Below are 288358 nucleotides of genomic sequence, written 5' to 3' on the forward strand. Positions count from 1 at the left end.
AGTATGAAGATTCGTTCAACTAAATACATACTGAGTTTTGACTTTCAGGAGAATACATGAAGATATACCTGGAAAGGTAAGTTAAGGTGAACCTCTAGGAGGTTCCTTAGGTTGGTCTTAGAGTTTGGGCCTTATCCTCTGACCACAGTAAAACCATTAAATATGTTTGGACAGGAATGTGTCATAATGATCACATTGTTTTTGGATATGTAATCTGGAAGCTTTCCCAGGATTAGTTGAAAGACTGGAAGCAAGAAAAGCAAAAGACTTTGGGAAGAACCTAGACTCTAGGAAGTAAAGACGTACGTACTCTGGAGTGATGATAGTGAAAAGAATGGAAATGGCCTGAGAGACATCACAAAAGGAGAAGTGAGGGGACTGGATTACTGATAAGACCAAAGAAGAGTAAAGAGATAATGAACCCAAGTACTTACTCCATTACAGTAAGGAACAGGAATTGAGCCAGGCAGCCTCTAATAGCCTTCCTAGTTCTAAAGTTCCTTTATTTTCTATTGTTCTACTATCTGAAGATGAAAGGAAAAAATATTTCAAATGAGAGAAGCAGTTACAAGAAGAAAATAATGAATTTGATTTTAGGTCTAAAATCTAAAACCTTGATAAATTATCTAGTTCAGTCTCCTCTCTTGAAGGAGTTGTCATCATCCTCTCCATCGGAGGTCCTAGAGATTCAGCAGTTGGTCTAAGAACACCCAGCTAGTTGGTGCAAGGGATTGGGAATGTAAGTGCTCACTGTCCTGTAAACTAACTGCTCCTGAAGGTATCAACACATGTAAGTAGAGATTGCTGATAGACACCTAGAGAGAAAACAGAAGCTCAAGAGAGAAAAAGAATAGAGTAGGGGCCCCTGGGTGGCTCAGTCAGTTAAGCATCCGACTTTGGCTCAGGTCATGATCTCACGGTCCGTGGGTTCGAGCCCCGTGTTGGGCTCTGTGCTGACAGCTCGGAGCCTGGAGCCTGTTTCGGATTCTGTGTCTCCCTGTCTCTCTGACTCTCCCCCGTCCATGCTGTCTCTCCCTGTCTCAAAAATAATAAATAAACGTTAAAAAAAAAAAAAAAGAATAGAGCTAAACATGTAGTTTGGAGATACCTGTATGGAGTGGATGAGTTTTCTGAGAAGAGCAGCTTGTACAGGGAAATTCTAGGAATAGAATGTATACAGAGATGAAAGACTTCATTAAAAAATCATTCTTAGGTAATTACTGAATGCCAGGAGAAAACCATCCAATTTCACTTTCATATCTGCTAATCACTCTGTAAGATGCTGACCTACATATACTATTAACTGAAAGAAGGGCAGAAAAGCTAAAAGTTATTCAAACTAATGGAGGGAAGCTGTAAATTAATCTTAATTCTTACTTACAAATAAACAGGACCTGTTCCTTCACACGCACTGATATGGTAGGAAAAGACACAATTCAGTAGGGAGAGAGGGAAAGGATAGGACCTGAGGTCCCTGGGTGGAGAAAACATATTGGAACAATGCTGGGAGGATCTGACCACAGCAAAGCCCCTCAGGTGTAAGGTTCCTCTTAAGAATGTAACAGACATTACCTCCTCCCCCTCAGGTTTCCCTCAGCAATTTGACAAAGAGATCTGACTAAAAAAAAGTAGACCATAAAATGGATGATCCACAAGGAAAGGTGTGGCCATAGACCACCCCTCATACACTAGAAATGAGCCAATCAGGAAACAACCAGCACCTAGAGCTATCAAGCCAATAAGGGTAGAACCTTAGGAGGAACAAAAGGGAGGGTAAAGGGGGGGAGGGGGTGACCAGTACCTTATAAAACAAGGACCCTTGCCTGTAGTCACAGGCATTCACTTTCAAATGTCCCGTCTGTAAAAAGAGCTTTCATACTATCCTTACTTTCTAATCTTGTTCTTTAAGAAACTTTGCCTGCTGCTCATTTCGTGTCCACCTCTTCATTCTTCGAAGCAGCAAGACAACAAACCCTAGGTATTGAGGTAAAAAAATCCTGCAACACCCATACCCTCATTTCCCCCAACTCTGGTCGATCAAGATTGACGGGAGGAATAAACCAAGTGGTTTGTATAATGACAAGGGTCATGTAGGATAGATGTTGAGGCAGTGTCATATAATGTAGATTCCTGGCAAATTTTGCTTTTTTCCGTAATGAAGTAGCTCTAATTTTTTTTTCTGATTTTGAATGTAATAAATAATTATGAAATATTAATATAATAGAGAAAGGAAGGAAGAAACTAAAAATCACAACACGTACAGATAATTTCTGTATGCTTTCACATACATTTATTATGTAAGTACCTTTTTATGCATATGTAGATTAAGAAAATAGGATCATATGATTTTTTTATATGCATGGTTTTTAATAACCTTTTAAATTTAATAATGTATAATTAACATTTTTATCCATATATAGATCTATACAATTTTTTTACCTATCAAGTATTCCCTATTGAAATTTTGAGTATGATCTTCCTTGAAAAAGTGGCACTCTGGGCCATCCATAGAGTCTTATCAAAGATGTGCAAAGAGGAAGACATGTCTAATATGATTTTTTTTTTTTTAGTTTCTTTAAAACTCCATATCACCTTTCCATTTCTCTTTAGGGATACATATGATTCCAGAGAAGTGATCTTCACTTTGTCTTCAGAGGTGGTGTGACTAACCTAGGCTATCCAATCAGTACATTCCACCCCTTTAGACTTGGTGATTTAGTCAGGGTGGGCATTGGCTCTAAGGTAGTTTGATGAATGACTCTTAGGACTTTTGCTGAGAATGCTGTCTCTTGCTTGCTGGACAGGAGGAAGATGCTGGTGGCCATCTCGGGACAATGAGAGGAGCTAGTCTTAGAATGATGCGGACACCAAGGAAGGCACAGCAGAGAAAAGGAAACAAAAGGTCCTTGATGACATACTGAGTTATAGAATCAAGCTTCACTTGAAGCCATGACTGCCTGAAGCCTGTGGACTTCTCATTCATGTGAGCCAATCAATTTTCTTTATTGTTTAAGCAAGTTTGAATTGGGTTTTCTGTTACCTACAATCAAATGTGTAGAAAAAAATTCTAGAAGAAAATGTTAATAGTAAATATCTCTGAGTGGTGAAAATAGCCATGATTTTTTTTTTCTGTGTAGAATAGTTCCCAAAATTTCTACCAAAAAAAAAAAAAAAAAAAAAAGCATTAATTTTATTAAGAAAAAGCATGGAATAAGTCATAAAGTGTGTATTTTGGCTATGTGGAAATGGTGAACAGTACCTGATAGTAAATATTTTTCTAAAACAAACTTAAAAGCCACTACTGTATATTAAACTAGGTATACAAAATCCACACATAAAATAGAATAAGAACATTGATACCGTGCAATATATGAATTTATATAAGGCTAAGGCTTAATCTTTATAAGGTTAATCTTTGTATCCTTAGATGTTCCATAAATGGTTTTTGAATGACTAACCCAAATGGCCTACCAGCTATCAGAATGTTAAAATGTTCTTTTATTCAATGGGAACTATTTGATACAAGCAACTGTCATATAGCTTTTTTATAATAGCTGGATTTCTTATTTTTTCCAGCTTTTCCTTTGGCCTAGGTTTATAGCCTGAGTATTTAAATATTCTCCCAAATTGTGGGAGTTTTTTGGTTACTTTAAATGCTATAATTAAATAATTTAATTTCTGGACTATCAAGCTAAAACCCTTAAAAGTACCTTTTAATATGCACATATAAAAAAATATACACATACATATATTATGTATGTGTGTTTGTGTTTTCGCAATTACATAATAACTACCCTCCTTTCAATCTGCTAGTAAGATATTCATACAGAGCTACCAGGTTGGTGAACACGTGGAGGTGCTGGGAGAGTGGCTTTCCCAGAAAGGGCATGGAGCTTGGCACCCAGTCCCACATACCTTGTCTTACGCCTCTCTTCCAATTTGGATGTTCATCTGTATCCCCCTTTATCATATCCTTTTGTGATGAACTGGTAAATGTAAAAAAAAATATATATATTATATATATATATTATATATATTTATATATATATATTATATATATATATTTAAACCAGTGAGGGAAGTGGAATGTAAACCTCTCACCTTGTTACTGGTCTTATTTACCTCAGGTAAGGCTCAGATGTGGTTAAATAGGCAGAGGCTTTTTCTGGGCAAGCATTTAAAAAGTTAAGCAGGAAAAGGATAAAACCAGAGTTACTAAGTTATAAAACTGAAAGCTAAACTACTTAGGTAAGATAGGGTGCAGAAATCATACAATGAAAGCATGATGGCTTTGGAGGTCCATCCAACAAGAAGGACTTAGCTTCTTGATACTTGTGGTTTTGTTTCAACCACTGTTTTGTTGTTGTTGTTGTTAAGGGGTTAGAGATCAGAAACATAAAAATGAAAAACAAAAAAAATTACACCTGTTTTTATTACTAGTTTGCTCATTTAAAAATGTTCTCATAGACAACATTTATTTTATAAACTATTATTAAAGAAAGACTCATAAGTGTGTAGAGAGTTTTGTAATCTAATCTCTAAGATGAAAACCTGTAACTCTAAGCAACTTTGTAAAATATAAAGAGGAAGTGGAGAAAACTTCAGGTTTAACTTTGATTTTGGAGTAAGAAGATCTTTGTTGCTCGTTAATAAATGGATAGAGCCTTTACTTGACACATCCCCAAAGGCAAGGGAATTAAAAGCAAAAATGAACTACTGGGACCTTATGAAGATAAAAAGCTTCTGCACAGCAAAGGAAACAACCAACAAAACTAAAAGGCAACCAACGGAATGGGAAAAGATATTTGCAAATGACATAACAGACAAAGGACTAGTATCCAAAATCTATAAAGAGCTCACCAAACTCCACACCCGAAAAACAAATAATCCAGTGAAGAAATGGGCAGAAAACATGAATAGACACTTCCCTAAAGAAGACATCCAGATGGCCAACAGGCACATGAAAAGATGCTCATCGCTCCTCATCAGGGAAATACAAATCAAAACCATACTCAGATATCATCTCACGCCAGTCAGAGTGGCCAAAATGAACAAATCAGGAGACTATAGATGCTGGCGAGGATGTGGAGAAACGGGAACCCTCTTGCACTGTTGGTGGGAATGCAAATTGGTGCAGCCACTCTGGAAAACAGTGTGGAGGTTCCTCAAAAAATTAAAAATAGACCTACCCTATGACCCAGCAATAGCACTGCTAGGAATTTACCCAAGGGATACAGGAGTACTGATGCATAGGGGCACTTGTACCCAATGTTTATAGCAGCACTCTCAACAATAGCCAAATTGTGGAAAAAGCCTAGGTGTCCATCAACTGATGAATGGATAAAGAAATTGTGGCTTATATACGCAATGGAGTACTACGTGGCAATGAGAAAGAATGAAATATGGCCCTTTGTAGCAACATGGATGGATCTGGAGAGTGTGATGCTAAGTGAAATAAGCCATACAGAGAAAGACAGATACCATATGGTTTCACTCTTATGTGGATCCTGAGAAACTTAACAGAAACCCATGGGGGAGGGGAAGGAAAAAAAAAAAAAGAGGTTAGAGTGGAAGAGAGCCAAAGCATAAGAGACTCTTAAAAACTGAGAACAAACTGAGGGTTGATGGGGGGGTGGGAGGGAGGGGTGGGTGGGTGATGGGTATTGAGGAGGGCACCTTTTGGGATGAGCACTGGGTGTTGTATGGAAACCAATTTGACAATAAACTTCATATATTAAAAAACAAACAAACAAACAAAAATAAATGGGTAGAACTTTTGAGTAAATAACGAGCTCAAAAGAAATCTAACACCTCCTCAGCACAACAATTAAGCACAAACGTCAGAAACATTCTCCCAGTAGAGTATGTATTTTAAGGAGTTCTTGTCTTCTTCCTTCTTTTGATGGACAGGTTCTCTATCTGTGTTGATTTCCATAGTATCCTCAGTGCCTGGAACAGTGCTTGGCACATAGCAGACCCTTGATAAATATCTGTTGACCTCCTAACTATTGGAATGCCAGCTGAACAAGTTTGTAAAGTTTCTGTTTTTAGAGAATCACTTCAAAGGGAAACACCTGCTCTTATTCTGCTTCTTTCAACTGTCAACCAACATAACTGACAGAGAACAAGTATCAGAACTCAAGTCTCTGTGATCATTTTGTGACTGACAATGGCTGAAACACAATAAATCATGGGAGTATCGTCTTTTGCTCGTGACATAGACTAATTATGATAGTGTCCCAATAGTGAATTCTACACATATTTAAATATCCCCAGAATTCAAAAACTCATTTAGGAACCTAGTCAGAAAGAGGCCTGGGCACTAGATTTGGAGATGGTTGTTCTTGGAGGATAAAGTCGATAAGCCTAAGCTTCTCAGTGCAGTGTTAAGTGCGCTGCAATCTAGGCTTTTATATCTAATAGCATGATTAACTATATTCTCAAGTCTGGCTTATTAGTTTTAATGGCCTAACTCAAATGCCCTTACAGGGGTTTATTCTCAAATATTTTGGAGACAGGATGTTTATAGTAATGTTAAAATTTGATAAAATTCCCACAAGGTTCTTAGAAATTTCATTTCATATGTTGCCTCAGTAGCTGGTCAAGGACTTTTTTTTTTTTTTTTTTTAACATAATGGTCTTCATCAAACCAAGAACTAGTATTAAGAGTTTAAGCCCAATATTTGCCATAGTGAATAGAATTGTTTATTTTATTTCATTTCATTTTACCTATTTATGTATGTATGTATTTTATTTTTGTGATAAACCACTTGAATTTTTTTTCAAATTTTTATTTAAATTCTAGTTAGTTAACATATAGTGTAATATTGGTTTCAGGAGTACAATTTAGTGATTCATTACTTACATGTAACACCCAGTGCTCATCATAACAAGTGCCCTCCTTAATGCCTATCACCCATTTAACCCATCTCCCCAACCACTTCCCCTCCAGCAACCCTCAGTTCATTTCTCTATAAGTGAGGACTCTGTTATTGTTTGCTTCCCTCTCTTTATTTTCCCTTCCCCTATGTTCATCTGTTTTGTTTCCTAAATTCCACATGTGAGTGAAATCATATGGTCTTTTTCTTTCTCTGACTGACTTGTGTTGCTTGGCATAATACACTCTAGCTCCATCCACACAGTTGCAACTGGCAAGCTTTCTTTTGATTGCTGAGTAATGTTCCATTGTATATACATCACATCTTCTTTATCCATGGAATTGTTTGTTTTAGAGGCAAAAGAAGATTATCCCTGAGGGCAATTGAAACAGTTTTTAGAAATCTTCAAAGTACAAGCAGTGGTCCCAGTGAAGAAGCATGTTTGAATATCTCTTTCAACCACTGTAATTTTGCTCATCCAACCACGTGTGTCAAAAATTACAGTATGCAGGAAATGGCCAGTTTTCTTATTTGTCCTAAATTCCTGTGCTAACTTCAGAAGGTGGTGAGCATGAAGGGAAGGTGACCTTTGTTACAGGGAGTTTAGCCTGTGTTGGGAGGTTGGAGAAGAAAAAGCCTACATGGGAGTAGCTAGACATTTCAAAAAATTGCACTGCATTAGTAGAGGTAATTACAAAGTAACTCAAGTAAGAGAAATTTGTCTCCTTCCCTGGCTCCTAGAAAGGGAAATAGGGAACTTTTGTATCAGTCCCACTGAGATTAAGCAACCAACAGGGAAGCTGTTGGTAAGGAGACAACTGGTGCAGAGATGGTGCTATTGGTAATATTCTACAGAAGGATGAAGGGAGGAGGGATAGGATTTGGACACTTCTGCAATCTGACGAGAGCTTTCTATTGTTTCCTCTTTTAGGCCTCAATCTTGTGTTTTCAACACTGTGTCATTTTTCTCTTTCTCAGCATTTTCTCATGTGTTCAGTCTTCTCATTTCATTATGCTAAGCCAGAGAGTTGGTGCTAACAGGCTATCTGCTTGCTGTATACATTATTTGTTAATACGATTTGCATGTTAGTATGGGTTACTGATCAAGGACATGGGAGAGTCAAATGATCAAATAAATGGAAGAACACAAGAGTGGGGATCGGTCATAAGGATTGAGGTACAGAGTGTAAAAAAGCAGAATGTTTAATCATAGTCAGTAGTCCAAAGATCTATAGGAATAGTTCTCAACCAGGGCTTCACACCAGAACCACTTGGGGAATATGCATTTTAAAGATACAGATGCCAGGGCCCCAGCCAGACTTACTAAGTCAGCATCACTGGGATCAGGTCCAAGATGTGAATTTTTTTTTCTAGATTCTGTAGATGATTCTAATGCAAACTACTGTCCAAGAGCTACTCATTTAGGGAATAAACTAGAAGTTATATATCTGTTTCAAGGACAGGCAAGAATATTTGTCTTAGAGGAGAGCAGAAAAAAATTTCTGGAGTCTCAGTGCCCTGTGGCGAGAAATATGTTCTCATGATATAGAAAAGGAGACACTGAATCTGACAGCTTCCTTCAGAAATCCATTTCAATAGCCAAATTCCTATCAGGACGTTGTTCCTCATGTGAAAACCGTTTGTTTGTTTGTCCTTTGTAGAGAAAAGCAAAACAAAACAAAACTGATCACTGTCTTTGTGTCTTGTGCATATACACCATTTCTTCACTATAGTGCCATTATCAAATCCCAGTCAGAGAGCTGTGGGTGAAACTAGATGAAGTAATTTTATGACACACTCAATAACTAAGCCAGTACATTTACTGTATTGTGGATTAGGTAGCAATCCCAGTGCGGTCACTTCACTGTCTCTTAAAACTTCAGTTTTTGAGAAATAACCATAACTCCTCTTATCTTTCTTCAGAGATGTTATTTTCTAAAATATGGCTCTTTACTAATCTTTTCCTTCATAGTTTACACATTTGGTGTCTTATTTAAAAAATCCTCCCCTCGAGGGAGGCAAACCATAAGAGACTCTTAAATACAGAGAACAAACTGAGGATTGATGGAGGGGAGTGGGGGAGAGGGGGAAATGGGTAATGGGCATTGAGGAGAGCACTTGTTGGGATAAGCACTAGGTGTTGTATGTAAGCGATGAATCACGGGAATCTACCCCCCAAAACCAAGAGCACACGGTATACACTGTATGTTAGCAAACTTGACAATAAATTATATTAAAAAAACAAACAAACAAATAAATAAAAAATCCTCCCCTTAGGGCGCCTAGATGCCTCAGTTGGTTAAGAGGCCAACTTCGGCTCTGGTCATGATCTTGCCATCCATGAGTTTGAGCCCCACGTTGGGCTCTGTGCTGACAGCTCAGAGCCTGGAGCCTGCTTCACATTCTGTGTCTCCCTCTCTCTCTGCCCCTCCTCCACTCATGCTCTGTCTCTGTCTCAGAAATAAACATTAAAAAAAATAAAAAAAAATAAAATTGTTATTCTCTGTACTATTTTTCAGATTCGTATATATTATTAAAGCCCCTCTCTAGATTCAAAGTGTGGAAAATTCCTGTGCAATACAGAGGACTTCCATAGCTCCTGCTATAGAGCCTAGATCAGAAAACCCTCACTGGAGAGTAAAATGAAATAGGAATGTACAAAGAGATAAAAATCTATTAGATAGCAGAGCAGTATCAGCTAATGGAGATATAAATTACCTTACAGTCTGTGTATATTTCCCTTAGCAATACCAAAGAGGTGAGGCCTTAGCCTTGAGAAGAGTGAGCAAATGCAGGATGTGTGAACTAACGGCTGCTAATCATCCTGTAGATATGCTTATCACATGTTTGTTGGCTGTCTAGCAGGGATATACTTATCTGTTTGTCAAATGTCTAGCAGGGATACACTTATCATCTGTTCGTCAAATGTCTGGCGGGGGCCTTTAGGATACCCTTGAGCAAAAGTCACTTTACAGTTCCATGTCGGCTCTGTTAAAAACCCAACCACCTAGAGGAAAGTAAAATTCTGATTAAATTCCTAGGAGGTGTTCCACATCTGAACCCTGCTCTGACCTCCCATGCCCACCTACTTCCTCAGGTCCTTGGCTTCACTTTAGCACTGGTTGTTGGAATTTGGGCTCCAATTCCTGAAGTCCTTTATGAACATCTATTATCTACTGTCTTTTGCCTGCCTCCAGGATTGCATCAGACACCTGGTTCTGCCCACCTGTGATTGATTTGGCTCACTTGTACACTCTGCCCTGTCTAATCAAAATCATAGGTCCTCCATATAGGATCCTTAATATCATTTCAAGCTGATGAGAATAAGCTTCCAACCATAACCTTCCAGCTGTTACCTGTTGGAGACTATTACTTGCACTCGCAAATCCAGACCTTTTGGATACTGTCCATATACTCAGATGGTTTAATTGACTATCATCCCAGCAAACAAGGCATTTCTATTGATATAAAATACAGTTGAACCTTAACACAGATTTGAACTATGCGGGTCCACTGATAATGCATTTTTTTTTTGATAAATACAATATAGTACTGTAAATGTATTTTATGATCTTTTCTCTTTTCTCGTCTTTTGTTTTCTCTTCTCTTCTCTTCTCTTCTCTTCTCTTCTCTTCTCTTCTCTTCTCTTCTCTTCTTTTCTTTTCTATAGAGAGAGACAGAACACGCAAGCTGGGGAGAGGGGCAGAGGGGGAGAGAGAGAATCTTAAGCAGGCTCCATTCTCCGCATGGAGCCCAGTGCAGGGCTGGATCCCACAACCCTGGGATTGTGACCTGAGCCGAAATCAAGAGTCAGTCACTCAACCAACTGAACCATCCAGGTGCCCCTAAAACAAACTATTTTATTTAGAGAGATTGTTTCTGTTTGTATTACTAGTCATTTTTTGTGCCCATAGGGGCCAACCAATTACAGACCTTTCTTCTGTAGTCACATGCCCCTTCTGACCCCAGTTTGGGAAGGTTCTTCGCTCTTCAGGACTCATCTGATTAGATTTGGTCCACCTGGGTAATATCTTCGCATCTCAAGGTCCTTCACTTAATCACACATAGCTTTGTATACTTTTTTCCAAGTCCCTTTTGTCATGTAAAGTAACATGTTCACAGGTTCTGGGAAAAGAACATGGATATTTTAGGAAGGTCATTATTCAGTCTATCATACATTTTTTTTTTCATAGGAACACTGACAAACCAGACTATTCCCAAACTGAATAAATGCCATTCTGTAATAGCATAATTACCCTTAATATATGTCTTCCCAACTAGATTATAAACCCCTATTTTTGGTTCCTAGAATTTAGCTCAGTGCCCTGTATAAAGTCAATTCTCAACAGGGTTTTGTTTATAAGAAACATATGGAGGTAAGTAGGTAGATAGATAGGGGTATGGATATGTACATACACACAGAAAGCAAACATAAAACAGCCTATTTAAAAAGGATTTTTTTAATGTTTATTTTTGAGACAGAGAGAGAGCAGGGTAGGAGCAGAGAGACTGGGGCTGGGGAACACAGAAACCAAACCAGACTCCAGGCTCTGAGCTATCAGCATAGAGCATGATGTGGGGCTTGAACTCAAACTGGGAGATCATGACCTGAGCCGAAGTCAGATACTTAACCAACTGAGCCACCCAGGCGCCCCTAAAACAACCTATTTTATTTAGAGATATTGTTTCTGTTTGCATCACTGGTCAGTTTTTGTGCCCATAGGGGCCAACCAGTTACCAGGGATCACTGGGATGGGCCTATCATCTGAGTCTATGGGGGCTCATCTAGAACTGGGATGGACCAGGAACCTGATTTCATGGAGCCAGCCTGGAGACCCGGGTCAGAGAGGCCAGCTTGGCACTAGGGTGAGCCTGGAATCTGGGGCTGCAGGAGTCATCCTGTCACCTGTGGTCTTGGGGGCCAGCCGGGAAGTTAGGTCTACAGGTCCAGACTAGTGCTAGTGCAGACCATGAGCCTGGGTCTTTGGAGCAAGCCTTAAGGCTGATGCCTTGGGGACTGCCCTGGTGATGGGATGAGCTAGGAGCCTGGGTCTGTGGAAGCCTGTCTAGTCTAGATCCACAGAGGCCAGCATGGTGCTGGGGGTAGTAAGGGGCCTGAGGCCACAGGGTTTGGCCTGGTGTTGGGGTGGACTGAAAGCCTGGGCCTGTGCCGGTCACCTTTGTGCTGGGCCCAGCCAGGAGCTTAAGTTTGTGGGTACTCATTTGGAGCCTGGGTGTGTGCAAACTATTGGGGAGTCAGGAGCCACAGGAACTACCCAGGGCCATGGGCAGTGGCTGGTGCTGGGATATGCCAAGAATCTGGGTTCTTAGGATCTTACCAGGAGCCTAGGGCTATGGAAGCCTTCTGGGGCCACTGGAACTGGGCAGCACTCAGATGAGCCAGGGGTCTGGGTTTGTAGCATCCCCCTGGGAACCTGGAGCCAAGGGAGTCCCCTGGGACCATTGGGGGCCTAAAGGCACTGGAGTGATGTGGGGACTTGGGTTTGTGAGAGCCTGTAAAGAGGCACCTAAGGCTGTAGGTGTTGACTGGGTGCTGGGGCAAGGTGGCTCTGGCTGGGGTCCACAGTGAAATCATATAGTCACTTCACTCACCTCCCATGGAGAGGGTCTCTCTCTCAGCCTAGGCTGTCCTGGCTTAGAGGAGGGGTGATGGGAACAATATGAATGTATTTCTTATCATCCTCAGTGAGTCTTTTCCTATTTCTCTGCTTCACCCAGATTCTGTAATCTATCACCTGGAATCCTTGGCTCTTGTGAAGGTATTTTCATACATGCATAGTTGTTTAGATTAATGCCTCTGGGATGAAATGAGTGCTAGAAATTCCTATGCTGCCGTTTTGGTGATATCAGTCTCCTCCTGGGTCATGCTTTTTATTATATGTGCTGCCGAAGCGAGCACTGGGTCATGCTTTTTGATCCACTCTGACAATCTCTGTCTTTTAATTAGTGCATTCAGACTGTTGACATTCAAAGTGATTATTGATATGGTTGGATAAGTAGCTATCACATTTGTTACCATTTTCTATTTGTTACCTCTTTTCTGCCTTTTGTGGTTTTAACTGACCATTTTATATAATTCCATTTTTAATCCTTTTTTTTTTTAGCGTATCAGCTATACTTCTATTTTGCCTTTTTTAAGTGTTTGCCCTAGAATTTGCAATGTAGATTTACAACTAATCTAAGTCCACTTCAGATAACACTATACCTCTTCATGAGTAGTGCAAATACCTTATCATAATAAAATAATCCTAATTTCTTCCTCCTATTGCCATACTTATAAGTAAGTATACATATATACATATAGAAGCATATATCGTCAAATTCAGTGTTGTTATTATTTTGTACAAACTGCTATCTTTTAGATCAATAAGAAGAGAAATAAAAATTTTTATTTTGCCTACACTTATTTCTTCTCCAGCGCTCTTCCTTTCTTTATTTAAATACAAGTGTCTGACATACATCATTTTCCTTCTCTCTACAGAACCTCTTTTAAACTTTCTTGAAAGGCAGGCCTACTGGCACTGAATTCCCTTAATATTTATTTGTTTGAGAAAGTCCTTATTTCTTTTTCATTTTTGAAGGATAACTTTGTAGGCTACAGAATTTTAGGTTGGTGAGTTTTTCTGTCAACACTTTATTTTCTATTTATTTCATTTATTTATTTATTGAGGGGGGAGGGGGAAGGGCAGAGCAAGAGAAGGGGAGAGAGAATCCCAATCTCGTGAACCGTGAGATCATGATCTGAACCGAAATCAAGAGTCTGACACTTAACCACTTAACCGACTGAGCCACCAAGGTGTCCCTCTGTCAACACTTTAAACGTTTCACTCCCATTTTTTCATACTTGCATGGTTTTTGAGAAGTCAGATGTCATTCTTATCTTTGCTACTCTGTAGGTAATGGATTTTTATCCTTGGGCTTCTTTCAGGACTTTCTGTAGTTTGAAACTGATATGACTAAGTGTAGTTTCGCAGGGGGATTTATCCTGTTTGGTATTCTCTGAACATCTTGGATCTGCAGTTTGTTGTCTGACAATAATTTTGGGGAAATTCAGTATGGTTTCAAATGTTTCTTCTGTTCGTTTCTTTTGGCATTCCCATTGTGTATATGTTACATTTTTTGTACCCAGTTCTTGGATATTTTGTTGTTTCTTTTTTCAGTCTTTTTTCTCTTTGCTTTTCAGTTTGGGAAGTTTCTACTGAAGTATCTTTTTTTTTTTAAATTTTTTTAATGTTTTATTTATTTTTGAGACAGAGAGAGACAGAGCATGAATGGGGAGGGTCAGAGAGAGGGAGACACAGAATCTGAAACAGGCTCCAGGCTCTGAGCTGTCAGCACAGAGCCCGACTCCGGGCTTGAACTCACAGACTGTGAGATCATGACCTGAGCCGAAGTCGGACGCTCAACCGACTGAGCCACCCAGGTGCCCCCTACTGAAGTATCTTTAAACTCAGAGATTCTCTCTTCAGCTGTGTCCAGTCTACTAATAAGTCCAACAAAGGCATTATTCACTTTTGTTACAGTGTTTTTTATCTCTAGTATTTCTTTTTATTCTTTCCTAGAATTTCCATATTTTTGCTTACATTGCCCATCTGTGCTTGCATGCTGTCTGCTTATCAGAGAACTTAGTATATTAATTATAGTTGTTTTAAATTTCTGATGTGATAATTCCAACAGCTCTCTTGTATCTGAGCCTGGCCCTGAGGCTTCCTCTGTCTCTTCCACTTATGTTTTTTGCTTTTTCATATATCTTGTAATTTTTTCTTGGAAGCTGGGCATGATGTACAGAGTGAAAGGAACTGCTATAAATAGGCCTTTAGTAATGTGATGGTAAGGTGGAGGGGAAGGGAAGTTGTATAATCTTATGATCTGGTCTCAGTCTTTTAGTGTGCCTGTGCCTTTGGACTGTGAACCTCTAAAGTGCTTCTCAGTCCTCCTCCCTCCATACCCTTAAGTGAGATAGGATGGCTAGAGGGGGCTGGAAGTGGATCTTTCCCTTCCCCCAGGCTAGTTAGGCTCTGATAATACCCCAGCTGGTTAAGCTGTGATTAAATAGTACCTTCTGAAGGCAGACCTTGTTAAGAACAGAATTCTCTGGTATATTTTTAAATGGTTTCTTTTCCTCTTCCCCTGCCAAAAACGTAGTGGGGAAGAAAGTGTGGATTTTTCTCCGATATTCAGTGTGAGAATGTAATAGAGATCCAGGAATTAACTCACAAAAGTGTGGGAGCCCCCATTGACTGGGTCCCCCTGGAGTTTTTAAATCTCAGAGTTACCCACATTGAGTGCCCAGCAATTCGTAAATTACTGTTCAAGTTTCCCTACCCTGGCACTGGTTTGCACAGTTTGTTGCCCTAGTAAGTTGTGATTCTATGCATTTGCCTGTTGATCTTTCCAATTTTGGGAACAACATTTTGCCCTGTGACCTCACTTGTCTTTTGGATGTAAGGAGAGCTGTTGATTTTTCAGTTTGTTCAGCTTTTTATTTGTTGTTAACTTGGAGTGACAACTTTCAAGCTTCTTGTAAGCTGGACTGGAAACCAGAAGTGTTTTATTTACCTTTTCATCACTGAAATATTAAAGACTCAGTGATTCTGTGTGAATCATTGCTAAGCTTCTCCTAGCAGTTCTCATCTGTTTTTTTGGTTCTCTCTATTATTTCACTGGGGCTCACAGAAGTCACATATCAATGGACTACATGTTCTATTGGCAGAATGTGCCCTAGTATGTATGAAAAGTGTGAAAATATGAATAAGTGGAGTGACTTGATCAGTCCTACCCTTTCTAATGAGAGTTTCCCAATCTGTCATTCAGTCACCTTACCCTTCTTCCCTTTGATTCTTAATCTGACCCCTCTTCCATTCCATGATATAACCCAAAAGTTCTCATTAGCTTATTCTATTTTCCCAGATTTTTTTTTTTTGTTTTATTCACCATACTTATAGTTTTGCATACTCTTTTATGGACCCTGATTGTACCTTTTGTAGTGAGCACTTTATAGATTTTAAATACTTGTTGCTTTACATCTTTTGTTTTTAGGATGATATAATCTGTTGGACTGTGGTTAGGCTGAGGATTCAAATAAATATCTCTTTCATCTTTAATCTTTCAGTTCCTTATGTTTCATGTCTTTTCTTGTGAGTGGGCTCAAACTCCTCACTTTCTGTATTCCTTATTTTTTTCCCTTAGCTTTTTATTGTATGTAGGAATTCTGGTCAAATCAATATAGGTTAGCCTCACATATTTTTTTCCACATAAGGAAGCATTTATTTGAGGTTTAACATGAATCATACAAATAAAGTTTGTATAAACACAAATCCACATCAAGTCATAACACAGCAAAAGACAAAGTAAAAACAAAGAAAACTAATTGGTGGCTATATACAGTTGGACCCAGTGTGTCTTGTACATTAGAAAGTCTTTTACAAAATAGTCATCTTAGATCAACGGAAGATCAATTGTCCTGCAAGATAGGTTACTTTAGTGATCTCCTCTACAGGACAACATTTTCTGGTGTGTGCCTTGTGCTCTGCCTGTAACATAAGATAGACGTGGTCTGGGTGACACACAACCTGCAGTGAAGTTCCCACTGTTTTCTCCAACATCCTCCTATGACTGGTAATTGTTTTGGTGATTGCCACTCCCTCAAGACACCTTGCCATAAGTGCTCTGTTGGCCACTGTAGTCTACACATCCCTGTCCATATCCATAGTTCCCAAAGTTATACCCAATATTACCATAGCCGCCATAGCTACTATAGTTTTGAGACCAACATAGGCACTATTGTACTTCCATATCCTTGATCATAATAGTTATTAAATCCTTGGCTCCTGTCTTGGCCCCAACCTCATCCATGACCCCTAGTACCACCTCGTCCACCAGCTTCCTCCTTTTTGTTGTTGCTATTACTGCCTATATACCTCTTTGGGTTATGCAGCTTTGATTTCACACTTCCCAGAACCAGTTTGTTTTCATCTGTTACAATCTGTTTTCTAACAATTTCTTTACTGGCTCTTCAGCTGTATATGTGATAAAACAAAATCCTCTTCTTTCATTTGTTTTTGTGTCCATGGGAAGTTCAATGTTTTCAATCTCGTCAAAAGCTCCAAAATATTCCTTATTTGTTCTTCAGGGGATGCCTGGTAGCTCAGTCAGTTAGGTGTCCGACTTCGGCTCAGGTCATGATCTCATGGTTCGTGGGTTCGAGCCCTGCGTCGGGCTCTGTGCTGACAGCTTGGAGCCTGGAGCCTGCTTCGGATTCTGGGTCTTCCTCTCTCTCTGCTCCTCCCCCACTCATGCTCTGTCTCTCTTTCAAAAATAAATGAACATTAAAAAAAATTAAAATAAATAAATAAAATAAAACATTAAAAAAAATTTAATTTGTTCTAAAGAACTATCTAGGCTAAATCCACCCACAAAAACCTATTTGGTGGAGGAGGGTTTCTTCCCTTTTAAAGTTTTGGCCCTTTCAGGGTCTATGAATTTGCCGTCCATTTGTGTTCTTTCAGTTCCAGTACCCACCATCCTGACTTTTGCTCACGTTGATCTTGGATCCCTCTGCGAATCCCTCTGTGTTGCTGTACTTGTTCATGTCCTCCATGGTGGCGGAATAAGTGGGAGGGTGGGCTGGGGGGAGGGAGGGTGCTGGAGTGCAGGCCAGGCCTGGCAGCAGCTGCAGCAGAGCATTATAAGGAGCTGGATTTAAAATGGTGGCTGAAGATGGGGCTCCTGGGTGGCTCAGTTGGTTAAGTGCCCAACTTCGGCTCAGGTCATGATCTCACGGTCTGTGAGTTCGAGCCCTGTGTCGGGCTCTCTGCTGTCAGTTCAGAGCCTAGAGCTTGCCTCAGATTCTGTGTCTCCCCCTCTCTCTGCCCCTCCCCAACTCACACTCTGTCTCTATCAAAAAATGAATAAACGTTAAAAAAATTAAAATGGTGGCTGAAGAGCTAGCCTCACCTCACATATTAATTTTCTTTTTTCAATGACATTTTTCTCACTGCCACCTTGTACCTTACCACTTCATGCCTCATCTTCCATCTAGTCTATCTCCTTTCAGTATCTCCCCATTCCATATTATTTTTCTGTAACAATGGAATACTTAAAAAAAAAAACAAAAACTCAAGTAACAGAAAACTCAAGACAGATTTAAACAATGAAAGTGATTTATTGGCTATTAAGACTAAAAAGACCAAGGTAGGATAGGCCACAGGGTTAGTTTGACTTAGTAGTCCAACCATGTCATCAAAGACCTGGCTTCTTTACCTTTCTCTGTTCTGCCTTCAGTCTTGTCAGCGTCAGTCCAAACCTGGCTTCTCTCAAAAACCAAACTAACTAACCAACTAGCCAAATCCAGAAATCCAAGTTTTATGTCTATATATACCACCCTGCCCAGAAAGGGAGAGTGTCCTCTTATTGGCTCTTCCAGAGTCAGAAGGTTGCTTTCCTAGAAGCTCCATTACTACAAAGGATACAGTGCATGTTACTGGACAAATTTAGTTCAGATGTCCTTCCTGAACCTCCCTCTATGCTGGAGAAATGGCATGCACTATGTGGCTCAGGTATAGGTTAGCTGAACTTAACCCTTGCTGAATGGGGAATGGGATGACCTTAGATTAATGAATCTAACATGAATTTAGATTAATATGAGACTACTCCTAGAACTAGAAGTTCATCTGGCTTCTCCCTAAACATGTGAGAGAAGTTGACATCTGACCGAAAGTCTGGAAACTATGAGGAAGGAGGATAGGGGAAATGGATTGCTAAGTGACAAAGAAATGATCCCTACCCTTGCACCTAGTTATTTCAGAAATTCGTAAAACACCATTTTTATTCTGTTGCTCTGCTACCGTAATCCAATGACCGAATCTGGCCTGCCACTTGTTTTTATAAATAATGTTTATTGAAACACAGCCATACTCACTTGAAAAGTATCATCTATGGCTGCTTTCAGACCACAGTGGAAGCGTTGAGTAGTTGTGTAGAGGGTTTTTTTGTTTGGTTTTTTGAGAGAGAGAGAGAGAGACAGACAGACAGACAGACAGACAGACAGAGAGAAAGGGTGTGCCTGTGAGTGGAGGAGGGAGGAGAGAAGGAAGGGAAGGGAAGGCAGGGAAGGGGAAGGGGAGGGGGGAGGGTCTTTAAACTCATGAGCAGAGAGATCATGACCTGAGCCAAACTCAACACTTAACCAACTAAGCCATGCAGTCACCCCAGAAGAGTTGAGTAGTTGTAACAGAGACCATATGACCTGCAGAACCTAAAATATTTATTATTCGGCCCTTTCAAAAAAAGTTTGCTGACCCCTGCCCTAGAAGATTAAATTTAAACTCATCCTTGATGTCAAAACCCTCTATCATCTATCCTCACTTTACTGATTTAATTTAACTGGCATTATTCACTGTATACAAACTCTAATCCATTCAGACTAGTTTATTCACCCACCCCAAACAGTGCACATTCAATCTCTACTTTTTAAATTTGTTCGTGCTTTATCCAAACTGGAATGCTCTCCTTCAATCTTAACATGTCTTTGAAGGCCCATCTCAAGTTTATGAAGTTTTCCTTATTACCTCAACCCACTGGAGCCTTCTTTCCTGCATTTATTATTTCCATCACACTATAATGCATTTTGAGTCTATATATGTTTTATAAATATATGCATATGTCTTATCTGTCCAATTAGATGCAAAACTCCTAGATATTTGAATCTTGGTAGTATCATATTTTTTGTATCCCTTACAGAATTTCAAGCAATGCTGGACCAAGAAGACACTTAAGTAATACTTACTAATCTTGTCAAAGTCTACCTCATATCCAGAATTAGTCCACTTCTTTGCATCCCCAGAATATCACCCTAATTTGAGCTCTGCCTGCTCTCATCCAGCCTAATGCTGCTGTCTCCCAAGTGTCCGGTGCTCCTTCTGGCTCCCTACAATCTTCTCTGCACACAGTGAACAGACTGACTTTAAATGTTTAAATCAGGTGATGTTATTCTCCTACTTAATCTCCTCTACCTGCATGACATATTTCAGAGTAGTTGTGTTCTGCCTCTGCCTAAACCTACGCCCCAGCCCCACCCCCCCACCCCCCCCCCCCCCCCCACATCTTCTCTCACATGTCAGTGGTCACTCAGCTCCCCTTTCTCTCAGTTCCTCTGTCTGGAATATTTTCCCTCCATGACACAAATGTCTGACCCCTCGTAATGTCTGCTCTCAGTTCTCTCCTCTTTGCCTGACCACCCAGCCTAAACAGCCTCCTGCCTCCTACATTTCACTCTAGAACACATCATCCAGTTTCACCTTCTTCATAGCCCTGATCTCAACAGACTATGTCTTGCTTACTTTTTTAAGTGTTTCCCCTCTAAATGTGAGCTCCATGAGTTTACTTAATTTGTTCACCACTGTATTTTCAGCCCCTAGAACAATGCCCAGTGCAGAAGAAGTATTTGGTAGCTCTTTGTGGAATAAACAAAACCGTTCGTAGATTTATTTCCTTTTGAAATAGCAAAAGAGAACTTTTATTCACTCCCATAAAAATTGCTAACCACCTTCTTCCACAGTGTTACCACTTAGGGTTTTGCACAAAGAAACTGTTCTTAGGGGGTACATTTGTTTCCTAGGGCTGCCATCACAAATTACCACAAGCTGAATGGCTTAAAACAACAGAAATCTATTCTTTTACCATTTTGAAGGCCAGAAGTCCAGAATTAAATTATTGGCAGGGTTGATTCCTTCTGGAGGCTCTGAGGGAAACGGTCCATGCCTCTCTCCCAGCTTTAGTGGTTGCTGGCAACCCTTGACATTCTATGACTTGTAGATACAGCATTCCAGTCTCTGCTTCCATCTTCACATCACCTTCATCACCTTCTCTCTGAGAGAAGAAGGTGTGTTTTCTTCTGCCTCTGATATGGACACTCTCCCTGGATTTAGGGCCCACCCTAATCCAGTAAGAGCTCATCTAGGTTTTCAACTAATTACATCTGTAATGATCCTGTTTGCAAATAAGGTCACATTCTGAGGTTCTGCATGGACATGAATTTGGGGGGGGGGACACTATTCATTAGGGGTTTTTATTTTTTTATTTAAAAAAATGTTTATTTGTTTATTTTGATAGAGCACACACATGCATGGAGGAGGGGCAGAGAGAGACAGGGAGAGAGAGAGAGAGAATCCCAAGCAGGCTCCACGATGCTAGCACAGAGTCTGCCTTGGGGCTCAAACTCATGAACCGTGAGATCATGACCTGAGCTGAAATCAAAGTCGGAAGCTTAAATGACTCAGCCACCCAGGCACCCTTCATCATGGGTTTTTAATACAACACAGAAATTAATAGTCCACTCTTGCTGTAGTATATTGCACATAGGTTGTTTTTTGGTAACCAGCAATAACCTCCTTTACCGGGAACACCTCTGTTTCCTAGTGGGGAATTCCCTCGCTCCCTCTGTTGGTAATCTTGGTGGGGATGTAAATTAGTATTCTTCATCTCACTGCAAGTAAGGAGCCACATGTGACTAACCCAAGGGAAGACAGCTATACTCCTGGGATGTTTTATTTTTTGGAATTTATAGTTCCTTATATTTTGGCAAACTTTCAAGATATACTTTTACTCCATAGTAAATTTCCCTTGATTTTAGCTCTAGAAATCTGTGAATGCACAGAACACATTAAGCAATATGAATCATGAAACTTTAATCTTGAGAAGAGGTACGCAGGATGGGAAATAGAGAGAGGGCATACACTGGAGCTGCAGCGCCTCGGAAAGATCCAGAAGTTGTTCTTGTTGCCTGAGACTCCAGGAGCTGTCCTCATTCTGTCCTGGCCTTCCAGCCTCCCATCTATCCTGTGAGCTCCTGGCTATCGTTCTGTTCAAGGCCCTTTTTGCTTGAGTTAGTCAGACAGAATCCATTCCTATCAATTGTTAAGCTGAAACTTAATTGTGAAACTCACAGTTGTTAAGCTGAGATCCAAGATGTTTTCAGTACTGCTGCAATTTTGCATATTTAGCTCTGAGCTCTGACATGTGGAGTTTACGACTACATGAGATACTACCTTCAAAATGTCAGTTTCATCCCAAACCTACAAATTAGTGTAATTAAAAGACAGCATATTAGCATTTTTATTAATTTATTTATAACCCATTGTGTCCCAAAAGGACTTCATTATGTTAAATTATCCTACAAAGGTATAGCAAGAAAAAATACACTTAAAATAATAAGTGGAAATGAGACAAAAGAGAATAAGCATAGAATAGTAAGATGAAGCCATGAGTGAACCTAATCCATAATGGTTACCGTGAAGGTCTAGACAATAGGTAGGGGCAAGATGCAATAATATGACAGGATCTACAGGCTAAGATTGCCATGGTATTTGGCAACAATATTTTCTACTTGAAATAATACCTTCTCAACCTGCATTTTTGTTAAAAGAGCTTTCAGTCTCCCCATAGTAATGGAGACTGAGATAATGGGGTCATGAGATAATTAAGCAACTTGCCAAATAGGAACTGCCTAACCAAATGCCAGAAAAGAGAATACATTTGCTTAAAGTCACTGTGTTATCACTTTAAAGATGGTAAACACATGCCAAGACATCTGTTTTCAATTTCTTTTTTTATTTTGGTTAATATTACTCAAAAAAATGTATAGTGTCTTTTTAAAAATTAATAATTCATTTTGCTTTACACAATAGTTGGACCTTGGGAAAGCTTTATTTTATAAAAAAGATTTATTTTTACAAGTTGAAATGTTTGGCTTTTTTTATAAGTAAGGTCTAGACCCAACGTGGGGCTTACACTGACAACCCCAAGATCAAGAGTTACATATTCTACCAACTGAGCTGGCCAGGCACCCCACAAATTGAAATATTTTAAGTAGAAGAGCGGACCTAGCTGTTTAAAAAAACACATATAGTCAATTTTTGCAAATCAAACACTACTTTTTCATTTATTATGCTAGTGATGTGGGATTTTCACATGTTATAGAAATGTTGGTTCCTCTCACAGTTTTTACAAGGAAGTGAAGCTCAGATTTTAAATGCAAACACTGCATAAAGATATTACTCATACATAGTAACATAGTAAACACAATCATAAGATACTGATCTTCATTATTGTAATGAAGATTTTCCTGTTTCAATATTTATTGCATTCACCCCCACCCCAACCAAACCTTTTCCAGAATCTGAGGTAATTATTGAATACATCACAAGTGCCACCTAGTGCTTTCTTTGAAAATAACTTTTTTTTTTTTTTAATCTTCAGAAATAAGAACAAAACAAGATGTAGAAGGCCTGACTGTCAGGACAGAACTTGTTTAAATAACTCTGCTTTCTAAAAAGTCTGTTTGTTTTCAGTCAAAAAAGGCTTTGAAAGAATTTTGAAATGAGTTTCTTTGACAGTAGTCAGATCTCTCAATACTGTTTGATTTTAATTTTGCATAGGTATAGATGGAATTAAGTAAAAAATGCTAAAGAAGTGGAAAATGAAGGCATTTCACTAAGGAAGTAGCAGCAATATTTTCAAAAAGTATTTTCTCCAATTCCCAACGGGAGCGGACATCTCACCAGAGCTCTGATTCTATCGTCATTATTTTATACCCCAAGTCACTCTTGCTTCCAATTCTCCTATACTTAAGGCATTGAAACATTGTCGTCGTCGTCATCATCATCGTCATCATCTCACCACCACCACCACCACCACCACCACCACCAGCACCCACAGTCATGATCACAAGCACTAGCTGAGAGACTAGTTGTAGGATCCTGTGCTAGTGTCAAGGAAACAAACACAAGCTTTAATCTCCACCATCAAGGAGCTTAATATTAACTTGGAGGGAGGAAAAGAAGTAGAAAGAAGAGGAGGAGGAGGAAAAGTATGTGTGTAATAATAAAATGGCAATTCTCGATGAAAAGCTGTCACCATTTTTCCAGTTCATAGGCCATCCCCACCCTTTTACCCACTCCTGGTATCTGAGTCCTGTGCTCGGCTTTTGAAATGCCTTTCTGATAGGTTCTCTCTTCCCTCTCTATTGTCTGTTTATTCCTCCACCTCATTCCTGGAAAATTGCAACAGACTTGTCCTTCGGTTTCCCGCCTCTCCTATTGTCAGGCCAATATTACTAAAATGCTGCCTTTAACTTTTCATTCTTTTCCTCAAGAACCAGTTATGGTTGTCTGTGCTCATTAGACTGTGGGCATAAATCTCTGAGCCTAGCTTCCCTCCCCTGCCTACCCCTCTCCCCAACCGCCCCCCACCCCCACCCCGCAGCTTTGAAGGTTTTCTGTAATTCACACAGACTTATCTGTTGGGTATACACTCCAACACTAAATTTTTACCCCAAAGGGCAGGGTTCTGTTTACTTTAGAACAAAAAGGCAGGCTGTACTTTCATTTCCTTTTTTAAATTTTGTGGCTTTTTCTATTTCTACTTGTTTTTCCTTTTTTTCTCTTTCTTTTTTTTTTTGTCTCTTGTGCCATTTGTCTTTATGTTATGAATTACCCTACCACTTGTTACCATTGCCATTCTTTTCTTCCATGTACCTTTTTCTCCTGATGACCTCTCCTCTGGGCATCGCATTCTCACCAGTGTCTCCTGGTTGTGCTTTCATCTTGCTCCACAGCGAGTTACATTGGAACTTCCCTTTCCTGTTCATTGGGTTTACTTCTGCTTCCTGGGTCAGTGGTCTCCTTTCTTTTCTCCTTGTTTTGCTTCAGAATATTTTCAAGCAACTTTGCAAAAATGAGCACGTAAGAGGTAAATGTTCCAAGTCCTTGCATGTTGGAAATGTCTTTATCTTCACATTTAAACTGTGTTTGCCTAGGTACAATATTCTAATTTAACTAAAACCATGTTACCAAAACATTTGGTAGCTGGTTTCTTATTGTGTTTTGTTTTATTTCATTCATTCATTCATTCTGTTCTTTCCAGGAAGCAACTTTATTCCTGCAGGTACCGCTCAGTTGGGTTTGTACCCAAGGAACTGAGCCCCGTACACCACGTGGCATAGTTTTTTATATATATTTTACTTCTTTGTCTCCCATATATGATAACACACAAACATGTAGTCTGATTAAGTGGTCTCATGTCGTGAGGGATATTGTCACGTATGTGTATAGCCAGGTTACCTTGACGTTTTTTTGGGTTTTTTTTCCTTAGGGAGGGGCTCTACCACATTCCCCCCTTTGGTGATAGGACCCCTCTATCTTATTGTGTTTTAGTACCCGGGTTGCTGAAGAGAAGTCTGATGTCAGCTTGACTCTTGTTCTTTTGTAATGTGGAAGCTAAATTGTCTCAGTTTCACTGGCATCAAGTCAGACCCTCTAACAATCTATTTTTCCATAGTGAAGCTGAACCCCACAGGTCTGTGTTCTGCTTTTAATGCTGACTAATAAAATTTCAGATCCTGGCTCTGAAAATACAGAACTTCCTAATTTTTTTCAAACTCTAATAAAGAGATGAAAAAGTTGTTTCTTCTCTTCTGCAACAAAGAGAGAGATGACCTTCCTCATGGTAAAACTTGGTAAAAGGACCCAATGAGATATGGTGTCAAATGTGAACTCTCACAAGGACATCAGTCTTGCTTCCTCTGTGATACAAGCCTTGCATAAATATTCACAACTGCTGTCAGCTCATTCTGTCCTCTGTAATACAAATATGTTGTTGGAATTATTATTTGAACAAAGGAATCTTGTAGATGCTAGATATCTTAGAAATTGTTGCCATGTTATGTGAGTATAACCTTTAATGACACCTGTCATTCTGTCTTACTTGTTAAGACTTGTTAAGATAGTCTTATTTGTTGCTCTGGTGATAATGTTGTAGTTGACACTTATGTTCCCAAGTAGTATAAACATTGTCAGAGTTGTTCTGTCAAATCAGAAGAAGATCCTTGGCTCTCTGCCCTTCCTATTTGCACAATGGACAAATAAAAGTCTGTGCTAGAGTGCTTCATGTAACAAAGAATCTCATTTATATTTCCACATGGATATCCAGTTGCTTCAGCACCATGGACCAAAGTGACAATTTCTCAAACCCATAGTAGTTGATTTTATAAGATATTTCAGTTCTGGGGTATCTGGGTAACTTAGTCTGTTAAGCATCTGACTCTTGATTTTGGCTCAGGTCATGATCTCATGGTCATGGGATTGAGCCCCGCATGGGGCTCTGTGCTAAGCATGGAGCCTGCTTGGGATTCTCTCCCTGTCTCTCTGTCTCTCCCCCATTTGTCGGGGGGTGGGGGGTGGGGGGGCAGGAAGGTGTTTCATTTCTAATACCTGAGTGCATTCAAACATGTCATCTTTTCAGCAATTTGCAACAGTTATCATTTCAGTATCCTTCTGGAACTTTGGGAGGGGAGAAGAATATTTGATAACAGTATAAAAAAGGCAAAGTGGTGATTCCTGTAATTAAAACAAATTTTTACTCTCCCCTCCAGAGAGATAGCAAGGTCCAGGAGGACAGTGTCCCAGAATATTCTTCTAAATATGGTGAAAGTCTTTCTGCCACAACCAAAAAGTATTTTTTATATTAATGTGACCACAGTATTAAATCTTTACTACATCTATTGCTGTATAGAATAATCAGCTCTAGGACATTGAACAATAGAAAACAGTAATATTGTGGAAAGGAAACTTTTCTTAGATCCATATGAATGTCCATATCATCTCTGAAAGTGACCAAATGGACAATAGAACAGAATGGAGTCCAGAAATAGGCCCACACATAGAGGATCACTATGATCAAGGATCCTCCACTTGATTTAACACGGTGTGCCAATATATGGTACAGGTTCAGAGGGTGTTTGAATTTTAAAATTGGATATATATTATCAAATTGTGCACCAGAAAACTTATACTAACTTATGCTCTCACTAACATGGTTAAAGAGCACTTCATGGCCTATTCATGTAAATGTTCAAGGATGTTTAAAAAGAATGGATATTCTGTTTATTGAACACAAAGTCCTCTTTCTATGTGTGTATATAATGCAATGCATTCATTATTCAAGCAACAAGTATTTACTGAATGCCTCATATGTTTTAGGTACTGCTCTAGGCCCTGGGGATTTGGCTGAAGGCAAGTTACCTTTTTTGAAGCTTACATTCTTGGGGGGTGGAGACAGATAATAAACAGAAAATAATTTTATAGGGTTTTAGTTGCATGAAGGAAAAACCCGGGAAGGTATGGGGTCAGAGAGAGACTAGTCTCGTTCATATAGGAGAGTCAGGAGAGGCCTCTCTGCAGAGGTGACCTTCATGATGAGAAGGAGGGAGCCAACCATAGTTTGAGGGGAAGGTGTGTCCCAGACAGAAGTTCAGGGATTGTGAAGGCCTTGGGTCAGGAAAGTGGTTGGTGTGGGAGAGACTCAAAGATGGGCCAGCATGGCTGGAGAGTATAGGATTGATGCTCAGAGAGGTAGGCAGGGGCTGGATCATGCTGGCCTTGTTGCTCATAGCAAGACATCTAGATTTTGTTATATTGTAATGGAAAGTCACGGAAGGGTCTTAAGCACTGATGTGGCATGGTCTGATTCATACTTCTAAAAGATAATTTTGATTATTGTGGGGAAATGAATGGGGGAGAGGGGGAAAAAGGAAGTGAACAGACATTTAGGTGTGACCAGAGAGACAGTAGCTTGTGTTAGGTGGTAGCTGGAGAAGTAGTGAAATGTGACCAAAACCGGGGTGTGTCTGGATGATACAACAGGACTTGCTGATGGTTTAGATGTCAGGGTGGGGTGGGACTTAGGGGAGGAAAGGATCAAGGATGATTCCTAGGTTTGGGGCCTAAACAACTGGGTAAGTGGTCGTGCTACCAGCTGAGATAGAGTTGACCGGGGAGGGAGACAGTGGTGCAGTGGCAGAAAATGGTGTGTGCAAGTGCAACAGCCTAGTGTCCATCAACAGATGAATAGATAAACAAAATGTAGTATCCCCATACAGTGACATGTTATTCAGCTATGAAAAGGATTGACATACTGATACATGCTACAACATGGCTCAACCCTGAAAACATGCTAAGTGAAAGAAGCCAGACACAAAGGCTACATGTATGATTCCGTTTATATGAAATATCCAGAATAAGCACATCTACACAGTCAAGAAGTAGGTTAGTGTTTGCCAGGGTGGAGAAAGGGAAACGGGGAGTGACTGCTTAATGGAGGTTTCCATTCGGGGTGACAAAAAAGTTCTGGAGCTAGACCTTGAGGTGGTTGTTACACTGAGAATGTACTAAATGGTATGGAATTGTATACTTGCAAATGGTTACAGCAGTAAATGTTATGTATAGGTTCCATTGATCATTCTACAAATATTGTAGGGAGTGGAGTTCCTACTGTCCAGGCATCATTTTAAGTGCTGGGATTCAGTGGTAAATGAAGTGTGATACTGAAATTTTATTTTCCAGTAACTTACTCTCTGAATGGTCTTGTGGTTTGTAGGCAAAGTATTCCCAAATATTCCTGAATATACCACATGAACCCCATCCACCTTTTTCTTAAGATGAAAATTTTATTCTGATCTTATTTTCTTTCCAGTCAGCTCTGTTTGTTCTCTTGTTTTGTCTATTAGATTCCCATGATGTTGGTTTTCCTTGATGTCTGGTGATTCGGTGTTACACTTTTACAAAAGGAAGAACTAGGTCGATTACTAAACATAAGTGGCATGGATTTTATCTGCTTTTCTGTGAGTGTGCTATTTGACAGGCCTTTCCTCTGAATGCAAAATCTGACATAAATTCTAGATAGGTAGGTGAGGACTGTCCTCAGGAAGCATTTGCTTAAAGATAAATGGGTGTAGAATATTTTTTATTAGTCGGCAATCTTTTTTCTTTCATTTTTAGATTACGATTTTTATTTTATTTTATCTTTATCATTAAGTATAATTGACATACGGTATTGTATTAGTTTCAGGTGTGCAACATAATGATTTGACAATTCTGTGTATTACTTGGTGCTCACTATGATAAGTGTAGTCTCCATCTGTCACCATACAACATTGTTACAATATTATTGACTGTATTCTCCTATGCTGTGCTTTTCATTTTCATGACTCATTTATATCATAACTGGAATTTGTACTTTTAATCCCCTGTATCTGTTTCACCCATCCCCCGCCCACCTTTCCTCTGGCAACCACCAGTTTATTCTCTGTGTTTAATGATTTTAACCTGAACACCTTTATTGAGTCACATCACTTTAAATTTACAAATCTAGAAGTTACTATGTAGTGTTATGAATACATATATATTGTTATGAATAAATGATATTTTTCTTATATTTATATGAAACATTCATAAAGTTTTTAAATAACTGCTTTGAATTTGTTCCTTCCAAGTTCTTTGTAGATCTCTAGAAATGTATTATCATGAATCAAATTCTAGTTTCAGAAAAGAACATGTTGCCTTAACTTATCTTTTTTTTTATTGAACTGTAATTAACATACCATGTTGTATTAGTGATTACAGCAAAGTGATTCAGCAATCCTGTACATTTCTCAATGCTCACCACGCACAGTTAAGTGTAGTTACCATACAACATTATTATGATATTATTCACTGTATTCCCTATGCTATACTTTTCATCTTCATGACTTATTTATTTTATAACTGGAAAATTATACCTCTTAACCCCCTTTATCTGTTTCACCCATCCCCCACCCACCTCCTCTCTGGCAATCACCAGTTCTCTGTATTTAAGAGAATTCTGTGTCAGAATTCTTTTTTTTTTTTTTTTTATGTATTTATTTTGAGAGAGAGAGAGAAAGAGATAATGAGCAGGGGAGGGGCAGAGAGAGAGCGGGGAGAGAGAGAATCCCAAGCAGCCTCCACTGTCAGCGCAGAGTCTGAAGCAAGGAAGTGAGGTTCAGACTTCACAAACTATGAGATCATGACCTGAGCGAAAATCAAGTCAGATGCTTAACCGACGGAGCCACCTAGGCCCCCCAGAATTCTTGATTGTAAGTAGCAGAAATTAGCTCTGGCTAACTTATGCAGAAAAGTAATTTATTGGCTGGCTATTGAGTAGCTCACAGAATTGACTGGAAGGCTGAACATCGGGCTTGGAAAACCAGTAGGAACCCAGGGGGCCGCAGCCAAGGGTACTCCACTAGAATAGCCTGGTTAAGTCATAGCTGCCAGCCTTTGTGAGTATCACCCCAGATTCAGGTTCCAGCTAGAACAGCCAGTACTCCAACTGCCAAACCAGAAAGCAGGGTTATCTGCCAGGTACCCAATAAAACCACATGTGGTAGGCAGAAAAACGTGTGAACATGTTCCCTTATATGGCAAAAGCGATTTTACAAATTAAATAATTTGACAAAGGGTGGTTATCTTGGATTATGGAGGTGGGCCCAATTATAAAGGTGATTCCTTTAAAGTGGAGAAACTTTTGCAGCTGTCATCAGAAGGAGCTGTGACTATGGAAGAAGAGTCAGAGAGATGTGGCACTGCTGTCTTTGAGGATGAAGAAGGGGGCATGAGCTAAGGCATGTGGTGGCTCCTACTAGCTGGAAAATGCAAAACAACAAATTCTCAAATTCTCCCCTTGTCTCCAAAAAAGAGTATACTGACACCTCAGTTTTAGCCTGGGACTTTTGACCTACAGAACTGTAAAGTAATGAATTTGTATTGTATTAACCCACCAAGCTTTAGAACTTTGTTATGACAGCAACAGAAAGCCACTACACCATACGTTTGTGCTATTTCCCTGCCATGATGCTAAAGTAAGTAAAGTAGTTTTGCTCCGGTGGCAGACTGTGCACATTTTCTTCCTTATAGAGTTACCTTGTCATCTCCTAACACTTCCTCCTGCTTTTCTGTTCCCTCCCCAGGCCCAACACTACTGATGTTTTTCTTTCTGTCACAGTTTTGGGACATAGGAAGGCAATGGGCCCATGTTCTGGATCCACTTCTTTAGTAAATTAGCCTCATGGTTGATTCAGAGCCTTTTTCTCTATTATTGCAAATGTCCCTCTGAATTTGTAATCTCTCTGGATTTTTTCTTACCTTCCCATTCCCATTTTAATCACTTACTTAGTTTGTATTCTGTAGCCAGTTCTTGGGATGTAATTTTGCTTCATGCTTGTCAGTGTTGATTTCATTTAACTTCTATCTTCCAGATATTTCAAATTTTTTCTGATAATAGTACCCTTTCTTGTTTACCAGAGCTGTGTGGATTTCTTCTTTAAAAACATTTTCCCCTTGTCGTTTTTTTTTTTTTTTAAGTAGGCTTCATGCCCAGCCTGGAGCCCAATGGGGCTTGAACTCACGGCCCTAAGCTCAAGACCTGAGCTGAGATCAAGAGTTGGATGCTCAGGGCCTCCTGGGTGGTTCAGTCAGTTAAGCACCCCACTTTTGATTTCAGCTTAGGTCATGATCTCACGGTTCATCCCTTGTAGGGCTCTGCTCTGACAACACAGAGCCTGCTTGGGATATTCTCTCTCCCTCTCTCTCTGCCCCTCCCCTGCTCGTGCTCTCTCTCTCTCTCTCCCAAAATAAATAAAAAAAAAAAAAAAAAAAAAAAAGAGATGCTCAACTGGCTGACCCATCCACATGCCTCCTGACTCCATCGTTGTATGAAAATTGGGGTGGAACGGGACATGGTCTTATGAGCTCAGTTCACCATCTTGATCCAATCATTGCCTATTATTTAGGTTGATTATTCTGTACTTGGGGGCTCAGAATCCAAAAGACTAGAAAGTTCCCTGAAGAGTGGGCTATGTAGTCCAGTTTCAGCAGCATGTAATAGTAGAAATGCAGATTCATGATGGGTTAGCCCTAGGGAAGTCCAAGAGGGAGTAGATGGAACACAGGTATTGGGAGGATCCAGGTAAGCATCAGGGAAGCTTCTTAACAGGAAAAGAAAAGATAGACCTGGATTCAAACCCTGATTTGCTCATTGCTAACTGTGTAACCTAGGCAAGTTTAGCCTCTGCGAGCTGCAGTTTCTGCACTTGTAATATGGGGGACAACACCATCTAGGAGACAGGGGTGCTGCAAGGATTAAACGAAGATAAGATTGGTAAAGTGCTTACCGTGGGCTTGGCATGTAGTAATATTGGGTATTTACTGAGTGCTTTCATATCGATTAATCTTGTTTAATCCTCATTATAAAGCCTATTAATATGGATCAGGAAACTGAGGAATAGTGAATTTAAGTAAGCTGCTTAAGGCTTTAACCATTAAGTGGCAGAGCAGGGATTTGAACCTGCGCAGTCTGGCTCTGTCATCTCTGCATCTACACACCATGCTACAGTTTCCCCCATGAGTGAGGACTCTTGGGCTAAATGCTCTTCTCTGGCTCTTTAAATTCCCTGTGCATTTATGGGGTAAAGGAGCCAGATTAATTTTAGGAATTGGGAAAGGATTGAGTGAGTAAGAGGTCCAGTAAGAGGACCACTAAGTGGTCCCGGCAATAGGCAAGTTGGATCTAGCAGGTCTTTGTAGGTTATTGTTTTGTCTGTGTTTGTTGGCTTATTTGCTTTATTTATTTTGCAGAGGTGATATTTTTATAACAGTAAAGTGCACATATCTTAAGTGTATAACTCAGTGAATTTTCATATATGTACACACCTGTGAAATCACCATCCAGATGAAGATATAGCAAGTTTCTAGCCCTCGAGAAGGCTCCCTGGGCCCCACTCCCAGTCAAAGGGAGTTGTACCAACCACTATCATTAGACGAGTTTAGTCTGTTTTTGAACTTCATGTAAACGGAACATACAGTTTGTGCTCTCTCATGGCCGGTTTCTTTTACTCATTCTGTTTGGTTTTTATTTTGATAAAGAACCAAATGCATCATAGGCCATGAACTTGTAAGCAGATGACCACATTCCACGGGCTTAGATAGCTAAGATCTCCAAGTGTGACCCCCAAGGGGTCTGTACACAAGGACAGCTTTCTGTGCGTCTTGGTAGCCAGCTGCAGGGGATGGGGAAGAAGAGGAAAAACACGGCCTGGTAGGGCTGCCATCTGCTCGACACCCTGTGAAGGCTCTCAGGACTCCCTGGGCCATGGGGGTAAACATTCCTGGTCCACTACAGGTGTAAAGTGCATGTTAGTTCCTTTTCCCTTTCTGGGGTTCCCCAGAAGTCAAGTTTTAAGATGGGACAAGTGCCTGAGTTTGGTTGAGGGTGGCACATTCTTTGCCCTTTGCAACTGTGGTGGAGTGGAAAAGTCTGAACTGCTCTATACACTCGGGTACGATAAATGTCCACACTTCCCTCCAGCCTCTGGGAGTCCATCTTCTCAGGGTAGAGCCCTGTCTGTCTTCCCTGTGAAACACTGCCTTGCCTCTTCTCTCTTTTTAGGATAATTTAGGCTTCTTTTCTTGAAGAGACAAGAACTCTCAAAGTCCTGGTTGGGGCTTTTTCTAGGATAGCTTTTGAAACACAAAGAAGTTCTTAAAGCTCTTATACCTGAGCATAAGAGTGTTCTGAGCCTCTGAACAAAAAGCTAGGTTTCTGTCCAGAGAGGAAAAGAAGGGGAATAGTACCTTTTCTTTTGATCAAACAAATCTCCACTAGGGGCGCCTGGGTGGCTCAGTCAGTTGAGCATCCGCCTTCAGCTCAGGTCATGATCTCGCGGTCCGGTCTGTGAGTTAGAGCCCCGTGTCGAGCTCTGTGCTGACAGCTCAGAGCCTGGAGTCTGTTTCAGATTCTGTGTCCCCCACTCTCTCTGCCCCTCCCCGACTCATGCTCTGTCTGTCTCTCTCTCTCAAAAATAAATAAACATAAAAAAAAAAAAAGAAAAAGAACAGGGCACAAGTGACTACATCAATAATCCATCCTGCCCAACAGCACTGGGTCCCTAATCTGCCCTCTCTGACTAATCACAGGGAACCTGGCAAAATTACACACAGTCTCAGCCCACTTCTTCAACCACAAATTGGTGCTGATGCCAGCCTGACAAGGACATCGTCATTAGGTAATGAAATTAGCTATTTGAAAGTTTGATTGATACTTAGGGTGTTGATAAGTGTATTTTATTTTCTTTTTGTCTGTAGGAGGAATTGCATACACGGAAGTATGAGTATCTTGAGTTGGGTGGCCTAGATTATAGGGCTCTGAGAACAGGGAAGTGATGCACTTTGCCAGGTAGGTGGGAAGCAAGGTAGGGCTCACAGAGGTTTTTCTCCCCTCCTCTTTGGTTCCGAGCAGGTAAGTGGTATGACTTAGGAGGTACTGGGTGGTACCTCCTCAAAGTAGTACCTGAACATGACTGATTGTTAGAATCACATGTGCACTGTGAAAACATTCCTACCCCAGTCCTTTACCTTCTCCCACCCTGGCTGAGGATCTGATTTAGTAGGGCAGGGGGGAGATAGAAATGTTTACTTAAAAAAGTCCCCGGGGTGTTCTTGATGATCAGTAAGGTTTGGAGGCTACTCTTCTAAGATATATTTCTATCTGAAAGTCCAATAGTTTAAGATATTTCCATATTATCTCAGCAGGGGCATAAAAAGAGGACAGGGGAATTTATGAGCCACCTCTGCTCCCCAGAAGGAAAAAAACTTTTGTGGAACACTCTAAATTACATGAACCTTGTCACGTGCATTGTTACAAGCCTTGTCACAAGCCTAAGGCTTGATTTTTTTTTTGTGACAAAATTTTCATCAAGGAAGAAGAACAAAACCTACCAGTACCTTGAGTAATTGGTATCACCCTCATTCCCAAACACTTTTACTAGGCTATACACCTTTAATGGGGAGTTTTTATTACATTAAAGTACATTAGAATGATCAGGCATGCTTGAAACCTTTTCTCTGTATCACCTCCGTAGCTTCTGTTATTGAAGTCATCTTTATACCCACCTCTTGAAGATGCTTCCTCTGAGCATTCTGATGAGAGAATATATGAGGATGATAGACCCTTAGGACTGTGAGCTGGTAGCTGAGAATGTCTATTAAATGGAGTAGCTTTAATTCTAGCTTCTAGGTTAGATCAGCATGTGAAGAGTATGGGAATTAGAATTTTGATGGAAGATGGCTCAGGGGGATGGGACAATCTATCATTCTAGTAATGTTTTATTACATATTGCTGTAATTGAAACCTTGATTTGGGAATTTGTAATTGAATTTGGGAGCACTGAAAATTTAGAGAGAGGGAAGAAATGAGAAAGGTTTGGGGAAGCTAGAGGAACATGAGCATAGTATAAGCCTAGGTAGGAGATGAAGAGTGACAGAGCCAGAAAGTTAGAAGATCGTGGAGGTAGAAATATACCAAAGATAAACAGTATATCCTTCAGCCTCTTATGGGTCTTGCTGGGCAATTTGCATCCCAACTTTTCTTCACTTCTGGTCACTACCTCATCCTGGTCCAAGAGAGAACCAAACTAGTTTTTTGTGAGCTGGTTTCAGAATGACTCAAAGAAAAGTCTAGGAGCTGCTTAGATATAGCTAGGAAAATAGTTAAATGTATCAGACTACAGTTTTGTCCTATGTTGTTTAGAGGCCTTATTGGGAACAATGCTCATGGATCTTTCACAGATAGTCTGGAGCTTAGAGGTTGTCTTCATCACTCTTTTTTTTTTGGGGGGGGGGGAGTTTGAATACTGGCCTGTGCTGTTTAGTGTGTATGTGCATGTGGGTGGGTGTGTTTTGTATTTGTTTTTTTGGAGGGTTGGGATAATGAAGTCATGTTGGGTCAAAATTGGCTTATGTCTGTTAGGAGGTTTGATTTTTGGTTTTGCTGTCATATATAGCAAGTAAATGAAGTTTAAAAAATAAGTGTCTTGGTTCTAAGTGCACTAGATTTATACCTTCTCAAAATAAACAGAGGCTTTACTGAACATGAACATACAACTGTAAGGCTTCAGACACTAACTTTAATGGCAATGAAACATCACTAGAATGTTATTTTTGTCTAAAAATATTTTCTTTAGGACCACATGGGCTAGAATTAACACTGTGGCCTAATAACACTTATTTCGATGGGATTAAGTTACTTTTTGGAGGAGTACTTACTTTAGAATAGTCAGGAAGGCTTTTCTCCATTTTCTCATAATAATAATGCAGATAGCAGGAGTACTTACTCCCAGACTGCTATTGTGAGTATTCCCTGAGACATCCTTGGCGAGGCCACTCTGCAGAAGCAGACGGTCCATTCCCAGAAGACCCAGGTGCATGTCACAGTCAGTTCCTGCCCTGGACCGTGAAAGCCCAGTAGAGGTTCATTGGCCCAAATGGTTGACTAGTTAGAATTGTTTACCTGACCCTTCCTTTTTTCTTCTTTATACTCCTTTCTCATTTGTTGTTTTAAAAAATTAAATATATAAAAATTTCTATTAAACACAGAGGGAACAGAAAACAGAGAGAGCTGTATAATGAGCCCCCATGTGCATATCACCCAGCTTCCCAGTTATTAGTATTCACAGCCTGTCATTCCCCCATCCTCACTCCCCACTCCCACTGGATTATTTTGAGGCATTTGAGGTAAACTCAGATATCATATCATTTCTGCTATAAATATTTTAGCGTGTGTCTCTAAAAGATATGGACTCTTTTAAAAGTACCTATAATACATTTATCACTCCTAAAGATATTGACAAAAATTCTTCAATATCATCAAATATCCAGTGAGGTTTAAATTTCCTTGATCTCTTCTGGATTTTGCTGACTACTTCCCTGTGGTGGTATTTAACAAGTTCTTCCATTTCATGTACTTCCTGTAAGCTGTTAGCCAAATTTGAGGATTAATACCAGTGCACCTTGGATGCTGGGATGGAAATGTGGGAAGAGTCCTCAGCAAGGCATTGAGCCACTGAAATAGGCAACCACTAGCAAATGCCACACCTCTGGATTTCTTATTATGTGAGATTGTAAATTTAATCCACTTTTAGTTGATTTTAGCTATAAACAATTGATACACCAGTTATATTCAAATAAATCTCTTTTGTGTTTCTGTTTCCTATTTAAAGCCCTGATGCAGAAAGAGAGGGGGAAAAAAACCCCACCTATACACCTTGACCTTGAGTTTCCCATAAAGTCAAAGTCTTTCTTATCTATTCTAAGAGAACTAAAATGATGATACAGATAGCACAAAACATTGAATGGTCAGAATAAACTATGATGTCTTATTTTAAGTAAAATCAGCTGTTGATAGGATATAAGTTGAAAAAGTGCGTGACAACTTAAAAAGTAGAGATGGAAGCCTAAAAACTTCTATACTGGTGATAGCAATTGGAGTTAAAATATTTTCCAAGGATTATTCCTCAAGTACGTAACTAAGCGTTGACTTTGAGTGTTGGCAACAAAGGGAAGCTTTTCTCCTGTTATATTATGCTGAACATAACATTCTTATTAAGTAGGAAAATTGGAATTTCTGAATCTCCTCCTTTGCAACAAAACAGTTCCCAAGTTTCAAATTGAATGCACGAGATTAGAAAGCAGAGTGATGAGGATTTAATTAAAAACAATAGTATGATATTTGAAATCAGTTTAAGAACTGAACAAGTAAAGGACAGCTGACAATCTGTCCTGTGCTTGCCCCTGCTTCTTGTATTTTGCATTCCCAGACTGTGTCGTTTGGAAGCAAAGCTTCATTGTTTTTTGGTGAGTAGATTACACCTCTGTCTTTGCAGACAAGGTGATGACAGCAAGTGGTTCCAGGAAACCCTGGGTAACAAAGGCTCTTTGTTTTGTGTGATGAAGCTCTGGCTTGTAAATGGATGACATCAGTCGGCCTCCCATCCACTCCTCTGGATCCCTCAGTGTACAGAGACTCCTTGTTAATGACTTTCACTCTGAACAGCTGCTGGCTTCATTTACTGTGAAGATGGTGATCATACATCCCAGATTTCAAATAATCTGTTCTGTTTTCAGACCATGTGTCAGGCTCTCCATCCTGATTAGAAAAATATCACTTTAAGTATGGCACAACCCCTTCTAACTTCTCTCTTCACTGGAGCTTTCCCCCACATGTCTCATTGTTTAGGATACCTCTTCAGGTGCTGTCCCTTCTCCTTTGCCCAAAAAGCAAAATTCCACATGTATCTTCAATGGAAATATCCTCTCTTTAGGGATCCTGCCTAGAAGGGATTTCAACTCAGGATTAGTAGGGCAGGAGACTACCTCTCTGTGGAAAGCTGCCTGATCAGAATTTGAGTGAATGAAATAAAGATTAAAGCCTTTAAAAATGCACACAGTGAGGGGTGCCTGGGTGGCTCACTCAGGGCATGATCTTGTGGTTCATGAGTTTGAGCCCTACATCAGGCTCTCTGCTGTCAGTGCGGAGCCTGCTTTGGATCCCGTTTGGATCCTCTGTCCCCACCCCCCTTTCTCTGCTCCTCCCCTGCTGGTTTTCTCCTCTCCTCTCCAAACAAACAAACAAACAAACAAACAAACAAACTTTAAAAAATGCACGTGGTGATGCATTTGAGTAGGTGAACATAACTTATCTTGGAAAAGTCACTGAAAGGAAGAAGTCAGGATTAGGGTTCAGTTTTGGAGATTAGATAACAGCAAAGAGCAACTTCAAAGCCCACTGTGAGGCTGTCTGCAGGTGGGGGCCAGGCAGTGTGCTCACCATTTACTCTGATGATGTGGCTTGGAGAACATGCCAGAATCTCTGGTGTCCTCTGTGCACTTAAAGCATGAGCCAGGTCCACCACAGGTGCTTAGGGGATACTTGCTGAACGGCATTGACCAGTAACATTTACTTAGATCGACTATGTTTGCTTCACTGGATAAATGCATTTGCAACCATCTTTTCTGGTTCGGGGTATCAGACTATGCCTGAAATGCCATGAAGAATGTTTGTACTTGATGGTTTTTCAGGGAGGTAAGGCTTTGATTTTCCTGTGTTGTTTTTTTTTTTTAATTGTTTTTGTTTTTAAACCTGACTTTGTATTGAAAATATTAGAAATAAAACTTAGGAGAGGACAGACAGCCCTTGGGTGTAAGGAGATTGGTAATGGCTTGGGACAGCTGAATAAATAACATATATTTATCTGGCTCCCTGGGCCTTACCCAAGCCTTTTTACAACTACCAGGTGTTTTATAGACACATTTTTCTATGAAGTAGTCAAACTGTAAACAGAGTGAATCCTGACTGATTATCACGTCTTAAAAGAGAGAGAAAGGGAGAGGGAAGAGAAGCACCACCACCATTTTCCTAATAGAAATATCTTTTGTTTTTGTCTTTGGAAGCACAGGACCAAGGGGGTGAGGGTGGATCTGGGGCTGTGGACTGTCACATGGCCCACAGCTCTGCTTTCAACCCATCCTGATTATGGCTTCTATGTAGGGATGTCCCACATATGTAAAGATGGTGCCCCGAGAGGAAACTGCACCCACTGCACTCCAAGCACCATCCCAGAGTGTTTTGTACTTAACCATGGTAGGTGCTCAGGAAATGTTTCTTGGGTAAATAAAGCATCATGTATTGTTTAACAATATTCATGAACAGTCTAGCTTCTCCTTCATATTCATAAGCTTCTTGGGTCAAGGATGAAATCTTATGCACCCAAGTATCTCCTGGTGTAAAGATATATGTACTCAGAGGACACCTGATGGCTCAGCTGCTTAAGTATCCGGCTCTTGATTTGGGCTCAGGTCATGATCTCAAGGTTCATGCGTTCAAGCCCCGCATGGGGCTCTACACTGACAGTGCAGAGACTGCTTGGGATTCTCCCTCTCTCTCCCCCTCTCTCTGCCCCTCCCCTGCTTGCTCTCTTTCTTTCTCAAATTAAATAAACTTAAAAAAAAAAAAAAGATGTACGCACTCAGTAAATGTGTTTGAGTGGAGGAAGGGAGCCCTCGTGAATACCAAGGGGAGCCTGTGTGTTAACCTTCATCCAAACTTAGCAACAGAAATGTTCTCTCAACTTCCTTTCAGGGTATCACAGATTCATGGTAAGAGCGGGAAAAGAACCTGAGAGACTTTTAGGCCAAATTCTTTGTTTCATACATGAAAAAATTAGGTTTGGAGGGATGCAGCAACTTTCCCAAGGTCATATAGGTAGTCTTCAGCAGAGCCAAGAAAAAACTGGAATCTCCCTGAAAGCCATTTTTCCTTCTCAAGTATTTTAAAGTTTTATCTAAAAGATTTTCATTTCAGGGTTATATATATATGTCCTCAAATAGTTGTTATAATCAGTTAGTCCTTAAGAAAACTCTAAAAACTCTAAGAGCTTTTAGCTAGTTATTTCCCATATGACACATTTCAAGATATTAAATAAGAGGTTCTCACTGAGACATCGAGATAAAAAATATGACAAGCAAAAGAGAGGAGCCATAAAAGGATAGAGATCTTCAGAGGGATTATCCAAAAAGTGGTAACATGACTCAAATCCTTGGCCTACGTTCAAGGTAGAAAGGGGGCTCAATAAATAGCACCTCAATTAATAGCACCCCGCCCAGGTTCTGAACAGACTGGGAAATAAAACCCAAGGTAGCAAATAGAGGCCAAGATACTTCCTTTGTTACTAAAAGGCACCAAACTGGAGGGTAGGGCTTAGTGTGGCACCAAGTGTGGCTGTTCACCGAACCCTAGGTTTTGGCTGACCTTCTAGGCCGAACAGATACACATCTGAGGGTAGGACCAGTGCCAGAGGAAGAAGGGGGGGCCCAGGCTAAGCTTTCCCAGTGAGTGGATGTCAGTAAGTGGCTCCAGGAAAAGCCGAGGGTGTAACAGCTAGTGTAGGACTCTCCACAAAAGTGGGGAACAGCCAGTCTCCATAGCAAAATATCAGGGGGGTTGAGGATTGAGAGGGAAGACTTGTGAAGAGGGTTTTTCTCACCCCAAAGATGCTTTCTCACTGAAAAGTCTTCATTTAGAGAGCTTTACATACATCTCCCGCCGCTTGGAGTAGGCTGGCGACTGAGTGGGCCAGCACTGGGGGAAGTGGGGATAAGGGGAGGGAGGGGAGGAGGATGGCAGGGGAGAGGAAGAGCAGGGGAGGCAGTGGGCCAGGGGGAAGAGGAGGGGGAGGGAGAGGAAGAGAGGAGTGAGGAAAGGGGAAACTTAGCTCCTGCCCAACAGGGCCACCTAGAGGAGCTCTTAGGCTTCAGCAGGGAGCAGCCTGAGACAGCGGGAGAGGGTTTCAGCTGAGGAAGGAGCTTCAGGTGCGAGGAGGTCCCGGGCCTGGCCTGGGGAGGGAGGGAAGGTGGGGCTCTGAAGCACTGTGAGAGCACCCCTTACCGGGAAGAGGCAGCCTTCAGTTTCATAGCCTAGCTAGTAAACAGAGAAGCCACCCTGAGAGGCCACTAGCAAACGAGGAACTTTTGTCCCTCTTCCTTCGCTTACTTCTCTTCCCCCTGCCGGCTTTGACCCAGGAACAGAGGCTGGTTAGTGAAATGGGCACAGACAGTTGGAAACAGTAGGTGGAGGAAAGGAACAGATGGACCTTGCCCCCTTCCCTGGCTGCTCGGCTGCAGAAGGCCCCAGAGGGGTAAAGGGAAAAGTGTCCGCTTTAAATCGGATTCTAGGAGTTGATTATTATGCAAGACTGGATCTCTAACTTCTTGATTGGGAATGTGTTGGAGATTTAAAATGGCTGTAGGACCTCTTATTACCAAAAAATGAATCAAAACAAGTCATGGAGGTTTTTCTGCAGGAGCAGGGGAAGAACTCGTCCCCACGAAGTAATTCTAAAAGAGATGGAATCAAAACCAAAGTTACTGTCCAATTTGAATAGGTGATTTTCTTCAAATTGAACTGTCTGTTGACTTCTTTTGTTGGTTTTTATTTTTCTAGCCCACCAACATGGGCTTGTTGGTGCTGTCTCTACATTTATTAAGCACATTGCCTAAACCAGGATTGGGGACATGAAGAACACTGGAAGCTCCCAACTAACCCAGGGTCAAATCCAGCTGATGGCATTGCTACAGTTCCCCCCCCCCCCGCCCCCCATGGCATGGTGCATGCACAGCAGCTCCTGGGCTACTCGTGCAGCAGGTTATGAATTCTAGAAGGAAAACAATAAATGCATTCTATTCAGTAACGGTAGTCTTCCTGTGACCTCTTTCTTCCCAGCAAATGGCACTGTTAATTACACCTGTTGGTGAGTAAACCGAATGAAATCTGTTGAAAGTCCCATCTAGTCCTGGCCAAAGCCAGGCAGAGGAAGCCAACTGGAACTCCCGTCACCATCTCCCAACACCCTTTGTTGTTTGATCAGAATAGTTTCTCTGTGTACGACATCAGTGATTCCCAAGGCTGCTTTAAGAAGTTTATTTATTATATGTGAAATGATTGAAAACTGCCAATCACGAATCTGGCAATCCCCTCTCATGAGCTTAAAGACTGTTCTGATTACGATAATTACATTTTTATGAATATCCTACCTAGGGAGTAACAATTTTACTATGTCAGACTACATCACACAAAGATGCATCAATTTCATCTGCAATGAAAAATAGAGCCTAATAGCACAGTTATATTTATATGATAGTCAAACATCAAGATGCAACATAAGTACTTCAACTGAAAGAATTCTGATCATTATTTAACCTTGAGATGATGATTAAGGGTGAAGGCTTGTCAGCTTTCATGAATTATTTTTTCATGATTTTTGCTGTTTTGATTTGATTTTTAAAACTCCATAATTAACACTTATTAACATTTGGATTCTACCCCACCCCCCACCCCCGGGTAATGTTGGCAAGGCAACAACAGTAATAACAACAAAAGAGTAATGGATATGATTAATGGCCAAAGAAAGAGTATTGGGAAATCATAAGACACCATTATGTCTCAGGTACAACAGTGCCATACCAACTGGTTTTCTACTTAGCTAAGTTTCTTAAAGCGTGATGCAAGCAGTGGACACAGTATTTAGGTTTGATGCTATATGTACATATTAGTTTAATGCAGAGAAAAAAAGTATTCTGTTATTATAAATAGTGATCAGTTCCAGTTAAAAAGTGTGGTCTAAAAACCAGTACAACCAAGCATAACATAGAACTCTGTTAGAAATGCAGATTTTCGGGCCCCCTCCTAGACTTGCTGAATCAGAATCTCCAGAAGTGGGGCACAGGGCCCTGTCTCGACAAGCCCTCCAGGTGATTCTCTGAGGTTTGAAACCACTCTTCTAGCAGGTTGTAACGGTTTCCATTGGCTGCAGTGAACCACTGCAGTGCTAGAGGCTGCATTCCCAGCCACAGTGTAGGCAGCCCCCTTAACTCCAGGAGTGTGCGTTCCAGGGGAGCTTAATTGAACAGGCTGTTTCAGTCAAGTCCTTGAGTCCAGAGGTTCCTCTTATGTGGCCTTGGTCTTCTCTTTAGATCTCCTGAGGTCACAAGCCCTAGTGTCTTCCCATTACCAGTAAGAATTGTTAGTCCATCCTTCCTGGTAGAAGAGAAGTTTGTAATACCTTTTATAATGTCAAAAGATTTCCATCACCCAGATCCTTGCTGGTTCCTTTTCTCTGTTACAACCATTTACTTAAAGTCACCTTGGGCTACTTAAAAAATGGTAACATCCAACATGGCGCTCTTCTGTATTTCTTTATGGCACTATCTGTGATAACCATCTTTTGATAGCACTCTGGATCAAAATTACTGACCAGAACTCACCAGAAAAAAGTATGGAGAAAGGCCACACATTGCAAACATACGTAATTCAAGAAAACAGACTAGAACGTACATTTAGTAAAGAGTGTTGATGCTTACTGGCCAGGACTATGCAGTGCTCTTGTTACACAATTTTTTCTTTGGGTTTGGTAATAGATTAGCTAGCTAGCTAGCTGATTTTTTAAGAAAAGCATTTTTAAGACAAACAGCATTGTAATGAATCAGCATGCATGGGGGTAGTATTAAATGGAGTATTTAGTATGACAAAAAGTGGATGCCATCTCATGATTTAATTTTCATATAATATATATATATGCATATATATATATATATATATATATATATATATATATATATTAATTAATATATTCTTTCAAAGGCCCAAATTCAGGGGTAGCACCTTAGAAAAGAGATTCTGAATCTGGAATGTGCATCAGAATGACCTTGAACCTTGTTAAAAATATAAATTCTCATTCTTGGTTCAGCAGTACAGGTACTGAAATTTGAGTGATACAGAGAAGATTGGCATGTTCCCTGTGCAAGGATGACATGCAAATTTGTGAAGTGGGTCATATTAAAAACATTTTCCTGGGTTCCAAGAGATTTTTGTTTGGGTAGGTCTGAGGTGGAGCCCAGGGACCTGTATTTAACAAGCACTCCTTAAGTGCTTAAGTGGTCCACAACTTTCATTTTGAGAAACACTGGAAGCCTCACTCAGAAAGATGAGGGGGGTGCCTGGGTGGCTGAGTCGGTTAAGCATCCGACTTCGGCTCAGGTCATGATCTCACTGTTCATGAGTTTACATCCCGCATCAGGCTCTGTGCTGACAGCTAGGAGCCTGGAGCCTGCTTCAGATTCTCTCTCTCTCTCTCTCTCTCTCTCTCTCTCTCTCTCTCTCTGCCCCTCCCCTGCTGGAGTTCTGTCTCTCTCTGTCTTTCAAAAATAAACAAACATTAAGAAGAAAAAAAGATGAGGAAAACACACCTGAGTGTGGGGCAGTAAGGCTCAACCAATTCACAAGAGTTGTACCTTCTTTGGGTCCTGGTGATGCATTACTTCAAGCTTTTGAATAGGTCATGTATTCTCCCTTGTCCTAAAGTTATTTGTGTACTTGCCTCAGTCCACAAAGGACTGTAAGCCCCCTGAAACACGGAATTTAGGTGGTCCTGACCTTTGTGTCTTCAACTGGATTCACCCCATGCCTTCTCATTACTGAGAAGGTGCTCAATACTATTTGTCAGATGAATGCAGACAACAATGGCAAAATGCAGTTTGAAGACTGTGACTGAAGTAGTCTTGGCCCCCTTCACTCACCAGGGGTAAGACCTTGAGGTCACTTCCTCCCTCAGTGTGTCAGCCCTGCATTTGTAACATGGGCGATGAGTCTCTTCCTCCACCACAGGGCTGCCGTGGGTAAATATGAGGGACTGTTTGTGAAAATACTCTGAAATTCTGGAGCCACTTACTTGACTTCTTTTGAACATGGCTGTCTTTTGCTTTACCTTTATTTCCCCTGTGAATGAGTGCTGGGTTGTATGACTGAGGCAAAGAACACAAAGTGTACTTCTGGCCATTATGGGAAAGCAAATTCTATGATTTGGAATTTAAACTTTTCCAAGTTCAAGGAGAGTAAAAAATAAATTCAATACAAAAAGTTTATAATAGGATTGGAAGAAATACTCCACAAATATTGAACAGTAGAAAGCAAGGGAGATACACTGAAGAGCACATTAACTATTCACATTGCAGTTTGGGACTTTCAGAAATCTGTGCTTAATGAAAAATGATGTCTGAATTTTAGTGGCTCCCCTGAGATCACCTTAAAAGGTAGCAAGTGTCTGATAAGATGAGCTGATAAATACAGGTACGTTCTTTTGAAAGTGCCAAAATGGTAGTTATGGCCACTCCTTAAACTGTAAAGGAGCAAAGAACCAAAAGAAATTAGATCACTTAGCAAGAGGCAATGTGCCCCAGCTGGTAAATGGTGGGTCTGGGACTAGAGCTAGTGCATAGCCCAGTGAGGAAAATAAACGCAATGTACCTACGAACCTATGTTTGTTCAGTTGAGCCTACTATCTTTTATTCTAAGAGTTTGGCTTATTAAAATGTCCTTGCTTTTATGAAACGTCAGTATTTTTCTTAAACTGGCATATGGAAAGTTGACAATATTATGACTTCCCATTCAAATGTATTTATTCAACCTTGAGTTTCAATTCTGGATCAATCACAGCAAGTGGCTTGAGGCAAATTTCTAATTGATTCAGGCCTCAATTCTCCACGTGTAAAGTCACATTGACTAACAATGACATATGCAATAATATTTGCTAAGACCTTAGCACAATTTGTAGTACATAGTAGATGATCAATAACTGGTGGTGGTTATATGGAAAATGAAAACAATATTTATGTTGTCATCTAGGTAAGTAAATTAGGCAATGGGTCTTGTGTTTCCACTTCTGGGTTAGATATATTTTTCCATTTTTCTATGGTGGCCCCATCTGGGACCTGTCCATACCTTTGCTCTAAGAGTAAGTCCAAGCAGGAAGCACCAAGGGGGAGGGAATTTCCCTTTCATGCACACAGCCAACTAGCCTTGTGTTGGTGGTGAGGAGCATGTCTCTAGAACCAGTGGTAGAGTGGGTTTGTGCCTACTGGCTGATGTTCTTGTTAAATCTAGAATGTAGACCCTTGATTCTAGGACTAGTGCTTCCTATTGTATAATATGTATCTTCATATTCCCTATGCCTAATAAATTGTAGCTACTCAATCAGTGTTGTTTATTTGAATGAATACATGTAAAAATGGATCTTTGGGAATACAATAGCACCATAAGGCATTAGGGTTTCCCAATTATCTGATATTTGCTTCAGATACCTATCTTGAATAGATAGCATTTTGACAGTCGACCTTTAACTTACTAAACTGCTTGGAGACAGAAAACAGGAAAAGGGTGGGAGTTCCTCATGACTAAAACACATTTGTGTTGAGTCCATGATGGACACACCAGCTGTTCTGGCAGGCATCTTCCTGGGCAGAATTTAAGCTAAATCTGAGCTCAATGTCTAATAGCATCCAGACTTCTTTCCCAGACCCCTCAGAGGTCAAACATGTTATCTAGATGGGTCACACTGTGGGGCCTTTAAGTGACTCTAATGCAATGTGAGCGGTACAATGATTGAATTATTTTAGAAATATCTACTGACCACTCTGGGAGTACAAAGGAGCACACACTTTTGCTGTCTTCTATTTGTCTGGGACCCTCCTGTCACTGTTACGGAAAGCTGGTGGCTTAAGAAAGCTTTAAGATACGCACTTTGGTTGATTTCTCTGTCAGAAGCTGGGAAGGGCAATAAGGCAAGGACAGGTTTTGTGGGGCTGAGCTTTAGACAATTTAGGCTGCTATATTAAGAAAATTAGTATAAAATCATGAATAAAACATTAGATGTAAAAACGAGTCCTTCCTTATTAGAAGGGATCCTTGCAAGTGGAGGTCCCAAAGCTGGAGCTTCCTTAGCTTCCTGTAAATGTGCCTCTGTAATGCTAAGGAATTCGTGGTAGAGTGTTGATGGGACATTTCAAACATTTACCAGTAAGAGAAATGTGTGCAGGTATCCCCCGATTTTTTGAAAGGTTGCATTAGGCCACTTCACTTTTATGGAAGACCTACATTGTACCTTTTTGCTAACTGAAAAAAATCCAAAGAGAGTTTTTGCTTTTAGGAAAAAGGCAAAAAGTGAAAATAGCGTTCAGTGTTTGTTTTGCAGCAAGCCATTGTAGAAGCAGTGCAAGCCCCAAGCCGTGAGGGTGGCACTGCCAAGCCCCTTCCCTGGAAACCACACTGGGCATCTCAGCGTCAAGCTCTGTAGCTTTGAACCTTGCCTCTGAGCATCTGTGCTTTATCTCAATTTATCTTGCACATCCATTAGCAAGATGTGTCCTAAGGGACCAGAGAAGCCAAAGAGAGATTGTTTTTCTGGGTCTGAGAATGCTCAAAAAATTTTCCATGTGAGTTCACGGTAATTGTTTCTTTGCTTTATGCCATTTTGGCTTAGGAAAGTTTTCATAGGAGCGCTGTGCTTTCGGGTAGTGGGGGAATCCTGCAGCTAACTATAGCTCCAGAGACAGACATGAAGGACCAAGTGCTCAGAGTGCAGGGAAGCCAGGCTGTGGGGAAGACAGCAGAGAAAGGGGCCACTCTAAATTATATGTCCAGGAAGCCTTCAGTTAATCGGAATGTCAGGGAACTGGGGAATCCTTTAGGAATTAATAAAAAAAAAGGGCACCCGGGTGGCTCAGTCAGTTAAGTATCTGACTTTGGCTCCGGTCATGATGTCATGGTCTGTGAGTTCGAGTCCTGCATCCCACATCAGGTGAGCCCCTGCTCCACTTCGGGTGAGCCCTACTTCTCCATCTCTCCCTGCCCCTTGTGGGATTCCCTCTCTCCCTCCCTCTCTCTGCCCCTCACTCACTTGCACCCTCTCTCTCTCAAAAAAAATTAATCAAAAAGTAAAAAGACATTTTTATAGGCCATCAAAACTTTTTCTAAAACCTTCCCTCCCCCACCTCCAGTTTTCCTGTAGTTTAAAAAAATTTTTAAATCAATTTAATTTGGGGCACCTGGGTGGCCCAGTCGGTTGAGCATCTGACTCTTGATTTTGGCTCAGGTCATGATCCCAGGATTGTGGGATTGAGCCCTGCTTCAGGCTCCCTGCTGAGTGTGGAGCCTGCTTAAGATTCTGTGTCCCCCCTATCCTGCTCTCTCCCCCTCTGTAAAATAATAATAATAATAATAATAATAATAATAATAATAATAATAAATTTAATTCACCCATTGAGATGAAAGGAGAAAAGAAACCAAATAATCCCTTAAGGGAGGAAAATTATAAAGTATTCACTTTCTCTTCTTAATAGAAAACTCTCTGTTGCTTTGGCACTTGTGACTGGTGGGAGCAGGGTAACTGCTACTCCGAGACCATTCCTCAGATAGAGTGGGGACACTATTTGGTTGTGGTGAGGCTGGTACATAAAAATGTACCGAATGGCTGAATGAACCAAATGAATGATTCCAGTTTTAACAAATGAGGCCAGTTTTGAAAGCAATTTTTATCCTAAGAGTGTTGCAATTAAATTTTATTAGACTCTTTTTTAAAATGTTTATTTTGAGACAGAGAGTGGGTGCAGAGAGAGAGGAAGAGAGAGAGTCCCAAGCAGGCTCCAAGCTGTCAGCAGAGAGCCTCATGTGGGGCTCGATTTCACAAAATATGAGATCATGACCTGAGCCAAAATCAAGAGTCAGACGCTCCACTGACTGAGCCACCCAGGCGCCCCAAACTTTAGCAGACTCTTCTGAATGCACTGAAAATGCCTTCCTGAATATGGCCTCAGTTTGATAGCAAAGGGATTAGAAAATCGAATGGAACTAACTTTCATTGAGCGCCTGACATATGCCAGTTATTTTGCCTGATGTTCTGTGTATTTAAGCACTGTAAACATTTTGCAGTTGAGGAAATTAGAACTCAGAGGGCTTAAATACCTTGTCATTGGCCTTCCAGGGAGCAAGTGGCAGAGCTAGGATCCAGATCCAAATTTGCATGTTCTGGGCTTGTTCTCTGACCCTGTAGCTTGTCATTTGGTCTTTTCTTTCCAGCAGATGTGAAAGACACATGAAGCAGAGACTTGCGCTAGAGGTGGGGAGGATCATAATGAAGGGAGCGTTGGGGCACCTGGCTGGCTCAGTTGGCAGAACGTGTGACTCTTAATCTCTGGGTTGTGAGTTTGAGCCCCAGGTTGGGGGTGGAGATTACTTAAAAATGAAGTCTTAAGAAAAAATAAGGGGGCGTGTGGTGGTGAGGTGACAGGCCAGGCTGCTTGTGCATCAGTAGTATGTGATTTGGGGTCTTATATACTCATCTGTAAGACCAGAGGGTGGGACTAGATGACCTCCAAATGGGGTGACCACACAGCCCAGTTTTCCAGGGCAGCCCCAGTTTGTACCTGTTGTGCCAAAGCAACAATTATCAGTATTCCCTCCTACTCTCAAAAGTGTTCTACTCGTGGATCATAAATTCTGAGGCTGCCCTATATATAGGTTCTTTCCAGGTCTTACTTCCAAATGGAATCTAATCATTTCCTTGATGACCAAAGCAGCATGAATTTTCATTTTTCAGGCCTGTGAGGTCAAAGGGACATCATGTGAGGTGTCCTCTGTCTGGAGGTTGCTTTGCATTTCTGGTACAGATAGTCTGCCTGCTATTGCCTCTTCCTCTACAGGTACATTAGGAAATTCCCTTTCGGGCAGTTTGGCTCCAGTAAATTTGGGATCATTATATAAATATTTGTTGTTTTACCAAGAGTGGCTACCTGGCTACCAGTTACTGAGTGCCAGAATAAGTCAGGCCAAGTACTGAGTGTATTATCTCATTTAATGCATTTATTAATTCTGTAAGATAGTTACTTACCTTGTAGATAAGGAAGTGGAGGCTTAGAAAAGTTTGCAACTTGCAAGTAAGAGATGGACGCAGGTCTTCTAATCTCTTAACCATTAGACTGCATTAAGATACGTACACACATGTGCGCAGCAGATAATTAAAAAAATTATCGGGCCCCCTAAATTCCCCCTGGCCTTTCCTGTTTTTCTCAGTGTCAATTCTATTCTTTGTGGTTTCCTGGCCCATTGGCCCCACCATCCATCTGTACCTTAGAGTCTTAAAGCATCTGCTTCAAGTAAACAGACAGCAGACTTTGGCTATGATGCAGGTTCTCAGGAAAAACAAACAAGGGATTAGAAAGTAGATGTGAGGTACACACACCATGAACCTCCACCACTACCTTCTCCTTTTCTTTTCTTTGAGTTTGTCTTTCTTTACCAAAGTGTAAAACAGAAAACAGACGCTTGCTTTTTCATTTGTATTTACATAGACAATACTTAAATAAAAACCACCAGTTGACACTCTTGTCATTCTGCTTTTATTTATTGTCTGGCTAACTTACAAAGACGCAGATGTCTAGGGTAGACTCTACCCCGCCATTTAAACTGTCCTAATGACATCGATACCAAAATGTGCATGTTTACATAATGCAGTGGTATGAAAAACATTTTTTTTTCCTTTACTGTCCCTGACTATAAACAGGGAAAAATTAATTTCATGCCAAAAAATTTTGGCCACTTTAACAATCATCCCATTTCTGCTACTAAAATAACAAAATTGGTATTACAAGTTAAAATATAAAAGCCTAACAGTTTTTACAAATATGCAAATAATCTGCTACTTAGACATAAAAAGTCGATTTCTTTCAAATCACAAAGTAAGGCACCATTGGATTAAACATTTCTCTCGGCTTCTACTAAATAAAATGCATAGTGAAATAAATATGGAACACTGAATTTTAATACTGTAATACATTTCAATATAAAATGATATGTGAATATTAAAATACTGTATTGCATCTTGAATACATTTATCTGGAAATATTGTGGGAAAAAAACAAATGTGAGCCCTGATTTCAGGGAAGAAAATATTCATTTTTGTGATTTGCCATAGTTGAAGATTTTAGCATAGAAATTATTCAGTTTGGGCTGCAATTAGGTTGCCAACTTTCAAAGAAAGGGTGTAGGTGTATTAATGAAACATTTACTTAAAAAAAGACCTGCTAAAACTTCTCTGTCCTGGATGAAGAGCAACTCTGTACTGTGGCTCTGTTTCAGACGTTAGGAGGGCACTATGAGGTTGGGATATACAAGGAAATTGGCCATTCTTACTGCCCCCTATAAAATTCAGATCCAAAATCCTTTGGATGAGACTTTTCTATGCCATATTTGCTATTAAGGCCAGATTCCGTCTTTTCTAAAGTGGGTCATAAGGCTTTATCATAAGGATTTGTATCAACTATTGATATCTGATCAAAGAATCCAAAATAAAATGATGCTATTACCTAAAAAAAATGTTTTTTCGAAAATACTTTGCCACGCTTGTTACACTTCTATATTTCTTAATTCTCTTTGGGTAAAGGGCCCCAAATGACTGTATGACAGACAGATGAATGGTAGAGGAGAGTTAGAAAAACCAAGTTCTTTAATCTTCTAAGCCCAAGACTTTGGCAAGGAAAGTTACAAAAATACAATATATTCAAATGGGCAACTTCATAATTTATTAGATATCCCATTTATTAGAACTCTAAGTTCTTTTGCTTTTATATAAATGAAACAATTATTTATTCTATAAATAGGAATGTGTCTTTCAAATTTTTCTTTGGATTGATTTCTCGTTAGCATCTCCCAGGAATACATGAATACACTGAAACCAGGATACAAAGTTTAGGTATACATATATATATATATATATGTGGCCACGTGCTTTTAAAAAATAAGTAATGGTAATTTTAAACATAATCAACCATATAAAACATCTAAATGGAAATACCCCCCCCCCAAATCTATAGCTAGATTTAAAAGTCCCAGTAAAGTTTTGTAAACAAAAATCATACAAAAAAAGGGCAAGGCTGGCTCGTCCCTATGGTCCTTCCCATGGAGCTGTATTTGTATAGATCCAAGGCAAGTGATTCCCCCGGCAGAGTCAAGACAGATTCTCTTCGATTTGTAGTAGCAATGTCTCTCAACCCCATCAACATCAGATTTAGATTAGAGTTTTGCCCATCAACCCAAACCTGCTTCCTTCCTCCACATTTCCAATTTGCCACCTTTTCCTAACTTTCTCGCACAACTGTGGAGCCTACGAGCCTCCCTGCCCTGATGTGCAAGCTAGACAGGGGAGGAAATGAAGTGCAAGGCAGGAATCCAGCTGATAGGTGAGCTCAAGGCAGCTGGCTCTGAGCCCCAAAGCCCCAGCTGGCTTTCGGTTTCTTTCTCATGGCTTTATTCCACGTGACTGTACACCCTGTGAGATCAATTTCTGACCTTGGTATTGTGAAGCAACAGATGTTAAGGCAAGAGGGGGAATAAGGGAGCAAAATCTAAGATCAAGCTGTCTGCCAAACAAGGTGTTAGGTCCTAACCTCATTTTTAGTTACTTTTTGAATGGCTAAAGCTCATCTTGCATTTTCTTTGTCTGTTTTTGAAATAAGAGGTTTTTGTACCATCCTCTGTCTTCTGGGCCTGTGCTGTCCAATATGGTAGCCGCCAGCCACATGTGGCTGAGCACTTGGGATGTGACTAGTCGGAAAGGAGATGTACTCTCAATGTAAAATATACCTGCATTTTGAAGACTTAGTACCAAAACACAATGTGAAATATCTCCTTAATAGTTGTTATACTAATTGCAGGTTGAAATGATAATATTTTGGGTATTCGGGTTAAATAAAATATATTAAAATTAATTTCCCCTTGTCCTTTTTTAATGTAGCTACTAGAAATTAAAAAACTGCTTAGGTGGCTCACATTGTATGTCCCTTGGAAAGCTCTATCCTAGAGCTTATCTCAGACTGCCAAAGATTGGACATCCTGTAACTGAAAAATGTTACATGAGCCCTGATGCAGCAACTTGCTTCCATGGTCTGTGGTGCATGCAAATCGGACAGAAAGCCAAGCGTGCAAAAAGGGCATGGAAGCAAATAGCTCTCAGGGACTTTAATATTACAGTCTGTAGCAAATAAGCAGTGAATGTTTGAATTTGGTTGGTTGAGAGCTAGGACACAATTCATCTCTGCCACCTTGCCACAAAAGCCTACTGACCCCTAAGCAACCAACGCTGGCGCGCTGTAGCTGAAGCAAGCAATAGCTTTGAGAATATACACAACATAAAACGCCAGGTGCATTTCTTTCCTGCATTCCCACCCCCCCCCCACCCACCCCCCCCACACACACATTCCCATGTTACCCTACCTTCCTCCCTATTGCCAGTATGAAGGGGCCAAGGGAAGACAAGGGGAGGAGGGTTTGCAGCCCTTGGATAGTAACAACAGAAGTAGCTCTTGGGCTCAGATGGAGAAGAGCAGGTAAAGATCACCTCGGGATGGGAGGGAGTGGAGGGGCACCCCTTTCTCTTCGGTTGGATCCACCTTGATGAAAACATAGACAAAATACAAATTTTGGTTAGAAAGCTTGTGATCTCACTATACAAACTGAAGGATGGTTGCAAAAGTACCCACTACCTCACCCTCTATGACCAAGGCTGTAAATAACTGGCATATGTGAATGAGAAGTAACAAGTGAGGGGAAGAAGCAAGTGAGGATCTGAATGAACATTACTAGAGATGGGTGACCCACCACTGGCTTCTGAGTACTTGTGAAATCAAGGGAAAAAAATTGTAAACAGCTTTTTAAAGTTTCCTTATTTAGGGGTGCCTGGGTGGTTAAGTTGGTTAAGCATCAGACTTCAGCTCAGATCATGATCTTGTGGTTCATGGGTTCGAGTCCTGCGTTGGGCTCTGTGCTGACAGCTCAGAGCCTGGAGCCTGCTTCAGACTCTGTCTCCCTCTCTCTCTGCCCCTTTTCTGCTTGTGCTCACTCTCTCTCTCTCTCTCTCTCAAAAAAAAAAAAAAAAAAACATTAAAAACTTAAAAAAAATAAAAAGTTTACCTATTTATTGAGAGAGAGGGGAAAGAAAACAAAACAAAACACGAGCAGTGGAGGGGCAGAAAGAGAGGGAGAGAGAATCCTAACCAGGTTCCATGCTGTCAGTGCAGAGTCCTATGTGGGGCTCAAATTCACAAACTGTGAGATCATGACCTAAGCCAAAGTTGGACGCTTAACTGAGCCACCCAGGAGCCCCCCAAAAAATTTTAAAAAGTACTTGTCTTCTTGCCACAAACATAGTATGTATTTATGACAGATTCAGAAAATATTGATGAACAAAAACAAAACAAAATCTCACCAATGCCTGTACCACCTGGAGATAACCAATAACATTATGTAAATATTTTCCATTTATTTTCTCTATATAAACAGTTCCCTTTTTTCTTCCCCAAATAGGATCATATGTAGTTGGTCTGAGTCTTTTTCAAGAGTTGTTACTGTTTATACATATAATTATTTATTTTTTTTTTAATTTTTTTTGTCAACTTTTTAAAATTTATTTTTGGGACAGAGAGAGACAGAGCATGAACGGGGGAGGGGCAGAGAGAGAGGGAGACACAGAATCGGAAACAGGCTCCAGGCTCTGAGCCATCAGCCCAGAGCCCGATGCGGGGCTCGAACTCACGGGCCGCGAGATCGTGACCTGGCTGAAGTCGGACGCTTAACCAACGGCGCCACCCAGGCGCCCCATGTTTATACATATAATTATTTTTTTCAACATTTATTTATTTTTGGGACAGAGAGAGACGGAGCATGAACGGGGGAGGGGCAGAGAGAGAGGGAGACACAGAATCGGAAACAGGCTCCAGGCTCTGAGCCATCAGCCCAGAGCCCGACGCGGGGCTCGAACCCATGGACCGCGAGATCATGACCTGGCTGAAGTTGGACGCTTAACCGACTGCGCCACCCAGGTGCCCCTAACAATGCTTTTTTAAAAAAAAAGCTTATTTTGAGAAAGAGAGAGAGAGAGAGAGAGAGAGAACATGTGTGTGTGAGTAGGGGAAGGGCAGAGAGAAAGGGAGAGAGACTTAAACTCACGAACCGCGAGATCATGACCTGAGCCGAAATCAAGAGTCGGATGCATAACTGACTGAGCCAGCCAGGTGCCCCAACAATGCTTTTTTGATAGTAACTATCCTAAAAGGTGTGAAGTTGTATTTCATTGTAGTTTTATTTGCATTTCCCTAATGATCAGTGATTTTGAGCATCTTTTCATGTGTTTCTTTGGCAATATGGATATTTTCCTCAGAGAAATGTCTATGCAAGTATTCAACCCATTTTAAAAATTGGGTTTTTGTTGTTGCTGAATTGTAGGACTTCTTTATATATTCTGGATATTAATGTTTTCTCAGATATATGATTTGCAAATATTTTATCCCATTTCGTGGGTTGTCTCTTCACTCCATTGACCGTGTTCTTTTAAAAACTATGCATATTCTGGGCTCTCAGTACCAAGTTTAAAATCCATTCACAATTTTTAAAATTCATTTATCTCAGGTACATTTTTTCTAGGATCTAACAGGTGTTAGGCATGCAGCCAGGTGCTCTGATGCTGTGAGCAGACGTAGCAGGGGCACATGTCAGTTGAGGAAGGCTGCTGTGACCACCGCTCTGGAGAGACTTCAAGGTGGGCTGGCACTGACAGATTCTTCAGGAGGCATATCAGCAGGGATTTCTGAGATAGAACCAAATCTCTGAGCAAGGGGAGGAGTTAGAAGAAGACACTGGCACCCCATTACCTTGCCTCTTCCTTCTGCCGTCCCGACCACATTTTTTCTTGGGCCCATACCCAAGCAAAGACTCATCTAGATGGAAACCAGTCATCTATCATGGAGCCCTGACCATCAGCTGACATACCACAGGTGGTTAGAAAAATGAGGGCTGGCCTTATGCAAAGCTGCAATTAGGTGGCACAGCTCAGGGCCGCCTGGGTGCCCTCCAGGCTGGTGCCCTACCTGGAGGCCACGGCAGCTATAGGAACAGAATAAAACCACTCGGTAGTATTTTAGTTAGATGATCCAGAGATAATCCATTCAACACACGGAATGCTGGAATATTTAAAGCAAATCTACAAAAACATTTTTGGGGGCAGTGGACGTTAATTCAATTTAAGAAACATTTTGAAATGCCTACTATATTTCAGGTTCTGTGCCACTTGAGGAAGATGCAATCATAAGCAGGACAGTTCCAGTCCTCAGGCTGTGTTCAGTCTTAAAGACAGAAGGGTAGGGAAGGGAATGTGTTCAGCTATTAAATTAAAAACCTAGGGGAAGGGGGTTGATTCTGTTACTGACTTAAATACACAAAGAGCACTTCAAGTAGATTAAGAATGCTTACACGAAACCAGGAAAAATATTTAGAGTCTATGTGAACAGCTCCTTAAAGTGAATTCATTTCTTAGTGCCCCCCAAATGAAGAGAAACAAGCTGTTTTCTTATCAGAGAGAAGCCCCTCTTCATGCCACACACACACAGAACAAAGATACCTGTCCCACACAAAGGCTTATTTTCCACTCTTGTATAAATGTATTACACTTACACCTTTTTTATTAGTTATCTTCTAGGAATAGAGTATTCCACATAAATGAGTTTTTCTAGTAATTATACTTTCCCTTCCAAGCAGCAGTATTCTGTTTACTTCTGGCATTTGTTCATGGAAATTTTTAAAAAATATTTTCTAGTGTGCCTGGGTGGCTCAGTCGGTTGAGCGTCTGACTTACAACTCAGGTCATGATCTCACGGTTTGTGAGATTGAGCCCCACACTGACAGCACAGACAGCACAGGGCCCACTTGGGATTCTCTCTACCTCTCTCTCTGTCCCTCTCCTGCTCTCGCTTTCTCTGCCTCTCAAAATAAATAAATAAATAACATTAAAAATAAAATAAAATATTTTCTAATTCTTTGAATTCTTCAGCAGAGGCACAGACCACAGTTTGACCTATTCTTCACAACCTCGCGGAAACTCCTGTATTGTCCTGTGCTATGATACAAAGTACAACTCTGTGCCCCTGTCACACAGCCAGTCCCTCTCAGGACCTGGGACTCCCACCTATCACGTCTCCCTGAAGCCACTGATTTTGCTTTTAACCAGCCTTGACTTCAGCTATGAATCTGCTCGGTGGCTGGGAAACAACCAACCAAAAATTATTTAAGAACTGTGTGTTGGGGCACCGGGTGGCTCAGTTGGTTGAGCCTCTGGCTCTTGATTTCGGCTCAGCTCATGATCTCATGGTTTGTGAGCTTGATCCTCAAGTGGGGAATCCGTGCTGACTGCATGGAGCCTGCTTAGGGTTCTCTCTCTCTCCCTCTCTTTCTCTCTGCCCCTCCCTGGCACATGCACGTGTGTGCATGCGCTCTCTCTCAAAATAAATAAACTTAAAAAAAAAAAAAAACTGTGTGTTAAAGGGTCAACAGGCACCACGTGTGTGTGAGGAGCTCCATCTAAGGAATGAGGACAAGGCTAGGGACGCTTTGGCATTTATCTGAAAATGGTTTTTCTCCATACATTTCTGGTTTGGGAGTTTGGTTCTAAATCTAAGACTGTCACACGTCTCAGCCTCAGCACTGAATCTGTATATTTCATGCTAATTCCTTCTAAGTTCTAACCACTTATTGTGTTGAAATTTCAGTTTCACTATTTCTTCTTGTTCACCTTTTTGTTTCAACAGGGGAAAGGAGATTCACTTCTTCATGGTGGCATTACATATTTTAGTAAAACCCAGAAACAATCTAAATGTCCAATAATGGTAAACTAAATTACTGTATGCTGACTTGATGGAATGGGCAAGTGTTTTACTAAGCAAAATCATGTGAATCCCACCAAAAAACTGCACTCTATAATTATAACTACAAATCACTTTGAGTTATATGGATAAAAATGAGCAGAGGACCTGGTAAAATGAAAATGTTATGTGGAGATTTTATGAAGATTATGTAGAAAGATTATGGGTGTATTTAAAATTTTCATGTAATGTTCTAGAAGCTAAAATCATAATGTATTTATTTTATTTTACTTTAATATTATTTTTAAGATTTAATTTTTTTAGTAATCTCTACACCCAAGGTGGGGCTCGAGCTCACAACCCTGAGATCAAGAGCATGCTCCACTGACTGAGCCAGTCAGGTGCCTCTTAATATTTTCATTTATTTATTTTTTAATTTTTTAAAGCTTATTTATATTTTGAGAGAGCGAGAGAGAGAGAGAGAGGGAAATACAGAATCCCAAGCAGGCTCCATACACTGTCAGCACAGAACCTGATGAGGGGCTTGGACCCACAAACTGCAAGATCATGACCCAAGCCAAAATCAAGAGTCAGATGCTTAACAGACTGAGCCACCCAGGTGCCCCATCCCCTTATTATTTTTTTAAGTAATCTCTACACCCAACATGGGGCTTGAAGTCACGACCCTGAAATCAAGAGAGTCACATGCTCTACTGACTAAGCCTGCCAGGTGCTCCTAATCCTAATATATTGAAAATATCAAAGCAGTTACAGTGAGTTTTTGTTATAATTATTAAGACATTTGGCTAGTCTCAAAACTGGTAGTAATAGAAGATGGCTCTATTTGTGCTATCTTAGGAAAATCAAAATCGGGAAGGCTGTCCAAACAAGCAAAGCAATAAAATTTAACCTATTAGCAAACCAGTTATTTTGAGATTGTAATGACACATTCAAATGATCATTTCTCATATGCATTCTGGATATCTCCATTTTTCCCTATTGCTTGTGGAAGGGGAGTTTACCAGAATGTAGACAGCTCCATATGGGGCTCTCTGCCCCACTCTAGGCAAGAGGCCTGGATTTCCTATACAACCCTGAGTTGTATATAACCCAGGCTATTCCAGTATGAAGCCACCAAAAGTCCTTGCAGAAATACTCACTCCGGGTTTCATTTCTTGCCAGTTTACTGGGATAACTTTTGGCCGTTGGTACATATGGCTCTGGAGGTGGCAAATCAGAAATTGGATGGAAGTAGAATCTGCTTTCCCACTCATCTGAGAGAGAGAAACAAACAGTATCTTCAGTAACAATCTGCTATAAAGACTTATGCAATGAAAGGAGAGAACTGCAGAGATCACTTCTGGTTGCATGCCTAGAAATTTAAAGCTCGAAATGCTACAAGTCACTGATTAGCACGTCAATGGAATACAAAGCAAATCAAAGCAAAGACAGATAAATAATCCAAGTGACTTTAATTAGAGTGATTAGGACCCAGCCAGTCCCTCTCAGGAGCTAGGGGCTAAAGTCGGAGATACCTTTCTTCCCACCAGTGGGCAAAGAAGTAACTGGGGCCCTCTCATAACAAAGGCAGGGGAAACTGGCTTATGAACTGTAAACCATGGTGCCTCTTGACTACAGCCAACTGTTGAGAAAGGTAGATAAGGTAAGTAATAAGGTAAACTACAAAAAAAATTTTTTTTTCAGAGTCCTGGGATCTTCTAGAAAGTTAACCAAAATGAGACTTTAAACAACGAGAGAGAAAAATGAACTGCCTTTTTGAAAAGTGGAGGAGGGAGGATTACTATTTTTAATTTGAAATTATAGTGGTCTCTAATGGTTACTTAGATCAGTGCAGTGTGATAAGAATGAGGTTCACAGAAACAAATGTTAACACAAGCACACAAACAACAAACACAAATTTACCATTCAGTTGTCCCATAGCCTGAAAATGTTTCCAAGGAGTTGGGACCCCACCTTACCTTCACCTGAAGAGTCTTGGAAGCCATTTCTAATTGATGTTGATGGTGGAGGAGGGGGAGGTGCCCCAGCACCAGGCCTGTCGGGAGGAAGAGGAGGCCTAGGTCCACTCCTGGCACTATCTACTCCACTCCTGGACGGCAACTGGGGGGTGGCAGGCAGGGCCCGAGATGTGCTGCCATTTCTGCTTATTGGAGGGGGTGGTGGGAGAGGGCCTGGAACAAAAAAAAGGACAACATTTAGTGTAATACCTTACATCCTACATTACTAACGTTATGTCACCATCAATGTGCAATTATTGAACACCTGCTGGATACATGCCCTATAATTGGAAATGGTGGAGACTAAGAGATTTTCGTCAAGCAATGAGTAAGCACATATAAACAGAACTGAACTTACATACACATGTTTGTGTATAAAGAGTGCATATTGATAGTTAAATGGCTGTTTTGGTTTTGAGACAGTACTGATACGGTTAGGTTGAGAACAGGTGATAATTAATCCATGTATACTGACAGCTGTATACTTTAAAAAACACTTTATAATCCTTTTAAATAGCTACTGAACTAGTTTCTGTGACAATTATGAAATAAACGCCATTTAAAAAAGAATTACTGGGGTGCCTGGGTGGCTCAGTCAGTTAAGCGCCCGACTTCAGCTAAGGTCATGATCTCACAGTCTATGAGTTCGAGCCCCACGTCAAGCTCTGTGCTGACAGCTCAGAGCCTGGAGCCTGCTTCGATTCTGTGTCTCCCTCTCTCTCTCTGCCCCTCCCCTGCTCATGCTCTGTCTCTCTCTGTCTCAAAAATAAATAAAAACATTTAAAAAAAATTTTTAAAGAATTACAAAAAGAATAAGATAGTTATGAAGTTATTTTAGGTCTCTAGAGGGACTAGATTCTTTAAATGCACACTGGTATTGCTAATTACACACGCATGTTTCCATGATGCATACAATCTGTTTCCAGACAAGTGGCATCAGGAAGCCAAATACCAATCATCCTGAGAATGGCAGGAGTTCCTTCTTGGTTCTTCCTCTTTGGGGTGGCAGACTAACAGGGAGCAACAAACAGCTAGTCCCTGTGCATGGCTACACATGCTGGCGTAGAGCCCTGACCCTGAGCAAGCTGGTTACTACATGGAACTTAATTACTATATACCTGAGAGCACCTGATAGTCATCTCACAGCACTCTTGCCAGGAATAAGTAGCCAAAAAATCAAATAAAAAGTACTCTTTAAGTATTTGAAACCATTTAAAAAAAATTCAGTGGTATGGTAGAATCAGAAAATTTTAATTTCCTAAAAATAAAGCAAAATTCTTCTTTTTGATAATACAAAAGAAACCTCTCTTGCTTGTCCCATCTTCCAAATTCAGAGGCTATTTGGGTTATGAGTAAATGAAAAAAAAAAAAAAAAAGAACTTGAGCATTCTGATGCAAATCAAAATGGCCTTGGTAATTATTCTTGGTCTTCAGCAGCATGCTTTGCTCGCAAGATGCTGGCATTTTATGTAAATACATGTTATAGCTCTATAAATGTAAATATCTCTTATTAACTACAGAATCAGAAACCAACTGGAGGGCCTTAAACCGAACAACCCACCCATTGCAGGTATCCCTGCCCGAAGTCTTGGCCCAAACCCCTGATGGGGGTGAGAGGCGTGCCCAGCCCTGGCTGGCCTCTCAAGGAGTCTTCAGTGCTTTTCCCAGCAGGGTTTATTTATTGCCCCATCTGTTTGCAATTGCTGGAGTCCCAGTCAGGAGGAAATGATTTATTGGGGGGCAAGTGTCTCACATGCTGTGGGTGAACTTCACTGGTACTATCGCTATATAACTGTCACTAAATGCAAACTAGATTTCCAATATTATGGGGCCTGGTGCTATTAACTTGATCAACCTGGTATCTTTCTCTCTCTTTTTTTTTAATGTAAATGTTCATGTTTCTAACTCTCCAACCTTCTAGGCCCCCTGCTCTAGCCCTCGGCATGCATAACAAAAAACAGATTTCAATTTCTAATAATAAAATAATAATAATAAGCCATCATTGAATGGTACTGCGTGCTAGGGATTAAGATAACCATGATACATACTTGTCTCATTTAACTCTTACGACCCTGAGAAGTGTAGGGACAGCAGATGAGGCCTCTGTTGTTGGAAGGTTAAAAAGCTCAAGTCATGGGGCGCCTGGGTGGCGCAGTCGGTTAAGCGTCCGACTTCAGCCAGGTCACGATCTCGCGGTCCGTGAGTTCGAGCCCCGCGTCGGGCTCTGGGCTGATGGCTCAGAGCCTGGAGCCTGTTTCCGATTCTGTGTCTCCCTCTCTCTCTGCCCCTCCCCCGTTCATGCTCTGTCTCTCTCTGTCCCAAAAATAAAAATGTAAAAAAAAAAAAAAAAAAAAAAAAAGAAAGCTCAAGTCAGGAGGCTAATGACTGCAAAAGTCTGGATTTGGCTCCAAATATGTCAAATTCTAAAGCCCACACCAAGCCAACCCACCCCTCAAAATACAGATGGCCCTTGATGACCTCTCATAGGATCCTTGTAGGAATGTAAGTTGGTAAGAATTTTCAATTTGGCAAAACCTATGAAATCTATAATTTGTCCTGAATACCTGACCAAAATATTGCATTTCAAGGATTTAATCCCAAGGAAACACATAGAAATGTGCAAAAATATTTAGATACAAGAATGTATTCCTTGCATTGTCTGCAACAGCAAAAATCTAGAGATGGTCCATATGATTAAATAAATTAAGGTACATTTGTAGGCCATTATTATGCAGCCATTAGAAGTTAGGCTGTAGAAGAATAGTTAATCCTATCAGAAAATGTTAATGAGATTGTTAAATAAAAAACAAACTATCAAATAGTATGCATAGTGTGATACTGATTTTGTAAACATATATGCATATATATAAATATACACACACATTTTATTTATTTTTCTTTCTTCCTTTTTTGTTTTAGTTAGCTCTATGCCCAACATGGGGCTTGAACTCAGGACCCCAAGTTCAGGAGTCGCATGCTCTACTGACTGAGCCAGACGGGCACCCCCATAAACCATACATTTTAAAAAGAATGAAAAGGGGCACCTGGGTGGCTGAGTTGGTTAAGCATCCAACTTTGACTCAGGTGATGATCTCGTGGTTCATGAGTTTGAGCCCCACATCGGGCTCTGTGCTGACAGCTCAGAGCCTGGAGCCTGCTTCAGATTCTGTGACACCCTCTCTCCCTGCCCCTCCTGTGTTCACACTCTGTCTCTCAAAAAATAAACGTTAAAAAGTTTAAAAAAAATAAAAAGATTGAAAAGATAATAAAAAATGTTACGAATGATTATTTCTGGGTGGTGGTAGTGAAGGAATACAGATCATTTTTGTTGTCTTTATATTTTTCTGTATTTTCCATAGTAAACAGACGTGATTTAGGTAATCAAAGGAAATAATAAATAGGGGCGCCTGAGTGGCTCAGTCAGTTAAACATCCAACTCTCGATTTCGGCTCAGGTCATGACTCACATTGGTGAGTTTGAGCCCCGCCTCGGGTTCTGTGTTGACTGTGTGGAACATACTTGGGATGCCCTGTCTTCCTCCCTCTCTGCCCCTCCCCTGCTCATGCTCTCTCTCTCTCAGAAATAAATGAACACTAAAAAAGAAAGAAAGAAAGAAAGAAAGAAAGAAAGAAAGAAAGAAAGAAAGAAAGAAAGAAAGAAAGAAAGAAAGAAAGAAAGAAAGAAAGAAAGAAAGAAAGAAAGAAAGAAAGAAAGAAAGAAAGAAAGAAAGAAAGAAAGAAAGAAAGAAAGAAAGAAAGAAAGAAAGAAAGAAAGAAATGTTACAGCTATATGTCACAGCCTATCCTATTTAGGGGAAGAATGAATCTGTTGATTTGTCTATTTGGTAGAGTCATGCAAACAGCTCTTCAATCACCTTGGGGGAAAACCCGTAGTGGTTAGATAAGAAGAAAACATTGCACTTCATTCATTGGACTATCTGTTCTCGTTTGTTCTTTGAAGAATACTTAATGAGATGCCATGATGTGCAGGGATCGGACTGAAGGGACTACTAGTAGCTTTTCAGATTTGTAGCCTACTCTCTGTGGCAGAGTGGTTTCAAGTAGTGGTTCTCAGACTTCGCAGAACATTAGAGTCACTGGGGAGCCTCCAGATATCTTGATGATCTGTCTGTAACCCAGACCAATGAAACCAGAAACCGTGGGGAAGGGACCCAGGCATCCACGTTTTAAAGCTGCCCAGGTGATTCTAGAACGTGGTCATGTTCACGGACTACTGGTTTAAAGAGTGTTTATTAGGTTTTTGAGGTCACAGGGCAAAAGGTTAGCTTCTCCTAAAGAAACATATGCCCGAGCTCTGTGCCCCGAAGCCTGGATCCTGTTTTGGATTCCGTGTCTCCCTCTCTCTCTGCCCCTCCCCAACTCACTCTGTCTCTCTCAAAAATAAGTAAACATTAAAAAAAATTAGAACAACAAAAAAATGCCCCATTTCCAGGCATCCTGTATATATAATAAGGTTAAATTTAAAATGTAGATGGTTCTCCTGAACCCATCAATAGCCACTGTGTAATATAAAGCACCTATTATAATTAGGAGAGAGTACAAGCTCTAGGGAATCCTCATTTCATTTCATTTCATTTCATTTCATTTCATTTCATTTCATTTCATTTCATGGTGTCTCAAAGTTCTTCCCTTAGATCAAGCTTTCTCAGCTCTGGGCAGGGCGGTGGGGGGTGGGCACAGATGAGCTTCAGAAGGGCTTTCAATCCACGAAACAGCCGGCAGATTGTGAGTTTACGCTTATGAGCATTTCTATGAACAAAGGCCTATACCTTTATCTGATTCTCCAAGGGATTAATGTGCCAGAGATGTTAACAAACAGCAAAATGGACTCTAATGTTTGTCTTTAATGAGCAGGGAGGAGGCCTCAAAGTTTGACCGATGAAGAGAGCAGTACAGGAAAAGGTCATTAGCTCTTAAATAACTGCCCTTCTTGTTGGAATAATGGGTCCCTCTTGCAGGAGGTGGGAATTTATTTGCCCAATTAAGACAGCTGAAATTCACTTTAGGAAAGGCAGGGTAGCAGAGCCATGAGCGTATTTCAGAACAGAAGGTGAAGGTTCTGGTCTCTTCCAATTAGCTAGCTTGTGATCATTTGACTTTGTAAGTTACTCAGTCTCCTCATCTCTAAAATGCAGACAGAAGTAGCAGCTCCCCCTCCCTGCCTTCCTCCGAGGTTTACATGAGGTCAGGATGAAATCGAACGCAATAAGCGTCACTTAAAAGATCCGAGTGGCTGGCCAGAGAGTTCACTTAAGCTTCTGTTGGACTCCACTCACTTATATGAGGATTAGTGACATGGGGGCAGGCTGGGCTGTAGGAAGACAACTCACCCCAGGTGTTGCCTTACCTGATCTGCCTGGTGGGTCCCTCACTGGAGGAGGGGGTCTCTCATTGGGCGGGGGAGGAAGAGGGCCCGAACGTCCTGGTGAAGGTAAGGGGGGTGCAGATGAAGAAGTAAGGGACAGATTCCGCTGTGGGAGTCTTGGGGTTTCATCACTGCCACTGGAACCCGGAGGCAGGGGAGGAGGGCCTGGTCTGCTTGGTGGCAGCGGTGGCGGTGGGGCCTGTGAGGAGGAGGAAGGCCTTGGGGTAGAAGGCACTGGGGGCTTGCTGTTCTGAGGGGGAGGGGGTGGGACTGCCTCCCTGTGGACGGAGGGCCTGTTGCCCACTGGAGGAGGCGGAGGAGGGGGTTTGTCATCCAAGGCCCTGCTGGGGGTAGGGGGCAGGGGAGGCCTGTTGGAGAAGGGTGAGGAGGAGCCTGAGGGTGTCTGGCGTATGGAGCCTCCTCCAAAAGCAGCACCTCGGTTTCCAGGGAAAGGGGGAGGAGTTGGCCCAGGGCTGGGCTGCCTGGGGGCCCCAGGCACTGGTGGGGACCCTCGGTTGTGCAGACTTGATTGAATGGGTCTTGGCGTATTAGGTACTGGAGGGGGAATGCTTTCAGGCTTTGCGCCCACGTCGGGCCTTGGGGGAGGCATTCGGTTCCTCTGAGGCTCTGGGGGACCACTTCTGTGGCCTGGGGAAGGCACAGGAAATCTCCCTGGGCCACTTGGGGGTGAGAAAGGTTTGGCAGATGTGGATCTTCCTCCCGGTGGCAAAACTGGGAGTCGGCTTCCTCCAGAATCTAAAGAACAGGAAAAAAAAAAAAATCCAGTTAGGAAATTAGGACACCTCCCCTTAAAGAAAATCAGAGAACTAGAGTGTATTCTCAGCTACTGGAAGTCCTTTCCTAGATGCCATAAAGTACAGGTAACTATCATTTATATAAATCAGATTCTGTGTGGTCCTTCCTGGAGTCAGAAAGACAGATCCCAGGTCCCTGTGTACCTGCTACTTCCAGGTTCTACAACCTGGCAGCTTTCAAAAGGATTTTGGAGAGCTCTCTTGGCATTAAGTGTGTACAAGAACCAGGAGAAAGTTGGGAAGGGTTCCGGAGAGATAGCCCTATTCATTATGAGAAGACGCTGCAGGTACATGGGATTTCTGCTAATGATTTTCTTTCTCTCCGTCCTCACCCCTGTCCTCCTGTGCCTGCACCTCTCCGCTTTGAAAAAATAACTTAGCCATGTTGGGTGAAAAATCAGTTTTCCCAATGTATAAATCTCCATATGGGTGGGATTACCTAGTCCCTTTGAACAAAATTCCCAAGAGAAAGTGTAAAAATGTAATGGAAAAATTAGAACGGAAATAAGAAAGAACTAACACAAGAAAAAGAAACTGTCAAAGTTTAATTGAAAGACTCAACACCAGGGGTTGGTCTTGATCTGCAAAGGAGGAGGAAACTACACAAGTGTTTTTCCTTACTGAGTCAACTTCCATTTCAGCAGTGGCAGGTCAGAACAACTCTATTATATCATTAATATTAAACGTCTTCGGTTCAACAAAAGGAGCCAAAGTTATGGAAAAAATTCAAACTACCACCCCAGAATTTCTTTTTTTTTTTTTTTAATGTTTATTTATTTTTGAGACAGAGAGAGACAGAGCATGAACAGGGGAGGGGCAGAGAGAGAGGGAGACACAGAATCCGAAACAGGCTCCAGGCTCTGAGCTGTCAGCACAGAACCCGACGCAGGGCTCGAACTCACGGACCGTGAGATCATGACCTGAGCCGAAATCGGACGCTTAACCGACCAAGCCACCCAGGCGCCCCCCACCCCAGAATTTCTTGGAACCCAAGGTAATTCTCAAAAAATGGTTAGTCTAAAAACTTCCACCATCTCACCCATAAGCTTATTAAGGTACTAAATATTTATTGAGGACCTGCTGTATATCAGCCATTATTCTACATGCTGAAAGAGGAGTAAACAAAATAGAAAAGATCCTGCTGTCCTGTGGTTTACATTCTTGTGGGGGGAGATACATAATAAGCCGGCAAACATAGAAATATTTTCAGATAGTTGTAAGTATTAAAAAGAAACTAAAATAGGTTGATGAGATGGAAAGGCCAGGATAGATGGGGTGGCTGAGTGGGGATGGCTTTTTGGACAATGTCACATTTGAGCTGAGGCCAGTCATAAAAAGGTGAGGAAGAGGTGCTTTAGGCAGAGGACCAGCAGGTGCAAAGGCCCTGGGGCGGGAATGAGCTTCAAGGTGAAAAACTGAGGCCTATGTGCTTGCGGCACAGTGAACATGGAGAACCTAGCATATGGACCCTGAGTGGCCAGCAGGGGTCAGATCATAAGGAACTTTGAAAACCAGAGGAGTTCAGGTTTTATCCAAGGCACAGTAAGAGATATTTGGATGGATTTATATACTGGAGTAACATGAACTCTAGACAGAATTTTTAATTTCAACTTTGGTACTAGAAAAAAGGTGTATTTCCCTTGACTGTGTGCTATAATTTTGTGTCACCAGCTTGTGATAAATTCTGTTGGAATTCCAAGTTCAGATTAAAGCTGCAGTTACTAGCCATGTATACATCACACAGCCATGTATACATCATACATCCACCTTATGTGGATGGTATACTATGATGATGTATACATCTGGTATACCATTTTGAGCATGAACTTAAATTCCATCTTCATTTTATTATTAAATTTTATTTATTTTTGAGAGAGAGAGAGAGAAAGCACGTGAGCAGGGAAGGGGCGGAGAGGATGGGGGGCAGGCAGAGGATCCAAAGTGGGCTCTGTGCTGACAACAGATAGCCCAGTGTGGGGCTTGAACTCATGAACAGTGAGACCATGACCAGGGCCAAAGTCAGACACTTAACCGACTGAGCCACCCAGGCACCCCTTCATTTTCTTATTTTATTTGCAGTTATCTTTTGCCTTAATTTCTTCACCTATTGTTAAAGTACTGAATGTCTGCATTTGTCAGCTTCCTCCTTTTTGAAGTGGGTTTTAAATAAGTAAATTTAAAGGTAAATGCAGGTCTGGCAAGATAGAATCTCTCATGTTATCAAGCCTCTTTTTCGATTTTGACCATTCAACTACTAACTAGTCAGATAACCCTGAGGATTCAGTGGCTTTATCTTCATATGATTGTGAGAATTTCATACTTTCCCAGCAGACATTAAACGATCACAGAATTAGAAAGAAAAGTCTTCCAGCATAATAAACATTAATACAGAGAGTTTTATGGTAAAATGTATCAAGCCTTATGCACTTTGCAGGGTTTTTTATTTGGTCATGACCAGATTTTTCAATTTTTCTCTCTGCCGTCAGGTTCAAAGACAGTCCTGTAGGACTCATTTCCCTGTGTCCCTGCAGAGAATATTTAGAATCACTGGCCCTCAAATGCCAGATGTCTGTCATGCAAAACACCTTTTCAGATTTAGTGCAATATGTAATTATATTGCATAGAACATGCTCCATAGTGTGTTTGAAAAGTGGCCCACAAGTATTTACTATACTAGACAGCTGGGTCAGGCTACCTCACAAAGAAAGGTGAATTTGCCAGGTCACCAGGCAGACTTTCCAGGGACGGCAAGTTCCATTTGCTCCTTCTTTTTCTTCCCACTCTAGCTCACCCTTTAGAAAAGTACAAAAAAGTACAAGTTACCCCAAGGACACTGGGCAAATACTTGACAGCTCAATGGAGCTGTCTGATTTTGATTTAAAAAAAAAAAAAAAAAAAAAGATGCTACATAGAGTCTTTTTTATAAAACAGTGTTAACATTTCAAGCCACCTAAAATGTTTGAAAGGGCACAGTGCCTGAGAAGGGCTGCCAAGCCTTCCAACCACCAAACTCTGCCTCATCTTGTTACTAAGTGAGAAAGAAACTGTCCTTACCACTCTCCCTGTTGGCTGTGGATCTCAGCTTCGGCATCCCAGCCTGGAACAGTCCTCCCAAACCAGGCGGTCCACCCCCTCCGAAACTGCCACCGCCACCGCCACCTCCGCCTCCGCCACCACCAAAGCCACCACTGCCACCAGCACCAGCGCCTTTGGGCTCTGCGGAAGGAAGAAAACACAGTCTCTTCACCATGTACGAAAACATCACTGGAGTCCTTCACAGCCTGAGTCCAAGTAAACAATAAACAATGAGGACCAAACTGGGAGCCAGCTCAAACTGGGCCTGTGGGGGCCTACTGGGATTTCATTAAAATGCAGGATTTTAAGGACTCACCCTACCCCTGGTCAGAAAAGGGTGGGGTTTCTGTTCACTCCAGGGCAGTCACAGGGTCCCCGGCCGGAGAATCAGTAATAGCTGATGACTTACCCCCACACCCCACTTTGGCGAGCTGCTATAGAGTTAACATCTGTATCTTATGATTTGGTAAATAAAAGAATCTTCAAAGAAAGTCCAAAGGGGGAGGGGGGAGACACAATGAGAGGTGAGAAGAAAGGAAACTGTAAAAATAGAAGAAAATAAAATATCTCATAATTTTACTCCCTGGAAATGGAGGTTATTTTGTATTTTTTCTTGTTAGTACTTACTTCTAAGTACTTGTTAAGAAATTAAAAAGTTAAGTATTTTTCTTGTTAGTACTTATGTCTTGTTAGCTACTTACTAGTGTGCTTGTTAGGACGTATTCTTTCCTGTTAGTACTCTTCTATTTTATGGATTTTTTCTTAAAATTAGGACCAGATTCACTAAAAAGCTTTTAGCCTGCTCTTTTCACTTAACACTTTTTTGTTAGCATTTCCCGTGTCATTATCTTTGAAAACATGAGTTTAAGGGACTGCGTTGCATTTTAGAACATGAATATATTGTAGTTTATTTGACCATCTACTTATTTGATGGCCTTATGGGTTGATTTCAAATTTTTAATATGATAAAGCCCAACAGGAGGCTTAAACATTAAAAAAAAAAACAATCCCTGCAATTTAAGATGGTACAAAGATTTTGTTTTATTTTACATTTATGTCCCTAAAACTGTGGAAGATTCTGAAATGGGCAAACAAACAACAGCAACAACAACAAAGAAAAAGAAAAAGATTACTAAGTATCCTGTCTAGGCTTTTGGGTTATTTTCCAGGTCTTTGAGCTAGTTTACAACTCTTTAAATTGTAGAAAACTGATAATAATTGTCCATAGAAACGTAAATTAGTTGTATTCAGTGGCATGAAATTGATTACTGATGGATTTTGCACCCATTTGTAAACTTCCCCTCTGATCTGCCTAATGAGTGTGGTACTTTGAATTCTCCTTTGAACTGGTAACATACTGCTTCCCTCATTAATTAATGAGTTAAATGAAATATCTGACTTATGTTCTTTAAAAAAAATTTTTAATGTCTATTTATTATTTTTTTTTTGAGAGAGAGAATGTGAGTAGGGGAGGGGCGCTGAGAGAGAGGGAGACACAGAGTCTGAGGCAGGTTCCAGGCTCCAAGCTGTCAGCAAAGAGCCTGATGCCGGGCTCGAACTCACAGACCCTGAGATCATGACCTGAGCCTAAGTCAGCCACTTAACTGACTGAGCCACCCAGGTGCCCCTGACTTATGTTCTTTTTATATCTGTATGAGAGCCATGATTATACTCTCTTTTTAAAAAAGGATCTCATGACAAAATACTTATGTATGTATGTCTGTATTTATGAGGTTAAACATTGTTGAAAGTTCTATCCCTGGAAAACTTTCTAGAGTAGTATATGAAATCTACGAATTAGTAGGGGAGAATTGATACTTGTATGATATTTAGACCATCTGGAAATATGGTAGATTCTCCCATGGATTCTGGTTTACTCAGTGAAGATACATAACTTTCAAGATATGGGTCACATATCTTCTTGTTAGGGTTCCTTTGATACATTTTTGTTTGTTGAAATTGTTTCCCCTTTTGTAATTGGTTATCACTGGCATCAGAAAATTTCATTTGACATCTAAGAAACCATTTTGCTATATTTTCTAAATTAAAATTTAAAAAACATTTATTGGATTTTTTAGTAGTTTAGACATATGGTCTGCAAATAATAAAGGTTTTGCTTCCTCTTTTCTAATAGCGGTGTATCTTATCTTAGTTCTAGTTTATCTAAGTAATAACTCTGATGACTGGACTTCTATGCAATATAAATTATTAATACTGTTAAACTAAAGACAACCACAGTTTGATTTTAATGAGCACACCTTTAATGTTTCAACTAACTACTGGTTTGAAATAGGTTTTTTTTCCCTTCTAAGTATTCACAGTCAGCAAAGATTCTCTATTTTAGGTTTTTAAGACTCTCTTGGGGGTGCCTGGGTGGCTCAGGTCATGATCTCACAATTCATCAGTTCGAGCCCTGTGTCGGGCTCCACGCTGACAGCACAGAGCCTGCTTGGGATTCTCTTTCTGCCCTGTCCCTACCCCTCAAATAAATAAACTTAAAAACAAAAACAAAAAACGACTTTCTTATGGCATGGAATTTTATCAAATGCCTATTCATGATCTGATATGGATTTGATATGATGGCTTAGTAGACTTTCTAATGTTAAAAATGAGATAAACCCTGGTCTCGGTGAATTATTCTTTTAATATACTATTGAATTATATGTTTTTGGTTTTAATTAGTATCTTCCCATCTATGATCATAAGTCTATAATAGGGTTTCTTAACCTTGAAACCCCTGACACTTTAGGTCAGATAATTTTTTTTAAATGTTTGTTTATTTTGAGAGAGCAGAGAAAGGGCAGAGAGAGAGGGAGAGAGAATCCCAAGCAGGCTCTCTGATGGCAGTGCAGAGCCTGATGTAGGGCTTGACTTAAGACAAAATCAAGAGTTGGACACTTAACCAACTGAGCCACCCAGGAACCCCTCAGATAATTCTTTGTGGTGGGTGGCTGTGTTGTTCTCTATAGAATGTTTACAGCATCCATAGCCTCTACCCACTAGATGTCAGTAGGTACCCCTCATTCACCAAGTTGTGACAACTAAAAATGCCTCCAAACATTGCACATGTCCCCTGACACTGATACATAGCTTTCTTTTTGTGTTTGCGTTGCCTTGGTCAAGTCTGAGGGTAGGATAATGCTAGTCTCATTAAGTCTATCAGATAGCTCTCCATCTCTTTCTATGTTTGGGAATAATTTGTATAGCACTTGAATGAGCTGTTTCTTAAAATCTGGAAGAATTTACTCATAAAACTGTCTGGCTCTAAACCTTTTGAGAGAGAAAGTAGCCTGATAAAGTTTTCAACTTTTCTCTTGCTCAATGAAGCTTCATGAGTGAATTTTGGTAAATTTTAATTTCTTTAAGATTTTAACATGTTTTAGCATATAAATTCATCATAGCATCCTTAATTTTAGAAAGGTTTGCTTGAATCTCTTACTAATCTACATTCTGAGTCCTAAACTTTATTCATTTGTGTTTTCCTTTTTTCTCGATTAGATTGATCATAAGTCTGTGTAGTTCTGTATATTTTCTAGATGTAGAGCTTTCTGGGCTACCTATGGGAGCTCTGCTGATAGAAGAAATAGTCTGATAGTGAACTGATTACTTCACCTAACAAACAAAATTACAATAATAATTTCTAGAAGTGTATGCAAAATTGCTTCCATATAAAAGTACACATTTTAATTATTACCAATAATAACATCATTTAAATATTCTTCATTAATTAATGATACATTTTAGAACATTGCATTGACATAGGATGCCTTTACATGGCACTCAAAGAGACTGATGATCACTATCAGACATCATACATCAGTCTTCTTAACCAGAAACATTTGTGCACCTTCCAGATAGAGAAGCTGAAGTAGTTGAGAATAACTAATTGGCTCCAGGTTACTTCATTAGTAATCACACTGCAGAATAAGGCTGAATTAAGTTATAGGATGTATGGGGCACTTGGATGGCTCAGTCAGTTAAGTGTCCAGCTCTTGATTTCAGCTCAGGTCAGGATTTCATGGTTCGTGAGATTGAGCCCCATATCGGACTCTGTACCGACAGCGTGGAGACTGCTTGGGATTCTCTCTCCCTCTCTCTCTGCCCCTCCCCTGCTTCATGCGTGCATGCTCTCTCTCTCTCAAAATAAAAATAAGTAAACTTAAAAAAAAAAGAGTTATATACAACGATGGTCCACATTTTGACATAGGACCCAGGGAAATTTCTGTTGGAAACAAATAAAAAACTATAGATGGATTTTGCCACTTGCAAAGAGCCTGTGGAACAATACAGGAGACCATTAAGTGCATGGACAACAAGGGCATGCGTTGGGTTGCATCATGTGTCCACCTAGCAAAGTGCATTCATAAACATCATTGAGCAGCTGGAAAGGAGAAGAACTAATATTTATTTCCATTTAATGGGAGGAGAAGAGGACCTTGAAGAACACAATTAGTTTCCAATAGTGGATTCAGGAATAGGCACTAAACTGTGCAGTCTTCTTCAACATCAGTGGGGAATTCACATCTACCTCTGTCGAGCCCTAGGCCCCTTCCCAGAGTGGAGAGAACAACTGAACTCTGTCCCAGAGGTTGGCAGTTTGTGGAGCTCCTCTGGCCCCACAAACAGGCACCATGACTCACACAGCTTTGGACCAAGGCTTCCCAGAGATGAGTGGTGCCGGGCTCCCCTCAAGGAGAATCTTGTGGTACCAATCAAGAGGACTAAGGGGTTATAAAATACCATATCAGTTTTGTGGGCATTTTGACTAAGAGGTAACTGTGTCAAGTCAAAGGTGAAATACCCCATAGTGGCTTTTGGAGATTGGTGTTCTCTCCTCTGTGACACAGAGCCTGGTAACAGAGCAACATGTAAAAGCCTTGTCTTGGCCTTCCTCTTTTCCATTTTCTCCACACCCATGTTCTCGCCTTCTTTCTTCTCTACCCATTAGGTGCTTTTCCTAGAACTTCCTCCTAAACACTTCTAATCCTCTACTTGGCTAAAATCCTGTATCACTTTCCAATGTCTACAAGGCTCCCTCTGGTGATTTTGGAAAGTCAGTCTATTTCCTATGGAGTCCAAACGGGATGTGTGTGTAGGATGTATTTTGGGGAATCTAGCTGACAGTGGAGAGGTCTAGGAACATGAGGAGACAGTCTCGAGGCCTGGTTATTAACTACCAGTGGATTCTAGTCATGGGTACATTTTCATTCTGTTGTAAATGTTAACAGGAGCCCTGTTTGTTTATACATACCCTGCTTTGTTCTAGAAAGTATCTCAGACTTATGATGGATAGATAAGCAAAGTTGTGATCTCATTTCCTCTCTCTCTCCCAGCTCCTGAAAATCGCATCTTACACTTGAATGACACATTCCAGACCACAAAACACTTTTGCATGGTCTTGTCTGATGCTCACGGCACGCCCGTAAGAGCAGCAGAACACATATTATCTCCACTTTACAACTGAAGACAGTAAGGCTCGGAGATGGTAAGGGAAGGATGTGCCAGAACTCAAACCTACGTCCTCCGATTCTAGGGCTCTTTCCATATTGCACGCTGCCTTTTGATCTGCGGTGCAAACAGTAACGGGTTAACTTCCAGAAAGTGTTGTGAATAATTCAGAGAATCGCTGCTGTGTGTGCCTTGGACAAAGAGTTATTATACTGGCTTCCTGCAGCATTAGAGGGAACCCAAGCCGGAGCTGTGGCTACACTGAGTGATACAAGTCCCTTATTTTGCTAGCTTTGCAGCTGTTGTTAACCAAAAAAAAAAAAAAAAAAAAAATCTTTCTGGAAGGGTAGGGTTGGGTTGATGGTTAGGCCATAAATCATGTATCTCCATGGAAAACAGCTTTTTTCACTTACTGTCCAATATCGGTGCACTTCTGTCATTGGTGACAGTCTTCTTCAGTTTCTTCCCTTTGCTGATGTCAGACAGAAGGGCATTTCTCCCAGCCTGTTCGGACTTATTCAAGGTAGGCTTTTCTGTATTGGCCTAAAAGGAGAGCACGCACACTTGTATTCATGTCTTGAATTAAAAATCATGTACCACAACACTCGGTGGGGACAGCTAGAGTATTGGAAGCTTGTTATTGAGGTTCTTGGCAATAGGCTGTAAATTCTCCACAAGTTTTAGATCCGATGTCATTCTTTTTAAGACCCAGACATTTGGGAACAGATGCAGCAATAAATTACACTCATTTTTAATGCAGGAAGAGTCAGTCCCTGATAAAAGTCTCTAAAAATTCAGACCACAGTCTGGCCGTAACCAACAGAGCCAGGGATGGATGCGAAGAGACGAGAAGGGAATTTTAAGTCTAAGAGGATTCTGCTGGATACCACGAGGCTTCACCCTCTAGAACGTGCCCTGAAGATCAGCTTCTCCTTCACATCTTTTAGAGCTAACCTGATGCAAGGGGCAAATGGCCTCTAGCACAAAGGGTCAGCTCTTTGTTCTTCAAATCCACCAAAGTTTTAGAAAATAATTCCCTCTCTCTACATTGCCGAAGACTTTTTTTTTTCTTTTTAATTTAAGCCAGACCTGAGGTATATTTTACATGTAGTAAAATCACTCTTTTAGTGTAGAGTTCCACCAGTTTGACAACCATACACAGTCATGTAACCATCACCACAATGAAGATATAGAACATGCCCATAATCCCAAAAAGTTCCCAGAAGTCCCTTGCCGGAGGTGTTTCTAATGTCCAATCCCTTTGAAAGCTTGGCTCACAGAGATTGCAGGGTGGACAAAGGTGGTGGTTTAAAATGTTTAGGTATTTTCTCCCTTTTCCAGAATTCCTAGGAAAGATTCTCGCTGTGGAATTGAGATCTTTCTCAGGGTTATTTGATGGAATGGGGACACAAGAAGCCCAGCACACAGGACTCGGAAGTAGGCATGTGCCTGTGTCTGCCACATGTAGAAACTGGCTTGGTCTGGCCTGGCCCTAGGGACACTTGGCTTCCCCAAACCCAAAGGTCCTTCCAGCAGACCTGAGAGACCTTCTAGGTTGGCCCCGGCCCTTCTTGAAGGATCTGACTCCAGAGGAGCCAGCGAGGGGCACAAGAGGTAAAGCTGGGGCATTTTAGCTGGAGCCCTCACCCAGCGATTTAGTATCAGAGTCGGAGGCAGAGGGAAAGCTAAGGAAAACCCGGAAGCAGGCTACATGGAATCTCTGTGTTAAGCTGGAAGGGTCTTGAAATAATTACAGAGTATTATTTGCTCATAATAACAGCAGTTATCATTTATATAGTTTTTCCCCCGGGCCAGGCACTGCTTTTAGAACTTTTATGTGTATTAATTCATTTGGTCCTCATCAACCCTGTGAGTCATTATTTCCATTTTACGGACAAGGAAATAGAGGCACAGGGAGGTGGAATCATTTGCCCCAGTCACCCAGCTAGTCAGAGGGGGAGGAGGTAGGATTCAAAAACCCTGGCTGTCTGACCCCACAGCCTTCCCTGTAACTTGGCAGAAGGGTAAATGTGGGATCAACAAATGCCCCTTTGCCCAAATTGGGGAGATGCTGTTAAAAGGCACAAAATCAAACTACAAGATGAATACACACTGGAGATCTACTGTACAGCACAGTGATTACAATTAACAATACTGTATTATAAGCTTCAAAGTTGCTAAGAGACTAGGTCTTAAATGTTTTCACCTGAAAAAAAGGAATGATAATTATGTGATGTGAAAGAGAGGCCAGCTAAAGCTAAGGTTGCAATTACACCGCAATACATAACTGTAGCAAATCAACCCCTTGTATGACTTAAACGTACACAACTGTTCCTCGCCAGTTATATATCTCAGTTAAAAAAATAACAAAGTGCCCCTTCCCCACCTGCCTCCAACACACCCCTGAAGCAAGCCTGTTAACAGCAGCTTCTCAGCACTCCTTTCCAGATGTGCTTTTTATGTGTACAGTTCACTTTTGCTAATGGAGTCACCTTCCATTCCTCTGAAACTTTTTTTCAACTCAACAACACATCTTGGAAAGAACTTTTATTTATTTATTTATTAAAAACATTTTTTTAAATGTTTATTTGTTTTAGATAGAGAACATGAGCAGGGGAGGGACAGAGAGACAGAGGGAGACACAGAATCTGAAGCAGGCTCCAGGCTTTGAGCTGTCAGCACAGAGCCTGATGTGGAGCTCGAACCCACAAACTGCATGATCATGGCCTGAGCTGAAGTCGGACGCTTATTAACCAACTGAGCCATCCAGGTTCCCCTTAGAAAGAACTTTTAAAATTCTCTGTCTTCATTTTAAGGATGAAAAAAAAAAAAAAACAACAAAAAACAATCTGAGGCCCAGAGAGGTTAAGCACTGGCTCTCTTACCACCTTGGGGTCAGCAATTTCCACCGGCCTCCTGTTATGCCTCCGAATTTATCTTGGTGCCCAACATCCTTGGGTGCTACTTCTGCAGTCAAGAACCCTTAACTGAACTGTCCCACTAGACAGTGCCCTAGGATGGCCACTAACCCCCCTTTCCCTTTGCTCATCTCTATATCCGATTTCTTTAGGATCTTGCTTTCAGTCACAGAATAATGGATGGAAATGAGTTAATAGGATACATTTCAGTCACTCTGGTGCAACTTGTATAACCTGTGTATCTTCTCAGCTACCTGTATTATTTATTTAGTATTTTTCATTCAGTCCACTATACTATTATACTATTTTTCAGGTGAATATTTTCTTTTAAATTAACTCACTATTAAACCCTCAGTTTGATGTGCTAGTTATAATTTTTAGAACATGCATTAAAATCATTACATGAGCATTAAAATAAAAAAAAATAATCATGTACTTACCCAGCTAGTGGTATAAAACCACTCTTGGGGAAATACAGATAAACAAGCCTGCTATGTTAGCCAGATCAGAACTTTTCAAACTTCTCTGAGTGAGGGACCAGTTAAAAAAAATTTTTTTTTTTCCAATGCATCTTGGACTGAAACTTTTGTAACAGTTAATTTGTAGAAACATGAATTAGTTAAAATAAGAGACACACGACAGACACAATACTATTGTCAAATTGCTGTGTATCTTCATGCTTACTCTCAATTTCTGTAACTATCTCCTTGGGGCCCCTAACCAGCAGTCAGAGGACCACACTGAGTAGCAACAAGCCAACTAATTGTTCTTCCAACTAGGTTCCAGCTTCAGATGGACTCTGTAAATGTGTCCTGTGGAAGCCTGGGCAAGAGACTTTTCCTCCCCGAGTCTCAGTTTCCTCAAATGAGAAATGAAGGACCCATCGCTGTGAGGCTCCTTAGTGGGGAGGAAGCCTCACAAGCTGAGGGAGTTAATGGGGCAATGGGGTGTGTCTGTGAACCTTTCTGTATCACTACGTGGAGGGCTACCGGTTTCCTGTAAGAGGGTGCACTAATTTCTGAGGACAGGTCTATCAAGAGATGAGGAGGAGCCCAGTGAAGATATTCCATTGGAAAGTGGACATTTAAATGCAAGGACAGTTTTAAAGCAGGATATGAGTATGGGGGAAACAGGGATAGGGGGTGGTGGATGATATCTGCTAAAAATACAGGTGGGAATAAAGGGGAAAAGGCAGAGAAAAAGAAAAGAGTGAGTCTGCAGGAAGCTTTAACGGATGCATTTCATACAGAGACCTGGGTTTCTGGACTGTCCTATCCAGAAGTTAAAGGCTAGAAGTTGAGTCCATTTGAATGGAAACAGTGCACACCCGGCAGAACCCCTGTGAACACGTCTCGGGCTGGTGTGTGGGAAGGAAACCCGGTGAATGCACATCCCACACGTGTACTTGGCATTGCCTGGGACCTTTAACAACCAACCTTTTGGGATCTCAGGGTCTGGCTCACCTGCACTGGGAAAACCTGCCGCACAGCACTTACCCAGAATGCGAATACACTGAAAACAAATACATGCGTGGCAGGCTTGCCTTCATCTGGCCTGCTCTGTGCATCAGTGATGGATGGTGAGGAGCTACTCACCAGAGCAAACGTCGGTGGGGGCGGGGGCGCCGGAGGGGGAGGGACGGGCATCTCGGACAGTTACACTTTCAACAGCCTTGCCGATGAATCTGTAAAAACAAAACAAACAGGAACAAAATATGGTCATGTATTAGACTTTTTATTTACTTTTATTATTATTTTTTTATTTTAGAGAGACAGCAAGCAGGAGAGGGGGCAGAAGGAGAGAGAATTAAAACAAAATTTTTTTTTATGTTTATTCATTTTTGAGAAAGAGAGAGACAGATTGTGAGTGGGAGAGGGGCAGAGAGAGAGGGAGACACAGAATCCGAAGAAGGCTCCGGGCTCTGGGCTGTCAGCACAGAGCCCACCCAAGGCAGGGCTTGAATTCACGGACCGTGAGATCATGACCTGAGCCAAAGTCAGACACTTCATCGACAGAGCCACCCAAGCACCCCAAGAATTTTTTTAGATGTTTTATTTAGTTTTGAGAGAGACAGCACGGGGGGGGGCGGCGGTTGGCAGAGAGAAGGGGACAGAGGATTCGAAGAGTGTTCTTTGCTGACAGCACTGAGCCCAATGCAGGGCTCGAACTCACAAACCGTGAGATCATGACCTGAGCTATAGTCATCTGTTCAACCGACTGAGCCACCCAGGTGCCCGAGAGAGAGAGAGAGAGAGAGAGAGAGAGAGAGAGAGAGAGAGAGAATTTTAAGCAAGCTGCATACTCAGTGCAGAGCTTGACAGGGGACTTGATCCCAGGACACTGGGATCATGACCTGAGCTGAAATCAAGAGTGAGAAGCTCAACCGACTGAGCCACCCAGGCCCCTAGACTTTTTAGTAACACTTTGTCCTAATCTTCCTTCCCTCCTTCCCACCACCAAAGTGACAGCTATTCACATAGGCCAAGTTTTATAAGGGATGGGAATTACCTTTACAACATTGCTAAGATGTTACCTTTCTGGAAGGATCCTAGCAGAGGAGGTTTCTGAGCCAAGATGGACAAAGACAATGGAAGCAAAACTGGCCCCTCACACTTGATTCTTCCACCTGCCAGAACAGGTCGGGGGAATGACACCTGGAGGGATCTGGGCCTGGGGCCTGAGTGAGCTGGAAGGTGGTCTTAAAACTGCTAGAAATGAATCCTGGCAAATCTGATGTACAAGTGCCTCCTCATCCCCACTCATTTCCATGACGACATCCTATCTTGCTCTCCTGCTCCTGCTCACTGCGTGTCTTCTTGCAGATGCCTGGCATTCGCCTGGGTCTGGGCACACACTGTGGAAATGCACAGACCAATCTTTTTCTGGTTTTGCCTGCAAAGGTCTTACAGTCTTCCAAGAAAGAGGACAGGGATAAAGTAAAGCAGGCAGGGAAGATGGGCAAGGGGGCTGGATTCCTATCTTTGTGCTACCTGGCATTTCCTTACAGGATCTAAGTTTTTAAAAAGAGGGGGGAAAAAGAGACCAGGTCCCAAACTCTGACTCCCAGGCTGTTTACTAGAAATACACCTCACTAGAAAAGCTTTGTGCACAGTGTGACAGCTCTGGGAACAAGAGGAAAGCCAGAGTCTGTGATGGTGTGGGAGAGTGCGGGGAAAACCCGGCCAGTGGCAGTGGGAAGGGGGAAGCCTGGCAAGCATCAGGAGCTGAAGAAACCACGGGGCAAGGAAGTTTCCCAGGAGCTCCCTAGCCACAAACCCACCCCCCTCGGAGTCCCATTCCAGAGTCTCATCCAAAGCCCCAGATCCCAAGCACGGGGCCGGCCTCACCCACTTTCTCGCCCCTAAGTAATCCCGTCTTCTCCCACCCAGTCCTTGCTACTCAAGTGCGGTCCTAGTCAGCAGCAAGGGCATCATCACCCTGCGCTGTTGGAAATGTCAAATCTCAGTCCCTCTCCCCACCACTGAATTTGTTTCGGCATTTTAGCAAGATGCCGAGGTGATCCATGTGCACTAAAATAGGAGATGCCTGTTGCAGAATCTGAGCCTTAAACCAGTGGGCAGCCTGGGACACTCACCACCTGAACTACATGGAACATGTGTCCTGAATTTCAAACACCAGAATTCTCTTTCTTTTGTTCTCGATGTCTCTCCCTTTTTTAAAATGTTTATTTACTTATTTTGAGAGAGAGCACAAGCATGGGAGGAGCAAAGAGAGAGGAGAGAATCCTAGGCAGGCTCCACACTGTCAGCACAGAGCCCGACGTGGGGCTCGAACTCACAAGCTGTGAGATGGTGACCTGAGCCAAGATCAAGAGTAAGGTGTTTAGCTGACAGGGCCACCCAGGCGCTCTTGTTCTCAATGTTTCTTAAGTGAAGAAAACGATTTATTTAGAATTAAAAAAATTAATTCCGTTCAGGCACTAAAGGTTAGTGTGTAAAACTTACACCCTGAAACAAATACTTTCTCTTCAAGTATCGCTAGATGGCTTGCTTTCTGTGAGCCCAAAGGGAATGTAAGAGCTAAAAGGACATGGCTGGACGTATCAGAGCCGCTGGATGGCGGGAATGAAGACAGTTTGGAACAGTTCTGTTCCAAGTGGACCACTGAGAAAATGAATTTTTAGAGCCTCCACAGCAGCAACAATAGCTGTCGGTTACTGACCATCAAGTGGATCGAAGGCACTTAGAACATCGCTAACTTGTAACAGTGACATTGCAAACTAGCATGATTCCGCACACCTTCCAGAGGACACTGAGACTCAGGGAGTCTAAGGAACTCACCAAAAGAGAGAAATTCATTCACATCCAATCCTTTCAATCCCTGCTGTTTTTAGATAAGCATTTTTAGGCAGGTAAAGGGCTGACACCTGTAGACTAGGTCAGAATTTGTTTTTCAATAAAAGACGGTCTCAGACAGATTCTTTTAAAATGTGTTCCTTAAATTGGCCTTTTCTGGATGACACCAGCCAGTCACCTGTGGGGCCAAGTGGGCGGCGTAACCAGTGCTGGGCGCCTGTGCTATGATGCCTGTATTGGGGCAGGAGTCACCTTCCGAGGCCTTAGTGTCACACGTGTCTTAGCTCCAGGAGGAAGGATGGGGATCGGAAATTGGATTCAGGAGCAACTTACTGTGAAAGACACTGCAGCCAAAGCAATGGTGTTAACAGAGCCAGAGAAAGCAGCTTACCAAGGAAGGGGGTGGCCAGGTCCGCCCACAGGGCCCCAAAGATGCTCTCCAGGGAACAGATCATCTGTGTGCTTGGTGGATGAAATGCCCCTCAGGCCTCAAAATCATTATATCAGACTCCCCCTTCGCCAGCTAACCTGTCATCCCGTTATCCTAACACCGAGCAAGGAAGGGCTAGATTCTGGTCAATTACCAGGAACCCTTCTTGTGAGTCGGTCCCCTGTTGCAAAGATCACACTGAACTTCTGTCCGATACCTCTCAGGGGCCAGGCTGTGGTACAGGGACCCTTTCAGGGGACTGCCACCCCGTCAGGCTTCTTTCATCTAGTTGTTTTACAACTTTCTGTTGTTGCTATTATGCTTCTGTCTGTGCACTAACTGACTTACAGATAAACCTGTGGACCACAGAGGCCCAGCCTCCCTGCTCCCCTGTGCTCCCCACCCCAGCCACCCCAGATAAATCTCGGAAAAGGGCTACATTTAGATTCAGATAGGCTGAGCGGTATCCTCAACGTCCCAAAACCTCAAACGAAGCACCATTATGAGGTTTTCTCAGGCTACCTGGCTACTATCGAAATTGGATTCCAAACTTTTCTCCTGTGGCCCAACCCCTATATGTTTTACTAAAAAACAACAAACCATGGGGGTGCCTGGATGGCTCAGTTGGTTAAGCATCAGACTCTTGATTTCGGCTCAGGTCATGATCTCACAGTTCACGGGATCAGGCCCCGCATCGGTCTCTGCACTGACGGCATGGAGCCTGCTTGGGATTCTGGGATTCTCTCTCTCCCTCTCTCTCTGCCCCTCCCCTCCTCAAAATAAACGAACAACACCATACAGCATATACATAAATAAACGACATACAAATAAAAACAACAACAACAAACCTGACCCTATTATTTGGGAAGAGCAGGATAACACAGACTTGGGGACCTTAAAGAAAAGCTTAATAAAGCTCCCTGCCCTCGGATATCACGGAGGTTCTTTTTTCCCCCTTTTTGTGAGAGAGAAGAGAATGCCCTTGGAACACTCACCAAAAAATATGGAAACCGTCATGGATCCATAGGGCATTATTATAGCCAACAACTGGACCCTCAGGCACGAGGATACCTCCCTTTTCTCAGAGTCATTCCTGCCACACTGCCTTTTTGCTTGAGGCCACTGAAGAAACAATCATGGGACCCCCTCTAACAATCTTTGTCCCATGCACCAGAGGCCCTCCTGAATTCTCACCACACAACACCTTTCAGCCAGTCGCTTCATCTCCCGTGAAATTCCCCACTAACCGCTCATCATGTACCTCTTTCTCGCTGCCATATCCTTAGCCATGCCACTCTCCTCTCCCTCTTCAATGATGGAGCCTCTCACAACTGCGTGAGGCTGACACAGCACCTTTTGACTCCCCGTGATAATTTACAGAAAACTTCTCACACCAACGCAGATCTTTCATGGTTTACTGATGGGTCTTATTCAAGGGATGAAAATGGTAAATATGCCGGGCACACTATTACAACCCTTTGTAAAAGAGTTTCTTTACCTTTACCCCAACAGGCTGAATTATAGGCTTTTTATTCAGTCTTGAACCTTAGCCAAAGGCAAACTCAACAAACATCTACACGGACAGTCAGTATGCCTTTGGGGTGGCCCATGACTGGGATGTTATGGAAACAGCAAGGTTTCCTTACCTCTAATGGGAACAAAACTAACACTTTTATTAGATGCCATACTTTTGCCGGCTGCCGTAGCTAGTATTAAGATAACTGGGCATTCCAGACTTGACTCCCTGGAGGCTGAAGAAAACCGATGTTTCTGTCAAAAATGCCGGTCTTCAGGGAACAAATAAGCAAGCCTCTCATGGTCCAAAAGGAAGTTCCTCCAAAAAAAAAATCCCCAAAATTGACAAGAGATGCCCAACAATTGGCCCCGGAGAGGAAAACACGATATTGGAAATCTAATAATTGTTGGTTCAGTAAAAAGAGAGAACTCTGGCTTGAACCAAATAACAATGCAGTCCTGCCAAAGATTCTCAAATTCCCATTAGTAACCACTGTACGTGCATGAAATCATTAGTCTGCTGATAAGATGATATAGGCTTTATGAAACAATACTGGTGGGGAAATATTAATAAGGCTGCAAAAAGTGCCTACCTTGATTGCCCTCCCTGTGTAAAATACAAGCTTGGGAAATACGTCCATGCTGCTCCTAGGCATTTTAAACTGCCCGATGGACCGTTAGAGGCTTGGCAAGTGGGTTTTATTCAGTTCCTCCTATCTCATGGATAAAAATGTGTTTTAGTCTTGATCTGTGTGTCTTCTCACTGGACTGGAAGCTTTCCCTGGTAGACAGGTTATGGCCTCTTTTGTGGCTAAAATCCTATTAGAAAAGATTATCCCTACCTGGGGAGCCCCTCTCAAGCTTCACAGTGACCCAGGAACTCACTTCACTCATCGAGTGCTTCAACAGGTCTGTGCTGCGTGCCCGGTTCTGTAGTTCTTCTGTGGTGCCAAACACCGTCAATCCTCAGGGCTAGTCCAACGCACTAACAGCATTAGTAAGACTCGATCGGCAAAATTTGTAGAGACCTTTCAAATAACCTGGCCAAAAGCATTGCTGTTGGTCCTTCTAGATCTCAGATCCAACCTTTTGAGACTCATAAGCTCTCATCCTCTGAGAATGTCACAGGGTGCCTGATGCATCTGGCTCCCATGTCTTTTGACAGCTGATAAAAGGAGATATACTCTAATACTGTAAAGGCTTACTTGCTTCTATTGAAAAGGACCATGTTTTAATAGAACAATGTTTTTTTCACTGCATGCTCCCAGGAGGTGAAGACCTTAAACATCACACCTTACAACCTGGAGATTTCATCTATTAGAAAAGACACCTCCAAAAGTGTCTTCAACCTCACTCGAAGAGCCCCTACTAAGTACTTTTAACCAACCCTGTGTCACCAAACTTCAAGGAATAGACCCCTAGATTCTCATGTCACATCTAAAGGCACCAAACCCTGACTGGAGCTGCACACCAATTGGTCAGAAACTAAGATTTTGAGGCATGGAAGCCGATGACAGCTTTCTCAGGATGGCTGGAGCAGGCCTGTAGGTCCTTTTCTCATTGTTGCTTCTTACTCTATCTTCTCCCTTTCTTCCTTGGACAGATAATGCTCTTATCTACATTTCCCAATCCATTACAAAAGGGGGAAACTCCTCTGGTTGTTGGATTTGTCACCAGAACCTTCTGTCTGTCAGGACAACGTGACTCCTTAGCTTATCCTGTAAGCAATTTTGCTGGAATCCCAAATGCCACTGCATGCCTAAACTGTTCCTCAGGTCCCTTTCATAAGGTTAGATTATCATATCCATACACCATTGCTCCCTGCCTCAATCTAACCCAATCTTTGGTTGGAGAAATGAGCTCTCTCGTATATATATGTACAGTAAAACCTTCAATTGTGAGTAACTTATTCTGTGAGTGTTCTGCAAGACAAGCAAACATTTCTAAGAAATTTTAACTTGACAAACGAGTGATGTCTTGCAATACGAGTAGTACGTGATGCTGAATGTCACATGATCACAACTGAGCCAATGGTTCTTCTCTCTCTCTCTCTCTCTCTCTCTCTCTCTCTCTCATTGTGGGATTGTGGGTGGCGGTCTCCCATGCTCAGACACTTGGTCTCAGGCCACGGTGTTTGGCAGAAATCAGTGATTTTTCAGAACTCTGGAAGGTGCCCACAAATGGCACTCGTGTATTTTTTGTCACTTCAGAGCACCTATGGACAGTCCGTTGCTTTTCCATACAAGATAAGCTTAGGAATGCTTTGCTTCATTCTAGGTCAGGCTGCCTGTAGACACACACCCTTTCCTCTGCTGTCTTATTGCCAGTTACATTAAATACAGTATGTGACAAGAGTTTGTTAATACTATACTGTAGTTAACATCTGAGGGAGCATCTACAATGGCCCCCATGCAGAAAAAGATTCCATTGAGCCAACAGATAGCAGTGATTCTGTTAGTGAAAGTGAAAATCGTCCTACACAATAACCCTCCTCTGGACTCCCTCACACCAGCCAGGAAAGTTTTCAAAGTTAAGTGCCGGTTAATTTGTTTATTTTTATTTATATTTTATATTTTCTTTATTATTTTGTATTATATTACAGTACTGTAATCATTTTTATATGAATATTTTTGGATTGTGAAATGAATCATCTGAGTTTCCATAAATTCTTATGGGGAAATTCGCTTTGATATACAAGTGCTTTGGATTACAAGCATGTTTCCAGAACTAATTATGCTTCCAAACCAAGGTTTTACTATATATATATGTGTATATATATATATATACACACACATATATATATACACACATATATATATACACACACATATATATATATACATATATATGTGTGTGTATATATATATATATATCTACACACACACACACACACATACACACACACACATATGAGAAAGACACTGCGGACAGCCAGTGTAAGTCAGACCATTTGTAAGCTGGCTGTCATACCCATATGTTTAGGAAGACTTTCAATACATAATAACATGGTATTTGAGTCTTGGTTGCTAATGCCTGCACACTGACGAATGAGTTCATAAATGCTAATCCTTATGAGGGAGCCCTATGTGCAGTCCTGGCTGTATTCACCACTCTCTTTTCTCCTCATAATAAAAGAGCAGCTTCCCAATGGTCCACCTCCCTAAACTTTCATGGCTCATTAAATGAGAACTTCTAGGGGCACCTGGGTGGCTCAGTTGGTTAAGCATCCGACTCTTGGTTTTGGCTTAGGTCAAGATCTCACGGTTTGTGAGTTCAAGCCCTGCATGGGGCTTGATGCTGACAGTGTGGAGCCTGCTGGGGATTCTCTCTCCCCCTCTTTCTCTGTCCCCTCCCCTGTTCACTCTCTTCTGTCTCTCTCTCAAAATAAATAAATAAACTTCAAAAAATTTTTTTAAAAATGAGAACTTCTAAGAGGCATGTATGACTTGGATTTGTCTCCATAGAGACAGTCTTCACCCTTTGGTCGAGTAAGTGCTAATGAATGCTTGATGAGACATCTCTCCCTAAAGTCAGGAGAGCTGCCAGGTTCCATAGTCAAAGCAGGGGCAGCCCAACAATGATCACATAAATTGCTGGCTAAGGCAGTTTTGGATAATCACATAGCTTTCGATTACCTACCTGCTGAGCAAGGAGGCATTTGTGTGATGGCAAACACCACGTACCGCACATGGATGAACTCCTCTGGGCAAGTAGAAACCCAGTTGCACAAAATTAGGAAACAAGCACATTGGCTACCATGAGCTTTGTCTAATTCTCCACGTTCCTTTGATTTGTTCAGTTGGCTACCTTCAGGCCCAGGGTCAGCGTGCAGAATCATACAATTTGGAATTGTCACGTTTTTGTGTTTTGTATAATTATTTTTAAGTTCCGTACCTGATGCCTGTCAAAACTTTGTAGTAACGATATGCAAGAAGGTGATGCTAACCCAGTGTTGCAAGATGGTCTCCGATGTGTACAACCTTGACAAGAGACAGGAAATGCCTGTGGATTCTCCCTCTTAACCTTCCTTGTTACTCAAATGTGGATTTAAATGGTGTCCAACTGCTATGCACTTCCCTTCTGATATGGGACACAACACCCAGGAAAGCTCCTTCCTGGCAGTGAGGGATATGGACGAGGCAACTCTTGATCAGCGATACTTTTAAGGAAAGATCTTGATCAAAAGGGGGGAAATGTGGAATCAAATAATGGAAACCTCATTTAAAATGGAGTCAGGGGCACCTGGGTGGCTCAGTCAGTTAAGTGTCTGACTCCATCTCAGCTTAATCTTAATCTCAGGGTCGTGAGTTCAAGTCCTATGTTGGGCTCCGCCCTGGGTGTGGAGCCTACTTTAAAAAAACTAATAAATAAATAAATAAACCAACAAAATAAAAAAAAAATAAAAGGGAATCAGGAGGCCAGAAAAGGGAGCTCTCAGACCCAACTGACATGTCCTCAATTGCAGACCCCAACAGGAAGAAGCATTTTTCAATAGGAAGAAGCCTGCTTTACTACCCCAGCAGGCAGAAGGAAGATTTTCTTCTTGCCCAGCCAATGAAAAACTGCCACCACCTGAGCTGCGACTTTCCTCCAGCGGGCTTTCGATCAAAGCAGCCCCTTCCAACTTCCTCCTTTTTCTCTGTAAAGTAACCTTCCTCTCCTTTGATCTCACGGTTTGCCTATGATTTTGCCATAGCTTGCATGTGCCCAACTGCAATTTTTCCCAAATAAACCCAACCGGCTGTTTTAGTTTCAAGAGTGACAACACAAAGATGAAAATAAAACATGACAGTTGTATTTAACCACTGAAAGAAGCGTTCGATAAAAACTAAATTTTAGGTGGGGAGCTTGGGTGGCTCAGTCGGTTGAGTGTCCAACTCTTGGTTTCGGCTCAGGTCATGATCTCATACTTCCTGAGTCCGAGCCCTGCGTCGGGCTCTGCGCTGACAGTGCAGAGCCTCCTTGGGAATTTCTCTCCCTCTCTCTGCCCCTCCCCGGCTCACATGCTCTGTATTTCTCTCTCTCAAAATAAATAAATAAAATCAAAAAATAATAATCATTAAATTATAGGTGAAAAAGCGTTGGGGTTAATAATAAGGCAGATAATTTACAGATATTCTAAACATTTTCATGTAGGTCCGTCCAGCTTATGAACACACACATATGCCCCCTCCCCCCTCTGTCTCTATATACACACATGCACATTTGTTTGACCAATAAATATTAAGTTATATATAACTCAACAGTGTTTTAATAAGAAAAGGCTCTTAAATTCATATTGAGTTATTACAACCATAAAAAGTTATTGTAGAAGCATTCATTATAAAGGCAATGAATCCACTCCAAGTTACACTGTGGAAATAAAATCATTTAGCCAACTCAAATTGCTACTAAAATCCTGAATTTTAAAAAGCCCATAGTTTGGGGATGCCTATCATAATTATTATGGATTCTATTCTTTAGAGACTCTTGCATGATGCAAACTTAGTTGGATGTGCTTAAGATCTGAAGACCATTAGAACTAATTAAGATGAAGTTGGCTTTGTTCTTCAACTTCCTGTTAAAATGCTCAACAGGAAAATTGATGCTCACAGCAAACCACAGCCATCCTGTTTCTTCAGCACAATCTTTTCACAGCTGCAGTTGCCTGTAGTTTCTATTTTCTGATACGAGTCACAGCGCAACATCTCTGTGCTCCACCCCACCCCCACCCTCCAGCAGGCCCAGGCTCAGAGGGCTGTAGGCAATGAGGCAATTAACACAAAGAGGAAAAACAAAAGACTGCTCAACTCAAGAGGAAGCAAAAGGTAGAGAAAAGAAACGAGCTTTAAGCAAAGCAGCAGCAGCATCTAGTTAGTGGTCTCTGTTATTCGCAATCCCAGCTGGACCACATGCTGTCTGTACACGGAACCCGTCATTTCTCAAAATGTACTTGCTCTTTTCTTGATCATCATTTAAGACGATAAGTAAATTCTGCATATGGGTTGTCTTCTCAATGGTAAGGGTTTGTGTCTTGCTGTATTTAGAGCGTCCTTGGCTAGTTCAGAAATACTTCCTTTAGAGTTCTTTTAGATAAACAGTTAATTTTGGAGGGGGGAGTGGGAAAGGCATTTTTCAGAGAAGACGTTTTGAAACATCTACAATGTCATGATCAGTAGCACACAAATTCACAGTTTCACTGTAAGAGTAACTGGTAGGGAAATAAAGGTTGCTATGAAGTCAAATAATTTTTTAAATCCACTGTCATACATGCTTCATTTAAAAATGAATGCAAATTTATAGACATCCAAGCCCTTTTAAAAGTGAGAAAATGAAGATAAGTTGAACGTTCCACCTGTCATGGTTTAGCTGTGGGAAAGGGAAAGGAAGCCTTTCTCTGCCTTATCCACATAACTAAAAGGTATCGAGTTTCTTCCCACTACTTCCCATCTCTTCTAAGTTTTCTCTTTAAGGGGATCAAATTTTAAAGCCAGAGTTTTCCTAAATCTTCCAGCATATTTAGTTTCACTGGAGGATTAAGATCTACCCATGTGCCCTTACCCCCAGCATATATGTCAACACACTCAATATATTTTATTCATGTTATCACTGAAAGTGTAGTCTTACAATACAAGCAAAAGTATCACCAAATTTACTTCTAAAAAGACCAAAAGAGCTGGAAGGAAAATGTCTTCCTTATGGTTATTCACTTTATTTTAGTTTTTTTTTTTAAGCTTATTTATTTAAGAGACAGAGAGCATGAGTGGGGGAGGGGCAGAGAGAGAGGGAGAGAGAATCCCAAGCAGGCTCTGCACTGTCAGTACAAAGTGAGATCATGACCTGAGTCAAAACCAAGAGTTGGACGCTTAACCGACTAAGCCACCCAGGCGTCCCCTTTAAACCTTTTTTAAAATGTTTGTTTATTTTTGAGAGAGAGACAGAGACAGAGACAGAGAAGCAAGCATGTGTGAGTGGGAGAGGGGCAGAGAGAGGGAGACAGATATCTGAAGCTATGTGGGGCTGGAACACATGACCCATGAGCCCGATGTGAGGCTCTAACCCACGAACCGGGAGGTCATGACTTGAGCCAATATCAGGAGTCAGACACTCAACCGACTGAGCTACCCAGGTGCCCCTGTTGCTGTGACATTTAAAACAAAGCATTTGTAATCTCAGTCTTATGACTGCAAGAGGGCACCTAGTGGCCTCTACATTGCATTTATGAAAGAAGCTCTTGGAATTATAGAAAACTTCACATTTAGTTGTTAGGTGGCCTTGGGCAAATTGCATAGTCTAAATCCAGTTTAGACTAAATCCATTTTATTCAAGAGTGAAATAAGGCAAATGCGTAACAATATTCACTATTTTTTTTTAAATAAAAGAAGCAAAAGAGCCTAACATGTAGCAAGTGCTCAATAAATGCTACTGTCTCCCCCCTCTATTTAACCATAAGAAAGAAACCAGGAGTCGATTGAAACCTTAGCCCACATGTCCATATCCATGCAAACCTCCTTATTACAAATGAATGGTGAAGGGAGATGTGTATAGAGTGCATTTTAAATTTCTCAGAAAAAGCGTACTAATTAAGGCATTCCTTATTCTAGTATTTTTTTCAGTTTTAATTTTTAGGAGTGAAGGTTGCAGAATACAGACAGAGGTATTTATGATAGTTCAAGAGAAATGCTCTTTTCAACAAGACATAAATGTATGGCAATTTGATTAAACAAAACTGAAATGTTTCACAATTTAAACAGCCAGAAACTTAGAAAGTAAAGTGACATGTTCATGAAATGTTAAGCAGACTTCCAAAGGGCATAAAACTTGAAAGCTCCAGAAATTAGGGAGCTCACTTCCTCTTACATTTTAGCATAGGTTGGACAACTTCCAGCCTATGGGCCAGATCTAGAATCTGATTTCATCAATGAGCAGGGTGAGATTGCTGCTGGACCCCAGGGAATCCTTTTTATCATGGACAGTTCTCGGAACACTGCACTTTATCCGGTGTCTGTATGATCCTTAAAAGTTTAAATATTAGAGTAATTAAAGAGCTGTGAACAATGAACTCATGTATGAACTTTTCAAAGAACAGCAAAAAGCCTGATTGGGATTCTAGAGAAATCATTTAAACCTCTTTAGACTGCAAAAGGAAGGGTTTTGACTAGATGACGTGCCAGTTCAGAAGCAGCATAACTTTATGAAGTTAATGGGTAACACTTAAGACCCACAATCCAAATGAATTGGAAGGACGTGGCTTCCACACTGACTGACCAGCCTTTCCAGCCTCTCACCTCCCTCTCTCACTATCCTGTCTTCTTCTTTCTCTTGCCTTCTCACTTATCTATCTTTCTGTATACCAAGCTGTTCTACTTTTCTTTTTTCCTTTTTAATTTTTTCTTTATGTTTATTTATTTTTGAAAGACAGAGAGAGACAGAGCACAAGCAGGAGTGGGGTGGAGAGAGAGGGGGACACAGAATCTGAAGCAGGCTCCAGGCTCTGAGCTGTCAGCACAGAGCCCGACGCGGGGCTCGAACTCACAAGTGGTGAGATCATGACCTGAGCCGAAGCTGGACGCTCAGCCGACTGAGCCACCCAGGCGCCCCCTGTTCTACTTTTCTTAATCACAATCTTCCTGAACCTTTTCTCCATTTTACCACTTCCCCATTTTCTACTGCACACACTACTTATACCATTAAATTATTTAAAAGAACTTGTCCTTATTGTCCAACTAAAGTTGTATGGGCCCTCTTAATGTTTTCAAGCTTTATTTTATATTTCTCCATGGGGAAAAAGGAGTATGTCAGGTCACTTTTTCATATGTGCCCCACAGGGGGGAAAATGTTTTTTTTTATACAAAGTTTCCTTAATCCTGTTCTATAGGTCTCTAGGTACATTGCTTGAAAATTTTAAATTACAGTATTTTATGACAAAGTGTTAATCATATTAACTGTAAATAGTTATAATGAATGCTACAAAATTTGGTTAGCAGTATTTAAGGTGTTAAATAGAAAGGTTCTAAAGACAGACTGTCTTTTTCCTAAAATACTCCTCTTTGAAATGGTTTAATTTGGGATTTGAACTTAAGTGACATATCTGTAGCAATAGAGTGGCAACAGCTTAGTTCCACGGTACTTTCCTTTGAAGTTTCCAATGACTCCCTTTACGTTAAAAGCACCTAACTGCCGTTTGCCAAAGCGATCACTCAAAAGCAGCGTGTGGACAACTGTACCATGCACCGAAAGGATATACTTACAGACATCAACCCTTATTTTAAATGGAAAAAAAAAAATTCTTGTAGATTCAAACTTGTCCAGGGGTCAGGAAAAATTCTACTGAAAATCTCGCTTATTTTTTGGCACAAAACATAAGTTACAAATTGCCCACAGTCACAACAGTGTTGAAACTAGCATTCTGTGCAACAGGAATCGATTACGTGGTCTTCTACTGAGAAATCAAACTATCCCAACATACTACGGCCCACTAAAAGCCATTTAGTTCTTCCCTCTAGCTGATAAAGGAAATACATTTAGTTTGAATATAATTTTTCTTACCGTTAGAGGATACTGTAGGAAGGCATGATCGGGGACACAGGTAGACAGACAAGCAAGATGTGAGCCCAGAGAGAAAACGGTCCCTGAAAAAGGCATCATCTTCTAACGCAAGTGTGGGGTCGTTTTTAAACAGCCATTTTGGACAAGTTCTGGCCTCTTGTTAAATGTGACATACTGAGTCAGAGGCAGACGTCTTTCTGTGGTTATTCGCTTCCTGTCTGATTAATTTGTTGTTTGTTCCTTCCTCCTTTGCTTCAGAAAAAGAAACTAGATTGGTTTTACTTAAGAAGCAAGCAAGGAAAAAAAAAACAACAACCCTAAATTAAAAAATTAAATGTTTCTCTTTCCACAAGGTATAACAAATCTGTTTGGTACAGTCACAAGAGATCAGGGTGTCCATCCAGTTGGCAGGCCAATGTTATTCTGGACACCTGCACAATTATAATTGTTCACAGAGCCTGAGATTCCTTCAGGAAAATGCCGCTTGAAAGTATTACTCTCAAGGACTATATCATTCGGTATTACTCTCATTGACTCTACCATTTAGTATTAAGGAAAAGAGTCACCCAAGCACTAGAAGCTCTCAGCTACACCAATGATTAGGGTAAGTGATTCTTCCTCATCTACAGAGCGTTCAAGTGTGTAAAGAGAAAGTCAGAGATGCAGGTGAAGAGAGCTGGTCAGGTGTATGAAGGCAAATGAGTTCTAAAATGTGATTCTGGTGCCCAAGACAGGATAAATGGTACTCAGCTCAAGTCATATGAAGATCCAGAGCTTTCTGTTCAAAAATGTTTTGTTTCTGTCCTTCATACTTAATGGGATAACAATAACTCTCCCAGAAGATGCTTGACGAAAGCAGAGATAATGAGTGCAGAACGAGGAAAGGCAGATTTCTCGTTATTAAAGGTCTCTAAGAAGTGGATAGGCAACGGGCTACATGTAGAAAATACTATGCCAAAATCTTGAGTTATGTATAAATAACCTGAAAATGCTCATAACTCTTGCTTGATCCATCTGAAAGGTTCAGACTTATATTTGCAACACATAGCATGTAACTCTGAGAAGAAAAACTTTGAAAACAAAAACATATCTGTAGAAAGAATGAAAAACAGAGGCATATTTCAGAAACTAACTTCATTGTAAAATTAGAACTTTGGATCCTGATTCTGCTGGGTTCAGAAGGAAAAGGCATGAAAAGACCACAAGTTGCCTAATATTCCCTTCCCTGTACAATGACAGGACTGGGTAGACCAGTGGTTCTCAATTCAGGAGGCGGGTGGAAATGTGTGGATTCAGTTTTAGTCGGGGGTGAGAAGCAGTGGGTTGGAATGGGGAGCCCTGTGGGATTCTTGGGTAGAGCCCAGAATGTGGAATTTCCTATGATGCTTTGGATGGTCTTACCCAAGATACTGACAGTGCTCCTACTGAGGAGTACTGGGATAGTTGATGTCTAAGGCTCTTTCACACTCTAAATTCTTTGTGTTATGAATCTAGCTGTATGAGTAGAGTTTTATGACGCTGGGCCGTGGCAAAATTCCTGAAAGTAGAGCACTCAAGGATTAGTAATGGAGAGTCCTCCACTTTGCCTGGAGTCATCTAAAGGCAGGAGTGCATCAGTCTTGCCTAATATAGGATCTAGAGTCCAGGGGACATGCAGTATGGGAATAAATACATGCAGGTATGGGGCACCAGACAGTGGTGGAGGCCTGCTGCTGGCATCTCCTTCCCTCTCCACTAACCTCAGGAAAATAGAAAACTTGGTCAGCTACCAAGAAAATGCTTGAGTGAACCTTGGGGAAGTCTAAGTATAGTCCAACTAGGCCTAAAAAGGGAACATGGGGATTGTGATGATTTCTCTCTGTATTTTCAGAATTATTTTCAAGGTCTCTAAGTAAGGCATCGCAAATACACACACGCACACAAATACACCCACACCCGCTCAGTACACAGGCAGTCCCGTCCATTCCCATCCGTCAGGGATGGTTCAATTGTTGGGGAGAATCACTTAGAAGGCTTCAGCCCCCAAGACGCACAAGGGAGTAGTTTGTCTAGATTTCAGGTCTGTTTTCATCTTTAATGAAAACTTATAAATACAGTCAACTTTGGACACATTTATGAGGTATCTATTAGGTACCCTAGGACATAAATCAGATAATGTTCCTCCCCTGCTTAAAATCCTGCAGTGGTTTCCCATTTCACCTAGAAAGTCCAGAATCTTTCCCTGGGCCCATAAAACCCCACAATATCTGGCCCTGCCCTAGCCCTCTGACCTCCTCTCAAGTAACAGCCCTTCTTGCTAATTTACCTTCCAGTTCTTTCTGTTCCTTAAACACATTAAGCTCATTTGCATCTTGGGGCCTTACACTTGTAAGCCCTCCTCTCCCCCCTCCTACACTCATCTCCTGGTTCCTTCTCATTCTTCAGTTGTCAGCAAAAATCCTCCTCCTCATGCCCCATCTCTGTGCCTATTTTCTTTTATGCACAGCACATGTCCCCACTTGACATTCTTTTACTTAATGGTTTATGTACTTGTGCATCCCCACTAGAATTCAAACTCCATGAGGATGGGGACTGTCTTTCCTATGGTCACCTCAGCATCTACAACAGCCTCTGACACTTGGTAGGTGCTCAGTAAATGTGTTGAGTGAAAAAAAAATCAATATCTCCTAAAAATTCTTCCATAATATAACATTCCCTTAAGAGCTTCAGATTGTTTCCTCTCAAATAGTGAGTGAGAAATGCCAAGACGAGACTTGCACCCTCTTCTTGGGAAAGTTCAAGTTAAAAGGGAACTGTCTGGGGTGGCTCGGTCGGTTGAGTGTCCAGCTTTTGACTTCGGCTCAGGTCATGATCCCAGGATAGTAGGACTGAGCCCTGTGTTGGTCTCCACGTTGGGCGTGGAGCCCGCTTGCGATTCTTTTTCTTTCTTCCTCTGCCCCTCCCCTGCTTGTGCACACAGGCATGCCCACACATGTGCTCATGCGCTCTTTCTGTCTCAAAAAAAAAAAAAAAAAAAAGACATGTAACTTTTCCAGAGGAAGGATGCCACAGATCTTCAGGGAAGCCTGTTAGCCCACCAGTGGATGCAGTGCAGGTAGCTTATGTAATTGGGCAGTAGGGAGAGAAAAATGTCAAAAGTAAACAATCCGATCAGAAAGGGAGACGAAGAAAAAAAAAAAAAAAAGAGGTTAGAGTGGGAGAGAGCCAAAGCATAAGAGACTCTTAAAAACGGAGAACAAACTGAGGGTTGATGGGGGGTGGGAGGGAGAGGAGGGTGGGTGATGGGTATTGAGGAGGGCACCTTTTGGGGTGAGCACTGGGTGTTGTATGGAAACCAATTTGACAATAAATTTCATATATTGAAAAAAAAAAAAAGGGAGAGGAAGAAATAAGATAAAGGAAATGAGGCCAGAAAAGATCAGGGAGAGGTTGTGTGGTGGACTGGGGAGAGTTCCAGCTGCATCGAGGGCTATAGGAGACTTGAAGGCCACACTGCAATGATGACACACAAGTCTGGGATGTGAAGGTGCTTCCTGCCCTTCCTCCTCAGTGAGCGGTCTCAGATGGGTATCAGCTTCTTGAAAGAAGGAAATTTAAGACTGCATGAGACTGCAGACATCGAAGTTCTCACTGTCACTTACAGATGAGGAAATGGGGGTCCAGGGAGGCTAAGCGACCTGCTCGTATCACACGGCCGGCAGCAGCAGAGCAGGAGCCCCAAGCCTGGTCTCCTGCTCTGCAGTCCAGTGTCATTACCGCCGTAAGCTTCATTTTAGGTCGTGAAGGAGGATTTCACTTACTTCCTTTCTAGAAGCATAAGGAGACAGAAGAGAGAAAAGGTGTAGGGAGAAGGCTGTGGTGTGGAGGGAAGAAGGTGAGGGAGGGTATGATTTGTGTTGCTGTCGGGGCCATTATTATAATCAAAGGCCAAAGGTAAATGGATTAAAAATCCACAGCAAAGAGGGGCGCCTGGGTGGCGCAGTCGGTTAAGCGTCCGACTTCAGCCAGGTCACGATCTCGCGGTCCGTGAGTTCGAGCCCCGCGTCGGGCTCTGGGCTGACAGCTCAGAGCCTGGAGCCTGTTTCCGATTCTGTGTCTCCCTCTCTCTCTGCCCCTCCCCCGTTCATGCTCTGTCTCTCTCTGTCCCAAAAATAAAATAAACGTTGAAAAAAAAAATTAAAAAAAAAAATCCACAGCAAAGAAACACAATCATAGTTCTGGACTTCAAAGAGAATTAAAAAAAAATTTTTTTTAATGTTTTGTTTTATATCTGAGAGAGAAAGAGATAGAGCGTGAGCAGGGGAGGGGCAGAGAGACGAGACAGAATCTGCGTGCTGTCAGCACACAGCCCCATGCAGGGCTTGAACTCACGAACCACGAGATCATGACCTGAGCCGAAGTGGGACACTGAACCAACCCAGCCACCCGGGCGCCCTGAGAATTTTAAATGTGTATTTCACCCCCATTCAAAACACAGACCAACCGAGCTTAACGGTAGAGTAAAACAAAATCAATAAGCTCTTGAACCAATCAGGTAAAGAATCCTCCATATTAATGTACAGGAAAAAAAAAAAACAAAAACACCACCACAAACAGACAGAAGATTATAAAACAACAGCACAGTTTTTACCAGTCTGGGAAAAGCAGTAAAGGACCACAGCCCATGACCCTCCCGTGGCAACCCCAAATCAACACAGAATGAATCAGGAGAACAGCAACATGTATAAAATATAAGAAGCCTTGTTTGCTTATAATTCTGGTTTCCCAAGTTGTGTTTCCATGACTACCTGTTATAGTATAGTTTTTGCCCTGATAGTAGAAAGATGTTTTAGAATACTGGTTCCTCAATTCTCAAACACCTTCCTCAATAGCAACATGCCCTCCCTTATAGCTTCTTAGGGGGAATGAGAAACCATGCCAGATTAAATGTGCGCATTTATTGGGTGAGGAAATCTACTTTCAAAATGTTAAAATATGAGAATTACATTATTTAAAACAGCAGAAACAAAGAAATTTCCCTCTTCCCCCAAAATAATGAGTACAGTTACACAGGTTTGATCGAATTTATTTTTTTAAGTTTATTTATTTATTTTGAAAAAGAGAGTGTGTGTGAATGGGGAGGGGCAGAAAAAGAGGGAGAGAGAATCCCAAGCAGGCTCCATGCTGTCAGCGCAGAGCCTGATGCAGGGCTCAAACCCATGAACCGTGAGATCATGGCCTGAGCCAAAATCAAGAATTGGACGCTTAACTACCTGAGCCACTCAGGCACCCCAGAGGTCTGATCATTTAAAAATAATCTCAGGGGCGCCTGGGTGGCGCAGTCGGTTAAGCGTCCGACTTCAGCCAGGTCACAATCTCGCGGTCCATGAGTTCGAGCCCCGCATCGGGCTCTGGGCTGATGGCTCAGAGCCTGGAGCCTGTTTCCGATTCTGTGTCTCCCTCTCTCTCTGCCCCTCCCCCGTTCATGCTCTGTCTCTCTCTGTCCCAAAAATAAATAAACGTTGAAAAAAAAATAATAATCTCAGAAATACAGGGAAATTAAAAACAAGTTTTGTACCATTCTACACCCTATCAATATAAATTAGTGTAATCTTACTGGGGACAAATTTGCAATATATTTCCATACGTTTTGGCAGCTTGGCATTCATTCATCCTTCTTATACTGATGCCCTTGAATTTTTGTTTGGAGACCCCTCTCTCCCTCACTCTCAGAGCTGTGGGTCTGAAGCGTGTGCTCCCACTGCAGAGACAGGAAGAGCATGTGATTCAGGGTCAGCTAATCAGAGCCTTGCATTCATTTGGCCCCACATGCTTTTTTAGTGACGGCCAGTGAACTCATTAAAACCAAGGGAGCTTGTGGTCTGAGGTGAGGCCATTTCGGCTGGATGGGCTGGAGTTGGATCTGTGAGGATACAGGGGCTGGAACAGCCACCACTCATCCTTTGACGACATGAGGTCTGAAAATGAAACCAACGAGTGGGGAACTGGGGGTGGGGGAAAATCAGCTACTGATCCTGTTGGTTGAATACATCTGTACCACAGGTTAGCCCTGTTTCTGGGCTTTTATTTTATACTAACAAACAAATTCTCTATTTTGTTTGAGATAGGACAGTCAGGTTTTCTATCACTGGCAATACAAACACTCTTGGGATGTGGAAATCGGTACTAGAAGCGAGTGTTGCATGTGGCTAACCCTAAAATGCGCGGGTACCGATTTAAGGTCAGGTGCAGGCTAGTGCAGGCTCTCCTGGGCTAGTTGGCGTCCTTGTTGTGTGATGGCAAACACCACCACTGCCACCTGTTGAATCCTTGGCCTAATACGTCCATGAGCCTACTGATGGTACACCACTAGAGGATCTGGAGGAAACATGTAGAATGTTGGCATGTGTGGGCTGTTTCTTGCAGTCTTCAGTAAGAACCACAGAAGAGAGATAATTTAGGCTGAAGCTTACTGAAGGCACAGAGAGGCAAAAAATACAACTCTCTGTTAGAGGCCTTTTTTTTTTGCCTGTGATCTGTAACGAAGATGGTTGAGGGTCAAATAATCTGGAACCTTGTGGTTTGGAAAACTCAAAATTTCGATGCTATGCTAACATTGGATAAAGTAGGGTCAAAAGGTAAGAACCCTATCAAGAAATACACCTGGAACACAGAAGCCCAATACCCCAGTGTCCCTCCAAAGACATTCTGTTAGGTCCTCTCATCTGAACATACGGCCAGTTACTTTCTTTGTGATACACTGGGATCCATTTCAAGAGCGAGGAGTAAATTATGAATGGTTCTACAAGCTCAGGCCATTGTTTCAAATTGTACCTAATCAGAGACTAAGATTGAGGCCACAAAGTTGGAGAGTGGAGGATGGTTCATTTGGTGGGAGACAGAAGTGCCCAGACTTGGTCCCACATTTAAAGACTATGACTTGTGGCCCCTGGGTGGCTGAGTTAGTTAAGTGTCCCACTCTTGATTCCAGCTCAGGTCATGATCTCCTGGTTGTGAAATCGAGCCCTGGGTTGGGCTCCATGCTGAGCCTGCTGGGGATTCTCTCTCTCCCTCTCTGTGCCCTTCCCTAGCTTGTGTATGCACATGTGAGCATTTTCTCTCTCTCAAAATAAATAAGTAAACAAATATTAAAAACAAAAATGAAAACAAAGACTATGACTCAACACAATCTTGAGTTTTGATTACATGGAGTTCAGGGATTGGAGACACCTACCAAATTTTTAAGGGCACGACACTAGAGGATAAAGTCCAAAACTAATTAAAAACAGATTATGATTGGGGTGCCTGGGTGGCTCAGTCAGCTGAGCAACCAACTCTTGATTTCAGCGCAGGTCATGATCTCACAGTTTCATGAGTTTGAGCAGGGAGGAGCCTGCTTGAGATTCTCCCTCTCTCCGCCCCTCCCCTGCTCTCACTTTCTCTCTCTCTCAAAATAAATAAATAAACTTAAAAACAAAAAACATATTATGATTGCTCAAACCCTAAGGCAATCCCTAGACTCCTGATGACAATAGGTGGGTTGAGGAATAGGGGGAGGCCTGCTCCTCGAGATGGCTCTGGAAGACGGCAGAAACAGAAGATCCTCACAGAGAGCAGAAGCAGGGTAAGCCACTGGCTGGCCAAAGTTCTCATCCCACTGACAGCATGGGGAGAACTTGCTTGGTGGGTTATAAAATATTCTAGAGACTGGCAACTGATGTCTCATTCTCTCCTTGCCCAAATGGGAATTTAACCACAAGATTCCTCTACTGTTCTCCCTGCCGCCATTGTACGCTGGGTATCACACCATATTGGAGCCATACAGGCAGTTCTATATTTTCTACCAACTACGTTATAAAGAGTTTAAAATGGGAAATTATAATAATATCTTTAGGGGTGCCTGGGTGGCTCAGTAGGTTGAGTGTCCGACTTGGGCTCAGGTGATGATCTCGCCGCTCCTGAGTTTGAGCCCCACGTCAGGCTCTGATGACAGCTCAGAGTCTGGAACCTGCTTTGGATTCTGTGTCTCCCTCTCTTTCTGCCCTTCCCCCTCTTGTGCTCGGTCTCTCTCTCTCTCTCTCTCTCTCTCTCTCTCTCAGAAAATAAATAAACATTAAAAAAATAATAATTTACTTAACACACTATTTCAAAAATATCATTATAACATGCCCTCATAATAAAAAGTATTAACTAGGCATTTTGCATTCTTTTCTTTGACTAAGTCTTCAAAAATATGTATTTTACACTGGCAACATTTCAGATGCTCAAGAGCCACTACCATACTGGACAACACAGCTCTAGATGGTGCACCCTGGTGGGAAGGAGCCCCATTTTACTCCTCCTTTTCCTCGGTAGGATACACCGATGACACTTTCACACATAATCAAAGTCAGTCCTGGGGAAGTCTCGGGGCTGCCCAGACGCAGCCCCGGGCTCTAGATTCAGGGCTAACAAGAGTTTGTCCTGCTTGGAGCCATCTCTTAAAACTTCTCGGGCTTGTGGCCAGAAGAATTAAAGACCCCAGTTGGCTTCTCCTTCCTAGACTCTTAGTGCTGACAATCCTAGCACAGGACTTGAATCCTCAGCCAAGATATACTGCACATGATACCTTCAAAGTGGGGGCTCAGAAAAGATCCACAGACTCAAAAGCCTCCGTGGCTTTCCACTGTTCACCAGGTAAAATCTAGAGTCCCTGAAGTGACTAGCAAGGCCCACGGGGACCTGACACTCGCCCACTGATCCGCTTCCTGGACCACTGCTCCACCCCGTCCCCCATCCCTTGTCCTAGGGCATTTAGGACCATTTTCTCCTGGTTTTGTGGCTTGCTCCGCTCACCTGTTCACATTCTGTGTTGCCTGTGCATGGTCTGCTTTTCCAACTAGAAAAGGAGCCCATGGAGCATAGTGTTTGCCTTGTTCACTGCTGTCCCCCCAGCTGCTTTAGATCACTATCTGGCATATCACCGGGGCTTGAAAAATAGTTGTAAATGGATTTTAAAAGCGTCCAACTCCAGGGGCACCTGGGTGGCTCAGTCAGTTGACCGTCAGACTTCGGCTCAGATCATGAGCCCTGCGGTGGACTTGCTGCTGCCAGTGTGGAGCCTGCTTTGGATCCTCTGTCTGCCCCCCGCCCGCCCACCCCAGCCTCTGCTTTCTCTGTCTCTCCCCTGCTCGAGTGTTCTGTCTCAAAAATAAATTTTAAAACACTAAAAAAAAATTAGGGGCGCCTGGGTGGCTCAGTCGGTTAAGTGTTCAACTTCGGCTCAGGTCATGATCTCAGGGTTCATGAGTTCAAGCCCCACGTCGGACTCTGTGCTGACAGGTCAGACCCTGGAGCCTGCTTCGGATTCTGTGTCTCCCTCTCTCTCTGCCCCTTCCCCGCTCACGTGCACTCTCTCTCTCAAAAATAAATACATATTAAAAATACATTTTAATAAATAGATAAAAACATTAAAAAATTAAATAAAAGTGTCCAAGTCCAAGTTTAGTTTCATCCCTCATTGAACCTAAGGTTGGGGTTAGGCTGCCACAGGTTTGGGTGTAGGTCGGGAAGCACCAGGGTGGGGTAGGTTTGTGCTGGATTTGTTCCTCCCAAAGGTCCTGGGAAGGCTCTTGCTTCTCCTGTCATGTGGTGACACAGGACAGACATTTATAAAGACAACATGGTGACCTGCCAACACATGTAACAGCTCTTTCTCAAGCAGGGCTATTTGCCAGTGTCAGGGATATGACAGAGCCTCTTACTTAAGTTAAAAAATGGTGAGGTGACTCCCTTGGTAAGAAGAAAAGGAGAACCACGTCCAGAGTGGGAAGAGACCCAGCACCATCCAGAAAGAACATTCCCATAATGGTTTCATATATTCATACTCAACCAATCAGTATTTTATCCCCAAGGACCGGCTGTCCAGTACATTAGGTTCTGAGGACAAAACGGAAGGCCCTGCTTCTCTACACTGACAGTTTGACGTTTTTATTTTTTAATTTTTTTTAATGTTTATTTATCTGGGGGGGGGGGAGGGAATGGCAGAGAGAGAGAGAGGGAGACACAGAATCTGAAACAGGCTCCAGGCTCTGAGCCATCAGCACAGAACCCGAATGCGGGGCTTGAACTGGGAACGGCGAGATCAAGACCTAGGCCAAAGTTGGACACCCAACCGAGTCACCCAGGCGCCCCCAGTTTGACAGTTTTATACTCAGCAAATAACAACAACAAATGCTGAAGTTGGAACATCACTGATTTTATGTCTTTGACGGACAAATGCTTTTTATGTGTGGAAAGACCATTCACGTTTCCTTTGAAAGCACTGTCTCCTCTTAGGTAATTTAATTAAGATGCAAAAGTTTCCCAGTTGGTCACCAACATCCAATACAAGTGGCCCCCAAGGGGGAAACCCATGTGAAATATAGAGAGAAGTTTCTTACAACCCAAGGGGAAAACTAGTGGAAAGCCCCATTTTCACATCCTGCTGTGTATCCACTTGTATACACAATAGGGAGAATCTACTGCCATATGGATAGCCCTGGGTTCCTTTTGGTTGCTAATCATTAAGCATAAAGCCTAGGCTGGGGCCTTTACAATTATTTCTGGGGTGGGACAATAGCCATATTGTTCCTCATTCAGACTTCTCTAGATGGTTACCCAGTGTCTGTAGCTGAAGGACAGACACCACGGGGACAGGAGAGCCTGTACTCGGGAAACAAGAGCCCATGTAACTCTGCACCTTTGGGCCTGACGTCACCCATCTGAACACTGCAGGAAGGGCTCCATGACCCAAGACTTCCCCTGGGACCCCTGACTGCACAGAAGCCAGGCCTGGCTGGTGCAGCTGTTACCTGGAAAAGGCAGGCCCAACCACTCTGCATGTGGTCAGGAAATGGAGGCATTTGTGGGTGTCAAAATAGTGGGGGGCCTTTGGGGACTTCACACCTGGGGACCGGAGACGCTAGACGATTTGCAGTGTCCCCGACTGTCCCACTCAGTGAAGAATTGTCCCATACGATTTTCAAAGGTCCTCTTAGAGACTGATGTAGGAAAGAAAGTGTTTCTAGTGATCTGATCCCAGACCTTGGCTCCATGTTAAATATAAACTCAAAGTAATTATGGCGCTGTTGTATTAGCCCCTGAATGTTCCAGTAACGCAACCGTCCTATAAATGAAATACTATGTTTTGCTCAGTTTTACTAACAGGTCTTCACCCCTCTTGGCAGATCACGTGCCCAAAGGCATTGCCCCTGGAGGTACGTAGTTCTCTAACCCTTATCCAAGTTAGTGTGAAGGTGCAGTTGCCCACTGACGGTGGTTACAGGTGGAGATGTAAACACCCAGCCAATTACTTCATTTTGTTTGCTAATGAGTTGTATCCGATCCCTTACAAATTGAAGTTATTTAATAATAAATTATGTTCCTTTTATTTCTCTCTCCTTTTTAAAGTCTATGTATTTTGAAAGAGAAAGGAGAGAGAGAGAGAGAGAAGGAGAGAACGAGTGGGGGAGGGGCAGAGAGAGAATCCCAAACTGACTGCGGCACCAGCATGAAGCCCCGCTCAGGGCCTGAACTCACAAACTGTGAGATGACAACTGAGCTGCAGTTGAGAGTCAGACGCTTCACTGACTAAGCCACCCAGGCGACCCTAGTTCTCGTTTTAATTGCAGGTAAAGATAATATAGATTTTGGAGGAAATTATCTGTCAAGTCAGATTATTTCACTGATGCAGTTTCACTGAAGGTTGTGAAGTCGGCACTGGAAAATAGTGGAGTGGGTGCAGAGTCAGACAAGGCTGAGGGCCACTGTTCCTGGGCTTATAGTCAGGGATGCAGTTTGATGGTTCTGCTCATGTAGCCCAGGAGGGAGAGAAAGGAGCCACGGGGACCACAGCCGCTCACCTACAGTCCAGGGAGGGAATTGTGCACTTATTTCCAAACAGGTCACAGACGCACGGTGCTTCCTTCTCCTGTTTCTTAGCTGACTCTGCTTCTCTCAGTGGCTTGGCTGGAACAGAATTTATTCTACTTCAGTGACCCCAGATTCCCGGGGGGATTCTGCTACTCCAAGAACTTTCTGCCTCCCATTTGGCTGCTCTGGATTCTCCAAATGCCTGGGAAAACAGACTGTCGGGAAAACACGTCCAGGTTGTCTCTGGTGGGATGGCTACCCTACCAGGACATGGGAAAGACAATGGAAAGTGATTCCTATGGGACCAAGTGCATGCACATAGTTCTCTCAACTCCAAATATGGGTGCAGGGGCCATAGGATCAGGAAAGGGCATGATCGCAAGGGGTGTGTGCGTGCACACGTTTTGCTTTTGTTTTGTTTCGTTCCCTTTGCTCAGTGCTGACCACATGACTCCTTCCCCTGCCTCATGGAACTGCTTAACTCAGCCTTGGACCATTTTATTCTGCTTCAGGACCATTCTGACAGTATGATTGATCAGTTGGCGGTTTATGTAAAAAGCAACTCCACAACTACATTTAAATATCGACTAGTGCACCCGAAACGGTTACAAGATTGCACGTCAATTATTTTTCAGTGAAAGAAAAAACAAGATAAATAAGTAATGACTAGTTTGGGAATAACAAACCACAAAGATTTGAGGTATAAGAACTACATGTGGTTTGTATTTTTGTAGGACACCCTCAGGAAGATAAATGGGCAGAGTTAAAAAAGAAAAAAATACCTTCCATGGCCTCTCCCTGCCTCATCCCGACTACCATTAAAAAAATAAAAAATAAAATAAAACAAACAAACAGCCAACTCCCCCCCCCCCCCCCCCCCCCCCCCGAGCCCAGGCTGCTTGTTACTCTTGGCTCCTAGGAGGCAGTTGTGTTTTAGGCAAGGCAAATAAGTAGCTGCCTGGGGACTGTGGCTAAGGTCAAGAACAGCCTGCTAGCATAACCTCCACTTCTGCCAACAGCCCCTGCCAGGCTGAGCACGGCCCCTCTCCAGCCCCGGGGCTGTCTTCCTTCAGATTAGCTTCTCCAACTTGACCCTGTGCCATCACCGCCTTTCTTACCCTTGACCTGGCCCCACACGCAACATCTCAGCCGGTCTTCTCAGCCAAAAAGAGAGACACGAAACAGGGACTTGCTTTCTAGAAATAAAAAATATTTTCTACGATCCTTTTATCTGCTTACACTACGTGTGTGTCCCTGCCTGCATGGCTACCTAGGGAGCAGGGCCATCGCTAGGGCTCCGATGCACAGCAGTCACCCAACAGAGACCTTCTACCCATCACGTGACAAGGGCTGCTGGTGACACGAGAGCGATCAAACAGACAACGCTCTCCACGCACGTGGAGTTCACATTCGTATCTGAGCTGATGACACGGTGGAAGGAAAACGAATTTATCCCCTGAATCGTGCAGCCCAGGTGTTTGTTTCAGCCCGGCTCACCTTACACGGAGTAGCCTCACGAAGCTGACCTCCTGAAGGAGGCTTAATTCGGGCCCACTCCAGTTTAAGTGCACAGCGCTCTGAAGTCCTTAGGTGGGGATAGGCATTTTGGTTTGAGAACCATTTCCATACAATCATACTTGAGGGCATCCTGCCAGGCCAGCCCACAAACGTCTACTTAATTCATAGCGTGACTAACCAGACTTCATTTCCAAGTCTTCAAAGGAAAGGCCTCAGAGATGATGGAGTGGTGAGGGCTTCATTACTCTGGTGCACTCCGGCCTCAGCCTCTACCCCCTGCCGCTAGGCTGCCCTGCAATTTCCCCATTCAGGACCCTGAGTGGCTTCTGTCCCTTCCCCACGATAAGATGATCTCACCAACATGGAAGGAAGAAACAGGTTGTTTTGAAAGAAAGAGGAGCTGTTCACCCAAATGATGTTGAATTAGTGGGCGTTTTGTCGAGACAAAAGAATACAGAGGCACCTGCGTGGCTCAGTTGATTGATGTCGGGTCATGATCTCAGGGTTGTGGGATTGAGCCTAGAGTGAAGCCTGCTTGAGACTGACTCTCTCTCTCTCTCTCTCTCTCTCTCTCTCTCTCTCTCTCTGTCTCTCTGCTCCTCCCCCCCCCCCCATCATTCTTTCTCTCAAATTAAAAAAAAAAAAAGAAAAAGAATATATAGGGATGTAGTGAGATCCTATGGCAGAATCACACTGTCTGGGGGTAATTTCCTTAAGTTTCTCTTACCTTTTATAGTTTTCTTCCTTCACTTAATATATCTTTTTCCTTATTAAAAATTCATACATGGAAATGTTTAGAAAATATAAATAAATTTTTAAATGACCCATAGTACTCAAAGAAACCAGTTAACATTTTGGAATTTGCTTCCAGTCTTTTTTCCTGTGTGTGTGTGTGTGTGTGTGTGTGTGTGTGTGTCTAAAATGGGATCATACTGGGGTGCCTCAGTGGCTCAATCGGTCGAATATCTGACCCTTGATTTCAGCTCAGGTCATGATCTCAGGCTCATGGGATTGAGCTCCAGATTGGGCTCCATACTGAGCATGAGCCTGTTTGAGATTCTCTCTCTCTCTCTCTCTCTCTCTCTCTCTCTCTCTCTCTCCCTCCCTCAGCTCCTCTCTCCCACTCACATTCTCTCTCTCTCTCAAATAAAAAAAAATAATAAAATGGGATCCTACTGTATATATGTAGTTTTATATCCTTTTTTCACACTTGCTCATATTATTAAATATTCTCCTAATGCAATTTTAATAGTTGAATATTTCATTTTATGTGTGGTCTATTACCTATGTAGCTAATTTTCATTGTTAAACATTTAAATTGCATCCAATTTCGCTGTTACAAATCCTACCAGGTTAACAGACTAAATATTTGTAGTCATTTCAGATTATTTTCTCAGGATACATGTGTTACAGTACAATTACTGGAATGGAAGATACAAAGGTTTCTCTTTTAATGATCCTGATACATATTGTTAAACTGTTTTCTCACAGCGGTAGCATTTCTTATCCCATTAGTACCTACTTCATTTCTTTTTTAAAAAAAAATTTTTTTTATGTTTTTATTTTTGAGAGAGAGAGAGAGAGAGAGAGAGAGAGAGAGAGAGAGAGCACAAGTGGGGAAGGGCCAGAGAGACAGGGAGACCCAGAACCCGAAACAGGCTCCAGGCTCTGAGCTGTCAGCCCAGAGCCCAAAGTGGGGCTCAAACCCACAAACCATGAGATCATGACTGAGCTGAAGTCAGATGCTTAACCCACTGAGCCACCCAGGCACCCCCCTGGGTGCCTTCATTTCTTTTCAATATGTTCTATTATTAGCACTTTTAAAAATATTTACCAATTTGATGGGGCGCCTGGGTGGCGCAGTCGGTTAAGCGTCCGACTTCAGCCAGGTCACGATCTCGCGGTCCGGGAGTTCGAGCCCCGCGTCAGGCTCTGGGCTGATGGCTCAGAGCCTGGAGCCTGTTTCCGATTCTGTGTCTCCCTCTCTCTCTGCCCCTCCCCCGTTCATGCTCTGTCTCTCTCTGTCCCAAAAATAAATAAAAACGTTGAAAAAAAATTAAAAAAAATATTTACCAATTTGATAGATGAAAATTATACATATGGACAGTTTTGATTTTCATTTCTTTTATTAGTGAGGCTGGCAGTGTTTCATATATTTCTTGTCTTCTCCATTATTAGCAAATATTCCTCCATTAATTGTCTGTTATCCGGATTTTTTAATCACAAGGTTTTATTCTTTTCCTTATTTCTTCCATTTTTGAACCTAAAGATTACTTAAAAGTTCCACAACTTTCCATAGACAAAATAAAATGTCCTAACCTTTGAAGGACTGGATGGGTAAACAGTGACCCTTTCTGTACACCAATAAAGCAAATTTCATAAATTAAGGACGGCCTCTATTGCCGACAGATATACGCCTTCGTAAGAATTTTCTGAGATGGCGACAGTGGCTAATTTTGTGTGGCCTGTGAGAATTTTCACCATTTCCAGAAATGTCTCCGTCTTAAGTCGGGAGGAGGGTGCCGGAAGTCTGGGCCCATCTCACTGTGACACATCTACCTCAAAGGCAGAAGTAGGAATGCTTGCTTATTGTTACACACATGCATCCGTGTGTGAAGCTCTAAAGTCCGAGTACAGAAAACAGTCATTATGACCCTGAGTCACCTCATTCCATCTTCACAAGACAAAAGTTCCCAGGAACTAAGGAGCAATGTGGGCTGACCCAGTGAGTCTCCAAAGCTTCCTTTATCTTCACTGTCTTCACCAGCCATTAAACAAATATTTCGGAAGAAGTCAAATCTAATTTAGAGGGACGCCTGGGTGGCTCAGTCGGTTAAGCGTCTGACTCTCGGTTTCGGCTCAGGTCATGGTCTCTCGGTTCATGGGCTTGGGCCCCGCATCAGGCTCTGCACTGATGGTGTGGAGCCTGCTTGCGATTCTCTCCCTCCCTCTCTCTCTGCCCCTCCCCTGCTTGCTTGCATTCTCTCTCTCTTTCTCAAAATAAATAAACACTTAGAAATCTAATTCAGAATTTTTTTTCTTTAATGATTAAAAACTTGGTGACCAAAACCACTTCTGAGCATAGATCATTCAAAGTAACCACAGTTCGGTACCTCATGATTCACCCGAGGACCTGGGCTGGCATGCCATCCTCTGGCCTCCTTTCCACTGGGTCTTCCCAAGTCAAAGGCTCTTGCCCATTTCCTACAGTACCCTCTCCCTCTCCTTGCCAATTTCCTACAGTTCCACTCAGAAGGTGTTTGATGCACCTAAGTGAGAAAGGCAGCCACTGTGGGGTAAAGTGCCTGGAGCATACTAAACACTCAACAGTGTCAGCTATCATGACTAAGTGAGCTAAGTGTCTCCATGGTTAGTGCTGCTTCATAAAGGAGGAAACAGAGCAGGAAAAGTGGCTCTTTCTGTTCACAGAGGGATAATTCAATGCAACGTGAGAATGAAGAATTTACCCTATTTGACAGTTGAGAAAAGTTGGGTACTAGTAATTCCAGTAACTCTGTTTTATGTCATTCTACAGCTAGGTTTCAAATCCCCTCAGGACCATTTCAAAAAGCTGGTGTTGATCCACCTGATTTGTGACGGTCCCATTCTCATTCACCAGTGCTGCCGCATTTTTGTGCATTTCCAAACATCGCTAGATTCAAGGAACACAAATTCAGAAAAAAAAAAATGCCCCAGCAACTTCCTAAAAATACCGTTTCTCCTAAAATTTCAAGAGAAATAGGGATTAGTAAATAGATTTTATGCTCACTGCTTTGTTTTCATTCACCCGGATGGGCTCACTGCCCATCAGTAGGCTTGTCGCCATCCCTCCCAGGAGGAGGATAGGAAGCCACTTGTCTCAAAACCCTCCAAGGCAGAGAACAGGACTTCTCTTCTAGGGCACTAAGAAGATGCCCCAAAGCCCTTTGGGGTGGTCTCACCCACCTGGGGAATAGAAAACAGCGCTGATTTTTCAGGCTGCTTTATTCTCACGGTTAAGGAGCAAACAGAGAGAACAGCAATGGTCTGAGAATGTTTTCGGAGGCGGTGCATAGTGAACTGAAAGAAAACAGGCTTCCAAGCAAGGTCTGATTTTTCTCTGAGCAAGTGAGGCAACAAAACCACGATACCTATCATTATGCCCAAGTTCGGTCACCACAAGATGAGGATGACACTGTGACGCAAAAGACAGCCGTGCCAAGAGTCAACTGAAGCTTCAGCAAAACTGAACCCCACACCGAAAACACTCTGAGTATCCAGCTCTCGTCGGCAGGGAGCTCACGGAGAACCAATATGAAGATGACCGGTGTGAAAGTTCATTTTCCAAAGTACAATGGCTTCTGTACACACACCTTTCTACTCCTCTGAAACTTCTTCCTGCCTCGTACAAAATCCTCTGTGGAGGCACATGTTTAGCATTCTTCCCTAGCAGTGTCCGCTGAATTCCCTTCAACCTCTAACTGCACACCGCAGAGATAAGGGTTCCTTCTTTGGCTTTGTTCCCCCCTCATATCTTGAAAATATAGATGGGCTTCTACATAATGCTGAGAGATACAAAAAGATGAAGCATCTCAAAATCTTTACAGGCATAAGCAACACACAAAAGGTTAAGCAATGGAGAACAAGAGCAATACACGTTCTACTCTGGAGTCGTTAAAGATTACTGTCGGTGACGTGTATATCCTCAGTTTCAAAAATGCCGACTGGAAGGGGTACCTGGCTGGCTCGGTCGGTGGAGCACGCGCCTCTTGATCTTGGGGTTGTGTGTTTGAGCCCCAATTTGGGTATAGAGGTTACTTAATAAAATCTTGAGGGGCTCCTGGGTGGCTCAGTTGGTTGTGCGTCTGACTTTGGCTCAGGTCATGACCTCGTGCTTCGTGAGTTCGAGCCCCGTGTCGGGCTCTGCGCTGACAGTTCAGAGCCTGGAGCCTGTTTCAGATTCTGTGTCTCCCTCTCTCTCTGACCTTCCCCTGCTCGTGCTTTCTCTCTCTTTCTCTCTCTCTCTCAAAAATAAACATTGGAGTGCCTGGGTGGCTCAGTCGGTTGAGTGTCCGACTTTGGCTCAGGATCTCACAGTTCAGTTCGTAAGTTCGAGCCCTGCTTCGGGTTCTGTGTTGACAGCTCAGAGCCTGGAACCTGCTTCAGATTCTGTGTCTCCCTCTCTCTCTGCCCCTAACCCACTCTCATTCTGTCCCTGTCTCTCTCAAAAATAAATAAACGTTAAAAAAATTAAAAATAAAAATACAATCTTGCAAATTTTTTTTTTACTTAAAATGCAGCTTAAAAAAGATTTAAATTATAATATGACTGTATCGTACACAACGTTGCTCAGGAAAGTAACCGGTACACATTACTGCGCTGCTAGAATTTTGGGTTTTTACAAAAATAAAGTCCATGAAAGGACTAGGTCACCTCAGTGATTATTTTCCTTAAGTGTAACTCCTCCCACCCCTGCTACTCCCCGCAAAAGCACTCTTAAAAATATAAGTTCAGAATTTAATAAAAGTGAAATCAGTTTTGTAATGCATAAGTCTGGGAATATTAAAAATCACTATGAACTTAACAAAGTTATATATTTTAATTGTTTAAATGTTTACTTAATTTTGAGACACAGCGAGAGACACGGAGTATAAGCATGGGAGGGGCAGAGAGAGAGAGAGAGAGAGGGACACATAGAATCCAAAGCAGGCTCCAGGCTCCGAGCTGTCAGCACAGAGCCTGATGCGGGGCTCAAACTCATGAATGGTGAGATTATGACCTGAGCTGAAGTCAGACACCTAACTGACTGAGCCACCCAGGCGCCCCAGTAAGATTATATATTTTAAATCTCTCATTCTATTTTCCTTAACATAAATACAAGAGTAAAGTACTTAAAGGTTTAGGATTTACCCTTGAGATACTATAAACTATTATTATCTTCATGATAAAAGAAACTTATGAATCTATGGAAAAGGGAATAACATTTATAAAACATATTAGTAAAAGCACTGTATATGTTTGTGTATTGACATTCACAGGTCGTTCATTAATAAAAATATTTAAAGTATAATAAAAGGAAAGTTAAGAGTGGTTTTACTCAAACTTGCATTTTCCAAAAGGTATCATCTGAAAGTACCAAAGATTAAGTAGAAATCCACATTCAAAAAAGAGTTCCATGGAATTCTCAGAAAGAGACAGTCGCAAAGGGTCATCTGAGGACATTATTTTAGCCTCAACTTTGAGAATCATTCAAACGGGGGAGCCAGTGCCCGATATTGACAAAGTGCAGTTTCTGGCTGGCAAGCTCAGATGCCAGCCCACCCTATCTGCCAAGATGAGTGGATGAGAAGTCATTTGATGAAGTCATGCACAAACATGAAATGCACTGTAAAGGTCTGCGGCCATCCCTCCTCCATCATTGCTTTGCTTGCTTAGGCTGCTGGCCAGCAGGGATAGCTCCCTCTGCAAAACTGTTTCAAAGTAATGACCTGGAGGAAGTGGTGTGCTGATACCATGAAAAAAAAATCCCTCAAACACAAAGATAGTTCAAAAAGCATCAGTATATGGCTCAGAGGAAACAAACAGCTCAGCTAATTTCAACTCAAAAGAAACCTGAGAGACCAGTTTACCTTGGCTGTAGCTACACACACACATGCCGGAAAACTGAAGGGTGGCGATTATCTAGTGATTCTGTTTTGTGCCAAAGGGGATGAAAGGGCAGGGTTATCCATCCTGGGGTCAGGATGGAATAACAGAATATATCCCACCCCACAATGCTTCAGACACAGAATGACGTGTATATAAGAGGACTTCTTCACACTGTTCTCTCCTTGAGACAGGGAGGGGCGCCCTGGACCTCGGCCGGAATGGTTAAGTCTGATGTTCCTTCCTGAAGCCACTGGGAGATCAGAAGCTAATTCTGAGCCTCTCACACATGGTCTCTCCATCACTGGAGCCTTTCCATGGGTTTTCCTTCCACAGTGGTGTCTTTACAGAGCTAAGAGAGGAGCAGGGCATCTAAAACAGTTGTTTCCTGTGTACATCGTGGGCTGAAATCCATCTACAATCTTTAAAAGATGACCAATACTGAATTTTCAACTCCCGGGCACTTAACAATCCTCTTCAAATGAAGTGAACACATCATCGACAAAGATCACATTCTATTTGGTTTTAAAAACCATTTGGAGCTTTCTGTAAAAACAGGTACTTTTCTGAAAGAATAGGCAATGGTTGCTACCAAAATCTTAAAATGATCCTTATTTTATTTTCAAATAACCTTATTTGAGAAGGTCACTAGAGGTAGGTATCAGCAGAAGGCTAAAACTGTTTTCTCCGTCCCGTTTTGTACTGCTATTTTGACATCTTTGTTGCTAATTGGGTCAGGATGCCCAAAAGCCCTTTGGTTTTGATCACTCGAGGAAATGCACCTCACAGCAGAAGACCTAGTTATTTTATTTGATTTCCAGTTTTGTGAAGGGAAGACAGGAAAGAGTGACGACCTTTAGTATCAGAAGTGTGTGTTGTTGGCTTTCAGTTGGGTAGTGAGATTTTCAGTTCAAAACATTCAGTACCCAGATCACATGTGGTGACAATTAAAATGTTTTAAATGATGCTTTTCCTTCTTCCAGTGCTGGCCATAATATTCAAGCTGGGCACAGGAAGCAGAGATTTTGTCTCAGCTCAGTAGCCGACTTACAAGGGCAGCTCCAAGCTCTGCAGTTTTTGCCATTTGTCTTTCTAGGTGGTGCACCAGTCAGCAATCCTCTGCAGCTCATAAAACCCAACATAACCTTTTGGGATGCTCTGGAAAAAACACATTGGGTAATAAGGGATAGAATGCTTTCTGTTCAGTGTTTCCAGTGCTATTTTCTGGCCCAAAGAAATACCAAATCATAGGCATCTACAAAAAAGAGAGGTGGCCCAGAAATGATCTTGCATAGTCTGTGAGTGCTGACTACCCCCCATCCCCACCCAAAAGTTCATCTACCTGTGTCCTGGTGTGTGTTTCACGCAGAGCTACACAGGCATTGGAGCAAACAGCCATTTCTACCAGACTTGACTCAACTCAACTTCTAGGGTGGTCTTAAAGCGAAAATAAAAGTGCCCAGAATGATCCTTAGCACATAGTAATGGCACAATAAATGTTAACTATTATTATTATTGTTCCAGGAAATGAAATGGCATTGTCCTGATCACCTTGAGGACGCGAGGAGGGGTGAAAAGATGCAGATCCATGGCAGTGACAGTGAGACGAGTATGGTCTAGGAGAACGTGAAACTTTGACCTTAACGTCCTCCCTGTGAGCTTTCCCCAAAGGTATCCTTCAGCTGTGGAGCTAATCAGAAGGCCCATCGGCATTTCCACGTGTAGTTTACACACCACACTGTGGTTTCTTGGCCGGTCCGTGGCACAAAGGGAACTGAGCAAGACATCACGACGTAGACAAGCTGCAACGTGAACGCCACAGAGGTGGGAAGGTCATGGCCCACAGAGGCAGAGATTCGGTGAAGGCCTCCGAGGTTTCACCTCATTTCCACAGTTCCTAGTCACACAATTTCCTTTATGGATCTGAACAGTAACAAGCGGGCCTTAGAAAACGAATCAGTGTGCCAGGCGGAAAATGCCAGAAGTCATCTTGTCTCTCCAAAGGGTTAAGCTGCTTTTCCGTTTTGTTTTTCTACCCTTTCTTTATTCTTCAAGCCCTCTTTGCTGAATAATTTAAAATTCACGCTTACAAGGACTTCCTTTGTGCCCACATTCCCCTGCTGAGATCAGATGCAGCTGACCCCACCCCAGTCAAGGCCAACTGGATGAGGGCAGGACCCCGGCCCAAGTCTTCCTGCTGGAGAGCACGCTGTGAGATGGCCGGGTGTGAAAAAAGCCTGCTCTGCTGGAACAAGGCAGTCTGTTTCCTCCTCGTCTCAGAAGTATGAACTGGGAATCGTGGGGACAGGTAGGCAGTCAGTCATACCAGAGAAATGAGAGGAGACAGGAATAGCCAGTTAACTGGTGGACATGAGAGAGGAGATGATCCGTCTCCTGGGACTGAGGGCACATCGTGATTTTTCAGGTACCTAAACTGTACTTTAATAACTCTAACAGTAGCAAAGCTAACGGTAACACTAATAGCTAGCATTTATTGTGCCCTTACCATGTGCTAAGGATCATTTTAGGAATTTTACAACTATTCATTCATTCAATTTTCACAATGACTCTTGATGATGATGATGATGATGATGATGACGCTGATGATGGCACTGAAGCACAGAGAAGCTAAGTAACTTGACCAAGGCTACACAGCTCATAAGTGGCCCAGACACAATTTGAACTCCAATGGCAGGGTTCCAGAGCCCATCCAGCGTGTGCCTCCCTGTGGGGTAGTCCTGAGTATCCTGTGTTCTTTATTGCCCATCCTTACAATAAAGCTTCCCTATTAAGGAGGCCTGACAGGGGGTCTATTTCTTGCTCCCTGTTGCCTCACAACTAGCATTTTTCTTGGCTCCGCTCATTATGAATCTTAGTAACGTAAGCATACATTTATTAATTCAAGAACTATTTAATGCTTACTGTGTGCCAGGAACTACTACTGAGCTCTGGAAGCTGACGAAGACTCCGCCCCGTTCCAGCTCTCAGGAACCTCTACCAAGTAGGGAAAGACTCGGTCTGCACACACCGCCACGCCAGAAAGAGCTTCCAGTAATTATATCGTATAGTCATACTTCTACGACCTTCTGCAGAATCTACGGGACATACTGTCTTTGTAAACACACCGTGTCCTATTTTTGCATAATGATATATTGTATCCCGAGCTCATCGTTAAAATAACGCCTCAAAAGAACATCTTAAATATCACCAAAATAGAAACAGACACGGCAAAGACGGCTTCTTGGAAGGTCTTCCCAGGATTCTGTGTCAGTCAGGCCAAGGGATGACAACACGCATGCGCACACTGGCTGACCTATAGGCGGCGCTGCAGTGTCCCCCAGAGCCTGAAGGTGCCTGAGAAATACGAACCATGGCCTCCTCCTCCGTCCGATCATATTTCACTGCTGGCAACTTGTTCACGGCATCAATCCCCACTGCCGCCAAGTGGGTTTTTATTTATGTCTACGGTACTTGCAAGACGGTGCTCTCAGACACCAGGTGTCACTCTTCTCATCTTTCCAAACCGACAGCACCAGCACACTGCTTTGCACCTGACAGGTCTTTAACCCGTTTTAAACGACCGTTTTGTAACAGTATTACACCAGCACCAGTCTATTGTGGGAAATGCTGAACTCAAATTTAAAGGAGAGAAATTACGTATAATCCTACCAGAAGTACACATTAACTTTTTGGAATATTTCCTTCTGGTCTTGATACATATAAAATGTTTCAAAATGAAGATGATAAATACGCAGTTTTGAATCCAGGTTCTGTTAGCCTTTCCTACCGCTAAATACTCTTTGAAAACATGATTTTTTAATGACTGCATGGAATTTCGACACCAATTTATTGAACATTCTCCCGTGGCCGGTCATTTACTGTATTTCTTACTTTGCTTTTATAAATGTGCTAATATCAACATCCTTATACACAAATTCTTGTGTTCAGTTAGGTTTATGCAATAGAAAAAGAAGTATTGGATCAAAGAGTTTGAACAATTTAAACTCTCTTGATACGCAGTGCAAATGGTCCACGGAGAAGGCTTATACTCCCTCTGGCCTCATGAAAGAATGAATGCCCCATTCACCATACTCTCGCCAACACTGAATATTACAGTTTTAGAAAATCTTTACCTTAATTTGGTTTCTTCAGTGGGTCGTAACAGAGCCTACATTTAAACTCTACGTTCCTAACAAAAGTGCAGATGGGTCACTTACAAACAGGAGCAAAAGAGCCTATGAGCAACAGTCCCCACCTCAAGCCCTTGAAGCCATAAAATACTTTAGAATTTTAGAAATGGCAAGTCCTTCAGAGGTCACTGAGCAAACTGTTTCAGTTTATAAATAAAGTAACCAAAGCTCAGAGAGATGAAGTGACCTGGGAAACATATTTGAGTTCGAACTAGAATCTAGTTGTCTGGACCCATAAGCCATTTCTTTAGAATGGGCTGATAACCTATGGAAGCAACAAACCATTGTTATCAGAGTGAAAAAATAAAGGGAAAAATAGTATGAGAATGTATTTGAAAACGAAACCGTTATTGTTCTAAATTGTTTTATCTTCATGACACCAAGTGAGAATAAGCTGTTTTATAGACAAAGGCAAAAACTCACATGTGAGTATTACTCTATTCTTAAGATCCCTGCTTACATCTAGAACAGATATTTTTTTTTCCCTGGAACCATTAAAATATTCAGCATTGATCTACCATCCTCTCATCGAGCCAACATTTACTAAGAATGTACTGTGGTCAGGCACGGTGCCAGGTACTGGAGCAGCAAGGGGGAAAGAACCAAGGTAAGAAACGAGGGATTCATTCTGCGGGGGGAGTGGGCAGGAAGGCATGTGAACAAATGCTAATGCATGTGACTGGGAGGTGATGGGCTACACAAGGTGCCGTGGGAGTGGGCAGAGCAATGGACATGGAAGACGTCACAGAGGAGCTGACACATGAGCTATGCCTGTGCTTGAAAGTAGTCTACTGGGCGGGGTGGGGAGAACAGCATCCCAGTCAAGGCTGCTCATCGGATGGGCCTGAAACATGGCGGCTGCACACCTGAACTCATCGAACCCTCACCCTCCTAGGAGCAGACTGATGCTGTTCACTGGATGTTTCTTAGGCTGGTGTATATTCTGACTGGTTAGCACTTGTGCCTATCAGCTGTTTGATATTTAGATATCACCTCTGCCTATAAAGACATTATTGTCTTCACGTAAATTTTCCAGAGGTTACAGAGCTGATAAGTTTGTGATTTGAGCTTTTAACTACAAACCCCACAAGGCAGAAACAACTATAACACCTAGCATGAGGCGTTATATTTCTTATTAACTGGTCAATTTTCAATTATGAGCTTATATTTCTTGTTAACTGGTCAATTTTCAGTTATGAACTTGAAAAGCCTGATGCCTTTAAGAGATAAGAACTGGTAGATTTCGGGGGCACCTGGGTGGCTCAGTTGTTTAAGCATCTGACTCTTATTTCAGCTCAGGTCACGATCTCATGGTTCGTGGGTTTCAGCCCTGTGTTGGGCTCACACTCACAGTGTGGAGCCTGCTTGGGATGGATTTTCTCTTTCTCCCTCTCTCTGTCCCTCCCCTGCTCGTGCTTACACTCTCTCTTTCAAGATAAATAAATTAAAAAAAAAAAAGAACTGGTAGATTTCTGTGGTGGGGATGCATGGCATCAATATGGCTAAAACAAATGTGTTATAAATCAAAATATGTGCTTGTTTATTAATGCACTAAACAGTACGATCTAGTGGCCAGTCTAATAATGACTATGATTTTGAAGTAATAATGAGGGCAAACGATATTTGGAGATATCTGAAATTGTACTGTATAAAAGTTACTCCTACTTTTTAATTGAATCATATTTGACATATAACATTATATAAATTTAAGGTGTACAATATGTTAATTCACATATTGCAACATAACTGCCATTGCAGTAATAATTAGTACTTCTATCACATTATACAATTATCCTTTCTTTTTAGTAGCTGGAATAATTAATAGTCTCTTAGCAAGTTTGATAAGTATAAGAGAATATTGTCTATATTCACCATACTGAGTATTACATCTCTACGACTATTTACTAGTCATAGCATAAGTTATCTATTCTTATGCAACAAATTACCCCAGAACTCAGTAGCTTAAACAAACAAATATATTATACCAAAGCTTCTGTGAGTCAGGAATCTGAATACAGGTTAGCTGAGTGTCTTTGGCTCAAGGTCTATCACAGGACTGCAATCAAGGTGGCAACTGGGGCTGTGTTCTCATCTGAAGGTTCAACTGGGGAGAATCTGCTTCTATGCTTATTTATGTGTTGGCAAGAGGAAGAGGTACTTACTTGTTGGCTATTGGTCAAAGGCCTCCTTCAGGTCCTTGCCATGTGGGTCTCTCTTCAAGGTAGCTTAAAACATGGTAGTTGGCTTCCCTCAGAGTGAGCAAGAGAGTGACAGAAAGCCCCCATCATGGACACCATAGTCTTTTTATAACTAAATCTCAGAAGGACATCTTATCCTCTCTGCTGCATCTCGTTCACATGAATCACTAAAACTAGCCCACATTTAAAGGGAAGGATTTAAACACAAGTATATTTAATTCCAGGAGGTAGGAATCATTGAGGGCCATCTTAGAAGCTGCCTACCATAGGGTCACCTGAGTGGCTCAGTTGGTTAAATGTCTGACTTCGGCTCAAGTCATGGTCTCATGGTTTGTGGGTTCAAGCCCTGCATCGGGCTCTCTGCTATCAGTGTGGAGCCTGCTTCAGATCCTCTGTATCCCTCTCTCTGTCCCTCCCCTGCCTGCATGGGCACACACTCTCTCTCCCTCTCAAAAATAAATAAACATTAAAAAAAAAAAAAAGAAGACGCTGCCTACCACCTAATGACAAAATATCTATGACTTCTATCGGTGATGATACTACAAGTGCTGCTAACACTATTGCGGTTTGTGGGTACATTCACAATTGAAGGAAATGCAAAATTTCAGTTAGAGGTTAGTGAAAATAAAGACGTTTTATTCCCCCCACCGCCAACTCACAGACTTTAGGTTAAGAACTCCTGTGTTAAAGGATGCAGCGTATCTCTCACCATCTAAAAATCAGTCTGATGCATCAGTCTGATGCTTTGTGGATAGGCACAAGGATTCCTCACATACCCCTGGAATCCACTATGTGTGGGCATTTACTGTGTTTGCAAAAGATTCCATTTTTGTTTGTTTGCTTTTAAACCATGCGGTACTGTTAGTCCAGCTCAGAAATAAATCGACTTTAAAAACTGTTCCCACAGCTGCAAAAGGCAAGTGTTTGGCACTAATAAATCAGGATTAGTGGAGCTTGGCTTATAATGAACCCTTCACCTCCCCTGGGCAGGTGGTCACCAACTGATCTATGGGAACAAATAAGCCATGCTTTGAGGTAATAACCATTTTTCTAATGCTACGTAGGACTCGAGTAGAAAGCAAGTAGAGGGAGATATTGTATTCCTGCAAAATTCAATCTTCTTAAACTTGGAGGCCTCTCAAAACATGAATCAAAATTATGTTTCCAGGGCCACTTGCTTGACCTCTGCTTATTACTACCTTTCCCTTCATAACTACTGTGGGGGATTTTCCTTCTAGATAGTGAAGGATGCTATCAACAGGCCCATATCAGAGAATCAGTGAATGTGGAGCCCAATTATACGTTTAAATTTTACCCTCTTGGACCCCAAATGAAATTTGGCATCACCTGCTCACAGAAATGCCTTCACTGTTCCATTTTTGGGGGGTGGGGTGGGACAGGGGTTATATTCAAAATATGTAACAGCCAATAAGGCACAGTCACTAACCAATCAGAATGATGTCTCACAGTCCTGGGCACCCCATGCTGTACTAGGCACTAATGCTTAACTACTGAATTATGAGACCGGTCTTAGGGGTTGAAGGGTGCACTCAAGTTTCTGAGATCAGGGATGATTCATCAGCTGGTACTGAAGCTTGTCAATATTTTAATAACCAGCATGGCTGTACCACTGCAAAGAGTATCAACTGCTGAGGTGGGTGGGAACTGTTCCTCCCCCGGGTTCCCGTGGAGGGTTACTAGTGTGGGAGTTGACTCTGTCACCTTTCAGCACTCCATGTGGCTTCTACTGTGGGGACAGAGCCCAACCCCGCTTTCTGAGCCTTGAGCTGAGGTCTTGGAGTCTCTTGGAGTCCCCCACTCAGGTCTCCTCAAGGCTCGCTGGCTGTAGTATCCCAGCTCTCAGGCACCTGCTAGGAGCAGCCTGGGACAGCTGTGTCAAGCTGGCACCAAAAGACTTCTGTGCAAGATGGGGTTGGGTGTTTCCCTGCAGGTTTGATGGAGGCGCATGTTCTCTGTCCACAGGTGTCATACCACCCAAGAAGTCCCACCACTGTATGGGGTATAGGACAAAAAAAAAAAAAGAGAGACTTCTTTTTTTTTTTTTTTCCATGTATCCTCTCATTACAAGGATTAGTTTAACAGCTACCTGAAATTCCTGATTGGAGCCCCAGTGTTTTAGGTGTATCTGGATACATCTAAGAGGTCATTCTGCATTGTCTCTTGGTCTACATTATTTTACTAAAACGCTCTGGTTTGTTCTACTTTGCTCCATGCTTCTGGAAAGTGGATTAGGGAAGGCTTCAGATACAGACAGGCTTGGATCTGCATTCTGGCTCTGTGGGCTGTGGTCCGGTCACTTCACCTCTCTGAGGCAATGTCCACTTCATACAGTGCCTCCCTCATAGGCTGGTCAAGAGTCTAATGAGATGAAGACATTATTTGATAGATGCTCTTCTTATAAACCGAGCACAAGATCAAGAATAAAAACATTTAGCGTGTATTTGGGATAGGAAATACCAGTGTACCAATCTAGGTACTTTAAAAATAGATCCTTGGGGCGCCTGGGTGGCTCAGTCGGTTGGGCGTCCGACTTCAGCTCAGGTCATGATCTCGCAGTCCGCGAGTTCGAGCCCCGCGTCGGGCTCTGGGCTGATGGCTCAGAGCCTGGAGCCTGCTTCCGATTCTGTGTCTCCCTCTCTCTCTGCCCCTCCCCCGTTCATGCTCTGTCTCTCTCTCTCTCAAAAATAAATAAACGTTAAAAAAAAAAAACAAAACGTAAATTAAAACTAGATCCTTTTTGTTCACTCAAGCTGACTAAAAAGCAGACAAAAAGTGAATTTAGAGATTAAAATGGAAGTTCTGCGCAGACTTACAGCCAACTCATAAGAACTCAGAATTCCTCCTATTGAATGAAGATAACATACCTTCTTTTCCCCCAGGAAAATAGCTAGCATAGGTTAATTCATTAATACTTACATAACGATCTAACATCTGTCTCAATGACAATAAATGCAATTTCAATTATCAAGATATTTACGTAAATGTAAAAAGATGAAAACCATAATATTTCCTCTAATTATCTTGACATATATGCAAAGAAAAGCTTGATTTGTTTAGATATTGAGCATCTGAAAAAATAAACCTTGCTTTTGCCCACTTTGCTAACTTTTTTTTCTTAAAGTAATTATGAAATCACTGGGGCTTACGCAGCGAAATGCAAGGCCTAAAACAAAACTGACCCTTCCACTCTTGTTTACCCAAGTGAACACTGTCTGATTTCAGTCCCAGAAATCAGTCACTGAAAAAGTCCTTCTGCAGAGTCTCATTCTGTGTTTTTTTTTAAATTAAAAAATTGTTTTCAATGTTTATTTTTGACAGACAGACACAGTGTGAGCAGGGGTGGGGAGGGGGGCGGTAGCAGTTGGGCAGAGAGAGATGGAGACACAGAATCCAAAGCAGGCTGAGCTGTCAGCACAGAGCCCGAGGTGGGGCTTGAACCCATGAGCTGTGAGATCATGACCTGAGCTAAAGTCAGACTGAGCCACCCAGGTGCCCCCCATTCTGCATTTTTAATAGGAGTTTTAGAAGCTACAGATGTATTCAGGAGTAAAATGAAACCATTAAGACCATTAAGAAAGATGAATTCTTCTAGGAGTCTAACTCCTACGTTCATACGTGTATATCTAACTGCCTACTCAACATCTCCACGCGATGTCTGTTTAGCAGACCACTCGGACCCAACAAATCCCCAAATAAACTCCATATATCTCTCCCCTACCCCTACCTGCTCTACTCACAGCCTCCCCCAGTCGGGTGGCATTTCCTTTCTTCCTTTGCTTCTTTGTAGTCTTTCTTGACTCCTCTCTCATGCTTTTTATTGTTCAATTTAACAATTAATCTTGTTGGTTCTACCTTCAAAATAATCAAACTCAAGGCACCTGGGTGGCTCAGTTGGTTGAGCGACCTACTTTTGATTTCGGCTCAGGTCACGATCCCAGGGTCATGGGATCGAGCCCTGTGTTGGGCTCCGTGCTGAGCATGCAGCCTGCTTGAGATTCTCTCTCTCTCTCTCTCTCTCTTTCTCTCTCTCTCTCTCTCTCTCTCCTCTCTCTCATCCCCTCCCCCTCTTGTACACTCTCTAAAAAAAACTTTTAGTGAAAAAATTGAAAAAACACAAAATAACCAGACTCTAATTACTCCTCACCACAGCTAATGCTGCCACCCTGGTCCAAGGCACCATCATCTCTCATGGGAAGATCGCAACAGCCTCCTAACTCGTCTGTACCTTCTCTTCTTGCTCTCCTACAGTTTATTCTCAATATAGGAGCTGGAGGGTAAAAGCCAGATCCTTGCCCTCCTTTGCTGAAGTCCTCCCAAAGCTCCCTCCTACAAAGGCCACAAGGCTTTCCAGAATCTCACCGTCCTCTTCTCCCCGCCTCACTTACTCTGTCCTCATCACACTGGCTTCTGTGATTCCTGGAATATGCTAGGCGCGCTCCCGCCTCGAGGCCCTTGTGTTTCCCCCAGTATCTGCAAGGCGAATTCGCTCACCTCTGCTAAGTGCCGCCCCTAACCACCAGACTTTGATCCGCACGCGCCACGGCATTCCTGCTTCTCCTCGCCCTGCTGTACTTCTCTTCCCACCGTGCTCATTACTTCCTCACATAACATACTATTGCATTATACATACATAAATGCATTGTTATTGCCCACGTCCCCAACGAGAACAAAAGATCCACACGGAAGTTATTCGGTAAATATTTCTGAATTAAGGGAACATGCCCTCCTCACAAAAAAAGCCAAAAGAAAACAACAACAACAACAACAACAACAACAAACCCATAAAACAACCAGTATCCAAAAAGGGTCTTACAATGTCCAATAGGACCCACATATTATATATCATTTTCTTTTTATAATGCTTGTGGCTTTAGGAGGAGGAATGAAGAAGTAGGACCGGCACTGGGAAGAGGCTGCTGGTTTGCTCAGGAAAGACCCTTGAGAGGGGCATTACAGGGGAGGGGGAGAGCACCACACTTTGAGCACAGGGACTTTGTCACAGAAGTCCTAAAACCTCGCTTTTCTTTTTTTTAATGTTTATTTATTCTTGAGACAGAGACAGCGTGTGAACAGGGGAGGAGCAGAGAGAGAGGGAGACACAGAATCTGAAACAGGCTCCAGGCTCTGAGCTGTCAGCACAGAGCCCGACACGGGGCTCGAACCCATGAACTGTGAGATCGTGACCTGAGTCTAAGTTGGACGCTTAACCGACTGAGCCACCCAGGTGCCCCCTAAAACCTCTCTTTTATCTGAGAGCTAGAGGGATCAGACCCAAAATGACTGACCCACATTACAAATTCACAGGAGGCTGCCGGGCACACTGGAATTTATAAATAATGGCATTTCTTTCCAGTGGCCATGTCCACTCTCCAGAATATACTCTTCTGAGGTGATGGTACCCAGGAAACTAATTTAGTGTGCAGAAGGCGGTTTAGGGATTTGGGAATCAGGGCTAAGGACGGGTAAGCCTCCCGAGGGCTACTCAGTTTGGGCCACGGTAAGCCATGGTCTTCATCTACGCTTCACAATGGACAACCCCTCTCAATCCATATTCATGTCCACATGACTCAGAGTCCCTCCTCCTGGTCAATCGTGGGCAACCACTGGGAATTTTTCCTCTATGGATTTTGCTCTATGAGGATTCTCACTGTTCACTGGGCACAAATTTTCTCTGGGTAAGCTGGATTAGTTGTTTACATATATATATGTATATATATGTATATATGTTGTTTACATATATATGTATATATATGTATATATGTTTATATATGTATATACAAATATATGTATATGTTTATATACATATGTGTATATATGTATATATGTATATATGTTTACATATATATGTATATATACAGACATATACTGAATCTCATACATATACTGAATGACTTCCATGTGGATCTTTTGTTCTCGTATATATATATATATATGTATATATATATCTCGTATATATATGTATATGTACATATATATATGTATACCGTCTGTACTATAATACTTATATTATGCTTATCTATACACTATCCATGTTGCTCTGCTGTTTTCCAGGAATTACATAAAGGTCACTTAACTGGAGTTTTGGGAGTTCATTAACTCCTCAGTCTCTTGGTCCACTCCCACTTGGCAGGAGTGTGGTCCCCGTAGATGGTGTCCCAGAAGGGCACCGACATCCAGACTCCCCGTCCTTGGGGCCTCTCAACCCTGCAGCGGGTAGACCCACGCTGCAGTCAGGAACCTTGGTGTATGCTCACTACTCTCACTAATTAGCTATTTTGACCAAGATAAATCACCTCTAACCTTTCCGGGCTTCAGCTTCCAAATCTGAAAACAAGAAGATTGAACTCTTGAAGGTCCCTTCTATTTCGAAAAACCCAGGATTCTATTTCTGACCTACCTCTTTAAGTTTTAAATAATGACAACGGCATCTGAAAGCCTCTTTTCCTAAACTTTTCCCAAGGCCAGATGTTCCTGGCACTGACTTAGGAGAAAAAAATAGTTTTTGAATAACCTAACATTTTTGTCTTTCAGAGCAAATTATCCTCTGGCCTTTTCAATTCTTTTTCCCCTACTGCTCCCTCCATATGAATCTTTAACAGAAGTTTTAAAAAGTAAACTATCTACTCTTCCTGATTTGTCAGGCAGGGTTTATCTTGTAACAGCATTATTTTTTTTTCCACTTTAGTATTCCTATATAAAACCTCTCCAACATTGTTAGTCCGGTAACTGTGCCTCAGCCCTAATTTGTCCCTGTTTTGCAGGAAGGTTATTAAATGCTCTGGGGACGAGGAACAAAAAGCTGAGAGACCGAGCTGGAGAAGGAAGCAAGCTGTCCATACAGGTAAGTGCTGGCCTGAATTTTCACGAGGTGAGGGGCAGGGAATGGCAGGAGAGTGAGAGGAGAAAGAAGAGGAAAGGCAGAAGGAAGGAGAGAGAGAGAGTGAAGGCACACATTGCTGGCTTTGAAAGAGGTTTTAGGCGAAGCCCTCGTGGCAGTTCATCAAGAATGTTCATTTAGTTAAATGACTTCTGGAACTGGGACTTTCCTAAGAAGCCACACCGCAGTTAGAAGGCAGAGTTGGAACTCCAATTCCCTTCCTCCCTGTGTAGCCTTCTGCACGGCAAGCTGGCGAGGTGCAACGCAGCCCCTCTACTGACCCCACACCCTGTTTTCAAGACTCTGGATCGTACTACAGGCCTTTAAAGCCTATAAGAAAGACCAAATCTTCCTACAGCTGGCCTGGAAATCAAAGAAGTGGCTTCCGAATCACCATGTAATCACCATTTTGGGTAAATCAGTGATTTACCCAAAGAATAGCAGTTAGCAAACGTCCAAATGAACTTATAGGTGTAATGTATGCACAACCTCCTGGTCTAAGATTAGCTGCATATTCCAAATAATTGTAGGTCCCAAGATATCATCTAATGACTTTTGGTTGAGGAAATACATGCCCTAAAGAATTTTTGCCCTGTTAAAAAAAAAAAAAAATATATATATATATATATATATATATATATATATATATATATATATTTGTATGTTCCTGTGCATGTGTGTGTGCAAACATGTGTCCTACTGCAAAGAAAAACCTCTTTGTTTTTAAGCCACACTAGGATTACAAAACAGTACAATGCGAGAGCTTAAAACCTGACACATTAAAATCCAGGCACAAACAAAAGTAGAAAGGAAGCCTAATTCCTACCAGAAAGTATCAAAACAGACTCTGGTAAGTAACTTCTCATTAGTATTGAGAAATTACAGTGTTAGTGATATGTAAGCACCAGGTAGTGGAACCGGCAGAGTCCTGTAAGCCAGGAATAGGTGCCTCTTAAATTGTGTGGAGTGCACCATACAAGGTTCCGTTCAAGGGCTCATCTTTTCCCAGTTTATTATTATTAATTTCTGAAGTTTATTTATTTATTTTGAGAAAGAGAGAGAGCGTGCGAGAGAATGAGAAAGAGCATGAGTAGGGGAGGGGCAGGGAGAGAGAGAGAGAGAGAGAGAGAGAGAGAGAGAATCCCACTGATAGTGTGAAGCCTGATGTTGGGCTCGAACTCATGAACTGCAAGCTCACAACCTGAGCCGAAATCAAGAGTCGATACGATGCTTAACCGACGGAGCCACCCAGGCGCCCCGCCCCGTAGTTTATTATTTTTGAGGAAAAGCCTTCTCTGTCCGTTCATAAACAAATAAATGCAACCCATTCTTGTCATTTTCTGATGCCTTTTTGGTGGGGAGGGGGACACGCAGAGGCTTTTTTGGGCAGGGGGGAAACAGCACCAACTTTCCAACTGGTGAAGACAATGGGAAACTGAAAGGGCACAGTGAAAAATCGACCAAGCATGTGGGCAATCCCTTCCTCAGAAACATCAGAGTACACCTAAGTGTTAATGATGTTTTATTTAGAAGACCGCGCCTTCAGCCAAAGAAGACCACAGAGCAGTGCAGGAGGCTGTCCATCATAACCTCCCTACCATTTCCTTCCAGAAAATCTATGATCTAAACAAACAGCATGGCCATGGCTCCAGAATAGTCTTACTGCCTTGCTTCTTTTCTGGGACAACAGGCCAAGTCGTCTTTGGGTCCTCATGACCCAGGAGAAAAATACAACATTTTGTTTGAGGCATTCATGAAGGAAAATGATACTGATCTTGTAATCTGAGGTATCTTCAAGCCTGTGGGTTTAGAAGGGAGGATGGTATCAGAAGACATAATTACTGGATGATTCCCAGAAAGTGTGTTTATTCCTGCATGAAGTCTGGTTTAAGTCAACAGAACTGAGGAAAAGGCTTTTTCCTGAAGATTACGTAGTCAAAAAGTATAAATTATGGAAAGAATAAAAAGCATTACCCCATGCTATCTCTTCTGTTTCCTTTATTTTCCTTGCCTTCATCCTTGTCAGCTCTTGAAAACTGAACTGCTTATAAGCTGAAAATCACAGAGATTTTGTCAAGCATTCCAGAGTCAAGATAAAAATCAATGGTGTTGAAAAAAAATCGCATTATTGAACCTCCTGGTCTTTTTCAAGAGTGTATACCATGAGAGCAACTGGCTCGTAGCAGATGATGTGAACATTAGAGCACATACAATACTTTAAAGAACTATTTATACTTTATAGTTCCCTAATGGCTACAATATGTAAACAACTCCTATCACTCAACAACAAAAACCAAACAACCCCATTTAAAAAATGGGCAAGGGACTGAACAAACATTTCCCCAAAGAAGATATACAAATGGTCAACAAGCATATAAAAAGATGCTCAGTGTCGCTAATTGGTACGGAAATGTGGATCAAAACTACAAGATATCATCGTACACCCATTAGGATGGCTGCTATGAAAAAAACCAGCAACCAGTACTGACTAGGATGTGGAGAAATTGGAACCCCCGTGCACTGTCAGGGGGACGGTAAAATGGTATAGCCGCTATGGAAAACCGCATAGCCGTTCATCAAAAAATTTAAGACAGAATTACCAGATGATCCCTCAATACCACTTTTGGGTATGTATACAAACAAACTGAAAGCAGGGTCTTAAAGATGTATGTGTAGACCCGGTTCACGGCAGCGTGATCGACAAAGGCCAAAGGCGGCAGCAACACAAATGTCCTCCACAGATGAATGGATAAAGAAAACGTGGTGTATACATATCATAGAGTATTACTCAGTCTCAAAAAAGGGCGGGGGTTCTGACACATGCTACAACATGGGTGAACCTGGAGGGCATTACGTTAAGTGAAATAAAGCAGTCACAAGAAGACAAATTCTGTATGATTCCACTTCTACAAGGTCCTCGGAGTAGCCAAACTCAGAAACACCAAGTAGAATGGTGGTTGCCAGGGGCTGGGGGAGAAGGAAATGGGAAGGAGTTGTTTAACGGTTTAACGGTTAACGGTTTACAGAATTTCCATCTACACCCTTAATGATTAAGATGGAAAATTTTAGGTGATGTCTGTTTTAACACAATTAAAAAAACCCACCACCTGTAGCTCCCAATATTTCCCAGCATAATTGTGATGACAAAACTGTGATACTTAACCCACATCCAGAAACATCTCTCTGAGAAGCCCGGGGGGCTGGGCCTCCAGACTTGGTGGTGACAACTCAAAAAGATGACCAATGATGAATTCAACTGTGAAAGCTGCACTCATCAAAGTTTTATTTTTTCTTTTCTTTTCCCTTCCAGCATGAATGTTTTGTATATCTCACCAGCTTGTCCTTCTGGAACCCAGGCAACCCCATTATCCGTGGAGGCTGGCTCTGAAGTGTTACTCTACTACCCGGCATCCTGGGGAGAAGAAGCCTGCCTATATGTCAGGGTCTAGGAGAAGAGGAATTTGCAAAGTCAGTCCCCTTCTTCTTATTTAGAGAGTTCAGTAACATGCCTATACAGTCCTCCTTCCTCATAAAATTCACAATTTTCTCTCCAGATAAAAGGTGACTATTTATCTCTTCCTGCTTTTGACCTTCAAACTGAACTCAGTGTTCAACTTGGCAGTAATTCCTGCTTAAAAATGACAAGCTAGAATAATAGTCCAGGTGCTCTCCACCATCTGACATGATCTACCACCCTGTGCTGTTCCATGTCCTTTTTTTCCAGAACCACTTCCAGGTTTGGGGCTCAGAGGCACTACATCATAACATCATAAACCTTTTCTTGCATTTACAGCACAAAGGAACACCCCAAAGGTGGAAAGCCGGAGAAGGGGGTGAGAAATTGGCTAGGGAGAGAACAGACGCCCCCAGAATAAATGGAAACAGCTTTTGGAAGGATGCATTAATAAAAGAGACATTAGGTCCATCTGGAAAATATTCTAACAAAAAACAAAAACAAAAACAAAAAAAAGCCCTTTTCTACTATGTGCGGCAGATTAGCAGAATGCAAAAGTCCCTGAGCAACAAAGCTCTATGACCAACTGAAAAAGCAAAGCAAAACTGAAAGAAGAGCTCCTTCTAGGGATGTCCAGCCACCACGAAGTCGTGAGCCTCTTTTTGGTCTCAGGGGCACTCCTAGTGCCGTGTGCAAGAGACCTTCCTGGTGTGTGTGCGTCTCCTTCAGGCACTGATTTGTGCACAGGGCTCCAAACACCAATGGCGTCCAACCTCCCCTCCACCCCCAACCCCGATGGAAAGGTGGGCTGCCTCTCCGAGCGAGTGCAGGGGTTCTGAAGCCACTGGGGCCGAGATCTCCAACTTGGAATCCAGCCCTAATCTGCGAGCCTCCCCTCCATCTTCTTGCACAACATGGTAGTAAAAAATGAAAAAAACGTGGCCATCTGAGGACATAATCAACAATGATTTTTCTCTTTCATCACTGTTCTGGTTATTTTGCACTACTGGGATGTAAACAACACGTGAGTCCTCTAACCCCTCACCCCTTTGTTGTTTTTTTCAGTGCAGACACTCTGGAGAACACCGGGGCTAGAACGACAAGAGGAACCAAGACGCTCCCAACTCAACCTCTCTTCATTACTCTCCCCACGTCTATCAACACGCCGCCACGGAAGAAATCTAGTAGGTTTTCAAAAACATCCAGAAAAAGACTCAGCACCCTCTCTGGCCAACCTGTTCTAGTGCTTGATAACAATCCAAGAATGCAGTAACTTCCTCCCTCTAACTCAGATTCGAGACACTGTCCTTTTTCGTACAGGTCTGAAAGTATCAGGCCCTTGCGGAAGAGCCTTTTATTGACCTGACACTCTTCATTAAACTGTCCCTCGCCGGCCAGAGGATGAATAACCTTGGACCACTGAGCTGTTTCTAGGCTCTAATTTCCAGTGCTTTAACCGTCCCTCTGGCTCGGCTCTAGACTCTTCAAGTCCTCCTTCGTACAAGTAGCACGGCTTGTGAAGACACACAGCTCTAGTGATGGTCCCCACCACATGGCTTCTTCGGGCGCTGCGCGGTGGGAGCCTGGGGCCATGCGCGCGCAGGCAGGGGACTTCCTCACCTCACATTCAGGCTGTCCCCGACCCCCTCTTCTCTACCCTTGCTTTAAGTTAATAGAAGAAAGAAAGGAAGAAAAAAAAGGGAAGGAAGAAAAGAAGAGGGCAGAAAAAATACAAAAGGGAACTAAGATGTATAAAAATATGAGAAATGCATTGTAACAGGAAATACAAGCCAAAAGATTCATTTTACCAGATGAAAAGTACATAAAAACAACATTTTTGCATTCAGACTCGCAGCATGTTTCTACACATTTCAGTATTTTCCACCGCCCTTTGAACACCCCACGAGTGCCCGCAAACACAAGCTGATTTGTCCTGTTTCAGCTTTATGCTAATAGGTAAACGTGAGGAGAGGCTTATAGCTGAATTCCATGAAATAAGTTATTGCATGAACATCTGAAGGTTGTTTTTTAAAGGTAAAGAGGGAAGCAAGAGATTCTGAGAATTTCATTTTCACAGTAATGGCTCGATGTTTGTTCCTCTAACAAAGTGTGGCTTTCAGCTATGCCCTGGCTCTCACATTCAAAGCCAGAGCAATTTCTTCGCATTACAGAAAGACAGTTTAAGGAAAGAGAACAAGTTAGGTAGTTTAGAGTGGCTATGGAAGATTTTTCAGGGGGGAAAAAAGCACTAACCTGTGTTGTTTTAATCCGCCGAAAACGACAAGTTCTCAAGTTCCCCTGCAATCTTCTAGCCAGTTTCCTGTAAATGTCGCATGTGACATTATACTTCCTCACTGCACCGTCTCTGCCTGCCTCTCTAAGTGGTCAGAGGCATGTGATAAGATCGTCTCGTTGCTTGCTTCACACTGGGGTAACCCTGCTTCTAAAGGAGACTTTGTCACTCCAAAGGGGTCCCCCAGCTTGCTTGAGGCATCCCTAGGACACAGGTAAAGAGGAGATAAGCTTGGGAGAAAGGCAGAGAAGAATAATGTCTGGACTCCTGGCACTTGTGATCTGGCAAGGATCAGGGGTAAGGGAGAGACGGGGAGTCTGGAGCCCCAGAGTCGTGGGGTTGGGGCAGCAGCTGAGAAGAGGCAGACTGCTCACAGCACAGCCCCGGGGGCCTCTCCAGTCATCTGGACAGGGCCCCCCTGTGGCTGCCTTCAGGACTCCCCAGGAAGGGCCAGCTTTGGGCCATGGTGCTGAGCCCAGGAGGTCCCCAGGCTCCTCTCCGGAGGGCACCACCACGGAGAAGCACACCCAGGGCTCAGCTCACACTTCTGGATCCTGCAGTGACAAGACCCACTCACCCTGAATCTCCCCAGCCAGTCTCAAGTTCACATCCAGTCTTTTCAGTCCTGCTGTCAGGCGGTGTGCCCTAATTCTTGGTTCAGCAAACAAAGCCACGGTCCTCTCTGCCTCCCAGGCGAAATAGCTGGCAGACATCCCCCACTCCCCCCCGGATTGTCTCCGAAATATGCCAGTGTTTTGGTTTCCCTGTGGGATGGTGGTGGGTTCCTGGAGGTATGTGAGTCCCGGCAGTGGGGGGCCTTGATGCTGGCCAGGCAAGAGCACCAGGCGAGTGCCCTGGTGTGAACCTCTGTGCCCAGCAGAGGGGCGACTGGAGAAGAGCTGAGGCAGGACGGTGCCAGAAGCCAGGGTGCCGTTTCTAGCTTTCTTGTTCCTGTGGTCAGTGCCTTCCTTTCTCCTTCCATGATTCCTCTGGCTCCGTGGAGGTCCACACACATGGAATTTGTGGATGTAGGAAGTGGTGCGTGGGAGTTAAAACCATGTCCTGGACCGAGCGGAATATTCTGCAATTTGTACAACCTGACTCAGTACAGAAACCCCAAAGTTGTTTCTATTTGGCTACCCTAGCATAATTCTTTTCTTTAAAATGCTTTTAAGAGGATTTTTTTTGTTTTTTAGAAAGGTAATTGTAGAAAACCTCACTGTTCCAAGTCTTGAAAATATTACCCTCTGGTTCCCCAATGAAGTTTTCGATGTGAGAACACAGAGTAAGAAAACGAGTCCTGGGATCAGGACTCTGGACAACTGCGAAGCTCTTATGTCTCACCACTTGATTGCATTTCTGGCTCTGAAAACGCGCATTAACTGGCCCACCGGTCTGACAGCTGATGGCTGGTTTTCTGACTGAACTGTGCAGTTAGAGTAGCCAGTTGAGTCAAGACAGCTATAAGCATGACAGTGGTTTTAAAATGGGAATGATGGTACAATTTTGCTATCTTAGAAAAACAAAATACTACACAGATGATAAACGATGATGACTTCATTTGAACGCATTTAGAAGTGTCGCATTGTGCGTTAAACTGCCAGTTCCATTTTTCAACTAAGCAGTGACATAGGTTCTACTTAAGCCATGCTGTGTGGAATTTTTAAAGGTCTTAACAAAATGCTTTATAATTTTCCTTTAAAATCCCTAACCTGGCCTCCTGTCCGTGAATTTTTTTTTTCATTTGTTTTGGCATTTAACAAATTTTAGCAGACTTTGTTTTTTAGAACAGGTGTGAATTTACAGAAAAATACAGAGTTCCCACTCATCTGCACCCAGTCTCCCCACTGTTAAAATCTTATATTTAATATGGTATATAAGTAACAATAAAACAGTACTGAATTTTTTTTTTTATGTGGGTCACTTTTGTTTTGAGAAAGAGAGAGAGAGAGATAGTGTTCAGGGGAGGGGCAAAGAGACAGGGAGAGAGAGAGAATCCCAAGCAGGCTCCACACTCAGCCCTGAAGTGGGACTCCATCCCACAACCCGGAGATCATGACCCAAGCCAAAATCAAGAGTTGGACACTCAACTGACTGAGCCACCCAGGCACCCCGATACAGTGTTATTAACTGAAGCCCACAGTTTATTTAGATTTCTTTAGTTTTTTTTTTTCCTAATGTCCTTTTTCTGTTCTAGGATCCCATCCAAGACATCACATTACATTTACTCATCACATCTCCTTAGGCTATTCTTGGTTGAGACCGTTTCTTAGACTTTCTTTATTTTTGATGACCTTGACAGTTTTGAGGAGTACTGATTAAGTAGTTTGTAGAATGTCCCACAATTGGGTTTTATCTGATGTCTTTCTCACGATAAGAATGTACTTACAGATTACTTGTTGGGTTTCTCCTCCTTCCTTACTGGATGCTCTGCAAGGAAAATCTTGAGGGTGGAGTATCTACATAAATTATTTAGAATTTTTCTGCATGGAAGATTTGTCTCTTCTCCCCATTTACTAATTTATTCAATCATTTATTTATATAAGTATGGACTCAGACATACTGATTTTATACTTTGGGTTACAATTCAGCACCACTTTATTTATTTTGTTGTTCAAAGCGTTCTACTCTTGACCACTGGGAGCTCTTTCAGTCGCTTACTGGGCTCCTCTGACATACTCCTATCAGTATTTTTTGAATTTTGTTCTTGTCTTGACAAGAGAATGAAAGAAAATACATCTATGGCCCTGAAAAGTTTTTTTTTGCCTTCAATTTTCCTTAGTTCTGCCCCATGTATTAGTAAAAATCTTTTAACTGCTTTCATAAAATTAATCCTCGCCTCTACCAGCCAAGAAAACACCAAAACACCAACTGAGGTGAAATTCTGCATTTCCTTAATTCCAAGATGCGTGTTTGTGTTGGTAGTGGTTTTTTTCCTTAAAGTGGTTTGATTTGTGGCATCTAAAGATATTTTTAGGGCGCCTGGGTGGCGCAGTCGGTTAAGCGTCCGACTTCAGCCAGGTCACGATCTCGCGGTCCGTGAGTTCGAGCCCCGCATCAGGCTCTGGGCTGATGGCTCAGAGCCTGGAGCCTGTTTCCGATTCTGTGTCTCCCTCTCTCTCTGCCCCTCCCCCGTTCATGCTCTGTCTCTGTCCCAAAAATAAATAAAAACGTTGAAAAAAAATTAAAAAAAAAAGATATTTTTAAAAAACCCAAGATATTTATCTACTCCTGGACACATTCTAACTTTACATGAAACCACAAAATCTCATCAAGTCCTAAATACAGATAAAGAGGGGGGGGTTGTTCCCATTTTCTTCTCTGGGTTTACTCTCTGACCCCCTTTGTGTTTACCATGTCACTTTTTCAAGACTTCTCAAATCCATCATCGTTCCCGAGGAGCCCAATGTTGATGCCGAGGGGTGGGAAGGATGAGGTTTCACATTCATGGTGATGATGGGTAATGGTGCTTACCGGTCAGAGGCAGGTCAGGAAGGATGCTGTGATTCTGCCTTTCCTACTCAGGGGAGCCAACCAACTGCAGAATGGAGAACTGACCATTCCTTTCTCTGTGCCTAGGATCTTCTCTCCAGCTCAAGAACCACTACTGCTTTAGCAGTACCATTCTTAACAGATTTTTTTTTTTCCTTTTAATGGATGGAGACTTGTTCAACCATTCACCATGGGTATAGTTCCCAAATAGTCATAGGTGAAATGCCCCATCTCTTCATGCAGGTAGGCAGAACTTGGCCACTCTAAACACTAGTTTCTGTCCCACTCCTGGGTACGATGTACTAAGATACTGATGGTGCCCTGGTGATCTCAGTAGCGTCCATAAGAGACTGGAAGAGATGCTATACTGACTTTTTTTAGTCAGCCATCGACTAAGCCCTTGCCACCAGCCACTTCCCAGATCCCCACTTTACAGACAACCTAACCAAGTTAGAAAGGCTAAATAGCCTGTCCAGGGCCCCTTGATAACTTTGAAGCCAACATGTAAATTCAGCTCTGCCTGAAGCCAGAGACTCAGGGACTAATGCTACTCTTGCCACAGACAGGTGTACCACTTATAACTCATAAGTAGGCATGTTACTCAACACAGTCCTGTTCCCTAATTATTTTCTGCACATGCTTTTCACCTTGACTACACCGAAGTAGCAATGAGGGCAGGGACAGGGTCTTCTATTAACTCAGCCTTCCAGCCTTAGCCCAGTAGCTTTCCTGTTAATCCTGTACTTTTGTTGTCCTGCCAATCGTTTTTTTTTTTTCTAATTTATCAGAAAATTCAGACTTTTTCTTTTTTGAATTTTGATTTTTTTGAGGAAGAGAGAGAGGTGGGGGGGAGGGGCAGAGGGAGGGAAAGAGAGAGGAGAGAGAAGAGAGAGAGAGACAGAGACAGAGAATCCTAAGCAGGTCAGTGCAGGGCTCAATCCCACGACCCCTGGGATCATGACCTGAGCTGAATTCAAGAGTCAGACGCTCCACCGAATGAGCCACCCAGGCACCGCTAGACTTTTTCTAATAAAGGCAAATAATTTACCTTCTCTATTTCCCTCCACTACTTTGTTTTACTTTATGTTTCACTTATTAACTTCTAAAATACAAGCTTGTCTATTTCCAGTCCTTTTAAATAAAATCCTTAACTTTTAATCTAAGTATATTTTTAATCTTATCTCACACATTTCAAGGCATCATATTCTCACCGTTAATTTTAGAAGAGCCTATAGTTTCAGTAGTGATATCCTTTTCGACCTAAGAATTAGTTAAAAGGGTCCTATTTTAGTTTCCAAGTGCTTGGATGGAGGTGAGGGCAGAGCCATCTTGTGTTAATTTTTGATGCTATGTTTTTTGCTATATGTGGCTAGTACATCTACTCTTTGGTTAATTAAAAAGTTTCTTCGTGGTCTAATATCTCATCTATTTTTGTAAATGGTTCATGTCCTTCTAAATATTTGTGTGTCTTTCCTATTTGTTGGTTTAGGTTGATAATGATGTTATTAAAATCTTCTTTTCCTACTTATTTTTGCCTACTTGATTAAATTCTGAAAGCATTTTGTTAAAGTCTCCCACTATGATTATGGAAAACTTTACGTTTTGAAATTTTTATCTGTTAATTGTTTTATTTGCATTATTTATTTTTTTAAACAGATTTTGTTTTCTCTAACTCCGTGCTAAGATGTTCAGTGCATAAAGGTTCATTATTATGGACTCTTCTTTGATTTGTATCTCTTATTCTTCTATGTCTTGTTTAGTATTTCTTTTTACATTTAATCCTACACATTTTTTTTAAGATTTTTTTTTTTTAAGTTTACTTATTTGAGAGAGAGGGAGAGAGAGTGAAAACGCGCACGTGTGCACAAGCAGGGGGAAGGGCAGAGAGGATCCGAAGCAGGCTCTGCGCTGACAGCAGAGAGCCAGAAGCTCTCTGGAACTCACAAACCGTGAGATCATGACCTGAGCTGAAGTCGGACGCTTAACCGACTGAGCCACCCAGGTGCTCCAATCCTACACTTTTTAATATTAATGCTATCATCCCTATTTTTGTTTTGTTACTTAGCATTCACCAGCCTGTAGCCCTTTATCTTCTTCCTTTCTGTGTAATTTTGCTATACATGTGACTCTTGGAGACAGCATATAGCTAGGTTATCTTTTTAATCAATGTGAGAGCCACTGATAGAGGAATTTAAGCTAGGCACTTTTACTGTTGTATGTTTGTCTTATTGTTGCCATTTTATCATTTATATTCTGTTACATTGTTTTCTTCTTGTTTTTTCCCCTTTTCTTGACTTTCCTTGATTGACCATGCTTTTTATTATTACAGTACCCTCTACTCCTGGCTACCTATGTGTGTGTTTTAATGTGTAATGGTTGAAAAATCCTACCTATAAACTTTGCTCTAAAAATCAAGTATAGATGACCTTTCCTGGTAAACATCAGAGAACTCCATAGTAGAACCCTGTCAATTGACAAGGTCAGTCCATTGTTCTGGGAAATTTAATGGTAGTTTCATGTTAATAATAGCAATTTGTGTGTATGGGAGGGAGATAACATTACACAGATATCAGAAACCCTTCTAAAAGAGTATGTTGCCAGGTGTCCATTCATTTTCCTCCCACCCTTCCTACAAGAGGGACTAGCTAGCCATAGCTCTCACAAATCATGTGGGTAAATGTGGGGTAGTGGGGCAGCCAAGAACCCAGTGTCTGGGAGACAGCTAGGAATATCCCAGGGAATGCTTTTGCAAATGCAGGGATCTGAGACATGCAGGCATTTTTGGAGATCTGTAGAACCTATCTATAGAAGGGAGGCTGTCAGTGTGGGTTTCCAGCAACCTCACTTCCAAGCACTGGACTTCATCATTAGCTAAGGAATCTATCCTAGAATTAGGTTAAGAGTCCAACAGTAAGATCACAAGAATGTAAACATATCCTCTAAAGAAGTGAGGAATTCAAAGGAGAAAATAACGTTGTTAGATATGCTTAGAGGCAATAATTCTGTTTCCTAATGTCTAGTTACAAAGCACAGAAATCAACAAGAATCTACATCTTTCCTTCTTTGAAAATTAGGTAGTTTCTACTTTTTTAAAGCCTTGATGTCAGTGCAGGGCTGATGGGGAAATTCTGTCCACAAAATATCGAAGTTGGCATTGTTTTTATGTATTGGTATATGTGTATGTGTTTGAATGAAGGTTAACATTAAAATTCCATATTTGGGGCGCCTGGGTAGCTCAGTCGGTTGAGCATCCGACTTCAGCTCGGGTCATGATCTCGCAGTTCGTGAGTTCGAGCCCCGTGTCGGGCTCTGGGCTGACAGCTCAGAACCTGGAGCCTGTTTTGGATTCTGTGTCTCCCTTTCTCTCTGCCCCTCCCCCGCCATGCTCTGTCTCTCTCTCTGTCAAAATTAAACATTAAAAAAAAATAAAGTTCCATATTTAATTTCTCATGGAGAAACGCAGGATAGCGTGAAGGAGGGAACAGGCATAAAGCTGTGGCAACTGTTTCAAAATCTGCCCGTGACTCTCAGTTTACTGGACTAAGATCCTGGTTTGGACTACAAAAAAGTGATAAAATACCGAAGTATTTCTGTTCTTTTTTTTAAAAATTTACTTGGCTGAATTTGTTATTTTTAAAAAATGCTTAGCTATTATTTTGAGACAGAGACAAGAGCATGAGCAGGGTAGAGACAGAGAGAGAGGGAGACACAAGAATACGTAGCAGGCTCCAGGCTCTGGGCTGTCAGCACAGAGCCTGACACAGGGCCTGAACCCACGGACCTTGAGATCACGAGCTGAGCTGAAGTCAGATGCTTAACCGACTGAGCCACCCAGGCGTCCCAAAGTGTTTCTGTTCTAACGTAACATATTTTAAAAAATTAATTTAGCTTCATAAACAGTTTATGAGTTAAATATTGTTTGTAATGATTCTCATAAATCAAAGGGGAGACTAAGTTCCCAAGAGTTGAAAGGATTTGTTCAAACGAGTAAATAAGTGATAGAACTGGGATTTAAACCCAAAGCTTATGACTGCAAGTCCAGTGTCATTTCCAGCATCCACCAAAACCGTCTCCTTGTTGCTCTGTCTCTGAAAGAAACGTAACACATGCACACCACACGTGTGTTGTCCAGGGAGGAACGCCCTTGGCAGTAGGTGTTTCACGATGTAGGTCAAGCAGTCCAGCCAGACCCCAGAGCAATTGTTTCTACACTGACCCTGGGGGATGTGGGGAGCATTATGTCATGCCAAAGGCTTTCCTCATTAGCAATCATGCAAAAAGATACCATGCACCATGTTTCTGAGCCATTGGAGCAGCTAAAGGGAGATGAAAGGTCAAGAAAGTTCTCTTGCGGGAGCACTGCACTTTGGTACGTTTGTTTATGCCACTGTAATGTAACCTAAGCCAGGATGATCAAGACCCCTGAAGATCTGTCTTCAAAGCCAGAGCCCTGCCCAGCATAGTGACTCTTCTCTGGCATACCTCAGGGCCTGATGCCAACAACCAAACTGGCCCTTTCCAACATCATGCAGTTAAATTCCAAATAACTCCTCGCTCATCTTTTTGTTGATCAAAACATTGAAAGGATCTGGAAAATTCCCTTGTTCATAAAAAGAACTGGCTAGGGACACATAGGAAGCCTTGCCATTCACCCAGGATGAATTTTTTTTTTAATTTTTTTAATGTTTATTTATTTTTGACAGAGAGAGACAGAGCATGAGCAGTGGAGGGGCAGAGAGAGAGGGAGACACAGAATCCGAAGCAGGCTCCAGGCTCCGATCTATCAGCACAGAGCCCGACGCGGGACTCAAACTCACAGACCGCGAGATCATGACCTGAGCCGAAGTCGGACGCTCAACTGACTGAGCCACCCAGGCGCCCCCACCCAGGATAAATTTGAAGAAGCCTCATAAATACAGAACTCCAGAGGTAGTGGACAGAACCAAGATACTCTCACACATTTGTTGCTCCTTCCTTTTAGGCCAAATAGAAAATAGAAGAATACAAGGCTATGTAAACAATTCAAAAGTGTACTAAGTGTATTGGGAGAGACCATGAATGGATATTATGCAGATCTGTGGCTTGTGATTCAGGATCTGCGTTTCCCTCTCACACACACATAACATGGGACCAAGAGAACAACTAATTCATTGGCTATTTGCACGATCTTCCTATTCAGACGCATCCCTCCCTTCTACAGTTAAGAGCACAGAGAATAGGGGAGAATTGGTAAACAAGATCATGTCACTCCTAAAAGGAGGGATTCTGGAATCAAACTACCTGGGTTCAAATCCCAGATCCATTACTTACTAGTTGCAGTGAATTATGCTTTCAGGACCCAGTTTTCTCATCTGTAACACGGGGATAATTTTATGAGCATTAAATGTGATGCTGCACTCAAAGAGCTTAGCCAGTGAGGGACGTAAATGGTGGCTTCTATTGCTGTCAGTATGTGGAAATTTTATTATTAGGAAATTCTATATTGGAATTTCTCATAAGGAATGCAACTGGAGTCAAGCAATGAGCTTTATTTCTGAGGGTGCTGTGCAGGCAGGAAATAAAATTCAGGATTCAGGGGCAGTGGAGCTACAGGTCATCCAGTCATCCTAGAGAGGCACAGTCCATCCAGGAAGCAGAACAGAAAATCTGGATGATTACTTTGAGCCTGGACATGGGATAGCACGTATGCTTCTAAATTTGGAAGAGTAGGATGTATTTGTGTCTGATCAAAAATTAGGAGGAAAAGGGGATGTGAATTTTATCTCCATCATTTTTTTTTTAAAAACAAGGAAAGTTTCGTGGCCAGTGAAAAATGATGTGGAGGAGAGAGACAAAAGAGTTTTTGCAGCAGCCATGAGTGCAGGTGAAGACTAGTCCATATGGAATTTTGGAGAAGCTATTTATGTGGTATGAAGTATAAAACCTTTACGCCGTGCCTTTCAGAAAAATTTCAGTGAAAGAGATGTTATTCTTCAAGGCTTTCTGGATTTCTGATGTTTTCTTTCAATGAGATTCTGGGCAGAATCTGGACCAAGTGGGGTCTTAAGATTTATTCAGGTTATAATTAGAGTGTTGGTAATACCCAGGTGAGCAACATCAAACTCAACTACATGTGTTTATCATATATTTTCTGGATTATGATTTGGATTTTGAAGTGCCTGGAGACAGGATGAATTACAGGATTCTGTAAAGGAGGTAAACTTTCAAAAGATAAACATCTCTTACGGTTTATTGATTAATTACTCACAGTCATTCTGAACAGGTAACTCTACATTTTGTTATTTCAGTATCTATTACTTTCTTTGCCTTTGAGCAACTTCTAGAAATAAAGTTGGTGCTCTGGGAGGTACCTAAACTAAAACAAGGTGCTATTTACTAAACTACCATTGCGTATCTCTCAATGATATACTGACTTACAGTGCTAAAAGCAACGTGATATCCACCAATTAACTTCCAAGGCAAATTTATGTACAAAAATGATCAAATCTCTCTGTGTTTAATAATACATGTGTTTATTGACATAGGTTTCCTTAACACCTTATATAAACTGTGATTTAACCTTAGGGGCACTGTGGATCATTAATAACACTACTGAAAGTGTAGGCTAAATAGGACTTAATGGTATATTACAATAAGTTGATTTTTTAAAAATATACTTCCCTTTTTATTGAAAAACTACCACCCAAAACTGTAAAATTCATCAAAGCATGGCTGAAATTCTTAGTAACTAGACTTCATAGGCGTGACGCCTTCCTAAGCAATAAGGATTATGCAGGGGGAAGAGGGGTTGTGACAAGTCGTGTGCTACTCATTGTACAGCTAAATATATAAATTCAGCTTAAAAAAAAATTCACCTGACTTGATACAAGACAAGGATGTAAGGTTACAAAAACAAAAACAAACAAGCAGAGCAAAGCAACACCACCACCACCCTGGGTTGTCATTAATGACAAATGCCTTATATTATCCAAATTGTAAAAAAAAAAAACAAAAACAAAAAAAACAAAGAACAAACAACAACAACAACAACAAAAACCCAGGCGCTCCCAACCAGACTGCAAACTGTGGCCTGGCACACCTTGGGATTACGTCTCTCATTTGTGTGGTTGTGTAGCAGGCACATCTTACGTGAATCCAAGTCTTTATGCTTGAAGGGGAAACAGACTTAGAAAGTTATCTACTTAGCGGCCGCCATTTCTTCCGGCATTCTGCACCAGTGCGCCCCCAGAGTATCCTGAGATGAGAGGCATGGATCTGTGGCTGTCACCAGCATGTCACAGTGGGTGTGATTCCAGTCTTTAAAAACACGTATTTTTCATACGCCAGGGCCCATAAATGGCAGCCAGCCACTTCATCTGGACGTCAGGCAAGGAAATAGCGATCAGGAGTAATTCTGAACAGCTGCAATTCAATTTCTACCTTAGTCACAACTGTAAATCCTAACCTTACTCAACCGCACTGTACCAGGTAAGTCTTTGTCTCCACATGGCTGCTCCAGCTCTGACAACGGTAGCTCAGAAACTCTGCTGCTGGAGTGACTTTAAGGCTCAGTTATAAACCACCGTTCCTTCTGCGCGGTCCCTCCCCCGCCATGCTCTCCTGCCAAGTTGATGAGGTCAAGATTTGAAACAGATTATTTTTTTGGGGGGGGGGGGGTGGAACAAAACTCTTTTATTGTTGTCCAGCACCTGTGACAGTTTCAAGTCTCTCTAAAGGAGACAGGAAGTTGAAGCATTATTGGCGTGGAGCATGGCAGCATGTTGGCAGAGTTTGACATGCTCCCCACCACAGTCTGCTTTGTCATCTCTTTTAAAAAGTAGAGAACAGGGGCGCCTGGGTGGCTCAGTCGGTTGAGTGTCCGACTTCGGCTCAGGTCACGATCTCGCGGTCCGTGAGTTCGAGCCCCGTGTCGGGCTCTGGGCTGATGGCTCAGAGCCTGGAGCCTGCTTCCGATTCTGTGTCTCCCTCTCTCTCTGCCCCTCCCTCATTCATGCTCTGTCTCTCTCTGTCTCAAAAATAAATAAATGTTAAAAAAAAATTTTTTAAAGTAGAGAACAATATGTAGCAAAACAAATACATCGCATTCCATCTTTCGATACATCTCTGAAGTAAAGACTGACGCCTAGGGCATTGTCTCCTGTGATGCCAATCTTGGCCCTGGGTCAGGGGTCAGCCTCTCCCTTCCAGACTCTCCCAGATGGAGCCATGCCCCATCAACTCCACTGTACCAACTGCCTACTACATACGCCTTCACGCGCCCATTTCCTCCTGGAGAAAGGGGCTTGGCACCATGTGGGTGTTTACCGAATGAATGAGAGATTACAGCCTCCCAACAATAAAGAGCAGGGGAATCCCTCTGTCTCAAATTCATAGTCCAGCTCACCAGCTTTATAAAGGGTTCACTGTGTATGCACAAAGTAGAAGAGCTTCAAAATACAAAAATGCTATTCCGACTCCAAATTAACTAGTCTAGTAATTTATATAATCTATAAAGACGATCTTCAGGCTGAAACTGGATCTGAAACTCCTGTTGTCCCTATGTCTACAATCTCCTACAACAGAGGTGTTTCCGGGCCTTTCTATGTCCACTGAATCATGACGCCATCCTGACCACTCTTCTCAAAACGCATGGACTCTATTTTTTCAGTTTTCTTTTTAGGATTAAGCACACACAGCACACCTCCTGACAATATTTTTAACAGAGAGCTAGGTACCCAGACAAGAGAGAAAGTCTTTGACAAACAGAAAGCACCCAATCTATCTTCAGTCATACCCGGGCTGTGGGGTCTTTTGTTCTGGTTTAACATGCCCATGGGCTCTCTTCAGAAGGATGGGTAAGTGAGAAATCCCCAAGCAGGTATCTGCTGTGGGAACTCATGTGTGACTACTGCACAACTTGGAAGAAACCAAAACCTTGGTGAACTTACGTGTACAGAGGCAGCCTAATTAACTGGCGTCGTATGTGCTGTGGATTTGTTACCCTTAACCCAGGAACTTGACTTCTGACCACAGGGGGCTGGCTTTCAATGTTGCTGGCAGGGCTGAAAAGGCAGCAATTGGAAAGAATAAAGATTTCTCCATACACCCTGTCAGAAGGGGTCTGCCCTGTGAACTGCCACTCCTTGATTTTAAAATTCAGACTGAATTATCTGTTCATTAAAAGACCACTAAACTGATTCCAAATGGAAGTACGAAGACTACTTACAGTTTAGTTGCTTCTACAGCACTAGCTACCTCAGGCCCTAATAATCTAACCTTTCTGTATTGCTTTGTAAATATTCTTTTTAAATGTTTTTTTTTTTGTTTTTTGTTTTTTTTTTGAGACAGAGAGAGAGCACGAGCAGGGGAGGGGCGGAGAGAGAAGGAGATACAGAGTCTGAAGCAGGCTACAGGCTCCGAGCTGTCAGCACAGAGCCCGACGCGGGGCCCGAACCCACGGACTGTGAGATCATGACCTGAGCCAAAGACGGACGCTGAACCGACTGAGCCACCCAGACACCCCGTGCTTTGTAAATATTCTTAATAGCAGAAACTATTAGTGTTACCCATTAACCTAAAATAATTACTACATTAAACGCTTGTATGTATCAACAGTGTTATCTTTTAAAAAAACAACACCTAAGTGCTTTTTAATGCAACGTCTAATTCATCATCATTGAGGAGAGCTGTTATTTCTACTTTGGCGGTGGTGACACAGAGTTACTGCTAAATGAAAAACAACAGGAACACACCCTTCCAAGCAAACTATAAAATCAAGAGGAGCTCAGTTTGTCATCTTTCACCTTCAGTCAGTAAGTATCTGCTAAGTCATTAACTAACTCTCCCATGTTTATCCTGTATGAAAAAAAAAAAAACCTAGCAGTAATACGGCACATTTTGATGGGAACCAGGTGGTTCTTACAGTCAAGATCTCACAAACAATATGATGTGTCATACGGTGACTACCCAAGATACAAAGCCAGCTGACTTGTTGGGTGAGTACAATAGTTACCCATTGTTGTGTAACAAATGATCCCAAAACCTACTGGCGTGAAACAACCATTTCATTATCCTCATGGATTCTGTAGGTCAAGAATTCAGAAATGTCATGATGGAGACATGTTCCTCAACACCTGTGGTCTTATCTTAGCTGGGATCATTGATAAACTAGAGGCTAGAACACTGGGGCTGGAAAATCTACTTCCAAGATGGTTTCTTCATTTATTTCTGATACAAGGCTGGGAAGGCTAAAGGAAAGGGTCAACCAGAGCACTTATGTGTTGGACTTCTTGCTTGGTGGCTCAAGCCTCCAAAAGCAAGCATTCCCAATGAACAAGGCAGAGGTACGGCCTTTTCGGGCCCAGCCTTGGAAGTTGCATGGGGCCACCCTCGTCACACTGTCTCTCGGAGTAGTCACAATCCCTTACTCCTATCAGATTTAAAGGAGCAAGACACGGATTCACCTCTCATTGGGAGAAGTACCAATGTATTTGCGGTCATGTTTTCAAACACCTACAGTGAGTCTTCAGTTTCCCACTGTCTGGTGCACCAACAGTTTGAACTTGAACTTTTACTGATAAGCATGTATGTTGACAGAGTGTCAACCATAAATGGCTGAAATTATTTCTGTAGATAATCAGCTTCTGAATCGTGAGAGGTCATAGTTCCAGGGCAATAAAATGCCTATGTGGGTGTTAGGTAAATATTAATTTGGGATAACAGCAAAGTAAAAAACTGGTGGAAGATTTGTTGGCACGTTTGGCTCTTAATTTTATGAAAATTATTCAGTGGTGCAAAAAAACTAAAGACTTTTTTCCCCCATCTCCATTAAGTTTATATAGCAATCTGATGCCCCAGTTAAATTAAAACATTTAAGAAGCTAGGAAACTTAGGGGGAAACAATTTAACTTCATAGAACTAACTCTTCAGCTTGAGGTGATAAACTCAAAATTCCTGTCAGGGTTAGGAAGGTAGAGAAATGAAAGCAGGCTGGGGTAAGACAATGGAAATATTGGGAACTGGGATTAACTAGAGCACATGTGTCCTTGCCTTAAGGTATCTGAATTTGTTTGTTTGTTTGTTTGTTTTTAAATACTGAATTTTCTAGAATTGGCTCTTAGACCACAGCTTATGATCTTTGATTTAGTTACGTGATGGCTATTTCCTAGGTTTATGGTTTTTTGCCCTGGTCCCACTGGTTTATTTTGCACTCCTCTGAGACTGGAAAATACACACTCAGTATATATTTCTGTAGTTAATAATAAGCATTTATTAAGCATTTACTATGTTCCAGACACTGAACTAAGCTGATGACATCTGTATCTTAATTAATGCTCAACAGTCTTTTGGGGTATTACTAAACGCATTTTACCAATAAGGAAACAGAGCTTCAGGCACAAAGGTGATAAAGCTAGTAAATGGTAGAGTGGGTTCATACCTGGATAGGTTTGACCCCCCACTGCATGTTATAATGTGCTGGTTTTGATGAAGATGGCTCCCCTCAACTATAGAGGGGTGGCCCACAAGAAGGAGGCGTGCCTTTGCAGATGCTTCTTTGGTTGTAACCCATCTAGCTACTCTAATTTGGGGATGGAGATGGCAGTTTGCCTGAAGCAATGGATATGCAGGGACAGTACTTCTTCCCAGAAATATGAGAAGTTTAAGAGTATATAAGAAACAGAGATCACTGTACTCCTGTGCCCTGACAAAGTTCCTCTGGATACCTGAAAAGAGACCTTGAGTCTCAGCCTTCTAGAACATGGGCAGTGCCTGTACCATTGATAGCCTGATAGAATATCATCTACCAACAAGGCACTACTCATGCATTAATCAGAGAAGCTCAAGATACAGGATCACGGAAGCTGACGTTTCTGTGCTTAACAACCTCTCCTGGCAGACCGCGACACGATTTTTGCTTTTAAAAATTGGTTTTGAAAAATCCCCTTTAAGAAATCCTCCATTTCCTTGCAGAGAAAATTCAGATAGAGTTCTCATACATCAAACATATGACAGAGGCAGTTTTTAATCATTTAAATTATTTATCCTTCATTGTTTAATGCTTTATACCATTCCTCCATGCATAATTTATTATACCATTTATGTTTATTAAAAATTGATCATGGGGACATGCTCTCTCTCCATTCTCTCAGGCTACAGATATTTCTTTGTCAGATCACTTGGGAATAGACAATTTTTTAAAAAATTCACTTTAACAATTGTATGTCCCTTTCTTTTCTTAGGGTTCCTTTTCTTCCACAAAAGGACTACCTTAGTGTATTAACTACTCATTTCCTTTTTTATATAGCAAGAAAGCTTATCTGAAGGCCCACTGAGGCTTTCATAAAAAACGTTTACTTTACTTTCCTAGCTTTTAGAATGCAGATGTACAAAGGAGGCATGAAAAAAAAAGAAGATTCCAGAATCTTCTGTGATAGAGATCACAGCCTGTGGAGCCATCTTTTTCTCTTTCCTTTTTAATTTTGCTCCTTTTTTTTTTTTCCCTTCTTGTATGACTCATTTTCCTTGCCTTTATTATGTTGTTAGTCACTTCTTAACTTTCTTCTAGTTGGCCTGGGTCTTTCTCTCTTCTCCTTTTCCCAATTTCTTCCCAAATCCCTTGCCTTTGCACTTCTCGACCCTGTGACCCGAATTGCTCCCTGTAAGCCCTCAACCCCAAATCCTGTAACTCTCCAACACCAGTGTCTCCAACCCACCACCCTCAAAGTAAAAGATTCAAGAAGGTGACATCCCGGGACACTCCTGCCTCAGACCAAGTCCATGGGATGCAGAGGAGAAGTAGAAAGGAACAAAGTGTGTCCCAGAGATGTGGAAGTTGAGAAATTAAGAAGCACCTAGGATATCATTATATATTAGTCTGAAAAAGGTCCGCAAGGAACTAGGACCCAAAGGAATCAAACTTGGTATGTTCCACTTGGCTCCCCTTGGTACTTCCTGCCCATCCCAAGGGGACCCAACCCTGCCCCTCTTCCAAGGTTCCCTACTGGAGTGGAGGAGACCATCACGAGCTGCCAAAGTCAAAATCCTGAGGGTCACCCTTGCTTCTTCCCTCTCACTCACTCCGGTAACCAATCAATCACCAAGATGTGGAGATTCTACCTTCTAGTATCTCTGGAATCCATGCCCTGAGCTCCATACCCTTGTGCACCCACCATTCTCTCTTGCCTGACCCCCAGTTTTCTGGGGATCTCCAGCCCAGGCCCCTTTATTCTCAGCCTGCTGTAGCTGTGATCTCCCTGAAAGGCAGATCTGCTTCAAATCCTCTTCCCGTCATGACTGAGATCAAGTCTAATCTTCTTAACACGGCTTACCAGGCCTTCAATATGTGATGAGGTTCCTGCTTAATTCCCAGGCCTTTTATTTTGCAAACCCTCGGTGTGACTCCTCCTCTCCCCTACCAAACACGCCCACACAACTCTACTGTCTACGCTGCTCTCCAGCTGCACAGGACTTCTTCCAGTTCCACAGAAGGACCATGTTTCCTCCTGTCTCTTGGCCCAGGAGCATGCTGTTCCTTTAAGCCTCTTCACCCACCTCCAGGATGACTCCTCCACCCTTCCAGCCACGCTCCCGAGGTGCCCAGCCTGCCTCCCATCCTGCACTCACAGCTCTGATGCTTGCTTTCCTGTGCTCCCCACAGACTATAAACTCCATAAGGGCAGGCACCATGCTTTGTTTGTTCACCACTGTATACTCACTGCCTGGCACATAGCACGCACCCGAGAAGTATCATGTGTCTGAAGAATGACTCGCGTGGTCTGTTCCACTGGTGGCCTCCAATGAAGCATGCCTCCTGGTATTCACACGTTGTATTCCCCTTGAGTCGGGCTGTACCTGTGACTTGCTTTAACCAAAGAAAGGCTGCGGAAGTGACACCCTGGTAGTTCTGGGCCTGAGCCTTAAGAAGGCCTGGCAGCTTCCACTTCTGTGATCCTAACCACCATATAAAAAGTCTGGAGACTCTGCTAAAGAGACCATGTGGAAAGATCACATGGAGAGGCCACTTGGAGAAGGAGAGGTCCCGATACTATACTATGGAAAGCCATCTCTGCTTTCCAGCTAGGTCCTGACCCAGCTCACCTGCCACCTGAAAGCAGCCTCAGTCTGACCACAGCCAAAACCAGCAGAAAGGCTCCCCAGCCGAGCTCAGCCCACACTGCAGCTTTGTAAGCAATTAAATGCCTATTGTTTTAAGCAGCTATGGTTGGGGTGGTTTGTTACATAACAGCATGTAATTATAATAAACTAAATATATAAGTAAAGGGGAATAAAGAATGATTTCACAAATACATTTCATGTGAAGGCAAGTCAATGTTTCTAACCGGTAGATCCAAGAATATAGCAATAGAATTTAAAGGATATAGAGGAACTCATATCACCAGCTTCCATTTACAGCACATCACAATTTTCCTCTGCCATTTTCTTTGGTTTTAAGATATTTTCCAATGAAAAGATTTTCCTACTTTTTTTTTTTTTTAAAGGATTCCTGGTCTGACATTAAAGTTAAGGAGTCCAACCAAGGATGCAATGTGAACGTTACCACATGAATGGAAAGTAGCCCATGGCCAACCCATCCCGCTGTTCCATTTCCTCTTAGTCACCAGCAGGGCAGATCCACAGCTGTGGATGAGTACAGGGGGGCTGCTGTGTTTAGGGGGCACTGGAATGCTGTGGGGGCTCCTGGCATCAGACTGGGCATCAAATGTTCACTGTGAAAAATCACCCAAAGAACAGAATGGCCAATTTTTACTGGTAGGCTAATATAATTAGTTGAAGTAAATAGCTACTCATGCCTTTAGCTGTAGGCATCTAATCAATTATACACACACACACACACACACACACACACACAATATTGATGCCCCATGGAGACAGCTGACACACACTGTTACATAATCCAGGATATGGCAAGATTATTTAAAAAAATAATAAACCCATGTACATTTGCAGAATGAGGAGAAAGACTACTAAATTTATACTGGCTTAGTGGAATTTTGGATTGCTACTTCTAATAATTGCTGCTCTTTCAGAAAGAAAAAAAAACCATTATATAAGAACTATGGCCTTAGCAAAGTATGTCTCTTCTGAAAATACAAAATGGAATGCCAATTATCTTTTCTAACAGTTTACACTGCACTAATACTTTGAATTTTCTGAATGGTTTTTAGTAGGTAAAACTGCCAATGTATTGGTTGGAATGTATCATTTCTTTTAAAATGATATCTAATTAAGAAACCTTACGTGATGGAGAGTAAAGATTTAGGAAAAATCTGGCAGTGTAAATTACATATGTTTACAAAGAGAAGGATCTGTTCTCAGTGTTTACAGAGCTCCAGACACTAAGCAGAGAGAAACAGAACCTGAAGCATAAATGTCACTGTCCTGTCAGCTGGTGACACTGACCATGAATCCCCTTTTTTAAAAAAAAAAATTCTTAACATTTTGTATTTATTTTTGAGAAACAGACAGAGAGACAGAGCACAAGCAGGGGAGGGGCAGAGAGAGAGGGAGACACAGAATCCAAAGCAGGCTCCAGGCTCTGAGCTGTCAGCACAGAGCCCGATGTGGGGCCTGAACTCACAAACGGTGAGATCATGACCTGAGCTGAACTCTGACGCTTAACCGACTGAGCCACCCCGGCATCTGACCATGAACCCCTTTTAAACACTGCTGAGAGGGGTATCTGGGTGGCTCAGTCGGTTAAGCGTCCACCTCTTGATTTCAGCTCAGGTCATGATCTCATGGTTGGTGAGATCAAGCTCCTTGTCTGGCTCACTGCGGATAGCTCTGAGCCTCCTTGGGATTCTCTCTCCCCCAACTCTCTTTCCTCCTCCCCCACTCACATGCTCAAGTGTGCTGTCTCTTAAACTTAAAAAAAAAAAAAACGACACTGCTGAGAACAAAATAAAGAACTAAAAAATGGAAATATTTCCCATTCTTTTTTTTCTTCCCTAGGTAAGGGTGCTCTTTGAATAGATGGCACTCGGCAGCTCGCTGGGACCCAGCGCCCCCGGAGAATGGAAAATCTTGTTCTTTAACTTTTCCTCTTCCAGGGGGTAACTCCTGGTGGAGGCAATGGACTGTGCTTCGATTTGAGGGAGAGTAAAGGATACACAGGCAGTGAAAATGAGCCAAGCAACCCAGGGAAGAGAAAAGGCTGGCATAGAAACAGTAGGATTTTGCAATAGAAGGAACCTGGGAGATTATCTTGGTGAAGCCAATCATCTCAGACACAAGGAAGGGGCACCATACTTTGCAGTAACGATGTGGGCTCATCAGTCACTAGGCTGAGCCTTCTCACATGATTTTATTTCATAGGTATTTAGTGTTTAGCGGGTAAGGGGCTGAATGATGAAGGCAGCCAAGGAATATCCAGAAAGGACACACATGGTTCTGTTGGTGGTAGAGGTGGGGCTGGGAGGAGCAGGGCAAGGTGGGAAGACAAGGTGGAGAGGGTCCTGACTGAGCCACGGGAGTCAGAGGAGAGAAGGGAGAAGGAGGGAGACGATGCTGCTAGAGATGACCGTGTTCGTACAACCGACACAGGTCCCGTGACGGTTAGACCAAGCGACTGAGAATCACCAAGAAGTTTATTAAATGCAACCCGTTAAGTAGAATGAGCTTCTGCAGAATCCTGCGAGCAACCTGTATCCTTGAAAGGGGCAAAGATAGCGTGAGGCACCTCTGCGAAGTGCGCGGTTGTTCGAACCCCGTTCTGGGGGAGGTTCACGGAGCCCTTCACAGGGCACCACATAGGGCGGTCCACTCCACTTCACCTAGAAAAGCTTTGCTTCTGTTTGGAAAAAAAGACTCCTCTGCTTAACAAACACAAACTGCAACTACCAGTGCAGCACAAGGACATTTGGACAAGGATCCTGCAGACAGGAGTCAGAGCCGCATCCCCACCTCTAACTAGCTGTGGGTCCTCCCACGAGGTGCTTCGTCTCCTTGGGCCTGTTTCAATATCTGCAAAACGAAGAAAATACCCATCTTATGCAGCCATTTTGAGGATTTAATGAGATACATTGTGTAAAAATACTTCGAAATTATCTCACAGATGCAATAGACTGTGAAATATAAAAGGTAAATTAAAAAAATATTTTAAAAATTATTATTTGAGAGAGAGAGAGAGAGATTGAGAATCTGAAGCAGGCTCCATGCTCAGTGTGGAGTCCAACATGGGGCTCGACCCCACGGCCCAGGGGCCACCACCTGAGCCTAAATCAGGAGTCAGACGTTCAGTCAACTCAGCCGCCCAGGTGCCCCAGTAAATTTTTTTTATGTTTATTTATTATTTTTGAGAGAGAGACAGAGCACAAGCGGGGGAGGGGCAGAGACAGAGAGAGGGAGACAGAGTCTGAAGCAGGCTCCAGGTTCTGAGCTGTCAGTACAGAGCCCAATGTTGGGGCTCAAACCCACAAACCACAAGATCATGACCTGAGCTGAAGTCAGCAGCTTAACCGACTGAGCCACCCAGGAGCCCCTAAGTTTTTTGTTTTTTTTTTAAAGAAAGTTCTAAGTCAACAGGTACATTTAATGGGGGCCATTTCCTGTTTCCTATATTTACACTGACAAAATCTAGGGCTGTCTGAGAAGAAAAGCATTATTTAAAGAAGATTCTTGGTGCTTGGCACAATTTCATTGACTCTCTGCAAGTAAACTAGATAAGATCTTTCTGGCACTCTAATAATCTACCTCTAGGGCTTGACAAATAATGCCGGCAGGAGAACAGTTAAACTGACAGAGAATGGATGAAAAACCTCATGCTCCGTGTTTGTGACTTTCAAGCGAGGATGGACACCATTGCTTGCATCAGGAAGGCTGACACAGGATCAGAGGCTTAGCACTGGAAGGGACTTCCAGATTACCAACCTCTATTTACAGCTGCGAAAACTAACAACTTGGGAGGGGAAGTGACTCCTCCAAGATCACACACATTAGCAGTTGTGGGACGCAACCTGACATCCAGCACTTTTCCACTGCAGGAAGTTTGACTGATCATGGCAGACTCCTAAAACCTAATCTCTCATCAATAATATATCTGTGTACCATTAGCTCAACTTTCCCATAATCCACTTGGACAGGCTTCAGAAGGCATTCCAAGTGGTGGCATCTCTACCGTGGCCCGGGGGTAGGGTGAACCACATCCTGGTTTGCCTAGGACAGTCCCCATTGATGCCTGTTGTCCCAGCATGATTATTAATAGTGCTCCCTTGCCTCTCACAAGTGTCTGATTTGGATGGAAAATTATAAAGCACTCTTTGTGCTTTTCTGGGAACAAGAAGGAGACCCAGGGTAGAACTGGCCCTAAGAGCTTGGTGTGGTGGTTTAGAGCCAAGAGAGAGATGTGATAACTGTCTTCAAATATTACACGTCTGTCCTATGTTAATAAAATTACGTCGTTCTGTGGCTATAAGGACTAGAACGTGAACCACCACATGGAAACCACAGGGCTGGAATTCTTCAGTAGAAAGAAGTATACTTTATTTATTTTAATTTTTTTTTAAGTTTATTTATTTTTGAGAGAGAGACAGAGAGAGTGAGAGGGGGAGGGGCAGAGAGAGAGAAGGAGAGAGAGAGTCTCAAGCAGGCTCTGCACTGTCAGCGTGAGCCCGATGTGGGGCTCGAACTCATAAACCATGAGATCGTGACCTGAGCCGAAACAAAGAGTCAGTACGTTTAACCAAACGAGCCACCCAGGCGTCCCAAAAGAAGTGTACTTTAAATAGTCTCTGGAGTCAGACTGCCTGGGTTCAAATCCTGATTCTGCCATTTACTGGCTCTGGGATGGTAGGCAGGCTGACTAACATTTTGTGCTTTAGTTTCCTCGTTGGCAAAATAAGAATAATAAAAAGAGAGCCAGATACACAGGAAATGCTCCATAAACATTTGCTCCTACCATTATTACTACTATCATCACTGACTGTTATTTGGCAGGTGGTGGGTGTTCCCAAGAGTGAAGGCTGCAGAGGAGTGAGGTTTGGGGGCAACGGCCTAGGAGGGGTGAGTTCAACTCTACTGGTCCAGTGGGAGCCTGGTGTCTGGATGGGTGCGGATGTGGCTGCGACATGAATGGTCTTCGTCTTCTTGGGGAGCCGGGAGCTGAATTACCCTGCCTGGTGCAGAGCACCCAACCTGGCCCCAAGTGGAAACTGCACATACCCGTGGCAGGAACAGGCCCACATGCTGTCACTCATCTCCTGGATTGGTGCTTCAGACCGTCAGCATCTAGCAGACAGGAGGCAGGTCAGTTGAACTTTCTTTGACCAGCACTGAAGAACAGCTAGCACAGAGTCCTACAGAGATGGGGCTCAAACATTCTCGACTATGGTTCCGCGGAGTTTAGCCACTCTGAAACGGGCAAGAAACCCACGAGGGGGGAAATGTATGTATGGAATTATAATCATATTTGTAGCCGGTGGAGCTAATCTGAGTGTCCTGAAATAGGGCGAGCAGACACGTGAGTTTCCGATAAGTGTTTCTATCTTCGTGTCATGTTTGATTTCTAGCCCTCCACGGCGGCAACCCGAGACGAAGCAAACCAGTGGTGCACAGGCGCTCTCCGGGAATGAGAGGTATGCTTTAACCAGAGAAGGCTCGGCACTGGAGACCCAGCAACAAAACAAAATGTGGTCTCTGCTAAGTGTCTTTTGGCATTTCTCAGCCTACTGTCTTGATTTTGAGAGATTTTTCCAGCAAGTATTTGGAAGGGATACCTCAGATCTTTATGAGAACACAGACACAACAGCTTTACCAAAAGTCGGTATGTACATTCATAGATCCCTAATCACTCAGACCTCATTTCTAGGAAGAGCATTTCCGTTTTACAAATTAATTTTTAAATGTTTGTGTCAGTGGGGGGGGGGGGGGGGGTTAGGCAGTAGAGAAGTTAGGGGCTGACTGAAAGGGGAACAAAAAGCATTTCTCATATAAACATGTCCTTTTCAGTAATCTCCTTCCCCAAGAATTACGGTCAGGAGTGAAAAGAGGGAGGGAGGAAATAAGGTCCTTAGGACCATTTATGGGGACCAGGGCCACAGATGAGGCTTTGTGAATAAGGTCATGCTCTAGGAAAAATCATTTTCCTGACCTGAATCTAGGAGTAAATGCCCCAGTGCCTCCAGTTTGTAAGAGTTACCACTCAACTGCTACCAAAACCCCCAGGAGTTCAGAAGAGGAACTAATAAAACATTTTCCCCTTCAAAGCACTTGGCTAATGTTTCCCACTTCAACTTTACAAAGAACCTTGAAGGCAGCCATTAATAGTCGTCATTTTAACAGACCAGAGCGAAAGATTACAAGAAATGTGGGAACAAAACTCAGGAATTCACGGTCCTCCCCAGCCCCCAGCCTTACCCTTTCCAGGGGAGAAGGGCAGAGAGTGGCCTTTGGCTTCCGAGGAGAAGCAGTGAGCTCAACACTCATTTTGTTTTTATCGGGGTTTTATCTGTGAAATTCCCCAATCCCACTGGCACACCCCTGAGATATCAGGGAAGGGCAAATTGCAGGGACCGTTGCAGATACGACAGGGCACGGTGGTAAGAAAACATGTGCAGGTTTTTTTCTTTTTTCCACTTTCCACCACTGAGCTCCTCTGTTTCGGTTGAGCTCAGCAGCACAAGTGCCTTGGATAATCTAGAAATTGCTTCCATATGTGGGCACAGGAAAGAATGTACTCACTGGCTGCCTGAGAAGGAAGCTCTGGACAGCCTCTCTTTCCTGCCAGAAAATGTTTCTCAGGCTGAAGAGAGCCACAGGGTGTTTGAGCTGAAGGAGGTCAGAGCGAGCATCTCCAACCTCCCCAAATAATGGATGAGGAAACTGAGGCCCAAGTTCATAGCGACAATGATGGAGTTAAAATTAGAATCTGGGGCTCCCTGCCTGCCTTGTGATTTGAATGCTCTTTTGCATTTACATTTGGTCTTATCCAAGAGAATTCTTTACGTTAAATACGAGTAAATAACTGAGCAATGTCTTAAAAACACAGACAGAGTCTGCTAGGTGGGCCCGCCAGTCTGTGAAGACACATCTCCAAGGTCCCAAAGCCTATGTCCATGTCCCAGAGCCAAAGAGCTACCTGTTTAAGGCAGAATCCCAGGGGATCTTTTGAAAAGTGCAAATTATCCTCAGTTCCCAGCCATTCCTAGCTATTTTCCTCTGGGGTTGGGCTATGTGAAACTTGAGCACATGTCTAAAATTGACAGCAGTCATCTTGGGGTTATATTTGTTGTATTTGCTCACTTTTAGGAGGGAAGCCACCCTTTTAGAGTATCTTTCCCAAATCATATCATGTCTTTGCCTCTTCTCTCAGGAAGCAAATTCCTGCTTCCATGCCTACTCCCCTCCTCCCTCCCAGAACTGTAGCTGATTTAGTACAGCAGCAGGAATGGCAAGAAGTTGGGATCTGGACCAACAGACTCAGGTCCTGAAGGCCCCCACCCGGGGCTGGAAGCTTACACGGAACCCAGCTCAGGGGGCTCCTTTCACTCGCTGCATCAGGACCCACGTCAGGGTCTCCACAGCCCCAGACCACTACTTAGCTCCGTGCTCCATTAGTGCTGGGTTGCTCTGGAACTTAAAACAGACTCCACGGAGGATCCAATAAAGAGTGTCCCCAAGCACCCTCCTCTCTACAGAAACTTGGGTGATTTAAGCCTAAGTCACATCATCCTGGACTGCCTGACCCAAGAGGTAAACTAAGGGCAGGCTCAGATTCGCAACCGTGGAAAGTCTGAGTGCCCTCTCTCCTGTTCCCTGGTCGGCCAGGGTCAGCTTGCTCCACGCCACTTGAACTTCTCTCAAAGCCAAGAGCCAGAGCAATTCGTCCCAAGGCCTGCCTAAGAGTCAAACCAGACAAACCTCAACTTTTTAAAGGCTTGCTGTGTGGAGGACCTGAAACTCAGATGGGGTTTAGCAGTTCTGCTATACAACCCAAGCTTTTCTGGGCCTTTCTTATCTGTCCTGTCCCATTTATATGACATTATGACTCAAGTGTGTTAAAGTGCCCTTCAAATAATGTTGTGGGTTTGCTTTTTTTATTTTTACTTTTTTTTTTTTTTTTTGAGAGCAGGGGGAGGGGCAGAGAAAGACAGGGGGAGAGAGAGAGAGAGAGAGAGAAAATCTTCAGCAGGCTCCATTCTTAGCATGGAGCCCGACACGGGGCTTGATCTTACGAACCGTGAGATCGTGACCTGAGCCGAAATCAAGTCGAATGCTTAACCGACTGAGCCACCCAGGTGCCCCCAAGTCACGTTTTTTTAAAATACTACCATACAGGGGCGCCTGGGTGGCGCAGTCGGTTAGGCGTCCGACTTCAGCCAGGTCACGATCTCGCGGTCCGTGAGTTTGAGCCCCGCGTCAGGCTCTGGGCTGATGGCTCGGAGCCTGGAGCCTGCTTCCGATTCTGTGTCTCCCTCTCTCTCTGCCCCTCCCCCGTTCATGCTCTGTCTCTCTCTGTCCCAAAAATAAATAAAAACGTTGAAAAAAAAATTTAAAATACTACCATACATAATTAGGATTTTTACTAGCCTAGTTGCAAGTACTAATGAGATAACACGGTCTCTGAAGAAACATTGAATACTTAATATAAATGAGACCCAGAACTAGGGATGTAACACTGAACACAGTCCTGTAATATGGTTCCTTCTTTCAGGGAACGCGGGACGAAGGGGTGTCTCAGGCTCCTGTGTGTCAGTTTATGCTTCCACTTTTCACTACAAACCTTAGTGGACAGAAATCCTTACACGAGGACCCGTGCACTGTGAGCACGGCCAGTCCTCTCCGTGCCAGGACACCACATCGCAAGCACTCAAGCGCTTGCGGTGTGAGCGGGGCCTAACTCTGCCTCCGGCCCCTCCTTCAGCCATGACCTCCTCTCCCTTCCTTGCTCCTGCCTCGCCATCACTTCTCCACCAGCTTCTAGTGATCAGAAAAGTGAGGGAAACCTCTCCTGGGGCCAGGAAGCCAATGAGACCAGTTTCTACATGTCTGACACGTTTCTGTTCAAATCCGTATTTTTCAAACTGCCGGCTGTTGCCTATTCTCGGACAGACGAGTCAACTGAGTGGGTCGAAATGTGCTTTTTAAAACACATATACATCCACACACGCACACACACACACATAATGTATCGCATTTAGTACGAATGGGAATTGTTTTATAAAACATTTGTTTCTCTTATCTATCTATCTACGTGTACTAGAAATGAAAAATGTACTTCTTACTGTGAGTCATGGTCAAACAAGGCTTCAAAACGCTGGCTCGGACAACGCTTCTTTATGTGGTGTACTCACTGTTCACAGAGAGAGAGAGACTGCTTTTCAAATACTGCCCAGATGCCACATCCCTTCACGTCTGTTATTCAAGTATAGGAACAGGGCTACCCTCTGAGCATGTCTCTTGTTGTTCTTCAAACTCAACACCACTCACTGCCTCTGAAATTTTACCTTTTGGAAATATTTTGAGTCTGGAAAGAAGGGACCCACCAGACCCCTGAATCTCTACGGGGGAAGTTTCGTCACCTGTGGCTTCTGTATTAGAACTGAGTTGATTCGTGAAGTTCTTCAGCTTTGGGCCCTTGTGTTGCACCTTGTGGGGGACGAAAGGAGGAACTGGCTGGGCCGATTTATGCAATAGGGCTAGTTACGGCACCCTCTGCCCCCTAGTTCCTCCGAGCAAGCAGGCCGATACTGGTCTCATGAGAGTTCATCGCTTCACACTGCTATTGGGAGAGTAAGGTCAGGAGAAAGTGGGGCCCGCTTTGCACCTGGCCTGGCGCTTGCCCACAGCAGCCCCCTCAGTACCCCCCGACCCCTCGGAGGAGAGCTGGAAACCACTTTCTGCACCATCTAGGCTTACAGAGGCAGACGAACAGCAAGGGGGCAGGAGTAGCCAGAGGGGTCCGGCATCACAGGAGGCTGGCTGACACTGGCACGGCACAAAGGCGGGACGTGTCACCAAAACTGTCATTCTAATCAAGCACAAGGCAGGGAAACCACAGACATGGGAGTCAGACACTTATAACTTGGTATTTTTTTTAATTTATTTTTATTTTTAGAGAGAGCATGCGAGCAGGGGAGAGGGGCAGAAAGAGAGAGAGAATCCCAAACAGGCTCCACACTCAGCATGGAGCCCAATGCGGGGCTGGATCCCATGGGCCTAGGATGATGACCTGAGCCAAAATCAAGAATTAAACACTTAACTGACTGAGCCGCTCAGACGCCCCTGTTTCATTTTTTTTAATGTTTATTTATTTATTGGGGGTGGGGAGAAATCTTAAGGAGGCTCCACATTCAGCATGGAGCCCAACGCAAGGTTCAATCTCACAACCGTGAGGTCATGACCTGAGCCAAAATCAAGAGTCGGACACTTAACTGACTGTGCCCCCAAAACTTCTAACTTTGAATCCTATCTCTGCCTCTGGTTTCTTGCTTAATTCTAGAAGGGGGGTTCCAGGTCATACCAGATAAACAAAAGATCCTGTTATCCTCTGGTCAAGAACAAGGACCTACAGATTTGAGGCTAGAAAGGCCCCATGGGCCTGGTGAGCTGTGCCCCTCCCTGAAAACCTTCCAGATCACATCCAGCTTCAGAATGAACTTGGTTTTGGGGGCACCTGGGTGGCTCAGTAGGTTAAGTGTCTGACTTCAGCTCAGGTCAGGATCTCACAGTTCATGAGTTTGAGCCCCACATCGGGCTGTCTGCTGTCAGCATGGAGCCCACTTTGCATCCTCTGTCCTCCTCTCTCTGCCCATCCCTATTCCCCCACCTCGAAAGAAAGAAAGAAAGAAAGAAAGAAAGAAAGAAAGAAAGAAAGAAAGAAAGAAAGAAAGAAAGAAAGAAAGAAAAGAAAGAAAGAAAGAAAGAAAGAAAGAAAGAAAGAAAGAAAGAAAGAAGAGAAAAGAATGAACTTGGTTTTGTTTTATCTGTTTCTGGGGACAGCTTTTTTTATTTTGTCTTTCCTGGGCTTGAAAAGATGGCCAGATAAATTGCCACAGAAGTCCCCAAGGGGACTGACAGAACTGCTTGAAGGGAGGGAAGGAATAATTTGTCCCACACCCCTTGGCGGTCCACCAAGAGGGTGCTTTTGAGAACTGCTGGTCAAGGTAGTTTTAATTCCCCCCAAATGCTCTTGTTGTGGGTGGGATCACACAAGACCAGGGATGAAATCAGCCCCAGACAAAGTTACTTTACAGCTCCCTTTGGGCCCATTTTGAGGCAGAAGAGCCCAGAAGTGGGAAACACAGCTCTGGATGCCCTCTGAGTCTCAGGTTTCTGTCTCTCCCGGATGCAGAGCTGACTTCCTCTCCATTCTTGCCTGTGGGGATTCCCAGGCCACTGCTCCGCAGGTACGAAGGTTACCTATAGTTGTCCTTGTCAGCAGAAGTGTCTGTTGGGCCCCTGTGCTTCTGACCCCAGACGTCAGCAGTCTTGCCCAGGTTGCCAGTGGTGCAGAGGTCCGCAGGGAGGCCTCCACAGGCTGCCCAAGCCTCTTCCAGGAAGGGCTTAAAATTCTCCATCTCAGTAATGTAGCAAGAGCCCTGCAGCCTGCAGGCCTCTGGGACCCAAAGCCTGGTAGAGACCTGACTGCCTGATAGTCACTCTCAGCAGAAGGGTTTTGAGATACATCTTCCTTTATGGTAAAGAAGTGACCATTTCCCTCTTCTTCCCCATCCCTCTCACTGAACTCTGCTATAAACTGAGCCAGTTCAATTCCTTCACCTTCAAAACAACAGACTTGAGCAGAGTAGTGGGGACAGATAACTGCTCTCCTGGCCAGGACAGTCTAGAAGGCAGAGGCTTGGCCCTGTGAACTCCACACGAGTCCCTGCCCTGAACACTGCCTTGCCATTCCTCAGCTGGGCTTTACTGTGGTTTGGACCTGAAGGAGGTCTCCAGCTGCACCCCTCACACTCTAGGGCAGTGTTAGCTTTGGCCTTGTCCAATAAGGAAATGGACCATTCTGTGTTCCACCTGTAACTTAAAAAGAAAATCACTTAGGGACTATTTTATCCAATCTTGGGCAGGGAAAAAAGCACTGGGCTGGAACTCGGCAGGCCTGTGTTCTCGCGTCAACTCTGCTACCAACCAGCCTTGGCCTTGGGAAAGCCGCCTAACTTCTCTGGGGTTCTGTTTCTTCACCTGTGAAGTGGGAGGACGGGCAAAAAGATCTTTATCTTCACTTTGCTTCCTAACTCCAATATTCTGTTATTTTATAAGAGGTTCTATGTTTCACAGTTGAGTATTAATGTTTTTTAATGTTTACTTTTGAGGGAGAGAGAAACAGAGCATGAGCAGTGGAGGAGGGGCAGGGGTAGGGGGAGACACAGAATCTGAAGCCGGCTCCCGGCTCCAAGCTCTCAGCACAGATCCCCACTCGGGGCTCGCACCCACAAACCGCGAGATCATGACCTGAGCTGAAGTTGGACGCTTAACCGACTGAGCCATCCAGGTGCCCCTACAGTTGAGTATTACACTCCTTCCCCCTCAGCTAAATATAACCTGTGTTATTCATTTATTCTCGAGAAAATAATGTGATGCTAGTCAATGACACCAGTCTTAGGCAGCACTTGTGACACTCTAGGAAGATTTTCTTCCTCACTCGAGACACTGCAGTCTTAGAGGGTCATTTAGAATGTATGTCTGTGACGGGGGTCAGGTGTTAAAGTGGATGATTCAGAGAGAAGTTACTGTTGGACCCAAAACACCACTGAAGAGGAGGTTGGTCTTCACTGCTTCAGGCTGTCCTTTCCCAGTGGGCTGGTGCCCCTAACCCAGACACATGAGGGAAAACAGAGGAACAGAAAGCTCAGGTCATTTTCCCAGAACACTGCACCAGTGATCAGTCATCTGCTTGAAAAAAGCTGGGGCCACTTAGGTCCTTTCCAATTTTCTGCCCCTCGCTGAAGAGCCAGAGGGCGGGGTGAGCATCACGGTTCAGAGCGGGCTCTGAAGCCACATGGACTGGACCGAATCTGGACTCTGCTAAGTGAATGGTGTGAACTTGGGCAAGTTTGTTCCCCACAAATTCCTCATCTGCTAAATGAAGATAACAGTGCCTGCCTCATAGCATCATCATATGGATTCAGTGGGCTAACTTATTAGAGCATTTAGAACACTACCTGGTACATAGTAAGCAATATCTATGTTAGATACTATTAGGATTATCACTTGTAAAAATGATTCCTGGAAATCTGGAGGAATAATTCATTTTTTACTTCTGCGAGTAAGCACGCGAAAAGCAGGCAACCTCTTATTTCTGTTTCTGTTTCCTAAGGAGTTCTTTCGAAGAGCAGACCATCGCTTAGGCCAGCTCACCAAGAGTCCCTATACTTGCAGCCCCCTGCCCAGAAACCTCATTAACAGGGGACCTTCTTGGAAGGGTGGGGGAGGTTAAGGATCTCACTCCTTTCACTCCATGGCTCCCTGCCCCAAGCTGAGGCTTCTCCCTGCAGCTTGAAACCACCAGATTCTTTTCCGTGCTGTCACTGCTGACCTCTGCACTCTGTCCACCACCAGAAGCCTCTTCCCTTTTCCTCTCCCCCTCTGTGTTGCTGGAGCCAGAGCTGAAGGGGAGCACAGGGGAAGTTTCCACTAGGACTTCATCCTCTCTTGGGTCTCGGGGCTGAAACTCAGAAACAGTTTCTCCTAGTCACAACCTTATCTAAGATGGTGGTTAGGCTCTCTGGGGCACCAGTCCTAAGGTTCAGTTTCCTGGGTAGACAAGTTTGTCTAACCTCTCTGTAAAGCAGAAAGTCCACAGGGGCACCGTTGACCAGCCTGTTGGCCCAGGATCTTTCCATGCATAACTGGAGATCCTGTAATGTTAGCACCAATCTCAAGAAGCAAAAGCAGCACACAGTTTCTTGGAAGATATCCAAGATGGTCTGCCTCCGAGCCAAAATAGCAACGTGTTGTTCCTCAGGCCACGAGTAAGAAATGCAAACAAGAGACTCAACCAGCAATGCTCACAACCACCAACCAATGAGCATGACAGAACTCTTAAGGTGAAGCCCCATCTGGGTATTTTTATCCGTTCCCAGGAATCACCACCATCACAGTGAAGCAACACACAGTCACCTGCATATGGTGTTTTTGTCTGAGCCTATACAAAAAGCACTTTAGTGAGCAATGACCTCTGCCTTCTAAAAAGCCACAAAGGCTGATGCGTGTACCATCCCAGCAATGGGGGCGCCTGGGTGGCTCAGTTGGTTAAGCATCTGACTCTTGATTTCCACTCAGGTCACATGATCTCACGGTTCCTGGGTTTGAGCCCCGCACTGGGCTGCACACTGACAGCGTGTAGCCTGCTTGCGATTCTTTCTCCCTGTCTCTGCCCCTGCCCGGCTTGGGCACATGCATGCATGCATGCTCTCTCTCTCTCTGTCTCTCTCTCTCTCAAAATAAACATTTAAAAATCTAAAAATAAATAAAAAATAAGCCCCAGCAGTGGACTTTCCTAATGAAGTTTGGAACTGGTGCCTTGTGGTTATATCTGAAGTGCTCGATAAAAGGAGTAAACAGATGGGGGCGCCTGGGTGGCTCAGTGGGTTGAGCGTCTGACTTCGGCTCACGTCATGATCTCACAGTTCGTGAGTTCGAGCCCTGCGTCGGGCTCTGTGCTGACAGCTTGGAGCCTGAAGCCTGCTTTGGATTCTGTATCTCCCTTCTCTCTGGTCCTCCCCTGCTCGCGCTCTGTCTCTCTCCCTCTCAAAAATAAATAAAGGTTAAAAAAAATTAAAAGAAAAAGGGTAAGCAAATGATGCATGCACACGTGTATAGTAGATGGTGAGGACAGGCGGTTTCAGGGTTATGACCGTGTGTGTCCTAATGGAAAATAAGGGTCAGTATAATGGATGTGTATACGCATATAGTGAGGTAGTGTGATTTTCACTGGATGTAAATAAAACAAGATCTGCTAGGCATACCTGGACAGCGTCTAGCGGAAATCCCACCTCCACCAATGACATTACAAAGAAAATCTCAGGGTAATAGCTAATGTTCTTTCTTCAGCAAGTACACAATGAGATTCAAGCATAAAGAACTCAGGGGGTTTGCTGAAATATAACTCGATTTTACATATTACACATAACACACATACACTATTTTAGCTAAATGAGAGATGCCACTTGTTTATCAAACATTTAGTCAAAAACAGGCAAGGTGAAATTTCAGAGTCATCGGGCCTCTGACTGATAAGTTAAAATGTTTATGAGTGCACTGTTTATAGACGGTGCCAATGGGGAGCCGCTGTAAGCCCCTGAACAGGCATCCCAGACATCCTCCGAGCCTCAATCTCCCCATCCCTACAGATCTCTCCACTCAACTTCCACATAGCGTTTTATTGTTGTCAAGGTCACAGGACTACTGGCATTCAAGCCGGAACTGGAAGTGTTGAGCTCCTATCTTTCTGCTCTGTCCACCTTCCCACTCACTCTACTTTGACCAGAGGATCCAATGGAAAAGACATCAAATAAATGAGCTGGTGGATAGCAGGACTTAACCTGAAAGTGGCTTAATTTTCAAGAGTCCACACGGCCTCTGAGGATTGGAAGGCATCTAAAGGCAGAGGCAGAGCGAAAGGAGAGCACAGGGGCCACACGCATCAGTACATGGGGGCCCTCAGACGATGCGAGCGTTCGCAAATCCCAGCGCTGAGACTATGGTAGATCTCGAGAGAAAAGCTGCCAATTCCCCGGGGGGGGCCTACCCTCCCTCCCCATTGACCACTCACCAGCTAAAACCTAATGGCAGCTGCCTACCACGGTTAGCCCTACCTAAAGCCACCCAGGCAACAGGAACCCAATCCCACCTCAGGATTCTGGGAGTCCGGACCAGTGGACTTCTGGCCTTGAGCACGACTTGTATTTTTAAGTGGTCGAGGGAGAGCTCAGGGTCCCTCAGACTGGGCCACGCGGGGAGACACTGGGTCTAGAGACTTCCCCGTGCTCCTCAGACGCCCTGTCTTCCTATAGCGAAGTCTCCAGCAAGGCTGACTGCGAGAGCCAGAACACGGGACTGCGTTCTCGGAACCCACTCAACTTTCATGGACCTTTGGGGCTCTGCACAAGGACACCCACCCTGAGGAACTGCTCTGGCTACATCAGGTCAGGACTCCAGCGTCCGCCTCTCTTGGGAGCTCATGTCCTCTGCCCGATTTAGCTGCCTCTAGTCAGACATGTCAGTTCGCCTGTCTGGTCTGGGGCGCTTTCCCAGCACGAGGCCCTTGGCTTGTCACAGCTCTGGCAGTTTGGGTGGAACATACAGACTTATCTTTCAGGGGACTCTGATCTGGACAATTCAGACTCGCTCAGGAGACTCCGTCCTTCGAAGGTATGACTCTGATGTGTTCTTTTTCTGAACAGGACATCCCTTTCTGAAGCATCTGAGCCTTAAAAACACTAACGTTAGAAACAGAGTAAAACTTAATGAAGGCAGATATCAAGGACCCACAGGATTTCTTCATTTTCAGTTCGGACTTCTGCTGCCCAGACACAATCTTTCTGCCATCTGTGCCAGGTTAGCGACAAAGCCCTGTTATTATTCTGGGCTACACAATGCTGGCCCGACCTCCCCGAATACAAGAAATTGCGCTGATTGATTTAGTTATTCTGTTCCTATAAACGACCCCAGTTGTGCAGATGTTTCTGATTAACCAATGTACTGCTGGAGTTATATACAAATAATTTTCTAATGAACTCAGCAACTAGCAGAACAGGAGACGTGGGATCTAGTCCCACCTCCCAGAAAAAACAAGCAAAAGCAACGGTGCAGGGGCTTTTCAGCAATGTTCCAGGTTTAAATTCCTATCTGCTGTGATTCACTTTTTCCTCTTGATGTAATCCGCTATAACTTAGAACGAATGCTCTCAAAGAACCTTTGTCTTCAGATTTCTGGACTCGAAAGGGAAACTCCGTTAGCTCTGCGTGCTCCAAACTCCTTTAAAATTTCCCATCTTTTGTGTTTCATAAATTTCTGTTTTTATTAAAACATTTATACTTCCGGAGACAATTTCTTAAATAATATACTTTTACCAGGAGAAAATTGGGACTGAAGAGTCTACATTGACTTTATTATAAAGAGAAATCAAGTGTTTTGTTTCACTTCAATACAGAACGATTAGGCTCAGTGGGGTTAGGCTCAAATTTTTCTCCTCCAGTTCTAGAAGACAAATCACATGCACATTAGAAAATTAAGGAAAAGACAAGACATGAATAATTCAAATGAATGGGATTTTTTAAAGTAAAGATAGTGACAAGTGCTCCCTGCAGAAATCATTTGAAACAAAACAGGAAAAAGAGATTAGAAAGCTTATCCTTCTAAAATAAATTGTGCTGGCAAGGATATGGGGGAAACAGATATTTTCAAGTAGTGTTAGTGGGACCGTGAATTGCTACAACTTTTGGAAAGTAATACCACTTTGGGGACTCTGACAGACAAAAATAAAAGCTTCTGCGTGTTAGCTCGTTCGAATTTACACACATGGATGTTCAGAGAAGAACTGTTGCTATATATAGCACAAAACTTGAAACAACCTGAATGGTTAAATTGTGGCATGTGAAGCAGCCATGATATAAATAAATGAGTTTTTTATTTTTTTTTAATTTTTTTAATGAGTTTTTTGATTTGGAGAGAATGTCTATGATGCTTTGGTATGTTAAAAAAAAATCTGTGGATCTCAAAAAGATATCTGCACTCCCATATTCACTGCAGCATTATTCACAATAGCCAAGAGAGAGAAACCACCTACGTGTCCACTGGTAGATGAATGCATAAAGACGATGTACTATATACACACCATGGAGTATTACTCAGCCAAGAGAAAGACATCCTACCATTTGTGACAACATGGAAGGACCTTGAGGCTATTATGCTAGGTGAAACAAGTCAGACAGGGAAAGACAAAATGCCGTATGATCTGGCTTAGTGGAATCTAAAAAGCCAAACCTGTAGAAACAGAAGGTAGAGTGGTGGTTACTAGGAGCTGTCGGGGGTTGGGGGGGAATGGGGAGATGTTGGTCAAAGGGTACAAACTTGTGATTAGATGAGTAAGTTCTAGGGATCTAATGCACAGCATCGTGATTATAGTTAGCAATAGTGAAACTGCATACTTGAAAGTACATATTTGCAATCATAAATGTTCTCCCCACAAAAGAGAAATGATAATTATGCGACGGTGATGGAGGTGTTAAAGCTATGGTGGTGATCATATTGCCATATATAACTGTATCAAATCAGCACACCGTACCCTTACACTTACACAATGTTTTACGTCAACTGCATCTCAACAAAAAAATCTTGTAGCCTAATGTGTATGTTCCTATTTTTAATAGAAAAAAAATATATGTGCACATGCATTTGTATATAGTTATAGAAGCAGAGACAGAGGAAGGACACATCCTGAACAGATAATATTACCTTGAGGAGTTAGAATCTGAGTGAGATAAGAGAAAACTATTAGCCTTTTCTTCATATAGTTCTTCCGTTTTTGTCTTAAAAAATTTTTTTGATGTTTATTTATTTTTTGAGAGAGAGAGAGCACAAGCAGGGGAAGGGCAGAGAGAGAGAGGGAGACACAGAACCCAAAGCAGGCTCCAGTCTCTGAGCCATTAGTGCAGAGCCCGATGCAGGGCTCGAACTCATGAACCATGGAGATCATGACCTGAGCCAAAGTCAGATGCTTAACTGAGCCAGAGACTGAGCATTTGGTCTGGTGGCTTTCTGAGCTCCAGGACACACAGCACTTCATCACAGCAACGTAGAGGTGATGCACACAGAACTTCTGTACAGAAAGGTGTTTTATGATTTAAATAACACCACAGTAACACATTGTCCTTTAACCAGTTGAGAATTTTTTTCCTTTGCTTCTCCCACTTTCTTATCAAGGAAGGAAGGAAGGAAGGAAGGAAGGAAGGAAGGAAGGAAGGAAGGAAGGAAGAAAAAGAAAATTAAAGGAGAGAGATGTTTAAATACAGAGGTTTTAGTTCCAACATCTTATAAAATGTCACTCAAGACTTGCCCTAGTTTTAACAATAATCTAATTTCTGAATGTGTCTCAAATCACAAAACAAAAAAAATTTTTTTTTAAACAGTGCTTAAAACTCTAGGGAAAAGAACAGTATGAAATTTTACTCAAAAAAACCTGAGATATTTTAAATTGACGCTTTGGGTTATTTCTTAACCCATGCATGGCAATCAAATCTTGGCTCTCATAGATAAGAACAGGCACTGCTCAACATAAATTGCTATACTACTTCCTAAAAAGGTTTTTAAAAGGTCTTCAACTACTCTGCCTTTTTTCCAGACCCTCAAAAACTGAATTGGAAATTTAAAATTTTTTTTTTCAACGTTTATTTATTTTGAGGACAGAGAGAGACAAAGCATGAACGGGAGAGGGGCAGAGAGAGAAGGAGACACAGAATCGGAAACAGGCTCCAGGCTCTGAGCCATCAGCCCAGAGCCTGACGCGGGGCTCGAACTCACGGACCGGGAGATCGTGATCTGGCTGAAGTCGGATGCTCAACCGACTGCGCCACCCAGGCGCCCCTGAATTGGAAATTTTAGTACCATCTGAAATCCTGTCTTAGTGTCTCTCAGCCTGCCTTCTGGGATCTGGGAAAGCAAACAGCTTAGACTTCTCTCATTCTCCCTCTCCACCCCTTTTTCTCTCAAATCCATACCACAGTCCTTCCAGAAAGTCCCTCCCTCACCACCTACATGTGCTGCTTATGACAGGGGCCTGTTCAAGAAGAGCCCATTTTTTTCCTCTTATATCTCAGGCTGATCTGACTGTCTCCATTATCTAAATATCCATCCCCACAACACAAGACTACTGTGGTTAAGACACTGATCTCACTGTTTACATTTTCAGGAAAAAAAATAGCTAGCGTACATGTTTTCTCAAGATCTTCTCCAAGGTCTAAAGGTTCTCTACTTTTAAAATCTATTCTGCTGTGAGAGTGGGAGCAGGGAAGTCTCGGCATTTCTTGAAATATTACTTGGTAACATGTTTAACATTTCAATATTGCATCACTCTGGGATGTGGCCACATTTCTCGTGTGGTCCTTCTCAGGCCTAAATTCTTCAGTCAACAGACATAATCTCCTGCATATGTCTATAGAAAAATGCATGGAAGGTTTCAGAAATGGGTTGGGGAGACACAAGTGGTTGAAAAGCAAGAAATCCAACCAACTGCCCATTTGGTCTGTGTATGCCAATTAAATGACTATAGTTATTCTGTTAGTGAATGATTGGTTGTTGGACTTGACTCAATGGATTAATTATTTGGGCATCATTAGCAAAAGCCAGCAGGTGAGTTGATGGTCACTGAACTGTGCAATAAGAGTGCAAACTCTAATGAGTGACTGTGGACACCAATAATGCACCAATCATTATATATATATATATATATATATATATATATATATATATATATACACACACACACACACACATATATACATCATATATATATATACAGTATATATATAATGTTTTATATATACATAATATATACATATAAAATACATTAAATGTATATATATGATATATACATTATTGCTACAGTAGAATTCTATGCAGCTGCGAGAATACAGTAGTCCTAGGGGCACTTGGATGGCTCAGTTGGTTAAGCATCTGACTCTTGATTTCAGTTCAGGTCATGCTCTCACGGTTCGTGAGTCTGAGCCGTGCATTGGGCTCTAAACTGATGGTACACAGCATGCTTGGAATTCTCTCTCTTTCCCTCTCTCTCTGCCCCTCTCCTGATGGTGTTCTCTCCATCTCAAACTAAATAAATAAACTTAAAAAAAAAGAATATAGTAGTACTATGTCCAAGAAATACTAAAAAGGTAAAACAAACAAAATGCAAACAATATCCATGTAACAGAGTCTCAAATATGCAAGTAGATGGTGGTGGGGGGGAAGGCAGAAGAGGGAGAATAGGAGAAATGTAACCAACTGCATTTAGGTGTGGTAACGAGGTAAGGTGTACATATTACACATATTTAAAGTAGTCAAGTATTATGAAAGAACAATTTATATATTTAAATAATATAAACATATATAGATATATACTAAGTGGAGTATGTATTGTGTAGGTAAGAAAATAGAAAATAAATAAAAATAAACTTTTAAGTTGTAGTGGTCTCTTCTTTATTTTAGAATACTCTCCTTTTATTGACTATTAGCAAAGTCTATTATTTTTCTTCTTAACAAGTATTTGTGGCCAAGTTGAGGAATCTATAGGATTCAACATCAGGTGAAGAGAAGGGGCAGCGTGGAGAAGAAAAGGCAATGCAAAGGCATACAGATGGGAATGGAACATAATAGTTTAGATGGAGCCCACCACATGCAAAGCAGTATATAATATGGATGAAGGTGAAATTGAGGGTCAAGGGTGCAGAGTTTGGAATCAGAATGGCGCAGGTTAAAATACTAGCTCTCTCACTCGCTATGTGACCTTGGGCACATTACCTAACTTCTCTCAGCCTCAGGTTCCATGCATATGAGCAGAACCTACATCACAGGGTTGTGTAGCTACTAAATGATTCAATTAAATGACACACAGTAAGTGGTAACATTAAAGAAAGCAAGTGAAAGAAGGAGGGAGAATGGAAGGAAGACAGGGAGGAAGAAAGGAAGGAAGGAGAGATTTTTTTTAAAGCTTAGGCCAAATTTGAAGAATTTGATTCCCTTCATGTAACTAAGACATACAAGAAAATTGAAAAGAAGAAACTGTGTTATACTGGAAAGATGGTTTACTAGAAGAGAAAAAAAATATATCCATAGTGAGTAATGCTAAAATGTTAAATCACATAACACCACAGTGACATGTTTTTACAATGTGAGCCATGCTTACTGAAGCTTCTAAACTAAAATTGTAGGTGACTGTGTCTCCTGTCTATCTTAGCTAAGTTCTTTTATTGAGTATTAGCAAAGCCTATTTTTTGACTTCTTAGCAAGTATTTACGACTGATCTGAGGACTGTAATGCTAAGCATGCATCCCAGGAATCCACACAGGGGCCACCCCACGGTTTTAGGTGCTATTCCTGTGACCTAAGCAGCCCAACCTTGGGCAGGCAGTCTAATCCACTGGTCACCCTCACACTGGTGATGGCCACCATGATTGTTACTATGTGCCACTTCCTAGTGCCAAGGGACCAGGGTATAGTGCGTCTTGTCTTTGCTTTCCCACCCTTTATCTGCCCCAATAACTTCAGCAGAGTAGGCTTGACTGGGTAAGCAGATCACAGGCTGCTGGCCCCCAAACACTGAGATTCTGCTCTGTGAGATTCCTGCTTCTCCAGCTGTTAAGAGAATACACGAGGTGATTGGGGTGAAAACACTCAACAAATTACAGACTGTTAAGGGATTATTATATGTTAATTTATACAAAAGGCTGTTGCTATGTTTAGGCTGTTTTTGTATTTCCATTTGACAAAAGGAATGCCAACAGTGTTTTGCATATACTAACACTGGTAATAGTGATAATAATGGCTCACAAATACCAAGCAGCAGCAGCAGCACAGTCCCAGACAATCTGCTAAACAATCCACGACCATGACTTCACTGGACCCTCGCAACCCTACAGGATGAGGTGGTTACTCTCATTTTAAAGGCAAAGAAACAGAGGTCAAAGAACTTGCAGAAGACAGAGCTGGCACTAGAAGCAAGATCGGCCCAACCTCCAGACCCATGCTTTAACCTTGCACGTGACAGCGTATCAGCACAACCGAGGGGAGGGGGCTCTCAGAAAACAGATTCCGGGCCTCACCCAGATTTACAGAAGCAAGTCTTCATAAGCTTCTAGTGACACCCATGGCGAAGGACCAGAATATTTCAATACTAGTCCATGTGTGTTAAGCAGAACAGCATGACTCAACTGACTGTATTACTGTATCAAATAACTGTATTATTACAAAGTATTCAAGCGACAGAATTATTCTGACCTGACAGTAATCCCTACAGGGTAGGAACAAGTGACAAATGTTGGGCTGGGTGATACAATGCGGCTGAGGGATGAAGCATTAATTTGTCACAGCGAAGTGGAACCAGAACTGTTCCTCACTGGGGCAGGGAAAGGGGACCGCAATGGCGACGGGCCCATTAGCCTTCCTGTGCCTGGCCCATCAATATTTGTTAAATGGGCAAATCAGTGAAGGATGGACTCCCCCCAGCTGGAAGCAATTTCATTCTCCTCGAAATTCCTTGTATTTGACCTGTATCTTTTTTTTTTTTTACCTTATTTACCACATTCTGACTTGCATTTCACTGTTTGAAAGCTGCCTCATCTCTACCAGAAGGTAAGGGTCCAGGGGCAAACTCCCATCTCTTTCTGAGCAATGTCTCCCACTCCACTGCTGTGCCCTATGGCACAGCGGTGACCCCCTAGCAGGGACCCTCAATGCTAAATGAGTATCTGGCTGGATTCCAACTGAGATTGGAATCTTCAGTGATGTGCGTCCTGGCTATTCTCCAGGCTATGCCTCCCAACCTTCCAACACTTGGTGTAACTGTGGACCTGCTGGGACACACTGCAGTGGGACACACTGGCGGAGAGACCTCTGTATGGGAATCATGAGGAATTTGGTGGGCCTCACCGGAGGGCAGGCTTCAGGAAGACCACAACTCTGGGAGACAGAATCCTGAATACGAGATGCTTAAAAAAAAAGGGATTACAGCCAACAAATAAAAGGTGCTTTTCTTTAGTTTTGTTCTCCTGATGTGCACTGCAGAAACCGTATGTTTCCTAAAATTACAACCATAGTTAGAACACCCTGAAATATCAGACAGTGACATGGACCCAGGAATGAATGCTTCCCACAAAAGTAAGCCCATCCCTGGCCAGAGCACCTGAGACAGTACATTTGAAAGGTAAGAGCATACCAACTTCTCTCCCCCCCTTACCACTTGAGCTCTTTATCACTCTTTTATCTTGGTGCTATACACTGCATGGTGTCCGTCTGATGCCTTGTGCTGTGCTGCCTTTTGCTGTTTCCTACTTCATCACCCTACCTGATCCTCACACCATGTGATGGACACAGAGCAACGTTTATCAACCCCATTTCTTGGATGAGGTAAGTTGAGTCTCAAGTTGCATGATATGCCAAGGGCACACGAAAGTGGCTGAACTCCCACAAGAGATTTAATTGGGGAAATAAACAAATGGAAGAAGGCATGAATGTCTCCAGTTGTAAGTAATTTCCTTGTCTGTAAACGTCCCAGAATTTTATCTGACCTTGCTTACCAATCACTTTGCTCTATATTACCAAACCCAAAAGAGTTCATGTGCTCGCCAGGGAGCCAAAGTGATGGCGGGGTTGGGTAGGTCCCAAGGAAGAAGACGACATGACTAAAATGTTCAATAACATCTTCCAATGACTGATAAATGGAGACAGAAGATGTGGTATATACACATACATATACATGGTACACACACACACACACAGACACACACACACACGCGCACACACTGAAATATTACTCAGCGATCAAAAAGAATGAAATCTTGCCATATGCAATAAGATGCATGGAACTAGAGTGTATTATGCTGTATGAAATAAGTCAGAGAAACACAAATATCATATTTTACTCATGTGGAATTTAAGAAACAGAACAGATGAACATAGGGGAAGGGAAGGAAAAATAAGATAAAAACAAACCGGGAGACAAACCCTAAGAGGTTCTTAAGTACAGAGAACAGGGGCACCTGGGTGGCTCAGTCGGTTGAGCGTCCAGCTTCGGCTCAGGTCATGATCTCCAGGTCTGTGAGTTTGAGCCCCGAGTCAGGCTCTGTGCTGACAGCTCAGAGCCTGGAACCTGCTTCAGATTCTGTGTCCCCCTCTCTCTCTGCCCCTTCCCCACTTGTGCTCTGTCTCTCTCTGTCTCAGAAATAAATAAACATTTTAAAAAAATAAAAAAAAATACAGAGAACAAACTGAGGGCTGCTGGCAGGGTGTAGGGTCAGGGGATGGGCTAAACGGGCGAGGGGCATTAAGGAGGACACTTGCTGGGATGAGCACTGGGTGTTATATGTAAGTGATGAATCACTAAATTCTACTCCTGAAACCAATACTGCGCTATATGTTAACTAACTTGGAGTTAAATAATTTTTTTTAAAAATCTGCAAAGTCTAGCCTGCACACTTCCATAACAGCTAATGGGCTCCTACAGATGGATGGGGTTTTTTGGTTCCCGAGAACCTCGACCTTGAGGGGATAACAGGCAGGTAAAGACACAGAGCAAGAGCAGAAGGCAGTGTTGTGAGCACCAGAAGGAGAGGCAAGACGCAAAATGCTGATGGCGTACAGGGCTCTCTCAACTCAGAAAGTCAAAGGGTAATTTATACAAACTACAAACGAAACCAAACAAAACCTCCTTGGAGTTCCTTTATCCGTTATAGGAAAAGGCATTTTTGAGGAGGAAAAATATACCAATGACTCAAAGTGAAGCTAAAGTATTGTTTTGAAATTGCCTTGGGAGACTGGCAGAAGAAAACCCACCCAGGGTGGGACTGTGTCCAGGGACTCCGCGGCAGCACTGCCTCGACACACAGGGCCAGCGATTGAGGGTGGGGTCCAGGGACTATCCGGGGGACAGCCGTTACAGGCAACTTTAAGAAAAAGGGACAAAGTCTACCCGGTCACTGCTAACAACTTGAGAGGGTTCCCCAGAACGGAGATAAGGCCAGAAGCCAGAGGCCCAGGAAGGAATATTCCTCTGGGATAACGCGGGACCAAGAGCGGGCACAGACACACCCTTTGTTAATTTCAAAGTCTAACCACCAGTCGAAGTCGCCTCTGACTGGGTCAGCTGGTTTCTTTTACGCTTGCAACGTTCTTCAACAGTTCTTTTTTAGAGAGAAAAATGTGTTAGCAGAAAGAGGTAGGGGGAGTGAGACTGAAGTGAGGCTGTCCGGAAAGTCCGGGAGAGGCCCCGGGCAAGGGGAAAGGCGCTGACGGGGACTGGAAGCGCCTCTAAGGTCAATGCGCACATCTAACCCGCGCGTCTATACCGACCACAGAGCGAGCAGCGAGCTGCAGGCGGGAGCCCAGTTTGGGGAGCCGCGTTGCGAGATGAGTTCGATTCCGCCAGCGGAGAAGGCGAGGCGATTCCTGGGCACGAACCAGCCCGGGGATGCCCGAAAGTCCCCATCCGCCCGAGCTGGGGGTGTAGATGCGGCCCCAGCGCATCCCCGCCAAGCCCCTGCCGCGGGGAACTACGGCCGCCGCGGGTCCCGAGCCCCCACCCCACTCCTCCCCGCCGCGGCCCCGGGGTCGGGGGAGCCCAGGAACGCGCGCGCCCAGGCGGGAGGCGCCCGGCGCCCGCGGCCCCGCCGTCCGCGGCCCCTTCCTTCCCGGCCCGGCCCCTCCCGAGGCCGCGCGCCCGCGCCCACCGCCCGCCGCGGACGCAGCCCCGACGCCCCCGGCCGCCCCCGCCCGCTGCCGCGCGGCGCTCCCCACCCCGCCGTCCAGCCCTGCCCTCCCCGGCGGCCGCGGGCGTCTCCCCGGGAGCCGCCTTGAGACCCCGCGCCCCGGTCGCGCGTCCCTTACCGCGCAGCGGCTCCGGGCGGCTCCAGGGCCCCGCGGCGCGCGGGGCATTTTTTTCCGGGAAACTTCTCCCCGGTCCGTAGGGCTGAGCCGGCCGGGCAGGAAAAGCGCTCAGCGCCGGGAGGCTGCGACCATCCGGGAACTTCGCGGAGATGTAAACCCTCCCCCTCGACTCCCCGTCCCCCCCGCCTCCTGCGGCCCCGCCACATGTGGACGCGCCGCGAGGCCGCCGCCGGCCCTTCGCCCTCTCCTCCGGGCGCCGCGCCCGCCCCGCCTTTCTCCCGAGCTCTGCGCCCCTCTCCGCCCCCGGTCGCCCAGAGGAGCGTGGCGAGAGTGGGGTGCTAGGTGGCTGGGGCTCGTGGGTCCCTGTGTCCGCTCCCTGAGCAGTGAAGGCACGCGGCGGTGGGGTCCAGGACGGGCTGTTGCAGAGGAGCGGGAGCTAGAAGGTGTGTACGACAGAGGGCCGTTTCCCCGGGACCCCGCATCCTCGCTCGCCAGCTCCCCGCCGCTGGGGTTCCGAAGGAAAGCCTTCTCCCATCGCCCTCTCCTCTGTTCTCAAAAGAGGGGGTCCAGCTTTGAGACACCTTAAATTAAAATTGGTGTTAAAAATGAACTTCAAAAGAGAGTGGAACCCACAGGGGCCCACGTGCAAGTGCATCCGTCTCCCCGTCCCCTGTGTGGGGACAACGGTGCGGCTCTTCCCGTGGGGAGATGTCGTTCCGCCCCTCCACACGGGTGGGGTCCTTTCAGTAGTTTCGCCTCGAGAGGGGATGGGCTTATCAGGTGCCCACATCCTCAGACACGGCAGGATCACAGTAAACATTTGGAGAAAGTGAAGAAGGTTCTACTCCGTCGCCAAGGCTAACTCTCTTTACCAGGCTTGGACCAGCTGAGAAAGCGCCAGGACTCTTAAAGAAAAGTTAACACACACCCAGACGCCCCAGGTACTAGAATGTGTGCATTTGAAAACAACCACAAGGTATGATCAATGTAATAACCACTTGATCATAGGTTAAAATATCAAGGTTGTGTATCCCTCTGAATAAAAGCAAAAAGGGTGGGAATATGCACTCTCAGGGATTGATGTCCTAGGCTGAGGAAGTCGTTCCTCCTTGACTTTAGGCTGTTTCTGTTCCTCCACCGTTCCCATATACACATTTGTATCTTGACATACTCTTAACAGGGACAACAGTGCTTCTGGAAAAAGGTGAAGTAACGTGTAAACCCGTCCTATTGACAAACTTTGGTTCCTAAGTATACCCGTCTTTTGAAGGTTTATTATATATTTGTCTTTCTTTTTAAGCCATTTCTATGGTAATATGCACGGGTTATGTTTTATATAAAACAGGGACCAGTGATTTCCTATATCAATATATTATTCCAGACTTGAAAACATACCCATAGCAGTTATCACAGTGTGGCATGGAAGTTAAACCAAGGAGCTGCCTGGTTTCCTTGCAAGCTCTCTAAAGGCTCTTTTTTTTTTTTTTTTTTTTTTTTTTTGCTTCGAATAGGCATAACGAGAATTCTTACCTCCTAGGGTTGTTGTAAAGATTAAATGTGATAATCCCTCTAAAGAGGAGCAGAGTAGTGGCACACAAGTAGAACAGGAATCTTATCTTTGACTCCCCAGAGTTCAGCAGAGTACCTGTGCCCTGGGACCAATACTTGCCAGAAAAAGAACTCTCTTCAGTTTACCTCTTTCAAAGATCCACGTAAATTTTAGCATTGGTATACACAAAAGGAAATTATGAAGGTAACATACATGCCCCCACCCGTTATTTCATCATTGGAAGCCCAAAATTAATGATACCCTGAATTGTCCACTGGTTTAAATCGCCCTTGAGGCCAGTGTCCAGAATGCGTCTGGCTCTGTCTCAGACACCAATACTTCTCTCAATGGTCAAAACCTGAATAATATTTCATCAGTGGTAATTTTCTAGATTCAATAAGTGGGCTATAATTGTGTACTATGTTAACATTTGGGAAAGACGAGTGAAGTGTATCTGGAAACATTCTTTTTTAATTTTTGCAACTTAGTTGTAAATTTGAAATACTTTGAAGCTGAAAAAGTTCCGAATATTTTTTAATTAAAAAAAAAAATGATGGGGCACTTTGGTGCACAGTCAGTTAAGCATCTGACTTTGGCTCAGGTCATGATCTCACTGTTAGTGAGTTCGAGCCCCATGTTGAGTCTGCACCAACAATGCAGAGCCTGCTTGGGATTCTCTCTCTCTGTCTCTCTCTGTCTCTCTGTCTCTCTCTCTCTTCCTCTCCCTCCCTCCCTTCCTCTCTCTCTTTCTCTGGCTTCCTCCGCCCCCCCCCCATGCTTTCTCTCTCTCTCTCAAAATAAATAAATAAACTTAAAAACAATGGGGGCACCTGAGTGGCTCAGTGGTTAAGTGTCCAACTTCGACTCATGTAATGATCTCACAGTTCATGAGTTCGAGCCCCACGTTGGGCTGTCTGCTGTAAGCACAGAGCCTGCTTTAGATCCTCTGCCTCCCTCTCTCTCTGCCCCTTCCCTGCTCGTGTGTGCTCTTCCTGTCTCAAAAATAAATAAACAAATAAATAAATAAAATGAAAGAAAGAAAGAAAAAGAAAGAAAGAAAGGAAGGAAGGAAGGAAGGAAGGAAGGAAGGAAGGAAGGAAGGAAGGAAGGAAAGAAAGAAAGAAAGAAAACAAACCTGAGTGCCTAGGTGGCTTGGTTGCCTGAGCGTATGATTCTTGATTTTGGCTGGGGTGGTGATCCCAGGGTAGTGGGATCAAGCCTGTGTCAGGCTCTGTGTTCAGCATGGAGCCTGCTTAGGATTCTCTCTCTCTCTCTCTCTCTCTCTCTCTCTCTCTCTCTGCCCCTTACCCCCCTCGAGCACTCTGTCTCTCCAAAAACCAAAACAAAACAAAAAAGAAGAAGAAGAAAAAAAAAAGAAAACCTAAAATTCTACAAGAGATACCCTCTTCCTTGGGTAATGCCAAGGTGTAGCTTAAAATGAAGATACTGGTGTTAGTCGTAGGCACAGGTACTCTGCTCATAAACCTTTGCCGTCATGTGTGCTTTGATATAAATGCGTTAATAAGAGAAAATGGTTCGTTGAATTTTGTTTGAAGATGAAGGTGGTCTAGAAATGTCATGATGCGGGAAGTAAGGAGAAGGGAGGGAGGTAGAAGGACATGGAGATTGACTAAAGACAAGTTTAGCAGAGCAGAATATTGTTTAATCCATATATCTGCTTACCATTTCATAGCTACCGTGCTGGGAACTCTAAACTAGGCTATGGTGGCTTAGAACTTCCCTTGTTATAACGATTAGTTATGTACCTTAAGCACTCGTTTAACACCTGTCTTGGCCCCTAGACTGTAGTAGCCCCAGTTTAGAGGGAGAGGCACGTGGCGGGAACTGCTTGCTTCACCACCGTGTTGGCACATTCTTCGTACTCATTACCACGTGATAAAGCGAATGCCATGACTAGGCTGGGCCCTTGCACATATAGAATCTCATTTAATTCTCGCAGCAACTTTGTGAAATAGATAATTGTCCCCATTTTATAGGTGAGGGAGCTGTGACTTGGAGAGCTTAGGAAACCTGCCCCAAGATCACTCAGCTGGGGAACCCCAGAACCCAGATTATCCGGACACTGACACCCTTGCTCTGGTATGCATGCCGTCTCTTGACTTGTTCCCGGGTTGACTCCACCCCTGAGCTTCTGCTGGTGTGAATGGCCTCAATTAACTAGCATCCGGACTCCGTGGTGCCAAATAGCAAAAGAAGAAAATATTATACTTACCTTTGTAGAGAATTTTTGAGGTTCAGGTAGATCTGGTTAAAGGCTGTATGTTACCTTGAATGATTTGGGTTCTCTCTTCTGAATTAATGCAGGGAGGAAACGGAATGCTATGTAGGATAACATGATTGACCAGGGGGTTGTACTGGAAATTAGGGTGTATGTGGGGAGGAAAAAATCTGGTCCACAGCTTTGCACTCAGTGGGTGGTCATTGCATAGTTAGTGGATGTACTGGCTTCCAGAACTGAAGGACTCAGCTTTTTTTGTTATTTGTCTATTTTTGAAAGGGTTGGGGACCGGCGGCCGGCGGCACGGAGATCAAGGGAGACGGAATCCCAAACAGGCTCTGCACTGTCAGGGTGGAGCCTGAGGTGGGGCTTGATCCCTTGAACAGAACAATGAGATCATGACCTGAGCCAAAATCAAGAGTCAAGGCCGCTCAACTGACTGAGTCACCCAGGCACCCCTGAAAGGATTCAGCTCTTAAAAGCTGAATATTTTACTTATTTGTACCATACCTTATTCCAAAACAATTTAAAATAGTAAGAGTTGAATATGATGAAATTTAAATCTTAGCGTGGGGCTGAAAATTTACTAGAATGTTTTTGATCTTTATTTTATTTTTAATTGAAATATAGTTAGCATAGGTTATTAGCTTCAGATGTACAAGGTAGTGATTTGACTTTTATACACATTACAAAATGATCACGATAAGTATAGTTACCATCTGTCGCCATATGAAGTTGTTACAACATTATTAACTACATTTCCTTTGTTGTACTTTACATCCCTGTATTTATTTGTTTTAAAACTGGAAGTTTGTATCTCTTAATCCCCTTCACCTATTCTGCCCATCCCCCTACCTCTCAACCCTCTGGCAACTACCAGTATGTTTTCTGTATTTATGAATCTGCTTCTGTTCTGTTTTGTTTTTTAGAATCCACAAATAAGTGAAAGTATATGGTATTTGTTTTTCTCTGTTTGACTTATTTTACCTGGCATAATTCCTTCTAGGTCCATCCATGTTGTCACAAGTAGCAAGATCCATTCTTTTTATGGCTGAATAATATTTCATTGTGTGTGTATGTGTGTGTGTGTGTATGTTTATGTATATATATATATACACACACACATGTATACCCACATATATACATACCACATCTGCTTTATCCATTCAACTCTCAATGGACACTTAGGTTGCTTCCATATCTTAGCCATTGTAAATAACACTGCAATGAACGTAAGGGTGCATATATCTTTTTGAATTAGTGTTTTTGTTTTCTTCGGGTAAACACCCTGAAGTGGAATTTCTGGATCATACCATAGTTCTGGGGTTTTTTGTTTGTTTTGTTTTTTTTGTTTTCAAGATTTTAGTTTTAAGTACTCTCTATACCCATCGTGGGGCTTGAACTTACAACTCTGAGATCAAGAGTCCCATGCCCTGCTGATTGAGCCAGCCGGTAACCCCCGTAGTTCTCTTTCTAAGTTTTTGAGGAACCTCCATGCTGTTTTCCACACTGGCTGCACCAATTTATATTCTCATCAATAGTGCACAAGGGTTCCCTTTTCTCCACTTCCTTGTCAACACTTGTTATTTCTTATCTTTTTGATAATAGCCATTCTGACAGGTGTGAAGTGATATTTCATTGTGTGTGTTTTTTTAATTTTTTTTAATGCTTATTTATTATTGAGAGAGAGAGACAGAGCATGAGCAGGGGAGGGGCAGGGAGAGGGAGACACAGAATCTGAAGCAGGCTCCAGGCTCTGAGCTGTTAGCACAGAGCCCAATGCAGGGCTCGGCCCACAAACCTCAAGATCATGACCTGAGCCAAAGTTGGATGCTTAACCGACTGAGCCACCCTGGCGCCCCTCGTGGTTTTGATGTGAATTTCCCTGATGACTAGTGGTGTAGAGCATGTAGGTTGGCCATCTGTATGTCTTCTTTGAAAAAAATGTCTATTTAGGTCCTCTGCCCATTTTTTAAATTGGATTGTTTTTTTGGTGTTGAGTTGTGTAAGTTCTTTATATATTTTGGATACTAACCCCTTATCAGATACATCATTTGCAAATATCTTCTCCTATTCAGTAGATTGCCTTTCCGTTTCATTGATGGTTTCCTTTACTGTGCAAAACCTTGTTAGTTTGACATAGTCTCATTTGTTTATTTTTGCTTTTGTTGCCCTTGTCTGAGGAGACAGATCCAAAAAACTATGTTGCTATTAGCAATACCCTGATATCTAAGAGTTTACTGCCATGTTTTCTTTTAGGAGTTTTATGGTTTTAGGTCTCACATTTAGGTCTTTAATCTATTTTGAGTATTGTGTATCGTGTAAGAAAGTGGTCCAGTTTCATTCTTTTCCATGTAGCTGTCCAGTTTTCTCAACACCGTTTACTGATAATACTGTCTTTTCCCCATTGTGTATCCTTGCCTCCCTTGTCATAGAGTAATTGATCATCCATAAGCTTGGGTTTATTTCTGGGCTGTCTGTTTTGTTGTATTGATCTATGTGTCTATTTTTGGTTTAGTCCCATGCTGTTGTGATTACTGTAGCTTTACAGTATAGTTTAAAATCTGGGATTGTGATACCTTAGCTTCGTTTTTCTTTCTCAGGATTGCCATGGCTACTTGGGGTTGTTTGTGGTTCCGTATAAATTTTAGCATTATTTGTTCTAGTTCTACGAAAATTGCTGTTGGTATTTTGGTAGGGTTTGCATTGAATCTGTAGATTGCTTTGAACAGTATGGACATTTTAACATTATTAATTCTTCTGATCCATGAACACAGGATGTCTTTCCATTTGTTTGTGTCATTTTCAATTTCTTTTATCAGTGTCTTGTATTTTTCAAAGTACAAGTCTTTCATTTCCTTGGTTAAATCCATTCTTAAGTATTTTGTTTTTACTGATGCAATTGTAAATAGGATTGTTTTCTTAGTTTCCCTTCGTCCTAGTTCATTATTAGGGTATAGTGATACAACAGGTTTCTGTATATTAACTTTGTGTCCTGCAACTTGGTGGGGTTCATTTATTAGTTCTGATAGTTTTTTGGTGGTGAAGTCTTCCAGGTTTTCTATGTATAGTGTTAGGTCACTTGCAAGTAATGACAGTTTTACTTTTTCCTAAGCAATTTGGATGCCTTTGATTTCTTTTTCTCATGTGATTGCTGCAGCTAGGACTTCCAGGACTGTGTTGAATAAAAATGGCCAGAGTGGGCATCCTTATCCTGTTCCCGGTCTTAGAGGAAAAGCTTTAGCCTTCGAGTATGATGTTAGCTTTAGGTTTATCATATATGGCCTTTGTTATTTGAGGTGACATTCCATTACTTTGCCATATGCTAATCATTAGATGCAAGTCACTAAATCCATCCAGTATGAGGGTCACGTAGGGTGTTAATATCAGTAGGCAGGGGTCATTGGGCTCATCTTTGGATCATCTTAACCCACCACTTTCATGAAGGTGTTCTAGGTTAAAGTGAATTCATTTGTGTAAAATAACGCACACGGTATCGGACTCTTAACTCAAGAAAAGCTCATTGTCGTTATTGGCGGCAGCAGCAGCAGCAGCAGCAGCAGCACGTCCGTTACATGCATTTTCCTCTTTGGTTTTAGTGTCATATCAACTTCCAAAGAGTGGCATTCACACTATAGCTGCTGTTTGGCCAGGATATCAGGCAGTTTCATCAGGAGACATATCTTCTCAAATGAGATCATATAGGAAAGCCCAAAAAAGGAATTATTTACAAAGGTGTTTAGGAAGAGGAACAAGGAATGGTGCCATGCCCCAAGGCTGAAACAGCACGGAGTTATTACTGCTTCTGAGCCTGAAGGTGAAGGAATATGAGCCCGAACCAGGACAGGGTAGCTTCGGTTCCAGGAGAGACCTCTGGCAGGAGTGGTGACCTTCAGAGGCAGAATGATGCCAAGCCGTGGTGACCCAGTGGGGTGAAGAATGAATATCCTGATTTTACTCCTCTCCCTCCGGTACCACCCATCGTCTGAGCCCAGTCAGGAGCCATAGGACAAGGAAACCCACCCTCTTGCCCATACAGGTCAGCCCCCGGGACTAGAGGGGTGAATGGAAAATATCCAATATGGGCAGGCACACCTATTCTCCGTTGGGATATTTCCTGGGAACATGACACTGTGTTCTCTTCATATAAAGGAGGAACTGAAAGGCAGTCAGTTAATCATGAGTTTCCAGGATAACCGTCAGAGAGAGGTGGTGGAAGGGAACACAGTTCCAGAGGAGTTTGATGTAATTGTTGGTTTATGGTGCCCCTAAGGAGCTTTCATTTGGGCGAGTGAAGAAGGCACAGCAGTTTAAATTCATAGCTGGCAGGTGAGCTCAGATTAAGTGTCTTGGGGAAGTTCATGTGGGCTGTAGGTTTTATTTATTCAGGGAATGAACTTAATGACATGGAAGGTGTTTGCTCTGCTCACTCTGTCTGATGGCTCTGACTGATGATTAAACCTTGCTTTATTGGTCAGGTACCAGTTCGGTTACCTTGTGAAGACCTTAGGTGCTTCCAAAGGCAAATGGTTTTCCAAACATCATTCCCCTCCTATAAAAGAGATCCAGGAATTTCACTTCGGTCAGACAAGGCAGTACAGCTGGAGAAGTGAGACCCTAATGCCATAACCAGGAAATGGGGTAAACCCAAAGACTCAGGTGGTCCTGACCCTGTCTAGTCTCTGCACCCACAGGAAACCCCTGTGGGATCTGGTTAATTGTGAATGTTTGTGTCCGTGCTTTCAGCCTGCGGAAGTGGGGGACACTGGAAGGGGGCAGGAAAGGCTACATTTCCTGATTAATTTCTTTAGTTTTAAAATAAGTACTTTATGAAGATGCTGTTAAAAATATGATTGAACTGGGGGCACGTGGGTGGCTCAGTCAGTTAAGCATCTGACTTCAGCTCAGGTCATGATCTCGCGGTTCGTGGGTTCGAGCCCCGTGTCTGGCTCTGTGCTGACAGCTCAGAGCCTGGAGCCTGCTTCAGATTCTGTCTCCAGCTCTCTCTGCCCCTCCCCCTGCTTGCGCTCTGTCTCTCTGTGTCTCCAAAAATAAACAAACTTTAAAAATACGTACATGATTGAATTGGAAGATCATTCTTTATTTTATTTTTTGGAAGACCATTCTTTAAAAGTTGACAGGGGTACTTGCTAAAATATCCCAAGAGTGTTTTTGAAAAATGATGATGTGTCATAGACCCTAACGAGTCACGAATTCAACATTCTGCAGTATGGTCTTAAAAATGACAAAAGTCGGGGTGCCTGGGTGGCTCTGTCGGTTAAGCGTCCTACTTCGGCTCAGGTCATGATCTCACGGTGTGTGAGTTCGAGCCCGGCTCAGGCTCTGTGCTGACAGCTTGGAGCCTGGAGCCGGCTTCAGATTCTGTGACTCCCTCTCTCTCTGCCCCTCCCCCCCCCCCTCTCTCTCTCTCTCTCTCTCTCTCTCTCTCTCTCTCTCTCTGCCTGCCCCTCCCCCCACCACTCTCTCTCTCAAAAATAAATAAAACATTAAAAAAAATTTTTAAATGACAAACATTAAATATATATAAAATGTAAAATATGTCAAAACAATAATAAAATTCATAAACAGAATCTAGGAGATGGGGAAGACTATGAAAATCTTTAATTTGCAAAGACTTGTTTATTATCTGTGTTAAAGTACTTAAAGATATCACTAAACTTAAAGCTTTTTAAAACATTGAACATATAGGTATGCCTGGCTGGCTGAGTGTGTGACTTTTTTTTTTTTTTTAATTCATTTATTTTTGAGAGACAGAGACAGAGTGCAAGCAGGGGGAGGGTAAGAGAGAGGGGGAGACACAGAATCCAAAGCAGGCTCCAGGCTCTGAGCTGCCAGCACAGATCCTGACACAGGGCTCGAACCCATGAACCATGAGATCATGACCTGAGCTGAAGTCGGACGCTCAACTGACTGACCCACCCAGGTGCCCCATGGAGTGTATGACTCTTGATCTCCAGGTTGTGGGTTCCATCTCCATGCTGGGTGTAGAGATGACTTAAAAATAAAATCTTTAATAAAAAAAAAACCTTCACGGGCACCTGGGTGGCTCAGTCAGTTAAGTGTCCAACTTTGGCTTAGGTTGTGATATCACAGTTCGTGGTTTCGAGCCCCACGTCAGGCTCTGCACTGACAGCTCAGAACCTGGAGCCTGCTCTGCAGATTCTGTCTCCCCCCGTCTCTTTCCCTTCCCCACTTGTGCGCCCTTTGTTTCTCTCAACAATAAACATTAGGGGCGCCTGGGTGGCGCAGTCGGTTAAGCGTCCGACTTCAGCCAGGTCACGATCTCGCGGTCCGGGAGTTCGAGCCCTGCGTCAGGCTCTGGGCTGATGGCTCGGAGCCTGGAGCCTGTTTCCGATTCTGTGTCTCCCTCTCTCTCTGCCCCTCCCCCGTTCATGCTCTGTCTCTCTCTGTCCCAAAAATAAATAAATGTTGAAAAAAAACAATTAAAAAAAAAACAATAAACATTAAAAAAAAAAAACTTCCAACATATACTCTTCTTTTTCGGAAAGGCAAGTGTTCTAAATTTGCTCATCTTTTCTGTGATAAGTGGCAGTTAGCACTGCGCTACCTATCCAATAGTTTAGAACTATTAAGTTCCCTTAATAAATTCCCTTAAAAAACTAGTAAGTTCCCTTAATCTGTCACTCTAACGTACAGTGATATTTTAATGTGAGAGAGAAACAGACTTTGAAAAGAAATTTGTACTATGGAAAAAGTATTGTGGAAAATACTTTAGAAATGTTTAGAAATGTATCAGCCAGTGGTTTAGTTTTAAAGAAAACAAGTTTTACTATCTATAAAAACTCCTGTATCTGTACTACTTTAAAAAGTTGGAGGGGCGCCTGGGTGGCTCGGTCAGTTAAGCATCTGACTTCGGCCCAGGTCCTGATCTCGCGGTCCATGGGTTCAAGCCCCGCGTCGGGCTCTGTGCTGACAGCCCAGAGCCTGGAGCCTGCTTCCGATTCTGTGTCTCCCTCTCTCTCTGCCCCTCCCCTGTTCATGCTCTGTCTCTCTCTGTCTCAAAAATAAATAAACATTAAAAAAAAAATTTAAAAAAAAAGTTGGAGAGGAATTTTGAATCTGCTTGAAATCGTCCCAAGTATTTTAGAATGGGGGGCACCTAGGCCCTTTATTAAAATTGTAAAATGTATCAGCTTCTAATAAGCCTGTATGAGTAAATGATTGACTTCAGGAGGAGAGAAATTTACCAGCCAAATTTCATAAAGACCTTTATATAACAGATGAACGGCACGGAAACAATTATTGTGATTTGCTAAATGCACTCATTGCTGCCCTTCCCCACCTGTAGTCACTAACCTTTGTGAGGCCACGTCTTCTATAATGCCAGTCAGGTGGTTCGTAAGCAAGGCATGTGGGGCGCCTGGGTGGCTCAGTCAGTTCAGCACCTGACTCTTAATTTCAGCTCAGGTCGTGATCTCACGGTTCATGAATTCCAGCTATGCATCAGGCTCTGCCCCTGCTAGTGAGGAAACTGCTTGGGATTCTCTCTCTCCCCCTCCCCTGCTGAAGCTTGTGTTTGCTCTCTGTAAACAAACAAACAAACAAACAAACAAACTTAAACAAAAGCAAGGCATGAACTTAGAATTGGACCTTTACATCCACTTTCTCCATAAAGGATTAACCAAGGTTTTTTAATGGAGCAAATGATTAGTGGGTGGGAGGCCGGAAGAGGGATGACTAGACGGAACCCAGGGAATTTTTAGGGTATGAAATTATTTTATATGATGCTGTAATGTAAGGAGACTGTAATGGGCATTTATCAAAGTCCGTGGAATGTGCAACATAAAGAGGAAACCCTAAAGGAAACTGTGGACTTCAGTTAATGATAATGTATCAACATTGGCTCAAGTTTTATAGAAAATGCATCACCCTAATATGAGACGTTATTAATAGGGGCCGCTGGGGAGGGGAGAGCGCTGAGCAGGTACATCTGAACTCTGTATACTTTCTGCTCAAATTTTCTATAAACCTAAAACTGCTCCCCAAGCTAACGTCTGTTAATTTTTTTTTTTTAATGAGGCATGTTTAATTATAGACCTCTAAGGACATTTCCATGTTTTAGTGACAGCAGAAAGGTACCATAAATCAAAGTGTAAAAATATTGTTTAATTCATTTGCTTTCATTTGTATTTGTGTATATTTAATAATTTAAGAATGTCCGTAACAGATTATTCCAGTAATACCTAATTATAATTTGTAAGTAAATCAATCTCAGTCTATGGGGGGGGGGTTGCCTTCTCAGACACTTTTATTGATAACTGTGCACATTCAGAATGTTTGTTGCCGTCTGGACGATGCTTTCCCACAGAGAAAGTAAGCGTCAGCTGGCGCAGTGAATCCCTGGTGGAGGCTTGATAGGCACCCTCAGAGGGTGGTGCTGGGGGGTGATTTACTGCGGCTGCCTTCCCGGGGCCCAGGCAGCACCAACCAGGCAGCATGACTGGGGAAAGTCTGGCCAAGCAGCAGCCATGATTAGGGGCTGCAGGACTTGGTTTATGTGGCCAGATTAAAAGAATTGGAATGCTCAGGACCTGACGGAGTGACAGACAGCTGGGGAGCGGGGCTGGAGCCCGGAAGAGCCAGGTCCTCTGGCAAGACTGGCTGAAGCTTGCTGTTAGTACAGGAGGTAAGCAACGGGCGACCAGGGCGTAAAGCTCCTGGGCGACCGGGAGGCCCAGCAAAGCTTTAACATGGGTAGACTTTGTCAGCAAGGTCAGTGCTGGCAGCACGGTGGGGCCTGACAATTCCTGTAATCACCAGCTTTGTATCAAAGGTCCCTGGAGTGGTAAGACCCTGCAGGCTGGCCTGGAGAGCATGGACGTGGAGGGCTGTTGGGGACTGACGCCTGTGGGGTCCAGCGAGGAAGGAAGGAAGCAGCTCCCGCTTCCTTACTCACGACAGAATGGAATTAGAAAATGAAACAGCCACTTCCTGGCCTGTGGAAAGAGGATGTTTCCGGGGCGTCCACCAATTAGACAAAACCCCAAAGGCATCCTCTTCCTAATTCCTGAAATCCTGAGTTCTCTGAGACGGTGTCCCATCAGGAACAGATGTCACGCATGGGTCTTTTGGCAACGAAACTTTTTCTTCGCACAACATCGTGCCGAGCACTGAATATGTAAAGCAGACATGGGGTCTGAAGGGTGGGCGCTCAGAGGTCTGTCCGTGCTTGGCCTTCCAAAATGGGCCCTGGGGCATGATTACAGGACCACTGCCTGGAGAAGCAAGTCTAAGCCCCCTTGGTGGGGCATTTGGGGACTTCCTTGACATTACCCTTATTTTATTCTCCCATCTTATTTCTGGCCACTCCTTGCTTTATATTTCACGCCCCAAAGTCTAAAATAACCTGAGCTGTCTCTGCTCATGCTGTTGCTTGTGCGTGGAATACCTTTGCACCAGCTGCCTCTGACCCAGTCTTCAGAATTCACCTGTGATGGCATCTCCTCTGATGCCTCTGGGCCCCCACAGTGCCCTTGATGTGTCTACATCTGAGACATTCCCTCTCTCTGCTGAAATTCCTCCTGTATCTGTTACCCCCGCTAAGCTGTAAACTTCCCAAGGGCAGGAATCTTTGCAATCTCTGAAACCTCTGTCCCCATTCCCCTCTCCCAGCTCCTGGCTTAACTGATGTAATTGTTTGAACTTTATCAGGCATCAGTTTAGAATTCAAAGGATCCTTTCTAAAAAGCCAGTTTCGGAAAAGAAGGGAGGAGTTCTTAATAAAGGGAGGGAGCTGATACCTGAGAGGAGAGAAGACAGTAGCTGGGGACCGAGGGAGTCGAGGGGGGTCGGGTCAGGAACACCTCAGAGTCACTGACAGTTGATATCAGGCCTTGGGCTTGAGTACTTGGCCCCACTGCTGCTGAGTTGAATTAGTGGTGGGTAGCTGGGAAGATGTCCCCTGGCCTGCGTGGATAGCAGGGCCTCTCCAGGAGCCCTGGAGGCTTCTGATTACTCCGGAGATGCTTCGGGTCTCCAGGGACTCTAACCAACATAATGGCCTTTGAAAAGGGGGACAGCTGAGCCAGGAAAGTTAGTTCAAGTCCCTGGGGGATGATGATGGCTTGGTTAAGGACTCCTTCAGTTCTGTCTGAAGGAAGAAATGTCTCATTAGAATCATTTGCTCGTGGTTAAGGAAGGAAAGATGGATCTTGTATTACGAGAACCAGATGGATTCTAGGCCTCGTTTTAAAACATTGACACTCTCCACCTGGGTGTTCTCCACAGACAAAAGGAGCTCGCAATGCCTGCCTTCTCCCCTTCACAGACACGCTTCAGGAACAGGTGGAACCGGCTCTGGTACTTGCTGGCTCTGTGACCTTGAGCGAGGTCTTTAAACTTTCCGGGCCTCAGTTTTCCTCATGTATAAAATGGGGACACTAATTGGATCCTACTTCATTAAAAAATGTTTTTTTTAATCTTTGTTTTTGAGAGACAGAGTGTGAGCAGGGGAGAAGCAGAGAGAGAGGGAGACACAAAATCCAAAGCAGGCTCCGGGCTCTGAGCTGTCAGCACAGAGTCCAACGCGGGGCTCGAACCCACGAACCGTGAGATCATGACCCGAGCGGAAGCCGGACGCCCAACCAACAGCCACCCAGGCGCTCCTATCCTACTTCATCTAATCAAGGAGATAATCCATAGAAAAAGCTCTCAATACAGGGCCTGATGCGAGTAAGCACTCCATGAAAATTAGCTAAAATGATTACTGCTAACACGGAGTCCTTTGGAAATGCTTAATTGAGGATAAAACAGCTGAACTACCACGAGGCAAGGTGTCGTACTTGAAGCCATGGACCAGCAGCCTCAGCATCACGGGGAGCTCATTAGCAATGCAGAGTTTGGGGCCCTGCCCCAGAGTCTGAACCCGCAGTTTAACCAGATTCCCGAGGTGACTCACATGCAGGTTAAGACTCTGGAAGAGCTGAGGCAGAAGCATGGACATTTCCACCACTTGCTCATTGTGTCTTTTGGGCACGTTCCTTTTCTTCCTTGTGTTTGTCATCTGCAAATCCCTACCTTGTAGGGTCGAGGTGGTGCTCGCAAGACCGTCTGTGCCCAGAGCCCAGGATGGCTCCTGAGCTTTGTAAGTGCTCTTCAGGGTTTGCTGTCCCTGCTCCCCAGCCCCGGGGTTGTGCCACCTTGGCCTCTCGCGGGGCCCCGCTCCTGAGCCAGGATTCAGCAGGAGCCAGACTGCCAGGCTCACTCACCAGCTCCCACACCCGGAGCAAGTTCTGCCTGTGCAGCCTAGGTGGTCACTTCGCTGTTCCAAGTCTCGGTTTCCCGTGTGTTAACATTGTAACAATGACTGTGACTTAGCTCTTGGGGACGCCAAAGCCTTGAGCAAGGTGTGCCGCAAGGGGCCAGGCCGAGGCTAGTGCTGCAAGCACATCTCGGCTTTATCGATGGGTGTGCATTGATTAGAGGCCACACTTCAGGCTCAAGTGTGTCCCTGTCCTGCGGGAGGTCTGTGCCTTCTGCTGTCCAACCAACAGGTGCGGGACCTCCCTGGGCTAGAACTCAAGTACCAAGGAGGATGGGATGTACACCCTTAGAGGCAAAGGAGGGATTGAAGGCAGGCTGGGCCATGGGAGTAAACCAGCCTAACCCCTCCCCAGGACATTCACCTGATTCCCCGCTAGACCTTAGCCCTCTGAGGATAGGGCCACTTCTGTCTAGCTCACCATCAAGTTTATGGAGTGTCTAGTGTTTTGCCTGCCGCATAATAGGTGCATATGCTAGGTGTTTTGTAAGTAATTAAAATAAGAATACTATAGTTATAAGTGTGGTGGCCAAGGGGAACCCCTTCCCTGTCCTCTGTCTTTCCCGGGCAGCCAAGCTGCCATATTAAGACTGACAGGAAGACCAGCATCTCACTGCTGCCTCTATCTAACACCCTCTTACAGATCCTCATGGTGACTCTGCTGTCACCATAAGAAGCATGTGCTTTAAAGGTAGGAACAGTCTGCCCAGTCCCCAGCGGGGTTTTTTCTGTGAGGTTAGTGGACAATCCCTCATCTGTTTCAGCTAAATTTGAGTGGTGGGTGGGCAGAATCCATTGCTTGGAGAAGAATCTTGTGCTTAAGTTTGGTTCCAAGTCCTGAAGGGACCATAACTCGTGAAGTTATCCAATTTAAGTGGATATGCTGTACTTTAAGAGCACTGGGTCACAGGAAGTGAAATGATAAAGGTAAAACTCTGTTACAACTCATGCCACCGAAGGATGGCCTCCTGGTAACAAACCGTTGGCCTTGGTGTTTTTCTCCACAATAGTCGCGGGTGCTATTTTGAGGCTGGTCTTTGGAGAAGGGGAAGAGCAGCCCATGAGGGTGAGGGAGGATGGTGGAAGGAAGGGAGGGCCTGGGAAAACTGAGGGAAAGGTGGCTAAGGTCCTGCTGAGGAGCAAATGAGGACCCGCTTAGACCTCCTCGGGGCCTGGAGGTTTAGTTAGATTGAGGAGAGAATGATCCCTTTGGGGGGAAGGATGAAGAGGAGATTGGAAGGCTGAGGGTCAAGGTGATGAGTTGCATTTTCAGTGCCCTGGAGGCGGGAAGGTATAGACTGGTAACTGGTACCAAAGTTTGGGTGTTGTCTCTCCGAAACCCGACATTCTCAGCAGAAGTTACGCATCAGAGGTGGGCAGAGAAGACTGGCAGGCCTTTTTCTTCATCTTCTCTTTTTGTCAGCTCAAAGGTGATTTAAGAGTTTTCGCTCTCCTGTTGGCGTGAGAAAAGATGGTGAGAAAAGGAGGGAGATGAGCCACGGCCACCCACACCCTCGGCCGCGCACGTCTGAGAAGCCTGAGGCTGCGGGAAGGAGTGGACCCTGGGGAGGGGCCGCTGCTCCAAGGCCTTAGTCCTGTCTTTCTGAGTCAGAGGGACACCTGCCCTTTCTGGGACACAGCAGAGCCGAGACTAATGTGAGTGCCAAGGCTGTCGTTTTGTCAGGAGAAGGGCCCTGGGGGCGGGGGGTGCTGGGGCTGTCAGCCCCTTCTGACCCCCTCCCAGAGGGACTCCCTCTCTTGGGGAGGAGGTAGTGTATGCAAGGCGATTTAAGGAGTGACCTGAAGGGTGCAAGCTATTTAAGGTCATTTAGTGCTTCTCAGTGGGTTTCTTTCCTACTGCTGCCCACAGACCTTCAACCTGGGTTAAGTTCCTGCGCACGCGCGCGCGCACACACACACACACACACACACACACACACACACACACACATGCAAGCATCCCCTCAGTCTGGGTCTGAGACGAGCCCCTGAGAGCCCTTCCTTCTTTCATCTGAGTCCTGGAGTGGGAGGGAGACAAAGCCAATCTCAGCCCCTTCCTGAAATCAGCCCGCTCGGTCGTGTGGAGGTGATCAGATGGAACAGCTATCTGAAAGGCTTTGAAAAAGCGAAGCATGAGACTGCTGCACGCTTCTACTCTGCTGTTTACCTTGTGGTCAGGAGAAGACAGAAATGCCGCTCCCCAAAGCAGGGCCGATCTCTTTGTCTCTCTTTCCCCATCTTCCCCTTAACCCACATGAGGCCATCCCACAAACTCCCCTTCCGCCCAGCCAGCCTTGGACCCAGACACGAGGGAAGGGGGGGGGTGGACGTAAGGGCACGTGCCTGACCCCATCTTCTGCCCTTTTCCCTCGTTTGGGTTTTGGCATTAGCTGGTTTCCATTCTAGTTCCTGTTCTTCAGGGACATGATTTCGTGCTCATTCTCACATACTGCGAGGCAAACCTGAGTGAGAGAATGGTCAAATGAAAAGAAGCTCTTGAATCCAAGAGAGGAAAAAGGTGAGCAGAGGAGGGGTGTCAGGGGTGTGCCTTCAAGTCCACCCTCCACATTCTCCAACTCCTTGATCCAAGTGCCTGGTCCAAATCTAGAGTTAAAAGTATTCAATACAAAAGAATTTGGGGGGGGGGGTGCCTGGCTGGCTCCATCCATAGTGTGGCTCTTCATCTCGCAGTTGTGAGTTCAAGCCCCATGTTGGGTGCAGAGATTGCTTAAAAAGAAAATCTTGGAAAATTCTTTATTCTGAGATTATGACTTTTTTGCTTCTTGGTGTTAAAGTTCATTTTTTTTCCCCATAAAATGAAGATCGTAAGTGATTTTAAAAACTATTCATAGTTAGCAAAATAAGATATTGGCAACCTCATGTCAGTCAGTCCCTAGGAAAAAAATTGTTTTAAATTGTTTTAAGTTTTTATGTGCCATCCCAAAGTCTGGGAACCACTGATTTAGAACATTGTCCACCCCAGATGGCTTGGCCAGAGCGACCTTTCACATTTCTGACACGGTGCCCACAGGGAACACCTGCGCAATCCAGCATCTTTTCGTGACAGGTAGGGAAGTGATGGAGCAAACTCTTTCTGACATCATGGATTCTAGGATAATATAAGTCTTATTTTCCATTGGCATCCTTGCACCACAGAAAAATGATTCGAAAAAATGCACCATGATTTTGGCAGCAATGAAACAATGGCTGCATTTCCATTTTTGAGAGTTATGTGCATAGAGCAGCTAAACTACACTTCTCCATTAGAACCTGTTTTTAATTAGCTGTGGATCTCTACTGCTTCCTGATTCTGTTGAATTGAATTAAACTGAACAAATATGCATTTGGATACTAACTGGACCCGTGCAGAATGAGGAAAACTGCGTGGATCAGATGTGGCTGCTGCTTTCAAAGAAGTTCCAGTCCAGTAGCATGATAGGAAAAGAAACTGCTTGATAATGGGAAGAAGAGGGGAGAGGCATGAGAAGACTCAATCTTAGGGTGGGAATCGGGGGAAGTTCAGAGGAGACAGAGGTCATAGTCGACAGGGGACCAGAAAAAGCATGATGAGAAAGGTGGCATCTTGATGGACCAGCCCTTGTGAGCAATTTGGGGGCAGTAACTGTTAATTACCCTAGCATCCCTAGTAACTGGCACCCAGTAAGTACTCAATAAATGTTTGAAGAATTAATTAAATATTAATGGCAGTGGGTGTTCTGGCTAAAATAAAGAGTTACTAAGTACCGTGCTTTTCTCAGACTTAAAATATTTGGGAACAGCTCTTCGTTTAAGCAAGTTTTATGTGTATTGAGGGATGATTTTCCAGGTTTTAATTCAGTGGCTGCAGTACTTACTTTTCAGCACAAGAGGGAGCTGCTGCCTAGTTTATTTAACTGAAATAACATTTCTCTAGATTTGCCCCTATCTTCTTAAGTTACCGTGTAGTATATTGTGCCATTTAACCACCCTCCCCCAAGTACCCTACCAACCAAAAAATCCTATCACAATACAATACAGTTATTATCAGTGGTGCGTTATTTTCTGAAAGGAATTTCTCCTAAATTACATGGTTAGTAGGGGGGGAAAAAGTAACATTTAAAATGTGTTATGAACAAGATACCTCAGACCAAGCTGGAAGGTTCTTCAGAACCCTAAGTAAACTCAGCACTTCCCAGTATCGGCAGTTCTGCTTAGAATCATGCCTGAGGGCCCCATATGTAGACCACAAATCTGAGGTAACAGATATTTGCAGGTGCCCAAGTTTTCCTGAGGGTCAAAGTCTAGCTGAGATGTTGGCTGAGTCCTGGCCTTCAAACTCGGTATGTACATTTTCTGTTGCCAAGAGGTGCAAAGGACAGACTATGAGGTAGCCTAAATCCAGGTGTATATCTTGAATAAGAACACATGATATTGAGAGTTATCAGAACTTAGGGGACAGCTAGCAAGTCATGACAATTTTGAAGGAGTTTTTGCTAAAGGATGCGCTACAGAATTTTCCCCATGGCACATTTAAAAAACAAAAACCAAAAAACTTGAATTACCAAAACCGAATCCACATGGTACTTTTCAGAGACAGCATTTCTATCAAATACAGTGTGTGCTGTTATCTGAAAACAGCCCCTCTGTAAATGACAGGGCATAGATAGTTTAATGTGGGAGGTGGTATTATGAAGGTAAACAGAGATCAGTGTGTTTTTAGCTGTCGGAGAATAAAATGACTTAAAGGGAAGGAGCATTTGCTCCATTCATGAGCGGGTTTTCCCGCTGCTGAATTTCATCTTAAAGAAAGAAAACAAGCCATTGGTCTTTCCAGAGCTATTTCATTGCTTATGGTTCTTTTTGGAACAGGAAGTCCCAGCTTTCCGCCATCACCAATAGCCAGACTCTCCCATCTCTGAATGCCGTGTTTGTGTGTCCCCTTCTCCCTGTACTGTGGGTCCACACTGTTCACTTCTTGTGGGGGGGTGAGGATCAGGGCTTCCGGACTTTTGTGTCGCCGACGCAGCGACACAAAGGTCCAAGGTCAGCAGGGGACAATTCATTTGTGTTTAGAAAAAAAAATCACAGCCATGGGTGATTGATAAAGGAGGAAGAAACGGGGTCTTCATACTTAAAGGTTGTGTCTGTTGCTTGTTTTTGGTTGGTTGGTTGGTTGGTTGGTTGTTAAATCTTAATGGTCCAGCGAAGAGGTAGCAGGAATGGTGAGGAACCTGGACTCAGGCACCTTGGGTTCAAGTGGCAGCTCGGTGGCCGTGGGCAAGATTCCTGCCCTTCAGTGTCTCCGCTTCTTCGTGAGTAACGTGGCATGATGCCGCTGCTAGAAACTTAACCACGATGGACTTATTGTGTATAAAGGACCCCAAACAGTGACTGGCACATAGTCATGTCATAAACACTATTAGTAATTATAAAGTAGAATAATTACATTTACTGACAAATAGTCAAGATATACTTTGATTTATTAAAAGCCAAGGAGATGGGTTGATGAGAATGTTCTGCAATTGTATATCTGGAATTGATGGTCACAGAGCCTCATGAATATACGAAAAACCACTGAATTGTACACTTTCAAATAGTGAATTTTATGGTGTGTGAATTATATCTCAGTAAAAAAATGTAATAAAGACAAATTCAATAAATATTTGTACTCAACCCTCTCCTGGGTTTGGTGGAGGAAATACCGCATTTCAGGACATAGCCTCTGCCCCGGAGGGTGTTACTTCAGGGGCACCTCCAGAGCATTGGCCACTTTTCCTAGCACCCTGGAGAAGACGTTGCTATCCACAGTTTTTACTCTGAGACTCAGAAGGGTTAAGTAACTTGCCCAAGGTCCCACAGGAAGTATGGGTAGCAGGAACCCAACTACCTTCTTCAGGTAGGGGCAGTCTTATTGAGGACAGACGATTTACATCCATAAAGTAATTAGGGAAGCAGACATCACGGGAGATCATCAGGCCCCTTATATGTGATGAGGAAAATAAAGGAGAGCATAGGTCTTGACCAGCTGGAAGACGGGGGTGGTGGGGTGGGGGGTGTAGGTTCCTGGAAGCAAAGGCCTTTGAGAAAGGGCCTTTACAGGTGGATTTGGTGTTAGTGAGGCAGATCAGTTGCAGGGCGGGTAGATGTCCTTAGAGATGTGTAGGAAGGGCTCATAGATCTGTTTTTCCTGGAACTAATGTATATGCTCATGCCGAAAAGTCTTATGGTGTGCATATTCACAAACATGCGTATATATAGAAATTCATAGGCATTGTGTGGGCTAGTTATACCAGGGCAGGATGTTAGAGAGTGAGGGCAATCTAAAGACAATTTATGTGACTAAACCTTTCACTCCCTTATCTCCTAATTGATTAATCAAATTTTTTGAGCACGTACCCAATACCTGAGAATATAAACGTAAATAAAATACCTTTTGGTATTTTGTTTGGGAGGATTCCAAGGTAGGAGTTGATAGCAGACAGGTATGCAAGAAAATACTATAAAGTGGTAAGTGGTTATCTAGCAAAAAGCTAGAAAAGGGAATGGAACCATAGACTTAAAAGCCCTTTATCAAACGGATGTTCAAGAAATAAAGGCCGTGTGGGGCGCCCGAGTGGCTCAGTCGGTTAAGCATCTGACTCTTCATCTGGGCTTGGGTCATGATCTTACAGTTCATGAGTTCAAGCCCCAAGTCGGGCTCCTCGCTGACAGCATGGAGCCTGCTTGGGATTCTCTCTCCCTCTCTCTCTGCTCCTCCCCACTCACGGTCTCTCTCAAACTAAAATCAATAAGTTATATATATATATATATATATATATATATATATATATATATATATATAAAGGTTGTTCAAGAGGTTTATTTTTCTGACTAAAAAATACACTCTGTTACAAAGTACTGTAGGAGGGTCTTTGCTGGCTGATAAAGCGAGAAGAAAGATTTGGGGAAGAGATGCTCAAAGAGCACTCTCCCCTCACGGTAGGTTCCCTGGGTGCTGAGTGGCCACTTGCCTCAAAGTGGTTTAAATTTGAAGTGGGGCAATTCCCCTGTTCTACCCGTCCTTCCTTCCTGAAGGAAAATGTGCTGGGAGTTGGTTCATGGAGGGAGCTAGGAGCCTTAAGGATGTTGGTGGAGAGAGGTGTTAACATTCCTCCAAGAGGCAACTCATTTCTCTATCAGTGCCCTGTTTTCACCCAGTCCTCACCCAGGGACCATTTTCAAGGTTAAGAAAAGGGCAGTTTGTGATTTAAAAAAAAAAAACAACAACACTTTTTATTGTGGTGAAATCTGCACAAAATGTATCACTTTAACCACCATACAGTGTACAACTCAGCAGCCCTAAGTATGTCTGCAAGGCTGTGCAATCATCCCTCCTCTCCCTTTCCCAAACTTTCCATTATGCCAAACTGAAATTTTGTACCATTAGATAATAACTCACCCTTCCCCCCTGCCCCTGTTCTAACCACTGGTCTACTTTCTGTCACTATAGATTTGCCTATTCTAAGCATCTCATATAAATGGAATCCTACAATATTTGTTTGTTTGCATCTGGCTTATTTCACTTAGCACCATGTTATCAAGGCTCATGTACGTTGAAGCATGGGTCAGAATTTCATTCCTTTTCAAGGCTGAGTAGTATTCCATTGTGTGTATATACATTTTGCTTATCCGTTCATCGTTGTTGGACATTTGAGTTGTTTCCACCTTTTGACTATTGGGAATAGTGAACATTGGTGTACAGGTCCCTGCTTGAAATTCCTTCGGGTTTATACCTACAAGTGGAATTGCTGGGTGATATGGTAATTCGATTTAGCTTTTTGGGGAACCACCAAACTGATTTCCACAGCAGCTGCACCATTTTACATTATCAATAGCAATGTGCAAGGGTTCCAATTTTTTTTAATGTTTTATTTTTATTTTTGAGAGAGCGAGAGCGCATATGTGAGTAGGGGAGGGGCAGAGAGAGAGGGAGACAGAAGATCTGAAGCAGGATCCAGGCTCTCTGCTGACAGCAGGCAGCCTGATATGGGGCTTGAACTCCCAAAGCGAGATCATGTCCTGAGCTGAAGTCAGATGCTAACCGCTAACCGACTAAGCCACTCAGGAGCCCCAAGGGTTCCAATTTCTTCATGTCCTTGTCAACAGCCACCACAGAAGAGTGTGAACTCCTGAACTCGAGATGAAAAAAGTCAAGTACCGTTTCTGTTTTGTTTCTGTTTTTTTACTCCATTCCCTTCCCAGCTTTGCTTTTTAACAAAACTTTTATCTTGGAGCAATTTTGGATTTCCAGAAAAGTTGCAAAGATAGATGTCTGAGTCTGTTCAAGCTGCTGTAACAAAATACCACAGACTGGGTGGCTTAAAAACCACAGAAATTTGTTCCTCACAATTCTGGAGGCTGGGAGTCCAAGATCAGGGTGCTGGCGTCCCTGGGTCCCAGGGAGGACCCTCGTTAAAGTTGCAGACTGCAGGCTTCCTGCTGCGTTACCGTGGTAGAAGGGGTGGGCTGGCTCCCTGGGGCCTCTTCCACGAGGTCATTAGTGTCATTAGTGTCATTCAGGAGCACTCCACGCTGGTGACTGAGCGCCTCCCAAAGGCCCCACCTCCTCATACCATCACATTGGGGATTAGGTTTCCAACATGAGTTTGGGCGAGACGCGAACATTCAGACCATAGCAATAGAACTGAAAGCTCCCAAATGCCCTTCACCCAGCACCCCTCAATGTTCACGTAGCCACGGTACGTGAAGACTGGTACGACACTCTTAACTAAATACTAGACTTTATTCAGATTTTACCTCCTTTCCACTAAGGTCCTTTTCCTGTTCCAGAACTCAAGTCCAGAACGTGCTACACTGCAGTGAGCCGCTCTGCTTTGTATTTGCTGAGACACTTTCCTCTCTGAGCCTCAGTTTTCTCACGTGTCCAGTGGGGGCAACTTTAGTGTGACCTCTACCTCACAGGGTGCAGTGAGGATTGGAGGGGGTGGGGGAGGCGAGGGTGTTTGTGGGCCGTGAAGCTTCCTGCCAATGTAAAGGGTCGTTACTGAAGCCTGCAGTGTCCTCTCCCCACCACTGGCCACCCTGCGGCCTGCACTAGATCTGGGACTCTTGCTGACTCACTGCCATGGGCTGTGGGGAGGAGGCTTTCCCACTAGGCCTGCCCTGGCCGGGGCACTCCTGGTGCTCCAGGCCCTGTAGGCTGATTGGGGGGCGGACATTGCCTGGCTGACCAAGGGCTTTGATGGGGTTCCTCCCACGAGTGCTTCCCGTGTGTTCCGGAAGCTCCCCTGGGTGCCGGTAGCTTCAAGCTTTGGGGGGGAGGAGGCTGGAAGTTATAGATGCTGCTCTCTCCCGGGCATTTGAAATGACCAGTGCAGTTTCAGCAGGCCACAGAGGCAGGACAAACCATGGGTTGGCTCAGCTGCTTTCGATTCTCTCCTGGTTGGAGTAGGGGAGGGGTGGCGGGTTGAGGTGCAGGGGTGAAGCGTTGAGTCTCTTTTGGGAGGTGGCGGGAGTCTAGCTCGCCTTGTCCTCTCCACTCGTAGCTTCCTCTGGGGTTTTCTGGAAGGATTTCCCATCCGCCCACAGCCTCTCTCTGTCGCACTGCTTCCTGGTTTGTGCTTATAGCTGACTAGTGGCCCCCAAAGCTGTGTCTAAGTCCTAATCCCTAATCCCTGTGAATGTGACGTTATTTGGAAATAGGGTCTTTGCAGTTGTAACTACGTTAAGGACCTTATAATAAGATTATTCTGGGTTTAGGGTAGGCCCTAAATCCAATGACAGGTGTTCTTATAAAGTTTTTATTTATTTATTTTGAGAGATGAAGAGAACGTGAGCAGGGAAGGGGCAGAGAGAGAGAGAGAGAGAGAGAGAGAGAGAGAGAAAGAGAGAGAATCCCAGACGGGACAAAGCCTGACACGGGGCTTGAACTCATGAACCGTGAGATCATGACCTGAGCCAAAACCAAGAGTTGGACACTTAACCGACTGAGCCACCCAGGTGCCACTCCAGGTGTTCTTATAAAGGACAGAAAAGGAGAGGACGCTGAGAAGAAGGCATGTGAAGACGGAAGCACAGGGTGGGGTTATGCTGCCACAAGCCAAGGGTCACCAAGGGCTGCCAGCAGCCAGCAGAAGCTACAAGTGAGGCACGGAACCGATCGCCCTCAGAACCTCCAGAAGGAATCAGCCTGTTAACACCCTAATTTTGGACTTCTGGCCTTGTCTGAGCTCAGGCTGCCATAACTAGATACCACAGAATGGGTGGCTTAACCAACAGAAATTTATCTTCTCACAGTCCTGGAGGCTGGAAATCTGGATTCTGGCATGGCCGGGTTTGGGTGAGGGCCCTCTTCCTGACTTGCCGACGGCCATCTTCTCACCGTGTCCTCACAAGGCAGCAAGCAGAGAGAGACAGCAAGTGTTTCTCCTTAGAAAGTACTCATCTTGGGGCACCAGGGCAGCTCAGTCTGCTGAGTGCCCGACTCTTGATTTTTGGCTCAGCTCCATGATCCCAGGGTCGTGAGATCGAGCTCCCTGTCAAGCTCTGTGCTGACCATGGAGCCTGCTTAGGATTCTCTCTCCCCCTGTCCCTCTGCCCCCTCCCCTGCTCATGTGCTCTCTTTCTCTCTCTCTCTGAAATAAAAAGTAAATAATAAATAAAGTTTAAAAAATCAATATTCTTTAAAAAAAAAAAAAAAAGGCACTAATCCTGTTGTGGGGATTCCACTCTCATGACTTCACCTAAACCTAAACTCCCAAAAGCCCCATCTTCAAATACCATCCCACTGGGGTTCAGGGCTTCGGTGTATAAATTTTAGGGGGACACGCTTCAGTTCACGACAGGCCTCCAGAACTGGGAGAGAATAAGTTTCTGTTGTTTGAAGCCACCCAGCTTGCGACACGTGTTTGTGCAGCCTTGGGGCACTGAGGCAAGGCTCTTCCCGGCTCCTCTAGGCCGCCTCCTCGCTGAAACGCCAATCCAAAAGAAGACTTAGGGGCCACGGTCGGGGGAGTACGGCCGGGGCACCGGCTCGGGAAGGCTGTGGATGCGCATGAGTGGTGTGACAGCGGCCTGGGCTGTCGGGGTCCGGACTCTGTGACTCTGGGAGCACCAGAGCGGGGCGGAGGCGGGCCGGGGCTGTTGTGGGCACCGCTCACCCTTGGCTGTGCCCCTGAAGATGGGAACCGGCACCGCGCTCGGAGGTGATTCATCACCACGAGCCTTTCCCGGATTTCCTGCTGGGCTTTGCAGCTGGCACCGAGTCCCTGCACCTGCAGGATGAGCTGGGCCAAGCAGCCCGGCACTTGGCAGACAGCCTGGGGAGGCGTCCACGGTGCAGAGGTTGTGTGTGGCACGCACTGGGTCGCATGGCAGAGCGTGGGCCGCACGGTGCCGGTCCAGCCCCCACTGGGTGCCCCGAGGAGCCCCTGACCCCTACCTCCCGCGGGCCCCAAACACACCCCCGACACCGACCCAAGAACCAGCCCGGAGAAGTTAGAGGAAACTGAGGAGGACCGGAAGCTGCAGTTGCGGGTTGAAAATTACCAGGACCCCCGCCCACTCCACGTGGCCACCATCCTGGAAGGGGCAGACTTGGTCTGGCTGTTCCAGGAGGCCCCAGCCGACCTCAGCAAACCAGAGCCCGTGTGCAGCCTGCACTTGGCAGTGGAGGTCCACGCGGCTGACTTGCTGGAGATTCTCCTGAGGGCAGGCTCAGACCCCGCTGTCTCCATGTTCGTGGCTGTATGCCATGGGGCGACACCACTGTCTGGCCCCACCCCATCCTCTCTGGCCTCCTGCACATGTGGAGCCCCTGAGCCCGAGGACGAGGGCAGCAAGCCTGGCTCCTGCAGCAGTGGCAACAGCGACGGTGACAATGGGGATGAGGGTGTGAGTCAGGAGGAAAGATGGGGTGGCCCGGCTGGGGGGTCAGGGTAAACCAGCAGGCAGGAAAGGGGAGAAGAGCTCCGGGGCAGAGCATTGAGATTGACCTTGGGCTGCCACAGTTGCAGCACTCGGGCTGCAGTCAGGACAGTCTAGGCAGGGGTAGTGGGAAGAAATTAAGGCAATGGCAGAGCTGGGACCCAGGCAGAAGTGTAGAAAAGAGCATGGTTGTGGTGACTGGTAAACACAAGCAGTGGTAGGGGGCAGTGTGGGGTGACCTTGGGGGTCAAGAATTGGAGAACCCGGGCTGTAGGAAGATAACCTCGGGCGGCAGTGATCACACCGTGGATGTTGGTGGGGAAAGACCTTGCTAGCAGCAAGGAGGTTTGCGTGGAAAACCCAGGAAGCAGAGACACTCCCTTGGGCAAAGGACAGCGTTGAGTGATGGGGCTTGAGGAATTTGGGTAGACGCAGAGGGAGGGGACGGAGGGAGAGACCGCAGGTGGCTGTGGCTGCCCAAGAACTGGCATGGGGCTAGAGCTCAAGCAGCAGCTGTGACGAGAAACGACCTTGAACATGGTGGTTTGAGAACCAGGAGCAGGGAACTCAGGCTTAAAGGCAAGACTGGTGGAAAAAGTTGGGCAGCGGGCAAGGGTGGCATCGTGGTCCCCAGTGGCTGGAGCCAGCACAGCTACCTCCCGACAGACTCAAAAACTCTCCTGGATGATGACCCCGTCTGATTGGTTTAAACGTTAACATAATTTCTAATTTTTCAAAACTTGCGGTTCTACACAAAACAAAACTCCCGGTTGTGACAACCAGGGGCAGAAAAAGAGACCGCTTAGAGATCTGAATTCTGAAGCGTTTCTGTTTGCACCGGCAGTCATAAATGCACCCCCATCCACACTTACCTGCCTGTGTTGTGATTCCAGGATGCTTCTGACATCCCAAGAAGTCCTCCTGCTGTGCAGACACGCCCATCTCATGGATGGAGCTACATGGGGCAGGAGGGTCAAGCCCTCAGCAAACACCTGTAGCTGGGGAGACAGATCCCAGCACCCGCTGCCTTCCCTCCCACTAGTCAGTGGTCTCCTGGAGAGCGGGCCGGAACTAAGGGAAGAGATTCCAAAGGCGGAAACCTTCGGCTTGGTGACAGATTGATGGAACAGATATTTAAGGGCCGATGGAGCTACGCGCAGTAACACTGTGGGGTCCACTCAAACTAGTTCTGCTGGGCGAGGAGGGAATGTGTCACAGGGCCTTGCTTTGCGGGGCAGGGGGCGTTATTTGAGGTAATGGCAATAGCACAAGAGCAGAGTGAGGAGGTCTGGTTTGTCACTAAATTGCCCTGTGACCAGAGGGAGGTCATTTCTCTAAGCCTTAGTTTCCTTATCCTTAAAATGAGAATGGAAATGACTTTTAAGTTCCTTCCCTGAGTCAATAATCAGTCCTGGGAGATTAGGCAAGCAGCAGATTCTTTTTTGTCCTTCTAATCGTGGTAAAATGTATACATAACACGAAACTTACATTCTTACCATTGTTTTCATTCTTTATTTTTAATTGTGGCAAAATACGCACAGAATGTACCGTCGTAGCCATTCTTAAGCGTGGTGGCATTAAGTACATTCACAGTGTTGAGCAACCATCACCACTGTCCATTTCTAGAACTTTCCCATCATCCCGATCCGAAATTCTACCCATTGAGCAATAACTCACCCCTCCCTCTAAACCTCGGCAATCTCTACTCTACTTTCTGTCTCTACGAGTTTGCCTATTCTAAGTACTTGGTTTAACTGGGATCACGAGATTTGTCCTTTTGCGTCTGGCTTATTTCATCAAACGTGTTTTCGGGGTTGACACATACTGTAACACACATCAGAACTGCTTTCCTCTTTAAGGCTCAGTAATATCATATGTACACACTGCTGTTCCACCGATGGGCGCTTGGGTTGTTGCCATCTTTTGGCTGTCGTGATTATTGCTGCTGTGAACACTGGTGTGTAAGCTCTCTGTTTAAGTCCCTGCTTTCAGTTCTTTTGGGGTATATACCTGGCAGCAGAATTACTAGATCCTACAGTAATCCCGTGTTTAGCTTTTCGAGGAACCACCAGCCTGTTTCCCCTTGGGTTTTCTCTAAAGTGAGGGCACTCTGCCGTGCCACGGGTCTGTACTGGCAAATTACTTCAGGAAGTAGGTTGAAACCAGCTGGGTTCAGAGAGGCTGCCCAGCAGTGCAGTTTACCACTCTCCCCAGTACTCCTATGGGTCAGGCGTGTTCCAGTGCTCCGAAGGCCACGATGAGCCCAGGGTGCACGCTTTCTCCTTCTGAGGTGAACTAACTACATTGTGGCTGGAAAGTGGCTCCGAAGGGAAATAAGTTTCTGTCCTGTTCACTTGCCTGGAATTTCAGAAACGGTGAGGATATGTGCGTACATTTCTGATTTCATTGCTAGAGCTAAGCCCCCCACACCCGACTGGACGAGGACTGGGGAAGAGGGCAGAAGACCTAATTGGGAAGGCAGGAAGGGCGTTGGCACTAAGACTGAAGCTCTCAAAACCCTGATGGGAGTTACAGGATGGCCTAGATCACGTGGGGCGTGTCCAGGGGAGCAAGGGAGCAGGAGATCCCACCCAGCCCGGAGCTGCTGAACTCAGACTGGGCCTTGGTTCCCATCTCAGTTCTTCTGCTTGCTAGTGTGGGCAGTGAACTTGAGCTTCTCGAGTTCAGCTTTCTCATTTGTAAAATAGGGACGTCATAAAGTTATGAAGATGAAACAAAACCACATATGGGGCGCCATTCGCACAGGGCCGGCCCTCACACTCAGTACAGCTTAGGAAACCAGCTGGCTGTGTTCCTCAAGCCCCGACTACTCAGGCGCTGTGTCAGAGTGGGAAGCCCTTGCCTCACCTCCCAGTTCTAGAAATCTGCTTTAAAGCATGGGTTTTTTGATGCGCTTTGCATTTTGGTGGCCGTTTCCAGAACTTACATGTTGCCTTTCCACGGCTTCCTTTCTCTCCAAATCAAACGCTTCGTCTTTTGGGGACTGGCGGGTGGGTTTTACTTGTACGTACAAAACTGACTTTAAGCAAAGGATACGTTCTTTGCTTAAAAAAAAAAAAAATTAAAAACAAACCAACAGAAAACCTCAGTTATTCTGGGCAAAACTCTTCCAGACGCCTTTGGACGTGAATATGTCTCATCAGTGACCCCGTTTCATTTACTAAAAATGGTTTCACTCTCCAGGCAGCCAGAGCAGGATTAAAAGGAGAAATGATGTGAAAATACTTGAGGCCATAACCTTATGTAAATACGAATCATTATCATTAATCATAAATACAGAAAATGAGATGTTTGATAAGTGAGCTGTATCAAAATAGACAAGTCTTCCTGTCTTCCCTGCCTTTCCCTGCTCTGCCTGGTGCTGGGAGCAGAGGTGGCCTCAGCTCTGCTTATCCTTGCTGATTTAATTCAATGAGCCGACCTGCAAACACAGCCAGGGTTCCAATGATACAGACAAGCATGAAGACTCCAAGGAGAATGTGGTCCATCACCATTGCAACATACTTCCATTCCTCAGCCGCCTGGGAGAGAGAAAAGTGTTAGAATTTCCTTACGATGGTTTTTGGACTCACCATGTTCATGCTATGCATCAGTTATGGCCCACTCAAAGCCCGTAACATCCCTTGGCTGGCATTGTGGTCTTTATTATTCGAATAGATTATTCACAATGTGTTGGCCCACTAAGGTGGCTTAGAGGTGGTCACCAATGCTGCCTCTTGAATGCCAGCCGACTCCTCAGGACAAACCCATCCATCTGTGCTCACGTATTGGATCATTGAAACCCGGAGGTGTGGGTTTCAAGTCACGAAGCTTACGTTGTTGGACTCCTGGTCTGACTTCATGGTCTCTGCGATGTATTTGACTCCTTCAATGGCACTTTTTACCTCCGGGTGTTTGATCAGGGGAGAGTGGAAGCCCATGGGTGGAGGCCCCGGCTTCCCAGAAATGTCAGAAATATCAATGTCTTCTGTAAAAATCTTTTTGTCTTGTTTTTCTCTGGATGGTCTTTTCATTGTGGAGAAGAACATGATATTTGGGATAGTGTCGATAAAAACCTAACACGAAAAAGAAATCCATGCATGAATTAACGCCAGTAGTGCAAGTATCAAACTCTGACTTTGAATTAGCCGTGTGACTTTAGGCAAATCAGTCAGCTTCGCTGGACCTTAGGGTCTTTGTCCTTAAAACACAAGGACGATACTAGATTTTCTCAAAATTTCCTTCAGACTTACCCCGTGGCCTGTCAAATTACTATGGTTAATAGAGCTGATTTTGTCATGTGAACAGTTCACCACTGGAGGGAGCCCGTGCGCAGCTGTTGGGCTCGAGAAACCAACGAAGTTTAAGCCTCCAGCCTTCAAGGAACCGGCTTCCTTCAAAGCCTTGTGTTAGTTGGATAATATGATTAAAGGAAAAGCCCTTCTGGCTAAAAAAAATATATGAGGGTCCAGCCTCCGAAACAGCCACAGTGTTTTTTTGTCCCCATTTCTTATTCCTGAAGAAATGCAACATGGGCGTTGCCAGGAGTCACGTAAGTCTTTATAGATACAGGGACTGATTGTCCTCCCAAAAGAATACATTGCAAGCAGTAGTTTCTCTGTTAATTCATGACAAATCTTTTGCATTCTGCAGAAAACACCCTGACGTCGGTGTCTCTGTGAAGTTTTACCTAAAAACTGACATATTTGAAATGCTAACACTTTTTAAATTTCAATAATGCAAATATCTGAGACCAAGTTCCTCACGAAAACTCACTTTTTGACAATTTCTCGTCAAGCATCCTCTCTATCTCTAGCCCTTATTCTATTCTCAGCAGATGATTTGACCAGCAAAAAATAAGCAGTCTGTTCACAGATTGGGAGACATACAAACAGAGACCTCAGGAATTTCACAGATTCTGAATAAAAAGTGATATATTCACCTTCTCTAATCAAAGAGACTCTTTAAACGTGAATTTGGAGTGGGCTTTGTTAATTCTGTTTTTCTTCTGTGTCTGGGAAGGCTATAGGAATTACTTATCCCTAGCAAGAGGCTAAAAGAAAGTTTCTTCCGGAAATGCTCTAAAAATCCCCGGAAAGGACAGTTCCTAAGGGCCCACATGCATCAGCCAGAATTCCACCAGCCAAGTGGAGGGAGAGACGTTCGTGAGGGCAGTGCTGCCCCACGCGGGGGGGGGGGGGGGGGGCGGGTGGCAGGGCCCTCGATCGCTCACCTTGCGTACCCAGTTGGGCATGACGTGGGTGCTGGGGGAGCGGTGGTGTGTGTTGATGACAATGACCGTGATGATGATGGACGCGATGACAAACACCATGGTGAACAGCATGTATTTCCCAATCAAGGGCACGGCACTGGAGGTGGAAGGGATTAGCTCCACGATGACCAGGAGGAACACAGTCAAGGACAGCAGGACAGAGATGCTCAGAGTCATCTTCTCTCCTGCACGGAATGAAAAAGAAATACAACCCATTCACTGGTTATGGGCTGAATTGTTCTCTTCGGTTTTCTGCATGGAAGTCCTAAGCCTCATGGCCTCAGTGGCAGTATTTGTCGATGAGGCCTGTAAAGAGGCAATTAAGTCAACATGAGTTCATCAGGAAGGGCGCTCCTCCAATGACTGGTGTCCTGAGAAGAAAGGGAGATTGGGGAGCGCCTGGGTGGCTCCGCCAGTGAAGCGTCTGACTCCTGCTCAGGTCACGATCTCGTGGTGCGTGAGTTCGAGCCCCGCATCTGGCTCTGCGCTGACGGCGTGGAGCCTGCTTGGGATCCCCTCTCTCTCCCTCTCTTTCCCTCTCTGCCCCTCCCCCACTTGTGCTATCGCTCTCAAAATAAACTTTAAAAAAAAAAAAAAAAAGAAGGAGATTAGGGCACGGACACACACAGAGGGGAAAGACCAGGGGAAGACACAGGGAGGAGACGGCCATCCACAAGCCAAGGAGAGAAGCCTAGAGGAAACCAGACCTGCTGACACCGTGACCTCCAGGACTGTGTGGACAAAATTCCTGTTGTTTCAGCCACCCGGTCTGTGGCACTTTATTAGGGCAGCTGTAGCAGACTAATACGCCACAAAACCCAGGGGGTGAGAACCATGTGACCCGCATACAGCTGGGGGCATTTGGGGGGCAGAATTTCATCCTCTGGGACCTTAGCACCTTAGCTCTACTGACCATGGCAAGTGACAGACACTTCCACTAGAGGCCGCCAAGCAGCCGAGGGCTGCTTTGTCTCCTGTCCCAGCATTCCACTGCTTGGTGGAACTCAGGGAGCCAGGTACACCAAGCTGAGTGACAAGCTAGACTCCAGGTGGCAGTTTTTCTGTCTGCAACAGACTATCATCAACCTCACAAAGCTGAACCACGGTCTGACCTACTCATGACCCAGCAGGTGGATGGGCAACCCAGGAGCGCATGCGTACTTTTCTCGGTATGGGAGGGGGCTGCAAGACCAAAACCGAGAAAAGGACAAAACCAGCGAACTTTGCACATTCATTTAGAGGACAGTGGTTTTCTTCTTGCTTTGTCTTTCATATCAAGGGACCAGGGGTTCCCCTGCCCCGACCTCTTCTCATCAGGTCCTATCATTTCAGGGTGGATAAATCCCTGTTCGAGTCTCGGTATGGCAAGCCAGGAGGGTGGGGGACTGAATGGCCCTGGAATATTTTTGTGGGGACTGACGGCCTCGGAGGCAGCTTGAGAGCCTTTGGAAGGGACTTCCCTTGGGCTGGTCTTGCTGTTTGTCTCGGGAGACCCTTGTGTTGTCCCGTTCTCCAGTATGGAGCTTTTTCCCATACTGGATGCTTCCAGATGCTAGGAGTGTATACAGGAAATGGAGTGGATGCAAACAAGAAATGATCAATTCCACCTAGTGAGAAGAAGTCTATCGAGTGGGTAGGAAAGTCTTTAAAAGTGAAAAAGAGGGGGCACCTGGGTGGCTCCGTCGGTTGAGCATTTGACTCTTGGTTTCGGCTCCGGTCATAATCTCACAGTTTGTGAGCTGATAGCACTGAGCTTTCTGGGAATCCTCTCTTTCCCTCTCTCTGCCCCTCCCCTGCTCATGCTCACTCTTTCTCTCTCTTAAAATAAATAAACTAAAATAAAGATAGGTAATTTTTTGTGAAAAAGAAGATGTAAATATGAAACAGTGATCAAGTTACATCAGATTTCTTGAGTAATAATGATAATAGCTAACATTTATCAAGCATTTTCACTGTTCTGCATGCTTTTCAAGCATAAACCATCGCACATATAGAGATTCTGACTAGTTTCCATATTGCCCTAACTAGTAGTCTCTTCACTTTAAGAAGCTTAATTTGTTAGAAAGTCAAAAACAAATTGTGTTTGTGATCATTTGTTTAAAAATAAGTACAGTCATAAGAACAACGGGCATTCTGTGGGGCAAGTTCTGCCTTATTCTCTACTGGATCCGTGCCACATAACAATTGTTCAACAAATACATGTCAAATGAGTGAATTCATAATCTTTTTTCCCCCTTGTTATAAAGTTAGACTTTGTGTGTGTGTGTGTGTGTGTGTGTGTGTGTGTGTTTATTTGTGTTTATCATTTTGATATAATTGTTCCCTGTCATAAGTTTGAGGACTGTCTGTATCCTTTCTTTGTCCCCACTTGTCTGCCCTAAATTGTTTATGAGCAGTGACTTCTCACAGGCACTTGTGTGCCCTCTTCCCCTTTTCTGGGGATTGTTGGTGTTTGTTGAAATTATGTCACAGATGTGATCACTCAGTAGGAAATAAGGAAGTTGTCCAGGCTGATATGTGAGAAAGAATTGCCACTCGGGAAGTATGGTCGTGTGTGTAAAGATAGTGCCACCTGGAAAACAGACATGCAAAAGCGATTTTCAAATGGCAAGCAGTGAGCAAAAGAAGCAAGACCTGGGAGTGCCTGGGTGGCTCGGTTGGTTGAGCGTCCAACTTCGGCTTAGGTCACAATCTCACGGTTCGCGAGTTCAAGCCCCGCGTTAGGCTCTGTGCTGACAGCTTGGAGCCTGGAGCCTGCTTCCGATTCTGTCTCCCTCTCTCTCTGCCCCTGCCCACTCATACTCTGTCTCTCTCTCTCAAAAAAATAATAATAATAATAATAAACGTTTTTTTTTTTTTTAAGAGGCAAGACCTGGCTTGGTCAGGATATAGCAAGTGGCTTCACAGGGGAAGTGGCATGAGGGGTGACCCAAGCCTTACCCAGCATGTCTCTGGGCACACAGTAGGTATTCAGCAAGTAAGCATTGATGGTTATTCACTTTAACTACACTGAGCTGTGTCTGTGCACCTCCAGGGTCACGGTCAACTCTCTGCCTGCTCCATAGTCTGCTCTAGCTGTGAGCTCCCCCCACCCGTGACTCACCACTGAACATGGCCTCTCAGTAAATGCATCCTCCCAGCGATGATGATTTGGGCCTGTCTGCTCATCCTTGTTTGTTAGCCCATAATTATTTCTGGTTTTCCCCAAAATAGCGGCACAAGATCTGCCTGCATCAGCAGCCATGGCACCTGCACCCACCTGAGTCTGTGGGCAGGTAGAACACCAGGCCGGTTAGGAAGGAGAAGAGCAGGCAGGGAATGATGACGTTGACGATGAAGTAGAGGGGCAGGCGCTGCATGACGAAGTGGTAGGTGATGTCCAGGTAGGGGGTGGTGGGGCAGCAGGCGTAGAACACCCAGTGCTTCCAGCCTCGGGACTCCTTGATCACCCATTCTCCGCTTTCCATGAAGTTGCTTAGGTCTGGTTGGTCGCTTTCCTGAGAAGATGAAATGAAACTTTGAAAACCCAGCCACATCACCCTGAGGAGGGGTGGGTTGCAAAATCAGCTGTAATAAAGCAACAGGAGGCGGTGCTGTCGTGTACCCCGGACAGGACCCACGAGGGCCACTTCCGGTTTGGGGCCCTAGAGTCCTTTCCTGTGAAATAAGGGGGCTGGGACTATTGGGATCCTCCATGTTGACTACACATTCAAGTTACCTGGGAACCTCAAAACATATTGGTGCCTTAGTCCCACCCCAGACCGATTAAGCCAAAATTCCTAGGACGGAGCCTGGGCATAGGAATTTACATAAGCTTCCAGGTGGTACTCATGGGCACACATCAAGAACCGTCCCCATATCGAGAACCACTGGACTGGACGATCCCAAAGTTCAAATGGGCGCTGAGAGCCTGTGACTCTGGAGGCGCAGAGTTGGACACCTGAATTACGCGTTTCCCGAGACCAGCCGCATCACACGAGGGCAGCACCTACCGGGTTGATGGCCACCACGGAGCCATCGTAGGTCCAGGTACCCAGCTTCATGCTGCAGTTCTGTTCATCAAAGGGAAAGTGGGTGACGATGATCTCACAGTAGCTTTTGAAGATGGCTGGAGGCGTCCACGTGATGTGGCCAGTGTAGTCCAGGAGCACTTTGGTGAACTTGACAATGGCAAAGTCACCATCTGCACTGCAATTGGGATCAAAGAGGAACATGACTCCAAGTGACGGATGAGCCTTCAGTTCTGCTCGGGGATGTTAGCAGGAGACAGCTGTTAATTATTCAGGTGCTAATTATAGACGCTTTCACTGGGACAGTGTCACTTTTTATCCATAGCAGTGTTTCCCAGGTTTGTCTGATAATAGAATCGCTGGGGTGCTTGTTTAAAATACAGGTTTCCGAGCACCATCTGAAGCCCTAAATCGGAGTATCTGGGGAAGAACCTAGGGATCTAGTTTTAAGGAAATAACAGGTAGCACTGTATACCCGATTTTTTTTTCCTTCCCAGTCCTCAGTAGTATTTGTAATGTTAATTTCCATCTATTCCTCCCCCAATATATCTTGAAAGTTAACTGGGGGAAAAAAACAGGAATTTAAAATAAAAACAGGTCCAGTGGCTCGTTACTGTGGTAAGCAGGTTAAGAAGGGCTCTGTTACCTCTTTCAGAACTATTTAGAACTCGATAGGGTGGGGCTACAAACCCAGATGCCTCCATGGCCAAGCAGGTGAGGAAGGCGGTAAGGGCAGGGGAGAGCCCTCTCTCCTCTAAAGAAGGTGACACTCCACTTTGCTGTGGCTTCCTTGTGTGAGTGAAGGCCCAAAACTGCCAGATATTTGAATTTTTCCTCAGAAGCGGGAAATCTAGATTTTTTAATACAAAGTTTCCATATTTTTGAATGTTGGATTTTTCTAGAGAGACTAAAACTCCAGAGTTTAATGTGATATTTTTACATTTCGGAAAGTTGGCACTCATTTCTCACTACAAAAATCCAACATGGTAGATATTAAAAAATAACAAGCCACTTCTGCAGGCCTCATTCAGTGGGCAGTCCACTTGACCCCAAATGGCCTGTGTCCTGGGGCCTTGGCCAAAGGCATTTAGAATAGATGTTGAACAAGTGGGTGGGGTCTGCCTTGGTGGGCTTTCGGGGGCATATGGCATATATTGGAGTCTCACTTCATTAACCAAGAGATTTTCTTCCCACTGATTTTTCCTTGGGATGGAGGTAGGGCTCTATCCAGAAAACTATGCAGTTTTGGACCTTCCCAAAAGAGACCCAAAGAGCAGAGGGCCACAGGGTCATCTGGGTCCATCTCTATAGATAGAGATAAGTAAAACAGGGTTCTCCCCCCACCAGGGTGTTCCCGAGCGGGTTTGTCAAAAGGAGGAGCGGATTTTAATGGCTTCTCTTAGATTCTTGCTGAACGAGAAAACTGACTAACACAAGACACTCTGCTCCATCAGCGTATTTGTCCGAAAAGGTTACACAAATGATTGGATAATTTGGCTCAAGCTTGAATCTCAGGTGCCACTGGGAAATATGTAGTAGGAAATCAAAGTAGGAGGGCCAGCCTTAAATGAGGGTGTCATTTCCATTCACAAGCCCCTGCCGCCCTCCCTGGTCAATCTGCGAGAAGGCACAGCCTGCTCACACAGACACATGCTGTAGAATGTCAGGCCGCACGTCCTCTCGGCCGATGGCGAATGCTCCTGCCTGGGAAGGATGCTCTTTGAAACGAACATTCCCTGACAAATGAAGGGCGTATGATAATGAACCTGTCATTAAACCAGAGTGTCTTGAATCACATTATAATTTCACAACATGCAGTCTGTCACGGAGCCCGGTGGATGGGCTACGCAGGCATCCCAGGCCATCAGCAGCACGCGACGCCCTGGGAAGCCGTGACGACGTGATGGATAACAACCCCGGGAGGTTCAGACCTATTGGTAGGAAGGACATTTAATTCCAAGGAACTCAATTATATGAATTTGGGTTCCTTGGATGGCTGCCCTACACCCTTCAGGAGCTCTCGGGGATTAAATGTCCCCCACCCCACAGCCCTGATTCAATTTGGCTCTGATAATTGTTTCTATTCATAACATGAGACACCATATGGCACCCCTAGCATGTCAACTTGGCTCTTGGTTTTTAAGGGTTATTTAATGTGAACGGTGGTGAGAAGCATACTGAGAGTAGCAGCCCTTCCAATAGGGCTTGGGCTCCACCTGCCCCAGGAATGTCGCCCTCCCCAGCCCGTCTGTTTTGCTTACTTGTTATAGAGAACGAGGTCTGGGCGCCAGATCTTTTCCGAAGGAACGTGAATTTTTTTCACGCCACCATAGTCCTCTGGATTCCATTTTAGGTTGTAGTCTACCCATTGCTAAAACATGGAGACGACGTTTTGCTAATAAAAAGAGCTAAACACATTTTTCAAAAACCTAAGAGTTCTGATGGGTATGATAGTTCAGATGTGGACAGGAGTTGTGCTCCAGTAAGAGAGGTTTGATTCAGAATTCAGCTTGCACGTTAGTGAACGATAACAGCAAACGCCTCTATGGTACTGACTACGTGTAGACACTATTACAAGCATTTTACCCATATTCATCTCGTGGTCTTCACAATAGTCCTCTGAGGGAAGAGCAATTATTGGCCCCATTTTACAGATGAGAAAACAAAGGTACTCCAGGGTAGCCCGTCCCCCATGCCATCCTGCCCACCCCAGGAAAGGAGCATGACCTTCTGGTAAACATTTCCCCCAAGCAGGCAACATCATTTTATAAAAGTGGTATATTTCTTTCCTACCTTATAAAAGTAATAAATGCCCAACGTAGCAAATTCAGATGACACAGTGTTGTGACCTGAACTGCGTCTCCCCCAGAATTCACGTGTTGAAACCCCAGTTTCCAGTACCTCATAATATAACTTCATTTGGAGATAGGGTCTAATTAGGTTAGAATTAGGTGCTGAAGAGAGGCTCTAATGCAACACAACTGGTGTCCTTAAAGAAGGGGACATGGGAAGGCAAACATTTTCAAGAAGAATGCCATGTGAACATGACGTTGGCCAACTACACGCAAAAGAGACAGGCCTGGAGCAGTTTGTCCCTCACAGCCCTCAGACGGAACCAGTTCTGCCGATACCTTGACTTTGGACGTTTGGCCTCAAGAGCTGCAAGAGAATAAATTTCTCTTGTTTGAGCCACTTCGTTTGTGGCTTTGGTTATGGTAGGTGGCCTAGCAAACTAATACAAAAACACAAAACACGAAGTAAAAAACAAACACACACATACCAACAAATATGACCCATAATCTCACTACACCAAAATATTTATACTTCCATGATGTTGGTATGTAAACCGTGTTACCCAGATTGATTCCCTTTGGGCTCAGGCTAAATTCCGGGGTGATTACCAGCAGCATCAATGCAGTTATCTAGCTGAATACCTGTTTCAGTCGCACATTGGTTGTCACAATCTGATTTACTTCATCCTGAAAAAAGAGAAGACCCCATCTTTAGGGGTAAGGACGGGAGGAGGGGGGAGGGTGCTGCAGGGTGAGAGGGGCGGGGAGCCCAGAGTGCGGCTGTCTCACCACGTTGATGAGCTGTATCAGCTGCAGACCCACGGTGACCTCCACAACCTGGCGGTGGTCTTCCACGGGCCGAACCACACTGTTGTAATCTTCAAACAGCTTTGCCACCAGGCGGGTCTCATGTTCGGAGCCTAGGACGAGGCCAGCTGAGACAGCAAATGACACACACACTGTCAGATTCTGCTCCCCGCCCTCTACAAACACTCGCATAAGTAACTGAGGCGTGACCAGCTAATGGAAGGCACACAGGCCCCCTTGTTGAAGGGCTCCCAGTGCAGCTTCTATTGCCCTAAGTTCTTTTCCAATCGCAGCTGCTGGCGCGGTCCCTTCCCTGGTGGGGTGTGCCAGATTATCCTGACACTTGTGCTCTGAGCAGATGACATTCCTTAATACAGCCTCTGGCTGAATCAGGCTTGTCGCTGCGCACACACAAGGAGACAAGTCCACACAAAAGCCCGTCTTCGTATTTCAGAGACTACTCATGGGGCGATGAAATCTCAGGTTGGCTGGCGTCACATCTCACGATGCGCTGAACAGCCGGAAATTGATGCCGGTTCATACCCGCTGGGATGACCGCCATTCACAGAACTGAAGACGGTGAGTGTTGGTGAGATTGGGGCACGGTGCAGCCACCGTGGGAGAGCGTTTGGTGGTTCGTCACACGAGGTGCATGCAGCGTGACCCTGTGACCTCGTGGTGCCACTCCTAGGTGTAGCCCTCAAAGAACTGGCCACACAAAAACTCGTGCACCAGTGTTCACGGCAGCGTTATACATAATAGCCAAAAGATGGAAACAACCTGAATGCCCATCAGCACATAAAGCGGATGAACAAATTGCGCCATATACACGCGGTGGAATATTATTCACCCATAAAAATGAATGAAGAGTTGACTCATGGTACAACATGGTTGAGCCCTGAAAACGTGCTAAGTGAAAGAAATTGGACACAAAGGGGCACATAGTGTATGATTCCATTGATATGAAATATCCAGAAGAGGCAAATCCGTAGAGCTAGCAGATCAGTGGTTAGCAGGGGCTGAGGAGACAGGGGAAGCGAGAGTAACTGCCGATGGGTACAGGGTTTCCTTTTGGGGGGACGAAAACGTTCTGGAACTAGATAGCGGTGATGGTTGCATAACACCGTGAATGTACTAAATGTCACTAAATCTCACACTCCAAATGGTAGTTTTATGTGATGTGTATTTTCCTGTGGCAAATTCTACGTGGTGTGTTTTTTCTTGTAATTAAAAAAGTTAACTGCTGGTGGGTCCGTGTCCCTGTTAACTTAGCGTTAAGTAAACACCACGTGCTTTTCTGACCTGGGTTTGGAGCTCCTCCTGTCTGGAGCACGAGTGACTTCTTAGGAATCTTTACTGCATTTTCCCTCAGGTGGGTGAAAAATAGTATCTACTCCTCTTGGACCCCACAGCTTTTCTATAGCCAATGTTATGCAGTTCTCACCAGCCTGCGACGAGGCAGGCAGACGGTCGTTCTCACGTGAGATCTGAGAGGCTGGAAGACTTGTCCAAGGTCCTGCGGCTGGGGCGGGGCTTGGGAGGAGCCCTGTCATTCTGCGCTGTGCTCCTGCACTGACTACGTGAGGTCACGAGCGTGCCGTGGGCTGTCTTAGAAAGTGCACGAATGCACCCACCGTTCTAACCGTGAGAAAAAGCGTTCCAAATTCCAGCAAGTGCCTTATGAAGGATCTTTGTAACTCCAGCCTTACGTGGATTGGGGATTGCCTGTTCAGGGTCAGGAGAGGAAGCAGACACATGATCCATTTGCCCTAATTCATGTAAGCAGATCTCCCCTTTCCGCAGGTTATTCCTGAAGCCACCATACCTTTTCCCTGGGCCGTGACAACTTCAAAAATCGCATGAGTGAGATGCTTTCCCTTGTCCCCAGTAATGTTAACCTCTTGCCTCTAAGACAGGTCATTATTTTTCTTTATTGTTTTTCTCCTTGAATCCTAGGTTTGAAAGAGTTTGTCAACCAAAGAACTGTTAAGTTAACCAATTACCTTTCTATTTTTATTAATAAAAATAACTAGCGTATCCAATTTGTTATGTGGCAGACATGCTTTATACGTATTGACTCTTTCTTTTTTTTTTTTTTTAATTTTTTTTTCAACATTTATTTATTTTTGGGACAGAGAGAGACAGAGCATGAACGGGGGAGGGGCAGAGAGAGAGGGAGACACAGAATCGGAAACAGGCTCCAGGCTCCGAGCCATCAGCCCAGAGCCTGACACGGGGCTCGAACTCCCGGACCGCGAGATCGTGACCTGGCTGAAGTCGGACGCTTAACCGACTGCGCCACCCAGGCGCCCCAACTCTTTCTTTTCTCGTAACTGGGTGGGGTAGGCACGGTTCTTGTCTTCACTTTACAGAGGAGGAAATTGAACCCTAGGGAGGTTGAGTGAGTTGTCCAGATCTCATAAACGGTGGAGCCAGGACTCAAGCCCAGCGACCATGCTCTCCACCACTATTTCTCACCCAGAACTTTGGACCAGCTTGAAATAACCAATGTCACACAATGAGTCGGAACACGTTCATCCCCACAAAAATGTGTATTTTGTTAGGAGAGCTTCATTGAAGGCCCTGTATTTGTATTACCTTATTGAATCCTTATAATAATCCTATGAGATAAGTCTTTACCCCTAGTTTACAAGTGAGAAAATGGACATTCGGACAGTCGAAGCATGTGTTCATGGTTCCCAGCTAGTTGGAAGTGGGATTATACATGCAAGCAATCTGACCCCAGGGTCTGTGCTCTTTGTCACCTCCCTTAGGGTGAATGTATCTTTTCCATTTGGATTTTTGAAGCTTTTCGCGTAGCTTGTTAAGTGTCTTCATTATGACCTTCCTGGATTCTATGTATAGAACCCCTGACCTAGCCTACCTCATTTCTAGTTTCCCCAATTTTCTGAATCCCAAAGCGTCCATGCAGCACTTAAACACAACGCCTCACCCAAACCACTTGCATTCAAGGATGCCTCAAGGGAGCGTGTTGTCCAAAGACCCAGTTTTTGCTGTCACCCCATTGAGCACCTGGGACACAGCAATGCCCTGTCTTCCACACCTGTCTCTCCTGGGCCCCTCCTGGCTCATGGGCAGGGCACTGTCATGGCTCACTGAGTGCCTTGGCTACAGAGTGTGAAGCTATTGCTTTGGCACTGGCTGGGTTGCTTATCTTTAAGTGACTGTTTATTCCCCTTTGACAGGAAGACCATACTAGAAAGCAACAGATAGAGCAGATGGTCTACATTATGTAGCAGGAAAACTATGCAGGCCAAGTCTATGGTCCACTGGGGAGAAGGCAAGGACTGGGAGACAGGCCCGGTCAGCATTCCAGTGACATTCGCTTCCTCCTCTCTCAGTCTCACTAATAACAAGGAACCTTGTTCTTTCCGTAATGCATTTCTAAGGAATTTCTAAGGAGGTCTCCATTTCTTAGATTGGGTTCATTGTTTGTTTCTTTTTTTCCTGCCCAAAGCAGGGTGGAGTAATAGAAAACATACAGGACTTGAAGTCAGAATTCTGTGATTCTGTTCCCAGCTCCAATGTGGTCCGTATAATTAATTGGACCAGTTCTTCATGGAATCAATGAATCACAGTAGATACTTTCTTAAAAAGACAGGGTATATAAATTAATAAACATACACACAAAGAAATAATGTCAAAGTCTTTCTTTTCAGCAAAATCATAGGCGTAATCTGTATTCAGATGGTAGTAACATTAATTCATTCATTATTTGTTGAGCACTTACTATAAGCAAAGCATTGTTTTAAGAGCTTTGAGATATTCAGAGATGAATTATACGAATCTCGTCTTTCTACCCTCATGAAGACTGACATTTGTCATTTACCCAAAGAGCTAGGAACAAGTTGCAAAGTAATATGGCGTAAGAAAAGTGGCAGTGAAGTACTTGGGATTCTGGAGACGGAAGAGAGGAAAAGGTTGTGATGAAAGGTGCTATGTAAGTAGAACAGAGATCATTATGTCCCTGATGTGAATGAGAATTTTGGCCACAAAGAACTGATTCTAACTAGGGGAACCCAGCCACAATTTCCAAGAGCCACAATTGTACTCTACTGGGTCGATTTGCATTTTTTTAAAAAAATTTTTAATGCTTATTTATTTTTGAGAGAGAGAGAGAGAGAGAGACAGAGCATGAGCAGAGGAGGGGCAGAGAGAGAGGGAGACAGAATCTGAAACAGTCTCAAGGCTGTCCGCACAGAGCCGGATGCAGGATTCAAACCCGGGAAATGTGAGATCATGATGACCTCAGCTGAAGTCAGACAACCGACTAAGCCACCCAGGCGCCCCTCAATTTGCAGTTTTTATGGAGGAACAGTACGATGGATTGGGCAAAAGGAGTTCTGAAATGTTACTAGTCACTTTAGGTAATTCTCGTCTCAACGTGGTGCCGTATCTCTTGCTACCTTTGACGCTTGCAGGCTGTGTTTTCTAATGAGGCCCACAATAAACAGTCTCCGACTGATCTCATTCCAACCTTTATAAATTAGGTGACCTCAGGCAGGTCAGTTCATGTCTTTCAGCCTCAGTTTCCCTATAATAACAAATTTAAGTTGTGGGCCTTGCCTCATCTAGCTCTGAATTTCTCTGAACTCCTATGTGAACTGATACCAGGAAATTCTAGGTTTGATCTAACTATATAGCACATGCTGTTTTAGATGGGTAAACACGCATTTTCAGGGGTCTTTGGTATCCTAAGAGATCACCTGAGGATTTTCACATGTAAGCATATCACTTAAGAATTTTCATTGAGGGGCGCCTGGGTGGCGCAGTCGGTTAAGCGTCCGACTTCAGCCAGGTCACGATCTCGCGGTCCGGGAGTTCGAGCCCCGTGTCAGGCTCTGGGCTGATGGCTCAGAGCCTGGAGCCTGTTTCCGATTCTGTGTCTCCCTCTCTCTCTCTGCCCCTCCCCCGTTCATGCTCTGTCTCTCTCTGTCCCAAAAATAAATAAACGTTGAAAAAAAAATAAAAAAAAAAAAGAATTTTCATTGAGTGTAGCGTTTGCAGGCACATACATGCTTACACACACACACACACACACACACACGCGCGTGCGTGTGGCACACCCACTGCACCACCGTCACCAACGCTATCACCACCAGGCCAGTTTGGGTTGGATCAAGTCCAAGTCCCGCAGACTGGAATTTATCAGAGCTCAGGCAATTTCCCTGAATTCTGCTGTTGAAAAACATGAATAATAAAGCTTTTTACCATTGTTGCCCAGAAGGCCTGCGTTTGTCGGAGCAATATTGGAAAAGAGAAATCACAGAATGTCAGCCGTCTCGTTTCTCCATTGGGATGATATCACCAGTAAACTTTTATGTGAAGCAATCAGCAAGCATCTCCTACTTCCCCCTACCGGAAGTTTGGGATCAAGGCTAGCGTTTCAGCTGCTGTGTTGTGACACATTCCAGAGGTGAATGCAGGTCAAGGGCTGTGCAAGGTTTTATAGTTTCATTTCAAACCCAAACTTACATATGGTAAAAAAAAAAGTGGGCAGAAACGCATTCATAGGGCCTTTTGGTTTTTAACTTTGGAAGTTAAAAAAAAAAAAAGAAAGAAAGACCAAACATGTAATCTCTCACGGAAAGAGGTTAGTTACAATTATTAATAGGATTCTCTTTCCAGCACATGGAGCTGTCAATCAATCTCTTCATTATCAGAATTCTCCCAGAGCAGTAAAAGGACTTGTTAACCAAATTGTCTGTAATTATAAGATGCCACTCTAAGTGCTTAGGGTTGTTCAGATATGAAAGCTGCTCCGGGAGGGTGGTAAGGCTGTTGAATCTGATCATAAGGGCAAGTCCGATGCCAGGCACTGATGGAGGCAGAGACCCGCACATCTACTTTGCAGGCTTTGAGCCCGCAGCTCCTATTTTAATTGGATAACACAAATTAGAAATCTTTATCCACAAACCGAATCAAGCCAACAGGAGCGAGAAACTGACAGAGTATACTGCCTCAGGCTGACAAAGCCCTACCACTCTGTATTCCCCTCAGACAAGCAACGTCCTGGTCTGGGGGCTTCCAATGCTTCAGCGTCACAGGAGAGCCCCTCGACCCTGGCACTTACCTGAGCAGAGCCCAAGGAGCAGGAGGAGCGGCCAGGGCTCCATGGGCTGTGGGTGCTGGTGTGGATGGGTGCCGCTCGTGGGGACTCTCTGGCTGGAAGCTTGGCCGTTAGAGGGCTTGGAAAGTGAGTCGGCTCAGTGGAGCTATTGTTTCACACCACCTGTTTGTGGTAAGTGACAGCTGGGCTGCCCAGAGCCCTGGGAGCCCAGGGAGTTGCTAAGGGCCTAACAGTATTACAGGGTGCCTCACTTTACATAATTGCTATACCCTTGACAAGTTGACTGTGAACCGCACTGTATGTTTAAATGCACCATGAGTCAGGTTCAGTTAAAATAATTTATAGTAGGGAATGAATTCTTTTGAATGGTGAGCAATCCCCTTCTTTTTGTGTCAACCAGACCCCCATCTATGTGGACTGATTTGATCAGGTCACTAGGTCTGAGTAGATAGTCAGCTGTTAGTGTAAAACTCTGATCATCCGGAGTCACAGAAGTCCACATTCTACACGTAGGACAGTTTGAGTTGCTGTGGCTCGTTCTGGGCTGAGAGTGCATGGGGCTCTTGTGCCGAATGACTTTGAGAAGAGTGTGGTTGGTGCTGAATCTGCTGGTGGAGACTTCCACCAGACTTGGGTTTGGTTTTTAACAAAGATGGCTTCTTCCATAAAACTGGTTTTATTGCCCCCCCCCCCCCCCCCCCCGCCCCGGAGCGGACTCTCACTCAGGCAAGCAAAGAGCAGAGTGGTTCAGCTTTTCAATTTCCTTGTTAAAAAACAACAACAACCCTAGAAGCCAGCAGCTAGTGACTGCTCAGTCTGAAAAGTATTTTTACCAAAACAGGAAGGAAGCAGTTATTTAAAAGGAGACCCTGCCTGCTCCTTTCCTTTTTCCCAGATAGAATCAGGTGAGGAAGGTCCCTCGTCTCAAGTCCAAGGACAGTATCCTGACACATCCACCCATTCTGGTGAGTCAAAACAAATCATTAGGGAAAAGGCTTGGAAGGTACAGGAGATAGCTGCAAATTCACATTATTTATATATATTTTTTTCTGTTTAATTTGTGGGAGGTCAGCTCTCTATCCACTAAAAAATTGGTTCTCTCCTTTCCGGAGTATAACATTGTGACTGCCTAGCCAGAAAAGACATCCTTCTACCGAATTCTTGTCTCTAGAAGGAGCCATGTGTTTCTGGGGTTTTTTGTTTTGGTTTTTTTTTAGGTAGGCTCCAGGTCCAGTGTGAGCCCAACTTGGGGCTTGAACTCATGACCCCAAGATCAAGACCTGAGGTAAGATCAAGTTGGACGCTCAACTGACTGAGCTACTGAGGAGCCCCTAAGTTTATTTATTTAGTTAAGTAATCCAACACCAACATGGGGCTCAAACCCATGACCCCAAGATCAAGAGTCACATGCTTTTCTGACTGAGCCAGCCAGATGCTTTGTTTTGCTTGTTTAATTCCACATATAAGTGAACTCATATGGTATTTGTCTTTCTTTGGCTAGCTTATTTCACTTAGTATTATGCCCTCTAGATCCATCCATTTTGTTGCAAATGGCAAGATCTCAGTCTTTTTTTTTTTATCTGACTGAGTAATATTCCATTGTTTAAATATACCACATATTCTTTACCCATTCATCAATTGATGGACACTTGGGCTGCTTCCATAATTTGGCCATTGTAAATAATGCTGTGATTAACACAGGGGTGCATACATCTTTTTGAATTGGTGTTTTTGTGGAGTTACTGGATTGTAGGGTAGTTCTGTTTTTAACTTTTTGAGGAACCTCCACGTCTTTTCCACAGTAGCTGCATCGGTTTGCATTCCCACTGACAGAGCAAGAGGGTTCCTTTTTCTCCACATCCTCGCCAACTCTTGCTTTTCAGTGTTTTTGATTTTAGCCATTCTGACAGGTGTGAGGCGATATCTCATTGTGGTTTTGATTTGCATTTCCCTGATGATGAGTGATGTTGAGCATCTTTTCATGTGTGTGTTGGCCATCTGGATGACTTCTTTGGAGAAATGTCTGTTCATGTCTTCTGCCCATTTTTTGGTTAGATTATCTGTTTTCTTGGTGTTGAGTTGTATAAATTCTTTATATATTCTAGATGCTCTTTATTGGATATGTCATTTGCAGATATTTTCTCCCATTTATTGGCTTGTCTTTTAGCTTTGCTGATAGTTTCCTTTACTGTGCAGAAACTTTTTACTTTGATGTAGTTCCAATAGTTTATTTTTGCTTTTGTTTCCCTTGCCTCAGGAGATATATCTAGAAGAATGTTGCTGTGGCTGATGTCAGAGAAATTACTGCTTGTGCTCTCTTGTAGGATTTTTGTGGTTTCAAGTCTCCTATTTAGGTCTTTAATCCATTTTGAGTTTATTTTTGTGTATGGTGTAAGAAAGTGGTCCAGTTTCATTCTTTTGCATGGAGCTGTCCAGTTTTTCCAACACCATTTTTTGAAGAGATTTCTTTCCCCATTGCATATTCCTGCCTCCTTCATTGAAGATTAATTGATCATATAACCATGGGTTTACTGCTCTCTGTTCTGTTCTATTGTTGTATGTGTCTCCTTTTGTGCCAGTACCATACTGTTTTGATTATTGTAGCTTTGTAGTGTATCTTGATACTTGGGATTGTGATACCTACAGTTTTGTTCTTCTTTTTCAAGATTGCTTCGGCTATTTGGGGTCTTTTGTGGTTCCATACAAATTTTAGTATTATTCTAATTCTGTGAACAATGCTGTTGGTATTTTGATTGGGGTTGCATTGACTTGGTAGATGACTTTTGGCAAGTATGGACATTTTAACATGTTGTTCTTCTAATCCATGAGCATGGGATATCTTTCCATTTGTTTGTGTCAACTTCAATTTCTTTCATCAATGTTTTATAGTTTTCGGAGTACAGATCTTTCACCTCCTCGGTTAATTTTATTCCTAGATATTTTATTAGTTTTGGTGCAATTGTAAATGAGATTGTTTTCTTATTTTTTCTTTCTGCTCTTTTATTATCAGTGTATGGAAATCAACAGATTTCTGTATGTTGATTTTGTATCCTGTGACCTTACTGAATTCCTTTATCAGTTCTAGTAGTTTTTCAGTCCTTAGATAATATCATGCCGTCTGCAAATAGAGAAAGTTTTACCTCTTCCTTATCAATTTGGATGCCTTTTATTCCTTTTTCTTATCTGATTGCTGTGGCTAGGACTTCTGGTACAATGTTGAATAAAAGTGGTGAGAGTAGATATCCTTGTCTTTTTCCTGTTCTTAGGAGAAAAGCTCTCAGCTTTTCGCCATTGAGTTTGATGTTAACTGTGGGTTTTTTTATAAATGGCCTTTATTATGTTGAAGTATGTTCCCTCTAAACCTACTCTGTTAAGGGATTTTATTAGGAATGGATATTGTACTTTGTCAAATGCTTTTTCTGGATCTATTGAAATGATATATCATTTTAATCCTTTGTCTTGTGTTTATTTTTCTTTTAAGATTTGATTTTTAAGTAATCTCTACATCCAACATGGGGCTTTAATTTATGACCCGAGATTAAGAGTCACATTTTCTACCAACTGAGCCAGCCAGGCCCCCCTATCCTTTCTCTTGTTGATGTGATGAATCACATTGGTTGATTTGCAAACATTGAACCACACTTATATGCTGGGAATAAATCCCACTTGATTGTAGTGAATGATTTTTTTAATGTATGGTTAGATTCAATTTGCTAATATTTTGTATTTTAATCTATGTTCATCAGTGATACTGGCCTATAGTTCTCTTTTTTTGCAGTGTATTTATCAGGGTGCTGCTGGCCTCCTGGAATGACTTTGGAAACTTTCCTTTCTCTTCTATTTTTTGGAGTAGTTTGAGAAAAATAGGAATTAACTTTTTAAGTGTTTGTTAGAATTCACCTGTGAAGCCTTGTGGTCCTAGACTTTTGTTTCTTGGAAATGTTTTGAATATGGATTCTATTTCATTGCTAGTAATTGGTCTGTTCAAATTTTCTAGTTCTTCCTGATTCAGTTTTGGCAGGTTATATGTTTCTAGGAACTTATCCATTTCTTTTAGGTCTTCTAGGTTGTCCAATTTGTTGGCATGTAATTTTTCATAATATTTTCTCATAATCCTTTGTATGTCTGTGGTGTCAGTTATTATTTTTCTTTCATTTCTGATTTTATTTGAGCTAGCTAGTCTTTCTTTCTTTCTTTCTTTCTTTCTTTCTTTCTTTCTTTCTTTCTTTCTTTCTTATGAATCTGTCTACAGGTTTATCAATTTTGTTGATCTTTTCTTCTTTCTTTCTTTCTTTCTTTCTTTCTTTCTTTCTTTCTTTTATTTTTTATATGAAATTTATTGACAAATTGGTTTCCATACAACACCCAGTGCTCATCCCCAAAGGTGCCCTCCTCAATACCCATCACCCACCCTCTCCTCCCTCCCACCCCCCATCAACCCTCAGTTTGTTCTCAGTTTTTAACAGTCTGTTATGCTTTGGCTCTCTCCCACTCTAACCTCTTTTTTTTTTTTTTCCTTCCCCTCCCCCATGGGTTCTTGTTAAGTTTCTCAGGATCCACATAAGAGTGAAACCATATGGTATCTGTCTTTCTCTGTATGGCTTATTTCACTTAGCATCACACTCTCCAGTTCCATCCACTTTGCTACAAAAGGCCATATTTCATTTTTTCTCATTGCCACGTAGTACTCCATTGTGTATATAAACCACAATTTCTTTATCCATTCATCAGTTGTTGGACATTTAGGCTCTTTCCATAATTTGGCTATTGTTGAGAGTGCTGCTATGAACATTGGGGTACAGGTGGCCCTATGCATCAGTCCTCCTGTATCCCTTGGATAAATTCCTAGCAGTGCTATTGCTGGGTCATAGGGTAGGTCTATTTTTAATTTTCTGAGGAACCTCCACACTGCTTTCCAGAGCGGCTGCACCAATTTGCATTCCCACCAACAGTGCAAGAGGGTTCCCGTTTCTCCACATCCTCTCCAGCATCTATAGTCTCCTGATTTGTTCATTTTGGCCACTCTGACTGGCGTGAGGTGGTACCTGAGTGTGGTTTTGATTTGTATTTCCCTGATAAGGAGCGACGCTGAACATCTTTTCATGTGCCTGTTGGCCATCCGGATGTCTTCTTTAGAGAAGTGTCTATTCATGTTTTCTGCCCATTTCTTCACTGGGTTATTTGTTTTTCGGGTGTGGAGTTTGGTGAGCTCTTTATAGATTTTGGATACTAGCCCTTTGTCCGATATGTCATTTGCAAATATCTTTTCCCATTCCGTTGGTTGCCTTTTAGTTTTGTTGGTTGTTTCCTTTGCTGTGCAGAAGCTTTTTATCTTCATAAGGTCCCAGTAATTCACTTTTGCTTTTAATTCCCTTGCCTTTGGGGATGTGTCGAGTAAGAGATGGCTACGGCTGAGGTCAGAGAGGTCTTTTCCTGCTTTCTCCTCTAAGGTTTTGATGGTTTCCTGTCTCACATTTAGGTCCTTTATCCATTTTGAGTTTATTTTTGTGAATGGTGTGAGAAAGTGGTCTAGTTTCAACCTTCTGCATGTTGCTGTCCAGTTCTCCCAGCACCATTTGTTAAAGAGGCTGTCTTTTTTCCATTGGATGTTCTTTCCTGCTTTGTCAAAGATGAGTTGGCCATACGTTTGTGGGTCTAGTTCTGGGGTTTCTATTCTATTCCATTGGTCTATGTGTCTGTTTTTGTGCCATTGTTGATCTTTTCAAAGAATCTACTCCTGGTTTCATCAGTCTTTTCTTACTTTTCTCCTCCTCTCCCTCCTCCTCCTCTTCCTCCTCCTTGTTTTTCTTCTTCTCCATTTCTATTTCATTTATTTCTGCTCTAATCTTTATTATTTTCTTCCTTCTAGTGGTTTGGGGTTTTGTTTGTTCTTCTTTCTCTAGCTCTTTTAGGTATAAGGTTACATTGTTTATTTGAGATTTTTCTTGGTTCTTGAGGTAGGTTTGTATTGCTGTAAATTTTCCTCTTAGAACAGCTTTTACTGCATCCCAAAGATTTTGAACTGTTATGTTTTCATTTTTATTTGTCTCCACATATTCTTTGATTTCTTCTTTTGTTTCTTGATTGACCCATTTATTGTTTAGTAGCATGTTATTTAACCTCCATATATTTGTGTTCTTTGCAGATTTTTTCTTATAGTTGATTTCTAATTTCATAGTGTTGTGGTCAGAAAAGATGCATGGTATGATTTCAGTCTTTCTGAATTTGTTGACATTGGTATTGTGGCCTAAGATCTGATCTATTCTGTAGACTATTCCATGTACCCTTGAAAAGAATGTTTTAAGATGTTTTAAGATGTTTTAAGATGGAATGTTCTGAAATATCAGTTAAATCCATCCGGTTCAAAGCTACTGTGTGGTTGTTGTTGTTGTTTTTAATCAATTTTCTGTCTGGATGATCTATCCATTGATGTAAGTGGAGTATTAAACTCCTGTACTATTATCGTATTACTGTCAATTACTTCCTTTATGTTTGTTTTTAACTACTTTATGTATATGGGCATTCCTATGTTGGGTGCATAAGTATTTACAATTGTTATATATTCTTAATGGATTGTTCCTTTTATGATTATGTCCCTTGTTATGGTCTTTGTTTTAAAGTCTATTTTGTCCATATAAGTACTGCTACCCCAGCTTCCTTTTCACTCCTATTTATATGATAAATGCTTGCCTATCCCTTCACTTGCAACCTGTATATATCTTTAGGTCTGAAATAAGTCTCTTTTAGGCAGCATATAGATGGGTCTTGCTTTTTTTATCCTTTCCTGTGTCTTTTGATTGGAGCATTTAGTCCATTTACATTCAAAGTAATTATTGATAGGTATGTACTTAATGCCATTGTGTTACTTGTTTTATGATTGTTTTTATAGATCTCTGTTCTTTTCTTCTTTTGCTCTTTTCTCTCATGGTTTGTAGGCTTTTACTAGCAATACACTTGGTTTCCTTTATCTTTATTTTTTGCATATCTATTACTGGTTTACTTTTTGTTACCATTTGGTTTATATATAACATCTTATGCCTGTAGCAGTCTACATTAAGTTGATGGTTGCTTACGTTTGAACCCATTCTAAAAGCACTAAGTTTTTACTCTTTCCCCCCACCATGTTTTAGGTATATGGTGTCATACTTTATATCCTTTTATTTTGTTAATCTCTTGACTGATTTTTTTTTTTATTTTTTTTCGACGTTTTTTATTTATTTTTGGGACAGAGAGAGACAGAGCATGAACGGGGGAGGGGCAGAGAGAGAGGGAGACACAGAATCGGAAACAGGCTCCAGGCTCTGAGCCATCAGCCCAGAGCCTGACGCGGGGCTCGAACTCACGGACCGCGAGATCATGACCTGGCTGAAGTCGGACGCTTAACCGACTGCGCCACCCAGGCGCCCCTTGACTGATTTTTATAGATATAATTAATTTTACTATTTTTGTGTTTCCTACGTTTCTTAATCCTGCTTATGGTCTTTCCTTTATACTCACAGAGTCTTCTTTAACATTTCTTGTAGGGCTGGTATATCATATTGTTTTAATCATTTCTCTTGTTTTTTTTTTCTTTTTTCTTTTTTCTTCTTTTTTAAGATTTCATTTTTAAGTAATCTCTACACCCAACATGGGGTTGAACTTATGACCCGAGATCAAGAGTCACATGCTGTACCAACTAAGCCAGCCAGCCATCCCTGTCCTTTTTCTTGTTGATGTGATGAATTCCTTTAACTTTTGTTTATCTGGGAAACTCTTGACCTCTACCTCTATTCTGAATGATAGCCTTGCAAGGATAGAGTAGTCTTGGCTGCAGGGGTTTTGTTTGTTTCTGTGTTTTGGTGGTGTTTTTGTTTTTGTTTTTGTTCTGTTTTAGCATTTTGAGTATATCATGCCACTCCCTTCTGGCCTGCAAAATTTCTGCTGAAAAATCAGCCAATAGCATTATTGGGTTTTCCCTTATATAACTGTTTTCTTTTCTTTTACTTCATTTAAAATTCTCTCTTTATTCGTACTTTTTGCCATTTTAATTACTATTTGTTTTGGTGTGGATCTCCTTGGAGTGATTTTGTTGGGGGCTCTCTGTGCTTCCCGGCTTTGGATTTCTGTTTCCTTCCCCAGATGTGGGAGGATTTCAGCTATTATTTCTTCAAATGAATTTTCTGCCCCCCTTTCTCTCTTTTCTCTTTCTGGGATCCCTGTAAGTGAATGTTATTACACTTGATGGTGTAACTGAGTTCCCTAAATCTATTTTTATTTTTATTATTCATTTTTCTCTCTCCTGTTCAGCTTGATTGCTTTCCATTACTCTGTTCTCCAGGTTGTTGGGGCATTCTCCTGCTTCCTCTAGTCTGCTTTTCCCTCTAGTGTATTTTTAACTTCAGGTATTGAGTCATTCATCTCTGATAGGTTCTTCTTTATGTTTTATTTCTCTTTGTTGAGGGTCTGAGTCCTCCACTCTTTTTCCAAATCCAGTGAGTGTCTTTATGACCATTAATTTAAAGTATCTGTCTGGGTCGCCTAGCTGGCTCAGTCAGAAGAGCATGTTATTCTTGATAGTCTTGATACTCTTGTTCGAGCCCCATGTTGGGGGAAGAGATTATTCAAAAATAAAATCTTTTTAAAAAAATTATCTGTCAAGAATAGTACTTATCTCCATTCCATTTAGCTCTTTTGCTGTGTTCCGGCCTGTTCTTTCATTTGGGACATATTCTTTTGTTTCCTCATTTTGTCTAACTCTCTGTATCTATTTCTGTGTGTTAGGAAAGTCACCTGCGTCTCCTGCTCTTGAAAGTATGGCCTTATGAAGAAGAGGTCTTGCAGTGCCCTGCAGTGCAGTGTCCCCTCTTCACCAGAACCTGGCACTTCAGGGGCTTCTCCCATATGTGCTGTGTGCACCCTCCTGTTGTGGTTGAGCTGTATTTGCCTTTAGTCCAATCATCTGCATTGGCTCTTTGCCTATTGTGGGTAGGGTTTGGTCCCTATATTGCTAGTGGGTCAGTCTGGGGCCACCTTGGGCTTGAGCTGCCAGACCAGCTGTTTTCCAGAGATGCAGTAGCACCAAACTGCAGGGAACTCTCCCTGTGTTGTCCCCTGAGAAGCTTCTGTTGGTGGACCAGGCCTGCAGTCAGAGCAATGGTCTGCCCACAGCCGGGGCCACAGTATGACTGGTGTGTGTAGTTATCTTCCCCTCTGCCAAGGGCAGGAGTCCCTTTGCAGTGGAGCCAGCCCCTGGTGTGGCTGCTTGCTCACTTTCAGGCTTGTGGCACCACTTTGCATGGGCTGTGGCCATGCTGGAGGATGCAGGTCCCCAGGAGAACTCGGGGCAGGGCATGCAGTGCCAAAAGGTTTGCCTGATCCCCTTGTGAGGGGAGCTGCAACTGCCTGGGAAAAGTGCCCCGCTGGGGTGGAGGGGCAGGTCTTTGGGAAAGTGTGGGGTGCAGGGGCGTGTCATTAGCAAGCTAGGTGGAAAGTGTTGGCACTGCACTGGTTCCCACAGGAGTCTGTGTATCTAGGCTGGGGGGCGGGGGGGGGGATGGTGCCCATCAACTCTTTTGTTCTTGGAGAAGTCTCCCTAAGTTTCCTGCCCCTCCAGCACATGCTATGAGATTACAAACAAATCTCCTTTCTGTGTACCCCAGGCATTTTCAAACTGCTGCTCCTGTACTGTGTCTCCTCAGGGCTGTTGGTTTTGTTGCCTCTTTGAGGGTGGAGACTCAGTTTCCTATCACTTTCCTGGCTCTGCCAGAGCCAAGCCCTCTCTTGGCTTGGCCCAAAGTTCCAGGTGTTAAGTCCCACTGACTGTAAAAAACTCATGAAGCCAGTCCCCTTTGGCCTTCGAAGCCAAATGTTATGAGGATTCGTCTTCCCCGTTCCTTGCCTGAGGTCCCTGGTGTGAGCGTCTGTTTCTCTCCTCTCTCCACACCAGCAGCATCTTTACCTCCTGTGGGTACTCCCAAGGGTCCCTTTGGCTCTCAACACATCTCTGCCCTTCCTATCCTCTTCGATGCAGCCTCCTCTCTACATTTAGCCGTGGAGTCTGTTCTGCCAGTCTTCAGGTCACTTTCCAATTTATTTACACTGATGTGGGTGTCATCTAGTTATATCCATGGGATGAGGTGAGCTCAGGCTCCTCCTGTTCTGCCATCTTCAAACCTCACGCTCTTTAGTCTTTTGACTAGCCAGAATGGACATGACCCCCTTGGAAACCACATGTTGGAGGTGACTTTACTTTTGACATCCTGCATCCTTGAGTGACTTCATGGAGGAGGGTACCCCATTGACCTGGTCATCACTCGGCTCTATTTCATGAGTAAGAACAAAACTTTCATTGAGTTAAGCCATTGAAATTCTTGGGTTTATTTATACAGCAGCTAGCGTTATTAGTATTAATGCAAAATTTACTCCCCTCCATTGAGGTCTTGTGGTTAAGAATAAACCCTAAAATATATAGCACTGCAGAGGAAAGCAAGAAGATTGGTATTGGAGGCTGAAAAGATGAAAACCCATATTATAAAATAGCGAATTATTTAATAAAACTGTTGCCCTCAATTACTTGGTGAGCAAAATGTCTACTGAGCCTGTGGCTGTAAAAGAGCTTAGAAAACCCAAAGATAGCCCACATCAGTTATTTGCCTTGCTTAGTGTGTCAGTATAAGAGTCAAGCTTGGGAAAGAATTGGCTGTTTCAAGAGGACAAGTGAAAGGAAATAGAACGAGTCCAGAAATTTGGAGCCTTCTGCTTTGAACCCCCAAATATAAGTGATAACATAGAAAAAAGGCCTTGAGCAACAAAAGCTCATAAAGACTTCTTATTAAACAGTTTCACCACTGCCATTAAAGGATGTTTTCTTCACACTCAGGACTCTTCTTTTCCAGATAGCTTCAAGAGGATTGCCATTAAGTTGAAGGAGAGAGATATGGGGTTTGGGATGCAGAGAAGTAAATCAGGTTTGAGAGTTAAATCTAGTAAAGAACCCTATGTGCGCATACTAGCACATAAAAAATGACTGCAAACAAGTAGCAAAACATTGGTTTGCGAGCATAATTAATTCCAAAAACACACTTGTAATCCAAAGCACGTGTATATCAAAGTGGATTTCCCTCTAAGAAATCATGGAAACTCAGATGATTGGTTACACAACCCAAAAATATTCTTATATAAATGGTTACAATACTGTGATATAATACAAAATAATTTAAAAATACAAAATATAAAGAAAAATAAATTAACTTTCACTTACCCTTGAAAACCTTCATGGTTGGTGTGAGGGAGACAAGAGAGAGGAAGATTATTGTGTAGGATGACTTTCACCATAATGGAATCACTGCCATCCGTTGGCTCAATGGAATCTTTGTCTGCATAGGGGTCATTGTACATGCTCACACAGATGTTGACTATAGTACAGTATTAATAAACTGTACTTGCTATATACTGTATTTAATGTAACTGGTAGTAAGGCAGCAGAGGAAAGGGTCTATATCCGCAGGCAGCCTGACCTAGAATGAAGCAAAGCATTCCTAAGCTTCCTCTTGTCTGGAAAAGCAAAGGACTGTCCATAGGTGCTTGGAAGTGACAAAAAAAAAATAGACTAGTGCCAGTTGTGGGCACCTTCCAGTGTTCTGAAAAATCACTGATTTCTGCCAAACACCACGGGAGCATGGGAGGCAATCACCCACAATCCCGTAGAGAGAGAGGGAGGGAGAGAGAAGAACCATTGGCTCAGTGTGATCATGTGACATTCAGCATCACCTACTACTCGTATTGCAAGACAAGGCTTGTTTGTCAAGTTAAAATTTGTTAGAAATGTTTGCTTGTCTTGCGGAACCTTCGCAGAACAAGTTACCCACAATCCAAGGTTTTGCTGTATTTCAGAAGCTTACTAAGTTGGAAGGAATTGTATTACCAAAGAGTTTTTGAACTCAGACTACAAAAACTTAGGTGGTGCAAGCCTTAAAATAGTCCTTGGGTGCTGGAACATGCACTGACAGAAAGCAGGCTACAATATCTGCACAGGCTCCCAAGGAGGGCACTCTCCCCACTGCCCACTTCAGATGTGGCCGTGGAGGTGAATGGACAGGTGAGAACCTCGCAGGGGCATAGCGAGGGGCCACAGAGAACAGTAGACGAGGGAGCTCCTCCCGGAGAGCAAAATCAGGGTCTAATCAAGGAACCGTAGCAGACCCTCTCAGGGCCCCCTCCCCTGCCCCATATCCCGTCGTCTCTCACCTCTACTCCGAAAACTCTGCCTACTGCCCACACCTGCCTGAGCGATTTGTTTTCTGGCTATAGGAATGCATGGGACAGGCTAGAAGTACAAGAGAGTTAATGGCCCCAGAAACAGCCCTCAGCTGCCGTAGGTGGAGAAATACCCCAGCTTCCTCACTCTTCAGATGGGGTAACTGAGGCACGCTCTATGCTGTGACTCAGAGTTCATCCATGGGATTGAGTTCCTGCCTGTGGTAGAAACGGCTTGACAGCCCTTCCTTCATTGGCTTCCTTCTCCTCTCTGCCTCACTGTGTTCATGCCGCACCTCTCAAATAAACCCCTTATAGGGTCTGCTTTTGGGGGGACCTCAAATCAAGACAGAGTTTCTCCCACTGTCTGGGCAGGGGCTTCCCCAGTGGCTTCACGGTCATGTAAATGGGTGCCTTTCCCGCATTTCTATCATCTTACCAACTCTTGTCTATAGATGAACAGTTGAAACTGTAGACTAAAAGAAGAAAATTATTAAAACTGCGATTATCCCCAGTAGTCAGCCTATTTTCTCAAGGTGTTTATTTAAGTCATTCACATTTATTATGGAAAATTAAAGCCAGATGAACAAAAAGAAAAATGTTTGCCTTGTTATTCCTTTACCTAGAAATTTTCATGGTTTGTGGGTTAATTTTTATGTTTATCTTTGCACGCATGCCTTCATTTATTTATCCATTCATTTTTCACTATCCCAAATCCTTGCTTCATGTCACTTAAAGTCAAGAGCTTCTTTAATTTTTAGGCTTTCATGGATTAACTACGGTTAAGGAAATACTACTTTCAGGAGAATAGTAATCTTTTGTTCAGCTTTATTGAGGTACAATGGACAAATAAAATATACGATGTGATGATTTGACATACATATACTTTGTGAAATTCATTTATTAAAATTTTTTTTCTGGGGCACCTGGCTGGTTCCGTTGGTATATTGTGCACTCTTGACCTCAGAATCATGAGTTCAAGTTCCACATTGGGTGGAGGGATTACTTTATAAAAATAATTTAAAAAAAATTTTTTTTCTTGGGCATTGCTTTGTACAAAGCACAGTTTTAAGTATTTGAGATACATCAGTAAATGAAACAAAGATTTCTGTTCCTCGGGGAAAATGAATTAGAGTTAGTGAAAATGAACAATAAAACATATATGTATATAATTAAAAAATAAAATTTGTAGTATCTTATTGTGAAAATGCTATGGAAAAAAGAAAGGTAGGGGCGCCTGGGTGACTCAGTTGGTTGAACATCTGACTCTTGATTTCAGCTTCGATCATGATCCCAGGGTCATGGGATCAAGCCCTGAGTTGGGCTCCATGCTGAGTGTCGAGCCTGCTTAAGATTCTCTCTCTTTTCCCCTGCCCCTCTCCCCCTGCTGGAGTGCTCTCTCTTTCGCTCTCTCTAAAACAAATAAAATAATAAATTAAAAAAGAGAAAGGTAGAGCAGGGTGAGGGGAACTAGGATGGCTGGAGAGGGGATTGCCTGCAAACATGGCAGGCTTCAGCAAGGGTGAGGCATTTGAGCAAAGACTTGAAGGGGGTGCAGATATCTGTGGGGTGAACAGCAATAAAAGTCCCGAAGGGGAGTGGACCTGGTGTGCTCACGACTTAGCAAGGAAGCCAGCCAGGCTGGAGCAGAGTGAGCGACAGGGAGATGGCTAAGAGATGATGTCCGAGAGCAGCCGGGGAAGAAGGGACCCAGCAGGTCTTTTAGATGTCTGCTCTTTGCAAGATGGGGAGCCTCTGCAGGGTTTTGACCAGGAGTGATGTCATGTGACATACGTTAAAGGACAACTCTGGCTCCTGGGGTGGCAGGAGACTGTAGGGGAAACAAGTGAGGTGCTACTGCAGTAACCCAGGTGGGAGGTGGTGGCAGACAGGACCACAGTGGTTACAGTGAGGGTGATGAGAAGTCGCTGGATTTGGGAAACACGTTTTGATACAAGGCTAACAGATTTCCTGAAGGAGTGGATCTGGATGCAAAGGGAAGAGAGGATGATAGTTGCAGACGATTTGCAGGGGTGTGGCTTGAGATTAGGAAGGATTTAGGTGCTAAGGTGCCAACAAGTGGATGAAGGAAGGCTATGGCTGGAGCTGGTTAAATGGGGAGGAGGGTCGTGAGTTCTGCTACGGACATGCTGAGTTTGACAGGTCCTCGAGAAACCTGAGTAGACAGTTGGATTTAGGAGCTAGCCGTTTAGGGGAGAGGTCTAGGCTAAGGCAGATGGTGTGTACAGCCGTGGCTGGATACCGTCAAAGGAGTGAGGATGGGCAGGAAAGAGAAGAGAGCTAACATTAATAATCTGGGAAGAGGAGGAACGCAGACAAGCCTGAGAAGGCAGAAGCAGTGAGACGGGAGACCCCAGGGATGGGGTTCTGGACGCCAGAGGCAGAACTCTACAAGGAGGAAGGAGTGACCTCTGTGTTAAATGCTGCTGATGGAGTCCATGACAGGCGGACGGGAATGTCTATGGGTTTAGCAATATGGAGGCCGCTGGTGACCTTGACGCGTACCAAACCTGGCTAGAGTAGGTTTACAAGGGGAGGAATCGGAGTGGCTTTATTGCAAAGGGTGACAGAGAAATGAGGTGGTGGGGAGATAGGGCCAACAGAAATTGTGTGCCTTTTTTTTTTCTTTTTTTGGTTGGGAAAAGTAACAGCATATTTGCATGATGATCATAATGATCCAACAGTAACAATCAAATAAATAAATTGATTATGTAGTAGGGAGCTGGAAAAAAAACACCCATAAAACGTTTTCAAAAATGGGATTTACTATACATACTTTTCTATAACTTCCAACATATATAGTAAATATGTTCCTAGTCAAATAGTGTAGCTGTACATTTTCATTTTTTTTAGAGAGAGAGAGAGTACATGCACATGAGTAGGTCTGGGGAACATAGGGAGAGAGAATCTTAAGCAGGCTTCATGCCCAGCACAGAGCCTGATGACTGAGATCCTGACCTGAGCCGAAATCAAGAGGAGGTCGCTTAACAGACTGAGCCACCCAGGTGTCCCTACATTGGCATTTTTAACGGCTCTGGGACATTCTGGTTTTTGACGGTGCCATAATTTGTTTAACCAACCCCTTATCATTGGCCCTTTGGATGGTTTCCTTTTTTATTTTCACCTTTTCATCTTTACAAACAGTCATGCAGGGAAACATCAGTCCTATTTTTCTGATTATTGCCTTAGGATGAGCTCCTGAAATTGGAAGTGCTGGGTCTAAGAATGGAACATTTTACATAATTTTAATGCATATCAAATAGCCCAGATTTCCATTTTAGGATCGATCAAGTCATTTAGGCCACCCTTCGTCACAGTTACATTTTTCTACTACGCCTCTCCCGTACCGTTACACTTATTTGTGTGATTATGTGATTAATGTCTGCCTCTTCTGCTAGACGGCAGACCAGTGGGTGGGGAGACAGTACCTGTTTTTGCTCATGGCTGTCTCCTCAGCTTCTGGCGCAGAGGCTGCCATTAGACTAGGCATTCAGTCAATAAGGGTTCATGAGTGAATGAATGAATGAATGAATGTAAAGGCTAATTCAATGAATAGGGTAGAAGATCGCACTGGATAATGTCATGCTGGGGTAGAATGAGGTGTGATTACCAATCATCCCCAGTGCATATATAAAAGTGTTTGTAATTGACTAAATAATGCATGAATGAGGTTATCACTTTTATAAAAGTCCACCTTCTTGTGTAACTTAATGAAATAGTAATGGATCCTCCCAAGGTCTCTTTGGGGAAAACACTCAGTCTGTGTCTCTAGTTTGGTGCAGCTCTCAGTAGCCTGGCCACCCCTTAGCCAAACAAATCCTCTCTTTTCCAGCTCTGAGCGCCTTATTCCAGTGGCCAGCAGGTGGCGACAGCCGGTTATTGAAGAGACAGCGGAGCACCAGAGGCCCACCGGGTGGAGGCTATGTGGGCTGGAGCGTAACCTGTTGTCCCTGGGCTCTGGCAGGGCACTGTCCACCCAAAAATGCCCTGCATGCCGGCCCAGCAGGCTCTTTCCTGGGAGACAGGCTGCTCGGATGCATTCTCGGGGGCCCCTGGAGCCCTGGTATTCCCTCAGAAGTGTCAAGAAAGAGGGGTCAGTTCTCAGCCCCAAGTCTGCTTTTCCATGTTACAGGGTTTACATTTCCAAGGACTCCGTACTGGACAGCTCAAGAGCCAAATGAAATTCATTTGAAAATCTAGACTTCTTCAGGCTCTGAGATTTTTTTTAAACTTTTTAATTTAATTTAATTTTGTTTTGTTTTGTTTTATTTTATTTTATTTTATTTTATTTTATTTTATTTTATTTTAAAGAGAGAGCACAAGTGGGAGAAAGGGACAGAAGGAGAGAGAGAGAGAGAGAGAATGCTAAACTCAGCATAGAGCCCAACACAGGGCTTGATCCCACGACCCTGGGATCATAACCTGAGCTGAAGTCAGGAGTCGGACACTCAACCGATGAGCCACCCAGGCGCCCTTTCAGGCTCTGAGATTTTATCCAGTTCATACCCACTGAGCTACCTCTGTTGTTGTCTCAGTCTGTCTGAAATAATCAGTTTCTTTTAATTCTCTCTCTCTTTTTTTTTTTTTTTCCAGCCCAGCTCAGTGCCATGCAGACAGGCTGATACTTTCCTACAGCTGTACTGGGTCTGTGATCATTGGATTACATAATTGCTTCTTTGGACATACCATCCAGATGGTGGCCCACTCACCATGGGCTCACCCCATCTTGGTGCTTTTTTTCCAGTCGCGGGCATGGATTTGCCATCATCCACCCTTACTCTCTCCTCTGTTCCCTTGAGACTGACTGTGGGGAGGAAATCACCATTTGCTGAGACCCCACTGTCTACCAGTTCACTCACAGAGACCCGGTATGTGGGTGTCGTGTTATGGTGGCCGAGCTCATTTAAGTCCTAAGTAGCAGAGCTGGTCAGGACATGAGTCTACTATGCCTGGTTCTTAATAGTCCAAACTGTGCCTCAAGAAGCCCCTCGGAGGTGGCCACAAGAGAAGGGAAGGAGGGGAGAAGGTGGGAGGGTGACACGTGCCCTAGGGTGGTGCTTCTTGGTCCCCACCCTTGCTTCATCTAGAGCAACTGCACTTTGACTTCAAGGAAAAAAAAATATAAAGAGGCATCTGGGTAGCTCAGTCACTTAAGCGTCTGACTCTTGATTTCAGCTCGGGTCATGAGCTCATGGTTCATGAGTTCAAACCTCAGCACTAACAGCACAGAAGCTGCTTGGGATTCTCTCCTGGCCCCCCACCTCAAAATAAAGAAAGAAACTAAAAAAAGAAAAAGAGAAACAATATACGGATGTGTGTGTATCCTGCTTGTAAAATGAAAGCTTAAAAAATAAAAGGAAAGCTTAAGTGAAATATCTTATAAATATATAAAGCACAAGAAGAAAAAATATCTGAGCGTCCTCTCACAGTATATGTTGCCTGGTACATGATGACACGGCTGAGTCACGGAGAAGTGTGAGTTGCAGCTAGAAGACAAAGCAAAGTTCACAGGAACTGAAGCAGGGCCTTGGCCCCTGCAGCTCCAGGGTCTACCCACCTGACTAACCACTTAACTGACTCAGGAAACGCTCTGGTGGCAAAATTCTTCTGTAGCCGGCTTCTCATGGTCTCTGGGACAGACCCAAGAAAAGTGTCTGGGATACACCTCACACAGATACTGGGTGATAGCAACCGGAAGGAAAACCAAAGAAGCCTGGGAGGCCGGGCTGAATGACAGACCAAGCGTTGAGGCAGAGAAAAAGAGGGAGGCAGGAGAGAAGCCTCAGGCTGGGTCTCTGGAGCACGAGGGGAAACCGAAGCGGGAGAGCTGGTCAGAGACTGAGAGAAAAGCACAAACAGTATTTTTCAGGAGTTTGCTGGATATTTAAAACACGCGCCTACCTCTGGCATTTTCTCAAGAGAACGGAAAGATTCCAATTGCTTTCAAGTATATCTTTCTGCAGGTCTGAACCAGTGCCAACACTAGACCATGCTGGATCCCGGGTTTACATCGGTTATATAAGCAAACCAGTTTCTGCTGTGATCCAGAAGAGTCAAAGCCCTGAATGTTTCTCAGCTTCCATTTTGTCAGCTGCTTGAGTTTCTATTCTGAGAGGTGCTAACTGTTAAACATTGTTATTCACTTGTGTTCCCTAAATAACTTTTAATTAGTTTTAATTTGGACCAAGAATGTTCTACTGTTGATCCAGTGACAGGAATTATCAAAAATAAAATTAATAACAAACTCACTTCAGAAGAAACTTGCACTAATATGACAGAATTTTATGATATGTGCCTCAGCAGAGACAGATCATTTACATTTTTAAATTTTATTTTTTGATGATTTTCCTCAAAGCTATCATTGCATGGGTTAAAAGGTTGCTTCAACATTATTTTTCACCTTGCATGCATTTTTCACGTTGGGATTTTTCTATTATTTTTCAGTGGCTTTAATGCACAGGTGCAAGAAATGGAATCATATCAGTAACCGTATGTATGTGGCCCATGAAGCCTTGTGTTTTGCTGGATAGTTACGATATTTATTACACAGAGGAAAATGAGCAGTAATCCTTTCCCCTTAAAAATTGCCAAGGAGAGTTGGGGCGCCTGGGTGGCGCAGTCGGTTAAGCATCCGACTTCAGCCAGGTCATGATCTCGCGGTCCGTGAGTTCGAGCCCCGCGTCAGGCTCTGGGCTGATGGCTCAGAGCCTGGAGCCTGCTTCGGATTCTGTGTCTCCCTCTCTCTCTGCCCCTCCCCCGTTCATGCTCTCTCTCTCTCTCTCTCTCTCTGTCCCAAAAATTAAAAAAAAAAAAAAAAAAAAATTGCCAAGGAGAAGTCTGTCCCGGCTCTCAGAATATCATAAAGCCAGCCACACAAGAAATTCAAAACCATTGTTGGCGTTTTTCAATCAAGTCTCCCCCTCTCCCCTCAGCTGTCCCCTAACCATTAGGGTATGGTTCTAACACAGACTCAAACATCCCTTTGGCTAAAAAGCGGCCATCTATGGAAGAGCTAGTAATCATGGGGTCAGCCCTTTGCCTTTTCCAAAGTGAGTAAAACCTTCTGAATCCTGCAGGGTAAAAAATCTGGCAAAAATCAAAGAGAAGCGAGGAAGGGTTTCTCCTACATCAGTGAAATCGCCCGTGAGGGCCCTGCACGTGACACTAATCCAAGCATGTTCTAGTTTAGTTCAAAAACCTATAGAGACATAAATGTATGAGCCTTTTTTTTTTCCTTTAGTGAAAGAAAGCCTGTGATAGGCAAGCTAAACCTCCAAGTGTGAGGACCAGTTGTGATCTTGCTTACAGTCTCATTTCTTAAATGCTGCGTAATTTGGTCTGGGAACCGCTTGGCTAATTACGGATTGGCGGGGTGGGCCTCGCGTGTTACCGCACAACTGACAGCATTATTTAGTTTTCTGTGGTTTCGTGACCAAGAGTGTAGATGTGCTTGATTATTCGGGTAGTTTTACCTTGTCTTTGTTATAGAGGCCTTACAACAGATTAAAACATGGGTCAGCTTCGTTGTTATCTCGCTAGACTTTTAAAAGATTGGCTAGCCAGGGCGCCTGGGTGGCTCAGTCGGTTAAGCGTCTGACTTCAGCTCAGGTCATGATCTCGCGGCCCGTGAGTTCGAGCCCCAGGTCGGGCTCTGGGCTGATGGCTCGGAGCCTGGAGCCTGCTTCCGGTTCTGTGTCTCCCTCTCTCTCTGCCCCTCCCCCGTTCATGCTCTGTCTCTCTCTGTCTCAAAAATAAAAAAATGTTAAAAAAAAAAAAAAAAAAAGATTGGCTAGCCAAGACTGGATTTTATTCAAATGCCGTTTTATCTGTCATACTACTTTTAAGGACATTAGCCCATTACGTGGCCATGATCAGTACTATTTAAACTGCCAACATCTGGGTGTTCCTTCTGTGCCAACTCAATGCGGTGGCGGTGCTGGCTTAGTTTGTCACAACTCTGGGCACATTGGCAGCCCGGAGGGGTGTCTGGAGCTCCTGGACAGATATGGTGCATCTGTCTGGAGCTTCAATTTTACTTGAAGACTTGGAGGAAAAAAAATTAAGCAATTTAACCATTTATTTAATGTGCTGCCAATGCTTTATTTAATTTGCTGTGAAGCAAATGAAATTATGTATTAGCTCTGTTATGACTAAAACCCAAATGTTGACTAATACTTACAGCGATAGAATAACAACTTGTAAACCAAGAAGTGTGTCTGTTTAGCTGTCAGAATTCCAGCCAGAAGCCAACTGGTGATGGCTGAGGGGAAAAAAAAAGATGATGACATTTGTCCTGGGAGAGTGACAGGACATGACCCGCGGGGCCTCCAGGTAAGGTAGCACAAAGCCTGCTGTTCCCATCTCCTGTCAAAGTCCTCTGTGTTTGGACAGGAACTCTACAGACTATCGGAAGAAGGAAAAGGAAACCTTTAATCCAGGGGAACAGGACCCATCCTGTTAGGTGAGATCCTGAGAAACCAGGGCCTGCTGAGCTGGGCAGAGCCATTAAGGAAGTTCCCTCCCACCACAGCAAAGCCCGCACTGTACTCTCTGAGGCACAAGGACATCCTCCAAGAACTGTCGCCATTACTCTGACCTGGGCATGGCACCTCCAACTCCCGGTGCCTGAGCCCCTACCTTCAATGAAGACCACCCTTTAGGGCTCCCATCAGCGAACCTCCTTCTCCTCACCAGCCTGCCTACTGGTGCAGCACAGCCTTGCTCAGGTCTAGTCCTCCACGTGGTCCTGGTCCAGGCTTCCAATTCCTGTCTTCATGTGACCCACTCCCAGGACTATAGACTGGGTCCAGCCAATGAAGAACTGAAAGCCTGATTTTTCAGTGAAACTAAAGACAAATGCAAAATTCACATGAATGTCTAAGCTACGAGACCTCAAATAGAACTGGTGCCGTTCAGGGTCCCTTTGAACAGTTCCCGGGCCCCTAGGGGATGTGTTTGTTCTCTTCTGCCATTAGAGTGCCACCAGCAGACACGTTTGAGAAGCCACGCTCTGAGAAGCATCACTACACAGTGCAGGAGACACAGCCCGCATGCGAAGTCCTCCCTCCGAATCGGAGCCCTCGCTCTTCAGATGGCATGTGTCCTGCTGGTAGCAGGGGGATCGCACACAGTTCCAGATATCTGGCCTCCCGACTGGACGCGATGCAACGCCCTCGTCCCCCTTCCTGATCAGTGCAAAATGACAGAAGAGTAACACCAGTCGTGTTTCTGTTTAATGGGCTCATAAATGATGTGCCAAGTTTGTACAGACTGCTTTTTTTCTATTTTTCTGTAAAATTGTTTTCAGAAGCACTTCAAGTTGCTTGCGAAAGTCAACTTTATGTTGCCCGTTTTTCATTGCAAGAAAGGTAAAGACGGTTCTGGCTGGTGCTGGGGAACCTGAGCTCAGAGAGCGTGAGGTAGGGTCCAGGGACTTCCCGGCTCCATCATGACACTGGTATCACAGCGTCTGCCCTGCAGACACTGAAAAGCCTTTCTGAGTATGAGACTGTCACTATGGAAAGGTCCCAGGATGATGGGGTGGGGCCCTCCTTGGCCTAGGCAAACAACAGCTGTCCCATTACCTGGTTTTCCTCCTTTCTCCAGCCCTGAGGGCTTTCCGAATACATCGTGCATAGGAAGAAGTACACCACAGGGACTCCCTAATTTGAGATCTGACTGCAGTAGTCTGGTTCCAGCCAGGCCACTTCTAGGTCTAATTCAATTAATTCTGGATTAAGTTAGAAGGATCTGACCCTTTCCAGACACTCCCTCAAGCTCTGCCTCTTAAAAATATAATTTCCCAGGGGCGCCTGGGTATCTCAGTCGGTTAAGTGTCCAACTCTTAATTTCGGCTCGGGTCATGATCTCATGTTTCAGTTCGTGAGATCGAGCCCCATGTGGGACTCTGTGCTGACATTGCAGAACCTACTTAGGACCCTCTCTCTCAAAATAAATAAACATTATATATATATGAGTTATACATATATATATACAAGATATATATATGAGATATACATATATATACAAGATATATATATGAGGTATACATATATATACAAGATATATATATACACACACACACACACACACACACACAGAAGTACAATCCTCCAGATTTGCCAGTTATTCTTCTCTAGGAAACACAAGCCAAAGATTGGTCTCTGGGAAATTACATATATATATTTAAGATACATCTTATATATGTAAGATACAAGATATATGTAAGATTATCAGATATATATATGTAATTTCCCAGAGACCAATCTTTGGCTTGTGTTTCCTAGAGAAGAATAACTGGCAAATCTGGAGGATTTCTTTCTATTCTGGCAGCTAATTAGCATGTTGGTGTTAGGGGGATCTTGTGCATTTATTAGAAGCGTCACCTTAAGAGCATGCTTGCAAGGTCCTGGCCCTGAGACAAACACCCCCCTCTCTCCGGCTGCACAGGGCTTATGTGTCACTTGCGCCCTAAACCGGAGCTCTCTCGTGTACCACATGCATGAGCACTGATACCTTGCAATTGGAAATTCGTTCCTGAGATGGGGTGAGATCATCTGCCACCGCCCAGATGGCTTCAGAAGGGCAAAGAAAGATTCAGAGGAACTAAGCTAAGAGAGAACAAGGGAATCCAGTTGGGTTATTCTAAGGAAGAACTGGGAAGCAGGTTTGGGAATGAGAGGTTGTTGTCAGAGCCCCCAGGGGGACATACCAGGGAGCTTCCTGGGAGTGTGGCCTGAGTCACTCCCATGGACTTTGTGTCAGGGAAAACAATCCATGCCTTCAAGAGGACGTGAGGCTGAAGGAAAACCCTGACTGCTTGGGGTGTGGTGGTGTGGGGGCTGAAGATGGTGGGGAGGGGGGTAGCTGGAGAGACAAAGCAGGCTGGGAGTGAAGAGAAAACTCCGCAAGCCAGGCGGTGCTGGGCTCTCCGAGGACCCGTGACCATCCCGTGTTTTTCAGGTCCTGCATTTTCTCCTTTTCCAATAAAGTAACTCTTCCACCTGGATTGAATGGGGCGCATACATACCCTCGTTGTGCTCCCGGCCACCCCCAAGGACAGGAGGCCGGGACAACTTGGTTGTGCGCATACACTCTCATGCTTGATTCTTAAAACTCAGTTTCCCCACCCCAAAATTATCCTTGGTGTGTCCGCGGTGTGCCTTTATGCTCTCTGAAGTTGCCTTTTCAAAGCCAGGCTCTTCTCCAAAAATCCACTCTGGCAGGAGATCAAGGGAGGGCCCAATGCTCTCCAGCTACTGATAAAATTCCGAAGCGAAGCTTTCTCAGCATCACCCAGAGAAAGAACCCAGGATTAGCAATCTGGCTCTGACAACTGCAGCATATGTCCCTCCACCCCCCCCCCCCCCCCCCAGGCCATGCACCTTGTCTGAGCAACATCTCTGTCCCCGGCCAGCAAGAGGACTCGCTTGGCCTGGCATGGGCAGATGGCACCGGGTACGACACGCTACCCAGGCCCTTCTCTGTTGTGGCCGACAGGCTGCTTGGCACAGCCCCCTCAGAGCCCTCCCTGCAGGCCCAGAGCCACAGCCTTGCCCCTTGCCCCAGTGACGGGGCTGCGGTTTGCTTATTTTGACATGTTCCTCCCAAACATGCAAGATGAAAGGCAGGAAATGTGCAGTTGTAGTTCCCACAGCAGGAGTGGTTTGGCCACATTGTATCACATTTACAGGCCCTTCATGGGATCTTGGAGGCCAGCGTGAGTGCAGGCCGACCTCAGGCCAGGGGCTGGTCTGGAGTCGCCCACACGGGTGCAGCCAGCCCTGTGTGGATCCCCTCCTCCCCGCCCACTCTCACAAACCCCTGTGGAAACCATCTCCTCAGAAGGTCACGCCCCCTGGGGCCCCCTGCCGCCCAGAGGGTCCTGCCCTGGAGAGGGCCTACTTCCTTCTGGGCCACTCCCAGGCCCTAGTGGCCTGTTTCTGAGCAATTAATGCGGAGCTTCCCCTGCTTTTCCATTTCCCTGCGAACAGGAAGTGACTCCAGGTCTTCCAGGCAGGGCTTTGGAAACCCCCAGTGCTCTAAAAAAGTGGCAGAAATTGACCTACTAAGACCCAAAGCAAAAAAAAAAAAAAAAAAGAAAAAGAAAAAAGAAAAAAAAGCCAAGGCCTTGCTGTTTTCTCCTAGTGACCACTGGCCCCTCCTGCAATCACCCCAGTCAGATTCTTTTATAAACACACCATCTTTTTCCATGAGACGTAAGTAAGCATTGCTTCCACCCACACTCAGGATGTTAAAACATTGGAAAAATGGATTGTTCTGAACCAGAAAAAAAAAAAAAACTTGCAGGAAGAATTCCATTTCTCTTCCTCCAGGTGTGTGCCATGTGGCTGCGTTATGAGGGCAGTGGGGACCGTAAGTGTCCATTTTCTGGCTTTGGTGCAGTTAAACCAAACCCTCCATCATTAGGCTGCAGGAAGAGCATTTGCGCATTTCATTTCCTCAGGGATGATTTTTTTTAAGTGGCTCAAATGCACCTGATCACATTCAGATGTGTTCCATGGGAAACAGGCAATTTGAAAGTGCAGTAAAGCCAGCTCATGCGGTGCCCAGATAGAGCTTCAACTTCTTGTTCAGCAGAAGTCACTAAAGGCAGGTACTCAGGGACGATAATGTCCTCTTGTGCCTTTGTCTGGGGCAGCTCATTAAGGTAGAGACCACCTCCGCGTTGACAGGACAGCCCCTTCCTGTGTGTTCCAGGAGAACCTAATTGACTACAAAACCTTTCTTTCGATGTCACCACTGCCAGATACAAACCCAATTAGCAGCAGAGTTAACTCAGATGAATCCTGGGAACAAGGAAATAGCACGTTCTACAGCTAATCAGCCCCCTGGAATGCTGGTACATCTGGATGTTGCCGGGAAGGTGGGATCGTGGGGACCGCAGGGGGCTGGACTCTTGCAGAGTCCACATGTTCCATTGATTCCACAGCCTTGCCTTCTGGATGAATGACACAGCCTTCAGGGATTAACCATCAGAGACGGGCTTCTGTCTGCTCAAGGTCTCTGAGTATAGGAGTACCACAGTTTTATTCTGAGGCTGGAGATAATCCAAAAGAAGTCACCCAGGTCTTAATTCAAGTACAGCCCGTGACCTCTTCCACATCTCTGGATGGACTTAAGAAATCCTTTGTTTCTGGTTATTTGAAACTTCTCCCGAGGGCTAAGGAATCATACATTCTGAATCCACTGAGGAAAAGCAAACAAATCATTTCAAGGCACCAGAGGGATGTTCTGGGCCACCCCTGCCTCAGTGTCAATAATTAACATTGCCAGGCAGGTGTTAAAAGCTTGGGCAGAGAGAAAAATACCAATGCGAAAGAAGTACAAAAAGAAATGCTTGCCTAGTTTTCTTACTGTTACCATAAATGGGATTATGGTGATTCCTAATCATGGCAATGGAGATTGTAACACTGGATTGTAACTCTCAGCTCTGGGCACCTTGCTTTTAGTGATGAAAATCCCATTTAGAAATAACTTGGGACTTAAGCAACCGAGCTTGAATCAACCAGTCAGAAGCCAAGCCAGAGGCTGGTATGGGGGCTTCTTAGGAGGTCACGCTGCGCATTGTTTCAGGGGTCCTCAGCTGCCCGTAAGACATGTTACTCCTGGTATTCAGCTGGTTTTGGGGAAAAGCCCCATGGGTAGAGGAAGCCTGGCTATCACGGTTGTTTGGAGGGAGGGACTAGTGCTTGATTTAGAGGCTTTTCTCCCTCTCATCTGATAAGTGGGGTGCTCGGTTTGTGTAGTGGAATGGGTCTACTCTGGCCTGGGGCAAGCAGAAAGCGTTTAGAAAGGAGTAGCTTGGAAGTCTCTGGAATCAGAGCCCAGAGGCCTGGGGAATCAGTGGGAGCTCTCACCTGTAAACAGCAGAAACCAAATCTGGCTGATTTAAACAGAAAAGGGTGTGTCGAATGGTGATGGGATGGCTCAGAATTACGGAGCAGGCTGGAGAGCGAGCCTAGGAAGACAGGCATGAGGGTTCTGTCTCAGCCAGGCCCACAGGCAAAATCACACCAGAACCCCAGTCCCACAGGGACTGGGCAACCCCTGCTGGGGACATTGCAGCCCCTCCAGGTACCACTGGGACTGGACCTGGCCGTGTGCCTTTGGGCCCATGCAGACACAGGACTCCCCCACAGTGCCTCTTCAGGGTCCTGCCTCATCACAGCCCTGGATCCTTACTCAAGCCCAGGGGTGCCCTACTGCCAGGTGATCAACAGCCACACGCCTGAGTTCTGATGCAGATTCCTCCAGGTTCCAGAAGGGAAACTATAGAGCCTGCTTTTTTATCATCCATGGGCTGTAGTGAGGACGAAAGGAGACAACATCCTGACCCTGGGAGGTTTGCCTCTCCTCTCCTCTCCCCAGCTGGCTTTGGTCCAAGCTTGATATTCTACTCGGTGGACACCCAGGCTCTTCCCTTTTCTTTCTCTCTTAGGCTGTTGCCATTTGTATATTTCTCCTTAGACTCTGCACGGGGAGCGAGGGGGTATGAGGCAAATCAAATGTGCCATTGCTCTGGAGATAGCTTCGAGGGGGACAGGGTGGAACTAGCAGCCAACCAAGTGGCCGAGGCCCAGGTGAGACTTGGTCAGAAAATGCCAAGCACCTGTCAGAATTCTCAGGCCCAGCCTGTGAAACAGCTTCAGCTGGGGTCTGAAGCGCCCATGAAGGACAAGGGAGCCACGGCCAGAGAGACCGTCTTTCAGATGCGGCATGGAGCGGTGGAGGCCGGGCAGAGCTCCTCCTCCGACAAGGTAGGAAGGAAAATGGAGTGGGCTGGAGGACACGGGGAGATTTTGCAAGATTCTAACTCGACTTCTCTGTTTATCTTCTCCCCAGCTCTGCAGCCGGTCTGCAGTTAGGATAAATTCAGTACAGGAGGAAAAGAAAGCATTTCCTCCCCCTCTCTCCTCCCATTTTAGGTGAGAGGAGGAGGTGGCATGGGGGATAGAGAAAGATCTGGCACGCTCACCAGCTGGTGCTGCGGCTGGAATGAGCACAGCGAGCTTACTCCGTGCCCCCACAGAGAGGGGCCCTCTCTCTTATCCTTGTCCCCAAACTGCTTGGAAATCGGGATGGGCTCAGGCATGGCGGGAATAGGTAGCCCCCTACGCGGTATGATCCGAGGGTCCCCACAGCCAGTGTGCCCCCAGCAGAGCCCCCTCCACCCGGCTCAGGGCATGCAGCCTCTGGCGGGGGCCACGTTTTTGGAGGACGGTTGTGCTTTCGGAAGGGCCCAGGTGAAATGCAGTCGTGTTGCCTGAGCACAGTAATGTATAAACAGCTCAATCCTCTCCACGGGGCTGGAGGGCTGGGGGATGGTCTGCCGGGCGGTTCTAAGGACGGGAGCTGGAGAGACGGACGCCGATGAGGGGGTATGCGGAGGGCATGCAGGGGTGGGTGCTGCGTGTATAGGGGTCACACGAGGCTCTTGGGTAACAAGGGGCGCTGGAAGATTGGAATGAGTGAGGAGTGCTGGACAGGGCACTGGGGTAACTGGTCAGGCCTCCTGACCCCATCTGTCTGTAGCACCGGGAAGAAGTGAATCCGGTTTTCCAAAGCCCTGTTAAAGCCTCTCACTAGAGCCTGGGTCTGGAGGACGGACTTTGCGCTGGCCAGGGAGATGAAGATGGTGGGGCACAGAGGCTTCAAGTGGGCACAGCTCCCTTCGTAGTCTGGCTCCAGGGACGCGATAGCTAAGTAGAGTTGTATCGGCTCCATTTCCTCAATGCTTTGTTGGAGAAGTTGGTTCAAGGCCTTGTAGCTATGGAAACGACATACTCTGTCTCGACTTTTGTCCTGTGCTTTCTCGCAACCATGCGAGGGGCGGTCACATCTGGCCTGGGTGGACAGTCACCCAGGCTTGCTTTGGAGACTGTCCCTTTGAGCTGCCGTGTCTGTACTCTGAGAGCATTAATGCAGTTTATTGCCCTGATGGTAAAATTCTAATTACCGTGTTAGTTATGGTTAAAGGATTGTTGCCAGTGGTCTTTTCTGTGGATTGAGCTGTACTGCTTATCACTATAAAAAGGGGTCAGCCGTAGCTTTGTTTTGCTTCATATGCATACTTCTGTTTGTGGCTGAGCAGAGAAACCAAAATGCAGCCACCAGCCATCTGATGAAGGAGGGCTGGTCCATTAGTCCTCTTGGCTCCTTATTGGGAAGTGTGAGATTTGGTTATTATTGAGCCCTGAGTGGATAGGAGGGTCCTTTTCAGGAAGCCCAGCCCAGGACCCAGAGGCCAGCATTGCCAGGGAAGCCCAGGCCCCGCTGGGCAGTATGAAAGCCTAAAAAGGAGCTATGGACGGGGCTGGGACGGGGTGTGTGTGTGTGTGTGTGTGTGTGTGTGTGTGTGTGTGTGTGTGTGAAAGCAATGTATTGCTATGTTCGTTTGTCTTGTTTTGGTTTTTTTGCTATGCTATTTTGATAAAGACTTTACAAAGAAGTGACTTATTACATTGTATATATACACCCCTGCAATCACGCTCATAGAAATCTGGTGGTGGAACGCAGATGATTTTCTTTATGATCTATGATTTCTAGGCTTCTGCATTGAGAATATCTTCTCTTCTAGTTGGAAGAAGAAGGCTGAAAATATTCGTAAAGAGAAGGAACTAACTTCTGTTTTCAAATAACGTGTAGAGTAGGATTTTTTTCTAGAATTATATGTATCACTTATGTATCCACCTACCTGTCCATCTACCCTCCCACCCCTCTGTGTATTTGTACAGAAAGATATCTAGAGTGATGTTGACCAACATGTTTGTGATACTTCTTTCTGGGTGGGGAGATTTCAAATGCCTTTGTTTCATTCTCTTTTGTACCTGACTCTATTGCTTGAAACTTGTAATAAGGAGGTGCTTTTTGCAAAGGGTAGTGCGGCATCTCTGCTCTATTCCTGGGGTGAACCCCAGGCGCAGAGCTCAGGTGAACCCTCCCAGCTGGTGAGGCTGAGCGCAATTCTGACCCTCCGCCCCAGCTCCCCTGGTCACTTGGAGACTGCCTGTTGAAGCCCTGGTCCGGGCAGGTGCACAGCTCAGCAGGGAGCAAAAAGGGAGCTTTCAGGTCACACCTGGGCTCTGTTTAAGCCCGCAGGCAGTGGCATCCTGAGGCTTTGATGTATGTTTTATGACCTGCTGGCTGGGTTTGTAGCTGGCTGGGGCTCTGTGGTTCACAGCTCCGGGGTGACAGCAACAAGCCCCTGCGTCCACACCCCCCTCTCCCCCTGCCCCTGAGATTCTTATTCTTGTGCCGTGTCTCTCGTACCCCTGACACCTCCAAACTGGGGTCGGAGCTTCTCCAATAGTCTCCGGGGTTCAGAGGTGGCTAAGGTCAAGGCTGTCGGTTGAACGGTTTTAGCTCCAGTAGGATAGGACTGGGGGCCCCCCCTTGCGTGTAAATTTACAGAGCATTTTTTGAGTTGTTGGAGAGCTGGGATGCAGAGACACTGTCTCACGTGGGATAAAAGTGAGACTTAGGAAAACGGGTTGGCATTCATTGTCTAGTAGAGGTGAAGGCATACAGACACCATGACCCCAGCAGTCCTGCTCCTAGGCAAATGCATAGGAGCGTTCTTCCTAACGGCCCCAAGCTGGAGAGAACACACTGTCCATCAACATTTATGGTGCACATGGTCTAAATAAATTGAGCTGTGCTGTACAGCGGAACGTTACAGTCTGTCCAGATAACCGACTCCAGCTTGGTGCAAGGACCTGGGTATGGCTCACAAACACAAAGCCAAGCGAAGCAAACCCTGAAAGAGTATGTGCGGCATTATTTCACTCGTGCAAAATTAAAAACAGGAAAAATCATGCTTTTTAGGGATGTGTATACAAGTGGTAAAAATGTGAAGAAAAACCCAAAAAAAAATTTTTATAAAATTCTGGATGGGGTTGCCCCAGGGGGAAGGGACGGGTCAGAACTGGCCTGGGTTCCAGGTTACAAGGGGTTCTTGGGGGCATTCAGTGTTCTTCTTGGGTGGTGGTGACCAGGATGTTGGCTTTATAATTATTTATTAAACTATTCACTTACATTTCATGTGCTTCTTGGAGTATGTTCTATTTCACAACAGGAGTGTTAAAAAGACGAAAAGCAAAATGTAGCAAAGAGATATTCTAGCCTCCAGGTCCAGAAATGGCCTCTTCTGTTACCCACAGGCTTCCTTGATTTGGGGGACCCGAAGCAGCATCTTTGTCCAAGTCTCTGACCAGGGTCATAAATCAATATGCTCTTATTTGCCAAGTTCTATGAGCTCAGTCTTGTGCCAGTTATTGGTGAGCGTCAGGGTGGGAAATGCGCTGTCCCCTGAGAGGACAAATCATTGGAAACAATAGTGAAAACACTAGACCGGGCTCTAGAGACCTCCAGGGCTGGGGAAGTCCTTAGAAAAAGGAACCGTGTGAAGGTGAGTGGAGACAGAGGAGGCGTGGGGAGTCAGAGAGGGTGTTGAGATGAAGGAAAGGATGTTGTGAAAGGCAGCAGGAGATGATGGGGTGTCAAGGAGGCAGTAAAGGCCTGCCTGCCGGGCCAGATGCCCAGGTCCCCATGGGTGAACAGTAGAAGCCAAGTATTGTGGGATTGACAGGGTGGCTCAAGAGAGTTTGGAAGACCAGGGAGATGAGTCTCCGCAACCCAACCCAAAGTTGCTAGTCTGTCGTCAATCAACAGATCATCACTCTGCTGCCGTCAGACACGTTAAAGTCTAAGCAGTCAATAGAAGAGAAGTGAACTAAGAAGACCTACAGACACCATGACCCTGGGAGAAAAATAGGCGAGTGAATGTGAGAGAATTAAAAGACAAAGACTGTGATGCTCCTTGCCAAACTTCCTTGGGAAATCATCTCCACCTGCCCCGGGAAACCCACTGATTGTAAGCCCGCAAAGACTCGCTGTGAAAACAGCAAAAAGTTCAATAGAGAGTTGCCACGTGGTCCCACAATTCCACTGCTGGGTATATACCTAAACAACTGAAAATAGGGACCCTGTATGGCCATCTTCCCAGCAGCATTGTTCGGAAACAGCCCAAGTGTCCGTCGGCAGACGAGTGGATAGATAAAACACGGCCCCTCCATAAAAGGAATATTACCCAGTCATGGAAAGGAATGAGGTATTGGTTCGTGCCATCGCATGCCTGAACCTCGAGGGTATTACGCTAAATGAGATCAGCCAGTCACAGAATGACAAGTACTGCATGATTCCACTTCTCTGGAGTGCCTGGCACTGGCAAATTCCTAGAGATAGAAAATAGAACGATGGTTGCCTGGGATGGGGGGAGGCGTCGTTCAACGGGAACAGTTTTTGTGCAGCGTGACGAACACGTGGGGGCAACGGTTGCACAATCTTGGGAAGGTACTTAGGACCACGGAACTACACAGCGAAAGTGGTTAGAACGATACGTTTTGGGTGTTTATGTGTATTTTACCAGAGAGAAGTTCACAGGGGCCACTATGTCCCCAGATTCACATGTTGAAATCTGAACCCCCTCGGTGGTGGTTTTAGGAGGTAGGGCCTGTGGGAGATCATTAGGTCATGAGAATGGAGCCTTTCTGAGTGGGATTAGTCCTCTAATAAGATGAGACCAGAGAGCTCGCTGATTCTCTCTTCCACGTGAGGACATAAGACAGTCGTCTGTAAACCAGGAAGTAGGCCCTCACCAGATCCGCCGGCACCTTGATCCTGGACTCCCAGCCTCCAGGAGGGTGAGAAATTAATTGTCGCGTAAGCCACCCAGTGTGTGGCGCTTTGTTTTAGGAGTCCAAATTGGCTAAGACTGGCTCAAAACAGTGTTCCTGCATCTCGAGCTAGAGGAGAGAGGGAGGGAGGGCTATGGAGTCATTTACTGAACAGCAGGGAAGGTAGAAAACGAGGTAAAACTTCCTCAGCGAAGATGGCAAGAGATGAAAATGCTGTCCTTGGCTTGTCTCTAGAACTCCTCCCACTCTTGGGCCCAAATAACTGGGCAGACCTTGCTGCTTCCCGAAAAGGAGCCCCACGCTCTCCTTCCTACACTCAGGCCTAAACAAAGGCTGAGCCCCTGATACCCTCCAAGGACCTGTCCCCTGGAAAATTACCTTTCCTGATTCTTCTTGGAATGTACGAGCCCACTCTGCGTGCTATCTGAAAAAGAAAACGAATTTAAAAACTAAAGATGCTGCAATATGTTTACATATACGCAATGGAAAATTTGCTCTCAAACAGCTTGAGCAGAAAACCTCCTATCCCCATGGCAACTAGATTCCACCGTGACCACGCATCTCTGCCAGGTCACCCACCCATTTGTAAGCCTCAGCTCCTCAGTCGCTCCGGGAAACACATGGGGCCCAGATGATACCACCCACGGCGGTAGTTTGCTCGGCTCTGGGACTGCTGGCTGAGGGCTCTGTCCTCATCTGTAAGGGACATTCCCAGAGACCCATCTAACCTGGGGCAGCAGGGGACTCGGGGGCCCGCCGTCACCCTGTGGCCTCCTCAGGGGGTCAGAGGGCTGGGCCGAGTGGATGGAATTCCAAACAGGTGCTGCCGACCAGAAAATCGGCCCTTTGGAAATCACAGGAACTGCAGGTCCTGAGATAACAGCTAGATCCTTAACGCTTTATTCCCTTGACCATTTGCACCATCTTCCCTTTGCTCCATCAGAACAAGTACTTCTTTCAATGCGTATTCTCAGTGCCGTTTCCATGTAGCATTTTTGGAATGGCGGACGGGGGATAAAGCCACGTTCCGCCTCCCTCCAGGAGAGGCTGGAGCTCTCTCTGGCCTGCAATCACCCTCCCCTCCACCCACAAGGGACGCCTTGCAGAGGGTTTGGGTAGAGAAGAAAGCCTGCAATTTTGATGTTTCAGGGCCCTCAGCCCCCAGCTGACCACATTCCCTTCTCTCTCCTGTAATACAGTTTTTATAATCAGCAGGTTTGGCTTTTAAATTCCAGGCCTGAAGTCTCTTTCCACCCCACCCCCCCCTTCCCCCAACATTGTAGAAAGCTGTGGGCACTGCAAAAACTGATTTAGTAGGTTTGTGCTTTGGATTATATTTGATTGGGCCAGGCTTTCGGCACAGGGAAAACAGACAACTATCCGTGCCGTTAGTGGATCGCATGGGTTTTTTTTTCCCTTCACCACTTTGCCTTGCCTTTGAGCCGGTTTCCAATGTGCAGGCAGAAGGCCATGCTTCCTAACTGACTGAGTTTCTCTACCGCTGGCCTGGGCCAGTCCTCTGCTGGGCAGTCCCTCAGGCTTCTCAACACCCAACCATCAAGCGATGCAGGGCCATTTGGCATTCATTTCTTGTGAGAACCCCCCAGCTGCCCCTCAGAATGACCTTCCGCCGAACCCTTTGTCCCTCCCCATCCTAAAATTGGAAAAAGAAGAAAGAAGAGTGGCTTGTGGGGGTGTAGGCAAGAGAGAAAAACTTTGGCATAATCCAAATTCACGTCAGGAGATCTGGAGTGGGATGAAAACCTCTGACTTCCCTCCGCAGACGAGACCGCTGTATGAGTGGAGAAGCTCCCCGTGATACAGAGAACATAACGTGGGTGAGGGATGGGGAGCAGTGTCCCCCAGAGCCCAGACCCTAGCCCAAGCATTTTGAGGGAATGCCTGCCTTATTTTTCCCTTTCTTTCTTTACGTTTATTTATGTTGAGAGAGTGAGAGAGAGCACATGCACAAGTGGGAGAGGGGGAGAGAGAGAGAGAGAGAGAGAGAGAGAGAGAGAGAGAGAGTCCCAAGTAGGCTCCAGGCTCCACGCGACCAGTGCAAAGTGCAATGCAGGGCTCGAACTCACTAACTGTGAGATCACGACCTGAGCTGAGTCGGACGCTTAACTGACTGCACCATCCAGGCGCCCCCTTTCTTTAAGACGGTGAAGCTTCTTCCCTTTAGCAGCTCTGTGTCCTCTTGCTCCATCCAGCGGGAGCCATAAGGATTCAAACCTGTCTTCGGATGTTTCCTCTTAATCACTATAATTCATATTCGTGGTGATTAATTTTTAATGAGGACATGTCACGGAGCACGCTGGCGAAATGCTCACTGGTAATTTGAATAACCTTGATTTCGTGAGGCCAGGCACCCTCTTGGTTTGGCCACCTGTTTCACAGACAAAGCATTGGATCCTGGAATTCTCTGATAATTTATTAGTTTCTTCTCCCAGAGCTGGGAAAAAGCTGCAGGGTGTTTCCAGAGAGGAAACGGCAAGGAAGTTAGGCTCCCCGACTGACGTCTCCTCCCACCTCTGAGCAGGCTGTGAAGTGACCAGATGGGGGTTTCCTCTGATCTCTCCATGGCATCACCAGGAGCAGGAATTGTTATCTGGCAAGAATTCGCTGAGGCTCATGCTAGGCGGTGTGCACCTGCTCGAGTGGCTTTGGGGCTCCAAGACAAGAGAGTGTCCCGCCTCCCCCTGCCCCGACAGAGTGAATGGAGGCCTCGTTTGGCGGTGTCTCAGCGGAGAGCCCTCTGCACACACTGGTGGATTCCAAGAAACCTTCCTTCGTTGATCGTGTAGAAACCACACATAATGCCGAAACTCCTCTCCACAGGACAGCTGGCCCAGCACAGAGGCTCTGATGTGTGAGGACACTTCCGGGAGGGGGGGAAGCCTGGGTGCCCTCTCGCTCACCGTTAGCTTCAGGATGTCAGGTTCATGCTTTATATGCTTGGTACTCCTTAGTTTATCTCAGATCACTCATGCCTAAATCAATGCTTTAAAACCTATGAGTAGGGGGTGGGGGGGAATGTTCTTAGAGGAGTTAGTAGGCCTTCTGTGCCTAAGATGCTAGTTTGCTTAATATCCTGAAGTTTTATTTTTATTTTTTTAAATTTTTTAAAAGTTCATTTATTTTGGGGCACCTGGGTGGCTCAGTCGGTTAAGCGTCCGACTTCAGCTCAGGTCATGATCTCGCGGTCTGTGAGTTTGAGCCCCGCGTCGGGCTCTGTGCTGACAGCTCAGAGCCTGAGTCCTGCTTCCAATTCTGTGTCTCCCTCTCTCTCTGCCCCTCCCCCGTTCATGCTGTGTCTCTCTCTGTCTCAAAAATAAATGTTAAAAAATTAAAAAAAAAATTCATTTATTTTGAGAGGGAGCATAAGCAGGGTAGGGGCAGAGAGAGAGGGGGACAGAGGATCTAAAGCAGGCTCTGTGCTAAAAGCAGAAAACCTGATATGGGGCTTGAACTCATGAACCAAGAGATCATGACCTGAGCTGAAGCCAGGCAGGCACTTAACGACCTGAGCCCCCCAGGTGCCCTGTAAAGTTTTATTTTTTAATGTATAATTTTCAGAAACTTTATTATGCTCACATGATTGCAATTGTCATAAAGGTGGAATTAGTATATAGTATACTAGTATATAGTATTTCCCCAACAAGAGCCCTTGGCTCTTTTTTTTTTTAATTTTTTAAATGTTTGTTTATTTTTGAGAAAGAGAGAGGCTAGAGCATGAGCAGGGGAGGGGCAGAGAGAGAGGGAGACACAGAACAAGAAGCAGGCTCCAGGCTCTGAGCTGTCAGCACAGAGCCCGACACGGGGCTCGAACTCACAAACCGTGAGGTCATGACCTGAGCCGAAGTCGGGCGCTCAACTGACTGAGCCACCCAGGCTCCCCAAGAGCCCTTGGCTCTTGAAGTAACTGTTGAGCTTCCCAAAATATTGTCTGACTGCCTGCAACTAAAGCAAAAACTAAAGTTAATTGGAACTCAAGGCAGTAGCAGGCACTCATACTGGGGAGTCAGAGCAGGATTTTGTAGGGTTTGAGGTGGTCTGGGCTCAATGGTTAAGACGTGTCTTTTGGGGCGCCTGGGTGGCTCAGTCAGTTAAGCATCTGACTCTTGGCTTTGGCTCAGGTTGTGATTTCACGGTTCGTGGGTTTGAGCCCCATGTTGGGCTCTGCACTGACAGCACAGAGCCTGCTTGGGATTCTCTCTCCTTCTGTCTCTGGCCCTCCCCACCTCAAAAAGAAATAAACTTAACAAAACAAAAGACGTGTCTTTCGGGGTGCCTGGGTAGCTCAGTCGGTTGAGCATCCAACTCTTGATCTCTGCTCAGGTCATGATCTCAGAGTTCCTGAGTTTGAGCCCTGCATCAGGCTCTGCGTTGACAGTGTGGAGCCTACTTGGGAGTTTGTATCTCCCTCTCTCTTACCCCGCCCCCCCCTTGTGCGTGCACTTTCTCTCTCTCTCTCTCTCTCTCTCTCACTCACTCTCACTCACTCACACACACACACACGCGCGCGCACACACACACACAAAATAAATGAATAAACTTAAAAAACCCTATCTTTCATGATGCGGGGATATGGCAGCATTAAGACTGGTGAACATGGCAAAGACCTCATCGGGGCTCTTGATGGGTAAACTGTTGTTTGATAAGCAAGCTGTCTGCCCAGGTGAGCAGTCCTTTGTCTCGGGTAAACTTAGGCGCAGGAACTTCTGAAGCAAGCAGTCTCGGCTTCCAGGGGCAACGGTCTCCTGGAACAGACAGCTGAGCCACGTTGACAGGCCTTCTGCTGGGTGAGGCTGATGTGGGTTGTCCGAGTTCTCAGGACAATTTATATCTCTTACGTTTTGTGTGATGCTCGTCTCATTAAGTGCGGTCCGAGAAGTCGAAATCCTTGAAGTGATTCAACATGGTTCATGCTCGAACCCATCTCGTTTTTCTGACTTAACGTGTAATTTAGGGTAAGCTATGCAATCTAGAATAAAATTTGAGCAGAAGAAGGAAGGATTGAGGACACAGTCAGACTTAGATCATAAAGTAGGAGGTGAGACTCTGAAGGGAAGCAGAGGTAGCCAACTATTTGACTGCACTTTCTTGTTTTCTGTACTCTCCATGTTCTGGTTTTAGAGTCCTGATGCTGCTCCTCTCGGGGTAGCTAGTTCATAAAGCAAAGGACGCCCCTGCACAAGCCCGCGTGATACACTAACCAACCAACCCATTCCCAACAGTCTCCTTTATCAAACTCACACGCCAAGCCGAAATTCCTCTGCTTGTGTCGACCCAGGGTCTGGTACTGGACCACCAGGGACCATCCCTGTAGTCCGGAGCCTGCCAAAATTATTCAAACTGCCCAATCCTAAACTGACCCAGAGAAAGTTCCAGAGAGAACCCCAGTAAAATTTCTGGGCCCTGCTCTGACGTCTCCCTTTCTGCCTGGCCCTGGTCTGTCCCCATGTGGCCCTGCCTGGCGTGATGCCTCCTGTTTCTAGAGGTCTAGGAGCGTTACCTTTCTCCTTCCTGACAATCATTTCCACGTCCGTGTGTCTTACCATACGTGGTTAAAAACAAGTCCTGGGTACATTTTAACACACAGAAAATGAAGCTGAATTCATTTAGCACAACAGGGACGCATTAGAATCACGTGGGGAGCTGCCTTCCCTGGCCTCGCCCACAGAGCATTTGATTTAAGTGGTTTGCAGTAGGGCCTCAGGTGAATCTACTGGACGGCCACCGCAGAGAAACACTGAGCCAGTGGTTCCCAAAGTGTGATCCCGGGACCAGCAGCAACGGCATCCCCTGGGAGCTTGTTGGAAATGCAAATTTGGGGGCGCTACCCCAGCCCTCTTAACTCAGAAACTGTAGGTGGGGCTTGTATCAAGTTCTCCAGGTGATTCCGAAAGATACTACAGTTTGAAAACCGTTGCACTGGGTAAAGTGAGGTAGGGTTGGAGAAGCTGGCCAGCAATGGGCTGAGGGCCCGGGCCCTCCGTTTATAGCTACACTGAATGCCAGCTCCTGGAGCTCATCGGTAGTGTCTGTCCCTAGAATCTTGCTGTGTCCCGTAGATTTTAGTACGCTGTTTCTCCATTTTCATTTGTCTTGAGGTGTTTCTTGATTTTTCTTTTGATTTCTTCGTTGACCTGTTGGTTGTTCAGTAGCATGTTATTTAATCTCTACATATTTGTGGATTTTCTAGTTTTCTTATTGATTCCTAGTTTCATACCGTTGTGGTCAGAAAAGATGCTTGGTATGACTTAAGTCTTCTTAAGTTTATTAAGAGTTGTTTTGTGGCCTAATATATATAATCTTGCCTGGAGAAGGTTCCATATGTGCTTGAGAAGAATGTGTATTCTGTTGCTTTTGGGTGGAATGTATTATGTATCTGTTAAGTCCCTCTGGTTACAAGTTGTTTAGGACCAATATTTCCTTATTGATTTTTGGTCTGGATGATGTATCCATTGGTGAAAGTGGGGTATTAAGTCCCCTTCTATTATTGTATTGTTATTTCTCCCTTTAGCTTTGTTATTACTTTTTTTTTTTTAATTTTTTTTTTCAACGTTTATTTATTTTTGGGACAGAGAGAGACAGAGCATGAACGGGGGAGGGGCAGAGAGAGAGGGAGACACAGAATCGGAAACAGGCTCCAGGCTCCGAGCCATCAGCCCAGAGCCTGACGCGGGGCTCGAACTCACGGACCTCGAGATCGTGACCTGGCTGAAGTCGGTCGCTTAACCGACTGCGCCACCCAGGCGCCCCTAGCTTTGTTATTACTTTACACGTTTAGGTGTTTCTGTGTTGGTGCATACATATTTACAAATATTATATTCTTGTGTCGGATTAACCCCTTTATCATTACGTAATGTCCTTCTTTGCCTCTTATCACAGTCTGCTTTAAAGTCTATTTTGTTTGATGTAAGTATAGCTACCCCAGCTTTCTTTGTGCTTCCATCTGCATAGAATATCTTTTTCCATCCCTTCATTTTCAGTCTGTGTGTGTCCTTACATCTGAGGGGAGCCTCTTAGAAGCAGCATATAGATGGGTCTTGTCTTTTTCATCCATTCAGCCACTCTGTGTCTTTCGATTGGAGCATTTAGTCCACTTAAATTTAAAGTAATTATTATTGGGGCGCCTGGGTGGCGCAGTCGGTTAAGCGTCCGACTTCAGCCAGGTCACGATCTCGCGGTCCGGGAGTTCGAGCCCCGCGTCGGGCTCTGGGCTGATGGCTCGGAGCCTGGAGCCTGTTTCCGATTCTGTGTCTCCCTCTCTCTCTGCCCCTCCCCCGTTCATGCTCTGTCTCTCTCTGTCCCCAAAATAAATAAACGTTGAAAAAAATAATTATTGTTGTTATTTTTAAAATTTATTAATTTAGAGAGCGCACATGCCCTTGTGTACAAGCAGGGGAGAGGCAGAGAGAAAGAGAGAAAGAGAGAGAATGAATCCCAAGTAAGTTCCGAGTTCCACACTGTCAGTGTGGGGCTCAAACTCAAGAACCTGAGATCATGACCTGAGCCGAAATCAAGGATCAGTCATTTAACCGAGTCACCCAGGTGCCCCTAAAGTAATCACTGATAAGTATGTACTTATTGCCATTCTGTTAATTGTTTTCTGACTGGGAATTTCTGCCTTCCTTTCTTTTGCTCTCTTTATGATTTGATGACTTTCTTCGTAGCATGCTTTGATTCCTTAATCTTTATCTTTTGTGTATCTACGATAGGCTTTTGCTTTGTGGTTACCCGGAGGCTTACATAAAACAACTTATATTTATAACAGCCTATTTTAAGATGATAACTGCTTAAGTTTGAATGCATTCCAGAGCTCTACATTTTTACTCCCCCTTCCTCCACACTTTGGGACATCAAAAACAGTGTTCCTAGAATCTGGGGACAGAGAGCTGATGCGCTTGAACTTAACCTTCGTATGCCCAAATCGTCTCCTTTCTCACATAGTTTGCATACAGTTTTTAAAAAGAAACAATAAATTCTTCAATATTGTGAATTTTCTTTGGTTAAAAAAATAAAAACTGTCAGGAAAATGTCCACTCCTAGGAAAAGGCATCCAAATGATCAGCTCAGGCCTTGATTTTTATTTTTATTTTTATTTTTTGGCATGGGCAAGGTTTGGCTTGTGCCCAAGTTGTGCCTGTAAACATATCAAAGGAAACTCACTGGTCTAAGATGGACACAATGAAAACCAAAAGATTTTTATGTATTTAAAACATTCCCAGTTTACAACATTTTACCTCTAGAAGGTCTTTTTTTTTTTTTTTACTGTTTTTATTTTTTTTAATATATTTTTTTTTAATTTTTTTTTCCAACGTTTTTTATTTATTTTTGGGACAGAGAGAGACAGAGCATGAACGGGGGAGGGGCAGAGAGAGAGGGAGACACAGAATCGGAAACAGGCTCCAGGCTCTGAGCCATCAGCCCAGAGCCTGACGCGGGGCTCGAACTCACAGACCGCGAGATCGTGACCTGGCTGAAGTCGGACGCTTAACCGACTGCGCCACCCAGGCGCCCCTACTGTTTTTATTTTGCGAGAGCGAGGGAGCATGAGTGGGGGGAGGGGCAGAGAGAGAGAGAGGGAGAGAGAACCCCGGCAGGCTCCGCCCTGTCAGCACAAAGCCCCATGCAGGACTCGAACACATGAACCATGACATCATGACCTAAGCTGAAATCAAGAGTTGGCCGCGTCACCCAGGCACCCCACTGGAGGGACCTTTTTGCCAATTTCCTTCAGTGAGTCATTTTCATCGCTAAACATGACCTCCTCTGCTTTTTGTGTTACCACAGTGACATGGGCAGCTAAGTAGTTGTTTCAGAACTCGAAAACAGTTTCAGGATTTGTAGCTTTACTTGCTGTTACCTTCTCCAATAATAATTGTGACTGTATCTGGACACCTGTAAAACCCCCAACACTTCCCCGCGTTCACGAGAGCGCCACAAACTAGGTCAGCAACATGGCACTTCATATTTCTTGCGTTGTTTGGTGCTGTTGGGTGGAATAAACAAAACAAAGGAAAACAGTTACATTGTGAAATATATTACAGCTGAAAAGATTATTAAAATCTCTCTTCGGTGGAGAAACAATGTGACTCCTAAGTCAGGGTTTCCTTACACTATATCGTAATGAATGAATCATAACTTTTAGCTTAGCTTTTCCTTGATTTAAAACAATTTTTTTTTTTGGTCGGTTCCACACCCAACGTGAGGTTTGAACTCGTGACCCTGAGACTGAGAGTCACATGCTTTACCAACTAAGCCAGGCAGGCGCCCCTGATTATGTGAAATATCAGCTGATGTGAGATCCTTGTGTGAGATACGGGACTAGTGAAATAATTTTACTTCAAAAAATTTTAAGCATTTGCTGAGAGGCTCTAATGACTTCAATAAGGTAGGAGAATGTGTTGAAACAAATGAAACCATAATAAAAGTATTAATATAATCTTTATTCATAAAATTGCTAGTTGGTCTCAAATAGGATTTGTTGTGTTATAACCTAATTCCTTGACTGTACAGACCAAGGAAAAACAACGATTTCAGTGTTTTTTTTCCTTCATTATTATTTGGTAAATATGAAGATTGTCGGTCTGTTTTAAAAGGTTTTTTTTTTGGAGGGGGAGTGCCTGGGTGGCTCAGTCAGTTAAGCGTCTGACTCTGGCTCAGGTCATGATCTCACAGCTTGTGAGTTCGAGCCCCACATGGGGCTCTGTGCTGACGGCTCAGAGCCTGGAGCCTGCTTCCGAGTCTGTGTCTCCCTCTCTCTCTGCCCCTCTCCCACTCATACTCTGTCTCTATCTCTCTCAAAATTAAATAAACATTAAAAAAAATGGTTTTAAAAAATTTTTTTTATGGTTACTTAATTTGGAGAGAGACAGAGCATGAGCGGGGGAGGGGCAGAGAGAGAGGGAGACACAGAATCCGAAGCAGGCTCCAGACTCCTAGCCGTCAGCACAGAGCCCGACGCGGGGCTGGAACCCACAAACCACGGGATAACGACCTGAGCCGAAGTCAGACGCTTAACCGACTGAGCCGTCAGGTTGAGACCATCTCTTGTTCCAGTCTGACCACGAACCGTGCACAAAACTGGCCAAAGTACATGCACCTGGCTGCAAAGGACTGCTCACACCGCCGCCTAGAAGCAAGTGATGCAGGGAGTGAGGGGCTAGGGACCACGGCAGAGGACAGGATGGGCTCCTTCGTGCTCTGTCGTCCTGTTCCACATCACGCACCTGCCCACAGGGAGGCAGCTGAGACCTTATGCTCTTGATGCTTCCAAAAAACTCAGACTGGGTATGTGTGAGGTCATTTTCGTATTTCCTTTTCCTATTTGTCAAATGAATGTTTACAGTCAACATGAAAGTATCCATGGGATTGTAAGAGTGTGGCTTGTGAACTCACGCCCCGCCAAGGCAAATACGTCCATGCTGTCTTGTTTTAGCTTTCTGCTGACAGCTAGTGCTGAGGCCCATAGGAAATAAGAAACTCAGTGAGCAAAAGGACACAATCTGAGTTTGACTAGGCCCAACGGACCCATTAAGTTCCTTGATGGTTCCTCGAGAACGGGCACTGATCTTGTTCCCTGGCCTAGCACAGTGCCCATCCCCGGAGCAGGCAGGAGATGGGACGGGATGAGGAGTTGCAGACGCAGGTCTGGGCTGCACTTGGAGAGAGCGTGCAAGTAAAAACCAGATCTCTAAAGATTAGAGAAGCTGACGGATCCCTGACAATGCTGCTGTCGTCTTAGCTTTCTCCTGCATTCCAACACAGGGCATGCCTATCAAGGGCCAGAACTGCTCAGTGGTTCAGCAGGCCTGTGATGTGTGATAACTAAGATTACTGTCACTTCAGCTCATGACAGGAAACGCATCTACTTAACACACACAAATGGGAATGCCACACAGGTGTAGGTAAATCAAGTTATAAAGATGTTGGGTTTTACAAGAAGTTAGTCCAATGGGTGAAACACACAGTTGGGAGAAGAGTTTTGGGTATCCTGCTTTTCCAATGTGCATTAAAAAATAAAAGCTTTTTGCTTTTTAAATCAAATTAATTTATTTTGAGAGAGACGGAGAAAGTGAGCAGTGGAGGGGTAGAGAGAGAGGGGGAGAGAGAATCCCAAGCCGACTCTGTGCTGTCAGCACGGAGCCTGATGTGGGGCTCAAACCCATGAACTGTGAGATCACGACCTGAGCCAAAACCAAGAGTCAGACGCTTAACCCACTGAGCCAGCCAGGTGCCCCAACCCCCCTTTTTTTTAATTTTAGAGAGAATGCGAGCAGGGGAGAGGGACAGAAGGGTAGAGAGAGAATCTCAAGCAGGCTCCACACTTAGCACAGAGCCCGACGCGGGGCTTGATCAGACCACCCTGGGTCTGACCTGAGATCAGACCACCCTGGGATGATGACCTGAGCCGAAATTAAGAGTGAGATGCTCAACCAACTGAGCCACCCAGGCACCCTCTTTCTGTACTTTAAATGGAGTTATCAATAATACCTCATCAGCTTTGGGGCTGTAAACTCTAAAATATTTTGTTGAAAACGAACAGTGTTGGGACCCTGAACCTAATTTATTCAGAGGTGTTCTATTTGAGCTCATCGAGTAACCAGAAACATTTTGATAAACATCCGTTCTTCCACTTAGAAACATTTTAAATATCAGTTCCGTGAAGAATGACTTCCTCTGGCCAGCTGGTATAACTAACTGGCATTAAAAACTAACAGAAAATGTAGAGAAGGGAAATTGATTTCTCAATAATTTCTTTAAAACTATATATAGAAAATTGAGAAGAAATGGATCTTACAGGGCAGAGTACGGAGCTGCCAAATCTGTGGGTGATCAGAGAGGTTTATTGGTTCCTCCTTCACTCCAGGGGTGGAAATAAATAGTAACTTTGCATCGTAAAAGGTCATGATGTAAGAAATCTCCCATTCGTCACAGAGAGATGTGTATAACAGATTCTGGTAATCATGGGAGTCTGAGCTCCTCCTAAACCAGTGAGGAATTGTCTCTTTATTTCAAGGAGTGTCACCCAGCAGTCCAGGAATGCTCACAGATGATGTAGCTGCCATTTGAATCTGCGAGTCCCGAGGGGATGAACCACACGTCCGTGTCTTCAGAAACCTACTGTGCTTGTTCAACAGAGCTGGTAAACGATGACCTTGTCCGAAGACTCGGTGGTTTATCTAAACACCTGCTTAATACTTGCTCTGATGGGGTGTTGCTTGTGTTCCCGGTAGACCTCGGATTCTAACACGTGCCTGTCAGTTACCCTGGCGCATGCCCGTCCCCTGCACCCACACACTGAAGGTCTGCCCTTCAGCCGCATGGAGAATATGCTGCTTTTGGTCTAAAATTGAAATGGGATTGATTCATCGGGTGCCTTAGAACCTCCCAGTGCTATTCACACTTAACCCTGAACGCCCACGCAGTCATGTTGGGAGAAGGCTGCAGGGTTACCGCAGCACCTCGGAGCTCACTTCTACACTTACAAAGGGTGGAGGTGAGTTACACAGCATGATATATACAGATCCTTCTGTGGCCTTCTAACACTCGTTTGAGACCTCTTGAAGGCATGCACAGTGTTAAGTATTTCTGCTACCTGGCTCTCCCTGGGTAACCCGGCGGAATATTTTGTTTTAATAAATCAGAATAAACAAATTTTCTCTCAGAAAGAAAACAAAGCGATTCCTTGAAAGTCAACCATATCTGTTCCTTTGAGGAAGAGCACAGGGTGACTATATCCCGATAGAGCCTATTTCTTTACAGCTGAAGGGCTCCTTTAAGAGGGCTTTGTCCAAAGTGAACATGAGCCACGGACACATAGCCGTTCAGTAGCCTTACCCAATCCAGGGACAGATTTTCGTGATCAGATTTCTCTGACAAATGTCCTTCGTGAGTCAAGGGCACCAACTTAAGTGTACAGTGCCTTTTAGGGGCCTCCATTTTAAGAAAGCTTCTATGTTACACAAATCTCTGTACTATCGTATGTATCTGATGTTCAGTGTGATATTTTCCCTGTGGTTGAGAAGGCAGCTGTGAGGGGCTAACTCTATTTAAAAAAAAATTTTTTTAATGTTGATTTCTGAAACAGACAGAGCATGAGTGGGGGAGGGGCAGAATCCGAAGCAGGCTCCAGGCTGTCAGCACAGAGCCCGAGGTGGGGCTTGAACTCACAGCCCATGGGATCATGAGCTGAGCCGAAGTCGGTCGCTCAACCGAAGGAGCCACCCAGGTGCCCCCGTGAGGGACTAACTCTTGAACAACCACACTTTTCTGAACATATACATTAAAGCAAACTGCCAACTTCCTACTATAGTCCAGGGGCACAAATATGGAAAAACTCATCTCTGTCAGTTACCATTTTCTTTGAGATAGTCTTAAAAGTATCAAGGATTGAAGTGGCAAAACCAAAAATGTATCTTACATTTTTGACTACTTTTTATTATAATTTTTAAATCTATTTTGAGAGAGAGAGAGAGAGACAGAGAGAGAGAGAGAGAAAAGAGGGGCAGAGAGAGGGCCCAAGCAGGATCTTGGGAGAGAGAGAGAGAGGAAAGAGGGGCAGAGAGAGGGCCCAAGCAGGATCTACACGGCCACTGCAGAGCCTATGTGGGGCTTGAACTCAGGAACTGTGAGATCATGACCTGAGCTGAAATTAAGAGATGCTCAACCAATTGAGCCTGCCTTTTTTTTTTTTTTTTTTGCCTAAAAAATGGCACTCCCCCATCAACCCTCGCCTTTTTTTTTTTCCCTACACATTTTAAAGCAGGACAGAACAGACAAGGAAACAGCCTGGAGGGAGGGTCATTAGTTCAAAGGCAGGCGGGTGGCTAGGCACAGTATCAGACCCCATCCAGGTTTCCTGGCATCTAGATGTACACAGACCACCCTTGGCCAAGCGTCTGGCTGCTGACTCCTCTCAGGAAGCCTGGTCAGCTCAACTGCATGATAACGGCATTTCTGACAAACCAAACGTTTAGGAAGTCACTCTTTTCAGTCTTCTTTCCTGCTTCTGATGGCTCTGGAAGGAACGGCTGTCTGCCCTCCCCCCGTCCCCACCAACAGGTGAGAAAATATTCTCGCTTTCTGTCGAAGTATGCGAGAAGAAAAACCCAATGAATGGGTATTTTAATTCTAAGCAGTTCTTAAGTTTATTTATTTTGAGAGAGAGAGAGAGAGAGAGAGAGAGAGAGAGAGCAAGTGGGGGAGGGACAGAGAGAGGGGAGGAGACAGAATCCCAAGCAGGCTCTGCGCTGTCAGAGCAAAGCCTGACCCGGGGCTGGAACTTACGAACCGTGAGATCATGACCTGAGCCGAAGTTAAGAGTCGGACAGTTAATCGACTGAGTCACCAAGGCACTCCTTAATTCTAAGCAGTTTTAAGTTATTATTTTAGGAACTCAACACAAAACCTTACCCAGCATTAAATAAATGGCCAAATACGTTTTCCCCAAATATTCTCAACCATGGGGAAAAAGCAAGCTATCACTAGTTTTTATTTCTAAAAGCCAAATTTAATAAATTAATAAATGCATGCCAGGTAATGCAAAATTGCAACTGAAACCCAATAATAACAGAAAATGCTCTGCATTGTACTTTTTTTTTTTTTATTGGTGGATAATTTACTAAAGTAACAAATCTGAAAACACATTTTGCTTTTGCTGGAAAGAAAGGACTATGTCAGAGAAGAACAAAGAGAAACCACAAATAAAGCATCGGAGGAAAGGAGGCTTATGTTATAGTCTATGGCAATGTAGCAGTCAGAGGTGCTGTTTCATCCATTTGTGTGCATGTTTATAGAAGCGTCAGTAAACCAATGACATAGAACCCAAAAGCGAAGTCACGACAGATTTACTCTGCGAAACATGCTGAATTACAACCACAGACTACCCGGGACGAAGAGGCGGGTGCAGGCTTGTTGTCTCCTTTGTATGGGGTTCCCTTGCCAAAGAGGGGGCTAATCATGCAATAGCTTGAGTTTCTCTTAACATGATAAACACCCGGGATTACTAGAACTGGAGAGCGTGTGTTCACTGTTTTACAAGGACAGCTGAGCGGTGCTACTAAAACAACGGAAAGTTCCTTCATTTTAAGCTGGCTATCTGCCATAACGTCTAACCGAGAAATAAGTCAGCTATAAGAGCCAATTAAATTACTATAAAACATTCCTTCATCTGTAAAACATTTCTTTTTTTTTCCCCCCCGCAAACTAAAATTTAAAATAAAATGTCTTCGTTTTTGATAAGCAGCTCCACCACCAGTCTCTGGTATCGTATATCGTTCAACGCGGCCATCGCGTCTAGTTCTGGAGATCTCATAAGGGTCGGGCCGAAAACAATGCCGAGGTTCTCTGCATTCATAAGATTCTCCTTCTCGTGGAGGGTCACTCTGAAAAATACAAGCAAAGGCGCGTGCCTTCACGTAAGCCACGGCGTTCCGTGCTGTGCTGGAGCGCTACGACAAAACCCAGGTCCACTTATCAACTCGTCCGCTAGCTCCTCTCTCTGTACTCCTCAACTTCCAAGTACGGGCTTTCCTCAAAGCCGATTATATTAATAAGTTAAACTTCCGGTGATGACCGAAGCTCAAGTCTGAGTTCGTGTGTCAGGCTGTGTGGGGTCGGTTCTATCTGCGGATTCTATTGCAACGGCTGGCTGCAAGGGCTATGTTGGCGAGTAGTGGAGAAGGGGCTGGGTTGTCTGGATTATTCTATCAGCCCTCCTTCCATACTGGCTGCCTAGTCTGCCGAGTTGGTGTAAGTTGAACAGTTTATTGAGTATCTGGGGAGAGTGGTGGCCACGGTATGAAGAGATGGCCGAGGGCATAGTATAAAGATGATCTGGTCGGCGAGAATTAGCATTCGCCTTCTCTTTACTGCTACAGCAAAGGCACAGACTATAATTTGGGAGCCATTCCTTTGCCTTAGCGTGAAGGCCTTAATTGCATCCACATATGAAGCAAACTTGAATTTGCAAGTGAAGTTGTAAGCATATTAAAAGTTTTAGCTCATGGTGCTTTCAAAGAGGGAAAACATGTAAATGTTAAAAGCACCATCAGTTACATATTCATTTCTGAGGAACTCATGCTGAGAGGCATACAAAATAGACGTCAAGTTCTGTCTTTTTTGTTTCTAATTAGTTTTATATTTTGAAACTCCAAAACCACTAAAATTTGGTCATATAATTTAAAACCGTTTGTTTCAACTGGTAGAGATGGGAGAGCGACAGAGCAGGGAAATGAAGTTCTATCACCATCAATGTATTCAAAACATTAAACCAGACGTAACCAAAATATTTTATTTTCTATTCCTCCCTTTACCCCTTATTGTACTCCATCATTTTTTTTATAGCAGTTTTCAGTGTTGGAGACCTGGATGCAATAGTCTAAAGTCCTGTCACCAAGAGCGAAGTGCCTATCTTAGAGCTAGAAGGAAAGTGAGCCTTCTGGCGAGTTGCTTTGCTCTTTATTATGCTAATGCTAATGTCCTTACAGCTACAACCTTTTCTCTTTCCACACAAAAATCACTGCCTGTCCTTGGCAGAACACTAGTATTTCTAACCTATTTGCAAACCTACACGGGAACTGCAAATCCGTTTACGTCAGGATCGAGTCTGCATTCAGCGCTGTAGCGCAGAACATTTTTAGCATTCCTTCCCAACCTGTGCATTTCTTTATTCATGCAACAATTTGTCCTTTCTTTCACCTTTGGTTTCACTTGATTCTTAACATTTGGATACAGTGCAAGTATAAGCTTCAAAGTCTGTAACTTGCCTCTTTAGATGCGCCATGAGGTACCGCAGGGTTTCGCAGTGAGCGGGCGGCAGGAGCTTCAGTGCCTCGTGAAGGGTTTCTAATTGCTCATCGGGATCCATAATTTCTAAAATAGCAAGTTGAATACCAAGGAGAAGAACTTTAACGGACAACTGGTATAAATGGTTCACTGAATTCTATTCTTGTGGTGATCTTCTAAAACTGGTAAGAAAGGCTTTCTCACAGATCCTTGCCCACAGCTTTGGAAAATATTTTTAAGGTTCAAGTCTTGGATTTCCAAAAGGCTTAGTACCATTGTGGCAACACCATTTACTGGGACTTTTGGGGGCAGCACCCACTCGATTGTCTTAAGAGTCTGGTAACCGTGGAATTTGGACACTGGATAGATAGGATGTGACTATAAGGAACTCAGACACAGCGACACACAGATTAAAAACTCAGACATTTTGGGGCGCCCAGGTGGCTCAGTCGGTGGAGCGTCTGACTCTGGCTCAGGGCATGATCTTGCGGTTCGTGAGTTTGAGCCCCGCGTCGGGCTCTGTGATGACAGCTCGGAGCCTGGAGCCTGCTTTGGATTCTGTGTCTCCCTCTCTCTCTGCCCCTCCCCTGCTTGCACGCTGTCTCTGTCTCTCAAAAATGAACAAATGTTTAAAAAAAAAGAACTCAGACATTCAAATGAAGTCATCTTACAGCATTACAGACATTTTAAGGGATGCTAATTTACTCAAAATATTTTGAAAAACGCTGTTCAGCAACAGTACATAAGCTATGCCACCCCATTGCCCCTTGCAGCCTTTGCCAAAGTCTTAATTGATATTCTGTTTTCTTTTTAAATGAGGAATGTATCATCCAGTATTTATTTCCTTGGTTTTAATTTACTTTTCTATAAAAAAAAAAGTCAAATCTACCCTCAAAGCACAAAAATATTCTACTTCGGACATTCAGGAGAATGAAATGCAGAATTTGAAGGCAATTCCAAATGTTTGGAGTGACAACAGGGTCCCTGAAGTAAATGTGGCTCTTCCAAAGGTGTAAACTTTAAAGGGAACAATCTTCATTTGGGCATTTTAGTTCCGCTGTGTTGCCAAAACCCCAGCACACTCCTTTTGAGGTCGCAGATTGCGTTGAGTTCATCATTTCCATAATCAGAAACAACAGACATGTTTGTGATTCTGAGCTCTCAAAAAGAGCACCCTAGCACATTCCTGCTTCTCAAATGTCAGGAAGACAGGGTGCCCTTAAATGCTGGGTTGCAGGGCAACCGGAAGGGGACCCCAAACTGTTGCGTCTTCATCAGGATAGCAGCCTTGAAATTCTGGAAGGCCGCATCTGACCACCAGTATCATTCAAGACACAAAACCAGGATGTCTAGTTTTCTAACTCAAAAGACAAATCCAACTCGATGGCAATGCACTGGAGTCAGGTTAAAACTTGTATGGGGCACCTGGGCAGTGCATTTGGTTGAGTGTCCGACTTTGGCTCAGGTCGTATCTCATGGTTTGTGGGTTTGAGCCCTGCGGTGGGCTCCACACTCCTGGTATGGAGCCTGCTTGGGATTGTCCCTCTCTGCCCCTCACCTACTCACACGCATGCGTGCGCTCTCTCTCTCTTTCTCTCCCTCCCTCTCTCCCTCCCTCTCCCTCTCCCTCTCTCAAAAGTAAATAAACATTAAAAAGAGTGATATAAAATGAATGCGAAAAGTTCCTAGCATTGGTAGCACAGATCGATAAGCTTCAGAACATGAAGAGTGACTGAAGCTTTTTAACTCAAACATCGGCCATTTTAGAATTTCTGCCCCAAGTTTATCCAGGGTTCCTGATTCTTTTCTCAGTAATAAACAATGTATTATTTGCCATGATAATTGATGCATGGTCTTTGAAACTTTGGATCTTTAAAGAGCAATACTGTTTAAAGAGCAACTGATAACAGCAATACTGTATCAGATACTGAAATTCAATCATTTAATTTCTAGAATTAAAATTCCATTTACTATCAAAAACTATTAGTATTTACTTACAGTTTTTTTTTTCTTTTTATCATAGGACTAATTAATTTGAAACTATACTGTTCTGGAAGTTGAAAAAAGACTAACACAGTTTCCTTTTAATTTTCGTAATTAATCCTTGTAGGGAGAATCTTGAGATGGCATGAAATTAAGGACTGTGTTGGTGGGCTAGCAACAAACAAGACTCCCCATTCGTGGAGAGCTTACTTTCTCTCTCGGAGCGTGGCTGACAGTAAACAATGAACATGTATCTTCTGGTTTATACTAGATTAGAACAAAGCCAGTGCTGTGGGATGTGATTTTAAATGGGGTGGTCATGACAGACCTCATGAGAAAGACGGTCTTGAGTGAAGACTCTCAGGGCGTGGGGGAATGACCACACGGAGATCTAGGGGAAGGGGTGCCAGGCAGAGATGCGGCCGTGCAAGGGTCCCCAGGGGCGAGAATGCTTGCGATGTCGGAGTAAAGTGAGAAGCCAACCGTGGCTGTAGTGGAGTGAGCCAGAGGGGGATGGAAGGGAGTGAGGGCAGAGAGGTAACGGGGCACCGCATTGTGTCAGGTGCTGCAGGCTATTCCAGGGACTCAGCATTTACTGGCGGAAACGGGAAGGTTCTGAATGAGGCAGAGACGTGACCTGACAGCGCTCACAGTAGCTCTCCTCTGTCTGCCATGTGGGAAACAGACGATGGAAAGGCAAGAGTAAAAACAGACCATTCTGGTAACTATTACAAAAACCCAGGTGACGAATGACTCTAGCTTAGACCAGTGGTGGCAGTGAAGGTAATGAGAAGTTGCTGGAATCTGGGTCTATTTTAACGGTAGAGTCCACAGGATTTCCTGATGAGGGAGGTGTGAAAAGGAAAAGAATCAAGAATGAGCTAAGCTTTGGGCTTAGGCAACTGGGAAGATGGCGCCTCCATTAAGATTATGGATGGGAGGGGTTTGGGGGCAAAGGTCAAGGGCTCTACCTGAGGTGTCTTTCAGACATCTACATGATCATCCTGACTGTGGATTAATCCGGTGCTCAGGGAGAGGTTCACACTGGAGATATAAATCTGGGGACGTATGACAAACTGCATTTGAATATACTGACATCAAATCGACACGGGCTCTTCCCTGGAGTTCGTTTCTTTTTTTTTTTTTCTACTTAAAGGAGTATTACTCATAATTTTTTCAGAGAACACAAATCTTCTGCCTGACGAAGACCACAGCATAATTTAAGAGAAAGACAGACAAAATGGAACGTATTTAGAGACGAACAGCATCAGCTGTTTCAAATGTGTGAAAGGCTTGCGTGTGGAAGAGGGTCACATCAAGACCATCGACAGCGGGAGTCGAGGGCAGGCTGATTTCTGTTGTGCACGAGGAGGCCTTTACGACGGTTATATCTGTCCACTGGCGGCCGTCTACCGAGAGAGGCAGTGATCTTGCAGTTACTGGGTATTTCAAAAAAGAGTGTGTCGTAGAAGGAAATCTAGTTAACGTGACCCTTTAGAATATCCAAAAAGTCTAAGATTCTATGGTTCTCAATATAAAATCATGTTTACTCATTTAACAAGAATTTATTGAGCACCTATGATGTAAATGAAAGGACTGTCACAGGTGCTACAGGAAAACAAAGCGACAGAACTCTCCCTTGTAATGGGGTTAGTCTAATGGGGCAGACAAGACACGAATACAGCCTTCCATCATGAAGCAAAGAGTCTGTGCCAAAGGGCCAGGCGAAGTGTGACGGGAACACAGAAGAGAAAGTTGGCCTGGGGGCTGAGCGGAACCGAGAAGAGGAAGAAATGGCCTCTGAGGAGGGTTTGGAAATGTGGATGTGGTGAGGGTCTGAACCTGTGTCGACATTTAGTTAAAAGCTCTTTTAAGGTACGTACTGCCAGTTCCTCGCAGAGATGTTCAAGTACAAGAAGAAGAAGACTCAGCCAAGCATAAGGGGTGAATCAGAGGCAGAGTGGAGGGGAACACTCGGCGAGTTCTCATCCCAGACCTCCCTTCAGGACACTTGAAGTTGCTTGGGACAAAGAGCCCTGGGTTTTATGGCCGAGTTCATCTGACTCACTCAAGACTACATGCTGACTGAGTCATCTTTTCTGAGATCTTCTGGGAACAGAGCTCAGAGAGTTCTCGGCCAGAGAAAGATTTCCACACGGAGTCCTACCAGGAGTTGGGTCCTGGCAGTGCTGTTTTCCTCGGGGTCAGGAAGCGTCCATGCATATGCTGGCTTACCGTGCAGCCTGGGAGAGGCACCTTCTACATACACCTTGTACTGTCTGTAGGGCAGCGATCCCTTCACTGGTGGGAAGAGGCAGTGAGGAAGAAGGGCTAGGCGGTCCCAGACTTCCAGGTAGTTCAAGGGGGAGTTGCCAGGATATTATGAAGATCTTTAAGCCCTTAAAGGAGAGGCCCCAGCCTCTACCACCATTGTGTCCTTTGTTCATTCCCTGTAGCCACGCACCTCCAGCTTCCTGGGTGCAGGTTGTCTGAGGGAGGCTGCAAGAGTGGAGCTCAGACAGCGTTGGCAGGAGAAAGCTTTAATATGCACTCTGAGTTTCTGTTGGCAAGAGATGCTGATAAGTGCCGGGGAATCCTGAGACCTAAAGAACAGGCCCCAGGTTTTCTAAGGGACCCAGTGATAAAAAGACTCAAGAGCAGGTGCACCGGGAAGGGTCAGCTAACACCGTGCATCGTTTGGGAGGGGTTCCTGCCCTCCTGCCTTCCCTCTCTGGGCAGGTCTTCTGTTCCTGTTCCACCAGTGGAGCCAGGCAGTGGGCTGCATGCAGAGAGCAAGGGCTGTGGCGTCAGACAGATGGAGCTTTGAATGCCAGTGCCACCTCCACTAGTGACAAGACCTTGGACAATTCACTTATACCCTATAACATCTCCTTTCTGTTTTGTTTTTGTTTTTTTTTTTTGAAGTTTCTCTATTTTGAGAGAGAGCAAGAGAGACTGCACATCATGTGAGTGGGGGATGGGCAGAGAAGAGAGAATCCCAAGCAGGCTCTATGCTATCGGCGAGGAGCCCTATACAGGGCTTGAACTCGTGAACAGGGAGATCGTGACCTGAGCCACAATCAAGGGCCGGATGGTTAACCGACGGAGCCACCCAGGTGCCCCACGACATCCCCTTTCTAAAATGACATCGTGGTGGGGCACCTGGCTGGCTCTGTGAAGAGCATGCGACTCTTGATCTTAGGGTCACGAATGAGTTGGAACCCCACTGGGTGTAGAGATAAAAATTAAAATATCGTGGCTATAAAGTGTGCACCGTGATTCCTGGCACCCGGTATATGTTCTATAAATCTTAGTTTCTCTCATCTCCCTTATCTACCTATAAAGATAAGAGAATGGCTGTATCTCTGTGTCTAAAGAATGGAACAGACTCTACTGCTGGAGGAGACATGGACAAGGGCACAATGTTCCATAAACAATCAGATCAATAGCAAACACGCACAATAAACATTTATATCGTGTATGAGTATTATGCCACGGTTTTGGTGTCATGGAAGTCACGCATCAAAATAGGTGACACTGTAAGAAGGAATTTCTACCTTGATTTAGGAAAGTTTCTACCTTGCGCTTTGAAGAGCTCTCTAAAGTAGAATGGGGGGTTTGCTGATGTCCGACGGGGGCTGTTTCGGACACAGACCTCAGAACGCTAACAAATGTTTTGGAAGAATAATAGAGGCAACTGACATGGGTGTGGGGAAAGAAGGTGAAATAATTTGGGAGTCTGGAGGGCAAAAGGCCTCGAAACCCAGTAAGGAAGGCTTGGATGTTTCTTCTAAGTAGATAAAGCGGCTGTCTAGAGTTCAGAATGCGGGTCTGAATTACCGCTTCGTCCTCTGCTATTGGGGTGCCTTGGGCTTGGGCACAGAAACCAAGTTTTAATTTTACTCCAAAGCGACACGGGGACAGGAATTCTGTCCGCTTGAGCCCCCACTGTCCTGAGGACCAGAGCAAACTGGGGACCGAGCAGCCCTCGGTGATGCGAGTGTGTATCGAGTGCTCTCGACAGGGGTGGCAATCAGACTCCTCTCTCTCGGGAGGAAGCGTCTGCCCCACGAAACAAGAACCCGTAAGCTCCCAGACGGTTTTCGTGATCAGCACTGAATACATCCCCAAATGGGAAGAGCTAAATTCCCACGGAGAGGATCTAGTCTCTCAGGCTCCTAACATGGAAATTTGTAAAAATCAGTGTAGCTCTCCTGGCTGTTCCCCGCAAGAAGTCAGGTCTCCATGGAGCCAACCACAAAAATTCTCAACAAAAGCACTGAAGGGGAAAGTAAAAATCAGAACAAAGCAAGTCTGTACTTCACGAAATTTCAAAGTCAAAAAGTAAATCAGCGTTCTAAGAACGTGATGTTATTATTTAAAGATCAAGACAACATATGGTTTTTAAGAGAGAAGAAAAAGGACAGAAATAGCCTATCTTTTCTTAAAAAATGGCAATGCCAACACTTAAAATCTGTTAAAAGTTCCTTTCTTTAAAAAAAGGAAGTGTGAATTACAGGTATGATTTTTGCACCACACATTTGGCAAATGAGCCTTTGCTTTTTCTCATTTGCATCTCAACTAGAACTTAAAAAAAAATCACTTCTTGATCTAAAACAGTGCTCCTTAAAGTATGATCGACGGCCCGGTGCCAGTTTACAAACTGTTTGTTAATGGTCTGTCACAGGATATGCATAGAAATTGAGAGTGAGAATTCAGAAACTTTTATGAGATCTGACAGAGTAACTTTTATGCTGAGCTGAATCTAATAACAAAATAGTTTGGCCCTGTTCTTCAATTTTATTTTCCTAGTTATTCATTTTTATTCTGCAGAAGCATTGGGGCATCTCTAAGGGGCTCTGGCATAAGCCTTACTTTGGTAAATGAGGGTTAGCACGTTACAAAGAAGCTTCTGATGGCAGAAGTCATAAATAACCTACATGGGAGAGGAGTTCGAAATTTCTGTGAGTGTATTAACCGAGGGGAGAGGCGAGGGGGAAATACATAATATGCATTCAAGAAACTCAGCAGGAAAAACCGGAGAAGGGATCACCATGAGGGGGGAGTCTGTCAGGTTATTGGAACGCGTGCCCTTCATACTTACTCGCGGACTCTATAAACTTAGGGTAGGCGTCGTATGTGATGAGCGGAATTGGTAGATCCCTGAAGTACAGTTTCAGCGCACCAGTGATAATGTTGATATCTTCATACATGTTCACAGAAATGTCCGCTTTCTCGCCATCTTTGAAGGATGTTAAAAAGAAACATACGAGTAACTATCTGGACGCACAGCACTGTTTTAGTAACACATGTTGTGTTACGGTCTTTCGAGATCATCAATGCGTCGGGTTTTTTTAATATCAAATTCAGTGTGCCGATATATACAAGTGATCAATTTTCTGTGAAAAGCCAAATCTGTTCTTCTGAATTTTCTTTTCTGAAGTTACTTAGCTTTCCAGGTCTAATTAAAAGGGGCGGGGGGGGGGAGTAGGAGAGGGCTGAGATCAACAGCAGTGTTGGTAAATTCCACGAGTACTTGAGACGTCCTAGGGGAGTAATGTAGGATTGCTTTCTCTTTCTTTTTAAAATAAACCTAGAGAAATGTGAAAAATAACAACAGAGGCACTCCTAATTTACAAAAGGCCACCTTTGACTCACCCCAGGCTCCTGACACATGACGTCTGGATGTTGTCTGAGCCCTACGTGTAGGCACACAGTGAGAAGTATGAGAGTAAAACGAAACAAAACTTGAGAGTCTTGAAATAACAAGAGAAGAAGTTATAACACAGAGGAGTATTTTAGGGTTGCTGGGCCTTAAGACTTCTTTTACTCTCCTGCATTTAGTAACTGGTTAAAATATCTGAACGTTCATCTACTGAAGATTTAATTAGTGCCGACTCTGAGCTACATCTTATACTAGGCTTCTTTTATTCCATTTGGCTTATGAACGAGCGCTATCCATTAAAAAGCAGCCTCTTCCCTACAGATATTAGAATGGCTAAAATGACAACTGGTGACAAATGCTGGAGACGGTGCAGGGGCCACAGGAACTCGACGTTGTTGCTGGTGGGAATGCAAAATGGGACGGCCACCTGGGAGGAAAGGCAGTGTCTTATATGTAATCCACCCATCACACTCCTAGGTATTTATCCAGAGGAGATGGAAACTACTTGCGTCCACACAAATACGTGCACACAAATATTTAAGCCACTTTCATTCATGATTGCTAAAAACTTGGAAGTAATCAAGATGTCCTTCAATAGGTGAATAAACTGTGATCTGCCCAGACAAAGGAATATTATTGAGCAACAACAAGAAATGAGCTATCAAGCCAGGAAAAGGCATGGGAGAACTTTAGATGCAGATTGCTAAATAAAGGAAATCAGCCAAAAAAAGGCTACATATCTTATGATTCCAACTCTGACATTCTGGAAAAGGCAAAACTATGGAGTCTGTAAAAAGAACAGAGGTTGTCAGGGGTTCAGCGGGAGAAAGGGAGAACAGGTAAAGCACAGACGATTCTTAGGGTAGTGAAAGTGATACCTCATAGTGTGACCCCATAAGGGTGGCTATATGACATTATGCATTTGCCAAAACCCACAGAACTGTACAACACGAAGACTGAACTTCAAACTACTGACTTTAGTTAATGTATCAGTGTTGGTTCATCAATTGTAACAAATGTCCTGTATTAATGCAAGATGTTAATAGGGGAAACTATGGGGGGGAGGGGAACAAGAGGAGAGGTCATATGGGAAATCTCTGCACTTTCTGTGAAATTTTGTAACCTAGAACTAATGTTAACCTAAAACTGGAACCCTAAAACTACTTTAGCAAAATGTATTTTTCTTTAAAGAAGCCTCTTTTAAATGTGAAATACCATGGCCTATCAGACATTCACACTCCAGTGTGAATTAGATCACCAGTATCTGTTTTTCACACTTGTGTTGAAATCACATACAATGGCAGTGCAAATTGGGGTAGAATGCATTCTGGGAGGAAAAAGCAATTAGATCGCTCCACTGGGGGATCTTGGGGAAGTGTACAGGTGCCTAGAGACCTGGGGAAAGGGAGAGGAGAACATGAAGGCAGAAGAATTATAAAGACAAGTTATCATCTCTATCAAAACTTTTACTCAGGAAAAAAGAAAGAATGCTGGTATTCTCTCCTGCCACATGGTTCCTATTTCCACTATCATTATTTTTTTATGAAAATCCAAATTTCAGATGTCCTGTCTCATTATAGGGTACATGTCCAATTTTGGGTTTGGAAAATAAAGTCACCAATCTTATAGTTCAGCTACATGATGTGTTAAACTGAATTTGGAGGTTGATCTGAGAACCTTCTACCATTCAACTAATTTTTTCTATAGTAAGATAGTGTATTCATTGTATATTAGTCCACTCTCCTTTCAGTTCCTGCTCTCTAAGTCCTAGCACTTTTCAGGGACTCGACAAAGACAGGCCTCAGGACCTTTGCACAGACTCTTCTATTGCCAGGGTCTTTACATATCCTGTTTCTTTGCTATTCAACCATTATACGGCCAACTTCTGTACTTCTCTGGAAAGCCTCTTCTGATCTCCAGCATCCCCCCAACCCCGCAGACTAGGTTAAGTTCCATAGTTATTAATACTTTCCTTTATGGCATTTATTAAAATAAAATCAATAATGATTCTGTGGTGGGGGAATCTAAGTCATTACACTGGGTCTCCACTCCATCAAATATGGTGATGGAATGCATGGACGACAGGCAGTTAGGTGGGCCAACTCCAAACTGGGAAATCTGAGATCTGCAATCACTTAGATTCCCCCAACCACCCTGCCCTATTTTCTCCATGGTATCCGGTAAATTTAATTGCTCTGTATATATTTTGAGGAACATGGACCAGCCCTGGATGCTCAGATACTGGTAATATAGTTAAATTTTATGTTTCTTTCTTACCTTGAAGTGTAACAGTTTAATATAGTAATAAAGTAAAATTACACGCTTTTTATTTGGTATAATAACCAATGACTTAGACCAATAATGAACAGAGTAACATAAGGAACTGTGCCTCCCTGGAAGAGAGCATTGTTGTCCTAAGTTAACGGACATGCTAAAGAACATACCTCTGTCAAAAGCCATCTTGACATCTTCAATTAAGTCACTGAATCCTGATACTCGATACAGACCTTCAGAATTAAGACCTGTAAAAACAGAGCAAGAGAGCTAATTAGTTTCTTTGGAAATTATGTCTTTCCTTCTTCAAGTTTTAACTTCTTCCCATACTTCAGGTTAGGCAAGCAATGTGTCAGAAAGAATGATTAAATGTACTTGTCTAGAAACCTCTTCATATTTTCTCCTAAAATAAAACCATTTCACTCACAGACTTTAAACTCTGGCTTACTGTTGCCTGAATATCTGTAATCTGGCTCATCACTGTGTCTAATTAGATCAAATACGTTGAGTCTTCAGGGAAATCATTCGTCACCTCAATTATACCATAAATTATTTTACATAACAGAAGACTAAGATAAACCATATTAATAGGCCTGTACCAGTCTTTCCCAAATGGGAAAGAATAACTAGGGTGCAGTTCTGTTTTTTGGTTTGGGACGGTTTTAATAGAGCATTTACACCTTTGCTTCTTGGACCTAAGAAAAATGCAAAAAGTGAAAAATGAATTGGTATCTACATGTCATCTTTTATAGACAAGAAGCATCATCATTCATAAAAAAATATTTAAGCATATTTCCTAGAACTAGCTCAATGTACCTTAAAATCAAGCTGGCGAATTATTTAACTTAATTCATTTCAGACTTTCAGATCATTTGACGTCTGAAATCCTCTCCCTCTAAACTTACTGAAGAAGACAACTGGGTTATGCCATGAGGTACCCAGAAGGGCATCAGAGCTTGCATTCATGGTGAATTATGAGTGCTGAACCACACGGGCAACGCCTCACCTCTGGATTCAATTTCCCTGATGCACATGTCCACCACCATTGGCCGCTTGGTGATATGGGCTTTCACGAGTGTGGTAAGGTCACAACTGTATACCTTCTTGACATGTTTCAAGTCTGGCTTACAGTCGTTTGGGACCATCTTGGAACACTGCTTATGAACATTCAAACCACAATCTAAATAAAGAATATAGAAAGGAAAAATTCATCAATGTTTTCAGACTTTTGGGCATTCTGGAGTGTTTATTTTAGCAAAAGACACTCCCACCATCCAGCTTGAATTAGGCTTTGAAGGGGGCTAGCTTCCAACAGTTTCTGAAGAGTGGAAAAACATTCTTCCCATCTTTTCTCTTGGAAAATTTTGGTTTTAAGTCAGAAGACGAGAATTCTAGCTCATGCTTCATCATTTATTTGCTGTGTGATCCCAGGAGAGAACCAATTCAGACAAAGTGAAATTAACATTTATTTATTTTTGAGACAGAGAGCACGAACGGGGGGAGGGTCAGACAGAGAGGCAGACACAGAATCGGAAGCAGGCTCCAGGCTCCGAGCTGTCAGCACGGAGCCCGACGTGGGGCTCGAACTTGTGAACCACCAGATCATGACCTGAGCCGAAGTCGGACACTTAACCGACTGAGCCACCCAGGCGCCCCCAGACAGAGTGAAATTAATAAGTGTTTAGATATCTACAAAATGCAGGCGACTAAAAGTTATCCGTTTCTTTAAACTTACACAAAATTATATTTGATGTGGGATACAGAATTCCATTTTAACATATTTGATATGAAGAGAAATCAGACCTCCAAAAGTAAGAGCATCCCAGGGCCCTCTTAAAATTGTGCTACTCATATTCGTATCTGTTCATAACCCTGTAGATAATAAATTTGGTGGCTAGAAATAGCCACAGTTATCGTTTTATTATTAGCACCAGTTCACTGATGCCAAGCACTATTCCAAGTGCTTTACATTGTTTCCATCAAGTTCACAAGACTCTACGAAATAGGGATCGTCATTCTTCTCATTGTATAAACGTGATGAAACCAAGCACAGAGGTGTTATGTAATTTACCTACGGCCGTGCATTTGGCATGCAGCGGAGCTGAGATTTAAGCCTACGAAGGATTCAGGGTCCACGGGTTTAGCACCCATACCATGTTGCCTCTATTGAAGTTTGTCCTCTGCTTTGTAATTTTACTGGGTTATCGTGTCGAAGATGCCAGAACTCCAACATCTTCTAGTGAATATTTTGAGACCTTTGATTGTCAACAAGAAGAGCGCAGTGGAATTTGAGAAGGGACAGAGGAATACAAATATCTTGCCAAATTAGGATGAAGAGGGGCAAATCACAGCTGAGTAATTAACTAAAAGAAATGCCATCTTTAAGGTTTTAAAAACATAACTCATTGATGTTTTTCATAAGAACTTGATGCTGACCTCTTATAAATCTGATGCAATTATATCCAGGTCTTAATGACACCAATTTGAAAATCTTACGTGACGTGACTGCTGCCTGCGGTCACCGGGCGAGCTTAGTTTTGCTTGCTCTCTCGGCAGAGAGGGGAGCACCGCGTTTACCTCGCAAAACTGTTAATGGGCCGATGCATTCAAGATGCTCTGCTCGGTATAAACCATGAGACAAACGTTGGTGACTCTCATCATCATAATGACTCGGTAAAGCCGCAACCTTGTTATGTCACGGCAGGAACGATAAAAAGAGAGGTAAGGAACGTTAGCTGAAAAGTCATGCCCGGAGTCGTTCTTTCGTTAAGTGTGCAGACACTGCCAAAGTGCAATGAGAACTCGAGGCCGGTGGTGACGCTGAGTCACTAAGGGAGTGCATCTCCACCTCCTATGCGCAACAGCAGGCTAGGTGCAGAAGGAAACTAAGTTTCTGCACAACTGTGCGTAAGGGAGCAGAACTAGAGATGGCATGGCCAGTGCCATCAGGTGCGCGAACATGATCATCACTAAAGAATAACAGCTGCTTCTCTGAATACAGAAAGGCTGCCAGAGCAAAGAGTTTGATCTGTATTATCTGAGGAAATGCCCGAACGACATTCTGCAATAGTTAGACAATGTCCAAATGACTGCACGACCCCAAACCCCAATTCCTCTTTATATCTGTTAGCCCCAGATAAGATTTCTGACTCAATCGTAAGGCAAATCAATGGCAAAATGGCCACAGAAAAGACCTTCTTTCCCCTGAACGCTGTAATGTTTTATATAACCTCTAAAACTTACAATTAGATCTATGATCTACTAGCTATGTGATTTCAAGTGAGTTACCTTTCCTGTGTGTCAGTTATGTAAAATAGGAATAATATTTATTATTAGCTCTATTATCCATTATTAGGTTCACGTAAGGCTCTCGTATTAGTATATGTACTTTTTTTTTTATTAAATTTTTTTTTTAACGTTTATTTATTTTTGGGACAGAGAGAGACAGAGCATGAACAGGGGAGGGGCAGAGAGAGAGGGAGACACAGAATCGGAAACAGGCTCCAGGCTCTGAGCCATCAGCCCAGAGCCCGACGCGGGGCTCGAACTCACGGACCGCGAGATCGTGACCTGGCTGAAGTCGGACGCTTAACCGACTGCGCCACCCAGGCGCCCCAGGATATGTACTTTCTGACACGGAGTAGATTAGAAGTGTTTACCAAGACTATGTTGTCGTTGTCATTATTGAGAAGAATGGAAGTTTCTGAGAGGCCCTTTCTACCTAGCGCCCCAGGGTTTGCTACGCGGTATTGTCACGATCAGCTTAAGGTCAGAAGCTAAGTTGAATTCTGGGCCGGTTCTGTTTGTCACATGTGAATGCCAGGTCCTGAAAAGGACCTGGGTGACTGGAGTTAGAGCTGCTTCCTCATCTATACTGTTCGAATACATTTCATTACATAAAAATGTCTCCAAAGAAGTACTGAATTTTTCTCTGCTTTTACCAAATTTGAGGAGTTTTCAGCCACTAATTTTTCCAGTATGTTTTCAGTCTCTCTTTACCCTCTTCTGGGACTTCAACAACACAAATGTTAAATCTTTTGCTATTTGGCTACAGGTCTCTGGGGTTCAGTTCACTTTTTAAAGTCTATTTTCTTTCTCTTGTTTGCGTTGGATAATTTCTATTGATCTATCTTCAGGTTCACCAATTCCTTCCTCTGTCTCTGGTATTGAGCCCATCTGGTGAGTTTACTGGTAATAAGGTTTTCAGTTCTAAAATTTCCATTTACAGTAGTTACTTTTTTATCTTTATTTTCTATTTCCTATTTATCACTTGTTTCAAGAGTGTTTATAATGGCTTGTTGGAGCATTATTATGATAGCTAATTTCCTTGTCTAATAATTCCAACATCTACGTCATCTCAATAGTGGTACATCTGCTGTCTTTTCTCATCCGAGTTGCAATTTGCCTGGTTCTTGGTATGAAGTGTAATTTTGAACTGAATCCTGGATATTTCGAGTCCTCCAGGACTCTGGTTCCTTCCATTGCAGCTGATAGTTAACCTCTTTAGATTTAGAATGCAAGTCCTGGCTCATTTTTGTAGGTCAGGGTTCAAATATCAAACTAGTTTACAAAGCCTCTGTGATGCGACTGCAATGCTATTTTGCCTACCCTACTTGTACGTCACCCTAATGGCAGGACTTTACCCCACATTCTGGGGAGGGAGAGGGCAACCTCCTAGTTACTGCGGGGTGGAGACGGAAGCCAGGGTGTGCCCAGAAACCTGGTTGAGAAGGAGTGCTGTAGGCATGGGAGACAGGAGCTCTGATCATGGTCTCAGCTGCCTCATTACTGCAGGTCAGGATGAAGACAGGACTCTACCACAGTCCTGGGCTGACAGGGTGCTGCTCTTACTACAGGGTGGGGATGAAAGTCCAGGTCCTACTCACAGGCTGAGCCAGGAGGGGTACCTTCTCTTCCTGCAAGGTGGTGCTGAAACATAGGGCTCCACTCACAGACTGCCAGGAGAGAGGTGTACTCCTGTTATTGGGGGGGCGGGGGTGAAAACAGGGTTCTGCCCATAGGCAACGGCTGCAGCAGCAGCACTGTGGCTTTTTCATGACGTTCACCTCGAGAAGGGCAGGAATGGCTAAAAGATGCCTGCCCTGGCTGGCCTACCCTTTTCCCAGGGCTTTGGCTAGGAAAAGCAGGCTTTACTTGGGATGATTTTGTGTCTGTGCTTGTTGGCATTTATGGGTTGTGAGCTTCTCTAGATACATGGGAGGTTAAAGGAAAACAAAGACCACCGGGAAACTTGCTGCTGGGTTCCTTGAGTTGGCCTGCCTGCTTTTCTCCACTTCCAGAGTCTTCTGATAGTTGAAGCGTATGTATTGCGTACAGGGTCTTTTGTAATTATTGCGAGGGATAAAACACAACATATTTATTCATCTTGTCCAGAAGCAAGTTCCGGAAGAACTCCTACATAGTATTTTAAATGGATAAAAGTCAGCAAAGCTTCATAATTTAATATTCACGTTGATGTGCCTCGTACTCTAAGTGTACAAAGAAGTGACAGATCCAGTTGGAAAGGGCTGTTGGTAACAACCTATCCCAGTGTCTTTACTGGACAGACAAAGGCAACAAAGGTCCAAGAGGCTAAATGACTCGTTCAGATTCCTCAGCCAGAAAGTGGTAGAACTGAGATGCAACCTTGGCTTCCCGATTCCCAGCCCGCGCTGCTCCCACTGACTGATGCATGCCACTTTTCACCAGCAGTATATCATGGGTTCTGAGAGACGGTTTCAGCACTGAAGATGAATTTGCTATTTTCAATCTCTTATTCAATAATGTTTATTTTATCCATGATTTGTTGTATATACTTTTTAAAAGACGTTGTATTTTACTGTTATATATGTAGATATATGTACATATATGGCACGGACTTTTTAAATATCAGTGTACTTTTATTTAAGTTCTTATTTAAATTCTAGTTACTTAACATACAAGGTGACATAGTTTCAGGTATACTGTATAGGGATTCAGAGCCTGGAGCCTGCTTCAGATTCTGTGTCTCCCTCTCTCTCTCTGCCCCATCCCCATTCGTGCTCTGTCTCTCTCTGTCTTAAAAATAAATAAAACATTAAAAAAAATTTTTTTAAAGCAGAGATAAAACCTACCCACTATACTTTGTTTTTGTCATATTCTCTCCCTATGTATACACTCTACATGGAAAACCATTAGAAAGCAAAAGAGTAAAATTCTGATGCAGCTATACAACATCAAAACATGAATGGAACTAGTGGTCTGATATTGACACCAACTTTTTTCCTTTGAGTATCTGGAGCTTTCTACCACTTTTAAACATCAGGTTCCTAAGATGATTTGTGACTCATTGGAAAGTGCACCAAGTGATGATTGAGCTCAGATTTAGGAATTCAGGAAGAGGGCAATGTTTTGTAAATTGATATTCTTTCTTCCATTTGAATAAGATTAAACTATGGGACAACATATTCTGCCCAATTTTAGAAATAAATTTCAGAGGCCACATTTTTGGCAGGATTGGTTATGAAGTCCGTCAGATGACCAAAGGACAGGGCAAAGTCATGCAAATAAAGCCTCTTTATACCCTTAAGTCGTGGTGCAATATACCAGCTCTGAGCTTGCTCTGAAAATCCCTGCTGCAGGCACTGGCAGTATGTCAGTATTTCAGTTTGCCATTAAGACTTTATTTGGTTATCATACTTATTTATTAAAGTCATATAACTCCTATATAGTTCCATTTCTCCCAAGGAAGCTCTACACTATAAACAACAACAACAAAAGTCCATAAAAGATCGTTTCATTTGTCGCATCTCTTGGTTGAGTAGGTAATTTTTATGTTACAATTAAACCACATTTCCCCCTCCCAGTCCTTCCAGTTAATAAGCATACACTAAACCATATGAAAGAAAAAAAGAAAAGATTCAAATCACATTTTATTCTGTCCTTTATAAATGCTCTATAAATTACTTAGACTACTAACTTTAAGCTACTCTCAGATTTCAGATTTCCTGGGGCTTGATTTCTCCAAAAGATATAACATGATTTATATCTAGAAGGCACAAAAATCTATCTTTTGAAATAAATAGCTGATATTATTTATATTGATAGGATTAAGGGGAAATGTTAATGTGTGTTTTGTAAGGAAAGATAACTTCTCGTTGTTTTCTACGAGTGTTTGTATATTATTTATTTTAAAAATCTTTTTTTAAGTAATTTCTACACCCAACATGGGGCTCAAACTCACGACCCCAAGATCAGGAGTCATATGTTCTGACTGTTCATATTTTTAATAATTGCAAATAAAAGTTTTATTCTAAAACCTATCTCTTAGATGTTCCCCCTCCCTGACTCCCCATCTAGGAAAAGTGGGAATAGTCTGATTCTAATATGTATCAGAAGTCATTATTTTTAAAATGTTTTTTATAATTAATTTTTAATTTACATCCAAGTTAGCATATAGTGCAACAGTGATTTCAGGAGTAGATTCTTTAATGCCCCTTACCCATTTAGCCCATCCCCCTTCCCATAGCCCC

At 43.8% G+C, this 288358-nt stretch overlaps 4 protein-coding genes, 1 long non-coding RNA gene, 1 other non-coding gene and 1 pseudogene across 9 annotated transcripts in view; 3 read left to right on the plus strand and 4 right to left on the minus strand.

Annotated features, from left to right (window-relative positions):
- Nucleotides 1-16142: 16142 nt before the first annotated feature.
- LOC101096336 lies at nucleotides 16143-17499 on the minus strand (annotated as a pseudogene).
- Nucleotides 17500-43871: 26372 nt separating this feature from the next.
- Nucleotides 43872-43978, plus strand: LOC111562085. Its single transcript, XR_002745140.1, has one exon. It is a non-coding gene; the product is annotated as a U6 spliceosomal RNA (small nuclear RNA).
- A 6364-nt stretch (nucleotides 43979-50342) lies between these two features.
- Nucleotides 50343-176316, minus strand: WIPF1 (WAS/WASL interacting protein family member 1). 4 transcript variants are annotated; one of them, XM_045033962.1, is made up of 9 exons: nucleotides 176187-176316; nucleotides 132107-132349; nucleotides 78907-78995; nucleotides 74807-74936; nucleotides 68925-69086; nucleotides 65038-65811; nucleotides 59632-59844; nucleotides 58813-58926; nucleotides 50343-53413 (listed from the first exon to the last, which is right to left on the minus strand). In XM_045033962.1, exons 3-9 carry the CDS (start codon nucleotides 78955-78957, stop codon nucleotides 53358-53360), a joined length of 1500 nt encoding a protein of 499 aa, XP_044889897.1. In that variant the 5' UTR covers nucleotides 78958-78995; nucleotides 132107-132349; nucleotides 176187-176316; the 3' UTR covers nucleotides 50343-53357. The 4 variants fall into 4 exon arrangements, with proteins under 4 accessions (XP_044889897.1, XP_023115243.2, XP_044889898.1 ...); XM_023259475.2 differs by lacking the exon at nucleotides 132107-132349 and having other exon boundaries at nucleotides 176187-176314; XM_045033963.1 differs by lacking the exons at nucleotides 132107-132349; nucleotides 176187-176316 and adding an exon at nucleotides 104962-104980.
- Nucleotides 176317-190805: 14489 nt separating this feature from the next.
- LOC109503046 (NF-kappa-B inhibitor beta-like) lies at nucleotides 190806-203195 on the plus strand. Its single transcript, XM_045033685.1, is given in 7 exon segments — nucleotides 190806-190987; nucleotides 196125-196298; nucleotides 196459-196571; nucleotides 202246-202440; nucleotides 202443-202571; nucleotides 202574-202696; nucleotides 202699-203195. Coding segments are annotated over 7 exon segments (1413 nt in total).
- Nucleotides 203196-204672: 1477 nt separating this feature from the next.
- On the minus strand, nucleotides 204673-222297 carry CHRNA1 (cholinergic receptor nicotinic alpha 1 subunit). Its single transcript, XM_003990883.6, has 9 exons — nucleotides 222156-222297; nucleotides 216044-216189; nucleotides 215897-215941; nucleotides 214724-214833; nucleotides 212445-212640; nucleotides 211712-211949; nucleotides 208414-208637; nucleotides 207017-207256; nucleotides 204673-206722 (listed from the first exon to the last, which is right to left on the minus strand). The coding sequence occupies exons 1-9, from the start codon at nucleotides 222196-222198 to the stop codon at nucleotides 206591-206593; spliced, it is 1374 nt and encodes a 457-aa protein (XP_003990932.3). The 5' UTR covers nucleotides 222199-222297; the 3' UTR covers nucleotides 204673-206590.
- Nucleotides 222298-223053: 756 nt separating this feature from the next.
- LOC111561975 lies at nucleotides 223054-238606 on the plus strand. The gene is made up of 2 exons (XR_002745051.2): nucleotides 223054-223117; nucleotides 238240-238606. It is a non-coding gene; the product is annotated as an uncharacterized LOC111561975 (long non-coding RNA).
- A 30127-nt stretch (nucleotides 238607-268733) lies between these two features.
- Nucleotides 268734-288358, minus strand: part of CHN1 (chimerin 1) — a gene marked incomplete at its 5' end in the record, with an annotated part of 48214 nt that continues 28589 nt past the window's right edge. The window contains 5 exon segments of the mRNA NM_001193650.1: nucleotides 268734-269523; nucleotides 270907-271012; nucleotides 278013-278150; nucleotides 281018-281095; nucleotides 281854-282027. Of these exon segments, the coding sequence (NP_001180579.1) occupies nucleotides 269352-269523; nucleotides 270907-271012; nucleotides 278013-278150; nucleotides 281018-281095; nucleotides 281854-282027 (668 nt within the window). The 3' untranslated portion in view covers nucleotides 268734-269351.

Source organism: Felis catus, chromosome C1 (genome assembly GCF_018350175.1).
Source record: "Felis catus isolate Fca126 chromosome C1, F.catus_Fca126_mat1.0, whole genome shotgun sequence".
In the NCBI taxonomy this organism is placed as follows: Eukaryota; Metazoa; Chordata; class Mammalia; order Carnivora; family Felidae; genus Felis; species Felis catus.

Coding starts and splice junctions, on each gene's coding strand:
- WIPF1 (XM_045033962.1), bottom strand. CDS start 78,957: ATGCCCGTCCCTCCCCCTCCGGCGCCCCCGCCCCCACCGACGTTTGCT. Junction 59,845..65,037: donor GGACCCACCAGGCAGATCAG/GTAAGGCAACAC, acceptor TTTTTGTTCCAG/GCCCTCTCCCACCACCCCCT. Junction 58,927..59,631: donor CCAAGACTCTTCAGGTGAAG/GTAAGGTGGGGT, acceptor TCTCTCTCTCAG/ATGAGTGGGAAAGCAGATTC.
- CHRNA1 (XM_003990883.6), bottom strand. CDS start 222,198: ATGGAGCCCTGGCCGCTCCTCCTGCTCCTTGGGCTCTGCTCAG. Junction 211,950..212,444: donor CCGTGGTGGCCATCAACCCG/GTAGGTGCTGCC, acceptor TCATCTTCTCAG/GAAAGCGACCAACCAGACCT. Junction 208,638..211,711: donor CTACCTGCCCACAGACTCAG/GTGGGTGCAGGT, acceptor CATTCCGTGCAG/GAGAGAAGATGACTCTGAGC.